General features: G+C 36.9%; 5 protein-coding genes across 7 annotated transcripts; 1 reads left to right on the top strand and 4 right to left on the bottom strand.

Annotated features, from left to right (window-relative positions):
• Positions 1–30,280: 30,280 nt before the first annotated feature.
• MCIDAS (multiciliate differentiation and DNA synthesis associated cell cycle protein) lies at positions 30,281–38,054 on the bottom strand. Its single transcript, XM_019742916.2, has 7 exons — positions 37,823–38,054; positions 37,642–37,732; positions 37,375–37,463; positions 34,140–34,212; positions 33,360–33,583; positions 32,657–32,767; positions 30,281–32,399 (listed from the first exon to the last, which is right to left on the bottom strand). Exons 1-7 carry the CDS (start codon positions 37,937–37,939, stop codon positions 31,959–31,961), a joined length of 1,146 nt encoding a protein of 381 aa, XP_019598475.1. The 5' UTR covers positions 37,940–38,054; the 3' UTR covers positions 30,281–31,958.
• Positions 38,055–40,192: 2,138 nt separating this feature from the next.
• On the bottom strand, positions 40,193–44,035 carry CCNO (cyclin O). Its single transcript, XM_019742923.2, has 3 exons — positions 43,461–44,035; positions 42,662–42,847; positions 40,193–42,206 (listed from the first exon to the last, which is right to left on the bottom strand). The coding sequence occupies exons 1-3, from the start codon at positions 43,845–43,847 to the stop codon at positions 41,721–41,723; spliced, it is 1,059 nt and encodes a 352-aa protein (XP_019598482.2). The 5' UTR covers positions 43,848–44,035; the 3' UTR covers positions 40,193–41,720.
• A 13,604-nt stretch (positions 44,036–57,639) lies between these two features.
• Positions 57,640–99,716, bottom strand: DHX29 (DExH-box helicase 29). The gene is made up of 27 exons (XM_019743126.2): positions 99,402–99,716; positions 92,957–93,030; positions 91,657–91,770; positions 90,625–90,754; positions 89,670–89,815; positions 87,818–87,946; positions 84,789–84,915; positions 83,706–83,864; positions 82,035–82,200; positions 81,650–81,773; positions 79,773–80,381; positions 78,741–78,884; positions 74,677–74,853; positions 73,907–74,047; positions 72,644–72,788; positions 72,402–72,519; positions 71,692–71,776; positions 70,600–70,688; positions 69,746–69,874; positions 69,578–69,653; positions 68,582–68,806; positions 66,254–66,390; positions 65,725–65,818; positions 62,487–62,789; positions 61,409–61,540; positions 60,282–60,378; positions 57,640–57,929 (listed from the first exon to the last, which is right to left on the bottom strand). Exons 1-27 carry the CDS (start codon positions 99,583–99,585, stop codon positions 57,883–57,885), a joined length of 4,101 nt encoding a protein of 1,366 aa, XP_019598685.2. The 5' UTR covers positions 99,586–99,716; the 3' UTR covers positions 57,640–57,882.
• A 66-nt stretch (positions 99,717–99,782) lies between these two features.
• MTREX (Mtr4 exosome RNA helicase) lies at positions 99,783–176,965 on the top strand. The gene is made up of 27 exons (XM_019743136.2): positions 99,783–100,173; positions 104,430–104,567; positions 105,970–106,036; positions 109,748–109,810; positions 110,711–110,823; positions 118,180–118,354; positions 119,445–119,535; positions 120,761–120,885; positions 121,927–122,025; positions 122,511–122,613; positions 123,998–124,129; positions 125,589–125,668; positions 126,949–127,059; positions 129,186–129,287; positions 131,556–131,681; positions 135,889–136,039; positions 140,714–140,886; positions 141,496–141,564; positions 145,094–145,222; positions 153,302–153,412; positions 154,662–154,850; positions 158,902–159,065; positions 162,593–162,698; positions 165,891–165,947; positions 168,797–168,959; positions 175,269–175,373; positions 176,693–176,965. The coding sequence occupies exons 1-27, from the start codon at positions 100,040–100,042 to the stop codon at positions 176,743–176,745; spliced, it is 3,129 nt and encodes a 1,042-aa protein (XP_019598695.1). The 5' UTR covers positions 99,783–100,039; the 3' UTR covers positions 176,746–176,965.
• On the bottom strand, positions 176,917–253,751 carry PLPP1 (phospholipid phosphatase 1). 3 transcript variants are annotated; one of them, XM_019743162.2, is made up of 7 exons: positions 253,265–253,634; positions 228,698–228,873; positions 222,312–222,466; positions 198,822–199,102; positions 187,383–187,440; positions 177,842–178,018; positions 176,917–177,340 (listed from the first exon to the last, which is right to left on the bottom strand). In XM_019743162.2, exons 2-7 carry the CDS (start codon positions 228,750–228,752, stop codon positions 177,191–177,193), a joined length of 876 nt encoding a protein of 291 aa, XP_019598721.1. In that variant the 5' UTR covers positions 228,753–228,873; positions 253,265–253,634; the 3' UTR covers positions 176,917–177,190. The 3 variants fall into 3 exon arrangements, with proteins under 3 accessions (XP_019598721.1, XP_019598714.1, XP_019598704.1); XM_019743155.2 differs by lacking the exons at positions 222,312–222,466; positions 228,698–228,873 and adding an exon at positions 203,590–203,741 and having other exon boundaries at positions 253,265–253,751; XM_019743145.2 differs by lacking the exon at positions 228,698–228,873 and having other exon boundaries at positions 253,265–253,633.
• Between the last annotated feature and the right edge of the window lie 13,504 nt (positions 253,752–267,255).

Below are 267,255 nucleotides of genomic sequence, written 5' to 3'. Positions count from 1 at the left end.
CTTCTAAAATGATTACAATAACCTAACTGATCATTAAATCCCTAGTCTATTCTCAAGCCCATTCTTTTAGCATGCTTATTTGCACACAGCAAGTGTCATGCACTATTAAAGCAGTGGAGGTCCAATGATAAAGCTATAAAAGGGAAGACACATCATCATTGTCATTATTATAATTACTGTTACTGAGGTGATCATATTTCTCCCCTGCCCAAAATCCCTGGAAGGATCTTCCTTATGAATAGAATTAAGTTCCAACTTCTCTACCTCACATACAACCCTCGACAATTGAACTCCTACCTTTCTTGCACCATCTCCCACAAAACCACCAATATCTCCTGTCCCCCATGATGTAGTTGATGTGCCCAGCACTCTCCTGCCTTCCGGCTTTTGCTGAGGCTACCTCATTTTTGAGTTATTTTTCCCTAACTTCTGCCAATTGTACCCTTGAAATTTCAGTTCTCTTTTCCAAAAAGCCTTCTCAAGTGTCTCTAATTGGATTTTTTTTCCTTCCTCCCTATGTTCCCACAAAATTTTGTTTGTAATTCTAGTCTGCTTAATTCCAGATTTTATATGTGTGTAAGTATATTGTAAGCTCCAAGATACAAGGATCTTGTCTTGTGTATCCTCTTCAGACAATGGCTCAGTGCTTTGCACATAGTAAGCTTTCTATATAGTCAACCTTCAATAAACATCAGCTGAATTGACTTGCAGGTGGGATTAAGACTGTTCCCAAATCATGGAACTAGGATTATGGAATTGCAAAAGAAAGACCTTAATATGACTACGCTCAGAATTTGATAAATCCGATTTTAAGAAAATTGTAAGTTAAAAGATGTAGTGGAAAGCATAGATACTTGGAGTAAGGTAGATCTGGGTCTTCCTAGGTCTGCATTTGTTAATTGTATGACTTGAAGCATGTCATTTCACACTTTTAAATATTAAGTTCCTCATCTGTAAAATATGATAATTATCTACTGTACAGATTTATGATGAGGATCAGGAGAGATACTATAACACCTCTAAAAGTACAAATCCTTTCTTTTAGGATGTAGTACCTACATGGCTAATTTTAGAAAGTGTTTTGATAATAAATATTTCTCTATAAAGCACTTGTTCAGAGGACAGTATCCTTAGGTCCAAAACCTACATACATAAGTAGGTGGTCAATAAATATTATATGCATGAATAAATTATTATTTCCAACCCAGTTCTCTAAATAGAAATTCACCAAATCAAGAGGGATTCATATAGCTGTACTCTAGTTTGATGGTTATTTCACTAGAGAATATACATTTAAATGTATTCCAATTCTGTGCTCACCAAGTAACCTTTTGATTTATGACTTAAGCTTAAGTGTGGGAAGTAAATGAATGGAATTCTGGTTTATCTACCAGGTTTGAGCTTGGTAAGTCAGTACCCCACAATTGCTATAATCTAAGAACTGTCTTGGAGAAGTAGAAAAGAATGGGAATGGTGGAAAAAATGGCGGAGTTCTACTCCAGGCCAGATATTCTTGTTCTGCCATGAACTTGCAGTGCAATTTTGGCCAACTTACTCCTCTTCCAAAAGTCTGATTATGTATAAAATGATTAGAGTAGATTGAGGGATCTCTAACATTCTTTGCACTACTGTACAATACAGTTCACAAATTACCAACCAAAGTGATCTCAGCATGGTACTACCAGACGGGAAACTGCCTGTTACAGCCAGTCATCCCTTCACTATGTCTGACCATGGCAACACAAATGCCCACTGGAACAGTTCCCACCAACACAGGAGACGTTAGTTTTCTAGAGTTTAACATGAAAAGAAGCAGAGTACCACCAAGGGGCAATTTGGAGTTTTAAGCCCTAAAACCAGGGCTTCTTTTTGTAAAGTCAGAGAGTGAAGAATTGAAGGGGCAGTTTACATAAACCCATGCAAAAAGTTGACAAATTTGAAAATCCATATTTATCCCTTCTTACTTATTTCATAATTGCTTGCTCTAATACCTTCTTCTTGCCAAGTTTTCCAGGGGCCACTGATAATTTAGGTACAAGCATTTGGGTCTGAGATTTGATTTTTATCCTACTTACAGTTTAATAAGTTAGCCTATTACTGTTTCATGAATGCTGACAGGAGACTCCTGGGTCAGAGATACAAGACTTTATTACTCAAAACACAGCAAGCAGCATGAACATCAGGTTTATATCCATTCACCTTGGTCCCAAATCCCACAGAGGTGATGTGGAGGGGCCAAATAGATGCCTGCTCCACAGTGAGTTGCATTAGAGGAGAGAAACAGTTAACTTGGGGAAGCCACTGCTTTTATAGTAAGCAGAAGCAAGCCTGATCTTTGTCTCACATGGAGAGGTTACTTCTTCCATAAAGACTGATTATTGCTAATCAATTCTTAGAAATGGCCTAGATAAAGAGTCATCTAGACCTTACATCTTGAGCATATTCAGCAAGACATGCAGGAACAGAAGAGACTGGCAAGGAGTATCTTCCAAGACAAATGCTAGGGTTTCTGCTCCTAATCAATTTTATTTTTATTGAATTTTATTATCTTCTTTAAAATCAAAATGATGCAATGTGGCTTCCTGCCCTTTTTCTCCTTTGTAGCGTAGAGTTGTAAAAACACACACACAAGATCGGGGTTTGGAATCTTAGCTTTTCCATGTACTTGCTCTGTGGACTTGGCCAAGCCATTGACCAAAATCTTCACAGGGCCTAAAATTCCCTGCATGATCTGTCCCCTGCCTTTCTCTCCAGCCTTACCTGGACCCACATGCCTTCTTGTATTCTATTTACAATGACCTTTCCTTTCCTTAAGGAAGCCACCCTCCTTTCGCCTTGGGATGTTTGTATATTTTGTTCCTCCTATTACCTCCCCTCTTTGACTTAATTTCTGCCTTTATTCCAGAACTCAATTCAAACATCACTTCTTTTCTTGACTTTTTCAGGCCATATCACACCCACCCCCAATTATTTGCTCTCAGAGTAGCCTCTTCTTTTCCTGCTTAGAATTTATGATAATTTACCCCACCCTAAATGAGGTGGTAAACTATACTATACGCAACTCCACTACAAGAGATGTTGGATTCACTTGTCTTTTCTTGACCTCATTTTTCCCAATGGTGGAACTGAAAGTCTGAATGAACGTCTCTATCTTCTCTAGTTTGCTTTGATGTTTATGATTCTAGGTAAAGGTTATTTGAGGAGGTAATAGAGTGTAGATATTAAGAAAGTGGGCTTTGGAGTCTGAGTTGGTTCAAATACCCCCTCTTATATTTACTAGCTGTGATATCTTAGGCAAGTATTTAATTTCTCAGGCTTCAATTTCCAGGTAAAAACACAAGTGATCATGGAAATTTACTTTAAGGTTTTCTTATCGGCACTTAGTACAGTGCCAAGCACATGGTATGTGCTCAGTAAATCATTATTATGGATGCTGCTACCACTAGAATTTGTATGCCCCAGAGCAGTGCTGCCCAAAGAAACATAATGCAAGCCACATATATCATTTTAAACTTTCCAGTAGCCACATTAGGAAAAGTAAAAATAAATAAGTGAAATTAATTTAAATAATATATTTTATTTAACCTAACATATACAAAACATCATTTCTACATATAATCCATATAAAATATATTACTGAGATAATTTACAATTTTTTTGTATTAAATCTTCAAAATCCTGTGTGTGTTCTACAGTATTGGCACATCTCAAATGATGCTATCTGCATTTCAATGCTCAGTAGTCACATGTGGTTAACAACTACCATATCGGACAATGCAGCCCTCGAGAGTTCTAGCAATTATAGTAGCTCTTCCCCTTTTCCTGCCTGGTTGTTTAATCTGACCTACTTTGGCTTCTTTAACCAATTATGTATCCATTGGGTACTGCGTTAAATGCTAGAAGTAAGTAATTGCTTAATTCCATTTTTTATTTGATATAATGAAAAATTCCCTTATGAGACTGGTTAAAGGAACAAATCATTAAGGCAGACTGTTAAATCTCTTGGAGATAACATAAAAATTGCATAATTTATGTATTATGATCTAAATATGATGTTTCAAAAGAAAATAAATTACAAACATATGCATTCATTTTCAATCAATTGTTTAATGCCCCACCAAAATTTAAAAGCTCACACATTGGTCTTCTGCACTGTACACAAGGCAGAAAGAATCAGAATAGACATTCTCGTGATAATCAATTAAACTCACTAAAACAGTGTCTTTATTATGCCTGATCTTTAGGTACTTGACCTAGCTCCATCTATATAAGGATGCATTTGCTCTAAACTAAAACGAAATTTCTCTTTCCTGAAGGTGGCACTGTGAACAAGGAAAAGTAACTGTTCACTAACTTATTCAGGAACTATAGACTAGCTTATTAGGTTAAAAAAAAATTGCAACATAATATGTATCTCACTTACCCTGATGACTTTGATTATCTTAATGGCTATTTTCCTTTCATTTTGATTCTTCTCCTTTTTTTTGATTGGGAAATATTGGGGAACATTGTGTTTTCTCCAGGGCCCACCAGCCCCAAGTAGTTGTCCTCCAATCTAGTTGTGGAAGGAGCAGCTCAGTTACAAATCCAGTTGCCATTTTCAATCTTGATCCTGTTTCCCTGAAAATAAGACCTAACTGGACCATTAGCTCTGTCTTTTGGAGAGAAATTAATGTAAGACCCAGTATCATATCATATCATATCATATCATATCATATCATATATCATATCATATCATATCATATCATATATTATTATATTATATTATATTATATTATATTATATTATATTATATTATATTATATTAACCGGTCTTATAGTAAAATAAGACCAGGTCTTATATTAATTTTTGCTCCAAAAGACACATTACAGTTGATGATCCAGCTAAGTCTTATTTTCGGGGAAACATAGTAGTTGCAGGGGGCAGAGCCCACCATCCCTTGTGGGAATTGAACTGGAAACTTTGTTGTTAAGAGCTCATGCTCTAACCAACTGAGCCATCAGGCCACCCCAATTCTTCTCCCTTTTTGAAATCAAATTCACTGCCTATTGTAGCCACACTCATTAACTTTTTGTGTGAGTTTTTATGTTAAGGAAATGTTTTCTTTAAAAAATAAAAATGAATAGCTAAAATTTATTGAAAGATAACTATGTTCAACCACTGTAGTTAAGCACTTTGAATACATTACAGCACTTTCACACAAACTTCAGCAGTGGAATAAAGAAAGGAGCTATTTTAGAAGAATAGTTAACTCCCATAACTCCAACTTATTTATTTTATTTTGCTTGGGAAATTGGGGGGGAATAACATATAAGGAGACAAGATATGGTGTCTTTATTTTGCCTTTATTAATTGGAGACTTAACTAAGTAAGAACCTTTATTTTGTTACCTGCTACCAAATAAAAATGAAGATTTCTATTTGGAAAGCACATTTTCTGTTTCCTGTTAACAAACACCAAACAACGCTCACCAGAATCAGACCTACTTTAGCCAGGCACAAACCACTTAAGTTATTTTGTCATCTGATTTAGAAAGCTGCGATTCAAACAACCTAAAAGTTTACAGTTACCTTACTGCTCATGAGGCAAGCAAAATTTTACATCTTTCAAAGATTGAGACAGCATAATTTGAATACATGGATTTGCTGTGTGCCCCAGGTGCTATCATTCTTAATTTTTCTTTAGCGATTTCACAGCTTTGTGTCCTAAATATTTAGTCCAGAAAATGCCCAGAAAATGTGCATTGTATTCCTATTATGAAAAACTTGCCCTTCAGCTGTGCCACAAGACTGTCAGATCATCACACTTAAATGAAACACTTCCAAGTATGCTTATCCAGTAAGCAAACATACCTGTGTCAATACAGAAGCATTTAGTTAACACTTCATACAGTTCAAATGAGCAAGTGGGTCATAATTTCAACACAACTTTGTTTACATTTCAGTAATATTATACACAAGGACCTGATTTACTAGAGTAAGGCACTGGGGAAAAGCTGTTAAATGCTTCTTCATGGGACAGAAAACAACAGCATACTAGCAATACTTACAGTCACATGGCTGACAATTCCTTTAGAAGTTTATGATAATTAGCATAGTGACTGCAGGCAGGACTCAATTCTCACTCAATTCTCTTCCTTTGAGATGTCATAATTATGTTCAACTCCTGTTCAATGGAGACATTTACTCTTCCAACAGCACACACCATGGGGTAAACGGAGAGAGCTTTGCAATTATTTCTGCCTTTTGGGAGCTCTCAGCAGTGAAGAGGAGACATCCACAATAATAATTCTAATGGCTGACGGACTGTGAGAGTGACATAATGAAAATATAAGATGTTATGAGACATTCTTTTTATATAAATAAATATAGTCATCCATAAGCTTTTGTTTCTTAAGGTTAAATAATTTCAGTTCTTATTTCTCAATACTTTGTTTACTGTCTTCCTATGAATCCTCAGGTTTCAATATTTATCTTAGATTATAGAACTCGACACTGCACCACCATTACAATGGCCCAAAAGGCTGAATTTCGGAAGAAATGCCTTACTTTCCTTAATTTCCTAGTATTTTGTTCACTTTTGAAATAATTGAGGAAATATTCGTGATCCTATCAAGATTTGTTAAATATTCAGCCACAGGGTGTCGGTTAAATAAATTATCCCACATCTATATAACGAAATGAGGTCAATAAAATGTTTAAGAAATAAAAATCATGAAAGAATCAAATACTGTTAGGTAGGAGAAAAATGGTTCACAATGGGGCATGATTTCTATTATTTTAAGTATATATTTGTATGTATATACACACAAAAATGGAAGTTCCCATCAAAGTGGGAGGAATATGGGTGTTTTCTGTTACCCTTTTTTTTTTGCAGTCGTTGCTTTTGTAACAAGGAAAAAAACAGCTTTATTTTGTAATAAAATTCTCACAATTAAAGCAAATTTTAGAATCTTGGTTTATTAGACTAAAATGCCTAACAAACCTAACAAAAAATATAAATTGTATATATGAGAGGATTCTTACATTTTTAAAACTCTTAAGCTAAGTTTAGAAAAAGCAAAATAAATATACATGCTATATAGTAATAAAAATCAGACCCCCCACTGCCTCTGTAACCACGGGTAATTATACACAGTGATATGATTGGAGAGTCCACTCCTTTGGATTCCACAAGCTATTTTGGTTTTTAAGATTTCTCTTTTAACATGGAAATTTCCTTGTCTGGGTCACATTATTAAGTGTTATTTATTGATATCTTAGCAGAAATTAGGTAAGAGCAAGAATCAAATAGAGGTAAACCCTGGGCAAATTGTGGAGTGAAAAAATAGAGAGAGTGACAGACATCAAGGGAGTTTCCAGTGCCAAAAACAAACTGCTCAAAATTCTACTGAGGCAGAAGGAATGTATGTTTTCCAAGTACTTGTGTTATCAAGTGAGAAAATGTACGTAAGAGAGCTTTTACAACGTTAGAGCTATCTACAAATAATAGCTAACGTTTATCTAGCTCTAATGTGAGTGCTGTTCTTGACCCAGTTAACACATTGTTTATGCATAAAACCTATGTACATCTGCTTATGAGTGAGGTAGGCCCTGCCCATGGTATCTCCATTTGCCAGGTAGGAAACTGAGGCATGGAGAGGTTAAAGAACGTGCCAGATATTACAGTTGTAAATGGTTGAGCTAGGATTAAAACCCAGGTGGTCTGCTCCAAAATAGTTCTTAATCACTCACTTTTCTTTTGCATTAGGTTTTCTTATGGCTTTCTTCAAAGATACTGCTTTTTGTTTTGTTTTAACAGCTGTATTGAGATATATATATAATTCACATAGGATACAATTTACCCTTTTAAAGTGTACAATTTAATGATATTTTTAGTATATTCACAAATTGTGCCACCATCACCACAATCAATTTTAGAACATTTTGATCACCCCCAAAAGAAATCCCTTACTCTCCCCTTTTTCTCCCTTTGCCCAGACCTAGACAACCACTAATCTATTTTCTGTCTCTGTGGATTTGCCAGTTCTCGATATTTCATGCAAATAGCATCATTCAATATGTGATCTTCTTTCATTTTGCATAATGTTTTCAAAGTTAATCCACACTGCAGCTCATATCAGTACTTTATTCTTTTGTTGTTGTTGTTGAATAATATAGTCTATTGCATGGACATACTACATTTTTTAATTCATGAGATGATAGATAGCTGGGATTGTTTCCACCTTTTGACTATTATAAATAATGCTGCTATAAACATTCATGCAAATATTTTTGTGTGGACCTGTTTTCATTTCTCATGGATAGAAATCTAAGAGTGGAATTTTGGAGTCATATAGTACCTCTATGTTTAACCTTTAAGGAACTGCCAAACTGTTTTCCAAAGTGGCTGCACCATTTTACATTCCCAGCAGCAGTGTATGAGGATTCCAATATTTCCATACCCTTGCCAACACTTTTTAATCTTTTTTTAATAGCCATCCTAGTGATATGAAATGGTATCCCTTTGTAATTTTGATTTACATTTCCCTGATGCTTAATGATGTTGAATATCTTTTCTTAAGACATCATATTTTTATTATTTCTGAAACTTCGAAACTCAAGGCTTGAATCAATAGTAACATGGGAAAGACCCCAACCTTGGAAAGGTCAAGCTCCTGATGACAGCATCCTGGTCTTATTCATCTTGGAGAATTGCTCAGCATGACGCACCGTTCTTTACACAGTAAAGGTGTTCCATAAATGTTTGCTGACTTGCACTTCTGGTGTTCTTTTGTAAGTCAATTGCACTTTCATACAGACTTAATTTTAAATGGTATTTAGCTTCCGAAATTAAGACTTTTTTTAACCTATGACAATTAAGTTGCAAACCCATCCTAGAAAAAGTGCTGCAAACCTCATTGCTGAATATCACTACGGTCTCCTTCGAAGTACTCCCCTTGGGAAGCTATGCACTGACGCCAGCACCTAGTTCACCCTTCAAAGCAGTTTTAGAATTATTTTTCTGGAATGGCCATCAGAGCTGTCATCTTATTACACTTGATGCCCTGAATGCCATCAAAATGTCTTCCTTTCAATATTTCCTTTATCTTCAGGTAAAGAAAGAAGTCATTGGGGGCCAGATCAGGTGAGTAGGGAGGGTGTTCCAATACACTTATTTGTTTACTGGCTAAAAACTCCCTCACAGACAGGATGTGTGAGCTGGCGCATTGTCTTAATGCAAGAGCCATGAATTGTTGGCGAAAAGTTCAGGTCATCTAACTTTTTCACTCAGCCTTTTCAGCAGTTCCAAATAGTAAACTTGGTTAACTGTCCACTTGGTACAAATTCACAATGAATAATCCCTCTGATATCAAAAAAGTTTAGCGACACTGTTGCAACAAGTTCGAGAACTTAATTGTTAGACTGCATATAATGTAGCAGAACCATGGTATTAATAATACAAGTCTGAGTCCTGTTAACAGAGCAATGCGGTACAGCACATAGAGGAACAAGCAGAGCTCTCCTAAACCTCCCCTACCTGGGGCAGAGGGCCAAGCCTCCAAGGGAAAAACTTTCACTTTTTTACTTATATATAACACACATAAAGTGCACTAATCTTATGTGTATAGCTTAACAGTTTTCAAAAATGTGAATACGCCTGTGTAACCACCCCAGAAGATTGCCTCATTCTCTTTCCCCAGTCAATTCCCTTCACCATAGGTAACCATTACTCTGACTTCAAAACCCTCACTTAGTTTTACTTAAGAAAATTTTATTTAGAATTTATCTCCACCACCTGCCCATCTCCAATTCTGGACCTTTTTCTCTGGTCACTCTGGGGAATGGAATCATCATGCTTTTCACAGCTTCGCCCTGACCTGTCCTGGATCCGAGTGACCTGTCTCCCTTCCCTTCAGTTAAAACTCTTGTTCTTTTGTTGATACAGCTTTTCCCAAGTAGACTGAGAGATCCTTGGGAATAGGGGCTCTATTTTCCTTGCCTAGGAGACTTTCAATGTGCATGTGAAATAAATAAATGCATATGACCTTGAGTAGGAAGGAGGGGGAAAAACAACCCAGCATATGAAAATCACATGAAATCATGGATGCCAAACAGTCCCACATTCTTCCCAGAAAAAGTTAAAGAAGCTGCTTATTCAATGGGGGTTGTGGGGGAGCTCATGATAAACACACGGAACAAAGGAATCAAAATATAATGGACTGGATGATCACAATTCTGAGGAAAATAAAACCAATGGAAAAATTATATATATATATATATATATATATATATATATATATATATATATATATACACACATATATATAGATATGAATGAAATTCACCAAAATGTGACAATGATTATATTTAGAAGGTGAAACTTAGAGATAATTTCTCATTACTTTATTTTCTAAAACTGCATCAATAAATACATACTAGTGTCATAATGGGAAAAATCATATTTTTAAATGAGACTACTTATTAACCCAAATTAATATTTAATCAAAGGAAAATAAGACTGTGTATCTAAGTGAATGAAAAGGTATGCGGGGAGATAGATCCTCACAGAGCAGGAAGCCTTCCTTAGCTTGGCATCAGCTCTCCTAAATGAACCCTGCTTTTTAAAGTTTTTTCCCCAACTCCGTTTCTGAATCTGAAAATGTTCCCTAAAATGCCCACCTATAACCACTCATAAACACATTTTATTAGAAGATTCCCTGGACTACGGCAATATCATAGAGATTTCCTACATTTTTATTTAAAAGCTAAAATTCGAATAAATAAAAATCTACTACAAAATACCTTATATGCTTTCTTTTGTATGGAGAGTAAGATGGATCACTGAAGCAATTTTTGAAATTCTGCAAGTCAAAAATTGCTTTTTCTGAAAACATCCAGAAAACCAATTACCTCCACTCTCAATTTCACTTTGTATGTTGTTGTCACACAGCTGCATGCCTGTCTGTCCCCTCATACCTACCCCTAAAAACAAAGAAGAGTCTGTGAGACTATTCCTTTCAGGGACATTGCTTCACCTTTATGCCATCTCCTTGTTTGGCCCCAAAGGATGGCTGGCTAGCCAAGGACGGGTAAGATTCCTCAAGAAAGGAACAACCTAAGACAGGCACAGTCGTGTGGGGACCACCAGGAGAATTCACAGGGTTGATAGAGGTGGGCACAGCCCCCACCTTCCCTCGTCTAAGGAAAGCTTCTGCCTCTGTGGCTGTATTCCTTCCCACATCCTGCTTGGGGTGTGATAACATCAGTTCACCATCTCAGTAAGTTTTCAACATAAAGGTTTTGTCCCCTGGGGAGGTACAAACAATAATTATTTATACATCATGGGACTTTCGAAAAGCAAGCGTGATTGGTTTGAACCAGTTTTCTGGTATGGTGTATGAGACTCACAGACCATAGAAAAAACAGTGTTACTTCCTTGTATGTGCATCAATAAAAGCCACAAGGTGGCCCGATTCGGGGCTCTCAGTCCTTTGAGACTGTGAGACCCTTTGCCCCTGTTTCATAACTTTCTTGATTTCTGTTTCTTTCTTAACTCTTCACTGCCCCTTTTCATTCTCTCACTGCCTGTGTTGCGCTGGATGTGACAGTATGTATAGGAATAACCTTACCCTGTCCAACTTTCTTCTGTATTGATGATATCTACATGAACCTATCAACAACACAGGCATCCAGTTTCCTCATTGGTTAACCATGTAAACTTCATTCAACACTATGTACAAAAGTAACCTCAAATCCAAAACATAAGAGCTTCTCAGGTTTTTCTTTGATTTACATTTTTATTTGTTTCTATCAGTTGTTCTAGCACACAAAAATAAAATATTCTCAGTATTTACATTGGCAAAAATAAACTGTTTTAATATAAAACCAAGATAATCAAGCATTTTAAAATGTCTTTCAACTTACTTACAGTGATCATTAGTTTGATTTGAAGGAGAAAGAAAACGTTTTCTACTTTCCAATAACCCTATCTTCTTTTAAATTCATAAGGCTTTTCTACAAATTTATCTATGATTACAAAAAATTTACTTCTACAAGAGGCCATCCTCTTTTCATCTTTTCAAAAGAGGAAACAAACCCAGAGAAGGAGTTTACCCAAGTACATGATACCCTAAATAATAAAAAAGAATAGTTCTGGTAATCTTTGAGCCTGGAAGATTTTTTCTTTCTCTTCTAAAGCCAAATCAATTTATTGAACCTCTTTTTACGCAGTAAGTGATAATATACTAGGAATTTCATAGAATGTATGCACAAGTATTAATAAGCTTTTCCAGCTAGAATATATTTAAATTAAAGGAGCGTCACACTACCTAAATTTCCTACATCACATCAGTTTGCATGATAGGAAATGAGAACAGAAACAGCCAGCACCACAGAGTATAAGTAATGGAGTCTCCCTGGCTGAGGTAGAAAGTCTGCATTTGAAACACTGAACTTTAGAGCAATTGTAAATAGACTGCAAATTCTGCCGTTAACATATCAATTCAGATAGAAAGAACTAATCAATTTCCCAGTGTACAGGATCAGGGAATACAGAAGTGGGCCAACGAATAACATCAAAAAGGGAAATTTTAAAAGGAAGAGTATGAATCAAAGCCAGATTATATAAAGCAGTCTGATACAGGGTGTCTTTACCCTACTGGGAAATGACTAGTCGTTAACTACAAACATACAGTGCAACAATGGTCCCTCTGTCATCTGTTGTAGACATGCGTATATTTGTTCGTAAATTATGTGTGATTTATTTGCTAGACTGTGGATTCTCTTCAGTTTTCTTTATAACTTCTCAAGGTAAGAATTTCTTCAGAGATTTTAAGGAGAAGCACGCTAAATGAGGAGAGCCAACAAATAATTCATAGATACTATCCTGAGCAAGATTATGTTCCACCAAATTCTTCTCATTGTAACTGTACCTCCAAAAACAAATAAAAGAAAACTGAGACGAAGAGACTGTAAGACTGCTTAATAAACCACTATGTATCTAATTAACCAAGCATCTGTCAATATTATAATATAAAATATAGATTTCACTAGCTGATCTGATAAAAATGTTACCAATAAATATAATACATTTAATAGAATAAGAATATTATTTATTTATATAACAAAAACTAGTTTATATTTTTACATTTTGACACTCTTAGTTTTAATTTGTCAATTGATAGGTTTTCAATCTAGCTATAAAATTTTTCCCTCCAGTATAAATTTATTAAATATTTTTGTGCCATCATGTGGCTAACTTTAGGGTGCTTTAAGTACTTGGTTCAGAATATAAAATACTTCTTGAGTAAATCCCTTTCAATACTAAACTCATATGAAATGCCATTCTCCTGTTACAGATGTGGCCTTTAGTTCAAATTTCTTTATACCACAACTGTATAAAGATTTTTCTATAATATAGCTGTTTTCATTATTCATTGAACAACTTTGAATTCATTTTTAAATTTCCATAACAGTAAGGTTAACACATAGCTCCATTTCCTCAACTTTACTCTTCATGCCAAGCTCTCTTCCATTTACTCTCTTCTTTCCTCCATGTAGTGGAGCTCTCGATTCCTGGTATACATGCAATATGTTTAAACCACTTACTGTGGAGTGTTTACTTTTAAAAATAGGTATCAGCCAAACTTTCCAAATTTAAATGCAAACATGTCTTGCTTTCAAATCAGAAACAAAAGAACCTTAAGCTAAAGTTTCTCTAAGTAGTAACACCTGTGAGTTCTTTACTTGTTGTTGGATTTGCAGTTTTACACTTTGTGCAATACTGGTGGTCATTTTGCTGTCAAAGTAACACTCTATTTTTTTAGTCTTCGCTAATTAGTGGTTTCCTAAGCATTGCAGAAAAACCTAGCTTTAATTTGTCCCCTCCAAATCTAAAGTATGTTTAAAGTTCATTATTGAAAAACAAAGGAAAGTTTAAACTAGAAAATTAAAAGCAAGAAACAATTAGGATGGATTTTTCCCCTTAAAAGTCTTAAAATTTACAAAGAGATAACCAATTAACCAACCAATGAAGTGGGAGCAAAACTAGGAATCAATTATAGAGGCAGCTCATTCACTGATTTGCCATAAGAACTTAATAATGGCATTTAACCATTTTATTCCTTCATCTGTAAAATGAGGATAATAGTGTTAATATATAGAATAAAGTGTTGCAAATAATAAAGAGGTATAAAGAATCTTATTGTAAAGTTTTAGGTAAAAGCCAAATATTAGTCAAAATAAAAGAAAACATAATAAACATCATTCTGCTTGTTAAGTTTTGGCAGAGATGAAGAAAAGATGTGTCAGTTTAGATTTAGAAGTAATACTGAGTCCATTAAAAGCAGCAAGAGAAAGACAACCAGTTACTTAAAAGGGAACACCGTAAGAATATCAGCTGACTTCTCAATAGAAACTTTGCAGGCCAGGAGGGTGTGGCAAGAAATATTCAAAGTGATGAAAAACAAGGGCCTACAACCAAGACTACTCAACCCAGCAAAGCTATCATTTAAAATTGAAGAAGAGATAGCTTCCCAGATAAGAAAAAGCTAAAAGAGTTCATCAAGACGAAACCAGTATTACAAGAAATGTTGAAGGGACTTCTTTAAAAAGAAAAAGGGGGAAACAAACAAACAAACAAAGATAAAAAACATGAATAATAATGTGGCAATAGCTGTATACCTATCAATAATCACTTTAAATGTAAATGGATTAAATTCTCCAATCAAAAGACATAAGGTAACTGAATGGATAAGAAAACAAGACCCATACATATGCTGTCTACAAGAGACCCACCTCAGATCAAAAGATGCACATAGACTGAAAGTAAACGGATGGAAAAAGATATTTTATGCAAATGGAAATGAAAAAAAAAAAAAAAGGCCGGGTAGCAATACTTATATCAGACAAAATAGACTTTAAAACAAAGTTTATAATAAGAGACACAGAAGGACATTACATAATGATAAAGGAATAATTCCAAAAGAGGACATAACTCTAGTAAACATCTATGCACCCAACATAGGAGCACCTAAATATATAAAACAAATATTGACCAACATAAAAGGAGAGATCAACAGTAACACAATCATAGTAGGGGACTTTAACACCCCATTGACACCAATGGACAGATCTTCCAGACAGAAAATCAACAAGGAAACAGTGGCCTTAAATGGCACAATAGAGCAGATGGATTTAATTGGTATTTTTAGAGCATTTCACTCCAAAGCAGCAGAATATACATTATTTTCAAGTGCATATGGAATATTTTCCAAGATAGATCACATGTTAAGCTACAAAACAAGTCTTAATAAATTTAAGAAGATTGAAATCATATCAAGCATCTTCTCTGACCACAATGGTATGAAACTAGAAATCAATTATAAGAAAAAAACCTGAAAAACACATGAACACATAAAGGCTCAATAACATGCTACTAAATAATGAATGGGTCAACAACGAGATCAAGGGAAAAATCAATAGATACCTTGAGACAAATGAGAGGAAAAACACAATGACCCAAAATCTATAGGACATACTAAGTGCAGTCCTAAGAGAGAAATTAATAGCAATACAGGCCTACCTCAAGAAACAAGAAAAATCTCAAATAAACAATCTAATCTCACACCTAAAGGAACTAGAAAAAGAACAGCAAACAAAATCCAAAGTGAATAGAAGGAAGGAAATAAGATCAGCGTGGAAAGAAATGAAATAGAGTTATTAAAAACAACAACAACAATAAAAAAGATCAATGAAACCAAGATCTTTGGAAAGAAACAAAATTGATAAACCTTTATATCATCAAGAAAAAGAGAGAGGACCCAAATGAAATGAAATGAAAGAGAAGTGACAACTGATACAATAGAAATACAAAAAAAATTAAGAAAATACTATGAGCAATTATACACAAACAAATTGGACAATCTGGAAGAAATGGATAAATTCCTAGAAGCATACAACCTACCAAGTCTGAATCAAGAATAAACAGAAAATCTGAACCAACCGATTACTACTAAGAAAATCGAATCAGTAATCAATAAACTCCCAACAAACAAAAGTCCTGAATGGCTTAACAAGTGAAGTCTAGATGGCTTAACAAGTGAACTTTACCAAACATTCAAAGAAGTATCAATACCTATTCTTCTCAAAGTATTCCAAAAAAAATTCAAGAGGAGAGAAGTCTCCCAAGTTCATTCTATGAGGCCACCATTACCCTGATTCCAAAACCAGACTTAGACATTACAAAAAAGTAAATTATAGGCATATATCCCTGATGAACATAGATGCAAACATCTTCAACAAACTATTAGCAAACCGAATTCAACAATGCATTAAAAACGTCATACACCACGATTAAGGGGGATTTATTCCTGGTACGCAAAGTTGGTTCAATATCCACCAATCAATTAATGTGATACACCACATAAACAAAATGAAAAATAAAAATCATACAATTATATCAATAGATGCAGAAAAAGCATTTGACAAAATCCAGCATCTATTTATGATAAAACCTCTCAGCAAAGTGGAAATAGAGGGAACATATCTCAACATAATAAAGGTCATATACGACAAACTCACAGCTAAATCATACTCAATGTGGAAAAGCTAAAAGCATTCTTCTTAAGATCAGGAAAAAGAAAAAGATATTCACTTTCACCACTTTTATTTAACATAGTACTGGAAGTCCTAGTCATGGAAATCAGACAAGGAAAAGAAATAAAAGGCATCCAAACTAGAAAAGAAGAAGTAAAACTCTCATTATTTGCACATGACATGATACTATATATAGAGAACCCCAAAGATTCCACTAAAAAAACTGTTTGAATTGCTAAATGATTTTAGTAAAGTAACAGGATATAAAATTAATATTCAGAGATCAGTTGCATTTTTATACACCAATAATGAACTATCAGATAGAGAAATTAAGAAAACAATCCTATTTACAATTGCATCAAAAAAAAAATACCTAGGAATAAATTTTAACCAAGGAAGTAAAAGACCTGTACTCAGGATATTATAAGACATTGAAGAGAGAAATTAAAGAAGATACAAATAAATGGAAGCATATATTATGCTCATGAATAGGAAGAATTAATATAGTTAAAATGTCCATACTACCCAAAGCAATCTATAGATTAAATGCAATCCCTATCAAAATACCAAGGGCATTTTTCACAGAACTAGAACAAATAATCCTAAACTTTATATGAAACCAGAAAAGATCTTGTATAGCCACAGCAATTTTGAGAAAGAAGAACAAAGCTGAAGTTATCATGGTACCTGATATCAAATTATACTACAAAACCATAGTAATCAAAACAGCATGGTATTGGCATAAAAACAGACAAATATATCCATGGAACAGAATAGAGAGCACAGAAATAAATCCATGCCTATATGATCGTTTAGTCTATGACAAAGGAAGCAAAAATATACATTGGGGTAAAGATAGTCTATTCAATAAATGGTGCTAGGAAAACTGGACAGATACATACAAAAAAATGAAAGTGAACCACCTTCTTACGCCATATACAAGAATAAACTCAAAATGGGTTAAAGATTTAAATGTAAGACCTGAAACCATAAAACTCCTAGAAGAAAATATAGGCAGTAAACTCTCAGACACTGCCCTTAGTAGTATTTTTACTGATATATCTCCTCAGGCAAGAGAAACAAAAGAAAAAATAAACAAATGGGACTATATTAAACTAAACAGTTTTGCACAGAAAAAGAAATCAGCAACAAAATGAAAAGACATCCTACTGAATGGGAGAAGATATTCATCAATGATACATCTGATGAGGGGTTAATATCCAAAATTTACAAAAAACCCATACAACTCAACACCGAAATAACAAACAATCCAATTAACAAATGGTCAGAAGACCTGAAAAGACATTTCTCCAAAGAGAACAGACAGATGGCCAATAGACATATGAAAAGATGCTCAATGTCACTAATCATCAGAGAAATGCAAATAAAAACCACAATGAGATATTATCTCACACCTGTCAGAATTGCCATCCATCAATAAATAAACAAACAGCAAGTGTTGGTGAGGATGTAGAGAAAAGGGAACCCTCGTGCACCGTTGGTGGGGTTGCAAATTGATGCAGCCACTATGGAAAACAGTGTGGAGGTTCATCAAAAACTTAAAAATAGAACTACCTTATGACCCAGCAATTCCATTTCTGAGTGTTTATGCACAAAAATCCAAAACACTAATTCGAAAAGATATACATATCCCTATGTTCACTGCAGCATTATTTACAATAGCCAAGATATGGAAACAACCAAAATGTTCATCAATAAGCTACTGGATAAAGAAATTGTGGTACAGGGATGGCCGGTTAGCTCAGTTGGTTAGAGCATAGTGTTGATAACACCAAGGTCGCTGGTTTGATCCCTACATTGGCCACTGTGAGCTGCACCCTTCTAATTAAATAAAGAAAAATTGTGGTACTTATATATATATATATATATAATGGAATATTACTATGCCATAAAAAAGAATGAAATATTACCATTTGTAATAATATGGATGGACCTAGAGGGAATTATGCTAAGTAAAATAAGTCAGACTGCAAAAGAAAAATACCATATGATCTCACTTGTGGAATCTAAAAAACAAAATAAACAAACAAAACAGAAACAGACTCGTAGATACAGAGAACAAACTGATGGTTACTAGATGGGAGGGGAGTTGGGGGCTGGGCGAGAAAGGTGAAAGGATTAAGAAGTACAAATTAGTAGTTACAAAATAGTCACAGGGATGTAAAGTACAGTATGGAGAATATAATCAATAATATTGTAAAAACAATGTATAGTGTCACATGGGTACTAGACTTATCGTGAGGATCATTTCATAAATTATATAAATGTCTAACCACTATGCAATACACTTGAAACTAATATAAAATAATATTGAATGTCAATTATAATTTAAAAAATAGTCACCAGGATGTAAAGTACAGCATGGAGAATATAGTCAATATATTGTAATAACTATGTACGGTGTCAGATGGGTAATAGACTTATTGGGGTTATGCCTTTGTGAGGTATATAAATGTCTAATCACATGTTGTTCTGTACACCTGAAACTACTAAAAAGAATTTTGAAAAAAAGTAAAGTTAGAATGCATGAGAAAAAAAGAAATAATTCTGAGTCTTACAGAGCAAGATAATTTTTACTATTTTCTTTGTTTAACTTGAAAAGGAAAGAACTGATAGACAAGATGAATGGAGAGATAAGTAGTAGCTAGAGAGATGATAGATGATAGATATTAATACGATAGAGAGAGAGAGAGAGAGAGAGAGAGAGAGAGAGAGAGGTCATGGGGTGGGGGAGACACATTTTTCCATGCAGAACTCCAAATAACTTATGTAGATACTTCATTCAAAAGGATGGGAAGCATGACGCTCCTTTTCTTATCTGTGGGCTCCATATAGTGGATTTTCATAGGGGAAGGGGGAAGAAGGAGCAACTTTATAGTATAAAACCGCTTCATTAACCAGGTGATCAAAGTCAACATCAACAGTCATAATGTTGATAGACTGTATCCCTGCATGATATGACGAAAATGGTGCTTTACCTATATGACTTTCCCCAAAAAAAAACACATAACCCCATTCTAATCATGAGAAACACATATTTCAATCTGAAAAAAAAAAAAGTTGGACGAACTCATACTTCCCAATCTCAAAACTTACTACAGAGCTACAGTAATCAATACAGCATGGTACTGCTTTCAGGGTAGACATACAGATCCATGGAATAGAATCAAGAGTTCAGAAACAAAACCTAACATTTATGTCCAGTTGCTTTCCAACAAGGATGTCAAAACAATCTAATGGGGGAAAGAATAGTCTTTTCAACAAACAGTGCTGGCATACCGGGATATCCACTGCAAAAAAAATGAAGTTTGACCCCTCACCATACACAAAAATTAATTCAAAGTGTACCATAGACCTAAATTAACAGATAAAACTATAAACCCAGAAGAAAACACAGGAGTAAATCTTTGTGATTTTGGTTGGTTTCTTAGTTGCCACCAAAAGCACATGTGACAAAACAAAAAATAATTTGAACTATATTAAAAAAAGAACGTTTTTGCTGCAAGTAGTATCTTCAAGAATGTAAAAACAAACCACAGAAGACAGAAAGCATTTGCAAGTCTTATAACTAATAAGGGACTTGTATCCCGAATATATAAAGAACTCTTATAAACTCAGCAATTAAAAGACAACCAACCTAATTTTAAAGTGGGAAAGGATTTGAAAAAAGACATTTCTCCAAAGATATGCACATGGCCAAATGAGCACATGGAAAGATGTTCAACAGCATTAGTTACTAGGGAAATGGAAAGCAAAACCACATTGAGATACTACTTCACACCCACTAGCATGGCTATAATCAAAAAAGACAAACATAGCAAGTGTTGGCAAGGATGTGGAGAAATTGAAACCCTCACATATTGCTGGTGGGAATGTAAAATGGTGCAGCTGCTTTGGAAAACATTTTGACAATTCCTCAAAATGTTAAACATAGAGTTATCTTATGACCCAGCAATTCCACTCCTAGGTGTATATACCTAAGAGAAATGAAAACATGTATCTACAAAAAATGTTTATACACAGATGTTCATAACATTTTTCATAGTAGCCAAAAAAGTGGAAACAACTCAAATGTCAATACAGAGGAATGTTGTTTGGCAATAAAAAGGAATGAAGTACTGGTGGATGAACGTTGAAACCATTATGATAAGTGAAAAAAACCTAGTCACAAAGAAAAGAAACCTCACCTGTTATATGATCTCATTTCTGTGAAATGTCCAAATAAGCAAATCGATAGAGACAGAAAATAAATTAGTGGTTGCCTCGACTAGGGAATAGGAAAATGAGAAGTAACAGCTAACAGGTACAGGATTTCTTATAAAGGGGACAAAAACTTTTCAAAATTAGGTTGTGGAGATGATTGCAAAAACTCAGTGAATAGACTAAAAAACACTGAGTTGTACATTTTAAATGAGTGAATTATACAGTATGTGAATTACATCTCAATAAATCTGCTTTTAAAAAGGAATCTCCTGGCTCAATCAGCTATTGGTAGTGATATAGAGGATGAGGGCAAGAGGATGGTGACACCCAAACTACACAGACCCAACCCTGTGTGTGCAGGTCTCTTCCCAGAAAAGAAGCAATCATGATGAATTTGGAAGCAACCCCGAGAAGTATCTTCTACATTAGGAATTTCCATTTTAATGATGCTAAGCGAAGTAAGTCAGACAGAAAAAGTCGAGAACCATATGATTTCACTGATATGTGGTGTATAAAACTGAAAACAACAACGGAACAAGATAAACAAGTGAAGAAACAAAAACTGATAGACACAGACAGTAATTTAGTGGTTAGCAGAGGGTAAGGCGATAGGGGGGTGGTAGATGAGGGTAAATGGGATCAAATACATAGTGATGGAAGGAGAACTGACTCTGGGTGGTGAACACACAATGTGATATATAGATGATGTATTACAGAATTGTACACCTGAAACCTAATTTTACTAACAATTGTCACCCCTCTAAACTAAAAAAAAAGGAAACAAATGAAAGAAAAGTCCGGAAACCTTGGGAGTTAGGCGTGATCTTATGCAAGTACTCAAAGCTATTATTATCACTCACAAAACATACTATTTGTCTGTTATTTGCTTTAAACCATGACATAGCTTAGAAATAATTGGATTTTCCACATCCTATACCTAAATGCAGCTTCTAATTATTGCTTGGCTGCCCATATAAATCCTAAGTAAATCTGTGGAGTTTCCTTTCCCTTACATCAATACAACATGAATAAATATAAATAATTGTCATGTCTGATTTACCTAGTATTTTTTTAAGCAGCTAAAAGTAAATATTGAAAATAGTTTTTAGTGATGCAAGTTTAAACAGGTGTTTGCCTAAAGGAAGGCTATAGGTCTTTAATTGTAGAAATGATTGAATCAAAGCAAATTACTACGCTAATCATGCTGATTTCCTTACATTTAATGGTGTCAATTTTAACTATCCTGTTTCACGTTAGTTTTCATTACAAATGGTCTCAAATTAATTTCAGATATAAGTGGCAATAAAATATAAACAACTAGATGAAAATAAATATGGAGCCTCAATAAATAAATGAGTGAATCAAAGTTCACTGTATGCAGAGGTACTGGATGAAGATGACATTCCTTAATATAAGAACAGAATTTTTCAGAGCAAGATCTGTTAGGTACCTCAGGATGGCAATAAAACCTCTGTTGACCCAATGAAGTACAAAAAAATGTAGAAATTTTAAATAACATTTTTTATTAAGCCAGTGGTGACATTATAATAATGCATATTTATACTTGGTCAGAGTTCCAAAACATTGAGATATGCATGAAATGCTCTCTTCTCCACTCAATGCATCTTTTCCCAAGAGGAATTTTTGTATATCAGGACCAATATGACTCCAGGACCTTGGCAACTTTCCTTCTATAATTCAATCTGAGGTACTTTGAGGCAAGGAATTTCACTGGGAAGCAAGAACTGGGTTTACTTCCTGTTTCTGGATTTCTTTCCCACAATTGGCTAGGAGTGTTAAGAAACTGTTGTGAACGTCTTCCAGCACTTATAAATAAAGCTGCTCTCTGGATTTCCTCCATTTGACAGGTAGTCTCCAGAATACAGCTGTGAGCAAGGACGCCATTTTTGCTCTCCAGATAGACCCTGCCCACACTTTTAACATCTAACTCATGCCTATATTTTTATTTCTTGGGCAATTTTCCCCAGCTGGAGACTAGAGAGAGATGGCAGAAGGGGAAGTCAGTGAGGTTCCAGTGTGAGAAGGATTTGACAGAACTTGCTGGCTTTGAAATGTAGGTGCCCAAGTACAAGGACCAGAACAATGTCTCTGAGCAATATGTCCTCAGCTTACAGCAAGCCAGGAAACAGGGACCCTGGTCCCACAACTGCAAGGAACTAGATTCTACCAAAAACCTTACTGAGCTTGAAAATGGAGTCTTAGCAGAGCCTTTCCATCAGAGTCCAGGCAATACTTTGATTTCCAAGAAATCCAAAGCAGAGAAGCCAACTGAGCCCAGCCAGACTTCTGACCTACAGAACTGTGAGGTAATAAATTTGTGTTGTTTTAAGCCACTAAGTTTATGGTAATTTTTATAGGAGCAATAGAAAATTAATACAAACAGATAACATATATTGAGTGTTTCTCAGGTAACAGGCACTCTGCCAACTATTAAAGATGCATTACCTCATTCAGTCCTCACAACTTCTATCATCCCAGTTTCAAAGTTGAGGAATGTGGCCCACTCACAGATCCAAGTCACCTGGCTGTTCCATCACAGCAGGTCCAGGAAAGGAATCCATCCATCTCATGTGACTCCTGAACCCTTGACCATTGCTATCAATGGTCAATTGTTGCTATTCAATAATAATATGTATAAAGGATCCAAGTTTTAAACACACCCAGACCCACAAACATACTTGTGTACTCCATATATATATGTGTATAAGTACATAAAAATTTTCTGAAAGAAAATACACCAAATGTGAGAAGGAGGCCCCACAGGGAAAATGGCGGCTGTCTTCCAGCCCTCACCTAGAAACCACACACTTCAGTCTGCCTTCCATGTGTCTCCGACGCCCCCTATGTCTCTTCGCTGGAGCCTAAGAAATGAAGCTTGCAGTTTTCCCAGGTGCTTAGCAAATTACTCCTGCAAGCTAATTCTCATCCCCCAAGTTAAGAGTTTCAACAGTGTACACATTAACAGCCTGCTTATGTTCTTCCTGTACAACAGAAGGTATATATCCTGTCACTCTCCGACACAAACCCCACAGGCTAGCCACATTGAATGGCATCCCACCTACACCCTAGTACTTCAGTCGTCCACGTCTTCATGAAAACACTGTATCTCACCCTCAAAAGCTCCCTGCCTCATCTAAGCCACTGCTGCTGGCTTATCCATCTAGAAAATTCTCAGATCTAATATGGACCTACATATTGATTTGGCTTTACTATGTCATTTCAACGCTGTGCATATTATCAGAATTATCAGAATAAACAGGTAGAAATCTAAATCCTCATCTCCACTCCGAATGACTCAATGGGACGACATGCTACCAGAAATATTTCTCAATATTATAAACCTGGCCAAGGAGACATGAGATTTGTCAGCCGAACTGCAGCTATGACTCTATCAATATAATCTGGCACTTCTGTATTCCCCACCTGAGGCTATTATACAGCGCTGAATGACAGCCCACTTCAACGTCATCACGAGATCCACTGGGACAGAAACTCATAACTGGCTCTCAACACAGAACCTTCGTACAAAAGGTAATAAACACAGCCAGTCAGTACAGGGGGATTATAAGTGCGGCACAGAAAGTTTGGAGGAAAGCAGTTCGACATAAACCGACAAAAACAAGCCCAGAAGGACAATTTCTTAAACGTTAAAGGCAAGAAAGAAATGGACATCTTTGAAAGGCATGCTTTGGATAACTTGAAAACTGTCATCTTTTAGGAGCTGTGGCTGTTTGTTTTAAACTGCTCTATACAATTTCCACACACCTCTCCCCACACATCTGCAATCACCAGGGATGAGGTACAAACTCCTCGCAATATGCCCCCCATCTGGTCAGTGGGCCTATTCGTAATAAACACTTTAGTCAAGTTAGCTTTCCTAATTATACCTCATTGTTTTCAAGATCTCTCAAGAACAGTTCCATGGGGCAGTTAAGATGCTGGATAGCGTATACCAGTATGGTATAAGCTGATTGTTAAAATGTTGGGAATTTGTGTGCCACTTATTAAACACAAATGTTACTAAAAATTAGGTAAATTTACAATTAAATTATACTAAAACAAAGGCATTGTGCAAAAAATCATCACTTTTTAATATTTGTTATCACATTTTACTACTAACTATACTCACATCTATTATCTGGAAGTTAGAAATACTGAATAACGGTGTGCTACCATACATCTTTGCACAACTCTGCCCAGTGAATGCTCACTGGCATGTTGGTATCTTCAACTCAGCCATCGCATAGTCACACCACGGAAATCAGCAAACACTACCAACCAGGGCTCCATTTCCCTTCCAAGACTGGTGTCCAATGCTGACCAGCACGTCACTGCATTAAGATGTTTCATGTTGCCAATACCAGGCTTCACATTTGCAAAGAGAAACACTTGTTCCTGCCACTATAAACCTTGAATGAAATACAAGCTAATAATTTAACCACTTTTTTTTAGATGCCACTAGAGATGAGAAATGGTTTCCATAGGACTCTCAAGATGTTCATTAGACTTAGCATCAACTTGCCCAGTTCATCACAGGAACTCAAAACTCCTTTAACTCGCATGTCATTCCTTTTAAATTTTTACAGCAATTTCAAGGTAAAAATATCTAGTGAACAGTTGAAAACATTGTCCTCTTATGTTTGAAATAGTAGGCATATACCCACTTCCATTCATAGTCACTCACAGGTGATGAGACTAGCGCATGGCTGAGTCACCTCTAGTGATAGCGGACGAAGTCACAGGGATTCCATCTGAAACAGAAACAGAGGCCGACTTCAATATCAAGTAGACATTCAAGTTTTAAACTTGCAGAATTTAATAAACTGGCTTTAAAGCTAAAGGGCACCTTTCTCAAGTTAAAAAATAATTTTAACTAGTATTAACAGATTGATAAAAATGGCTGTAAGAAATTTCCTGGTCCAACGTCAGTTTCTTAGAAAGATAAATGTATATCCATCCAAGTACTGTAGCATCTATTCTATTTTGAAATATCACAAGAGGAAAATGTCCGTTAGTCACTCACTTGTTGCTAATCTAGTCCATGATTTAATAATTATAGTAAACTAATTTCTTATTTTAATAACTTATCCTTCACTACAATTATGTCCGCATGTTATGTGACGTCATTCTTAAAATATGTATTAGCTTTTCACCATTTATGTGTACATAAATCAAATTACCATCAGTCATCATTGAAGAATTATAAAGTAGAACCCAAACTATTATACTTAGATTTGTAATATTTTTTGCAGAATTAAAGAAATCACAATTTTTTACTTGATTAGAGTACAAAAATAAGATGATACTAGGATTAGAAACATTTTTTTCTGTTTATATTATTCATATACTGGTTATATTTTAAATGTACATACTATAGATATATTCGTATGACAGTTAAATAAAGCATTGCATCTAAAAAAAAAAGAAAAGAAAATACACCAAATGTTCATAGTAGTATATTAAATAGTAGGATTACCACTATTGTTACTTTGTAGTGCTTTTCTGTTAGTCTGAATTATTTTACAACTAGCATGTATTACTCCATAACTTTTATTTCCTTTTTTTTTTTTTAGTTAAAAGATGAAGATGAAAACTTATTAAGGAGACTCTAGGATACCAACCTTATTCCCAGAGGCTCCCACACTCAAAGACTCATCGCACACCCAGGCTTCTGGCTCCAACTGCAACACTGTGATGAGTACTTCCTTCTCTGTCAGTCTCCCAGGTCCCCAGGGGAGGCCCAGAACTCCGGACCCACTCACTCCCTGCTGGGGAGGCCAAGCTTTGATGCTGGGTCTGAGGTACACATTGCCTTGTTTTTTCCTTTCAGGTTTCTCTACTTTACTGAGGCCAACTAAACCTCTGTAATAGACACTGCTAACTGAAGAGTACAAGAGCTTTTCCCAGCTTCCTTCTCTCTTTCCCACCTCCCACTATAATGGCTAGAAGAGTGAGAAGCTGGATTCCCAGACTACCTTGCAAGTAGGGGAAACTATGTGACTCAGGTCTGGCTATGAGACTTGAGTGGAAGCCCAGCTGGGGGCTTCTGGAAGAGCTTTTCTGCTTCCCTAATCAAAGCAATAGAAGTAGTCTGTGAAGCCCCATCCCCTTCTTTCTTCCTATTTTGAATGCAGACATGATGTTTGGAACTACAGCAGCAATCTTGTGATCATGAAACACTGAGCATGAGGACAAAGGGCTGACAAGTTGGGGAAGGGGGGATAAAGCAGAGAGATCAAGTCTGGTTCATTGATGACATCATTAGCAGCTGAAGCAAATATTAGCAACTCCTATCTCAACTTACTATTAGGTGTTGAAAATGAAACCTTATTTTAAAACTCAAAGGTGAACTAAGGCAGTATAATGATATTTAAAGAATTAAAAATTATTTGGAGCAAGATGTAGTAAGAATCATCGGCTGCATGATCCTGTAGATCACATGATTGAACCCAACCAGTTAATCTTACTGTGTCCGCCTTGAACAAGATGCTATGGGCTGAAATCTGTGTCACAAGTAATAAGCATGATGTCTCAGCTTCAACATAGGGCTTTATGCAACATGCCAAATTAGGGATGTGAAGGCACCTATACGTAGAAAACACCCACAAACAGGTTTCCCCAAATTAGTCCCTGCTCTGACTATCCTCCCATCCCTGTCCCAAGGTAGGATCCTTTCATATTCTAGGTATTGGCCCTCAGGATACATGTGATGGAAGATGGATATTACATTAGTGTCTCCTCTTGAACCAGGCTCAACTGCTGAGCCTCCACTACAGATGCTCGTTCGATGGGGGAAGTCAAGGGCTTCCATCAGCATGGCTCCATACTTGGGTATCCTGCTCTGTTCTACCAAAGCCAGACCTGCCCACTACTCCGCTTTCCCTATACATCACAAGCTGGGGCTGTATGTCATTGGCATATGTTCTCCTGAGACTCTTAGAAAATCAGGGGTCTAATTATTATATTAGGTCTTGCTTACTTCTAGTTTATTTACTCAAAACAGCATAAGAAAAAGCAAAACATATTCAGTATGACTGTCACATTCCCTTTTCCCAGATGAGATCATCACAACAATTTGGGGAAATTGCCCAAATGCACACTGTCATCAACTCTCCATTCTTCATCTCCCTAAAAGCGATAACAAACAAAATAAATATCCTGTAAAATTATCATTAATTATAGTAGTTATTATACTTTTGATATGTTATCTTTATTATGAGTAATAATTATTTCTCAATTTGTTTCCTTTACATTAATTGTGTTCTCACAGAGAAATCTACATTTATGTACTTGGATTTTCTAGGGTTAGCCTATATGCTATCTTCATTTATGAAGTTGTTTTGAAACTGATTTCCAAGACTCATTTTTGAAAGTTTTTCCTTGACTTTTTTATTTTTGTCCTAGATCCCATAAAATGATCCAAAGAGTCTAAAAATAGAAAGAATACCTATATAAAAGGCCACCAATTGAATCCAGTAAATTCTTAGACATCTTAAGAGTAGAAAGCATCTCATTTTTATTTTTTAACAAGAGGACTGCAAGCAAAACCCAAAACCCCACTTGTGTAGGGTTCTTTAGCTTTCATATTAAATGGTTGAACTAAATGATCTGTAATGTTTCTGTCACTTTTCAAATTCCATTCCATGCCTCCCTTCACATAGCAATTATTTATTTTATCGGATTAATTTGACTTGAAGGACCATTTCTATAGCCTGTACCTGCTTTAGATGAAGATGATACTTGCTAATCAGCATTTCGTATATCCAATTTTTTGAACAGAAAGTTCTTCATCACCACTGGCGTGCCCAGAGCTCATCCCCAGACTTCTCCATCTACAATCACTCCCTAGGTGATCTTATTCTCTTGGGTAGCCTTACATGCCATACATGATATCTCCCATCCCAACTTCCCCCTCAACTCTAGACTCAAATATCCAGGAATTAGAACATGGACATCCTTGGGGGCCATTATTCTGCCTACCACAGCCACCTGGGAACAAATTATAATTATCCCTTGCCTAGTTTATTCCAATAGTCTTCAAATGGGTTTCTCTGCTTGCACCCTCACTTCTTTATGCCTACCTCATTACGATGCTCCCAAAGAAACCGTAATATTCCACTTCAAATTTAAGTATAATCATGTGAACTCCCCACCCCACCTGAAAACCTCTAATGGCTTCCCATTTCACTCAGAATAAAGCCAAAGTCCGCAGTAAGGCCTAGAGGGGCTATCTCTTCTATTCAATGTTCTCATTTTCCCCCTCATTCACTCAACTCTAGCCACCTTAGCCTCCTTGCTCTTCTCAAACAGTTGGGTACACCCTACATACACACACACACACACACACACACACACACACACACACACAGAAACTGCATTTCTTATTCCCTCTGCCTGGAATGTTCTTCCCTCAGACATCCATAAGGCTTATTCCCTCACTTACTCAGGTCACTTCTCAAATGTCACTTTATCAGAGGTGGCTTCCCTGACCAGACCACCCTATCTAAATATATGACATGCTCCTAATATTTTCTATCTGCTAAGGATTGAACGTTTGTGTCCCCCCCCCCCCAATTCATATGTGTAAGCCCTAGACCCCAGTGTGATGGCATTTGGAGGTGGAGCCTTTGAGAGGTTTAGATGAAGTAATGAGAGTGGAGCCTTCATGATGGGATTAGTGCCCTTATAAGAAGAGGACCAGATCCCACTCTCTCCCTGCCAGGTGTGGATACAGCAAGAAGGGTCTATCTGCAAATCAGGAGGAGGGCCCTCATCACAACCCAACCATGGTGGCACTCTGAACTTGGACTTCCCAGCAGCCAGAACTGTGAGAAATAAGTGTCTTTTGTTTAAACCACCAGTCTATGGTATTTTGTTATAGCAGCCCAAGCTGACACTATCCTTACTGTTCTTCATAGCACTTATATACTTGTTTAGTGTTTATCTCTTCCCAGGAGAAAGACCCACAAGGCCAGGATCTTTGTGATTTGTTTTTTCACTGTTTTTCAAATCTGCATTACTTAGATTCTCAGTAACATCCAATAAATATCTGTTGAATGGATGAATCTAATTTTTTAACTCAACTACTGCTAAGTAATACAAAGTTGGTAATTTGTGCAATTAGTTCACAGGAGAGCTTCTCCCCACAACACTCCTTGCTCCCCAGAAATGGAAAATACTTAAGCAGTTAGAGTTGCCAATGGCTGACATAACAATTATAGGTCTATAATCTGAATGGCAGTAAGAATTGTGATTTTTTTAAAATCCAGGCATAAGACAAATAGAAAAAAATACATATAAAATTTTTTTTTAACTTTGGTCATGGAAGCTGATGCATATGAAAATACTAATTCAGGAGTGGAGAGGAAAATAACTTTTATTTTTTTAACAGGACTTTATTGGGGAACAGTGTGTACTTCCAGGACTTTTTTTTTTTTCCAAGTCAAGTTGTTGCCCTTTCAGTCTTAGTTGTGGAGGGCGCAGCTCAGCTCCAGGTCCAGTTGCCATTGCTAGTTGCAGGGGGCACAGCCCACCATCCCTTGGAGGACTTGAGGAGTTGAACTGGCAACCTTGTTGTTGAGAGCCCACTGGCCCATGTGGGAATCAAACCGGCAGCCTTCGAAGTTAGGAACACCGGGCTCCAACCGCCTGAGCCACTAGGCCGGCCCGGAAAAGAACTTTTGACAGGCTGATCATTTCTTGGACCAAGTTAAGGATTTTCTTTTTGTTTTGTTTTTTCCAGTCCTGAATGTGTTAACTTTATATTTGAGCTGATAAGAAGAATTCTGAGCTGTCCAGTGTATTTTTAAAGTTCATTTGTTAGACAAAATATGAGGAAATGTGGTCTATTTTATCACTTTTTTTTCTTGCTTTATAATTGGCTATTTAAATACAGATAACAGTACACAGGACAAACTGGTGAAGCTGGTTCTGCCACCCTGTCCAGCTCACCTGTTACCTGATATCTCCACTCAGATGGCAGCACCAGCAATGTGGTGTAACAGGGTTGGAAACTTGCCCACACTGAGCCCCCAAATGCAAGAAGTAGCCCTCAAGTTAAGAACTGTGGAGGCTGAAATAAATCACTACTTGACATATGCTACTCACAGAGTCAAAAAAGGAACCCCACATAAAAGGGTATAGAAGAAAAGTCAAAGTGAAGGCATTATATAACATACAAGTTTTCCTTAGATTAAGACAAAAAAATATATAACATGAATGTGCACCCCAATTTTAACCATGAAATTCAAATAGATACTTTTACTTTTACCAAGACTTCCACATCTGGTTTCTGTCCAAAAATACAAACACTTTTTTTTATGTGGGATATGCCATTTTCTTGAAACAAATTATGTTTCTCATTAACAGAGTTTGTTTTTGTGTGGTTATTCTGTCTAGACAAAACTGTACGTATAATTAATATAAACATTTACCATAAATCTTATAAAATTATATGAATGTTCATTACAAACAAACGTGTTCAGCACCTATTTTGTTGATAGCCCACTGCATCTGAGAATCCACATTTTTCTCTACCTTACTGCCCTAAGGCAAGTATTTAAGCTACCTCTCCTAATTTTTTATTCTGGTAACTAGAATAAAAGTTTTCAATAGTAACAAAATTAAGTGTCCTTCCATTCCGGGGGGAATGTGTGGCGGGGTTACCCAGGGACCTGACTTCTGGACCTACACTCCCTAAATGACTAGTGAGAGGGCTTAGTGGTTCCCAATAGTACTTCTTATTGTAGAAAATGACAACTTCTTAAATCCTCCTTTTCATTCTTATAGAGCTAGGGCATTGTGCAATTATAAAACAGCTAAGTGATTTCTAAGTCCCTTCCAGCTTTAAAGCTGCTAAAAATACTTTTTAAATTGACTGAAATATGTATGTCACACACACACACACACACACACACACACTTCCGCTGTGAAAAGGGGGGGGGGTATTTTGTACCAGAACTTCACAGTGCTTCAGTACCGAGATTTGTTACTGAAAAAAATAAGTTTCAAGGTGGCATTCGCTCTGCAGGGGAGTTCTGAGAAGCCATGTTCAGGAAGCCGTTCAGCTACTCCCGCTTAGTCTCCAGGCGCTTCAGTCGGGATACAGAGCAATGTTTTGGGGGACCACAACCTAATCAACTGGGGACCCAGCGGAATTTGTAACCCCCGTTGGCTGTCCGAATGGTGAAGGCATTGCCCTGAGGGAAAGCAAGGGTGCGGATGGTGCTGTGGCTGCGGATGGGGGTGCTGAAGGAGCCGCCCTCCTCCAGGTCACTGTGGCTCAGGTTCACCGCGCTCCCGCTGCAGTCTGTGCGCAACCCCCGGAAGGCGCCGTGCAGGTTCCCAGGCCTGCGGTCCAGGCTCGCGGACTCCGGCTGTAGCCGGAGCCGCTTGGGATCGCGGCTCTGCAGAGCTTCATCACAGCGCTCGGAAATCTCCGTCAGGATGGCGTCCACTTCCGCGCAATCCTGCCCCGCAACGCTGAACAACTCCTCCAGGCTCCTTTTGGCAGTCGCCTTGAGCAGGAAGGGTTCGGCTGCTGTCCCGCAATCCCGAGACTGCGTGATCATCAGCTTCTACAAAAGATGGGGATGGAGCGCCGCCCTAGGGCCTGCAGGACTCGCCACGTGCGGGGCGCGCAAAGGAGACCTGGGTGCACCTTAAACAGCGCGACTCCGCGGACTTAGGCGCTCCCAGCTAGTGACTTAGCGAGCTCCCAACGGTCCTCTCCTTTCCCCACCCCAGCCAGGTCCCAACACTACGAGCAGGGTCGGGGATGCACAGGAACATTTCCGACTTCCCGCAGTGTCCCATCCTCCCGCGCCCAACCTACATCCAGCACCGAGGCCAGGTGCCGGGTCCGACTGGCCAGTTCCTTCAGTTGCACGTTCCGCTCCTTAAGCGAGGCTATCTCCTCTTGTTTCTGTGTCAGTGTCACCTGTAGCTGCAGGAGATCCAAACGTTCAGAGGTAGGCCATCGGTCTCCTCAGTATACTCTGCATGAATTAAACCTAACATCTATTCAGGAACTGAGGATCCAAGGGCACTTACACTTGTAAGTAAAATAAGCAATGTTCTGTATTTGACCTTTTTTTCACAAAGCACTTAGACAAAACGTATATCAATTAATCCTCAGACTAGCCTGGCGGTGAAGAGTACTAACTTTGGCTACAGACAGATCTAGGTTCTGCCTCTGAAGTTCAACCTTCCTATACTTCAGTTTCCTTATCTGTAAAATGGGGCTAGTAAGTATCTACTAGCTCAGTGGTTGTGAGTAAGCAAATTACCAGGCATATGGAAAGCCTTCAATAAACATTGGTGGCCCTATTAAAAATCGAGTGGGGTAGAATTATTCCCCACTTAGTGAAGTTGGAAACTGAAGTAGAGCCACTGGAGCACTATGTAAACTACTCTGGAGTCCACTGGTTCTGGCGTCTACACGGGCACATTCCTGCTCATGCACCCCCCACTTCCGCCAGGAGCTCCATACCCTGTCCTCGCCCCCGGACCCCTGGCCTCCGGCCCAGTGTCCCTACTTGGTTATTCTCAACGAGAGCGTCCCCTAACGCCCTTTGGTTCTGGTCGGCCACTTCTTTCCAGTACTGCTCCAACGGAGGCACGTCCGGAGGGCGCAGCTGCGGTGACTGCAGGGCCCGTGGATCCAGCGGCGGGGAGAGACAGGGCTCGAAGGGCAATACGTCGCCAGGAGAGAAAGGGAGGTCTCTGCCGGCCAGGGGAGGCGACATCAAAGAGGATGAGTCTGGGGAAGAGCGGGAGCTGGGTTTGCAACCTCAAACTCATGCCCAGCTAGCTACAGGGACAAAATGCCACGCCGGATGTAGGGTTTACACGGAGATTTTTCTTTATTAAGTGAAACACCCTCACTCTGCAATCCCTATGATCCCAGGCCCTTCCTGATATACTCTACATAAACAGCAGGTGCTCAATATAGGCCTCTTGAATTGATCTGTACTGAATTTCCACCGTGGCCAGGCAAACCTGCCTGAACTCACACAAGTCCGCTGCTCTGCGTACACCTATCTCTCAACATCACAGAGTAGGGCTCCCTCTCCCAGAACTCACATAGGCAAACTGAGAAAGGGCTAAAATAGATCCAGAGATTCATCTTCTCTGTTAGGACTGCTGGGGGGAGGGGGGCATCCCCTAAATATCGAAGATCCTGACCCTTTGATGAATTGCTAGCGAGCCGTTGACAGGTGCTGAGTTTACCACCTTCACAACCACGAAATCTGAACTAGTCTGATTGGGGGGGGTCGCACCCCGCCGTTATTTAACTGCAAGGATGCTGCACTTGCCTGCAATGAGATCATCTACCGTGTCTCTGAAATCCTGCAAATCGAAGTCCGCTGCCGTTTGCAGGGAATGGTTCTGAAATAAACCAGAGGTGTAAACTAGTTAATGTCGAGTCTGGCAGGTCTGGAACACTTCCTAGACCTACAGTTGTCCTCCCGGGCTCGGCCTTGGATCTGTACTCTCTTGCGTTCGCAGCCGAGCCTCATACCTGAAAATCAAAGCCCCATCCGAGACACGAAACCCAGCAGGCTTGCACCGCCATGGTGGGGAGCAGGACGCACGAAGAGGGGACACGGTCTGCGAGGGTCCTGCAGGACGCTGAAACTGTGCGTGGCTGTGTGTCGGGTGTCTGTCCTTCAGCGCTCAGCGCCCTGGCACGGAGCCCATCCTCTGGCAGCCGGCACAGGCCCCGCGCCTCCTCACTGGCCGGCTACCAGCCAACCAGCAGCCTCCAGCACGTTCCTTGCGCGCCCGCTGAACCTCAGCTGGGGGCTTACCTCCGACCAGCCAAGGAGCCACCGCTCTAAGATCTGGGAGGTGGTGTAAGAACACTCGGGTCTTTCCCCCAAGACTCGACAGCGTGCAGGGTCATCCAAAGCAGTAACTTGAGGCCATATATCCTGCCAAGGCTCAGTCATAGCTAAACCATCCCATCCCCATAAAGGAAGGGGGAGGGTAGGCTATGAGAAGGGGCCAGAAATACTATGGAAAGTGTTTCTGTTCAGCACGCAGCAGCTGTGGTGTCTATTGCTCTTCTGTTTCTCAAAAAGTTGGTGTCCAACATCTTGAACTGGACACTCTCCTCGATTCCTACAATGTGCCTGGGTGTGTAGGCAGGAGACTGTAAAATGCTGGTGCAAGAACCTTCTTTTTCCCTAATTGTGGACATTTAGAGTTGACAAAACTCTTTCACATTAGAGTCTCTGTTAGTTCTCATATGATGTGGGAAGCAGGCGGGGCCCAGGAAGTGACTCCTCCTCTGATAGAGAATCTGATGCTCAGAGAAATTGAATTGCCCAAAGTGACCTCTGAAATAGTGAAATTGGGGCTCCTTCCCCAGAATGCTGGTGCCTATTTCAATCCACTTTCCTCTCTACATTGTCTCTAGTTTAATCTCTCTTTTAGGAAAGCCTGGCTTCCAACGAAGACAGACTGAGAAGGGGAAAGAAGTCTCTCAAGGGGCATAATATGAGGGATGCCCCAATATGCCCACCAGAAATATCTATTCTACTGATTTGACTATTATTGATTGCTTGATTCCTTCGTGTAATCATATTCATTCCCAAAAACCCCTTTTACTATTCAAATATTTCTGAGAAGAGGAACTTATTCTGACCCTAACGTCAAGGAATGTACAAGCATCAGTTTTCCTCAGAAGGGACAGTTTCAATCAGGGAGGCCTCTAGCACCAGTTGGGAACTGAGGCTACAAGGGAAAAGTTGCTGAGATACAAAGTCTGAGGGCCCCAGACAAATCCTGAAGCACAGGTCTGCTCTGGTAGAAGGAATCAGAAATGAGATTCATTTCCAAGGGCTGAAAGGTCGCCCTCTCAACAGAGACTGTAGAAAAGTCCTTACCATGAGGAGCCTGGAGGCTAACTCAGGAACTGGGTGGGACCCAGGAAATGCTTTCTTCTGTGCTCTCCAGGTCTTGGCCCATTCTGGACCTCCAACACTTCTAGAGCACTTCCTCTCTCTGTCCACCTTCCCCAGCAGGAGAAAAGCTGGGACATATGACCAGAGGGTGGACTGGCCAGGTGTCTCCCCAGGGAATCTTCCCCTAGGGGTCTCTCTCCCTCTGCACCAACTCTGTTTTCCCTAGGGAAAGTCCTAGACCTCTAGGGCCATCTGGCTTGAGCTCTGTCCTTGAAACTTTGAATCCTACCTTCCCAATTAGATTAAGATCTGGCATTTTTTCAACTACAACAGCAGCCCCCCCACCACACACACACACACACACACACACACACACACACAAATACTAGCAGAACATGATGTCAAGTTTAAGCTAGATTTTTGTTACTTGCAAAATAAACATGTTAAAGTAAGGGAGTAATGTAGGCCTCTGCGTCGGCTGAAAGGTGCTCAGGCATTGTCTTTTCCTTATTTAGGCATCCAGATCTAAAAAGAACAATAGAATGGCCTCTGTAGAGCAATGCCCATTCTCACCTCTTGCCTTAACAATCTCTGCTATTAGTGGCCTGACTTGCCTGGGCTCTATCCCAATTCTAAGAGGCACTTAAAGGAGGTGGGAAGCTTTGCCCCACCGCCAACCCCAGTTGTGGGAGGTGGTCATATCTTCTAGAGAGTTCTGTGCTGGGCCTTCCCCATGGACCGCATGTCCCCAGCACCTGATGCCTGGAAGCAGGAACAGACTGGTACTCTTCCTGTAAGTTGTGTCTAGCTAAGACCTCCTGTCCTGGCCACTTCACATGGCATCGATGAGCCAGGCTTCTGACCAGTGCTAGGAGGTTCCATCATCTGCCTGGCTGGAATGTCAGTCCTGACAAGTGGTAGAAATGGGAAGAAATATAGGGGTTTTTTTTTGGGGGGGGGGAGTCAAATGCCTCTTTGCCCCATGAGGGTATGTAACGGGAGTCATTGGAAGGGGAGAAAAAACTTTTTAAAAATGTCCAACTGCTGAAGGGCCATCTCTGCAGAGAGGAACGTTTTCTATTAGATTTTTTCCAGAGTCCTTTGTCCCTCTTCCCCGTTTCCTCCAAATGTGAACTCTGTCTTTTCCGGTCTTGATCCAGAAGTTATCTTCAGATCTCCACACTCCTTAGATACCCAGGGAGTGAAAATGGTTAATGAATGAACGGCCGGGAAGGAGACGTTAGGGGAACAGACAGGACGTGTCAGATGTCCAGCGCGCAACTCTGCTCCCACCTACCCGCCTAATCCCTCAGTGAGCACTCTCCACATTGCTTTGTCGCAGCTCCAGGGAATAGATGGGGAGAAGAACGGAAGACCGGCCTGGCCCGGGAGCCCTCCGGAGGAGTGCCCCTGTCCGGAGTCGGTCAGAACAGCTCTGAGAATGCGGCCGCCGTAACATACTAGGAGGGAGGAGGAAGTTCTGATCCTCTAGGCTCAGATTCCGCAGGACGTGTCCCCTCACTAGCCAGATGTGTGTGCGCTCCTCGCCGGAGACGAGCCCTTGAAGAAACGAACCCAAGACTCCGGAATGTCGAGTTTGAGCTACCAGAGCCAGAGAGGCTCCAAGAGGAAGGGGAGGTACCTGCGAGGCTTCTGAGTCACCACTAGGCGGCGCGTCGGACCCGAGTAACGAGCAGTCCGCGAGGTCCTGCAGGTCTATGGTGGTGAGGGCTGTGCGGGTAGAACCGGAGATACGAGCGGGACGGACCCTGAGCTTCTCAGCAAGGGCTCGCCGCTGGCATCACCGCCAGGACTTAGGAACCCGGGGGAGAGCAGCTCTTCCGAGCCGCGCGTGCTCCACCCACCCGGCGCGCGGAACCCGGGGAGTCGTGCGGGGCCACCGGCTCACCAGGCAGCACAGCGCGCTCCGGGTCCTGGGGATCCTCGTACACCGACACCGGGCTGCCGCAACCGGAAAAGAACTTCCGCGGAGGCGTGAACTAGCCGAGCACAGAAACCGTGAGTGCGGATCAGCCCTCGGGGCGCAGAGCGTGAGGAACCCGCCCGGCCCCCGCCCGCCGCGGTCCCACCTTCCTGTCCAGTTTCCTGGGCTTGCCGAAGCGCCGGCCCTGCAGCTCCAGCATCCTGTTGGGGCAGATGCTGTCGAAGGCTCGGCGTCCTGCTGCGGCGTCCCCGCACGCCTGCATTCTGCCTCCCCGCAGGCTTTAGCTGGGGAGCCCCGCACCGACTGCTCGGAGGCAGTGGCCGGGGCTAGGGTGGCGACCACACCCTGCGCTCCGCCGGGTGCCTGTAGGCTCAGAAGCGGTCGGGAGGTACGGGAAGGCGCGTGGCCTGGGTGGAGCCAAGGGGCGATTGTGGAGGTGCAGAGGGAGGGCGGAGTGGAGAGGGAGGACGGCCGTGCGGGAGGGGCGGCTCGCGCCGGAGCGCCAGAGGTGGCGCCTTCAGCCCGGGACAATCTGCGCTCAGGCGGAGGCGTTAAACCCAACCTGGCAACCAGCTTCCCCCGGGAGCCGCGAGCGCGGTGCCGGGGCCCGCGAGCGCCCTTTTGGCGAGCGTTGGCGCCGCAGCCTCCCCGCCGCGCCAAAGCAGGGAGGGAAAGGAGGGGTGGACGAGCCCTACCGGTCCCTAACACTAGGTACCGCCTTCCCGCTTATGGACAACGGGGAAGGAAAAGTTAAGGAATCTTGTTTCATTTTCTTCCCACACCAGCCACAAAACACGAAGAAAATATGGAGTGACACTCGCCAAAGCCAGACTCCAGCATTTATCCCGCCGTCTAGGATTTGGTGGAAATGTAGAATTCCAGCAGGTATTCGCCAGAACAGCCCCCCATCACAGAAGCCCCTTTCGCCAAGGCTCCAAGGGGAGCATTCCTGGTTTTGACTCACCTACTTCCACTTGGTCTCTCTTGGTCTGATGCTTAGAGCCCGGCCGGATACCCCTAGCCCCGCACTCTCCCAGGCAACAACACCAGAGCACAGCTTTAAGAAGAGGATCAATTAAGCAAACGTGACATCTACACTGTCCTCCAGTTTCTGTAAACGCCACAGTAGACAGTCCCAAATCCTCTATAGCCCCCGTCTCTGTCCCCCTTCTCGCTCCCCAGCCTTTAGCTACCTGCCTTGCTTTCTCAGAAAATCTTGGCTGCTCTCCCAAGCCCAAAGCCTCTCCCAGGAAGAGGCGTCTCCAGATCCTTGGGTGAGGGGGCCTATCTCAGTATCACTCATGTCCATCCAATTTGAACAATCATCTGAAATTGGAATCTTTGTGACCTCCTACTGGGCTCCTTGTTTGTGCCTTATCCCCAACGGTAGTAATAGTAGTGAAAGATCCTCTTTTAAAGTGTCACGATCCTCTTTTATTTGCACCTGTTGTCTAGATTAAAAAACAAGATACCCCTAAGAGTGATGGAGAGTAACCCAGTGGCAGAGCTAGAGTAGACTTAGAGACTCTGATCTGCCTGTGGATGCCGGAACCCAGAGGAGGTGAAGCTGGCCAGCTAGAGTTGGTGTAATATGCTGACGGTGAGGAGCTCTGGCTTTCTGGGCAGGAGTGCTGAGTATCAGAACCAGGCTCCACCAGATCCGTGAACCCCAGTTCTTTAGGAAAAACAATGCTCACTCCAATCCCTTTGCTGTGAAGATGAGATTATTGATGTAACGTGACTGGTGCTTGGTGTGGATGAATTAGTGTTGTCTTAAGGAGCCTTTTCAGCTGCACCTCCTATAGCCTGTTCCTGGCTCTGTTTTTTGCTTCTTCTGGTTCCTGAGTAGCCTAGCCACTAGCCAGTCCATCTTCCGCCCCGGTCCTTACTGATTTCCCAGTCTGTAAAAGGAGTAGGAGCGCTCTTACCTAAGTTTTGGGGAGATCTCTACACATGGAGACCATCACCGATTTTCCAGAACAGGCCTATTTTTCATCAATAAGTTCCAAATTCTGGTACAAAAGTATAGGTATTGTACATAAAAATGTATAAGAGATTATCTGTGGCAAGAGGAGCTGGAATAGCATGATTATATGACTCCTAATCTGAATGATGCTGGAACCAAATCACCCATATCAATCTTGGCTGAGTGATAAAGTAAATGCTGGTGAGGAGAACTCCTTCCACTCTTTTGCAGAAGGATCTGCACCCCACCTACCTACCCCCCATCACAAACACACACCACATCGCACAACCAGGCTGAGGGCTCCAGATATTTTGGAATTTGGGACAGATAATATTTTTCCTCCCCTTCCTTTTCATCATCGCATACCTGCGATGGGACCACCACTTACCCCTCCCTGAGCCAAGGAGGAGGAAAGTTCCTGGAGATTTTGGCACATCAACAAATCAGGAGAGAAGGGGCCTGAGGGGCTCAGAGTAAGGTGTTCCTGGCTTTGGAGGATGTATATGGAGAGAAGTGCAAGGAAGAGTCTCTAAATTTGCTTTCAGTTTGCTTTTTATTTGTGCATATTTGTCACAAATTTAGATTTATTCTAAATGCAATCATACATGACTTTTCCCCAAAACTTTTTGTTTTCAACCATACAGAAAATTTGAAAAACCAGTATAATGAACAGCATGTTCACCGCCAATTGTTAACATTTCCCTATATTTGCTTTATCTCTATTTCTTTCTCCAAGTTTTTTTCTGTGCAGGCTGCCACCAGCCTTCTTGAAGACTTGCTATGTGCCAGCGCCTTTACTGGGGGGGGGGGGGTATATGGAGTATCTTATTAAATCCATACTTCAACCCTACCAGATAAGTGCTATTATTCCTATTTTTAGAGAAGAGACTTAGACATAAAGATGAGACTTGCTTAAGGTCACCCAGCAAATTGACTCCAAACCCACTCGTTTAATCACAACCTTATACTACCTCACAACAATCTCACTTAGGCTTCACAACAGCCCCGTGCTAGGGACTGGTACAGCCACATCTATCTCAGAAACAGGGTTTTTGGAGCATTTCTAGACACCTATAAATTAGGGAAGTTGAGCAGTGTGGCTAAGGGAGGGACTGAACTTAGGTCACCTGCCTTCAAACCCTGGATGCTGCACTGTTGTTTAATCTCTCTGAGGCCCAGTGTTCATCTCTGAAAAATGGGATAGACACTGCCTCATAAAATTGTTGGATTGAAATGAGGAATTCTGAGCACAATGCCTGGTACATTAAGCAGTCAATGATAGCCATGATTACCGGTATGCCATTGTTACCCTGGGCTCAGGTGTAACAGGTGCTGAGAAGCATGAACCATTGAACGACGTGATTGCAGGGTAAATGGGCTCGATTCGTAATGGCCACAACTGCCTGCAAAGCCTTGATTTCCAACACCTGTTAGTTGTTGGAGTAGCTATTGCTTCACCCTCTGCTAGTGGAGCTGCAGTGTCCAAAGCTTCCAGGCCAGGCATCTTTGGCACCAGCGTGTGCACCCTCGCTTCTCTAGACAGCATAGATTGCTGTGGCTTCTATTCAACTTCACACCCCACCATATCTTTTGGACCTCTGGGGGTGTGCAGTCCTCAGCCTTCTGACAGGAGGGTCATGGGATACAGGTCTACAAGTTGACCCTGAGTTGCCTTGTAACTGGATCCGCAGTCACCTGGACATTGCCTGACCTGGCTTTATTATATAACGATGCCAACTACAGAGTGGATCCAGAGGGAGGGAGGACCCCTCAACTGTTGCTGACCACCTCTATTCTGGGGCTGCCTTCACTATAGCTCCCTGCAGACAAAGGCAATAGAAGCATTCAGACAAACCACGACAGCCTGTTTAATGGGGAAAGACTCTTCTCATGTGCTCTCAGAAAAATAAATAAACGACTAGACGCTGCAATGTACGTGATTTACAATGCACAGGATGACCTGGTGACCAAGCTGGAGCCCTGAACCCCTCTTTGTGGCTCAATACTACATTCTCTCAAAGCAATGGGAAAGGTCCAGCTCCTTGGCCAAGGGATAAAAGGAGACCAAGGGGCTATTTTATTTCAAGCTCCGAGGCAGGCTGCACTTCTCGTAAATCTGGTGGGGCAGCATGTGAGTCAGGGAGGTTCCATTTATGGCTACCAGTAGCTGCAGCTTGCCCAGGCAGTCCTGCAGCGCTGCCTCGGGGTGCTCGCCCAGGCGCAAGTCCACGGGGCACGGGAGCTGAAGCATACGGTCAGCCAGAGCCAGGCAACAGACGGCCAGCAAGGAGGGGGTGTAACTGGTGAAGGCGTAGTCTGCCAGGCTCAGCTCTGCCACCCCTCTAGCCAGCGCTTGCGCCTCCAGGGCTTGGGAGACTTCGGCCTGCCGGACCTCCACGCGCGCGTGCGTGAAATGCTCCAAGAAGAAGCTGATGGTTGGCGCGCCCAGGCTGAAGTGCAGTTTGTGTAGCACGATGCACTCGAGGTTGCAGAGCTGCTGCCGGGAGAAGGCGCCGCAGCACAGGGCCAGGAGCTGCTTCACGCGCGGTGGATGCACCTCCACCTGTAACACAGGTGCATCCAGGGCCCAAGGCCCACCCCAGTCTCAAACCTGGGAGAAAACCAGAACTCCCCCCCCCATCCCTTCCAGCAATATAGCTGGGGCTTCACCGCTCCAATACTTTCACTTAAGTCACCTGGGGTGTACTTCTAACGCAGCTTCTCTAACTACTGTCCGACTAAAAAAATGTTTCAGAAATTTTGAAGGTCTCTCCTAGCCCTTCCCCCATCCCTACCCCGCTACCAGACTAGAATAGGGGCTCTACGAAGAGCTGTTGGGACTAACTTCAACCTGTTTCTTTGAGCACTGGGTGAAAGTTGGGGGTGGGGGATGTATAAGCTTGCAAACGTCTACCAAAATGAGTTTAGGGAACTCAGCAGGAAATCGTGTGCTCTGGAGAGCCAGGAGGGCAGAGTGGCCGGGCGTTTGGCTGCCCCCCGGGCCCCGCGGGGAGGTACCTGTTTGCAAGCGATGAGCAGGGACGTGACCCCGAGCAGCTGGAAACAGTCTGCAGCCACAGGCGTGGTGGTAAGAAAGCGGTCCAGAATGTTCACCGTCAGGCACAGAGACTCGAAGGAGAGGCCGAACTGGCGGTGCACCGGTATCAACCAGCTGAGCAGCTTACAGCGGGATTCCGCCGTCACCTGCCAGGACGGAGGAAAGAGGCGATCGGCTGAGCCTAGGGAGAAAAGAGGCTCCGGAAGGGACGGACCAAGAAATCGCAGGGAGCTTCCCTGGAGGGAGACAGGAAGAAGAGGAAAAAAGCTAAATGCTCTCTAAGCTGGGAAACAGGCGGGCAGCGTTGCTGTGGAAAGAGCGCTGGTCCAGCTAAGCGCCGAACACCTGGATTCGTGCCTGGCTCTGTGCAGAGCGCGTACACAAATTACCTCGTGTAATCCTCTCAGCAATTCAATGGGGGCGGCGGGGGAGGGGGTGTCCGGACTTTGCAGATGAAGAAACAAGCCCAGGATTGTTAAATACCGTGGCCGGGGTCGACAGGAGTCCGACTCGAACCAGAAACTGTCTTAACTCCTCTGCAGTCTACCATATCCCCCATTAACCAGTTTGGAGACTTTGGGTAGGTCGTTTAAGCGGTCTAGGCCCCACTTTCCTCCATCTGTAAAATGAAGCTGATAGCCCGGGCCTCCAAACCCCTACCCACTTGGACCCGGGGCCGGAACTAGGCAGAGCAGAAAAGGAGAGAGCCCGGGACAGGCAGGAGAGCGGCGCTGGGAGCTGGCTCTACCAGCGCCTCACTTGTGGCTGCCGCGCCAGCGACTCCCGCGGGTGGAAGTGGTTCTCCCGCGCCTTGAGGAAGGCGTAGCAGCTCTGACCGTAATCGCGGAAGGTCTGTAGATCTAGCTGTACCAACTGCTGGGCAGGGCCAGGTAAGGGGCGGCAGCCTCGTGCCGCGGACGCTGCGGGGCTGTCTGCGCCATCCGAGCCGGAGCTGGGGGTCTCGAACAGGTCGCAAACTCCAGAATCTCCCGGGAGCGGACTCGGGTCCAGAAGCTGCAGTGGCTGCTTCCTCCGGAGGCGTGGACGCCTGCTCTTCTTTACCGGGGCACGGAGGTTCTGGTCATTGTCCCGCCTCCGAGACCGGGCGGCAGGGCTCACAGGGCTGGTCGGGCAGGGGGTCACCATGATGCGGCCCAGTGGCCGGACTGAACATCCAGCGCGTGCGAGAGGGCAAAGAAGGCCGGGCCAGCGGGCGGCGAGGCCCTAAGTACTGGCCTGCGACTTCCCTCTACCACACCCCCAGCCTCTCACTGGCTGAGTCCCGAGCCGCACGAGAGCCGCGTTTTCCCGGCTAAACAACCGCTCCGGAGCGAGGGGCTGGCAGCCTCCGCTGTCTGCAAGCGGGAGGAGGGGGAGGAGCTGCCGCCCGCGCCGCTCACCCTCCTGGCGCCGCCCGCCACGCGCGCGTCCCGCGTTACCGAGACAACCGAGCCCCGGTCGCCGCCGGAGCTGAGTTCCTAGTGGGGTGGAGTGGGGCGATGGCGACGAGGTCAGGTGAGCCCAGGATCTAGCTGAGGGGCTCCCGAGAAAAAGATTTTCCCTGGGCGACGGGACGGGGCGGGGGGGGGGGGAGAGGGCGGGGCACGGACCAGATGGTCTCCACTCGTGCGAGCACCTTCCATGCCGGCCTTCATCCAGGTCGGTAATTTTGTAAAGGTCCGCTTCCGAGTTCCAAAAGGAGACTCCAGGAGCTAGAATTCTGACAGAACAGTTTTCTTCATTGACTCATACAAGCAGTAATCCTAATTCAATCGAGTTTGTGATTTTATTTTTTTTATTTTTTTTTTAGGCAGGACCCCAGTAGCCAGTGTCCCTCCTTCCGCGGGTCTCGGGGAGAAGAGCCCCCGCATGTTCATCTGCGTTGCTGTGTACCTAGAAGCTAGTCCAGCCAGCATAGAGCAGGCATTCCTGCTCCAAACATCAAAACAAAACAGAAGGCTGCCCAAGGAGCCGCAAACAGCGGACCTACAGTCCTGTAAAACTAACTCCGCACTTTCCTCCCCAAACCGAGTGAGCCGGAGCGGTTTAAGAACATAACATTGTTGGAGCGTTGCATTTCTCCCTCTGTGAAATTGCTCACAGCCTGTTCTGTTTTAAGTCATTAGCTTCTGACCCTTTGTCCCCGGCCCAACATTTGTTGGTTATTCCCTGTTTCCAGTTTCCGCTCCTCAGAGTGGAAGTTTCCTCAGAGGAAGTTTAGCTTCCTGCAGAAGCTCACTGAAGTAGAGCTGCAGGGGTGGGAGGTGTGTGTGGGGGGATGGCGAGGAGGGGTCCAGACAGGGGAGACGGTACTGAACATGGCAGTTTCCTCAGGGCACTACTGGTTAGTCCATAGACTCCTGTTCTGGTAGAAGCTGGAGTCCTTCTCCTGAGTAAATCTGTCTGAGTCTCAGAAAGAGACTCTCTTCAGGAGAAGGGGCGGGGATGAGGGCACAAGTAGCATCTAGTGAGTCTTACATGCATTAACCAGTGGCAGAAAGCCCACATACCCTCGAGTTGAGGAACATTCCAGAGGCATTCCAAGAGTTGAGATTACTAGGTGCTATACTGTGGGGACAGAGCCCCAGAAAGCAGTTTCCAGGCTCTCGGCCTCACATAGAAAGGTGTTGGCTCAGGTAGTAAATGGCCATCAACTGTGATTGGATGGCCATCAGCTGTGGCTACTTGGCCGTCAGCTGTAACCAGTGAACCATTGGCCACTAATATGACTGCTGTGGCTACGCTAGCAGGAAAATGGGGGGCTAGCAAGAAGATGGTGGCTGAGCTAACAAGAGCAGATTGCAGAGAGGTGGATGCCGCCAGAGAGAATATAGTGGTATGACTCCCCTACCTATGGCTCTGTGGGTGTTCCTTTTTGGCCTCACCATATCCTGCGTTCTCTTATATGGGGAGCCAGAGCAGAGACCCCGCCGGACGCCCTGCACGACATATACCAAGAGTAGTTTCAGCCATTCTCACCTCATTCCAGAAGATGCCAAATGTATGTAATCAACGTGTAAATCTTTGTTCCCCAGAAATGTAGTGTAGTGGGATTTAGGGTGGTGTGTTCTCTAGATGCGAATAAAAGAAAAAGGATCACTATCCGGTTCTGGTCAGTGTTACCCCTATTTCCCTGTAACTCTGAGCAAAGTCTTTAGTCTCCAAGCCTAAATAGTGTCATTTGTAACATGAGAGATTAGCTAAGAATCACCTATATTTCAAAATACAGAAACCAAGCCTCTGTGTCTCCTCCCAGGCTCTTGTTGGGGAACCATTATGGGAGGAGCAATTAAATTTATGCAGAGGGGTCAGATATCAGACTTCTTCCTTGAGAAGCTGTCTAGGTGAGGAGAAGAACCCAGGAATCCTGAGTTTCAAATTGGCCCAGATGGCCCCATAGTACAGTGGAAAGAGCACAAATTCAACTCCTAGGGTAAAAATTGTTGCTCCCATTTATTGGTCATCTTCGGTAAGCTGCTAACCTTCTCTGGGCCTCTGTTTCCTCCTCTGTTAAATATAGATATTAATACTTGCCCAAAGAGTCAAGTGAAATAGGTGTGAAAACTCAAACTGTTTTTTAAATATAAATAGTGGGGTCACCTTAAAGCAATCAGGAAGTCAACAGTATTATCCCACGGAGCTATCCAGAAAAGCAGTACCATCATTTTATCCACCTGTGAACGTGAAGCTAGTGTGCTATGTTGAAAATATTTTGCTCTCTCAGAGCGTGTGGCTGTAGTTACACTCCCAACGGGGGTGCCTACACTTTGGCCTGATGGATCCATTCCTCAGCACAGGCGTATCTAGTTTTATTGCACTTCGCTTTATTGTGCTTCACAGATGTTTCATTTTCACAAATTGAAGGCAAGACCTTTCACCAGCAAAAAGATTTTAACTGGCTTTATTGCAATACTGGATTTATTGCAGTGGTCTGGAACGAACCTGCAGTATCTCTGAGGTGTGCCTGCTATGCCAGGTCTACAACAGTGAGCAAGGCTGCATGAGCGCTGCGGAGATGACACTGTCGAAGGGGAAACAGAACCACTAGTCACATTTTTAACATTATTAAAGTGTAAGAATTATGATAGAGGATCTCCTGGGTGTAGGGTTGATAGATAAAATACGGGACACCCAGTTAAATTCATATGTCAGATTGTCATTAAATAAATTTTTACTATAAGTATGTCTCAAGTAGTGCATGGGACATCTTTATACTAAGAATTATTTATTGTTTATCTGAAATCCAAGTATTACTTGGGGCATACTTATACTAAAACATTATTTGTTTATCTGACATTCAGATTGAACTGGGCCTCCTAACAACTGGCAGCCCTACTTGGGTGCCATAGGAGCCCACAGTAGGAGTAACTGGCCTGGACTGGAAAGGCTTCCCAGAGCAAGTGGTGGTTAAGCTAAGACAGAAGGATGGGGGTGGAAAGAAAATAAGAGAGGGATTTGGGCAAGAGTGTTCCAAGTAGAGGAACAAGATGTGGGAGGGTCTGGAAGCATGATTCCTGGGATAGTCTAGGGGCTACATGATACAGAATGTCTGGAACACAGAATTGAGGGGAAGGGAAGGGCGGTAGGGGACACAATAGCTAATACTGATATAAAACTTATTATGTGCCAGGTAGTGCTTTATGCTCTTTATGGATAGTATACTCATTTAATCTTCAACTCTATGGGATAGGTTCTTTTATTGTCTCCATTTACAGGTAAGAAAACTGAGGTACAGAGAGGAAAAGTAGTTTGCCCAAGGTCACGCAGATAGTAAGTGGCAGAACTAGGATTCAAAATTAGCGTAGTGCCTTGTTCCATAATTACCGGCTCTATTCCTTCCACAGCAAGGTCACGCATTGTGCTGTAGGCTACATCAAATGTTTAGCTTTCCTTGAAGCCACTGAAGAGGCCTGACCCAGGGGGAGAGGAGATCTGTCTTTTGTTTCAAAGATTACTATGGCTGATATGTGGGAAATGAACTGGAGGGGGCAAGACTGGAGGCCATTTAGGTGCTGTATTTGTGATGTGGACAATATGGTCAAAGTTAAAGGCTTTTCATTTTCCCTATGAAAGATCTTGAAAATTAATTTCTGTGATTTGAGTCTGGATAGGCATCCCTATTGTGTTCTGTATTTATTAAATGCTAAGGGAGAACTAAGGGAAGGCTTTCAGTCCACCCTCAGGCTACTGTTTTGAAAGGAGAGCAAAGCTGAGGGGATAGAGCTCCCAGAAGAAGGGGCCCATAGGGTCAGAGCTGGTTGCACTTCCTTGTGGTAAACCTTGGAGGCTCACTCTGCGCTCTGCGGTGTGGTTTCGCAAGGCAGGCAGAGTTGCCTTGCCCCTGTATGTGCCAGGAGGTACAAGTTGAACTACAATTGGGAGTGGGGAAAAGGAAGCAAGACCTCAAGCCCAAAATTAGTATGAAGCCACTTGGAGTGTGATGAGCACAGATGGTGTCTAATTTGTAGGAATCAAACACCTCTTAGGTGATTATATTAAGTAAATGTTGGTTTACTTAGCTTCTCAGAGAGAGCGCTGTTGCTGAATAGGCAAGTTTAAAATGTCTGGTGAATGCAAGTTCTGGTGTCTAGCAACCTTGCTGGGAGTAAGAGGTCTCAGAAAGCAGGCCAGCCTGAGGACAGAGAGAAACTGGTGCCGTTGTTTTGGAGCAATGATTAATAGCCTGTTAAAAAGTGTAGCTTTCTGTCCACCATCCATTGCTGATGCAAACGTATATTTCACATGTCGTAGCAGATCAAAGACAAACTACTAAAGGAAGATTTTATGGAGTTCTGTTACTAGACTATCACTATGTCTGAATACTGTAGTTGTCTGTCTCTGCTCTTCTGCAACCATTATTTAACGAGCACCTACTAAGTGCTGGGCATTGCTTTAGATTTGCAGCAGTGGATAGGATGCTCAAGGTCCCTGCTCACATAGTGCAGGGAGCAGGGAGGCTGAAAGCAAAGCAATAAATGATGTCAGACAATAGTAAGGTTTATGCAGAGATTGAAGTGTGCTGGCTTAGAGTGAATCCATGGCTACTGTAAATTGTATGGTCAGGAATGCCTCTTTGAAGAGAATTCTCTCATGTGTTGCTAGTGTTCACAAGTCAAAATGTCAGTCTTTTTCTTTAAATGTTGTCAAATTCATTCCCTAAGTGAGATTTTTCATAACGTTGCTTAAATTGATATGTCATTGGTTGGGGACCAGTGTTTTCTGGTGGGGAGGGGGGGTCTTACAAATGTTTAGTTAAATTTCCCTAAAATTGTTTTCTGGAGTTGATCTGCAAAGGAGTGAGTGTGAAGTAGGCTCACTGTGTACAAAGGATTTTCCCCAACCAAATGCAAGAGAAAGCTAATACATCTCTGTGTTTATTATTGTTGTTATTTTAAATGATGAAGGTTCAGCTTGCAGAAAGTTCTTCTTATGCCCATTGGGGCATCCTGTTAATATAACCTCACGCTTCTCTGTTAGAAGGGGCAGATCTATCATGTCTTTTCTTTTTCTACCACACAGAAAACAAAGAGGGCAGCAATTAGTATCTTCAGACCATGACAAAATAACCCCCTGTCCCAAATGGAAAGCAAAGCTGGTCCTATTGAAAAGCAACAAAGGGAAAGGCTGAAGGGTACAATATGTAAGGCGCCTACTTGGATGTCAAATCACAGGGTGCAGATCAAAACAGAGCAGCTGTTGAGGGCCGCCTCGTCATATGTTTCTTAGAATTTATGAGAAAAGGCACCGAGGGCCTGCAGTTAACAAAAGCACTCAGCATGTAGCAGGGTAGGCTGCCCTGTTGAGAGGCAGGATCCAGTTTCTAAGTGTGTTCAACTATGCGAATTTGAAATGAATGGATGAAGTGGCTGGATTTTCTCCCCAAGTGGCAAGTTGGATGTTAAAGTTGTATTCTTCAGGAACAATGTTTCCTAGTACCTTTGGAGAGAATGACCAATTTTCAGTTTCCCTCAGCATTATAACCGGCATTCCTGTATTTTTATTATGTCTGCTGTTCTGTATGGGCTCAGAGGAATATATGTGTCAGCCATTTAGGGAGCATCTGTTTTGTTCCAGACGCTGTGCTCGGCTGTATTCTATATTGTAACATCAATTTCCAACTCAAAGACCAATTATAGATTGTCTTTTTGTTGATGTGCGCAATACGAGTTTAACATAGAACCTTGACAATTATATTCACCGAAGTAACATATTTTGAGAATGTGCCTGACTTATTTTGGGGATGTACAATCACCCTAAAATATCTAGGCATTCCAGGACGGCCAGTGACAGTAGCACGTACCCCTTGCTCCATTTCAGTTCATCCACCAGTTTTCATTCAGTGTCCACTCTGCACTTTTTCATTAATAACATTTACTGCCTATTCCTGATTAGAAAAGTAATGCCTGTTTATTGTAAGAAAATCAAAAAATTCATAACAAATACAGAATTTTAATATTATAGTTTTATAATGGAAAACACTGACATGTTGGTATGTATTCTATCAGTTACCTGTGTGTATATCTAAACACATAAATACAGTGCATACATACGAGGTTGGACAATTAAGTTCGTGAACTCATCCTAGAAAAAGTGCTACATACCTCATTGCTGAATATCACTGAGGTCACCTTCGAAGTACTCCCCTTGGGAAGCTATGCACTGATGCCAGCGCCTAGTCCACCCTTCAAAGCAATTTTGGAACTCTTTTTCTGGAATGGCCGTCAGAGCTGTCATCGTATTACCCTTGATGTCCTGAATGTCATCAATATGTCTTCCTTTAGTATTTCCTTTATCTTCAGGTAAAGAAAGAAGTAATTGGGGGCCAGATCAGGTGAGTAGGAAGGGTGTTCCAATACAGTTATTTGTTTACTGGCTAAAAACTCCCTCACAGACAGTGTCGTGTCAGCTGGTGCATTGTGATGCGAGAGCCATGAATTGCTGGTGAAAAACTCAGGTCATCTAACTTTTTCATGCAGCTTTTACAGCACTTCCAAATAGTAAACTCGGTTAACTGTCCAGTTGGTACAAATTCATAATGAATAATCCTTCTGATAAATGTTTGTCCAATTGGTACAAATTCATAATGAATAAACCCTCTGATATCAAAAAAGTTTAGTGACATTGTTGTAACAAGTTCGTGAACTTAATTGTCAGACCACTATATATGTTTTTACGTATATTTAGACTCTTCATATATGTAGTTTGGTATCCTAGTGTATTCATTGTCCTAACAACTAAATCTAATCTTAATAGCTTAACACAACAAAGGTTAGTTCTTGCTTTTAGCAAAGTTCTTGCAGATCAGGTAGTTAGCTCTCTTGGTTAGCTTTCCTCCAACAGAGTTAGAGATCAGAGCTGCTTCTAGTTTGCAAATCACCTCGTTTCAAGTTCTTTGCTTCCAGCCATGTGTTTAGGAGAGTCAGCTTGGCAAACTCACAATAGTTCTTTACTGACTAACACTAGAATGTGACACATCAGTTTTGCTCACATTCCCATTGATGAGAAATCCAATCACATGATGCTAACCTATCCTAGGGAATATGGTCTCGTTTGCCCTGAAAAAGGAAAGAGGGGGGCCAGTGCATCACATAGCCTCTGTTCCATCTGCCTTATCTCACTTAACATTGTATTACGGCATTTTCCCCAAATCATTAAATATCCTTCAAAATTATGATTTTTAATAGCTACAGTGCCCCATCAAATCTATATACCATTCTTTACTTACTTAAGCATTCCAGGAAGTTTTGTGTACAATGACATACATTGTCCCAAAGTGATTTCCTGAAACCAACTAATCTTAGGTATTGGGCATTTACTTTGGTGGCATTTATTTAAAAAGGTTAGGATGCTAATGTTAAAGATGCAAAGGAAAAATTTCTCTCTACCTTAAACTTTTACAGTCCCAAACCACAAACGGGGCAAAGCTACTATCCATGTCCCCAGACGCCCATATTTTTCATAAGTAGTGTTTCCCTGAATCCTATTTGTGCCTACTATTTTTTCTTTTCATTCACACCTTGTATTTCATTCTTTCCTGGGCTGATTTCCCTCCCCCAACCCCCTTGAGATCAACTTATCTTAGGGGTGCACTGCTGTTTCTCCCCTTTTGCTCTACATTTCAGCCCACACCTTGGCCCTTCCTCAACCCTTTCCCCTCCAGAGGTGCTGAGTTTGCCTGCCGGTGTTACCACTCCCCTTAGTTCTTTGCCCATAGGGACTGTGGGTGATGAGTAAAATAAAGGGCATGTACAACCAAGCTGAACAGGACTTATTAATAATATCTTTCAGTGGACTGTGATTTGAGGCAAATAAATAAATTTTACAATTAAATGTAAGTGTGTGTGTGTATCTCCATCAGTCTCCTGTCTTCTATATAGAGATTATGTAGGTGACACAAATAGCTCCCCTGTGGCCCTTTGGAAGGCTCTAGGTAATTTATCTTAGAATACTTTATCTCAAAATGATTGGTTTTAAGCCAAAATCACCCCTTTTGGATTTATCAAAATGGGTCGGTAAAGGGAAAACCTGTGCAGAGACGTGCACAGCCAACCCTGATTCAGTTTGGCCGTCATGAAAAGTCCAGCTGTTCCCACTGAGGCCACAGCTGCCTCACTCACCTGACCTTTTTTTTTTTCCTTTCTTTCTTTTACTAGATGGTAAGGTGGAATCTTTTACAAGCACCTTGACTAGGAAACTTAGGGAAAAGCATATCCAAAGAATTGATATTTGAAACCTGGGAACAGATGCATTTAGAGAGCACTGGTTCCTTATTCTACAAATTCTAGTCTAAAGCTCTGGTACTAACTAGTTATGTGACTTTGTCCTGATCTACTTGTTGGGACTCCTGGCTTTAGAGAATTTTAGTTTGGTTGTTCAGTGGAATTCCTAATTGCTCCCAGATCATACATCCTAGTCAGTGTTTTCAAAGTATGTGAGGTCTCTATGTTTGAATTTTACTTGTTAGCTGCCTATGACCACAATTCTATAGCAATTCACTTTCTATATGGCCTCAGAGATTCTTACTCTGAGCTTCAGCCTACCCAAACCTAACTTTAAAATCTCTTTGTTTATCCCTTTCAGAAGTTCTTTAAGGCTGTCCTTCCACAAGCCCTGCCCTTATCCTTGACCTATTTTTCTTGGTTGTTTGGTTTGTCTAAACTAAAACATACTTACCAGCTAGATCTTCAGGCTGGTACTTTGGTGAAGTTGTCTTCTTTACCTATGACTGTAACCTGACACTTAGAATGGCCATCCTAGTGGACAAGTGGCATGTTTGACGGGGCTCTCTTCACTGGAATCTGCCTCTCATGTGAGTCAACAGAAAATATTTCCTCTGTTTATTTTTCAAATTATATCCTCCCTAGTGGGCCTTTCATCAGGGTCTGGTTTCTTGTTCAAGGAACACCTCCCGGAGAGGCTGGATGGCTCAGTTGGTTAGAGCGTGAGCTCTCAACAACGAGTTTGCCAGTTCAATTCCCGCATGGGATGGTGGGCTGTGCCCCCTGCAACTAAAGATTGAAAACAGCGACTGGACTTGGAGCTGAACTGTACAACTAGATTGAAGGACAACGACTTGGAGCTGATGGGCCCTGGAGAAACACACTGTTACCCAATTAAAAAAAACAAAAACAAAAAACCCTCCAATTTTCTTGCCCCAGAGCCCAGTGAATAATCACCTTTCCTGGCATATTTATCATCTTTTTCATTTGGGTAATTCATTCTGATTCTCCCAGAGAAGTGACCCCTTTCCAATGTCATCATATAGTTTTACTAATAAAACTCTTCAGACAGTAAGGAGCAGATTCATCCACAGATGAGTCAGTTATTGGAGTTAGTAGACAAGGACTTTAAGGAAAACACGGCAAGATGGATAAAATGGACAAAAAGAGATGAATTTCACAGAGAATAGATACCTGCCAAACATGATTAAATGAGCATATTATAATTGAAAAATGTATCTGAAATTGGCAATCATTAGATGGCTTTAACAGCATCTGCATATAGCAGAAGACAGGATTAATGAACCCCGACAGATCAGTAGAAACTAAACTGAATCACAGGGAAAGAATAGTGATGGGACGGGGGAAGCAAAGGACATAAAACAAAACGTAGGGTACAAACAGTCTAACATACATGAATTTGGGATTAGATTCTGACCTCTAATTCCTGAGCCTCTCCCAGTTTTCCTCTGTTCTGGCTCCATTTGCCTCGATGTAATCATTTTTGGTCAACCATTTCAATAAGACAATCTCTTTCATTCTCAGAGCCCATGGTCATTTGAATGCAAAAAAAAAAAAACACCCACTATCAACTTTATCTGCTCACCTCCCCAAGCCACTAAGCATTGTTGGGGAAACCAAAAAGCCTTTCCAAACTGTTCCCTATATTTAGTCTTGTTGGGTTTCCTCTGATTAATACCCTCTCTGCTGGTTTCTGTGGTATTGTCTACAAATCAATGAGGGTTTTCCATCCTAGAATATCTCATTCTTCCTCATTTTGTTTCTTCATCACACCTGTAAATAGTACTCTTTACTTGGTGCCCCACCCTTTAGTTTTTATTCCCTAAAAATTATGCTTTGTGACTGCACAGGAAAGCGTTAACATAGGTCTCAAGTTGCCATCTTTAGAAGGGCCTGATTGCAGGGCTGGCTCTTGGCTGGAGCCTGGGAACTTGGCTTTTGAAAAGTTCCTTACTTTTCAATAACATTTTTGCCTGCTTGGGGCACTGAATGCCTGCTTTCCTTCTGGGAGTCTAGAATTTTGATAGTTAAGGTTTTGGTCTTTGTGCCTACATGATGAACCACCAAGAAAATTCTTCAACTCTGAGTTTCGAGTGGGTTTCCCTACGCAGAAACACTGCACATGTAGGAAGTCTCTGCGTAGATTCCACGTGATGCATCTTTTCCCTTGCTGATCCTGGTGTATATCTTTTATAATGAACTATGGCCTGAGTCCTGTAAGTTCTTCTAGCAAATCACCGACTGTGTGGGTGGTTGTGGTCTGACAGTGTCCTTCATTGCCACCCTTCATTCAAACTGCTCTCGCAAGGTTGATCTGTTTATTAAATCTAGTAGTCTTTTCTCAGTTGACAACACTCTTGCTTTCAGAACCTTTTCTCCTTGTCTAAGAATACCCTACCTTGTTCCTCCTCACACCTTGCTTATTCATTCAGCAGACCTCTATTGGATGCCTGTACGTGCCAGACATTGTGCTCAGTATACATTAGTGCGTCACAGTGCAGCATATGGTCTAGTGAAAGAAGACAAAAAGCAGATGGCACATGTTGAGAAAAAGTACTGTGTTGAGTGATGAAAAGGGGAGCTGCACTTCAGAACGGTGGTCAGTGAGCAGGTCAGTAGGGTGGTCCGTGGAGATAGCATCAAAGCGGCATAAAGTCTGTTTGCTAAAGAACCAGACGCAGTGCACTACAGCAGAGAACAGCATGTGCAAATCTTTTAAAAGCCACCTGGCATCTTCTAGGTTTCAAAAGGAGCCTGATGTGGCTGGAGCACTGTGAGAAGCGGCAGACAAAGTTAGAGGGTAGCAAGCAAGGTCTAGGTCACTTAGAGCTTTGTAGGTCATGTTTAGAACTTTAGATTTTAAGGGCATTGGGAAGCCAGTAAAGGGTTTAATCAGCCAGCAACACTTATCTTTGAAAAAGATCATTCTTAGAGTTACAGAAAGAATGGACTAGAGAGACGTAAGAAGGGGAGAGCCTACTTTGGAGAGTACTACAGTGATGTAGGTGAGAGATGATGGTGACCTTGGTCCGAGTGATGGCTGAGGAGATGGAAAGAAGTGAATGGACTTTGAAATATGTTCTGCAAGATTTTAACCACACTTGTGTTCTGTCTTCTCTCTCCTTTGGTGATCTCCACTTCCTTATCTTTAACTATCACTTCTAGGGTAACCATCACCTATCACTTCATAGGGTTAGAGTGTGAAAGACGCTAACCTAGGACCCTAATCCTGATGAGAGCCACTGTTTCACATTTTCAAAGGCATAATGGTTAAATTTTAAATGGTTCTGAAGCCATAATGCTTCTGGCCACTAACAGTGTGATCTTGGACATACTGTTTCACTTCTCCGTGCCTCAGTTTCCTCATCTGAAAAACAGGAATAATGTACTACCTACCTCATAGGGTTATTGTGAAGATTAAATAAGGTAACACACAAAGAACATCTGGCACTAGCTTGCACACACACAGTCATCGATCAACAGTTCTACCTTCAGGCCTCTACAACTTCTCTGTCTCTGCATGGCACAAATTGAACTGCCTCCAGCACCCAGTCTATCTCTTCCACATGACATCTCCATTTTTATTAATGGCACTAGCTAGAGATTCCAAACCACAGTCACATTTGACTCCTTGTTCTTCATTCCCTTATCACACTGCAAGTAGAAACCTAAAATTAGATTGCTGTAGGTAATATTTTTACTTCTATCTTCACATAAAGTGGAAGTTACAGCTTCTTTTATTCATTCAACAATCAATATTGAATACCTAGTATGAGAGTGAAGCAATTGGAGTAGGTTCCTAATTCTAATAATTTGCCTTTCATATATAATTTCTGCCATTTGGTCTTCACAGGATTATATTTGAAGTTCCTCAACAGTGTTGGTAGGAAATGAAAGGAAATCAACATAGAGGAGCCGGCCTCGTGGCTCAGGCAGTTGGAGCTCCGTGCTCCTAACGCCGAAGGCTTCCAGTTCGATTCCCACATGGGCCAGTGGGCTTTCAACCACAAGGTTGCTGGTTCGACTCCTCGACTCCTGCAAGGGACGGTGGGCTGTGCCCCCTGTAACTAACAACGGCATCTGGACCTAGAGCTGAACGGCGCCCTCCACAACTAAGATTGAAAGGACAACAACTTAACTTGGAAAAAGTACTGGAAGTACACATGGTTCCCCAATAAAGTCCTTTTCCCCTTCCTCCATAAAAATCTTAAAAAAAAAAAAAAAAAAATCAACATAGAGTTTCGAAAGATCCTCAGTAACCGAAACAAATGAAACCACTGAAAAATATCTAAGCATCCTTTACTATTTCAAGGTTACCGATCTTAACAATTCAATTATGGGTACAAAAAGGGTTCAAGGGCAGTCATATAAAAACTTAGGAATAGGGAAAATGGTGGAAGCTCTCCATCCCACAGTAGCATTAGCCATTCCTGCCGGTCCCCTGGCACTACATCTTTATGCTTAGTGAATATTACTGAAATAGGTGGCATCTAGTAATAGTGTGTACTTATTTAGGTTTTGATTTTGAGTATCAAATATTAAATAACTGACTTCTGAAGTTGTTCCTTTCCATGGAAAGTTAATTACAACTGGTTTTGGAACTCATTTTCTCTTCTAGGTCAAGAAGGTCTAAACGACTAATAGAGAATGAGATGGGTATACAGGGAATCACAACACTAAGTCACAGATACTACAGACACAGGCCTTGCCCATAAAGCACATAATGATGTATAAAACATGGATGAGGGGGCTGGCCCGGTGGCTCAGGCAGTTAGAGCTCCATGCTCCTAACTCTGAAGGCTGCCGGTTCGATTCCCACATGGGTCAGTGGGCTCTCAACCACAAGGTTGCCAGTTCAATTTCTCGAGTCCTGCAAGGGATGGTGGGCAGCGCCCCCTGCAACTAAGACTGAACACAGCACCTCGAGCTGAGCTGCTGCTGAGCTCCCGGATGGCTCAGTTGGTTGGAGCGTGTCCTCTCAACCACAAGGTTGCTGGTTTGACTCCCGCAAGGGATGGTGGGCTGTGCCCCCTGCAGCTAGAAAACGGCAACTGGACCTGGAGCTGAGCTGCGCCCTCCACAACTAAGATTGAAAGGACAACTTGACTTGGAAAAAAAGGCCTGGAAGTACACACTGTTCCCCAATAAAGTCCTGTTCCCCTTCCCCAATAAAAAAAATCTTAAAAAACAAACAAACATGGGATGATACCAAAGAATTTATTGTAAACGTAGTGGCAAATACATTGAATCATCATTAGAAAGGAACTAGAAAATTACACATGTTTAAAGTATGTGCTTTTTTCTGCCACCTTTAAGTTATGGCTAGTACAAACATTTTAAGTACTGAAATACTTAACGGGATGGTCTATTTTCACATAATTCATGACTGTATTTTCATCTTAATTTTTAAAGCAGCTGACCATGAATTTCAGTTTCAATTATCACTCTGTTTTTATTAGTTCCGTAATGATCTGTAGAATCTTGTCATCTGAGTGGGAAAAAACAAAACCATGAACAAATTCATCACTAGTTAATTTTCTAATGTATACACATATAAACAACAGGTATACTTTATTAAAAGATTCTTTAAATTAAAATATAAAACACTAGCAATATTCACTATAAAACTATAGATGCCTACATAATTTATTGCCCTACAAATATTATTTTAATTATTGCTATAGTTATACACCTACTTTGCCAAAAAGTAGGCTAAGGCCTGAAGAAATATGATGTAAATGTTAGTCCTTTATAAAGAATTATTTCTTCAGTGTGTCAGGATTTCCACAATATGGACAAGGAAGAATTATCAGTTTCTCCATGTTTGGTCCAAAGGAAACAAACATTTTAACAGGAAAGTGCTCTTGGAGAGGTGTCAATAGGGAAGTGACAGACCTCTCTACACAACAAAGTAGTCAAATACCAATTAATTAGACAAATAGATAACAGAGGCAACACTATTTGCTAAGGAGGTTTTGTTAACACCTGCTGCTACTTCTAAACAGTTGCTCTGATATTGTGACTTCCACTCTTCAGATAGTTATAATTATGAGGGCTGCAAGACTGAAATTCTATATTTATATTAGACACACCAGTAAGAGAATGTTCTGGGTTTCAATGGTTGCAATGGGAAACTCTGATAATAGGGCCCATCGCCTGACAGGTTCCTGGGGGCTACAGTGGCATTAAAAAAAAGAAAAAAAAGGAAAACAAAGGTCACTTGCTACAAGGGGAATATATTGCAGGTCTAAAAAGAATCATGATTTTTATCTGAGGAAGAGTAGAGTAACAGAAAACACAAAAGCAACTTGAGTTACTTCTTTTTCAAAAGCTTGGCATTACAGCCCAACTTTTCTTATTATGAAGTCCAGGAAGACAGGATACAAATGTACTTCATCCTTCCTCCCAAGTCAAGAATATATGCTTCATCTGAGGGTAAGTTCTGCTTTCTCTTTTACGGGAAAGAGAAACACTGAAATCGTTTTAAAATTCATTTTTCTTGAGTTCAGCCTGTCCTTTATATAATGTATATCTAAGGCTGAGTTGTCATGCACAGAGCTCCCGAAGAGCCCACATCTCTTACTATTTCAAGACCCGATCTAAGTTTCCATCAGTATAGGAAAATTAATACAGCTTAATGCTTATGCACTCACATTAAGTTGTATGAATAAACAATGAGCGCGAGGCTTCAGGGTAGTAGCACTAACCAGTAGCTCTCCAACTTGTCTGACAATGAGAATTAACTGGGATACTTTGTGAAATACAATCACACTGAACCAACTAATCAATTCTTAACATCATTAAAAGCAGAAAAACTACATTTAAATGCTTCCTGATATAATGCAAGGGGAAGAATACAGCAACAACTAGAAAATATTGTTTTTCTAAAAACCTTATTCAAATCAAGCTTTTAGATATAACTATCAGTTTGCAGGAAATATAGGAAATGGAGAAACATGTTAAATCAAAGCACGATTATGCAACCAACCACATCCTGAATGTGGGAAATTCTACCAGAAAAATAACCCAGTTTTTAAAAAATAATTGCATTTAAAAAGGACGGTTGTAGAGGGAAGTGCTCTAGATTAAAAGTGATTAAAAAATAACAGCCACAGGCCTCTCCCATAGAGATTCAGTATGTCTGGGGTAGGTCTCTGGACTTTGTATTTTCAACAACTGTTGAGATGACTCTAATGATTTGGCAAGTTTGGGAAACACTGCATCAGACTAACTGGAAACTCAGATGTCCATTGCAGATTTCTGTTGAAGGATAATGTAGTTTTTATACAGACTAATAGCTCTACATTTGTGACAATGGTAAAGATGCTGGGAACTTCACAGAAAGTCCCTCACTCTTATTTTTTACTATAATTGTATTATCAGTTTACTAGTATGCCAAGAAGTAGCATCCTTTTTTTTCCCTGTGAAATGGCCAGAAGTTTAGAAGTGAAGATTAGAAACGGAAGAAGTAAACTAAAAGAATCCTAAGACAATAATTAGGTTGTGAATAATGAAAATAATTAGGTCTATGAGTCTGATGGAATTCAGCATTAAATACATTTTATTAGAACATTTTTAATCACTTGAAATTTAAGACTTCAGTATAGTGTGCTCCAATGTTTAAAGGTATACTGTTTTTTTTTTCCTTTTATTTTTTTTAAATTAAAGTTTATTGGGGTGACAACTGTTAGTAAAGTTACATAGATTTCAGGTGTACAATTCTGTAATAGATCATCTATATCTCACATTATGTGTTCACCATCCAGAGTCAGTTCGCCTTCCATCACCATATATTTGAAAAGTATACTGTTTTCTATCTATGTTATAATCAAACACTTACCTTCAAGGGACATCTTAGGATTTTCAAGCTTTTTTCTTAAAACACAATCAATGAGAACTCTTAGCTGCTTGAAAATGACAGCGATCTTGACAGGGGCCTGTTGAGAAGGACAAAATTGGACAAAGTTAATCCCCGGGAGTGTGAATGTGTTTAAATAAATCAAGGTAAGCATGTATACCTTGTGATCTGCCTTAGCACATCTTGACCTTAATATAAAACATGATGGGAAAAATATAGGCAAATTACTTCCTGTGGCTAAGCTCAATAAAGAAACTTCAATTTTTAATTAAGTATCCAGAAATTTGATGAAATTTTACTGAACTATAACTTACAAACCATAAAAAATTCACTCATTGTTAAGTGTACAATTCAATGATTTTTAGTAAATTTATAGAGTTACGCAACCATCACCGCAATCCAGTTATAGAACATTTCTACCACCTCAGCCTCTTTGTGAAAACTGCATATATTTTTTTAAGTTGCATTTAAAATTTAGCTCTCCAGTTTTAGACAGTGATCATGGTATACCATAGGAGAATGTATTAGGTTTGCTTAATTTAAATTGGTGAATGTTGAAGGGGTTATAGAGAAATAATCTTACTGATGGTAGCATTGGTTAGTCTAATTTTTCTGAAGAAGAATTCGACAATATGCATTAAAGCTACAAATCTATGCTTTTTTTATAGGTGGCACAATGTAGTGGAAGGAGCATGGGTTTGAGGATCAAATAGTTCTAGGTTTAAATCTTGCTCTACCAATAACAATCCATATAATCTAGGAAAGTTATTTAACTTCTCACTGAGCTTAAGTGCCTTATCTACAGAAAGGAAATTAAAAAAGATTTGTTAGGGTATTATATTTGGGATAATCCATGTAAAGTTAACTATTAAAGTACACAACACATGGCAAGCTATAATTGTTACTGATGATAAATGCTATAATAGCAATATAATTTGATTTTGAATTTAATAGATTTAAAACCATATAGGCAAGATAAAATAGTCTTCTACTTTAAGTCAAATTACAGGAAAAAATTATGCAAACTCCAATAAAATCTAAACAAATCCACCTCAATGGTACTAGAAGTAGAAATCAATGTAATCAACAAGATCAGTTATAGTATGTACCTGAAAATAGATCCAGCCATCAACAGAAAGAAGACGTTCCCGGTGTTGAACTTCTATATCACCACCAAAAAGTAAAACCGGAAAAGGAGTAATTAGGGTAGTTTCCCTCAAATATACTCGGGCATACCTTATCTGCATAGGAATAAAGAGAAAAAAATAATTTGAGAGCCTTAAAATATAAGAAATTCATTTATTTGTTTCATGTGGACATTCTCCTGTAATTTGCTCCATGTATTTTAAGTCATAAGCTTTGTAAAGCTACATGTTCACATTCTCTTATGTGCATAATTTGTCAATTATACAGTAATCACAATCACCACCTGTGCATTTCATTTATACTATTAAAAGGCATTTTTAACATTAATTATAAGGCTGAATTATATACTTTGAACATAAAAGAAATGATCTACAAGCAATTTTATAATGCTAATGCTGTTAAATAATTAATGCAAAAATAAAATTATGCTTAAGTTTTAAAGTGTCTGGTTTCTAGACCAATGTTCAGCTATGGCCAGTCAGTAATTTCTCATGTTTTACATTTAAGTTTGATGACATGCTGGGAGTTATTCATGCCAGTGCTTGAAATTATGGATCCTTGTTGCTTTAACAAGCTATGACTCAAAATGTTGACTTTTTTTGTAATTTATAAATATTTGCTATTAAATTATCTTAGGTCACATTGTGATTCAAATCACTGTCAAATCATATCTAGTACTCCCATACCCCCTCCCCCCCATTCTTTGGAACTGCAGATGTGTTTTTTTCCCTTTTGAGACAGTACCTATTAGTGAAATCTCAGAGAATTGATACATTATTAAACACCATCTCTGCTATAATTTCCTTTATTACAAGTAGAAAAGGTGATGGTCACTGTAGAACTCTTAATATATTTTTTTCATTAAATGAAAGAAATGAGGGTTTATTTTTTTTCTCATTGAGAAGCTATGTACATCTTGATTTCAAATATGAACAGCTCAATTTGAGAACCAAATATAGTACTTGTTGGGGCATCCTAACTTGTTATGACTGACTTCTAGAATAATGCCCTTAATACTGGAATTCAGAATGAACACTTTACCTTCTCTTGGTATAAGAGCCATCCATAAGTTTGCAAATCTCGATTTACTGAGGATGGATGTACTTGTGCTTTGCCTTGGGCTGTCTCTACAATGCAAGCCAATTTTTCCGTAACATCAACTGATTTTGTACAGATTATCTTCCCCACGTTGTCATACAGTCCAGCAGCCAGTACAGCTTTAAGAAGGGCAATTTCTTGGAAGGAAAGAGTCTGTGAAGCTTTGTTTCCTTCCCAGCCATTAGAAGTTGTGGATGATGAAAATCCTGCTGCCTTAACCAACTTTATTAACTCTTGCTTTACATCCTAGATTGGTTTATGTTAAAAAGAGATAAGATCGTAATTGATTAAAATAGAGAAATTACCAAATAACACTGTTTCCAATCAAAATTAGAAATATGCCAATTGTTATTTAGTTAACTACAGCCTAAATTAGGGAGAGAAAAAAGACACTGGGAAGTCAAAGATTAAATACAGTCATCTGTTTCTACCACCCCAAGACTTTAGATGTCATAAAAAAAAGGAATGTTTAAAATGTGAAAGCACTAAAAATGTGCCCGAATACATTTTCATTTAGTGTATTTGCTTCAATATTAGCTTTCCTTTTGCCATTTTTATCAATAGGACAGTCACGTAGAGAACAATACTGAGGAAGAATTATAGAGGAATTCTGATCCTAGACTGCAAATACCTTCTTCATTTGTCTCTGGGAATCTCACCTTAATTTCCTACAGAACTCTGACAAAGTTTATTAATGGCAACTTCATTTAATCTAAAGTCGTTGCCTAAAATCTTTTTCTACCCTTCGTAGTGCCAATCAGCTAAAACACTACAGGAAGGATGAGCATTTTTCAAAGCAAACAGGATGCAAGTGATGAAAAGGTGACGTTTACATTTAGGATTTCCTTTAGTTTTCGGGCTTAAGGGACTTGATTCCAGGGAAAGAAGACCAAACAAACACAGACAGCTGCTGTAACATCACAAGGTTGGTGTAGAGATGGAAAACCTTGCAGCCCAGGAGAGGTAAAGAAAATGCTCATAGAAGGAAGGGGGTGAGAGGCAACTTGGCGGTTGGGAGGAAGTGGAATGGAGACAAAGGAGTGTTGATTAGCTCTCTACATCTTGAATCCCAGTCAGTTGGCCCACAGGTGGCTATTTCTTCAATTTATTCCTTTATTTGTTTTGAGAAGGACAAAGTTCATTCCACTTAGAGAAGTCCCTGCTGTCATCCCAGCAGTTATTTAAAATCACAAAAAGTAATGGGTCAAATTATATGGGAATAAAATAGTTTTTAACCTTTTAAAATATGAGCTTAGAATAGGGGAATTATGTGAGACATGCACAAAGTTTTCTGAATGATTTTATAGCATGCCTGTACTAAACACCATTTCTCAAACACCAACAACAAAAAGGTAAATGTTCATGAAGGAGCCCTGCATTTTAGGACCACTTGTCTTTTTATTTTAACTATGCTTCTACTCTCTCTCCGCACACAAATAATTCTTGTCCTGAACAGCAGTCAAAACCTGCGTGACAGACAAAGACATCAGGTTTCCCTTTCGAGGAGCAGATTTATAAAGCTGGTCAGTCAGCCCTAAAGTACAATGTCTTGCATACAGCAGGCTAGTATTTAGGAAAATCTAAAAGAATTTCACTAAAAGGAATCAGGGCTCTTAGGAAAAATGACTGATTCCAAGCCTGGAGCATAAAATGCACAAGATAAGTCTGAACATACTGTCATACCGCAAACAAAGAAGCCATCCAAGATTACTTAGGTTATACGAAAAGGACTCAGGAAAAACCTGAAGGGGTTCTCACTCCAAAGGGGACAATTGGAGTGTCAAAAAATTAGTATTTACAGAGGACTGAAACACATCAAATACACTGAACTCACTAAGTTCGTAAAAATTTTTTATAAAAAAACAATATTCATTGAATACCTGTGGAAATGCTTGGGAATCAAGTCATGAAAACTGCTAGGTGAAAGGAAAGACTCAAGCATTTATCCTAATTTCTTTGTACAAACTGTAACTCAGGGTATCCAAATACTGAAGAGGGAGAAGTTCTTCTTTATGAAACAATTCTAGCTAACAAATAGAATTAGAATATTACTATTTTGCAACTTTAATGAAACAATGGGTCTGAGTGTTATTAACGGCTGCTAAAATCATTACATGAAAAACAAACAGGGAATTTTACAATGGATGAATGAATCTGGCTGACACCACTGATAAATCTTAACATTACAAAAAGGGAGACAACTCCAAAAAAGAAAGAAGAAAAAAATGAATACCTGCGTTGGATTAAACCTCCCTGGGAAATACAGGGCACAGAAGAACATGCTAAACATTACCACAGGGATATGATCAGACAGATCTAGAATGCAGGAAACTCTACAGGACATGTTACCTGGTTTCTTCAAAAAATAAAGGGCGAATAGGAAAAAAGTAAAAGAAGCGTAACTCTAGATTAAGAGACTTAAGAGACATATCAAGCAAATTCAATGTGTGGATCTTGTTTGGATCATGATTTGACCAAGCTATAAAAAACCTTCACGAGAAAATTGGTGAAATTTAAACACTGACTATACTTGATGACATTAGGGAATTATTTTTTAAGGTGTGATAATATTTAAGAAAAAAAGAGTCCTATCCTTCAAATACATGTAACAATTCTGATGCCTGGGATTTGCTTCAAAATAACCTAAAAGGCAGATCGTGGAATAACAGGAGTGAAAGTAAAACAAGATTGACCAGTTACGAAAGTAAAAAATGGGTACATGGAAGTTCATTATACTATTCTGCCTACTTTTATATATGTTTGATATTTTCCATAATAATGGAAAAAAACCTGATTTTCAGAGTTGAGAAGAACTGTAAATTATCCCCATTCGATTCCTTTTTTGAAATAAAGAACTCAGACTTAAGCTTCCTAAGACGAGCAACTGATTAGATAACTATCCTCATTCCCAAGCTAGTGTTATTTCCATGAAATCATATTGCCTCTTTAAAAAAAAATATCATTTCCCAAATAAATTACGATTATTCAATACTATTTTAAATCACTGTGTAATACATATAGGTTACCTGTTGGGAGAAACAACAAAACAAAAAATTATAAATATTCAACAAATGTTTATCAAACACTTACCATGTGTCAAGCACTATCCCAGGCATTTCTTTTTCCAAAATAAACCTATTACTGAACCATGTGGCCCTGAATTAGTTGTAGTAAGACTTACCTCTAGGGTTAACAGTGATGTTCTATTAAGAAAGTTCCTCCGGCAATAAGCTATTTCAGAGCGATAGCCTCCCTCTTGCCGTGCTTTCTTCCATCTACATAAATAAAATGACAAAAGTTCAACATGTTTTCTTTTCAAACTCTCTTTTTCAGAGGTACTAACCAAAGTTAGCTTTAAAATATAATCACTTAAAAACAGGGGGCTCTTGCCTGTTATAAGAGCTATTAATTGTATATAAAATTTCAACCACAGTACAGATATTTTTTTCTGTTACAGGTATAACAGTAAATTATTAACTTCAAATATGAGGTAATATACATATAATAATACAAAGTACATTGTTCTTAAAATTTTAGAAAGGATTATAAAAAACTATGAATCTCTAAAATAATTAATTATACGTTGACAGATGAAGTAACTAAAAATAAATTTAAACCTTAGATGTATCTTTTAAATGAAAGTCAAAAATAAATCTTTTAAAAAGAAAATAACCTCAGGTTTATTAACCACACCCAGATCATTTCTTTACCCTAGGTATGCATTGTAGATCGTCAGGTGGTCTGAATCTGCCATAGCCAAAGCTGATTTTGCAAGATCTGCTTCATCTTTTCGACCAATTGGTGTGGTAAAAGGAGACTTCTCTGTCATAACTGCAGCCAGTGTTGCCTAGCCATAAAAATCCAAACAATTTATCATTAAAGAGGAACACATTAACAACTCATTTGTAAAAGCAAATCATAAAACAATCACACTTTTAAGTTGCATGTTTCTTTTCAATACATTTATTATGTTCCACAATAGCTAACATACTTTCATTTTAGCTACTTTTAGTTTCATTTTATGGAATTTTTAAATATGTAACTTGACTTTTATGCCATGTTTGTGAGATAGGAGGTAGTATCACTAGAATCAGAGAGAAAAATACCTACATGTTTTGTGTATTTGTAGTCTGTCACACAGTTAGAAGCAATCCCAGAATCATAGTTCTAATACCTTTACTCCTAGCCTGCTGAATTTCCATTGCCTGCAGTGCTCTTTAAATCTTTTTAAGTAATTTGGATAACATAATGACCCATTTGTTGTTGTTGCAGCTTTTCTGATAAACTATCATGGCAGAGGTTATTTTTTTGAACTCAACACAATTCTGGTGAGTATCTCTAATACTAGAGAAAAAGAGACTAGAGTAAGTCATGCTTGCTCTGTTCTGTTTTTAAACACCTTTGATTTGTAGTTCCAGAAAAGGCTACAGCTTGATAAAGTTGGAATGGAATAGCAGATAGATGAGCCCAGAGATTCAGACAGAGGCATAAAATGTTCATTCTGAGATCATCTGAGAAAACAGAACTGCTGGTAGTGGCTGGCTCAGAGAAATAACCCAGAAAAAAGGAAGTCTTTCATTCTACTTATTAAAGTCTGTGGGGTTCAAAGCCTCCTAAGAATTATCTATTATGTATTCAATTAAATAAATATTCCAAGTGGGATATTTGATTGTAAAAGTCTAGATGAACCAAACTCACTTACAAAACAGTAACTATAGTATACTTAAGTTAAATATTCAAAAAGTCTCATCAAGCATTCAAACCTCCTACATTTTAATGTTAGTACATTCTATTTAGGTAAAAATTAAATTACAAGTTATTGTTCTTGACTTTTCCTGACTTATTTTGCTTAGCATGATAATCTCAAGATCCATCCATGTTGCTCAAATGGCAGTATTCCACCTTTTCTTATGGCCAAGTAATATTCCTTTGCATATATGTACCGCATCTTTATCTATTTATTTATCGAAGCACACTTTGGTTGTTTCCATGTCTTGGCCACCATGAATAATGCGGCAATGAACATAGGGGTACATATATCTTTACGGATAAATGTTTTCGGGTATTTTTGGTAGACACCCAGAAGAGGGACTGCTAGGTCGTATGGTAATTCTACTCTTAATTTTTTGAGGAACCTCCATACTGTCTTCCAGAGTAGCTGTACCAATTTACTATCCCACCAGCAGTGTATGAGTGTTCCTTTTTCCCCACAACCTCTCCAACACTTGTTATTATGTACTTGTCTTGTTGATAATAGACATTCTAACAGGTGTGAGGTGGTATCTCACAGGGGTTTTGATTTACATTTCCCTAATAGCTAGTTGTGCATCTTTTCAGATTGTCTGTTGGTTGTTTGTATGTCTTCTTGGGAGAGTGTCTCTTCAGATCCTCTGTCCATTTTTTAATTGGATTTTTGTTTTTTTGTTGTTGAGCTGTATGAGTTCCTTATATATTTTGGATCTTAGCCCCTTATCGGAAGGGGTGTTTCCAAATATCTTCTCCCATTTGGTTGGTTGCCTCTTTGTTTTGTTGGTTTCTGTTGCTGTGCAGAAGCTTTTTAGTTTGACATAGTCCCTTCATTTACTTTTGCTTTTACTTCCCTTGCCTTTGAGGTCAAATTCATAAAATCCTCTCTGAACCCAAGGTCCATATGTAGCAACATACAAATAAGACAAACAATCAAAAAATTATAGACACAGACAACAGTTTGGTGGTTACCAGAGCCTTAGGAGGGGAAAGGGTGGTAAAAGAGGATAAAGGGGATCAAATATATGGTGATGGAAGAACTCACTGGGTGGTGAACACACAATACGATATATAGATGATGTACTATAGAAACGTACACTTGAAACCAATATAATTTTACTAACGAATGTCACCCCAATAAATTTAATAAAAATTAAAAATAAAATAAAACATTTATTAGTACACACAGCATGGTTAGATAATAAAAATTTTGTACGTTAAAAATTATTTCCAAACTTAATAATGTCTCAGCCAAAATAATATTTAACGTGAAGCAGCGTCGTTTATCTTACCACTGGGTCAAGGCAGCCAAATATGGCACCAAAAATAAGCATCTTGCCAATCTTGACATTCACAGGCAGAGCTGCAAGGTGTTGGCCCAATGGAGTCAGTTTAGGTTCATTTAGTTCACAAGCTCCAATTTTTCGGAGTAAATTCATTGCATTGCTGATTACTTGAAGCTGAGGAGGATCTAAGGCTTTGGAGAGGAAATCTTCAGGAGAACCAAGATTGCATTTCTGCAGATTGAAAAAAGTGATAAATTTGTATCAGGTTGGTGCAAAAGTAATTGCCGATTAAAAGGTTAAAAAGAATTGCAAAAACCACAATTACTTTTGCACCAACCTAATGTGATAAAAAATATTTAACACTACCCAAAGAGATAGTCAAATTGGAACTAAACTTGAGTTAAATAAAATTTTGGACAAAGCGGATAAATGTCTGAATAAGGCTATCTTATTCATTTTTTACAACCGGGAATGTGTATGTGTTAAGGGGGTGGGCATGAGGATGAGACCTGCCTGTCCTTATTTTCAGTTTCTATATTCTTGATTTTTACAGTAAAAAAACTAAGAACGAAAGGATATAGATCTTTTAGACCAGGAAGCCCTTGGTTTAGGTCAGAGTTTCTCAATTTCAGCACTATTGCGATTTGGGGCCAGAAATTTGTTTGTTTTAAGGTACTGGGCTGTGCACTGTAGTATGTTTAGCAGCATCCCTGACCTCTACCACTAGATGCCTCCCTTCTTCTTCTCCAGTTTTGAAAACTAAAAATGTCTCTAGACATTGCCACTTGTCTCTGTTAAGTAATAATGCTCCCAACTGACAACTATTGGTTTAGGTTATGAGACTGCAGCACAGTGGGTTTACTTAAAAAAAGATGGAGGAGGGCTGTTGTTTTAAGAAAATACTTCAACATCTAGAGCAACATAAGGTAAGTTTAGGCCTTCTTTTTTTTTTTTCTAGAAAGGGGTAGAATAAAAAATTCTTCTGAGTTCCTTAGGGATTACCATAATATGAAGACATAATTCCTCCAAAGGCACACGCAAGATTTCAGGGACAGAATAGTCCATAAAGCCTTCAAATCTGAAAAATAAAATAACACTAAATACTGTACATTTTATCAGAATGCCACACTACTGATTCACGTGTTTTTAATTTCCAGCACCATGCCATACCTTTCTCTTGTGTACATTCGGAAGCAGAAGCCATCTCTGACCCGCCCAGCTCGCCCCTGGCGCTGCAGAGCACTCGCTTTACTGACAAACATCTCAACCAAAGAACTCATTTGACTGCTTTCATGGTACCTAAAGAAATGTTTGAGGAAAGTATACATAGGTAAGTGACTTCAATCAAAATGTGAAAAAGCTCAAAATATCTGACTCCTAAAATTAAGTTGCAGCTAGGCAATTGTCACTGTGGACCAATATTTTCCAAATCATGTTTCATATTTAAATAATTTATTAAACACTGCATATTAAATCTCATACTACCAAATTAAAGGTTCTGGCACAAGAAAAAAACCTGTTTAACTTACCCTTTCCCAAATTAATCTTACCATGGAAACTTTTTGATTTTAGTGGAATGCCTATTAATTATGCAAAAATAATTCTTTCAAAGAGTTTGTGAAATGCCACTGTGAACACTGTAATTCAACATATTTTTCACAAGATACAGTAAAAACCCTGAAAATGTTTCCTCTAAAGGGTTTACTTTGTACTGGATAGTCATACTCATTTCCAAAAATTACTAAAGTTTCCTAATACTAGGGATAGTGTAAATAGATTATACCAGACTACTAAGGTGGTCTAGTACACTGGCACTGCTTATGGGAAAGCCTGTGACATGAAATTTGACATTTACTCTCAGATATTTTAAAGTTTCCTGTAGTTTCTCTGAGACTTTTTGCTTTGGGCAGAATTAGGACATTTGGAATTTTTCTCTATACGATTCTGTGATTTCTCCAAAGAATTCGAGAGTACCCAACTCTTTTCAGGTTAAAAATGTTTTGATTTGGGAAACTGAAACTTACTTATTTTCTTTTGTTCTTCCACTATCAATTACAAATACAACATCTGGAATAGTGATACCAGTCTCTGCAATATTTGTTGCTAAAACAATCTGAAAATAAAAAACCAAAACATTTAGATAACAACTTTCAGCAATGTGCTATCATTTAAACTAGTTTGAGCCAATGAATTTAAAAAGTAAATTTCAATTTTATTTACAAAAATTCACATCTATTTGTTATTACTGTGTAATTTTAATTTGCTCTAATTAGTTTCACCACCTCAGCTTGCTAATTCAAGTTACAAATTTTTATTCCAACAAAAAGACCATTCCCCTAATTCCAGTCAGTCATCTTTGAAAAAAGGACATAAGGAGAATGGGAAATTGGGTCAAAGAAGTTGGATTAAACTGATGGTTTTCTAACTGTGCTCTGAGAACTCCAGGGCTTCTAAGGCTGGAGTTGAGAAAGTGAGGGTGAGTTCTTGCCAAGGGCACAAACATGGTAGCAGTCTAGGGATGAGAACCCACGCCCCCTGAATTATAGTCCAAGCTTCTGGCAGCTCTGGGTTCCCCACAGTCCCCATATTGTGCTTTCCCCGCCCCTTCTGAGAGACGGTTCAAAATCTGAGAAACTCTCTTGCCAAATATCTCTTCATTCAGAATCCTGAATACAGAACACAATGAAAATACTGAGATTTTTTTCCCCAACCTAATTGTCTATGTATTATAAAAATAATCAGGGATGAAGACCCTAGAAAACAACAAAGAATCCTCCTCCCTGGATTCAAATAGCTCCTGACATCTAACATCCTTCATAATGCCTTCTTCGAGTTAAAAGTAGTGATTTTCTTTTTATAAACAACATTCATGCCGCATTTTTCAACTACCACTCTAAAAAGTCTTTCCCCATTAGTAAAACAATATAAATATTCATATACTTTAATTTTAAATTGGGTTCACTTTTGAGTCTGTTAAGCTGCAGAGTACCTGAAGTCTGTCATAAAGTATAAGGTATTTAATATTAGTTTAACTGTCTTTGATGATAAGAAGTCATAACACTTTCATGAAATCTTCTCATATGAATCATGCATAAATTTATTGAACTAAATTTTACCTTTCTGACTCCTGGAGGAGGAAGTGTGAATGCTGCAGCTTGATCTTGAGTTGAAAGAATAGAATGCAGAGCTATCACTTTATATCTGAAAGTTAAAATCATAGTTCTTAGCAAGAGTTTCTCTTTAGAAGGCACTGCAAAGAATAACAAAATTTATTTGCAAATAGGAAGCAACTTAAAAATTGTTTATTATGAAAAATATTAAACACATGAAAGTTTTAATAATGGTACAGTAAAACCCCATATATACTTATAAAGAGAAAAAATTTAATATGAATGCATTATATGGAATATTGGGTTTTAAAGAATTTTAAAAATGTTCTGATGAACGAAAAACCATGACAGCAATAATAAACTATAACAAAACAGGTAAACAGCCGATTCAATATGTATGGATGATAAACTACAACCTTGTTGGGGTTTTGAACCATCCAGTGGGTTGGGGAAGGGAATCACCATCTTATTCTTAACCACAGGATTCCCTCTGCTTAAACATCTTAAGAAAATAGAACAAATACAGAAATCGTACCTAATATTTTTAGTAGATAAAATGCTATAAAGAAATGTTAAAACAAAAACAAGCTTGTTTGACCATGGACAATTTTAACTGAGGGTAAAAAGACTTTGAAAGCTTGGATCAAGAACTTTAATGAATGAAACAATTTTTCTATTTTAAAGCTAGCAGGAATATAATAAAGATTAGTAGTTACCGTTCAGAAAAAAATCTTCTGTCAGTTGATAGGAGATCATACAACTGTTGAATATGAGCAAGGCCTGGTAAGAAGATCAATACTGCTCCTTCAGTATTTCTGAATTGGGGACTTCTGTCTGAAATTTTTAAAAAGATCCAATATTCAAAATAAGAAGATAAGGAACAACCTATATTAATAAACACCTCTAGTTAATAGAAAAGTTTTATCAAAACAAATGGAGACACATTAGAAATATATACCTAAATATGTAAGAAGTTCCAAAATGAGATCCAGGTTTATTTTGTGATGATTCATATAGAGAATAGCATGCTGAGTGCGGTTGCTGTACTTTTGGTAAAATGGATTTAAATCAGCACCTGCTCCAGTCTGAACTGGGATGTATTCCTAAAAGAAACACAATCAGAAAAAGATGAACAAAAAAGTTAAGTATTTTTATAAGACAAAGAAGGAAAAAGGAGGTATCTCATTCATTCAAATCTATATTTTTTCTCATTGTCACCATTATTATTTTGTTAAAATACAGCAAGAGTACAATTTTTGATAGCAAGATTTCATCTCTCCTTTAATTTAATTTCCAGTCCCCTTAACTATAACAAAACTTTTTATCTTGGCATGTACATACTAAATTAAAGAACTAAAGAAAAACAGAATACTGTATGCATTGTTTGGTGGCAACTGAAAAGCAACTAGGCCGAGAGGTCATAATCACTTTAATAAGTAGTTTATACCTACCTCATTCATTCTAGATTTTACTTTGGTTGCTGAGTTCCAGTAATCTCTTTTGAAATACCTTTAGTTTTCTGAAGTCTTTCTTTAGTTTCTAATTTCTATCTCTGGAGTTTTATGGAAAGATATTTATTTTTTGTTTTCTTGGTTTATCTGATTAATTAGTATCTGCTGAATGTACCAGTCTGTCTTTCAACTTTGTGCTTACATCAGATTGGATACATGCATGATATATCGTGAATATAATGAAAATACTGAGTATAGTACCACTGTCTAAAATGCAGGATAACATAGCTTCTGTGATATTTTTAAAAACATATCACTGAAACTAACTCTCTAGAAGAACTGTACTTGCCCTGGACAGATTCACTACAGAGCTAAGCATGGCTCACACCAGGACAGGCTGCTAAGAAAACCGCTGGCAAGAATGTAGATTTGGGGCCTGCCCAACCTGATCACCTAGGATGTTCCAATAAAGTAGAGAAAATCATTACAAATTTATTCCTCAGTAATTGATCATTGCTATGAAACAATAAAAGTTATCTCTTATATGGTCTTTGATTTGTTATGTGCCCCTATGTGGCCCAGAAGACAAACTATCATAAACCAAAGACTGGACTCTATGAAACAAAGATTGAAGAAATGGCCTTTAAAATTTGCTCTTAATCATATTTTCTCCTACCAAATTATACTAGAATTCACTGTGCCAGCACTCTCATGGCAGGTTACACCCTGCATATCATTATCAGATGTCTTTTAAAATGTTTTCTTTTTACCTGATACTTTTTTATTCCCCCTGCTTTGCTTGTAACATTAATGGTTATTTCTTCTTCCTCCTCCAGAAATTTCTGACAATATTCTGAGTCTTTCTCCAGTACAAAGCCTGTTTCTTCTATTATATCTTCAAGATGAAAAACCTGCATAGATTAAGGGATATAAATGGTGAACTCAAATTCATTTCAGAAAACATCATTTTAGAGAGAACAAGGGGATTGCTACCTTTTGAATGCCATCAAATGCTAATTTAGAATATTTAGAATATTATGAAAAAAGCTTTTTTTCTCCATTATTTGGGAGTAAAGAACTTCATTCATATAAATGAGGTTGTCCTTAGACGTCTCAGGACAAATTACATTATGGTGTACATTTTTTATATGTGAAAATCAGTTAAAAGAGCAATCTTTATCAGCTGAACCAAAAGGGCAAACATTAAGAAAAGAAGCTTCAAAGCCAACCCTAAATCTGAGAGGTGGGTATAAAAGGAGTTGCTTATTGCCAAGCAGCAGCCTCCCTCTGGATAGAATGGTTTTGATGTGGAAATGTGTTTTATGTTTTATTCGCAGGTATGCCTCTCAGCAGAATCCTCCCTTCCAGCCCAACTACCTTCAGTCCAGGCAGCACCAGCCACTTGATTCCCAAGGCCACCACCAGGTCCTCTCTTGACTTACAACGCCCTAGGAATAGTTCTGGGCTCAGACCATCTTCTGGGAATACTCCCTGGTGGGAATGTAGTTTTGTTCATATATGTATTATAGAGAAAACTTACCTCAACAGGGTAACTTCGTCCTGAAATTCTGAGAATAGGGCAGTGTGTGAAATATGTGGAAAACTTTTCACTGTCTACAGTGGCACTCATTAGAATCAAGTATAGGTCAGAGCGTTTCTGTAAAATTTCCTTCAAGATGATTAGTAAGAAGTCTGACTGGACACTTCTTTCATGAACCTAGTATAAAGGGAATAAAAAAATTAATCATATATAAGGTCCAGTAAGAGGCTAAAATAATCAGCCACTCAAATTTACTAAAAGTTAATCAATATTTAAATATTGTCAGTACATGTGGAGAGAGAGAGAAACTGTATGTTTCAAGTAAGGCAGATCTTCACAATTGAAAATAAAGTCACCCTCTAAAAATGAAACCAGTAAAAATTACATATAATCAACAAAATTAGCTATGATAGCAGATGGCTTGCAAGTGTCTGACTGATAAGATCAAAGTATCTCCCAAATTTCACTTAGAAGCCAGGATAGGATGATTCCTAAAGTTCTGCCACTAATATAAAACTGTACTGTTGCCATCACCACAAGACAGATGGTTTATCTACTATGTAGGAAAAGGGGAGTTGATTAGTAGGAATCTGACAGCGTCTCTATCAAGTCTCCAAGAAAAAGTGTTTGTTTTATGCCCTACCAACACATGCATTTTAGTGAAGAGCGCTATAAACCTGGAATAGAGCATAACAGCCATGGTACACTGTCAGAACTTAATATCTACTGAATGTACCAATCTGTCCTCCAACTTTCTGTAATCTGACTTACTTCTACCCCATTGTATTATATAAGATTTAAGGCAGCATACAAAGATAGAGTACATCAAGATAATGTACATTAAAACAGGTTTGATTATTCATTTGTCTGGAAGGAAGGCAACAGCGGTTAAGTGTTTAGGCTTTGGAATCGATTGCTTGGGTTTAATTCTTAGTTTGGCCACTTACAGTGTGACTTTAAGAAACTTATTTAAATATCCCTGTATCTATTTCTGCTTTTATAAAATGAGAATACAAATAATACAGACTTTATAGAGTGGTTGTGTCAATCACATGAGATTATGCAAAGCCTTTAAAACAGAGCTCAACAAATTTTAAGTATTCAGCTTTATGCTAGATGGTGGGGATTAAAAACTGACCAAGAAAGTTCTCCCCATTTTCAGAGTTCACAGTCTAGTAAGAGGACACTGTACAGAATGATTTGAAATTACATATGAAAGGTAGCTAATTCAGGGTGTCAGGAAAGGTACATTAATGCTGAGAACTGAAGGATGATTTTGATAAAAAGGGGGAAGGAACAGGATGAGAAAGGAACACAAATTGTGCAAAATCTTGGTGGAGGAGGGACCATAATACATTTCAGGAACTGGATAAACAAAAATGATGCCTTGAGCATGAGGTAGGGAATGGGCAGGAGATAAAGCTGGAGAGGTACTCAGTTGTCTGCTGTAAGGCCTTATAAACTACGTTAAGGAGTTGACACTATTCTAATGAGTCAGGGCAGTGGTTAAAACATTTTAAAGCAGGGGAATCATGTGGTCTGAGTTTGTGTTTTTAAAAGAGATAACTCTGGCTACAATGTGGAGAATGTAGTGGAGGAAAGCAAAACAGAAATCAGGATGTTTAATTAGAGGCTTTTGTAGTAATTAAAGAGAATGGTGGCCTATATTAGGGCAATACCGATGAATATGGAGAAAAGTGAATGAGTTTGAGAAAAGTAGAAATCAACAGGTCTAGGTGATTGGATTTAGGGGATGTGGAAGTAAAGGAAATATCTCGGATGTTTTTACTTTGGTGGTTAAACCAGGATATTTATTTCCAAAGATAAAGAGATTTCCTGATGGATGAAACAAGTCTGGGGAACTTCAACAAACAGATGGTAATTTATACAGATACTGATTTTAAGAGAAAAGGATAGAACATAAAACAGAGCTAATAAAAGTGTATGTTTTATTAAGTACACTTGGGAGAGATGGGCAAAATATTTGGCTGTAAATGTATAAGCAGCCAGCAGGAAAAGTTACTTAACTCACACACTGACCATAAACTAAAACAAATCCCACAACTATTACTATCAGGCCGAAAGTATTATCCTGAGCATTTTCATAAAGAAGTCTCCAAATAATATAATGAACTCTGTCACAACATCTCCTACATCCTTATAGTTAACATAATGATGAATTTCAGCAGGCTGTTTTCTTTCTCTTACTGTATTGTTTAATGGATTGGCAATATCACACCGAAGCACAATTCAGTAAATCATATCTACAGACTGCTAATATTGCACCATCAAAGAACAGCTTCCTGAAGTTGGTCTGGCTTGTAAATTAGGGTTTACCCTGATATATACCGGGGGTACCAGAAAAATGTATACAAGCGGGCACTTTGGTCAATGTTGCTCAAGCAGTTGTTCGCTGTAATCAGAAGTTTATGGACGCTGATGGCAACCACTATGAGCACCTCTTGTAATTGCAGAAGTCAAACGTGACTTGTATTCATCTTTTGTTATCGGTATATATTATTACAATTTTAATACAGTTTTCCTTTCTTAAAATGTGTATACATTTTTTTGGCACCCTCTGCATATTTACTAAGCAATTTTCTGATAAATTGGGGTTCCAAGAAAACTTACTGACTAGCTAATACAAATATTTCAACTTACCTAGCAGTAAAAATTTCTCGTTACAAATAAATTAGCATTTTGACTTATGTTGATTCTTGAGGATACTGATAAAATCTAGGTCTTGACCACACAAAAGTACGATTGTGACAAACCAACCCACCCCTTGTCCACCAGTACCAAGAGCAGTTATCTACGGGCCTGCTCAAACAGCCATTAAGTCTTCTTTCTTTTTGATATCTTAATGATATCACAATTTCTTCCTCCATTAAAGAATAAAGACTCTTTAAATAAAAATGAATTGCTATCACTTATTTATTACTAAAATATTAGATTTAAAAACATCTTAACCTAAAATTGTCCAACAACAGGAAACGGTTAAATACATTATGGGACATCAAATTATATACTATAAAGCTACTAAAAAAATCTTTTTGTAGACCATCTAATAATGTGAAAATTGTATAATACACATACATACTAAATGTACACATATATAAATATACAAATGAAATGTCAACATTGATTTTTTTCTGGGTCGTGATATAATTTCTATTTTTATTTTTGTACTCTTCTACACTTCTAATATTTTCTAACCCAAAGGAGGAAAATAACCCAATAGTCTATATATGTAGTCTATTAAAAAATCAATGAATGACCAAACTTTTGACTACTGCCTTCTGAACTTAGTGAATTAACAGATATTCATAAAAATTTTATATCAGGGAAAACTTTACATTTTTGAATAATAGAAATGTTATATATCTATTTCTTCTTGGGAAAAAAATACATACAAAGCAAATCAATTTACATATACCAGGCTAATATGCCATTTAAAATAACTCTAATGTGAAACTTTTGGCATAATTTAAGTGTACATTCAAATTTGATTCAAGTAGGGGGATAGCAATAGAGAAAATGACATATTGATGAAGATTCCTTGTTTTCTGTTAAGCATCAGGGAAAACCCTTTAGCAACTAAATACAGGTGAGAGGCAGTATACTGGCAAGAACACAGACTGCAGCCAGATTGCCTGAATTTGAACCCCCAGTGGCTGTGTGACAAGCCATTTAAACTCTCAGAGCCTCAATTTCTTCAATGGTAAAACAGAGATAATAATATAATAATATCTACTTCACTGGATTGCTGGAGGATTAAATGAATTTATATATATAAATTACACACACACACACACACACACACACACACAAACACACACACGTAAAGTCCTTAGAACAGCATCTAGCATATAGCAAATGTTATATAGTATTTACTAAATAAATCAATTGATACAAGACATTTGTTACAAAGAATTAAATAATTATATATAAAGTGTATGGCATTTAGTAAGCACAAAGAAAATGTTGGCTAGTATTAGAAGTACCATCTTTTTAGTACAAAAATGTTTAGAATTTATCTGAACATGACTATAGAATCTACTCACCTCATCTACAATAACATGAGACACATTAGTTAGGAGACCATCTTCTTGAAGTTTCCTTAGCAAAACCCCTGTTGTACAATAGAGTAACCTGGTAGATTCACTAGCTCGAGATTCCATTCGGATCTGATATCCACACAAAGAATTCTGACGGGAGAACAGAGGCGGAGATTAGGTTCTCACAAGTGATCTGGGAAATAAGCTTTAAAAAGTGAAGCACAGGTGCTGATCCTGCTGTTAGGTGGAGCAGTCTAAGTAAATCTAGTTAGTGCGATTTATTATCAAAATTATTTCCCTATGGTCTTCAATCATATAAAACTATATAAAATTTGTTGTGGTAATTTCAAACAAGAAAAACCTCTGTTCTTTTCAAAGCATGGAGACAGAAAGTTGTTCACCTGCTTAGAGTAGCATTAATATGACTATGAAACATTAATAGATGTTTAATATAATTAAGCTGAGTTATATGAACATGGAATTCATCATATTTGATTCACCAATTTTATTTATTTCTATACTTAGCAGTCATTCTAGTTCAGGTTTGTATATACTGGCATGGAAAATGCATGACAATAGATGTTTAAGTACTTTCTGTATTTTTTTGTTAAATACAGGGTTTGAAAATAGTCTAGAATTCTCTTCTACATTGTTTTTCCTTTCTGCTCATTGAAAACTAATGAAAACCATTAAGGAATATATTCCACAGAAAAAATTTGCAAAAACTTGAGATACATGACATTAGAGTCAAATTTGTATCTATCTATAATCTTTGAATGTTTAATTTAGTATGTAACATATTTGAATATTCAATTTTAAACTGAATATATTTTTCCTTTTATATGAGAATTTAAATCACTTTCATATGAAGGAGAATGGCATAATATCACATCTATCAAAGAAAACATGAAAAGTGCCTGAGATGTGCTACTAAACAACCAGTAATAGTTAACTCATAGTTGGTACAGGTTCCACTTGGATCCCAGGAACAAAGGTGAGTAACGTCACCACTCACTGAGGTGGAGTTGAACATCTTACCCTTCCTCCAGGTCCATTTTCACAGCCTAATTCGTCACACACTCTTGTGGCTAAACTCACTGCTGAGATTCTTCGGGGCTGGGTACAGACAATGTTACATTTACTTGTCCCCTTCTCATTTAGAAGCAAATCTTCCAATAGAAAATGTGGTACTTGAGTACTTTTACCGCTCCCTGTTTCACCTGCCACAACCACTACCCGGTGCCTCTTAAGAGTTTCGACAATTGAATTCCTGTGTTTGAATACAGGTAACTGTTGTCTTTCCTTTAGAAGTCTCTGGTACTTAGGTGTGCTTTGCAACTTTCTAAAGAGGCTTCTAACAGGTTCCAAATCTTCTGCCTTTTCTGATTGCAAGGACAGTGCAGAAAAATCCTCATCAGAAACTAAATTCTCCCAAGATTCCTCAGGATCTTCAGAGTTTCCTCTCTTATTTTCAGAAAGCTGTTGTTGCTGTTGCTGCTGCTGTTTCAATTTATTCAGAAGTTTGGCAATAAAAAGGTCACGTGGTTTATTGGTTTCCATTTTATTTAATTCTTCCTTTTTTTTATCTGCATCACTCCACTCCAGCCAAACATTCCGGTAAGTTGGAGGAAGTAACTGATGAACTGACTATGAAGGCAAAAACAGCAGTATGTTATTTTCACTAACTGCAGATATCAAAATTCAATAGGTTAGAACTCGTAAGGACAGTTATCTTCTTCTTAAAATGTAATTTCTCTCATTATTTAATATAAGATACACGTGCATATGATGAAAATTATTATAAACAGCATATCATATTCAGGCTTCTAAACTTACAAGCTGTGTGCCATTGGGCAAATAACCTCCTTGTGTCTCAGTTTCTACATTTGTAAAATGGGGCTAATAACTACCTCCCTTATTGGCATACTGTGAGGTAAAAACTAAGTTAATACATGTATAGTACTTATTCGTGGAACATAATAAACTACTGAATGAAATGTTTGTTTATTTATTCCTGCAGTGGTGCTATATATAAATATGTGGATGATCCGCAAAGCATTTCTAAAACAAAGCTGCCTCTGAGATTATGGTAGTTATATAATATTACGGGTCAAAGTATTTTAAATGAACTACAATGGATGGAATCTAACTTATCTTAATTCTGCGCTATAAGAGAGCCCACGATATCTATACAACACTGATAGTCACTTCTATCAACTAAGCTTATGAGATCTTATTTTGCAAAATAAGGAAGATAAAGACATTAAGAACTTTTACCGACAGACACTGGAAAAGAACTATTGTTTGGAGTTCCACTTAATCAGTGTCTGAAATTTTCAGTGGTTCTAATTTCCCATGAAAAAAGATACACATACACATTTATTGTAAAAATGAAATGTTGACACCTCCCCACCAAAAAACATTGTGTTTTCTTAAAACTGCTTCCTTCAGTAGTACTTTATTTTAATCTTTCCTTAAATTGGAAGCTTATAGTTAATATAACTTAACTATAAATTGAAAACTGGAACCAATGTCTGTAACTTTTTAAAGTTGAGAGAAAATACAACATTGAAGGAAAACAAACTATTGAAAAATTCTCCCTAATTCAACCACCCTAGCACAATTATTTTTATTCTGTAAATTAGTATGGCTTGAAAATTTGAACCAATCAAATTATCACAGAGCCTCTGGTCTAAGGAGAGCTATGTTTAGGGGTGAGAGAAAGTCAAAATTATAAGTAAGCAAAAGTGAGGATTACTCAGAAAAAGCACTCAATAAAGAGAAAATTGGTACAGGATGCCATAATTAAATATGTACTACCTTCCACATGTATAGTTTTATGTATACAAAATACAGTATACACATTACTACACAAATGATTTTTGAAACATACTCATAGATCTAAAAAGTCTCACCTGCCCTTTCACTAAACGATAAAGAGCCAACGTAGCTCCCAGGTGTTGAGCTTGCATGCCATCCTCTGTTAAGATTGTAGGGCATACTACCAGTACGTCATCTTCAGACTTTATTACCCGTACCCTACAAAGAAGCCAAAAGAAATTTTAAATAAAATTGATGAAGTAAAAAGTCAGAATTCCATTAACATTGAACTTAAGTTTACATTAATTATTTAAAATAAAGATTTCCATGAAGACTGTACTTGATAGTGATTTATAAGCACTATCAACCTGAGATGTGGAATAAGAGAGCTTCCCAAATGTCTATTTAACTCATAAGAAACAAAAAGATTTTCATCTTAGATTTTTCTAAAAGGTCATTCAGTTAACCAGAAAAACATACCTACATTTCCAGTATCTACCTACTGGAACTTTTTCGAAGGAAGGATTTGGACTCTTGGGAAGATTCTTTCTGACCCAATCAATCAGAAATTGTTTGGGAGATTTTCCAGTCCAGCTTCGAGCAGTATAGTCAAAATTTCTTACATCATGAGGTTCTTTCTTTTTCTCTAAAATGACAAAGATTGGTTTTTTAAAGAAAGGTCATGTACTAATATACAATTTTTTGAGTGATCAAAGTTGTCTCACTTTTGCGAACAGACTTTTAGAAGAAAATAGATGGAGAAAGGCTTGCACTTCTATAAGTGATGTAAGGAAATCTTCTTGATGGATAGAACCATTGAAAATCTGAATCTTTAAAGAAACTATCTTGAGTTAGCTTTAACTTATGTATTCTTGTAAAGTATTAGTGATACTATCTATCAGTGATGAATTATTTAGGTTACTCTGAATTACAATGTTTGGCATGCTTACCACACATGAAAGGTAATCTTTTGAAAAAATATAAATCAGATGAGATTTCTTTGCTTAACAGCTGCCACCACCACCACCACCACCACCTTAAATGGCTTCAAGTTATGTATAAAATAAAGTCCAAATTCTTCACTACGTCCCCAAAGCCCTCCCTGGTCTGCCTATTTGTTGTCACTCTTCCATCATTTCACTATGCTGTAGCCACAATGGCTGTCAGCCAATTCCTCAAATGCTCTAAGCCTGCCTGGCCCAAAATAGCCACTAGCCACATGTGGCTAAATTTAAATTGATTAAATTAAAATTTCAGTTTCTCAGTTGTATTAGTCACAACTCAAGTGCTCAATCTCATAGTATGTGGCTAGTAGCTACCAGACTGGATAGAGCAGATAGAGAGCGTTCCTATCATAGAGCGTTCTGTTGAATAGTGCTGCTCTAAGTTCTTTTCCGCACCTTAGACTTCCAACGCATTGTCTGCCTCCTTAGAAGGTGCTTTCACCAACTCATCATCAGACTAACACCTAATCATCTAACAGATCTCAGAGCAAGTCATCAGCAAGGTTTCCTAAATCCAAATTAGGCCCCCTTGTTATTTCTTATTAGAAGCCAGTTTCCTTTCTTTGATAGTACACATCACTATTTATAATTATATATTTGTGTATATTTAATGCTTACCGTTCCTATTAGACTGTATAGTTGAAGAGGGCAGAAACTAGGCTATTTTATCAACAACTGTACAGATAGCACCTGATGTTATGAGCAACAAAGATTGAATAAACATTTGTGGAAAGAATATATAATTAAAAGAAGTGAGAATTTAGTATGGGATTTGACTGAGTGGAAATGTAGATTGTGGCAGAATGCAAAGGATCTTCAATGCCATGCTAACGGGTTTGGACTTGTTACTTATTAAAAGGTTTTTAACAGGAAACTCACATTTAGATCTGTATTATAGAAAGATAATTCTGGCAGAAATTTGGAAGATGGACTGAAAAGGGATGAGGCTGAAGCAAGATATTTGTAATTACAAAATGCTATAAAAGTAAGTTATCATAATTATTACTTTTCCTAGACAGTTTGTGGAAGTAAAGTTTACTGCCATGCAGTTTTCTAGAATGCAAAGTAACATAATTTCTCAATCATGTATTTCTTGACATTTTACTATTTACAAATTATACCCTGGAATACCTTCCCTTCATTTTACCTTTCTCTTCTTCAGTAGCAGCTGTAGATTTTTCAAATAAATTAAAGTTCAAAGTACTTTCCGCTTCTGTGGCTTTAGGAGGCTTTTTCTTTTCATTTTGTTGATGTGAAATCTTTACGGCTGGATTGAATACTGGATGGTCTTCTAAAGTTTCCATTTCTAAAAAGAAAAAACATGATGCTTAGTTTTATGCATTTGTTTTTTATGCCTTTCTACTTTGCAAAGATCGTTTAAAATAACCAGCATTTCTTCTGCTTCCTTGTAGACAATTGTTCAACACCTCCTACTAAGAATTTGTGCTACCATAGAAGTCAGAGGCAATTTATTTTCACATCATATACCGTGTTTCCCCGAAAATAAGACCTAGCCGGACCATCAGCTCTAATGCGTCTTTTGGAGCAAAAATTAATATAAGACCCGTGTCTTATAATACAATGTAATGTAATACCCGGTCTTATATTAATTTTTGCTCCAAAAAATACATTAGAGCTGATTGTTTGGCTAGGTCTTATTTTCGGGGAAACATGGTACTATAATAAAACTTTAAAAATAAATTGTTTAACAAATGCAGAAGGCCTGGAAAAAATTTTTCATGAGAAATACTCATGGAATTGTATTCACCTTTCCTTGAATGGAGGTGATATTTTTTGGTATATATCAGAGGTTGACAAACTGTGTCCTTCAGGGCAAATCCAGCCCTGCTGCCTATTTCCTCTAAGCTAAGAATACTTTTAAAATTTTTAACTGGTTGAAAAGATAAAAAAATATTTAGTGACATATGAAAATTATATTAAATTCATGTTTCAGTGTCTATATATAAAATTTTATGAAAACACAGCCATTTGCTTATGTATTGTCTATGTCTGTTTTTATGCTGTGACAGCGGAGTTGAGTAGTTGTGACAGAGTCTGTATGGCCTGCAAAACTTAAAATATTTACTATCTGGCTTGTTACAGAAAACATTTACCAATCTCAAGTAGAAACTGTTAGGAAACAGCAGACATATTAAAAAGAGGCAACCTCCATCATAGGAAGCCCAATAAAGAACAGACATTATTCATCCAAGAATTTAAAAATGTTTACCTCTTTGAAATTTCTTTATTTTTTCTTGAGCCTCTTTTTGCCCTTGCTTGTTTTTTTCTAGTTTAAAGGTAGCTGCTTGCTCCTTTGCATCCAGAAGTTTTGCTGCAAGGTGCAAGTACCTTTCATTCTGTTCCAAATAAGATAATGATAAGAAAGTAAAAAGAAAAGCAAGATTAATTTATCTACCATCAATGTATTATATCAAAATCTGTGATCTTTTGATCTTGTTCTTTGATCCAGCAAATCTACTTTTAGGAATTTTTCATAGAGAAATAATACAAATGTGCAAATTTGCAGGTACATAGACTTTTACTGTGGTACTGACTAAAAAGGAAAAATTGGAAATCAAGTGTGGTACATCTACAGAGAAAGCTAGCCAGCCATTAGAAAAAAAAATGAGGTAGTAAAAGAATGAGAGTGATCTGCAGAGACACTTCCTTTACATGTTGAATAAAGCAAACTACAGAATAAAAAGTATCTATGAGCTCATTTCTGTATAAAAAATAAATATTTATGTATTTTTAAATATACATATTTAGAGAATATATACAATAATATAATAATACTCATCTGAAAGTTACCTTCCCATAATCCCTTATATAAGATAGGAACATTAAAAAAAAATGGCCTCTGGGGAAAATAGGTGTTATAAAATTTAAGGACTTAACTCTGCTGAGCAAAAACTAGATAGAGTTTAAATTTAAACTCAAATCACTGGCACTTTTCCTTAGGTTAGGTTAATAACACACAGCAGGTGAGAAACATCAAAGCATGGGGTGGAGAAAATGAGGGCATGTGTAGTGTTGCTATGAAACATACTGCTAAGATGCATGGGAGAGATAACTATGGAAACACACCCAGCTGAATTCTGGGACAATTTTGTGCAGAAGCAAACATCGGCACAGTAACAGACAGGAGGGTTAGCTAGCTCCACAAATTCACACAAATCACTCATGCTTTCCATCTTTCCTAACTATGGCACTGTTAACACCCATCCCTCCTCCACCTATGAATTTCTTGCTGTCTTTTGTCTCCTTAACCTTTATATTCAGTAAATCACCAATTTCTATTGAGTCTTGCTTTAAATGTTTCTATTTCTTTCCAATTTCCAATTTGGGACATTATTATTTCACACCTGAGCAAGTGTACTAGCTACCAAAATGGCCTCCCTACCTTTTCCAAATCACCTTGAACGCTAACAAATTTGACTTAAAAATGTCAAATTCTTCCTGTCACCTGCCCCCAAACCTCTAGTGGCTCTTCACAATCAATGGGAAGAGTTGTCAAATCCATTTTCTGGGCATCAAAATCTTAGTCTCAGATGAACTCATCTGTTTAATATCTGCCAGTATGCAACTACACATTTTATACTCTATTTTTCAAATACCCAAAGGCCCCTTGCACAATTCTACTTCTGTACCCTGTTCACACTATTTCAACAATCTCTTCCAATCCTTTATTGCCTATGCACCCTTCAAGTCCCGCCTCACTTCTGTGCAGTGACCCTAATGCTCCAAACAGGAGACCTTTCTCTGAATCTCAAAGTAGACTTGTACTAAATTATTTTTGTTTAGTTTAATACAGGCATATGGTTAAAAAACAGAAGAGTATAAAAAAGAAGTCTCTGTCTACCCTACCACCGAAATCCTAATCACTAGTAATAGCCTCTTGTATCAAAATGTTTTATTTGCATACATAAGAATGCAAATATATGTATATGGGGGTGCCAAAAACTGTATACATATGACTTGTATTCGTTTTTGTTATTGGTATATATTGAGTGTTACAATTTTAATAGTTTTTTCCTTTCTTAAAGTGTGTATACATTTTTTTTGGCACCCTTTGTATATTTTTTGTTTCACATATGTGGGTTCATCATAACGTGCTATTCCGCAACTTCTTTTTATTTCTAAACCAATTTTATTAAGGTATGATTTACTTACAATAAAATGCACCCATTTTAAAGTATACAGATGAAAGTTTGATAAATGTGCACAGCCGTGTAACTACCACCACAATCAAGCTGTAAAATATTTCCATTATCCTCAAAAGTTTACTCATGATGTTTTAGTCATCCTTACCCCACCTCCAGATTCAGGCAACCACTGATCTGCTTTCTGTACTATAGATTTTGCATAGATTACTTTTCTGGAATTTAATAATGAAATTATGTAGCGTGTACTCATTTCTGCCTGGCTTCTCTCATTCTTGTATGTTTGAGTTGTTTGCAGTGTTTGTGAATAAAGTTGCTATAAACATTTATTTGTGTACAAGTCTTTACTCATGGATGTGTTTTAATTTTTCTTGAGTAAATAAATATCTATGAATGAAACTGTTGTGTCATATGGTAAGTGTACGTTTAACTTCAAAAGAAAGTGCCAGTTTTCCAAAGTGGTTGTACCATTTTATACCCCCAATCAATGTATGAGTGTTCCAGTTGCTCCCCATCCTCTCAACACTTGGTATTACTTTTTAGTTTTAGCCATTTTGATAGATATATAAGTATCTCACTGCAGTTTTCATTTTCATTTCTCTGATGACTAGCGATGACGGACATATTTATTGGCCATCTATATAACTACTTTTGTAGCATGTCTGTTGTCTCGTTAAAACTTCTTTATAAATTCTAGATATGTCTTGTCAAATATAAATTACAATGTTTTCTTCCTATAAATTGCTTTTTTCACTTAACCTTATATTTAGTTTAATCTTGTATCTAGGTTTCCTCTCTCCAGACTATAGGTTTTCTCTGTAAAAGAATGTGCCTTCTTTTTTTATTACCCAAAGAATTTAGCATACTCCTTACACATAACAATCATCTAAAAATATTTGATTATCCCTTTAAACATAGGAAAATATAATTAACAACCAATGAGCAGTTATTTTGTGTCATGCTTTTTCCCAAGTGTTATTTTGTGTAACCTTTATATCAATCCCTAAAGGTAAGTATTTATCAGATTTACAAATGAGGATATTGAGGCTCAGAAAAATTAAATATTTTCCCAAGGAATGTACAAATTTCAACTCACAGGGTCAAATTTTTCCTCCTCTTCTAAACTTTTAGAATTCTCACTCTTTTCTTCTTCATTTTGTTGATCAGCATACCGCAAAATCCATTCTTTCATATTTACTTCCATATTTTTTTCTTCCTTTTTTGGCTAGAAAGAAAAAACAAATATCTGAAAAACCAAAATTAGAAAAAGGTGTCAAAACTATCACTAAGTGTCACTGTTTTTACAATTTCTTTAAACTCAAAAACAGTAGACACATAGCCTCAAAAACCATATACTTCAATGTTCAGTGAAGGACAAATGAATTGAACTCAATACTACTTTAAGAAAAGTCTAAACTTGCATAATCCAAAGAATATGTTTACATAATGGGCAAAGAAAATGGAAGAACTGTAAAAACTAAAAAACTACTCTTATTCCTTAAAAACGGCTTTAATATGAGGATGATGCTTCCACAGATTTTTGTTTGTTTGTTTTCAAGCTTTATTGAGGTATAACTGATGTATAAAAAACTGTACATGGGGCAGCTAGTTAGCTCAGTTGGTTAGAGCTAAGTGCTCTTAACAACAAGGTTGCCGGTTCGATCCCTATATGGGCCACTGTGAGCTGCATCCTCCGCAACTACACTGAAACAACTGCTTGACTTGGAGCTGATGGGTCCTGGAAAAACACTTAAAACAACAACAACAACAAAAACCTTTACATATTTCCTGTATATTAACGTAATACATACATTACATACTAATTATTTATTATAATGTATACATAACATGCATATAAATTCATCATTTTGATGAGTTTGGACATATGCACACACCCACGATACCACCACTACAATCAAGGTACTAAACACATCCTTCACCTCCAAAAATTTCCTTCTGTTTACATGTGTATGTGGTGGGGGCAGGGGCAGTGGTGATGTGTGGTGAAAACACTTAACGTGAGCTCTATCATATTTTAAAGTGCACAACACTGATTGTCATTATAGCTAGTGTTGCACAGCAGATCTCTAGCACTTTTTCATCTTGCATAACTGAAACTTTATAACCATGAAATAACAACTCCCCATTCCCTCTCCTCCCATCCCCTGGTAACCACCATTCTATTCTCTGCTTCTACGAGTTTGACTATTATAGATACCTCATGTAAGTGAAATCATGCAGTATTTGTCTTTCTGTGACTGGCTTATCTCACTTAGCATTATGTTCTCTAGGTTCATCCATGTTCACGGACATTTTATAATATGCAGAGTATTTCAGTTTAGTGCCCTAATGAACTACACCTTCCAGTATTCATGCTTCCTGTAATCCTCTTCCACATGATTTTGGAATTAGCCACGTTACTTGCTTTAATGAATGGGATGTTAGTAAGAGTGATACAAGCAGGGACTTGATAAAATTTCTACATTAGGGCTTATTATCTTGCAATACTTGCTCTTAGAAGCCAAATGTCATGTAAGAACCACCACATATGGGGAAACCCAATCTAATCATATGGAGAGAGGGATGCCTGGATAGCCCCCAGCTGAAGCACTAGTCATTTGAATAAGAAACAATTTTGTCGTTCCAGCCTCAGGAGATACCCCGTGGAACAGAAGAATTGCCCAACGGAGCCTAGCCCAGACTGCAAAATCTTAAGAATAAATTGTTGGTTTAAGCCACTTGAGATTAGTGCCCTAAACTACTTTGAGGTGGTTTGTTATGTAGGAATAGATAACTGAAACAGACAATGATAGAAAAGTTTGGAAAACAAGTAGGTTATGTTCAATAAGCAGAAATGTTATAACAATCTAATATTTATACTCTTATGAACTGGTATATATGCTTCATTTCAATTTTATACAACTTTTAATGTTTAATTCTTAAATTACCTTAATCTTAGGGTCTGCTTCCTGTTTTGGGGTTTTAGGCTGCAATGGAGGTAAAACAGTGGCTTGTATTTGAGTAGACTGGAATTTTGGCCTACTTTTAGGTTGTTGCTCTTCAAATTCCTGACTGAATCCTTCAGGAAGTGCATCTTAAAAGAAATTGGGATGGAAATAAACATGCATATGATAGTAAAATACACAAATATTGATTAAACACACACACAAACCCTGCCTAGACAAAGAGCACCTAGTTTTCTTGCACCCCTCATCTCCTAAGAATAGAAATCCTATAATAAACCAGGTTTTATTTTCAAACCAGAAGTGGGAACACTCATCAGATGATGATACCTAGCCTGTTTCTATTTGGCCATTCATTTCACCCTCGATGTGGTATACTCCTAAATTTTCACAAAAAGATCTTAATCATTTCCACCCTTAGTTGCTTGTTATAGCATATGGTAGTATTCTTAATCATCATACAAGCAATTTGCACTCCAGGTTCTTGCCAAAGAGTACAATCTTGGCTCTCTGCTTAATCAAATACTATTTATCCAAGGCCAAATGACCCTAATTTCTAAACCAAAACAAGGAGACATAGCCTAATAAGTTATAGATACGCAAACTGAAAATTTGTTGTAGTAAGAGCATTGTAAAATGACTATTAACACGCTGCGTACGGCGGGGTTTAAATCCCTCGTGAAGATTCTCGTGATCCGTACGCAACGTGTTAACAACTGAAAGCAACACACACAAATAATTTCTTCTTACATGGACTACAACTTCTTATTGTAGGAGAATATACTAAAAAGAATAAAAAAGGGTAAGACCTTTCTAAAAATAAATAATTATAACTGAAAAAACTGTAAGTACAAGTCCAAAAATCGATACAAATATCACTATACTGAAACTATTTCAGAAGGTTTTACAAACTGAAAGAATTTTATTACAATCTGCTTACCATCTGAAAGGTTTAAACAGAGCCAGTCCAAGGCAGAATGAAGATCACCTCCATGTAAGAGTGTGTTAGTCATGGCATCTTCAATGTCCTTAGTCTTAAATGAAAATGCTTGTAAAGCCATGTATAAATCCTATAAAAGGGAAATGTAAAATAGTCATTTTGTCAATTTTCTTTTTTTCATTATTAATTTTATTCTCCCATTCATTTTAAACCAAAATCTGACACAAATTAAAATTTCAAAAGTATATTTTTCTTATTTTTTTTTCAGCTAGAAGAGTTAAATGTGCTCACTGTATTGAGAATTTGAGAACTACAGATAAATTTTTAAAAAGGCCAGGAGAAACTGCTCATAGTCTCACTATCCAAAGATACTTTTTACATTATAGTATGTTTCCATGATTTTGTAAAAATAAATTTCACTTAACACTGTAACATGAGCATCTTTCCAATTCATTAGAAAATTTTCACCACTTTTAATAGAATAACATTCCACTGGGTAGACATATTATAATCTAATTATTCATGTTCCTATTGGTGACCACTTAGGATGTTTTTGTTTTTTATTATAAGCAGTGCTTCAGTGAATGTGTTAATACATAAAAGAAAGTATTTTAACATATTTTCTAAAGTATTATCTTTAGAATTGGGCAGAACTGGATTCAAATCCAGACTCTGCTTACTCTACTTACTAATTGATAACCTCAGAGTATAACTTGCATAATCTTTCCAAGCCTCAATTCCTTCACTTGCAAAATGGGGCAAAATATCTTTTGGGATTGTTGTGTCAGAGAAAATGTAAGCAAAGTGCCCACAGAGTATAATAACATCATTTGGGGGATGTAATTTAGTTTTCATGTTACCATTTTAATGTGTGCATTTGTATCTAGCACAATTCCTTCCTTACTCTTGTAGATGGAAATGAACTATATAAAATCTCAATGGAAGTTCAAAAAGTCATTTCGTCTCATATGTGATAGTGTCTTAAAAATGCTCCACTAAATATAAGGAATTTTTTAAAAGTTTGCAAAATACCTGTAATTTTTTGGCAGTAAGTCTTCCAGAAATCACACCCTTGTCATTATTTTGCTTTTTATGCTCATTGATCACTCCAATAATTCTTTGCTCTAGTTTGTTATTAATTACCACCTGTTGAGGCCAAAAGGATATTAGAAGCTAAATTATTAAATCATATTTAGTAATAATTAGAAGCAAATCAGTTTTCTATGTCACTGAAAACCAAGCCCAGAATTTCAGCTAAAATCAAATACAACAATTATCATATTTTGGACTACCACTCATTAGATCACATTCCTATTACATATTTAAGAAAAAATGGGATATGGAAAAAGCAACAACATATGGCAAGAAAAAAAAATGCTCTTATAAAGCCTCTTAAAGCCATGTTTCCAGATATTGTCCTTGGACCTCCCTTGGATTGCTATCCCAAAGACAGATTCCTACCGTAAGCCCTATCTTAAGCGTACTAAATCAGAGTCCTTGGGCATGGAGCCCAGAAATCTTCCTTAATGTAAACCAGTCCAAGCACACAGCCTGAAAGAATGAAAGCTACACTAAAAAGGGGGCATATCAAGTAAAAGTAAAATCTGTATAAATAGTAATTAGGTTACACAAATTCTTTTGGCTTCTGCAGTTTGATTCCTACTTTTCCCTAGTAGCCATTTAATCTTTTGTTGTTTCCGTATTTATAACCTAAGAGTACACAAGCATTTACCTACAAAAATACCTTCCCTTTATTACCTCTTTACTGAACGTCTACTATGAACTAATAAGCACAAAAATATTACTTCAAAAATTCAGTCTAGTATAGTAAACATACATAAAAAGATAAACTATAACCCAGCATGGCAATTATTTAAAAAGATATATGAAGTGCTGGTGAAACCACCAAGAAAATCAACCTGGTGAGTTATAAAGGACTTCATTAAGGTCACAGAGGTGACAAATGGAGAAAGGGAAGTAGGGCAGAGAGCCCATGGACAAAAACTTGGAGTCATAAAATCATGTGGGATTTGGGGGAATAATGAGATACGAACTAAAATTTTAAGTGGAAAGGAGGCTGAAAAGGTATATTAAATCAGATCTGAAAGAATCTTCCTTAATTTCTTACTGGCTCTCAACATACGTGTATGATTTACTTTGTTTAGTATAGATTAGCAATTACTGCACTATTTATAAAAATTTTAAATACCCCATCATTTTCTCATGTTTAAGAATATATATATGTATATATGTATACACACACACACACACACACACACATTTTTTTAAAAAAGGAACATTTCTTAAACTGATTCAAAACCTTGGTACTTACTTTCAAAATAGATTTATCCAGATTTGCAGAACCACCAGAATCATTTGCAGAATTAAAACTATAAATTTTTGGACCTGTATATAACAGAGAACAAATAGTCAAGTCAATTAAATGATTGAAATCCATTACACTACTTTAATTTTCCTTTAAAGGTTGCCAAATATCAAATATTTGATTTAAGCATTTCCCCCATTTCACCAAATAACACAACCTAAAAGTCAACAACCTCCCTCTAAGTTTTCACAATCTTTTTACCAATGAGCATTGTCTAGGTTATCCAGTATCCCATAAAGTACAAATGCCTGTATATCTTTGATTAACTCTATCTTCATCTTCTTATTTTTAAAATTAGATGATTTTATGCCTGGTACTTATCTGAAGTAAAACCTCTCAGAGAATACTAAATTCTTGGCAAAGAAGATTGGTGATTTTAAAGACAAAGCACCTCTCTTAAGGTGAAGAGGAAATGAGAGGTTCTATTATCTTCTATTACGTCTAAACTTGTTGTACTAGTTTCCTAGAGCTGCTGTAACAACCACGAACTTGGTGGTTGATATAACAGATATACTTTCTCACAATTCTGGAGGCTAAAAGTCCAAAATCAAGGTATCAGTAGGCCCCTGCTCCCTCTGAAGCCTTGAGACAAGAATCCTTCCTTGCCTCATTTGGTTTTACGGTGACTGCAGATGTTACTTGGCTTGCCTGACTCTTTCTTCACATGGGTCTTCACATGGCATTTCTTTGTGTCTCTCTGTGTCCAAATCTCTCTCTCCTTTCTCTGGACACTAATCATTAGATTTAGGGCCCACCCTAAATTCAGGATGATTTCATCTCAAGATCCTTAACCAAACACCTGCAAAGACTTTATTTCCAACTAAGGGCACATTGTGAGGTCCAGGTGGACATGAAGTTTTGGGGGTACACTACTCAACTCACTATAGTTGCCAATTCAACAGAAATACTATATATTATTAATCTTTTAACAATGAGTAACTTGGAAGAAATAAATATTATTTTGATCTCCCTACTCTCTTAAAAATTACTGAAGATCTCAGATAGTTTTTGTTTATATGGGCTATAATATTAATATTCACTATAATAAAGTAAAAGGGAAAAATTTTAATATTCATTAATTCATTAAAAATAATAAATTCACTCATGTTAATATAAATAATACTTTTATGAAAAATAACATTTTACAAAACAAAAAAAAAATTTGTTTTCCATTTTTGCACATCTCTTAGTATCTGGCTACTGCATTCAATCTGCTATAATATTATACATCATATAGCCACTGAAAATTGCCACTATACACTCTTGAGAAAATAAGCATGAAAACGGCAAATAACATTTTATAATTATTATGAAAATAGTTTTGATCTCATGGAGATCCTGCCAAAAAGGTCTCAATCAAGAATTCCTCTTGAGCACACTTTGAGAACCAGTCCTGTATAAAAATAATCCTAGAATCTTACAAAACCTAGCTACTCTGCTTTTATAAACCTAAAAATAGGGACTTTTTTTCAGTTTGAGAAAACAAAACATTAAATTTAAGTGTTGCTTATATGATTTTAAAAGTCAAGGATTTTAGTCTGTTGGCTTACATTAGGTTCTTCATTTTAGGATACTAGTTAATATAACTACGTATTTTAAAAGAAAAACCAAAGTTTTTGAAGATAACTATTGACACTTGGGCAATCTGAACTGGTGACATTACTTGTGTGCTGTAGTTATCTCGGAGGTACCCAAAGCTACCTGAGTATGTTAAAAGGTAATAACAATTATTGTATATAGTACGGTTAGTTTTCTTATCTTCTAGTCTAAGACTCTACCTTAATTCTAGTAACCTTGCTTATAAACTCATGTTACTGGCCATAAAGGAGTGTATAAGTAGTCCTGAACCATTTCTGGGGTCTTATCAGTAGTAGTAAACTCATTCACAAACTTAGCATACTAATGAGAGTCAGGGGTCCCTACACTCATCATATTTAGGAGTCCTCTTTTAAAAAAGGTACAGATGGATGAGCGGTTCATTAGCAAGACTACACATCAAGGATGATGTGTTACTGATAGAGGTGAGATTATAAATTTTTTTAATAACATGTTTTTGTCTTTTAAATTAGTGAATTGAGGATAACCCCAGTGCCTGAAATCTTGCCTGGCACACAGCAAACCAGCTCTTCAAAAATTATTTTGATGAACAAATGAAATGAGAAAACGAGAGTGACAGAATATCCAGAATTGTGCCAAGAGACATTTTATGTCACAGTGATTTTCTACCTTTAGATGACAGTACAATTTTGAGTATGCTACATACAATCCTTCCAACTGTTTGAAGACAGAGATGGAAGTGGAGTAGAACAATTATATTTATATTAGGAACTACAAAGATTTCAGAGATAATGGCTTTTTGGTGTACTTTTCCACTTTTTTCTGAAAAGTAGTTCTATTATATGTTACAAAACAAATACCCAAACAGGGGCGGTCGGATGGTCCAGTTAGTAAGAACGTGAGCTCTGAGCAATAGAGTTGCTGGTTCGATTCCCACATGGGCCAGTGAGCTGAGCCCTCCACAATTAGACTGAAGACAACGAGCTGCCACTGAGCTTCCAGAGGGGCAGCCGGTGGCTCAGTCAGTTAGAGCACGAGCTCTCAACAAGAAGGTTGCTGGTTCAATTCCCTCCATGGGATGATGGGCTGTGCCCCCTGCAACTAAAGATTAAGAACAGAGACTGGACTTGGAGCTGAGCTGCGCCCTCCGCGACTAGATTGAAAGACAACGACATGGAGCTGATGGGCCCTGGAGAAACACACTGTTCCCCAATAAAAATGAAAAAAAAAAAGATCACATGGCAATCTGTGTAGCAACATTTTATTTACACTATACATATATATTAATTTATTTTTTAAAAAATTCCTACAAATTTAGTAGATAACCTCTCCTTTTCTCTCGATTTCTTGGCCTGTTAATAATTCCTCTGAATCTTTCCTTGTCACTTATCCAATAAATTTTTTTTAATGACTATATGCACAGCATTGGAGTAGACACTGAGGGATATTAATGTATATCCATGAAACAGTTCCTACCTCCTAAAATTTTGTAAGACAGATAAAAGTGTGTAATTCCTCACATACCATGGGCAAGATCTAAATATATATATATATAAAAAAAAGATTCAAACAATACATGAGCTGTGAATGCTGGCAGAACAAAAAAAAGGAATTGACATATGGGGTGGCATTATAGGATTTTGGTTGACAGTGTTAGGGATAGATGGCATTCCATTAAGAGAAAATGGCAAGAATAAACACGAGGAGGCAGAAAGCCAACAGCTTCATTTAGAGCAGTGAAAAAATTCCTGATTTGCTGTAGCTCAATATAGGAATTAGTAAAAACACTATAAAGGGGCGCTCAGAAGCTACATGAATGGTTTCGACTTTATCACCAAGTCAGTGAGAATGCGGTGAAAGAAACTGGGAAGTGCTATGTTCAAGGTGGTGCTTTCCAACGATCAAGCTGATGCTTGTATGCAGGGCAGAACTGGAGGAGGAAAAAAACGCCAGAGTTAGGAAGACCCACTGGAAGGCTTTGCTGATACTCCAGGAATTCATGGGTACCTAACCTGAGGTGTGAACATTACAAATGAAAAGTAAAAGGGTGTATACATGGAAGATAATAGGTGAAGACTGCACAGAGCTTGGCAAAAGATTGGATGAGAAGGAGAAAGGAAGGCATCAAAAATAACTACTGACCACATCTTCTTTATCTAATCGTGTACTGGTGGGCACTTCGGTGCTTCCATAGTTTGGCTACTGTAATTAAATGCTGCAATGAACATAGGGTGCATGTAGCTTTTTGAATTAGTGTTTTGGCTTTCTTCACATAAATACCCAGAAGGAGAATTGCTGGATCATAAGGTAGTCCTATTTTTAATGTTTTGATGTACCTCCACACTGTTTTCCATAGTGGCTGCACCACTTTTCAATCCCACCAACAGTGCACAAGAATTCCCTTTTCTCCAGATCCTTGCCAACACTTGTTTGATTTATTGATGGCCATTTTGACAGGTGTAGGTGATACAATGGAATATTTACTCAGCTATATAAAAGAATAAAATCTCACCATTTGCAACAACCTGGATGAATGGACCTGGAAAGTACTAAGCTGAGTGAAATAAGTCAGACAGAGAGACAAATACCATATGATCTCATTTATATGTGGAATCTAAAGAACAAAATAAATGAACAAACAAAACAGAAAAACTGATAGATGCAGGGAACAAGCTGATGGTTGCAGATGAGAGGAGGATTGGGGGGAGCAGGGTGAAAAAGGTGAAGGGATTAACAAGTACAAATTGGTAGTTACAAAATAGTCACGGGAATGTAAAGTAAAGCATAGGGAATATAGTCAATAATATGGTAATAACTAAATATAGTGCCAGGTGGGTACTAGGCCAGTCAGGGGGATCACTTCGTAAATTATATAAATGTCTAACTACTATGCAGTACACCTGAACATACTATAAAGTAATATTGAATGTCAACTGTAATTGAAAAATTTAAAAAAAAGGGGGGGTGAAGGGGAATAAGAGGTTCAAATATCCAGGTATAAAACAAGTAAGTCACGGGGATGTAATGTACAGGGAATATAGTTAATAATATTGTGATAGTGTTGTACGGTGTCAGATGGTTGCTGGACTTATGATGATCACTTTTTTAGGTATATAAATGTTGAATAACTGTGGTGTACTCCTGAAACTAATATAATATTGCATGTTAGCTACATTTTAATAAAAGTCTTTTAAAAATAACTATTGACATTGATAAAGAAGAATATGGAAGAACAGAAACACGGAAGTCAGAGTTGAGAAGCTAGTTTGGGGGAGAGAAATGTAGCTTAGCATTAGCCAGGTTAAATTTGAAATACTTGGGAAATAGGGCTGTAAAGGCACAAGTAATATAGAAATGGCTGACTTGAGTTTGGAATAGTGACCAGAATTGGACATGTTGATTGAGGAGTCATCCACAGAGGAAAAGACAGAAATAACGAAAGTAGATGAGCTCTCCTAGAAGGGCTGTAGAGAGGGAACTGTACTATCATAGACTGACACTTTCAGTAAGGGTCACATTTTGGGGCTGGGGGAATGGGGACCCAAAGAATACAACAAATGACTATTAGGGTTCAAAGCATTCAGTAGTATCAGCAAAAGACAGAGCCACAGAAAAAAAATCACGGGAAAGAGGTTGATTTACAGACTAAAAGAGCCACAGAATAGTCAAGGAGAAATCCTATGTATCCGTAATTAGAGGCATAACAGTTTTGTAGTTAAAATGTTAAAATAAACTGCAAGGCCAAGAATTATTATCCACTTTCTGGGTGAAGATTTGGTACCTGCCTACTTCTTCAGTCTTCTTAGGCAATGCTTACATGCTATGAGTACCTCAAAGGCCTAAGCACTTTCTCGGACACATGGTGATCCTTACCTCTGCCAGGAGTATTATTTCTGCCATTCTCTGCAGAATGAACACTTATCCATCCTCCTGATCTCGGCTTAACTGTCACTTTCAACAAGATTATCCATGACCCATGCCTTTCCCCAGTAAAAATTAAATTACCATGTTAAATTCTTTTCCTTTGCCTTTTATGGCACTGATCAATTATAAAGCAGTGTCTGTATGATCATTTAATGCCTGTCTCCTCCGTTAGACTGGCAAACTCCGGGAAAGGTGATATATCTATTTTGCGCATCCCATTCCTAACATCACGTCAGACACACAGGTGTTTAACGAATGTCTGTTGTATGAATATATCACAAAGTACTACAAGCAAACCAACTAAGCAGGGGAAAACTGCGCATAACTGTTCATCGTTTAAAACCAGCTGTAATAGTCGCCTGATCTCGGGAATCGGTAATCTCCAAGTTTTAATCAAACCAAATCGCAAAGCAAGCAAAAATGAATGGCTGCAGTAAAGATCGCAGGTAACTTTACAGTATGTTATATCCATATTCGGTGTGTAAGTACTGAAATTCTTATTGATTTTTCCATTAACACATGGAAACACTACATCGTAGCTGAAAATGATACAAAGACCAGGTAGAAAATGGGTCTGGCTCCAAGAGGTTAGGAACTGCACACTGCTCTCCGCATTACTCTAGTTAGTTTGGATAATCGTGGCTCAGGACTGATCCCTGCTGAAACGTGAGCCAACGCAATTTTTATTTTGTTCTCAGAATAAAAAGTGGGGGTTATGTAGGAGACGCCAGGCTACAACAGGGCTACCGTCTGAACTTTGGAGGCTCTAATAGCTTAGACTGAGCTAAAACAAGGCTATCCGACAGGGAGACAGCAGCTTCGGTTGTGGAAGATACTGAGGGTCCCCCCAAGTGCGAAGGCTTCTCCATCCGGACAAGCAGCGGAAAGCCCGGGGCTAGACGATACGTACCTTGCTTGACTCGGGATTCCCTGGTACTGGCGGCTGCTGCAGCGGAGGGCGGCCTAGCCACGGGATTCTTGTTTTGGGCCTCGCCCGCAGCTCCGGCCTCGGCAGATTTAGTTCTAGAAACAGACACGGCGGCCCGGAACGCCGCGGCTCCCGGCGCCTTGTGTTTCTTGTTCTTGCCGCCCATGGTTGCAATTTTAGTCGAAGATTCCTCTCAGTCCGGGCCCGGGAACCACCTCAGCACAGCCTCCAAAAGCTCTTTACATTCCCCGGGTCCCGCGACTCCACCTGGCGTCCTCCATCCGGGTTTCTCGGGCCTGGGAGATCGTTGCCTCGCAATTGGCCCGATTTATTAAGGTCCAGCCTCCTCGCCGCCCCCCAGGTGCCTACTGGGTGCCGCACTCCCTCGTGGAACTTCCTGTTTAGCCACCGAGCTGCCCACCCATTTAGCGGTCGGAAAGGAAGGAAAGATCTCAGAAAGGAAAAAGGTCGTAAGAGAAAAGAAGGTCGGGGAAGAATCGTCGGTAGCTGTGTGACTCGACTACTTTTTGTCTCCCATGGGCCTCCGTTGAAGCTTCACTATCGGTGCAGGCGCGGAGCATTGTGGGTAGGAGGGAGATTCGGTCTCCTAGCTGTGAAAGATGGCGGACGCTTTCGGGGATGAGCTCTTCAGCGTGTTCGAGGACGACTCGTCCACTGCGCCCGGAGCCAAAAAAGACAAGGAAAAGGAGAAGGGGAAGTGGAAGGGGCCGCCAGGGTCTGCGGAAAAGGCTGGGTAAGGAAGATATGCAACGTGTATGTTTTTTGTTTTTTTTTTGCTTAGTGCTGAGGGAAGAAAATACGACTCTTGAAAGGCCCGAGAAAGTGGGGTGTACATTGAGTGGCGTCCGGAAGTGAAAGGGTTTGAGAAAAATGTTGAAGAGGGAGGAATAATGCTGTTTTGGGGAAGCAGGGTCTTGGCGTTCCCCGGTGTTCGCAGGCAGCGTGGACTCGGCCGTTGCACTTCCCTTAGGCCTTCCCTGACTCTACCTCAGTCTGCGCGGTGGGGTCGTGAGCGCTTATGAGGTCTCTGTCAGGTTGTGCAGCACCAGAACGGCATCTGGTAGGTGGTCTTTAACAAACGAAACAAACGGTCAGTTGAGTAAAGGGTTAACAAGCTTAGAAACAGTGATTTGGGTTGACTTGGAGAACAACAGAAGAGAGACATTTCATCTCCAAGCTGTAGTTTTCTTGCCTATAAAAAGGAGATGATAGTGCCTACACTAGGGTTATTGTGAGGATTAAATGAGATAATGCGTGTAAAGCGCCTAACAGCGCTTACCGTAGTACGTAATAAGTTTTCAAAAGCTAGCTAACATTGACAATTCTAATAATCAAGTTTTTTAAAAAGCACCCACTTTGTTAGAGTATATTAAGTAACGTTGAGTTTATTAAGAAAAAAATTTTAAATTACTGGCCCGTAAACATATATATAGACCGATGCTTATAACTACTGGAAAGTGTACAGAATTGTTTATAGTAGAACAGTGAAAAGCTAATGCATTTATTAGATAAAAGTAAGATGGTCCGTTGGGCAATTTTAATCAGGGCTTGGAGAAACACCAGAACTGGAGGAAGCTGTTTTGAGGTTATTTGAATTGGTCCTGCTTGAGGTGGAGAGCTCTGTGGAAAAGGATAGTAACGCAGAGATTAGAGGACTAGCAGAACAATCAGGAGGGTGAAGTGTCACATAAGTAAGAGTGACACAAAGTAGAAAAATAGTTTTCCTCTCTCATTGAGTTGAAGGGAGTGAGAAAGTCTTGGGGAACTTTTCAGGGAAAATGAAAAAGGTTCTTTTTTCATTTTTTTTTCCAAACAAGAATAATTAATAATTGCTGTAGTTTGAATGGGCAACTATGATGTTATTAAGACAATACATATATAATTTTCCACTTTAGTAAAAACTTTGCTTCAAAATTACTACGGTAGAATTAATTCAGTTTGCAGCTGTTTCTGCAACCTTCCAAAGCGAAAACTTGTAGGATATAAAAATAACCTAATTTACATTTTAATTTTATTAGAATATATGTGAACATTAGAGAAGGGAAATACATAAGAAAATATAGAACATTAGTAACTTGTGGAGCTTTGTTTAGGTGTTTTAGGAAAAAAAATTTGTCAGATTCCAACTATCATCCTATCATAATTTACTCATAATCAATGTGTATAGCATGATTTCCAATTGATTTGCGTAACACATGGCAGATCATGGAACTTTAAAGGAACTTACGTATTTAATACTCTAACAAAGTGGGTGCTTTTAAAAAAACTTGATTATTAGAATTGTCTTTACGTATATATAGAGACACAGAGAGAAACAATAGTATGAAAAACTCCATTACTCATAAATCAGCTTCAGCAATATCAAGTCATTGGCAATCTGTTTCCACCGCCCCCCCACCTTTTTTGTTTTGGTAAATCAAAAGCTACTCATGTTATTTCTCCCAAAATATTTCAGTATGCGTCTTATTGATAATGGACTTTCTTTTCCATCACAACCCAACAAATTTTACAGTAATTCCTTAATATCATTGAATCCAGAGTGAAATTTCCCCAGTTGTCTCAAAGGTGTATTTTTTGTAGTTGGTTTCTTTGAATTAGGATCCAAACAAAGTCCATGTGCTGTTTTGGTTGTTATATACCTTAAGTCTTTTATTCTATAACAGTCTCCCTCTTTTTTCCTTATGCCATTAATATCCTTTGGAGGGGTGGTTGAGAGGAGTAACCAGGTCATTTGTCTTGTATAGTTTCCCAAATCCTGAATTTTCTTTCTTATACTGTCATTTAACTAGCTACTATATCCAGTATTTACTGTAAATTTTCCCTATATCTAGAGGTGCATTATCTGATATAATAGTTACTACCCACCTGTAGTAATTGAGCACTTAAAATGTAGGTAATCATAGTTGAGCTGTGCTGTGAGTATAAAATACACACTGAATTTTGAAGACTTAAAAAAAATGTATCAACTCAACTCCAAAAAAACAAACAACCCAATTGAAAAATGGGCAGAGGACTTGAAGAGACATTTTTCTAAAAAGGACATACAGATGGCAAACAGACATATGAAGAAATGCTCAACCTCACTAACCATCAGAGAAATGCAAATAAAAACCACAGTGAGATACCACCTCACCCCAGTCAAGATGGCTATCATCAATAAATCAACAAACAACAAGTGCTGGCGCAGATGTGGAGAAAAGGGAACGCTCGTGCACTGTTGGTGGGAATGCAGATTGGTGCAGCCACTATGGAAAACAGTATGGAGGTATCTCAAAAATCTGAAAATGGAACTACCTTATGATCCAGCAATCCCACTCCTAGGTATCTATCCGGAGAAATCCAAAACTCCAATTCAGAAATCTTTATGCACTCCTATGTTTATTGAAGCACTATACACAATAGCCAAGACATGGAAACAACCGAAATGCCCATCGGTAGATGACTGGATTAAGAAACTGTAGTACATTTATACAATGGAGTGTTACGCAGCCACAAAGAAGAAAGAAATCTTACCATTTGCAACAACATGGATGGACCCAGAGAACATTATGTTAAGTGAAATAAGTCAGACAGAGAAAGACAAATACCATATGATCTCACTTATATGCGGAATCTAAAGAAAAGAATAAGTGAATGAACTAATCAGAAACAGCTTTGAAGACATAGAGGAAAAACTGAGGGTTGCTAGAGGGGCCGGGGGGTGGGGATAAGGGGGAAGGTGAGAGGTTTAGAAAATAGTCGGTAACCACAAGATGGCCATGGGGTTTTGAAAATTAATTTGGGGAACGTAATCAATAATGTAAAGATTTTGTAGGGTATCCGATGGACATGTGTCCCATTTGGGAGACCACCTCAGGGATGATGTAGATGCCTGATCTCTGCACGGTACACCTGAAGCTGAACAATAATGAATGCCAACTATAATTTTATATAAATATATATATGTATGTATATGTATATATTTGTATGTATATGGTTACAGGAAGCGGAGTACAGCATTAGGAATAGAGACAGTGGAAATGTAATGTCTCTGCGATGTCAGAGGGATAGTGGATGGGGGGAAGGGGGTTCACACAGTGTGATGGATATAAATGATAAACGTCTAAGTTTTGCTTTGTCTTGTGCACCTGAAACTAATAAAATTATATTTAAAAAGATGTAAAATATGTCATTAATTTTTATCTTAATTATATACTGAAATAATATTTTGTATATATTGGGTTAAATGAAATGTATTAAAATTGGTTTCTTTTTAACTCTTAATATAGTTACTAGAAATTTAAAATTACGTGGGTAGCTTACATTATGTAGATATATATATGTTAGACAGCATTGATATAAACTTAGTTATAATCAGGTTCAATTGTTTTAGATAAGAATGCTTCAGGGTGGTGCTTTGTACTTCCTATAGCATTACATCATAAAATACACCTGATGCTGTTCCATTTTTCTAAGATTGATAAGAGTTAAGAGTGTCAGCCTAATCCATCATCAACCTTTCACACAATGGCTTTAGCACCTGTGATAATTGTCTAACTACATTATTTCAGTAGTAGATTCAAAATGGTGACTTTCTATTTTTATCATTTTTTCCTGCATTTATTACCTGGAATCCATCTATAAAAAAAGAACATTTCCTCATCAGCTGTTTGCCTTGAAATACAGTTCATAGAGGAAAGACAGGATATATGCTTAATTCTTTCTCTGTATCAGTTTTAAGAGAAATGAGTTGTATTCTAAGGAACTTCCAATGTTGACCAACATGGGTGTCTGATTATGTGTTTAGTTTCTTGATGAATTGATCCATTTTTATATATTTGATGTGTTTTACTCCTTTGCACTCATTTTTAAGAAATTTGGTTTGTAACATCTATTTACATGAGTTTTTCTGTTAATGGTGTTAATTGTATATGGAATAATATTTTATGGAGTCACTCTTAAAGTAAGAACTGATACTGCAGAATTCATTTTAAACTATTTACTTCTCAGGAAACGTTTTGATGGTAAATTACAATCAGAGTCAACTAATACTGGGAAAACCAAGAGAGATGCAGATTTCGAGGGTACAGATGAACCCATTTTTGGAAAGAAGCCCAAGGTAGAAGAGTCAGTAACTGAAGACTTAAGGTACGATTTTCATTGTCATAAATTTCAGTAACTCTTAAGTACATAGTTTTATGAAGTTTTGAAAATTGCTTATGTGTGGTTACTTTATGAAAGTACCTCCTGAGTTAGAGCAATGGAGATATTCTTTATATAGTCATATAAGCATATAAATATAGGACATTTATCTAAGTTTGGAGAAATGGAAGACAATATAGAAAAGATATTTTAGTACTTTAGAATCTAACTTTGAGAGTGTTGAAGCGTGTGCTGTTTTTTTTTTTTTTTAAAGAAATGACATATTTCCTTTATTCATTAATGTTCCAAGAAGAGGATCCCTGGAAGAGTGGACTAAAAAGAAAGAATAAAACTGACCCAATGGAAGGAATAAATGAGAAGGAAGATTAGCAGGAATTAGATTTTCACTGTTGCATGTAGCCGGAGAGTGGCTATGAATCTCAAGAATACTATCAATGAGGGATACCCATGGATATTTGTGGCTAAAATAGTTGGTATTTCTGTGATTTTTGAAAGCTGGAACTTTCTAGAAGTTGATGCCAGTTTCTTAAGTAGCACTTTTACTTGTTTTCTTGTGATCATGATCTTCACGGCTTTGCTTCTTGTATTCCATATTCTAGCTTGGCAATGCCATGAGGAATTCACTCTTTTTTATGTGTTGTTTTTTTTTTTTTTTAAAAACCAATTGGCTGTTATTGTAGTTAGCAAAAGTAGCTACTGTATGTGGTGGTAGATGTGTCACTGAAATATTTAAGATACACCATTTGCTTGAGCTAGTAGAATAGATTACAATTTAAAATCATTGTTTCTTGTTGTAGTAACTATCCCTTGGGTTTTATCCAAAGCATGATTATCGGTTTAAAGTAAAATAGAAAAATCAATAAGCAAATAATGAATCTAGCCAGAAACGCATTTATTTGATATATTTTTAATTTATCCACACCATGTCCTTTCAGAGTCTAAATAGAACCTAGATTAGTATAATTTAGGATTTTGATGAGAATAGGGAAGACTTCTATAAATTATGGCAACGTCTGTATTAGACTAGTTTATTTTGTACTTTGTATCATGTTTTTATAACCAGCTTCCTGTTTTGAAGTAGGACCATGTTTTGGAGAGGTACTTTTTATTCAAAATAGTTACTGGAACTAAGACATAATTCTTTGAATAATTCATTTAGCGTCTGTTCTGTATTTGTAATAAAAAATGTTAACTGATTATGTTAAATTCTAAGCATATATTTGAGCAATGTGAAACTTTTTGAATATTCTTAATAGTCAAACTTTTTCCAATTTGGAATACTGATAATTGGGCAGTGTCATTTTTCTTAACATTACAGATTAGAGGTTTATTATCTAGTTATAGAAAAATAATTTATTTAAATGTAACTTTAACAATTTTTTTCAAGTTTGGCAGACTTGATGCCCAGAGTCAAGGTACAATCGGTTGAAACTGTTGAAGGCTGTACACATGAGGTAAGTACAAACAGTATACAGTAGGTTGGTTTTATAAATGGAATTTTGCTTTGGACTATCTGGTATGATGATCAGCAAGCAGTTTGGTCTTAAGGGCTTTGGAAACAAGACTGCGTGGTGTACATAGTCTAATGGAAGGAGCTGGGGCTTTGTATCCAAACCTGAGCTCAGATCCTGGCAGAGCACTTCTAACTAGTCTTAGATAAATTTCTTAACCTCTTTGACATTGGTTTTTTAATTTATAAATTTGGAATAATGGAATTTATCTCGTGGGGTGGTTGTGAAGATTATATAAGAAAATTAGGTGAGGTACACGGCACAGAGTAGGTGTTCAGTACATGATCATTCCCATACTTGCAAAGTCAAATAACTGTGCCACTTGGCAGGTCACATGCTTTTTCAATGTCTTGCTGTGATGACTGCAGTTTCATTGTTGGGCCACAAGATGGTGGTCACTGATAATTTATAGTAACCCTTTAGAAGTGAGAGTTTATAAACATGGGATATAAGGGAACTGTAACACTTTTTATTAAGCCCCCTGTACAGTATAACCACACACGTCGTTATTATAGATGTTACATAAAATTTTGCAGGACTGAGAGAACAAAAAAGGGGCTGACAATTCCAGGATTACTTGATGAGTTTATTAAGGGAACTTAAATATGAGGTGCATTTTGGGAGCAATGAGAGGACATGGATATCCTCCATGTGGCAGGTACTAAGGAGTTGTATAAGACAGGACGGGATGGGTGGGGGTACTGGGGCATGAACCGCCCCAGATAAGGGGAGAAACACCTCACATGCCTGCTCCGGGGGCAGGCAATGTCCTCTTCTGGGCACCAGCACAAACCAGCATGCTGTGGGGTTGATCAGACCGTCTCTGAAGGAATTTTGGAGAATCAGTCTGTTTTGGCCAGGATTTAGCTAGCAAGTCCAGCAGCAGTTAGGCGGTGGTCACTTCATTGGAATAGTCTCTCCTCCACAACAGGTAGTTTGGAAATCTTATTAAAAGTCTTTATTGAATAAACAGTAATTCCAAATTAACAAAAATGATGTAATGATAGATTTAGAACCTTATTTAAAATACTTGTTTTTCTATTGAAAGTTCCTTATGTTCTTTTAGAATAGCACTTAGTTTGGCAGGAATTACACCCATTTGATCATTCAGTCAATACTAATGTTAGACCCTTCTATGGTCTTAAAAAGATGGGAAAAAACATACAACTTTTGCTTTTAAGAGGTCAAAGTTCTAGCTATCCTCCTCCACAAGATTATCCTCAAGCCTTCTATTCTGCCCCCTCTTCTCACTTTTTTAGCAGGTAACTTCACCTGTTACTTCATCTAGAGGCTTGAGGATCTCAAGTTGGAGGGTCCTCTGATTACAGTCTCCTTCACCAAGCATATCTGCACCTGTCACGTCCACTCATAGGAAAAGAACACTGCCTCTTTTAGGCTAAGGAGGCTTGCTCTCTCTCAGTGTGCTTGGTTGTATCTTACCCTTTCTTCACAAAGACTTAGATCATTTCATTTTCCCTTGACTTATTTGCCCTTTTTTATCTATAAATATTGTAAAGCTTCTTTTGTTCTAGGTTGCTTTTTAGCCACTATGTTGTTTTTTCTTTTTTAATATTTTTATTGGGGAATATTGGGGAACACTGTGTTTTTCTAGGACCCATCAGCTCCAAGTCAAGTCGTTGTCCTTCAGTCTAGTTGTGGAGGGCACAGCTCAGCTCCATGTCCAGTTTTCAATCTAGTTGCGGGGAGCACAGCCCACCATTCCATGTGGGAATTGAACTGGCAACCTTGTTATTAAGAGCTAGCACACTCTAACCAACTGAGCCATCTGGCTGCCCCTATGTTGTTTCTCTTTTCCCCCATTATGGTTATTCATTTAGTACATATCTTTTGAGTGTCAGGTACATTTATTCACTGAGTATAAAGAGATAAACAAAAGAAATATGGTCCCTTCCTTTCCATAGTTGCTATCAAGTGCTCTGCTTGGAAAATCCCTGCTAGACTTCCTGACTTTCCATTCATCTTTTAAGTCATTTTGATCATTCTGCTGGTTTTCTATCTTTATTTATTTTTTACTCTAGTCAGTACAGGCTTCTTCTGTCTGTTATGTGTTAGTGTTACCCAGGCTATTCTCAGAGAATAAAAACAAAAATCTTTGATTCTCATACATATCAAAACACAGTTTGTTGTTGTTGCTTCTGTTAAATCTCGGAGATGCTAAAATCTGAATTGCTTCATGCTGATGTTCTTTGTTCACATCATAGAAAGTATCAGGAGAAATGCAAGGGCGGTCAACCAACTAAGTAGTATGGCCCCACAAGTGGATCATACCCTGATGGGGATCACACCTATTTTAGGGTCCAGTCTTTAGATTTTCTGATCCAGAAATTTGGTTTTTTCAGAGCTCCAAGGGTTGTGTTCTCTAGGCTAGACTCGCTTTTATCATATTCATAAGAGATGGAGGTATACAAAAGAATGTCATTTGCTTAATTAAATGAATAAGTAGTCCTCTCACTATCAAACTATCTGAAAATCAGAAACTACCTAGAAGTTTCTTGAAATCATAAATGGGGAATATATAGTCTTAAGGGAAAGACTGATGAATGTCCCCTAGAAGTGTTCATTCTCTAAGAAAAACAACTCATAACTATAAACCCTTTCCTAATTTGCTGAATAAACTACCAAATTCTAACTGTTGTCTCCCCATTATAGATTCCATTTAGAAAATCATATTTCTTTTAATACATACATTCAGTATTAGTTTTTATAATTTATTTTCACTTTTCTTAATTTTAGTCAAGACCTAGTTATTTCTTTCTGAAATGCTACCCACCTTACCTTAATTGTAATTGAGTTGTAAATTTACAGACAATCTCTCAATATTTCTAAGACACTCTTATCTACCATGTTGCCCCGAAAATGAGACGTAGCCACACAGTTAGCTCTAATGCATCTTTTGCAGCAAAAATTAATATAAGACCTGGTCTTATTTTACTATAATAAAAGACCGGGTATAATATAAGACCGGGTCTTAATTTTTGCTCCAAAAGACGTATTAGAGCTTATTGTCTGGCTGGGTCTTATTTTCGGGGAAACACGGTAATACTTGTTTAGTTTTAAGTTTTGCTCTCAGAAATTACTGGTAATTTCTGTGTGTACCTTACTTTGTCCCCCCCACCACCCATAGATTATATATACACTAAAAGGTTTAAGTCTTGGGAATTTAGCTATATTATGAATTGCTCTCCAAGATCTTAATCTTTATTGGAGGAAAATTACTTTCCTGTTTCAGGAAATAGGGAGTATTATTTTATTTTGCATAGTTTTCTTTCATATAGTGACATCCCATTTTATGTCCATTAAGCTTTTTTTGAGCACTCATAAATGTCAGGTAATACATTAGATGTGGAAAATAGGAAGTTAAGAAAGACCCTAGACCTGAGTAAACACAATTTCTTCTGGGAGATAGTCTTACAAGCTTTTAATTATATTATGATTAGATCAAACACTAGAAGAGGTTTTTTTTCGAGCTTTAGTGTTTTGACTTGTTCTTAAGGCCAGTTTTAGTTTTACAGTGTGTAGGACTATCAAACACTTATTTTTCAAACCATCATTGATTGTGGAGTGCTGAATATATAAATTCTTGAATCGTAAGTTAGTTGGTGGTTTTTTTTAATTTTTTTTTTTTTACATCAGGTTGCACTTCCTGCAGATGAAGATTATTTACCACTTAAACCTCGAGTTGGAAAAGCTGCAAAGGTCTGTATTTTGGACAATACCGTTTTTATAGTTTTGTGAGTTTCTCTTTTTCCTAAAAATCTTGATAAGTTCTTATAAATGAGATTTTTATACTTCCCAGTGTATATAAACTAAGAAAAAGCTACCTGAAATCAAATATAATGAGAACCGAATAAGTAAACAACTATGCTGAAAACCAAGCATTATGTGTTGAGATTTTTAAAAATTAATGATTCTCAACCTTTTTATAGAATCTAAGGAAAATTATCACCCTTTCTCTAGAAAAATGCATGTGTACAATAAGTTTTGCATATAGTTTTAGGTGTTTAATAAGCTTCCAATGAAACCTAAACTATAATGCTTATATTGGATGGATTTTGAAGTCCTGATAGACCTTAAATGATGGATAAAAATTTTCCAAGTCATTTTCTCTCCGTAACAAAGGCAGTGTGGTAGAGAGTAAGCATGAACTCTTAAAATATCATACAGTAGATATATTCTTCTGCCTCTGCTGAATGAACTTAAGTGAAGGACTTCACATTTCAGAGCCTCAAAGTTCCCATCTGTGAAAGAAAATAACACCTATTTTAGGGGTTGTGAAGATGAATATATAGAAACCGTGTTGCAAAGTACCTACCACAAAGAATGTTTTTGACAAATAGTAATGATTATTGTGTTATAATTGATATATGTATAAGCATAATATAATAATGGAAAGATTAGACAACAGAATTCTATACTGTCTAGTTAAAGATTTTTTTTACTTTTTCTAATTTTTCTCTAGTGGGTAGCATATTTCCTAACTAGAATTATAAAGAAATACTCCCAGAATGCCCCTGGGGTTAGCATCTCTTGGTTTTAAGTGTGCTCTGATGTGGCTAGAATTTTCCAGTGGATATTAATACTTTTTTATTTTTATAGGAGTACCCATTTATTCTTGATGCTTTTCAAAGAGAAGCCATTCAATGTGTTGATAATAATCAGTCTGTGTTAGTATCTGCACATACATCAGCGGGAAAAACTGTATGTGCTGAGTAAGTAACTTTCTTTTTAAATGAAATTTTAGGTCTGTTAATATTTGCTTTATATAATTAGGTGTTCCTATGTTTTTACAAATCTTTTATAAATATTTTATAAATGTATCCTCTTGTTGGAGTGACCCCTTTATCATTTTGTAATCCCTTTTCAGCTTTGTTTAAAGTCTATTCAGTCTGACGTAAGAATCAGTTTTTGTTTGTTTCCATTTGCATGGAATATCTTTTCCATCTCTTCACTTTCAGTCTGTGTGTGTCCCTGTATGTGAAGTGAGTCTATATTTATATTTCCTTCTAAGAGTCTTACAGTTTAAATTTTATATGAGGTTTTTGATCCATTTTGAGTTAATTTTTCTGTAATTTGTAAGGTGAAAACTTCATTCTTTTGCATGTGGATATCCAGTTGTCTCAGCATCGTTCGTTGAAAGACTGTTTTTTCCCCATAGTCTTGGCATGTTTTTCAAAAATCGATTTGGGTTTGTGGGACTTTTAATGATTTATAATGTTATTTCTCCATTATGGAGAAATTACAGCTTCCCTATTGGGCAGCTGAATTAAGTACTCTGTTTAACAGTGAAACAGTGAGTCCCTAAAGAGTAAAGAAGATCGTAGAGAAAGAAACTGGTAAAAATCGCATCAATCACCCTGTCTGTTATTCCCTATAACCTTGGTATGATGGTGGAAATATTTCATGAGTTCTGGAATATTTTTTCCTTTGTGAAAGTCTCGGCTTATGTGGTGACTGTTTATTAGTTCCTTCCATGCTGTGACTTAGGTATAATTCACACTTTTTCTCTTTGCAGAGAGTTAGAGGAGTGAAGCTTGGATCTTAGCGTGTCATCCTAATGGTATCAGCCAATTGCAGAATAGTCTTAATCTATTTTCCAGTCTCAAATACATTATGGTCTCTTACTACCCCAGTTCTGTCCAGTGGAGTAGGGCTTTTTTCTTTCTGGTCCACCCTTTTTTGGAAGATGTGGAAGTCAAGCTAGTTTCCTTCTAAGGGACAGATATAAAAGAAGAGGTTTGACTATCAGTTTAATTATTTTAGCTCACTTAGAGAAGCATACAGTATGTTTGGTGCATTACCCATTTAAAGCCAACATACATAATCATTAGAATTTTAAGCATTAGTGTAACCTTGCTTTCATTTTTCCTACAAGAGGGGAGAAATTTTAGGTGGAGGAACTTGTCACATACATGCTAAAACCTCCTGTCAAATTCTGGAATAGGAAACCATAAAGAGAAATTTAAGAAATTTACTAGAGTTATAGATACTTTTGAAAATCTGATGAAGGCTGCTGTGGAAAACAGTCTTGTAGTTATTTAAAAAGTTAGAATTACCATAGGACTCAACAATTCTGCTTCTATGTACATACCCCAAAGAATTGAAAACAATACTCAAATACTTGTACATGAATGTTCGTAGCAGCTATGAACATTTCACAAGAGTGAAAAGGTAGAAACAATCCAAAGTCTTTCAGTGAATGAATGGATAAATAAAATGTGGCATAGCCATACAACGAAATATTACTTAGCCATAAAAGCAGTGAAGTTCTGATACATACTACAATGTGGATGAACCTCAAAAACATTATGCTGAGTAAAAGAAGCCAGATTCAATAGGTCACATACTGTATGATTATATTTATGTGTAATATCCCAAATAGGTAAATCCAGAGAGACAGAAAGCAGGATGGTGGATTCCAGGGGGTATTGAGAGAAGAGGAACAGCAGTAACTGCTTAATGGATACAGGTTTTTTGGGAGGTGATAAAAATTTTCAGAATCAGGTAGAGGTGGTGATTGCACAACATAGTGAATGTACTAAATGTCACTGAATTGTACACTTTAAAATGGCTAATTTTATGTTATATAAATTTACCTCAATAAAAAAAATCTAATGAGGTGCATATTTGTATATACATACCAGATTTTATAATTTCAAGGAGTAGTTCATGGATCTCAGATAAAAGTTTCCCATAGGAATTCAAGGACTTCAGATAAAACTCCGTGTTTAGCTGATAACTCTATCAAGTATAACATTTTATTTATAAATCTGGTACTAGAATTAACATGTTGGTACCAGATTATCTATGTAACTGAGTAGTTTTCCTGGCACTGCTGTTTTTTATTCCATGTAAAGCTTTTTTTTTTTCCTTAAATTTTATTGGGGAATGTTGGGGAACAGTGTGTTTCTCCAGGGCCCATCAGCTCCAAGTCGTTGTCCTTCAATCTAGTTGCACAGTTCAGCTCCAAGTCCAGTCACAGTTTTCAATCTTTAGTTGCAGGGGGCACAGCCCACCATCCCAAGCGGGAATTGAACTGGCAACCTTGTTGTTGAGAGCTTGGGCTCTAACCAACTGAGCCATCCGGCTGCCCCTCTGGAAGCTCAGCGGCAGCTCGTTGTCTTCAATCTAGTTGTTGGGGGGCGGGGTGCAGCTCACTGGCCCATGTGGGAATCGAACCAGCAACCCTGTCATTCAGAGCTCACGCTCTAGCCAACTGAACCACCCGGCCATCCCCCATGTAAAGCTTTTTTAAACAGCTTTGTTATTGTACCAGTAAATTCACCCATTGTAAGTGTATATATAGTTTAGTGAGTTTTAATAAATTTGTACAGTTGTGCAACTCTCATCAGTTTTAGACTTCCATCCATCCAGTTCTTGTGTGTGCTGCTAGATTTGTTTTTGGACTTAATGTTCTGTTGATCTCTATGTCTATCTGTTCTTACACCAGTACTGTACTATCTTGATTGCTGTAGCGTAAAATAAATATTGAAATTTAGGTAATAAGAGTCTTCTAACTTCATTCTTTCTTAAAATTGGGATTTTCTAGGTCCTTTGTGTTTCCCAATAAAGTTTTAAGATTAACTTGTTAATTTCTACCAAAGAAGACTAGTTGAATTTTTAAAGGGATTGCGTTAAATTTGTAGATTAATTTGGGGGAATTGTCATCTTAACAATATTGATTTTTCCAATCCATGAGCATTAATATAGTTCTCCATTATTTAGATCTTCTTCAATTTAGATCTTCTTCTCCCAGCAATATTTTGTAGTTTTCATTGTACAGATCTTAATACATTTTCTTTAATCTGTTTCTAAGTATTTTATTGTTTCATGCCATTGTAAATAGTATTCTTTCCTAAATTCACATTTACATAGCTAATAGTTTGTATATTAAAGTACGGTTGAATTTTTTTTTTTTATGTACACTGATATTTTATCCTGTGACTTTAATAAATTTGCTTATTAATAAATTTTAGTAACAGTTGTACAGCCCATAAGAATTTCAGCGTAGATGATCATATTGTTTTTGAATAAATGCAATTTTACTTCTTTCTGATATATATGTCTCCAGTTTCTTTTTATTGTATTTGGCAGTACCTAGTAGAGTGTCAAAAGTAGTAATGAGAGAGTACATTCTTGCCTATTTCCAATCTCAGAGGAAAAGCATTCTGTGTTTCACCATTCAGGATGGTATTAGCTGTTGTTTTTTCCTAGGTGCCCTTTATCAGTTTGTGGAAGTTCCCTTCTGTTCTTAGTTGGGAATAAGTAAAGTAAAAAACAAACAAACAAAACACCTGTTTGAATGGCTATTAAAAAGATGAGACAGCAAGGATGTGGAGAAAAGGGAACCTTTGTTCAGTGTTAGTGGGAATGTAAGTTGGTGCAGCCACTATGGAAAAGAGTGTGGAGATTCCTAAAAAAATGAAAAATAGAGAACTACTCTATAATCCAGCAATCCCATTTCTGGGTATATATCCAAAGGAAATGAAATTATTATCTTGAGGAGATATCTGCATTTCCTTTATTCACAATACTCAAGACATGGAAACAACCTAAATGTCTATCGGCAAATGAATGGATAAAGAAAATGTGTGTGTGCGCGCGCACGCGCACACACACACACACACACACACACACAGTGGAATATTATTCAGCCAAAAAAAGGAAATCCTGCCATTTGTGAGCATTATGTTAAGTGAAATAAGTCAGAGAAAGACAAATACTGTATCATCTTTCTTACACGTGGAACCTAAAAAAGCAGAATTCATTGAAACAGACTTGAATGGTGGTTGCCAGGACCTGCGGGTTGGAGGAAATAGGGAGATGTGCAGAAGTTACAAACTTCCAGTTATAAAATGAGTAAGTTCTGGGGAATCTAATGTATAGCATGGTGACTATAGTTAACAATCATATACTTGAAAGTTGCTTACGAGAGTAGATCTTAAATGTTCTTACCACAAAAAAATAAAATGGTGATTATGTGAGGTGATGGAGGTGTTGATGATTATTGGTAATCATTTTGCAATATATACCTGTATCAAATCATCACATTGTAACTTTTAAACTTACACAATGTTATATCAATAAATCTGGAAAGAAATATATTGAGGATAAAAAAGAAGCATTATATTTTAAGAAGCATTGTATTTTGTCAAATGCTTTTTCCATCTATTGAGACGATGGGGTATTTGCATTTTATCCTGTTAATGAGGTATATTATTATTATATATTAATTTTCTGATATTAAACCAACCTTATATTTTTGGAATATAAACAACCTGGTTTATAAACAACATGGTAGATGGTCGTTTGTATATGTTGCAGGTTTACTCATAGTTTATTCTGGATCCTTTTTGGATCTTCATAAGGGATATTAGTACGTAGTTTTCTTGCAAGGTCTTTGTCTGGCTTTGGTATCAAGTTAATATTGACCTCAATAAGTTTGCGAAGTGTTCCCTCCTGGTCTATTTTTTGAAAGAGTTTGTGTTGGTTTGGTATTATTTCCTCTTCAAACGTTTGAGAGAATTCACTAATGAAGCCATCTGAACCATCTAGGCTTTTCTTTATGGGAAAAATTTTCATTCCTAATTCAGTTTCCGTTCTTAAATTTTGGTAATTTGTGTCTGTCTTGAAATTCTTGAGATGGAATTAGATTATTGGTGTTAAGTCATTCTTTCTAATGTGTTCAAAAGTATAAATTTTCCTCTTAGTACAGCTTTATATGCATTCCATAAATTTTGATAGTTATGTTTCATTTTCAGTTCACTCTTTTAGTTTCTCTATTGGTTTTCTCTTGTGTTGTTTACTTTTCAAGCATTTGGTGATTTTCCATGTGTTTTCTGTTTTTGATCTCTAATGTAATTTCTTTGTGGTTGGAGGATGTACTTTGTGATTTTAATAATTTAATTTAGTGATTGATACGGTTGGGTTTGCATTTGCCTTTTGTTTTTTAGCATATGTCTCATCTTTACAGCCTTCTGTTATGTTTAACCAATATTTTTTAGTGTACCATTTTAATTCTTCTGTTGATTACTTTTGCTTTGAGTTATATTTTTAGTGGTTACTCCAGGGCTTATAGAATGCACTTTTAACTATATCACAGCTACAGTTTCTGTTAAATACTGACACCTTGGTCTAATATTTTTTTGGTGCTGTTTTTGTCATACATATTTCAACGATGCTATAAATCTAGTGTATTATATAGAGTTAAAATTTTTGTCTTATAAACAGTCTTATGGTTTTAAAAATATTGATTGAATGAAAGAAATAAAAACACACATATAGTCTTACATTTACCCACATTTTTATGATTTCTGAAACTCTATTTTGTCCTCTGAATTTGAATTAAAGGATTTTAAAATATTTTTTGCAGGGTAGAGGTGTTAGCAATGAATTCCCTCTTTTTATTTACAAATTTCTTTATTTTGCTTTTTTTTATATAAGGATAGTGTCACTGAATATAAAATTCTTGGTTGACATTTTTGTTGTTTCAGCGTTGGATAGTCATGCTACTGATTGTTTCATTCTACTCCGTTGTTTCAATCAGAAGTCAGCCTTTATTACGTTATTCTCTTGTGTGTGTTTTTTTCTCTTGCTACTTTGAAGACTTTGTCATTCAGCAGTTAGACTGTTTCTAGGTGATTCTTTTTCAGTTTTTCCTACTTGGGTTCATTGTATTGTTGGAGTTGTGCATTAATGTTCTTTTAAACAAATTTAGGAAGTTTTTCATTGTTATTTTTTCAAATATTTTTTCTGCCTCATTCTCATTTTGGACCTTCCATTGGGACACTGGAGGTTGTCCCATAGATCTCTGAGTGTCTTTATTTTTTTCTGTTTCTTTCTCTCTTGGGAGTTGATCATTTCTGTTGTTCTGTGTTCGTATTTACTGATACTTTCTTCTGCAATCTCCAATATGCTCTTGAGCCCATCTAGTGATTTTTCATTTCAATTATTGTACTTTCATCTGTAGCGTTTTCATTTGGTTATGTTGTTACAGCTTCATTTTCTCTGACAGGATTTCTCTATTTGTTGAATCATTGTCATATTTCCTTTAATTCTTAGACTATGGTTTCATTACATTTTTGGGGCACGTTTTAGTTACTTTGAGATGTTTGCTAAGTCCAACATCTGGGCCCACTCAGAATCAGTTTCTCATGACTGCTTTTTTGCCTAAGTATGGATCACACTTTCCTGTTTCTTTTTGTATCTTTTTTGCTGAACAGTGGACATTTTAGATAGTATATTGTAGCATCTCTGTTTTCTTTTTTTTTTACAAATCATATTTGATTGGACAATTTTTTAATATTTTAATTGTTTATTTCACTATTGTGGGGGATAGTTAAGATGAAATGAATATTATTTTTATTTCTCCAAATAGGTCATAAGTCTGTTATGAGCAGGAACTTTAACAAGGAGGATCTAGCACAGTGCTAAGCTTAGTTCTGATTTCATGGTCTATATTTAAATACTTAAATTCAATTGAATTTTCCTTAAAACAAAACAAAACTATGTTGCATTCTATAAATAGCTATGGGAATAGCTTTTCCATAATTAGAATCCACCATAATCTCCAATCAAGGGTTGATATGGTAACTGTTACATGTGAGGAAAAAAATACATATGGATTAATTTATTTGTGAACCTCAAAAGAGAAAACTTAATTTTCCAGTGTTATCTTAATTTTTTATACTCTGTATATGTATAAACTGACAGGCAGTGGCTCTGAAGTTTTGGAGGCTCCTTTATAGGAGTGAAGGTATTTTGCTTACAAGAAATAGGGTAGCCATTAGTAATCCATTGGTATTAGTAATTAGTTACATTAACTCCAAGACACCAGAGTTAAAATTAAAGTTTTCTCGTTCATTTAGACCACTGTACTTCAGATTTATCATAATTATTACCATAATGATTTACTGATAGTAAATAGAATAAGACATTAAAGTTCTGCAGGGTCCATTTTACATAAGTAATTAGGGAAAATTCAGACATAATTCATATATTAATAGAATTTTTTGAGTCATATACTTAAAAGGTTTTGTAAATATTTTTGTTTGTTTTCACATTTTTAGGTATGCCATTGCATTGGCCTTAAGGGAAAAACAACGTGTAATATTTACCAGCCCAATTAAGGCTCTGAGTAACCAGAAATACCGTGAAATGTATGAAGAATTTCAAGATGTTGGTCTGATGACGGGAGATGTTACTATTAATCCTACAGCATCTTGTCTTGTTATGACCACAGAGGTAATTTATATGGTGCCATCCAATTTTCCCTTTTTAATTTAATTGAAGTATCCAATTAGAACATCTGTTGTTTTATCACTTGCTCTATATAGATAAAATATGTACTTTCTGAGTAGATTTACATGAAAAGGACAAAGTTCATCTCAAAAGGTTCTAATAATTACATAAATTTAGTTGTAAATTACCAATATTTCTGTTATTTGTCACATAACATAGATACAATTTTTTTCTTGACCAAGTAGTATTTTTAAAGGCTTCTTGTCAGTGACAGGAAAGACTTTGATGGTTTTGTATACATAGTTTCAAGGACTTGGATACATAGTTTCATACAAATAGTGCCTCTTGCTTCCTTGTGATTTTGTTTCTTCCGAGTCTGAGTGTTGATACAAATAGAAAAATAATTGACTTTTAAAAAGATGCCCAATTATGTTTAGCTTCTCCCATAATCGCAGTTAAGCTTTGCATATACTTGTTAACATCTTACAATACTTTATACATAAATTATATCCTTGCATTTTGTAAGGACACAGTGCAATAGAAAGCATAAATTAGCTTCTGGTATGCAGAGTCAGCCAGAAGCATTGCTCACTTTTCATTTTGGTGCCCAAAGTAAATATTTTCTATTCTCAAAACTTTCTGCCATCTATAGAAGTTTTTTTTTTTTTTTAACTCAAAAAACAGGATAATAGTTGCCAAAAAGTACCCATATTGTGATAGGAGGCAGAAAAAAAGTGGGTAAACAGTATGAGAGCTAGCATGTTGGGTAGAAGATAAATTTAAGTTGCTCTTACATCTTAGGAAGTGTAGAACTTGGGATAAATGCTGTACATATAAGAAAGTGGCTTCCTATTTGAGACATATGGAAATAGAAATGATAATTCTCCATGGATTGTATCTGATTACTAACTGTTGAGAAGTCATTTTGGTTTTAAGAGAAAAGGAATATTACACAATTTGTGAAATTTAGTTAAAATATGTGTAACCCCCATAAATTATTTTTCCATTAAAAAATAAATTCCAGAATTTCTTGTTAGAAAGAACAGCTTTTGTTATGTCAAAATTGTGCTTAATCTTCTATTTTTTTCTTTAGATTTTGAGAAGTATGCTGTACAGAGGTTCTGAAGTTATGCGAGAAGTTGCTTGGGTTGTATTTGATGAAATTCATTACATGAGAGATTCAGGTATATTCTGCTGTGTTGAGATGTGTGTGCCATGTAGTTTCCTTAAGGATGGCATTGGGAATTTTGAACAACATTTGTTAAAATTTGCTTTGATATTTAATGTGGCTAGAGTTCTAGTAAGCTAAATTGTGGACAACATAATGTAATATTTCCAGTAGGATCTCATTCAAGTACAGCTTCTTAAATACTATTTCTAGGTGAGAAGACGCAAATTCAGATAAAACAAATGGAATTAAAACTAGTTTGCTTTCAATAGAGAGCTCTGTAATATACCATGTTAAAGAATTTCCAAAACTTCTGGCCTACAAAATTAACTTCCTTGATTTTTATTATCTTAATCTTTAAGAAACCTAAGAAATGCATGTTTATGGTAAGAAAAATGAGGATTATGAAATAAAAATGATCAAAAAGAAAAATTATAAATATCCCTTTACTTGAACTGTTACACTACTATAATGGAAAAGTAAATATACTTGGAATTTTGGGTGGAAGTGGGAGGGTTGATTTTAACAAACATACTTAAATGTTTAATATGTACACACCTAAAATAAAACTTAGTTGTTATGTAAACTAAAGCACTGAGTTAACTTATATTTATAGTGAAAGTAATATAATTTAAGAAATCATGTACGCTTTAAACATTTCACCCTTTGCAAATTCATAAAATTAAGTTCTGATGAATTCTGTGTTGATTGATTTATTTTAGGGGGAAATTCTCAAACTGATTTTTTTGTGTTTTTTTCTGTTTATATAAAAACTGACTTAGGATTTTGTTGTTCATCACATCTTTCTTTCATCTCTAGAGTTTATGAGGGTAATTTGGGTGAAAGATGCCATATAGTATTGTAATGGTGTTTCTTTGAAATTTGTTGCTGTAATTTTCTACAAGCCCGTTAACTTATGTTTTTTAAAGATGGAGATACTATTTCCATTGCCATGGGACTCTTGTTCGGCTGTTTGAAAAGGATTCAGTCTGAAGCTGCTCTTTGCAGCTCATTATTGAGGCTATTATTTCAGAATACATTGTGTTTATAGTGGTTTAGTCTACTGACTTTCTACTGCATAAATTCATGCTACAAACTACAGTATTCAGTAAGGGTCTGTGGCTAAAATATCCTTATGTTAAGTGGTCTGCTTTTCTCATTAGTGAGCTTGAGAAAGGGTAATTTTAGACTACTTGTCAATAAAGTAACACTGAATTCCATGGTATATTTGTGTTTTTCAGAGCGTGGTGTGGTATGGGAAGAAACTATTATTTTGCTTCCTGATAATGTTCATTATGTCTTTCTTTCGGCTACTATTCCAAATGCCCGACAGTTTGCTGAATGGATTTGCCATTTACATAAACAGGTATTTTGTTTCTCTTTTTTGATATTTGAAATGTTATACGCTGGCTTTAGTACGTCCAATGCTTTATTCGTAATGCTGCCTAGAATGAAGAAGACATTTTTATGTGAAACTACTCAAATTAAGTAAGCTTATCAAAATGAACTGACTTAGCTTTTTACAAAGTGTGAATTTCTGAGTCCCATCTTAAATCCAGTATATCAAAATCTCTGGGAGTAAGGTCTTGGAAGCCCCAACTTTTAAAAGCTCGCAAGTTGACCCTGATGATCTGCCAGGTTTGGGAATTACTGCATTTAGTCATATGAACATGAATACAGAGAATTGCCTCTAAGACCTCAGTACCACGATAAAGCTGGGTGTCTCCTGAGCATGTGATGGATTTTTCTCGTGTGAACACCAATGTTTTAGTATTCCCCTTTTGCTTTTATAGTCCAACTTTAACTGCAGTATAGGACGTTATAATAAGCATTCATTCATGTGTATTCAGTTTATTCTTGGTTTTTCCTGCCCTTAGTTTTCTTCTGTAGCCGTATCCTCACAAACTTATTTTCATAAGCTCACTAATGGTGTTTTTGTGACACCCATGTTATTTCTGTAGAATAGAAACAGTGGATCTTCTGGAGGAGCTAGATCAGGCTGCTGCTTTATTAAGGTTTTGAAACGCCTCTGTGTGGCAGAAAAGTCCCATTTTACTTCAGGGAGCATTGTGTGTCACCATACTACTGCTCTGTATAAACAAGCATCTTCTTTAATTATGGCATCACAGGTCTAGGATATGGATCTAAGATCATTATTGAAGCTTAAACCATGTATTTGGCCCTGATTAGGAAATTGGTAAAACTGAACAGATAGTATAATTTGATAGACCTAGTATTTCAGCATTTTTCTCTTGCCTGGTTTTAAAGTGGTTTTTGTGAAAAAATTTTTTTTTGAAATGCCAAATTCAAAAGTTTATTTCCCCAAGGTCTTTAGGTAGGTTAAATGCACAGTATTATTGAAGAAATAAAATATTACATGTTTAATTATATTTCTTTCTTTTTACAGCCTTGTCATGTAATTTACACAGATTATCGGCCTACTCCATTGCAACACTACATTTTTCCAGCTGGGGGAGATGGTCTGCACCTTGTAGTTGATGAAAATGTAAGGGAGTAAATGTCATTTTTATATCTATAATGCCATACTTTTTTTGTTTATACCAGTTGTTTCTTAAACTAGAAAAGAATAGTACAGATCCACTTTTTTTCTTACATAGTTTATGGTCCAAAGTTGTTGATTTTGTGTGTTGTGTGTGTGTGTACGTTTTTATTTCAAAATTTTTTTTTAAGGCTTGCGTGTCTCTTGTGCCTGAATTAGATTTCTCTCCTTTCCTAATATTTTTAAATGCTTGGAGAATAGGGACTCTGGACATGTTTCAGATATCTTATGTTTTGCTTTTCCCAGTTTTAATACCTCTTTATCACCTTTTATTACCTGCTACCACACATCATTTTTGAACTACTTTAGTGACTTTTGTTATAATTATTAAATTACTTTTATTTGAGGAAGTTATGTTTTGAGGTATGAAACAATTTTGGATTATGATTAAATATTAGTGAAGTTACATAGCAAAATACCTGTGATTCCAGGGTGACTTCAGAGAAGATAATTTTAATACAGCAATGCAAGTTCTTCGAGATGCTGGTGATTTGGCAAAAGGAGATCAGAAAGGGCGGAAAGGAGGAACAAAAGGTAATTTGGAATTTCTTTTGAGAGAATTTCACATGTAAATTGTATTTTCAAATTATATTTTTTGTTTCTTTTTGTTTAACTTTTTCCCTCAGGAAGCCATATAAAGATCTAGATAATAATATGATAAAATTTAATGAATAAAGGCCGATTTTTTTTCCTATATGACATTTATTGAGATATAATTCACATACTATGCAATTCACCCATTAAAGTGTACAACTCAGTGGTTATTAGTATATTCACATAATTATGCAACCGTCATTCAGCCACAATCATTCACAATTCAGTGGGTTTCAATATATTCACAAAGTTATGCAACTACTGTCTAATTCTGGAACACTTTCATCAAATCAAAAAGAAACCCTGTACCCGTTAGCAGTCATTTGTCATTTTTCCCCAAATTCTTTTCCCTACCCCTCAGCTTTTTCTGGACATTCCATGTAAATGGAATCGTAATATGTGTGGTCTTTCGTAACTGGCTTCTTTCACATAGCATGTTTTCAAGGTTCATCCATGTTATAGCATGTGTCAATACTTCATTCCTTTTCATGTTCAAATAACATTTCATTGTATGCATATGCCATATTTTATTTATCCATTCATCAGTTGACAGGTATTTTAATTGTTTCTACTTTTTGATTGTTGTGATTAATGCTGCTATAAACATTTGTGTTTGTCACGTTTTTGTGTTTTCTTTTCTCATGATTATATACTTAGGAGTGGAATTGCTGAGTCATGGTAATTTTATGTTTAACCTTTTGATTAACAGCCAGATCATTTTTCAAAATGGCTGCATCATTTACATTCCCATCAGAAGGGTATGAGGTTTCTATTTTCTCTACGTCCTTGCCAATACTCTAGTCTATTTGATTATAGTCATCTTAGTGGTATGAAGTGATATCTCAACGTGTTTTTGATTCATATTTCTAATGTAGTTAATAATGTTGAGTATGTTTTCATGTGCTTATTGGCCATTTGTGTATCTTCTCTGGAGAAATATCTATTCAAATTCTTTACCCATTTAAAAATTACATTGTCTTTTTGTCGTTGAGTTGTAAGAATTCTTTATATATTTTGGATACTAGACCCTTACCAGATATGTGATTTGCAAATATTTTCTCCCATCCTGTGGATAAGGATTGTCTTTTCACGTTATTGTTGGTGTCTATTGAAGTACAAAAGTTTTTAATTTTGGTGAAATCTCATCTGTTGGTTTGTTGCTTGTGCTTTTGGTATTATATCCATGAATGATTTGCATAACCCAAAATCATGAAGATTTACTCCTATATGTTTTTAAATATTTTATAGTTTTAGAGTTTATGTTTATATCTGTGGTCCATCTTGAGTTAATTTTGGGATATGGTTTTATATACTCTTTTTGCAGGACCATCAAATGTGTTCAAAATTGTGAAGATGATTATGGAAAGAAATTTTCAACCTGTAATTATTTTCAGTTTTAGTAAAAAAGACTGTGAAGCCTATGCACTTCAAATGACCAAATTGGATTTCAACACAGGTACTATAAAATTTTGTATAGTTTTAATGTTATGGGAAAATGAATGTAAATGTATATCTGGTATGACATTATGTGTTATATATTGCTAGGATATGCAGTTCACCTTACAGTTGCAGTAGTAGGTACTCATTACATTTGTAAAAGCTTTAAGAGATCCTTGATTTATATTTCCTTTCTTCTGTCTTCTTTTACTGGAACGTATAAGTACATTGCTCTGTGTAAAATCCAAAGAACCCTACTGAGAAACATTAAGTCATACCTTTTTATACTTCATTGCCATAAGCTCCTTAGTTATTGGGGTTCTCTATCAGACTGCTTAAGGGTAGTTCTCTTTGTTAGACTTCCTCCTGTATAGAAAGTACTGTGCTTCATTCTTCTAGAAATCCAAACCAAGAAGATCTGCCCTTTACCTAACCTAAATTTTAAATAAAGTAAAAACTTTTAGCAAATTAATAAATTACTCTCATATATTAACTATAAATGGAAGTCACACAGCTAGATAGTAGCACAGTCTAGACAAGAATTGTGGCATGCTGAATACCAACGCAACTGTTATTTAGTTTAGCCTTTTATATATATATAATCCTGTACAGTGAGAAGTAAATATCTTCAGCTATCCAAAATCAAATTTCAGTGGCATTGTTTTCTTTATCAAGATACAGAACTAAACCCATCTATTTTAAAGCTAATTTTTACTAATCCATGAGTAGAAGTAACCAATGACAGATAACCTTTTAAAGCCAATAATGAAGCAGATCCTCAAATAACATTTTGTTCAACTTCATTTTGTTATAACATGGATAAAATGCCATAGGGACTTAACTCTTGTTTGCATCATAGCCTGTGGTAATATTGGTTTCATTATATATTGTTTCAGTTAAAGTTGCAGAACCTATCGACTGTCTTAAGTGAGAACTTACTGTATTTTGTGTTTTGATTGAGTGACTTGCTCTGCTTAGACTTGTTTTCTTATAGCTACCAGAGTTGTATCTTAATGTTGCAGGGTTATGTATTGATTACTTCAACAAATATTTATTGACTACCTATTATTTAATAGACACTGTACAAGAAGGCAGTGTAATGGGTAAAGCATAGGCTTTGGAATTGGTTGCTCTGACAGTAGCAGTGCCCATTATTTGCTCTAAGCCTTACTTTCCTTAATAGTAGATAGTAATAATCTCTCTGGCCTGTAATTGTTGGACTTAAATATTGCGTATAGAGCCCTTAGTGTATTGTCAATATTTTTATAAGATAGTACTTTTCATGGAATAAGTCTACTAGGTAAATTTTGAGAGGTAATGAGTTTTATTAAATAATTACAGTCATTTTAATCTACTTTCCCTTCTGACTATTGTAAATACTCTTTTTATATTATAGGCTCTTATTTTTTGCAGTGTTTGTAGTTTGGTATCATTGACTCATTTAGGTATTTATGTACCTTTTGGATTTTCTCTTTTAGATGAAGAAAAGAAGATGGTTGAAGAAGTATTCAGTAATGCAATCGACTGCTTGTCGGATGAAGATAAAAAGCTCCCTCAGGTTTGTGTTTATTGTCACTGAGTAAGGTATTGATATTAATAGATAGCATTTATTCACTTTATATTTCTTGGTTTTGTTACTATATTGCATTGTTTGCACACTGCTATAAATATATTGCTTTGGGCACTGAAATGATATCTTGATTTATATTTTAAACTTCTGAAAAGGTCACAAGAGGAAAGATTTGCTACCTGAGGGAACTCTTCTCTGAAAGTTATCATGGTCTGGAAATTACTGCTTCTGTTCCTAATATTATAAATCATTAATGCTAGTTATAAGTCATTAAATCCTTAAGGTTTCCAAACAAAACAGTAGCACACACCTAATAAAAGTCATGTGTTTAGTGAGGAATTTAATGTCAACTTTGCTTTAAGCTAGTGGTCTTTTCCTTTGTGTATTAGATTGCCTGTGGAGTTCTGAGGTATGTTGATGCCTGGGTCACTCCCAGAGATTTCTGACTTATTTGGTCTGGTGTTGTGTCCTGGTGGTTAGAGTCCTTCAGAAGCTCCACAGGGAATTCTAATGTGCGTCCAAATCTGAGAACTGTTGCTTTAGTCTAACCTAATATATGAAAGTTTTGTTTTGTGAAAAGTTCGGAGGTCATAGTCTGCTTACAGATGATTGATTTATAAGGAGTTTGTGCTAAGACTGCAATAATATGTTTCTTGGTATTTAAAATAGTATTTAATTCACAAAATTTTTTTGTGATTTTTCTTCCCAGCTGAATTGTTAGTATCTAAGGGGTGAGCCATGTCTTTATATGTCTTTGTTATCCTGGCACACTCCTAATAGTAGATATTTAATGGCATTTGTTATAGTGTTAATGAGAATGAACTCTTCAGCAATTCATTGTTTTTTAGATGAAGTACATATTTATGTTAAATATGCTTTATAGTTATTTCTTTCTTTTTGGTTTGAGTTGGCCAATGTAAGTTTATTTTCTGCAGATACAAACTTTGCCCTCATAACTTGTCATTTTTTGGAGGAGATGAAATGATACTGGAAAATTTGAATGAGGCAGTAAAACATTTATAAAGCTTATTTAAAACAAACCTTTCGTACTTTTTCATAAAAGAAGCTAGGACAGAAATACATTGTGTTTTGAGTTTAATCTGTGGGAACATGGGTTTGGTTTTTGCTTTTATGCTGAAAAGATTATATAACATTTCTTTAAACAGCTTTCTTTCTTGATTACCCATTTTTCTTAATTTGGTTAGTTTAACATTTTTCATTTCCCTTTTCCACACATCATTGTAAAATAAACGGTATTCCAATGGCAGGTTGAACATGTACTTCCTCTTTTGAAGCGGGGGATTGGTATTCACCATGGTGGTTTACTTCCTATTTTGAAAGAAACTATAGAAATTCTCTTTTCTGAAGGATTGATAAAGGTATGATTTTCTTTTATTTATTATGCCCTAGCATTGCGTTGTGTGAGCAGTTTGAAAATTATTGATAAAACTATTTATTATCAGCTTTATATTGTTTTTGTTTTATTTTTTTAAAACTAGGTAGTATGGAATAGCTGAGGTAATGAACTTGATTTTTATATGTAGTGTTACACAGGTTTCCCCCATCATCCGAAAGTAGAGGGTTCCTATGAAGCCACTCGTAAGTGAAATGGCATAAATCAAAGAAACAATTACCATTAATCTGTATGGAAAAAATTTTGAGTGTTCCCAAGCCCAATATTCAACACACGCACAATGTCTTCATTTTGTTCACTGCCATCAAAACACTTAACTACATCTAATTTTATGCTAAGCATGACACCCTTAATGACTCTCAGGCTTTTCTGATTCATTAGGATATATCTTGCTAACGGATGCATGAAATGCACCAAGATAAAACACAGGTGCTCACAGACATAGTTCAAAGCTCTGGTGCTTGATGCTGAGTATAGTTCCTAAGGATGGAGCTTGGCTGCCACAATATCTGCACAGGGTGCATGCAGCCTTGAAAATGGCTTGCTGCAAAACAAACGCTGAGTGCTCTATTTGCTTTAGCTTTTTTTCATGAAAGCCCAAATCCTCTTTGGATTTCTTTCATTTAGCGAAAACAGGTGCTAGTGTGGGTCTTTTGTAAAAGCAAGTGGTGTAATACAAACTTTTGAAAACTGGGGTGGGAGGGTAGTAGAAGTGGGGGGGTGATGGGAGGAGGAACGTGTACTTCTTAAATTTTGGGCTACAGGTAAAAAAAATTGTTTCCTTTATTATCCTTAAAGTAAAGAATGGTAACAATGTTGGATATAGTGTGGAATTTTGTAAAAGGTGCTATTTTTTAATGAGACCTGGAGTTGATTCTGTAAGTGGACTCATTTCTATGTACAAATTAAAGGGATTAGTTTAGTGAGCCAAGGAGAATTGCTGGTAGACTTACAAGAGAGCTTCTGAGGATGTTCTAATTTAAAGCAGAGACAGTCTAATTTGAAAAATTATGTTGATGTCTGTACCCAGAAATGGGATATTGAAAATGGGTTTTAGTTTTAAAACGTCATAAGCCTATATATGACTCATAAGTTGTTTTATGCTTAAAAATCAGATTAGCGTGTTAAAAAACAGATTAGAGATTTTTCATGAGAAGCTCAGTACTAAGTAGAATATTTAAAATAAATTCATTCGCTCTAAAGCATATAAGTAACGTATTTTAGATAAAGAATTGGTCACTATTTATACTTGGGTCCTGGTAAGGCCCTGTTGATGTTCTCTTCTGGATTGTGTATTTTCTTAAAGCCCATTTCAAAGAATCTTTTCTTAAAAATATAAGTGATACTCGTTGGTTGTAAAATCAAATAGACCAATTCTACATAAAGTAAAAAAAAGAAAGGCCATCATTCCCCTCATGTCCCAGAAATTTCCATTAGCATACATACAAATAATACATGCTTTATTTTTTTTAAATGTGATTATACTACCTATTACCCATTTTTATCACATGCATAGCTCTTCATTCTTTCTAGCAGATGAATAGCATTCTGTTGAGTTGACGATATATTTTTACCTTTCCTCCTGATGAAAATTTAGATTATTTAATAGAACGTCAGTGACTTTGCTTGTACAAGAGCTTTGTGTGCTTAAACCACACATAGTTTTTGGGGGATGGTGAAGTTTTTGTTGGTGAAGTCTTAGAAGTGAATTTAAAGAGCCCCTCAGAGATCTTAAAGGTGTTTCCAGTGCTGCGTCATAAGTGAAGAAGCCAGGAAATGTGACTGTTTAGAAAAATATCCTAGAGCCTAATGATTTATCCATTAGACAGTAGTATTCTCTCCAAATTACCACCACTGGAATTTAAGAAAGACTATTTTACCTGAACTAAAGTTTTCCGGCATGCAAGGGACATTAAGTATTATTTAATAACTTTATATATAAAATACTGAAACATATTGGGGAATAGCATATTGTCTTATTTTTGTACAGTCTTGTTAACTAATTTTGCAAATTAATGATTTGTTTGTTTATACAAAACTAGTTTTTAGCTTAGAATACATGTTTAATTGTATAATTATTTATTTATTTAGGCCTTATTTGCCACAGAGACTTTTGCTATGGGAATTAACATGCCAGCTAGAACAGTGTTATTTACAAATGCCCGAAAATTTGATGGGAAAGATTTCCGATGGGTAAGTAAAATAATTCAGATATTGAAATAACTTTTATCTTTAATTGTTTTTCCTAAGGTGATTTTCGCTCATGTAATTGAGATTTTCAATTCTAAATACTCAAGAACTTGTGCCTGACCTAATAATACAAGTTCATCAAGGTTAAAATTTCAGATCCTTTAAAAAACAAAACAAAAAAGAAACTTCCTTTAGGTGAAGAGTTTGGTGATAAGGGAAGGATAAGTGTGCAAATGATTCATGAATGCTTTAAAGCATTTTAAATATCTATAGAAGTTTCATTTCTTAAAGTTGACGGCATTTAAAGCATCTCTACAAGTATACTGGCTACAGTTGCAGCTCACTGTTTTACCCTTCAGGTTTAAAATAGAGGTTTTAACGGGTTTGCACATACGTCTTTTGTAAGGCAGAAGGAAAGAGAGAAAGTTGGGATTATGGGTGAAACAGTGAATTGAGGTAAAAAGTAAATTCTTAATTCAGAGGCAAGTAGCCCATTACCAAATTTAAACTATGGACATAGAACTACTGTAGGTACTGATAATGCTAAAGTTAAAATAAAACCAATTCCCACTCTAAAGAAACTTAGCAGATGAAAGTTGATAGACATACAGTAAAAGGTTATATTATGGATTTTAAGAAGGATAAAGTACAGGAAGGTTAAGCATAAGAAGTTCCTTATATAGGCGTATAAAGGGCTAGGAAAGGCTTCTTAGAGAAGGCAATCCTTAAACTGAGCAATAGTAGCAGATTTACTAGGCAGGCATTGGAGCATCACAGGAGTGAAAAGCAGGTGGAGGAAAAGAGATTACTAGGTTGAGTATCCAGTGCAAGCCAAAGACACATCATCTGGCATTTGAAAAAAATTCTAAATAGCCAACTATTCTTCTACTTAACTTTTTATCCTTGAAAATGGTGATTCTTTTCTGCTTAAAGAAGTTTCTGGCAGTAGTTATCAATCATCAAAAGACTGAAAAGTGCTTGTGGTAGAATTGTAAAGGCAAAGGTTTTTTTTTTATTTTAAAATGTGTTGGATGTTACACAAAAGAGAAATGGAAGTATAGTGAGGTCATACCATTTCTCTAAAAATTTTTACATAGCCTTCAAAATTTTTCTATAACGTATAACTTTTAAATTGAACTTTTAAACATTTAATTCACGTAGAAAACGATTTTTAATTGTGAAGCAGATAAAAGTCTTTCATGTTTTTTAAATCAGTATAAATTTTTAAATTCTTCATTATCAGTTTAAAATTATTTAATTCTCTGAATAAAATTGATATCATAAGTAAATAAGTTTTTCATGATTTTACACACTCTTGGCATCCCATGGGCCCTAAGGTAAGGATAGAGTATAGTGGATAATTGAATTTAAGAAAGCAACCTGTTTCTTGATGATTTAAGATCATAATTATGAAATCTAAAAATTGTAATGTTTCATAATGACATTGAGCCCTGTTGAGAGTTTATCAGATTGCCTTTTTGAAGTTTTCTGATTTTTTTTTAGGTTTTTCTCTGTGTGTGTGTGTGTGTGTGTGTGTGTGTGTGCGCGCGCGCGCGCATGCCTTCCATGCTCCCAGGATGTTGGATCTGTTTTTGGTACTATTAGTAATAATACCTTTTTGTAGCATACTGGTTCCTAATGCTTCTTGAGTCAAATATTTTTTGAGAATCTGGAAACAGAATCCTTTCCACAGGAGAACAATATACATGCACTTACAAATAAAACTTTGCCCAGTGTTCAGGTGGTTTATTTGTCACCTTGAAAACCTATATATGGGAGTCTTACCAACCTTTCTTCACTAGGTTGTTCTTAGTGATGAATGGAGTCTACCAAACTCCAAGGAAATAGGAGAGAATTGCACTTAAAAAGAAAAAAATGTTCATTTTATATAAATTTCATTTTGTAAAATAAGAAAATTTATTATGATCAGATCAGAATTAGGATATACTAGATTTCAGTCTTTGTTCTCTTAGACTTTGCCATTTTCCAGAATATCTAGCTTAAAGATATTTTGTATGCTAGCGAATTAGCTAATATTTCCCTGGAGCTATGATGCATTTGATTATTTTGGAGCTAAAATTTAAACATTACTCTTAAGTGTTTAGCATTTTTGTGTTTTTGCTTACACTCCCTAAAAGTATTTTTAATCATGTTTCCTTTTTTTGGAATATGTAACTGCTGCTTGTGTATTTTATGATAAGAAAATTTTTAAGAATATGTTTTTTACCAAGTTTTCTCCTAAATGCTGTATTTTTAATTATGTTCATTCAGATTTCTTCTGGTGAATATATTCAGATGTCTGGTCGTGCTGGAAGGAGGGGAATGGATGATAGAGGAATTGTAATTCTTATGGTAGATGAGAAAATGAGCCCAACAATTGGAAAACAACTACTTAAGGTAATCAAGTTAAGATTCTGTGCCTTCACCAGGAAGTATTTCAGGAGCCACTTTCAAATTACTTGTGTCAGTGCAGATGCCTTTCTTGGTAAATTAGTTAATTTACTAAACTATCTGGGCTTGTGAAGCAGTAGAAGAGGGTAACTGCTCAAAGTACAGATATTTTTGTACTTTACTTTCTATTCAGATAGGTGAAGAGCATCATGTAATGGAGGGGATGTGAAAATCCCCTGAGGGGGTGGAAATATTTACTTTGCCCTTCAAATTTTAGATAACCTTTGTATCTACTCCTTCCACTGCAGGAATTACTGTTCACCTATCGGAACAGCAAGTAAGGCACATGATATCAGTGTTCTGGACAGTTAGCTTCCTCCACCTTTGCAAGCCCCAGGTAGCTTAATAAGTTAATTTGACAGTCTGTCATTCTGTTTCAGCTTATTGATGGATTATAAATATCCCAATATTAAATTCATATTTTTAAGCTTTATTTCAAATTAGCCTGTTCATTTTGCTTGCTTAGTATTTGTATTTTGGGTTGTCTTAAGATTTTTATTTGGATTAACTGGATTTTGTTTCCCTATAAATGTAAAGGTCTATCGTCTTCTATTTTATTAAAAAAACATTTTTAAAAAATTTTGTGGAACGAACACAACATGAGATTTATCCTCTTAACAAAGTTTTTTACGTTGTAAAATATGTCATTGTTGATGATAGATACAATGTGCAGCGGCTCTTTAGAGCTTATTTATCTTGCTTGACTGAAACTATGCCTTTTGATTAATAATTCCCTGTTTACCTTTCCCTCAGTCTCTGGCAGCCACCATTCCATTCTTTGCTTTCATGACTTTGACTATTTTAGATGCCTCACATAAGTGGAATCACTCAGTATTTGTCTCTGTGGCTGGCTTATTTCATGTAGCATAATATCCTCAGAGTTCATCCATGTTGCATATTGCAATTTCTTTGTTTTTAAAGATCAGTAGTACTCCATTGTAGGTATGTACCACGTTTCTTTCTTCATCTATCCATGGACATTTAGGTTGTTTCCACATCTTGGATATTGTGAATAGTACTACACTGAACACAGGACTGCTAATATGTGTTCAATATCTTGATTTCATTTATTTCAGGTAAATACCTAGAAGTGGGATAACTGGATCAAATGGTAGTTCTTTTTTAAATATTTTGAGAACCTCCATACTGTTTTCCATAGGGGCTGTGCCATTTTGCATTCCCATAAACACTGTACAAGGATTCTAATTTCTCATTTTAAAAATTAACTTTTAAAGACAGATTTATTGACATATAACTCACATGTTATACAGTTTATCCATTTTCATGGTTTTTAATATATTCACAGTTTTGCCACCATTACCCTAGTTTTAGAACGTTTTCATCAACTCAAAAAGAATACTTGTATCCATTAACAATCACGCCCCATTTTCTTCAGGCTCTTCTCTACTTCAGGTTTGCCAGGCTCTTCTCCCTTCCCCTAGGCTCTTCTCCCTTCCCCCAGACACTAATCTACTTTCTGTCTGTAGATTTGCCTATTCTGGACAATTCATGTAAATAGAATCATACAATATGGGACCTTTTATATCTGGCTTCTTTCATTTAGCTCAGTGTTTTCAAGGTTCACCTGTATTGTAACATGTATCAATACTTCATTCCTTTTTATTGATGAATAAAAATCCATTGTGTGAATATATTACATTTTACTTATCCATTCATGAGTGGATGGACATTTGAGTTGTTTTCACTCTTTGGGTATTGTGAACAATGCTGCTGTGCACATTTGTTTATGAGTTTTTGTGTATATTTTTATTTATTTTGGGTATATACCGATGAGTGAAGCGGCTGGGTCAATTCCATACTTAACCTTTTGAGGACCTGCCAAACTGTTTTTCCTTAGCAGTTGTACCATTTTGCATTCCCACCAGCAGTACATGAGGTTTCCAGTTTCTCTACATTCTAATCGCACTTGTTATTGTTTTTTTAATTTATAACCATTCTAGTGAGTGTGAAGTGGTACCTTCCATTACCACTACCATCACCCCACATATTTACCTTTTTTGTGTGTGTGAAAACTAATTATATTATTTTCCATTCTATTCTGTTTCATGGGAAGAAAATAAGATTTGGTACGACCTACTAAATTTCCGTACCTAAGTAGTTATTTATTATTGCTGAATAGGGTGGTATATCACAGTGAAATTGTATTTTGGTATGTCTGGCAGCAGCATTCCAAATAAATCAGAAAGGAAATTGAATCTAGAATATTAATAGTTAGGGTGATAGTTATAGTAATCTAAGTAAGATTTGATGAAACTGAAATGATGACAGTTTCAAAGAAAGAGGCAAAAGAAATAATCTAAGATATATTGAGGAAATAATCTCCAACAGATGATTGATTAAAATAAAAGAGGGATAAAGCAGAAGAAACATAACTCCTAAATTGGAACTTAAATGAGTAATCTCATTAACTGGTAATCAAATAAGTAATCTCACTAACCATTTATCTGTGCAGGAGGGAAACTCAAGTCAGAAATGGGAAAGAGCAAGAGAGATAAATTTCATTTTAGATAGATAACCATATTGTTTAGCACCCTATTAGGACACTGTTGAAAGAATGAAAGAAGGTGCTTTTAATAATCACACCAATACCACAGATGTATATTGGGACTATCTTGGGCTCACTTGGGTACAATGTCAAAATGCCATGTTGAGTTTCAGGTGACTAAGAAGTCAAACAGGTATATTCTGTAGAAGTTAGTTGAGAATATAGAAGTGGCTTGAGGTTGGAAATTAACGTTTGCAATGTTGAAGCCCCAAATTTCTTACAGGAGGTAATGATAGAAATGAAAAATAACAGAAAAGTTGGGGCTGGGTCTGTTTGCAGAGTTATGAAGTGGCTGAAGTTGTCTTTAATTCCTCTCTTCCCCAAGAATGTGTTTTTCATACTAATGCCACATCTCTCTTTCACCCTATTTTCAAGGAGAGTAGATAAAAGTCAAGGTTTTAAGGACTTAACTAGTTATTTCCTTAGACTGGTGAGTGCCACGTGATTTTTCCAGAGTTAAGGAAAACCATCATTTGAAACTCGGGCAAAAGCTCTGCTCCTTCTCCTCTTAAAATCCTGTATGCATGCGTTTAAAATTTCTGAATGCAGTAAGGTTGGCCTGTGGACCTCAATTTAAGAGCCCCTTACTACCCTAAGAGAATTTGTGTATTTTGCTATGCCATTTAGGGATACTTAGCATACTTCATGACACTGCACTTCTAAATACTTTGGCATGCATCTCAAGAATTTGGTCGTTCTATATAACTGCATAATCAATTCATTCTTAGGAAGTATTTGCATTAAAAAGTATTTCGGAAGAAACATTGCTGAAAGAAAATTTTAGATCTCAAGAAAGTATTTTGGCTAGAAACCTTGTTGCAAGTTAAGGTCACACTATGGTAGATAAATGTTTTATTCTGCCTAGTCATAACCTCACCCTTCTTTGGTAACATAGGAGGACAACAAGGAATTATCAAAATGTAGATAAAGAATGGTCTATAAATTGGGGAAACATATTAGTAGTTTTATGTCACTCTAGGAAGCTGAGAGTTTCAAGATACTAATTTTTGTCTGAGTATCCATGCTGAATAAATTTAGTGTACTCAGCACAGGGTACGTTATGCTGCAGCAGCAAACCTAAATCTCAGTAACTTAAAGGTTTATTTTTCTTACCTATTCATTGTTTGTTTATGGAGGAGGTTCTGCTTATCATTATTGTTTCAGCTCACGCTGAAAACCACCATCTTAAACATTACCAGTCACTGTGCCAGAAAGGAAAAGACAGCTTTTCATGGCAGCAATTAAATTTTTGGCCAGGTGGTAGTGTATCTTATTTGCACCATCCACTGTGGTGTGGAAAATGTAATCCTGTCAAATGCATAGAAGGCAGAGCTCACACATACTGGCAACCAGTATTTTAACTACTACTGTCCTATTTAGTGATTTCCTTTTTTTCTCTTCACTTTCCCAAAGATGAACTAATTTGTCACTTCATATTGGTCATTTTAAAGGAAAGAACTCAATACAGTTGTATACTATTCCTTACCTTGGAGTTAAATTATTGAACAATTTAACAGGTTAAAAACATTTGTGTAAATTTATTTGAATAATCTAAAACATTGACATGCTTTTTTTTCCCTCTGTTAGGGCTCAGCTGATCCTTTAAATAGTGCTTTCCATTTGACCTACAACATGGTTTTGAACTTACTACGTGTAGAAGAAATCAATCCTGAGTACATGTTGGAAAAATCCTTCTACCAGTTTCAGCATTATAGAGCAATTCCAGCAGTAGTAGAGAGTAAGTATAAAATTACCTTAACAGAGCCTTATTTAGCTAAGAGACTAAAAAGCAAAATTACTGCATTATTGGCTGCTTTGGCTGTTTTTGTTTTTTTTCTGGTAAGCCATAAAGGTCCTTACATAAAGTAAAGTGACAACTGGGGCCCGGTCATTGTAACCAATTAGAACATTTTAAAGTTAAAGTAAGAAAACCCTGTCAGAACACCTTTCTGTAGTTGATTCAAATTTAGTATAATTTATTGTTGTAGACATAACATGGTAAGTTACATTCATGAATAATGATACAATAAAAAGACTGGTGTATTAAAATTTGACCTGTAAGAAGCATGTATATATTAGTCTTGCCCTTTTACTCTTTCTCATTATAAAAGAGTGCCATAGCATAAATTTATGAATGATTAAGGAAATATAATACTTTAACTTGGATTTGAGGTCTTTTAGAATTTCTCACTCCTAATATTAAGATAATGCTTCCTAAAGTCCAGAAAGCAGGTGTTCTGTGGTAACTACATTCAAGTAGACTTGATTCTTAATCATTTTAGAGGATATTTTGGCTCATCATCATAGAGAGCTGATTAAAATCTAAAATAGAGGCAGAGATTGAAGATACTTGGGTACATCTTATAAAAATAATGTTTAGTCATTGTAAAAGAAAAAATACACCAAAAAATTCAGCAAAAAATATAGAAGAAAGTTAAAATTATTTGTACTCTCACATAGAGACAGCCACACAACCACTGTTAACATTTTGTAGTACCTCCATCATTTTTTTCTTTTTTGTCTGCCTAATTTTAAAGGCAAAATCAAATATGCAGATTCTGTAATAGTATAATGATGGTACTTATAATTGGTGTTATTTGTTAACTATTTCCCCTATGCCTAGCCTTGTGTTAGATACATTCACTAGGCCACTGATTCTGACTTTTTAAAATTTCAGTGTCCTTCAAAAGTATGACTTTTAATGACTGTAATGTTTTCATTTTAGAAATGTTCTATGATTTATTTAACAGTAAATGCAATTTGAGATATCTATCATGAGAGGATGGGGCACTTTCACTCATTTTTATGTAGCCAAAAGTATATGAAATATAACAATACATCTTTAAAAAAGGGAAAAAGGCTTAACGTCCTGGTGAGTTAATTTTTTTTTAACACGGATGATAGATCATAATTACTTCCTCTTTCCTTAATTTCTCAGGTCTTAATTAAGGGAGGCTTCTTCATTACAAGCTATAGAGGTGGAAGGAGCTTTGGCATCATTTTACCGATTTTTTTAAAAAGGCCTAGAGAAGTCAGTATCTAAGGTTATACGTTGGATTAATGGCAGAATTGCGATTGGAATCTTGTCTACGGCTCCTATGCTAGTAGACAAAGTTTATGGGCATATCTTGCATGGTGTTTCCTGAGGTAACTGAGGCTTTTCTGTGGTGCTACACTACAGTGAAACCAGCTTATATTGAGGTTTCTCTACTCTTTGATTGGGGAACAATACATACTACCCTTAATTTGGAGAAAAGCAGGCAGCACCTAAACTTGCTGCACCTAAACATCTGGAGTGCTATATAGCTGTAGTTAGAGTCCTGGATACAAAACACATGTGACTTCTTAGAAAATGGCTCTTAGACTTTTGGTTTATTAGGTAAGTGGTCCTGGCACAGAAGTGATTGGAGTGGAGGATCGGGGCAATATTTAAGCATCCAAGCAGGTGTCTGTATCATTTCTCCATAAACTCCTGACAGTGCTTAGTGTTCCACTGATTCCTGCAAACAGACTTCCTTTGTAACTTTAGGTGGGGCAGCAGGATTTGCATTTCTGTGTATCGTTGTCCTTCTCATACAACTTAATGGGCTTTATCAAATATTTTATTCTTTTTAATTGTTTCTTTCTCTGATAATGTTTATTGGCATAATATATGCTATTAAGAATAGGCTTCTGGTGTTTAATGAATGGAATACAGTTCCTGTAAGAAGTCATGCAGTTCATTTAAAAATAACCAGGACAATGCAGTACACCTAACACAGGGCGAAAGACCAGAAGTTTGAGGGAGCAGTCTGTGAAAAGGTTAAAGATGATAATAAAAATAATAATAATGCTGGGGTGGCTGGATGGCTCAGTTGGTTAGAGCGCGAGCTCTTAACAACAGGGTTGCCGGTTTGGTTACCACATGGGCCAGTGAGCTGCGCCCTCCACATCTAGATTGAAGACAACGAGCTGCTGCTGAGCTGCTGGAGGAGCAACCAGATGGCTCAGTTGGTTAGGGAGCGAGCTCTCAACAACAAGGTTGCTGATTCAATTCCTGCATGGGATGGTGGGCTGCGCCCCCTGCAACTAAAGATTGAAAACGGCAACTGGACTTGGAGCTGAGCTGTGCCCTCCACAACTAGATTGAAGGACAGCGACTTGACTTAGAGCTGATGGGTCCTGGAGAAACAGTTCCCCAATTAAAAAATAATAATAATAATGCAGTAGTAATATCCTTGTTGAGTGCTTATTATGTACTGTGGTGTTAACTCTGTACTTTCCATAGCTTTATCAATTAATCTCTATAGCCTTGTGGGATATGGGTACTATTGTTATTCTTATTTTGTGGGTAAAGAAACTGAAGCACACTGGTTAAATAGAGCAGTTTGATGAGTAGAATAGAATTGGTCCAGAAATAAACCCATGGATCTGTGGTCAGTTGATTTTCAACAAATGCTGCTGGGACAACAGGATATCCAATTGCAAAAGAATTAAGTTGGACCCTTATATTACACTATATACAATAGGTGAAATTGGATGAAAGTCCTAAATGTAAGAGTTGAAACCACAAGACTCTTAGAAGAAAACATAGGTGTAAATGTTCATAACCTTGGATTTAGCAGTTGTTTCCTAGATTAGACACCAAAAGCACAAGCAGCAAAAGAAAATTAATAAGTTGGATTTCATCAAAATTAAAAACTTTTGTACTTCAGTAGACACCAACAAAGTGGAAAGAAAACTCATAGAAGCGAAGAAAGTATAAATCACATTTGATGAGGATCTAGTATCCAGAATATAACTCACCAACAAAAAGATAATCTAATTTTAAATGGGCAAATGATTTGAATAGCCATTTCCCCAAAGAAGATAAGCAGCTTGCCAATAAGCACATGAGAACATGATCATCATCATTAGTTATTAGGGAAATGCAAATCATAACCACACTGAGATACTACTTCATACTTACTAGGATGGGTATTTTTTGAAAAGATAATTAACAAAATGGTGTGGTCATGTGGAAAATAGTTTAGCACTTCCTCAGCAAATGAAATAGAATTACCATAAGACCCAACAATTTTACTTCAGTATATATAATCAAAAGAATTGGGAATATGTTCAAACATAATTTGTGTATGAATGTTCACAGCAGCACTATTTACAGTAGCCAAAAGGTAGAAATAATCTAAATGTGCATCAACTGGTAAACGGATAAACAAAATGGTATATACCCGATGGTGGAATATTATTCAGCCATAGAAAGGAATGAAGTAGTAGTACATGCCACAACATGGATGAACCTGGAAAACATGCTAAACAAAATAAACCAAGCACAAGTCTACATATTGTATGATTTCATACATATGAAATATCTAGAATTGGTAAATCCATGCAGACAGAAAGGTTGCCAGGGGCTGGGGGAAGAAGGGAATGAGAAGTGTTTGCTTAATGAGTATGGAGTTTCCTTTTGGAGTAGTGAAAGTAGTAGATGGTGGTAATGGTTGCATACATTGTGAATGTTACTAAATGTCATTATTGGTGAATTTTATGTGCATTTTACCCAGTAAAAATAGTGTTTGTTTACAATGGGATGGATACATAATGGAATGAGTGAGGAGGGGAGGTCAGCACTGGATTCAAGAATTTGAGCAGGGAATGGCATCGTAGATGGTTAGATTAACTAATAGAATAATTGCTAAAAGAGGCTACTAGTTTGGCCACTGAGGAGAGAGAGGAATGTGATTGACTTGCCACTCCTCAGTTTTAGAGAGCTAGCCTCGGTGCTGGTTGAAGCCTGATGACATTAGCGAACTGAATTTTTTGTTGAGTTGGTGGCACTTAGGTCAAAAATAGTGCTGACTAGTAGAAGTTTCTGCAATAGTAGAAATGTCCTGTGTGCTACTCAAGTACAGAAGTCAGTAGCCATATGTGGCTATTGAACACTTGAAATGGTGCTAGTGCAATTGAGGAACTAAATGTTAATTAAATTTATCCACACATGGCTAGAGTCTACTGACTATAATACTAGAAAGAGCTGACATAGGACACTTCTCACATCACAAAGTTTTATAGGACAGTGCTGTGTTGAATGGTGTAAGCTTAGAATTCCCAGAGATAACCCCATCCCCCTATCCATAGGGGAGAATTCATTTACTGGGTATAATCACTGCCAATTAAGACTCACTTTGAGGATTCACAGTCATGTACTGAGTAGGGGAACTGTAGGAAGAAATAGAGAAGGTGAACTTAATGGAGAAAGGAAAAACTAAACATGCTTTATGGTCATTTCTGAAGCTTTTCCTCAAAACTTCTACTAATCAATGCAAACTGTCTTTGCTCCCTACAATTATAATTGGGGAAAATATGTATTTTCAGTATTATTTGCATGAAGTGAATAATTTTTTTGATATTGTACATGTGTTTTTTTTAACAGAGGTAAAGAACTCAGAACAACAGTATAATAAGATAGTAATACCAAATGAAGAAAGTGTAGTCATCTATTATAAGATTAGACAGCAGCTTGCCAAACTGGGTAAAGAAATTGAAGAATATATTCACAAACCAAAATATTGCTTACCATTTCTACAACCAGGTCGTTTGGTAAAGGTATGTTATTTTTTTATAAAGTATTTTGATATTTTCATATTTAATATTTTTTAGATAAAGATTCTGCTTTTTGCCTTATCTTGGTAAAATGCTTCCTGCTATTGTAGTTGATCTATATTAATTGTTTTACTGGTTTCACGTGGCACTGATTAAGTGGGGATCATGTGACGTCGTTTTAATCTCTGATTTTCATTTGGGGGGATATAAATTGAAGTAGAACGTTTTGGAATTAACATATAAAATATTTCCAGTTATAAAATTAAAAAATGAAGGCAGTTTTATTTTAAAATAAGGCAGTTTTAAGTCTAGGATGAATTCATTAGCTGTAATACATGAAAGACTTCAGCTAGTCTCAGAACAAATAACACCATAACATTTTTAACATTTGTTTGCCAGTTGAGAGACTCCTGTTATTGCTGTTCTAGATATCCATGAAATTTGGCAGTGATTTTTTTTCTGTAGGGTTAATATCTTTTTCTTTAAGTTTAACAGTGATCTTTCAAAAAAATGCTTTACCAGGAAAACTCAGTTTTATTAGCCTATAAAATGGGAATGAAAGTCTAAAATTGCAACAAATGTTCTCATTTACATACTTTACTTTCTTTTCAGGTAAAGAATGAAGGAGATGATTTTGGCTGGGGAGTAGTGGTGAATTTCTCAAAAAAGTCAAATGTTAAGGTAAACCATTGTCCTTAAAGTAGAATTTTATTTAAATTGATAGTGAAATGTTTTTTCATACTCATGAAATTGATCAAAGTAGAAATAGTATTACCTTAAGAAAAGATGTAATAAATTCTGCCATAAGGAATTAATTTTTTAAATATTCTTAAATTTTATTCTTAAAGTGCTATGGTTATTTTCCTAACAACAACACCAGATTTTAATTTCATGACAGTTAACATTTCTTCTCTGAGTTCATCAGTGTTTTATATAACTTTACTCCTTAAATTGAATATTAGAACAAATCAACTTCTGACACTGAAAATTAGAATTTTGATTTAGATATAAGAAACTTGAAGAAAAGAAATTAGGAGAACTGGTCAATTTTACTTATTTTCTCTAAATGAAGGCAATAATGAAGTTGCTTTTGGTCATTATATAAATATTTTGAAAAGATTACTTACGTGTAAAATTAAGGATGATTTTGTTAATTTGTTAGGAGAGTGATTATCTTGAAACAATCACCCATCCTGTCTTATATTTTCTTTAGCTTCAATAGGCACCAGCCTGTTATCTGCAAATATTTTGTATTTCCATGCATATTTTTTCTTATGTTTAAAATGAAAGGTTTGCACAAGGTGATATCTGTGCTCTTTTAAGGTTGACCATTTTATGATTAACTTCTTTGAAGTCCCATTTATGTATAGAAGCAATTAAGAATTAAGCTTTGGGATTGAAAGTTGGTCTTGAAATTTGTAAATGAACTTTGAGATACCAAAGCCATTTGTTGTGGAGAAACAATTAAATTCATAGGTTAGTGATAAGTATTTTGATTAACGATCAATGATTAATCCCACTAAAGAGCTTCTTAAGAATATTCAGTTTATTATTACCATTTTGCTAAATTATATTGATTAATAATTATTAATTTGGAGGATTTTTTTTTTTTTGAAGTATTGTCACAACTTTAATAAACATTCATTGACCACAGATACAAAATCCCTGTGGTCACATATTTGGTGATTAGTATCAAGCAAAATGCATTTGGAGCACAGAGGAGAGAGAAATTATGTCTGAGCTATTAGAAATGACATCTGAGGGGGATCAAATACATGGTGATGGAAGGAGAACTGACTCTGGGTGATGAACACACAATGGGATTTATAGATGATGTAATACAGAATTGTACACCTGAAATCTATGTACTTTTACTAACAATGGTTACCCCAATAAATTTAAAAAAAAAAAAAGAAATGACATCTGAGAAAGAAAATTTTAAATTTTAAACGTAACCTTGAAGAATGAGCAGAATTTCATTTGATGGATATTCACTGATAGTGGAGCAGTGGCATGCATCAGGCTCAGAACATTTCAAGTGATAGGAAGGAGTAGAATTAAAATAAAAAGATTGAAGTTAATCATGGAAAGTGGTTCAAGTACAGATTTGAGTATATTGGTCTAGATCTAAACATCTGAAAGCAGTAGCAGCCCATTAAAGGTTAGTTGGTTGGGTGGTTTGCTTGGGTTTTTGTTTGGGTAGGTTTTTTTAATCTGTTCATATTTTTGAGTGAGAGATTGATACGATCAGAAGTTACCTTATTGGCAGTGTTTGAAGAATATTGGAAGAAATAGCATAGTAGAGGGAATTTGGTCAGTTAAGGAGACATTTCTTTTGGGGTGACAATCACAAGGAGGAGGATGATGTAAGAGGAAGAGTTCAGATGGAGGCGACTGAGAAACTAGAATGGATAGCACTTAAGTGGGAAGTTGAAGGGAGTATTAGTGATGATGAGGCTTCAAACTTGGGTATATGTTAAAGGATGGCTGTGTTGAGTCTAACAATACAAGATTAAGTTTCCCATTCCATCCCCTCTTCTTCATCTTTTTAAAAAAATATACAGTGAAATGAAGCTTGAAATATTTAACCTTGACAAAGAGTGCATGTGTATATAATAATTCATTTGAGCCATGACTAGAACTATTCAGATCTGACTAACAGCCTTTTGTATTTTCTGTTGTGCCACCTTCAACCATGAGAAAACTATCAAATGCTTACCTGCCTCCTCCCAGCCCACCCCCACGTATGCATTATTTTCTTTAGGAGGAATTATTACCATGTTTCCCAGAAAATAAGACCTAGCCAGACAATCATCTCTAATGCATCTTTTGGAACAAAAATTAATATAAGACCCTGTCTTATTACTTCTGTGATTGTTGTCTCTTACTGAAGAAGAATATTAAATTTACAAGTAAAATCTACAAAATTTAAACTAAACCCAGCAACAGTCGCATATTATCTAAAGACATCAAAGGTCATTTTTGCCCAAATACTCACTTGTTCCCTAACACTTTGGAGTTAATTCAGTCGACAAATTATGGAATGCGTCTTACTCAAAAGGATTTTTCCTCTGGAAAGCTAAATATGGTGATCACTGATTCTCCTTACAGTCATTGGCCCCTTGGAAGAGTCGACAACTGGTAGTAACTATTTACTTTGCGTGTGGTTTATAAAATTCATTTTATTTAACTGAGCTTTACATATATATAGTCTTCACTACAGACCTAATTGAAAATGCTATCCAGCTTTGCTTTGTGTCTATACTAAGCATAGGAATGTTTTGAAACGTCTTTCAAACTATCCATATTTTGAAAAAAAAAAGTATGCTGAGAAACAACTAGTTTTCCTTCTGAATTGAAAAATGGAGGTCAATGCTTTTTTTAAGGAAATTATGATAGTATTTTGGTTGTATTTGGAAATACATTTTACTGTTAAGCAATTGGTAGTTTATTGCAGAAATAAATTTTAGATAAGGATGTGTTGTCATTTCTTTGACAGTTTTTCATTTTTGAATAGAAACTGCGAAGGGTGGGGACCAGTCACTTCTTTACCATGTGTCCCCCTCAATCAAAATAACTTATCTATTTTATGCAAAAGAGATAATTCAAATACTGAATTAAAAAGTAAACAGGAAATCTTTACTAAAGAAAAAATGTGTTTTATTACTGTTTGAAAGACACCATTCTCAAGTAAATTATATTGTAGATATGGTTAGTCAGACCTTGAGAATCGTGTTTTTATTAGAGAATATTTAATAAAATGATATGAACCACATTATAAAGGTGTCTGTATTAAGCAGTAATATACTTTCAATATTTTCTTATGTTGTTTAGTTAGGGTGATTTGGAGATACAGATTTAATTTTGATACTGATTATTTAGTTTCTTTTTCTAATTCTGGTATAATATCAAGTAAAATTATAAACTAATCATTAGAAATTTAAAGTGGCATTTTATGTCACAGTTGACAGTGATCATACTATTTGAATTCATAAGTACCAAGTGATTGCTCTCTTTTCTCATCCAGTGGAGCATTTTGAAGGATGAAGAGGGAGAGCCTTCATTTCATGAAATGAACATTTACTGTATATATGTGCTAGTCATAATGCTAAATGCTGAGGGCATCATCGCTTTACACATGGAACTTAAAATTTGAGGGCCTGTTTTTAAGAATTAATAAACTTCTTTTATCTTTCCTTTTTTTTCCTAGCCTAATTCTGGTGAACTGGATCCGTTATATGTAGTAGAAGTACTTCTGCGTTGTAGCAAAGAAAGCTTAAAAAATTCAGCTACTGAGGCTGCAAAGCCAGCCAAACCTGATGAGAAAGGAGAGATGCAGGTTTGCACTTTATTTTTCATATTTATATTTCAGATATTTTGTGAGTTATTTATAATCACTAAATTTCCTGAATGTGATTATAATGAACATATTGTCTTAATTTCTAAATTGAGAGTTTTCAAGGTATTTTAAGGTATGTTAAAGCTAATAAAATATCAGTAGGATGGTTAGTGAGATTTAAGCTCTTTTTCTTTTATCAAATTGTGGTTAATAATGACAAAGTGAAAGATAAAAGAAATTTAATAACTTAAATTTTAACATGTAGCTGGATTTTACCTGTATTATAAAGATGTTTTGTTTTTTTATGATCAAATAATTTTACAGTTGTATTCCATCCATGCTGTTTATTGCATTCCTATGAAAATTTCCATGTCCTTTTACTTAAATGAAAAATAATTCAGTTTGCCACATGAGATCCCATATTTCTCTGGTATAAAAAGTCTCTTATTTTAAAATAATTAAAGTAATTATAGGTAAAACTTTATTGTAGAGATTCCAAGTATCTATTTGAAAGTTATTATCACTGGAATTTTGTTGTTTTAAACATTGCTTGAAATATGTGGAGTATTGGTTTGGTCTTTTAGGAGATATTGTAACGATATTTGTTACAATAAGCTTTGGTTTATAGAAAGTAAAATCTGGCATTGCAGCATCATAGGCTGCTCCTTTGAATCAGTGAAATGACTATGAGATTTAGAGTGGGCAGTATTTAAGAAGACTGTTCATTATTAAACATTTTAAAATAATGATTTAGAATTATTATTGTTTTGAAGACCAGCCTCTGTTCCTCAGTCTTCTAATTTTCTCTCCTCCAGATTCCACCATCGATGAAACTTATATGATTTTTTTCCCCTAATATTTATTTTACCGATTGACTGCTTAACTATAAATGAGGCTAAAACTCCCGCAATTTGTCATATATATATTGTACCCAAAGGGACCTTTGAAGTTATTGCAACTTGGGATGGCAAATATTTGGTACACATCCCAACATTCTCCTTGCATGTTAGACGTTGATGATAAGTCATGGTGATAAATCTTTCACACTCAGAGCTTTAACTCTTTTTCCAAGAAAATGATCTGACTAATTCATTGGAGTTACCACTTTAGGTGAAACCTGTGTGTGGTCTGTGTTTGAGGCCCAAATTTTCATAAGTCTAGCAGGTATGTCTGTTTAATTTAAAGATACTGAGAAGCTTTGCAGTATATATAGTAAGTCCTCACTTAATGTTGTTGATAGGTTCTGTGACTTTAAGTGAAATGAAGTATAACAAAACCAATTTTACCATAGGCTAATTGATGTAAATAAGAGTTAAATTCCCACAGCACCTAATCAATGTTATAATGAAACGATGTTGAATGAAACGACATTTTTGAGGACCTGCTGTACTTAATAATCATGACTTGGTCCAGTTTAATAGATGGCCACTATAAGGAAGCTTTTACTGGACTGTGCGAAAACTGTCCTTTTTCCTGTTCCTATGATGTGTTTTTCTTAAGTATAATTGACATATAGCAGTTCTGTAACACTTTTTTTATTGAGTTTAGTGTACGCTGCTAAGGAAATTAAGGGGGAAATGTGTTAGCGTGAATTTTATGTATAGACTCTGACTTCAAAAGGGGCTTACAGCTTATGGGGGTAGCATTTTGTGCTCAAGGAGCTAGGTGAACATCAAAGATGAATCCTCTAACTGAGGGTAGAGTGTGTGGGGAGGGAGGGAATTAGTAAAGAAGGCTTTATAAAAGAAATTGTGAGAAATTTGACAAACTTACAGGAATATTAGAAGTTTTTTCAGACAAGAATTGCATTCCCAGCTGTGGAAGCAACGTGTAGAACATGAAACATCCCTCTTTAAAAAGAACTCTTAAGTTGTTTTGTTCTGTATGGTTGAGTGACAAAGGCATAAAAAAGAAAACCAGAGGACTATACCTTAAGAAATGGAATATGTATATAATATTATTTACTTTTGTAAATTACTGTCTTCTGTGGACTCCTGGACATAGGGAAATAGTTTCGTGGGTAGTTTATAAGGAAATTTCATCTCTCAACTTCAGTGATTGTGTAGCACTCTTAAGGGTAGGTTTCAAACAGACTTTCTTTGCATGAGATATCAGGAGAAAGTGGGATTTCCATAGTCATCTTTCCTTTCTCTAACTTTGTGTATGTGTGAGACACCAAATTTAGCTTTTTGTCAGCTTTTGTACAAGACTACTTTCTAAAGTGACTTTACCTTTTACCTATGAGATGAATACTCTTAAACTTAATTTTCCAGAAAAATAAAATGGCTTAGAATATAGCTGGTTTGGGATTACAGATGGTTAGTAGAGGTTAACATTTTTCTACTATGTTCTAAAGATTGCTTGCAGTTTTGTCACTGTTGCATTGCCAGCCTCAAGTGTGTCTGACCCCTTCCCCCCTTTTTTTTTAAGTGTGTTTTTCCAGGACCCATCAGCTCCAAGTCAAGTAGCTGTTTTCAATCTCTTTGTGGAGGGCGCAACTCACAGTGCCCCATGTGGGGATCAAACTAGCAACCTTGGTATTACGAGCACTGTGCTCTAACCAGCTGAGCTAACCAGCAGGCCTGATCCCTGCCCTTTATCACAGCCACTTCTTAACAGTTAAATGAGACTCAGTGTCAGGAAGTGAAGACCATAATTTCAGGGTCTAGATAAGTGATTTATGTTTTGTTTTTATAGGCAAAAAACTCACTAGAATCAATCTGTATTAGATAAAAATATCCATAAAGGGACATGGAATAGAAGACTACAGATCACAATTACACATTTATGATATATAACTACTTGAGAATCAAGATAAACCCTTTAATAATAGTTGTGATGGAATGAAACTTAACAGTTTTGTCACTTTTGAAGTTTGTGTCATAAGTGTACTATTATAAATTGAAATCAGATGCTTTTTGGATAAGCTTTGAACCAATTGCTGATTTAAACTCTATTAAGTCTCACCTTCCTCAGAGACAGTTTCTGTTAACTGCTATTTTTCCCTGTGTATGGACCATGCTTTGTTTTATTATGTGTCCTGTAATTTTTTTTTGAAACTGCACATTTTAAATAATACAATGGGCAGCTCTGGAGATCAAATTTCCCTCTTTTCCCCCAGAGTTTATTATAGTAGGTATTTGTTACAATTGTTTGTTTGGTTGTCTGTTTAGTAGACTTTTCTCAATTATTAAGTCTGTATGTTTTGTTTTGCATGGCCACTGAAGTCTGCTTGGTTAGCTTAGTGGTCATAATAATTAGACTTCCTTAAATGCCTAGAACCCATTAAGTCTACCAGTCTCTTCATGCATATTGCAACATACCTTTAACATTGAGCCAGACAGTTGACAACACTGCCTTAGCCTTCATTTCCTGTGTGCACAGTTTCAAGGTCAGCCAGAGGTAAGAGCTTAGAGCCTTCTCAGTTCTTTCTTGAGGATGAACACATGCATGTAGGTTCCTAGGAATGTGTCTGAATCTTTCAAATCTCCCTCTGGACATTTTACTCCCCATCTTTTCCTTGTAAGCTTTTTGTTTAACCTGTTGTTTGACCTCACTGTTATTCATTGTCTTGGGAAGCCATGATGTTTAAATAGTTGCCTCTTATTTTTAACAAAGGGAAAAGGTCATTTGCCCTGGCAAGCACTGAGCTAGGGCAAATAAAGACAGCCATGTTGATGGAATCTTCTAGGGAACCACCAGACAGGTGAAATAATGACAGTTCTCTGGGAATGGGGCTTTGAAGTAGTTCCAACTCTGTTTTGTCCTTTCCAGTGAGTGCCAATCAGATTTTCACTGTGATTTCAGGCTGTAGGTTTTCAAGGCTACTAGGGAAGAGGGGAGTGAAGCAGGGAGTAGGGTAAATTAAAATACCACAAAACTTTCTATTCTTACTGAAAGTCAGCCCTTTTTTCTTGGTTAAATCCTCCTTGGATTGCTGTAAACCTTTGGTTGATTTCCAGTTTTGGAGAGAAAATTAGATCAAGGTGCTAATCAATTTTTAAAAATCTGAAATTTAATTAAAAAACACATTGGTTTAAATAACTTTCCTTGACTTGGTTAAAATTCAGTAGGTTCAGAAACATCTTTTGTTTGGATAAAAAATTTAAAAATCATTCTGTTTTAGCTAATAGTGTTGTGAAATTGCATGTATTGACTTAAAACTTACTGACTTCTCATATTATCTACCTTATTTGCTTACTTAAAAGGGGAAATTGATTTATGGCAAACTTGCAAAGATTCAAAAGGTCTAAGAGTAAAAATACTTCCTAGTATTGCTATTCTAACAAGTTTCCAAAAACTAATCACATGATTATTTGGCTTTATATAGACCAATGTTGCATCATGATAAACCTGCATTCTAAATTACTTTATAAATGTTATTAGGTTTAAAAAGTTGAATAAACTGTGCTATGCAAATATCACATGTTTTCAAATCCCTTGGAATGTAGAGATTTATAATTTCATAGCACCTATTCAGTTGATTTTTAAGCATTGAGCTTATTTACAAAACTTAAGTCTTAGGATCTCTGTTCTATACTTGAGACATTTGTAGAAGGGTCTGTGTAATCTCTTTCCTGTCATAATTTCTTGGGTGGAGTTTATGGGAAGCAGCATTAGAAATTGGGCAGTTTCTGTCTTCCTTCTGATTCGAGTCTTCACAGAATAGTCTTTATTTCAAGGAAATTATCAAATACTTGTGCATAATGAATTCAACTGTAATTACACAAAGCATATACTTGCTCTCTAAAGCCAATTTTTTTTTTTTTGGCCATTTTTGATTATGTACATGTACCTCAGTGCAGAAAAATTGTGCGTCTCTCCCTCTGGGTGTTAGTTACCTAGTACATTAGTGATTTTTTTTTTTTTTTTTTTTTTTTTTTTTTTTTTTAAAGATTTTATTGGGGAAGGGGAACAGGACTTTATTGGGGAACAATGGTCAAATTGTTGTCCTTTCAATCTTAGTTGTGGGGGGTTCTGTTCAGCTTCAAGTTGTTGTTCTTTCAGTCTTAGTTGTGGAGGGTGCAGCTCAGCTCCAGGTCCAGTTGCCGTTGCTAGTTGCAGGGGGCACAGCCCACCATCCCTTGCGGGAGTCAAGGAATTGAACTGGCAACCTTGTGGTTGAGAGCCCGCGCTCCAACCAACAACTGAGCCATCCGGGAGGCAGCTCAGCTCAAGGTGCCGTGTTCAATCTTAGTTGCAGGGGGCAGAGCCCACCATCCCTTGCGGGACTCGAGGAATTGAACTGGCAACCTTGTGTTTGAGAGCCCACTGGCCCATGTGGGAATCGAACCGGCAGCCTTCGGAGTTAGGAGCACGGAGCTCTAACCGCCTGAGCCACCGGGCCGGCCCCTAGTGATTATTTTTTATGTCCTCTTTTAGTCTTCTCTCTCCAGCCAGACAGTGCGTCTAGGATTTGTATAGGTCACAAACTGGTGGTTCAAAAGCAAATTCAGCCACATAATGTCTTCTTTAAAAATGAATTTTACAGTTTGAGAATAAAAATAGTAACAGTAAAGGATTATAACTAAATAAAAACAAAATAAGAATCCACAAGTCCAAACTGAGATAGATAGATAGATAGATAGAGAGAGAGAGAGAGAGAGAGAGAGAGAGATGATGTTTACTTCTCTCTGATGTTTAAAAAGTCACCATTGGGCAACTACCATAAATAATTCACTCAGGCAAGAATAATTCGTGGATGCTAAAAATAAAATAAGTGAGTTGAAAGTTTAACAAGGAATGGGAAATTTACGAAGTAAATAATGTACCCCACAAATTTCTTACTAATTGTAAAGGGCAAAATAATAACTTTACTATCGAGAATGCTAACAGGTACCATTTTGATCAAGGGATCAAAGTTACTGTCACCAGTAATGCTGTTCAATGGATGAAGACGACTAAAATAAAATCACTTCTGCCAAAAATGCATAACCTGAAGCTGATGATTCCTCACCATTAGACAAACCAAAATTGTGGGTCATTCTACAAAATAACTAGCCTATAGTATTAAAAACTGCCACTGTCTTGAGAGTCACAGAAAAACTGAGGAACATTAAAGGAGAATAAAGAAATACTACAACTACAATCATTGTGTGATCCTAGTTTGGATCCTTGGAGTGGTGGGGGGAAAAGAGGATGGTATAAAAGACATTGGGAAAATAGATGAAATTTTAATATGGACTGTAAAATAGAGAATATCATTGTATCAACATTAAATGTCCCTCTTAATACGTTGTGTGTGTGTGTGTGTGTGTGTGTGTGTGTGTGTTTAGAGAGAATGATAAAAGCAAATGGGTCAAAATGTAAATAATTGGTGAATCTGAATAAAGGTATATGGGAGCTTGTTATCAAATTCTTGCAACTTTTCTGTAAATTTGAATTACATGAAAATGTCAGTACCATAAAAGAACAAAAATGGTGGGGTATATTCTAGATTAAAGAACAGTAAAGAAACCTGACAACTAAATGCAATAAATGATCATTGGCTGGATCCTGGATCTAAAAGATGACGAAGAAGAAGAGAAAAAGAAGAAGATGAAGAAGACAAGGGGGTTGGTTGGAGGAAGTAGTAGTAGTAGTAGCAGTAGCAGTAGTAGTCGTCGTCGTCTATAAAGGGTATTGTTGGGTCAGTTGGGGAAATTTGACTGTGGACTCTATTAGATATTGTATTTAAATTTTTATGCTCATAATGTGGCTATGCATGAGAATGTGCTTATACTTAAAATATACATGCAGAAGTATTTGCTGGTGAGGTGAAGTGGCATGTCTGCAAATTAATTTCAAATGCTTAAAAAAGGAGGAGGAAAAAGGAAAGCAAGAAGAAAGAAAAAAAACCCTAAATTCTTATTTAGAGAGAAAAAAGGTACATATTGCAAACTGTTAACAGTTGGAAAAATCTAGTTGAGAAAATAACAATGGACAGTTTATTGTATTGTTTTTATTCAGTTGTTTTCCAATGGAAGGTTGTAGTTGTCCCCTTTAAACACTGCCAAAGCCAGTTTTGCAGTCTCCATCTATCTCACTTATTAACACTCAAAACAAATATACCTTTCACATTTGAATATCATCCCTGCTGTTTTATCATTGGTATATGCAGATTTGTTGACACTTACATTTATTACATTAAATTACATTTTTAAAGGTGTTTAGAGACTGTTTGAAAATATTTTGTACATGCATTGTTTCATTGAATTCTCACAGTCGTTTAATGAAATAGATCTAATTTTATCCCCATTTCTAAAATGGGGAAACTAAAGCTTAAAAAGGTTAGGTGACTTGCTGAAGTTCACACAGCTAACTGAAAACTGAATTCAAACCCAGTCACTCTTGACTGTAAAACCCACACTCAGTAATTCTACGATTTTCTTCACTAAAAAACTATGAATATATTTGTTACCAGCAAGCCAATGACAATTGCTTTTTCAGTGGAGATCAGTCCAAAGGTAGCTGTAGAAGACCAATATACTGACGAGCTTTGACCTGTGAAAATGTTAACCTATCCTCAGTTTATAGAGGCCTTCTGAATTTAAAGGAAGTATATTTAAAGGAAGCAAAATGGCATATTTGATGGTGAGGGAAGGGTATTGTCAGGAGAAAGTTTGAAGATAGGTGATCCTGAAGACCATGTCTAGTGGAATAGACTGTTTTCTCAACTTGAAACACTTTTTTCCCATCTCCCTTCCAGCCCATCCAGAGCTTACATGAACCTTGGTTGGTTGTTTGAACCTAAGGAGGAGTCTTTCCTTCCTCTGTAGTGCTAGTAGTACTTTCAGGTATTCAAAAAGTGGCAACTACTGAGGAAGCAAAAATGAATAAAGTATGGATTCTGTATTGAGATAAGTGTATTTTTATGTACCATTGATTTGCCTATTATTTAGAGGTTTGGATTAGTTTTTATTTTTAAGGTATAGTCTCTACTAAGATAAAAATTTCCGCAATGATTATTTTCTACTTATTATACCTGTCACATATTGTAAATGCAGCTTCCTTCTAAGTATTCAAGCTAAACTTAGGAAATGGTAGAATTTGAAAACGTGCAATTTTAATTGTAATGTTGTTATAACTTTTTGTTGGTAGGTTGTTCCAGTTTTGGTGCATCTCCTGTCTGCCATCAGCAGTGTTAGGCTTTATATTCCAAAAGACCTTCGACCAGTGGACAATAGACAGAGTGTTTTAAAATCAATACAGGTATATGTGCTAATTTTATCAAATATGAATTTTATGTACATATAAATAGGGTTTCTAATGAGACAACTGAAATGCTTTTAAATATATTACTTTCTTTCAGAAAATCTATAAACACAACCAATAGTGGCAATTTTTTAAAATAAAAATAGTGGCAGCAGATCTTCGTATAGATTGTTCTCTCTTTGAATCTACTAACAAAGTGAGTTGCTAAAAGAGGGGTCCCAAAGCTGTCCACTATTAAATGCTAAATATGTTTTGCTTTATTTGTTATGAGTGAAAACAACTACAGACTGTATTAAAGGTTTTATGTATAAAATCATGTGCCAGGACTTTTAACCATTTTTAGTATAGTTAATAAATGGATGAAATAGTTCTATATTCGATTTAAAAAAATTACTTTCTAGAAAATTTTATTTTCAAGTAGGAAAACAAAAAGGAACTTTAGTCAGTAAACATTTGAATTAGCATTTACTCTGCATTGGAAGCTCTATACTAGAATCTGAGAAAACAAAGATAAATGAACAGGATGTTTTCAGTGTAAAGTAGGAATTTTTAAGCTGTGGTCTATAGGTAACAGTTTTACAAAATTTTTATGTGGATAACCTTTTTAAAAAAATTACATTTATCTATCTGTCATCAGCTATCTATTTTAGTTATGAACTGGCCAAATCCTATGTTTAAAGCCTATCCAAAACCCTGGAAGTCTTCCAGGGGGATGCCAGTCTAATGTGAACTATCGCTTCTCTGAATGCATGTGCTCATTGTATTTAACAGTTAAATCATGTTTTTTTAAAAATTAGCAATAGGGATCTGGACGCTTTAAAAAATTTTCATCTTTCAACTCAGTTGTGCCCTCCTTAGGAATCAGCTCCAAGGAAATAATCAGAAGGTTGATGTTTACTACAGAATGATGTATAGTGACAAGTTTTAACAACCCAAATATATGATAATGGATTTATCAATGAGCTGTTGCACATCCAGAACTATTAAACTCTAAATACTAGAATTTTTAGTAAATTATAATCCATCCATACATCAGTAAATCGTAATACAATGATTTAAAAGTTTTCAAAAACATGCAATGGGAAAAAAGCACTCAAATTTAAGTGGAAAGACAAAAACATATACATGTAGCAGTCTTTTTATTTTTGTCTGCATAGAAAAAACACAAGAAAATACTGATTTAGTTTATAGTTTTAACTAATTTTGTCTATAAGATGAAAAATTAATTTTAAATATTTTGTTTCAGGAAGTTCAGAAACGTTTTCCTGATGGTGTTCCCTTATTAGATCCTATTGATGATATGGGTATTCAAGATCAGGGGCTGAAAAAAGTCATCCAGAAAGTAGAGGCCTTTGAGCATCGAATGTATTCTCATCCACTTCACAATGATCCAAATTTGGAAACTGTGTATACGCTTTGTGAAAAAAAAGCACAGGTATGACAAACTTACTTCTATTGTAGAATTCTATGTATTTCACTAAAGAAATGAATGTACTTTTCATTTTCTTTTCCTATTGGTTTCATCAGCTAAAAAAGGAAACTAGCTATCTTTCAAGTAAACTATCGATTCTTAGCAAGACAAGATGACAGTCATTTTACTGTAGTTTGGCATTTGATGAGGTTTTTTTTAACAGTATTTTTTTATGAGATATAATTCACATATCATAATATTCACCCTTTTAAAGCATACAATTCAGTGGTTTTTTTGTATATTCACAGCTACCTGCAACCATAACCATGACCTAATAACTCCAGAACATTTTCACCACCCCCCTGAAAAACTCATACCAATTAGCAGTCACGTCCCATTTCCCTACCCTGGCAATTACAAATCTACTTTCTGCCTGTATGGATTTGCCTGTTCTGGGGATTTCATAGAAAGTCATACAATACGTGGCCTTTTGTGTCAGCCTTCTTCCACTTAGCATAATGTCTTCAAGGTTCACTCATGCTGTATTATGAATTAGTACTTTACTCCTTTTTATGGCTGAAAAATACTCCATTGTATGCTGTACCACATTTTAACTATTCATCTGTTGATGGACATTTGGGGTTTTTCCACTTTTTGGCTATTATGAATGATGCTGCTATGAACAGTTGTGTCTAAGTTTTTGTGTGGATATATGTTTTCATTTCTCTTAGGTGGAATTGGGTAGAATTTCTGGGTTATGTAGTAACTCTGTTTAACTTTTTGAGAAACTGCCAAACTGTTTTCCAAAGTGGGTGAACCACTTTACAACTTTACATTCTCACCCGCAATTTATGACAGTTCTAATTTCTCCATGTTCTCACCAGTACTTGTTATTGTCTGTGTTTTTTGTTGTAGTAGTTCAGCTCTTTACGGTAGTTAGCTGTAATCTCTAACCAGAAAAAGCATTCTTACAGCCATTCTGAATAATGAATTTAGAAAAAGCTTTTTGAAGTGAACACATTCCTTTCCACTATCTGTTTCAACTAGGATGTCTTGTACTATACAGTGTCACTTGTTCCTTGAAGTTTATAACTCCTTGCTATTATGCTTTTTCAACTTTTATTACATGTCACTTTTATCTCATTTGTCTTCCTTTCTCACAAACTAGATTTTAAGCTCCTTAGGGTCAAGTGTTTCATTTTAGCTTATTTGTACTCTCCCGTATCTCCCATAATGATCTGTCTTTATAAAGTAGATGCCTAGTATTTATTGAATAAATATATGAGTAGAAACTTCTTGACGTTATAGAGTAATGTGTTTAGTTCTAGTTTTACTCTCCCTTTCTAGATTTTTGTGAACTAACATAATGTGGCCCTGTGCCACGTGGGACACAGCAGCTGTGTTCCTGGTGAACACATTCACCGTGCTCTGGCCCACCATGAAGGTACTTCTCAAGATGAGGAAACCGGGACACAAAAAGCGTTAGTAACTTCCATAGGTATACTCAGTTATGACCGTGGACCATTGCAGCATCTCCCTCCTTGCTTCTTGTTGTTACTTCCTACATTATATAGCCACCAGAGAATCACCATGAACCATCCCACAACATGAGAACAGAGAGACTTGAGCTTGGTTCAGTGGTGATTGGAAAGCTTTCATGGCTGAGGTAGTTGGAAGCTACACAGGGGCATTATCTGAGCTACTCAAATATAACTGAAGAAGGCCCTAATGTCTGGCTGAGGGACTGGCTAAATAAACTTGTTATGCAGACTCTGCAGTACTTGGAAAAATGTTTATGCAGGTGCATTAAATGAAAAAAAGTGGAGTCTAAAATTGATGTGGACTATGATTACAATTTAGCAAAAATAAAAACATGCACCAAAAAGACTAAGGAAACCCTTAAGTGGTTGTTTCTGGGCAGTGGAAGGGTAGGGCCCCTTCTCCCCAATTGTCTATAAGGTCCTTATATTGAATTTTTAATGAAAGAAACCTATGAAGAGTTAACAATTTAGGGGAAAAAAAACACAAGTCTCTTGATTGCCTAGTGAGTGCAGGATAAATTTCACATCCCTTAGCCCTGCCTAAGAAGCCTTCAAAATCTGACCACTCAACTGTCAACATTTTAAGTGCTCACACCCTCTGACCCAGCTTTCCCACCTCTAGAAATTGAGACTGTAAAGTGAGGCAGTACAAACATGTTCTTGTAACATTGTTTGAAAAAACAATCTTAGTGTTTCATCAGTAGAGAATTAGATGTATGAATGGTGCATATCACACAATGGAAATCAACATGGCCATTAAAAAGAATGAGGTAGACTTATACGTAGTCTTTAGAAAAGAAGTCCTAATATATTCAGTGGAAAAGGAAGCTGGTCTCAGTTTTGTGGGGGGAAGCCCCGATGCCTGTGTATCCATGCATTTACAGACGTGGATGTCTGTGTACTTTTAAAATGTGTAGAAAAACATCTAGAACAGCATCCAGTAGAAATACAATGTAAGCCACATATGTAATTTAAAATTCTTTAGTAGCTACATTAACACGTTGCGTACGGATCACGAGAATCTTCACGAGGGATTTAAACCCCGCCATACGCAACGTGTTGAAAAGTGGAAAGAAACAGGTGAAATTAATTTTAATAATAGTTTGGTTTAACTCAGTAGACCCAAAATATATTTCGATAAAAATTATTGAGGAAAAAAATCTTAGTGAACTCTCTTCTCCTAACTAGCAAGCTTTATATGCCTCCATAATTAATACGGTCTTCTGCTGTCTTCATCTGAGCATTCTTAAAGAAACTTTAGAAAAACAGTTTTTTTTGGATAGGCCTGATAAATCATGCTAGGTAGCATAGGTTTGTTTAGCATAGAAAACATTGCTTCTTATCCTGAGAGCATTATGACAGCACACCTGTTCATAGAACTATAAATAATTGCTACGTGCTTGGATTCTAAAGTCTGATAGCCTGGATTTGAAACCAATCTTCATCACTCACTAACTCCGTGATCTTGACCAGTTTACTTAGCAGTCTCTCTCTGCTTCCGTTTTCTCATCTTTGTAAAATCCAGATTTAATATTAGTTACCTACCATATATGATTGCTATAAGAATTAAATGAAATAATGTAACACTGTAAATAGGGTACACAGTTGGCTATCAATGAATATGTTTCTGACTACCATAATTGGCTTTCTAATTTTTACACCTCAACTGAAGCTTAGCATATTGTCTGCAAAATTCCAGAGTCTTTGAATTTCAATTTCTCAATCCCTAAATTTTACTTCCTGTCAGTGTTTTTCTGAACTTCAGGTCTCCACTTCAGGATCCCAGTGTTTTCTTGCTATTGTGCTATCCTATTCTCATCACAGTTGAACAAATGTAATATTTACTTGATTAACTGAATTTTAAAACTCATTTATTCTAAAGGATGGCCTCAATATATATTTTTCTTTTCAGCTTTTATCTCTGTCTATAGAATAAATACCTATTCCTTCGCTAAAACCATTTCCAGCTTAAGTAGATTTGTGATGCCATTTGAGGACAGAGAAGGAACACTTCAGGGCATCATAGGTAGTCAAGAGATAAGATTCATATACCCTCATCTTTCTTTCCCTGTTCCCTAAGCTACCCCTCATGATTGTCAAATGAATCCTGTATTGGAAGAGCCTATCTTAATTTACCACTGACTTTTTCTACCTCCTGATGGTTACCTCATCTAGTTGATGGCTATCCAACTCATTCCCCTCCTTGTTTTAAGCAAGAGCCATGCTCTATTGCCCAACTTCTTTAGCTTTTCACAACTCCTAAACCTTACTCTGCCTCAAATTTTTCAGATGGACATTTTATATTTTCCATATATTTAACACTTTCGCTAGTATTTAATAACCAGATACATGTTCTTCTTGTGTAATATCCTGGGAAAGTATGAAATTCCTATATTCTGCCTCACACCATTAAAGCTTTGACAGAGAAGTATGTTGTAAAGTGTCATAAAATATTTTTTCAGGTCATAAGTAAATCCCATTTTACTTTCTTCACTTTATTATTGAACTTCCCTTTATACTTTTATCTGCCTTAGATTGCAATAGATATTAAATCTGCAAAGCGAGAACTAAAGAAAGCAAGAACAGTCCTACAAATGGACGAGCTCAGATGTCGCAAACGTGTTTTAAGGAGATTGGGATTTGCTACCTCTTCTGATGTCATAGAGATGAAAGGACGAGTGGCTTGTGAGATAAGCAGGTAAAACCTGGTTGTTCCAGTAAACTGATTATAAAATGGGATACTGTTTTTTAAATGAAGGCTATTAATCTTTTAGAAAAAAATAGCTGTCTTAAAAATTACAAAGTTTGTATAATACCTTCTATATTAAAGGCAGGTTTCGACCATGAAATTGAGAAATTAGAAAAGGAAAATTAAAAAAAAAAAAAATCTCTTGGATCCCATTAATTAACATAACATTAGCTTTTTATGTATGTGCTTTTTCTATATTTTAATGCATGTGAGATTTTTGCATAATGGTAATCTCAGTCTATACACAGTTTTGTATCTTTTTTAAAATATGAACATTTTTCCACATTGAAACTTACTCTAATAACCATTATTATCCTGTTATATGTATAGGAGATTTTATTAAAGTCTTGGGCTGCAATAGGGTATTACAGCATAGCGTCCGATAGGCCATAGCTTTAGATTGGATATAAGCTACTGTCTGTTTCAGTAATCTTTTGCCATATCAAAAATGATCTTAAAATTGAATGACATGAAACAACAACGTTCTCCCTGGTGATTTATGTGGGTCAGAAACTCAGGAAGGGCCCACTGGATGGTTCTGGCTTGTGGTCCCACATGACTGCCATCAGCCTGAAGGTATATCTTGTTTTGTCCGTAGTCATGACCATTATGTTCAGTGAGTCCATAAAAGACATTGAAAGTTTTTTTATGTACATATCGTGGCCCTAATGGACGAGGTCAGAGAAGTACAGACCTTGTATATGGTTCCAGACATTGCTGATAAAGACTTTTTCATATTCTTATTAATCATCTAGTTCAGATGTTATGAACTCAAGTGTCTGCAGGGGCCCGGCAGAGACTGGCGAACAGGACAGTTCTTGGCCACCAAAAGGGGGCAGTGAATACCCACCTCCAGTTAGTTGTTACAAAATAATGTGATAACAGAGTTTCCAATTTAGAAAAGCCAACAATCCAGAATTTTAGGTAAAATCTCTTGATTTTTAAATGTTCACAGACTAATTCAGAATCATTTTTTTAGTCACTGTGTGAGCCAAATATTTCTTCAAATTAGATTTGCCCCACAGTCTTCTAGTTTGCCTTTAGCCTCTGATAAAGTTCAGCTTTCCTACTCTATAATTAAGAAACGTAAGCACCATAAGGTTAATAATTTACCTCGTATTAAATCTAGACCACAACACTGGTTTACTGATTCATCGGCCAAAATTAATGTTATTGAAACTATTTCTTTGTGCTATTACATAGTATTTAATAATTAATATAGAAATTAATTTCTCTTAGGTATCTGCAGCTAGATTTAATCTTAGAAAAATGGTATTGATTTTATTCTAAAAAGAGAATATTTAGAGAAGTGGAGATAACATATGTCAAAGCATGTTACCTTTCCCGCAGATTTGCTTCTCACTCTGTTCTCTTATTTTGCTGAATAAAATCCAGATACTAAAGGCAAAAACTTGGGAGTCATCCTAGACTCCTTCTCTTTTCTCTCTCTTTTCATATTTTCCTGAGTAGTTTCCTCTACCTCCATGCACTTTTGACTACTCCCAGAGTATTCTTTCCAAAGCACAAATCCTTTCATGTCATTCTTTTGGTAAAAGTTTCTTGATGATTCTGTGTTGCTTTTAGAATAAATTCCATAATTTAATGTGTTCTTGCCCTTCCCTCTTTAGCCAGTCTGTTGCCACATCCCACACATTGATATTTTTCGCTTAGCATGACCTTTCTCTCACTCCCACCCCACATCCTGCTAATTCCTGCATATTTTTTCCCAAGATCTTCTGAAACTTGGTCTGAATTTCTATAATCCGATTTTAGATTCTCAACATTTTTAATATAATTGCCTGTATCAACCTCTGTTAGATCACTATCATGTGATTATTATCTTTGTTGTCTGCCTGACACATTAGACTGTAGTTCCTTGAAATAATCTTGCCTTATTTGTATTGTCTTCTTTGCTTGACTCAACTCGCAGTTTACCATCAGGAACCCAAATTTAGTTTTTAACTTTGTTTTTGAATAAACTATTTGTAAAGATTACTAGTTCATGACTTTTTTTTTTTTTAAGTCTTCCAGAAAACAAAATTTTGCTGTTTTAAAAATTTTAAAAAGAGTAACATTGTTATAATTACTGAATGGATCACTAAACCCTTTAATAAATGTAAGATACCTTATGCATCCTTGATTATGGAATTGTAGAAACACCATCTCTGTGTAGACTGTTTTAGCTTTTGTTGACACAGCTGAGAATTCAGAATTTTTCATTTTCCACCAATGATGACGAGGAGAAAAATAACCAAGAAAGATATTTTGCAATTACTGTATTACATAAATCAGAAGATAAACACAGAGACAAAAAACACCCTAGACAAAGTGATAATGGTGAACTTAATCATACAAGCAAAATCTCAGACCCTCAAACTCAAGAATCAGTGAGTTAATAAGTATATTTCTAAGGACAAAAAACAATTCTAAGATTCTTATATAACTTACTCTCTTCTGTTGAACAGTAAGGACTTATGTAATGTTGTGTGATAAGTTGGACCATCCCATTTTGTTACAAGGATTTGTAATAAGAATATTTCATATTTTATGATTTGTGCACTAAATTTTTCTTGGTAGGGTTTTTAAGTGGTCAAATACTGAAGATGGTTGTAAATATCAGGAAGGTCATAAGACACATGAAAAAATTTGTTAGACTGATTATTTTAATCTTTATAATTTGAATCTGAATGTGAAAATGTATAATTATGGAGCAAAAAAGACTTTCCTCTTCAATGAAATTATAACCTCAAAGTTTTTAAAAATATATTTTAACAATAAAGAGGAAACAAAACTAACGATTAGCTCGAAACTAAAAGAGATGTATTTAACATTTGGAGTCAGTATGTTTTGATGATGCATGTGCAAAAAGGAACAAAAGTAATGATGTTGTGCCTATTAGACATGTATTTGAAATCGGGAATCATATTCACTGCATGGATGTTGTCCAGATTCGTGGATTGATGAACAGCACTTGTTGCATTCAAAGGCCATTGCACACCTCGGTTATATACATTCTCAGCAGTACGAAACTGTGCAGTAAAATTTGTGTCTGCTATGGGTACATTCTAATTAAGATTTCTAATAAAGTTGTTTTTTTATTATCCTTTTATTTTATAAATTATTTGTAAAATAAAGTTAAAAACAAAATGGTCCTTGGATCCAGATAATAAATGGATAGTGATGACTTTTTTCTGGTATAATAATGGTTGTTTATTTCAATAAATATGTGCATTTTGGTACTTACTAGAATGGGAAATACCCATTTTAAATTTATTATTTGTATAGTACTGGTAAATATAAAGATCTGCCATTTCCTTAGTTAAATAAATCTTTTTCGCTCCTCATTGATTACTCCTTATGGTCAAATGATGCATTTTGTTAAAAACTACATCTTAAGGATGTGTGTGTACATATGTATGTTTTTATATTCTGACATTTGAAATTTATTCTCTTTGTGTTTGTGTGTGGTGGTGTAGCGCTGATGAGCTTCTTCTAACTGAGATGATGTTCAATGGCCTTTTCAATGATCTGTCTGCAGAACAGGCAACGGCACTACTGAGCTGCTTTGTGTTTCAAGAGAATGTGAGTTAATATATTTAGCACATCTTATTTATTAATTCACATATACTATAATTTTAATATGGATATTTTTAATTATAAAATATTACTTCATAGTTACATAATATGGGTAATGTTAATTAGAAATCAGTATAACTTTAACACAAATATAGTAAGATAAATACATATACGTAATTAAATGCATATTATCAGAAAGAAGAGTGAAATCAGATTTTATTTTTGAACGATCACCATTAATCAAAGTCCAGGTTTTAAATTTGTTCTGTAACTCAATGCATTGTTTGAAAGTCTGGTCTAGTAAGACAGTCCTAAAAGAAAAAGGTAAGTGAATGTGAAATTAGGCAAAATTAGTGAAAATAAAAGGGGATGGTGAGGTTGAACCTTCTTCCCAATACTGGAGAATAACTAGGAAGCCACTGATCCTACTAGAGGACATAGTCTAAATTTTCATAGGCAGGTTTTATGGTAGTGGCCAGAGATTTTCATTGCTAGTGTAGCAATATTTTTTCCATGTGAGTAATTACTTCACTTTCTCCATCTCTTGAGAAAAACAAAAAAGTGCTAGATGGAATACCACAAGAACATTAATCACCTTTCTACTTTATTCCAAAACCTCATATGATTTATTTTAAAAATGTAACGTGCATGTTTAACATTTTAAATCTTACAATTTGTCCATTGTGGATGAACTGGACAGAATAAGACAGATATTTGCCTTCTAAAAATAATTTCAATATTGCTGTCTAAATTTTTAGAGGATTTTTTTGTACCATGTGCTTTTTTTTTTTTTTTTAATTGGGAGTACCATATACTCTTAACTTTTAAGTAAATTGTGTAAAACAAATTGCTTTTTTTAGTTCTGCCATTGATCTGTTTAACTTTTAACTATACCTCTATTCATTAATCAGATAAAATACATAACTACTTTTTTAAGTAGACAGGTGCTTTTCTCTCAGCTCCCTGATTACCAATTAGAATTACAGCTATAGGGGCAATGAAAACAAATAGGACAGTAATCCAAAAACAATTTATGTTCCCCTGAGAACGCCTGCTATGCATCTATGAAGTAATTTGCACGTGAAGAATGCATTACTTTGCAAAATCTAGTCTGGTTGTTATGTAACTTAGGTTCAAAATTTTATTTCATTAATTTCCAAGGTAATTGTTAAGAATGTCAAATTTTCTTTGACCAGATCTAAGGTTTAGAGGGTGTCTGAGGATTGGTGGTCTTCTACCTGCTATGTCAAACTTTGTCTTGTGGCTAATTTCAAGCATTGTGCTTTTTTTTAAATTAATGTGGCACTGCAAAAATCCTGTCCTCCAAGAGACCAAGTTTGTTACCTCTTCAAAGGAGTTGGACTTAGCCAAAACACGACTCTTAATTAAATATTGGGGCAAGACATTACTATATGTGTTTAAGATTTGTTCAGTGAAATCACACTGTGTTATTTGTAGTGTCATCAATTCTTATGGTGGTGCCTTTCAACATCAAGGTGAAAAATTACATTAAAAGTGACATGGAATTTTTTTTGATACTTTTAAAAGAATGTTTTCTAGCCAGAAAGAAAGATAAATATAGTAAGATACTTGTTATAAATACATCGTATAGTCTGCTTGATATTCTAACTTCTATTAGAAAATGTGTTCTTTCTAAAACTATGCCCCCACTTTTTTATATCATTGAAACTAAAGACAGCATACAGTCTTTATAGGTATCAAGTAACTACACATTTATTGAGCGCCCACTGTATGCAATGCACAGATCTAGGCTCTAGAGCTAGAGCAGAAATTTTTCCCTTCATGATACTTATATGCTAGTGGATGAAGATAACAATAAAGAAATAAAATGCACACAAATTATGTCAAATCGTGGTAAGGATTGTGGAGAAAAGTGAAGCAGAGAAGGCAGATGGAAATTTCTGAGGGGATGGTGGTGTTATTTTAAATAAGGTGATTAGAAGAGGCCTCACTGATAATTTGAATTGAGGCTTTAAAGGAGAGATGAAGAAACAAACTGCACATACCTAGTGGGAGAGCATTGGCAAAAATCATACTTAGTTTACTTATATCAGGACCAGTACCTTCTACTTACAGTGACCAGGAGAGAGGAAGTGATCAGTAACTGCTGACCATAAATAGACACTGTGTCAAAGACATTTAGCACTTTTGCATTCTTTTCACTATTAACCTGAGAGGTTGAGTTCATTCTGGCATTTTGCTTTTCATCATGATTTTAACAGGAATAATATGGAACCTGGGTCATGATTTATTACATAATATATATACATGATACAAATCAAAACCAAGTCCTATGTAAATACTGATGCATAAAATAAAGGCATATCTATTGCAACTAACCAGTAATTGCTTTTTTAAAAAATTTATAATTATTTTAAATCCTGTCCCACACATGCATGCATACAATTCTAGTAATATTTTTTGTATAGTAAGACTACTTTTGTCAAAATTTGTACAAAAATAATTTCTTTTTTCTAATCACAAGCCTGTAGATTTTTAGGATCTGACTTTATTTCTTTTTGACAGGGTAAGAAACCAACACAGAATTCAAGCAGTTTGTCTAAGTTCATTTGGCTAGTTAGTAATAGACTTGAACTCCTATTGTTCTAGTTGAGAAATTGACAAACTTTTCACTAGTGGGAAAGCAATATTAAGAATACAAACTCAGATTAAAATTTTAACTGTCTTATACATTGTTAGAGAGCTAGAAATACCTGGGTAAAAAAATTGAGGACATGTTTTTAATGTTCTTTATCACAAATTTTCAGTTTCCACAGATTGAGAGTTACCTAGAAGCCAAAACTGTTTGATAGTCAAACTATGATAAAAGAGTTTATAATAATTTTGATGTAACTAAACTACTATGCATGTTCACAGTATTTGCTCTCCCTCAGTTCCATTTATGGTTACAGAAAATAGCTAGTTGAGCACACTTTGCCAATTTAGCAGAGAACTATTTTCCTCTGAAATATAATAGAATATTATAATTTAGGTTGAGAGGAGTGGTATTTTTATGTACGTAAACTGAGAGTTGATTAGAAACTAAATACTTATGTCTAAAGTTTTATAATTTGATATTAATGGATATCATAAAAACTTTGTTTTGTTAAAGCAGGTAGTATGTATGTATGGCATTTTAATTTAGGTTTTTTACATCTAATCTTCATTTTCTTTTAGTCTAGTGAGATGCCCAAATTAACAGAGCAATTAGCAGGACCGCTTCGTCAAATGCAGGTAATATTTTTTCTGAACTACATATTTGATGAATAGTATATTGTAAGATAAACATTTTTAAGTCTAATCATAGTATTTATCAACAGAGACAGCTTCTTTCAGGATTAAAGATGTCATTTGATGTTAGTCATGTCATTTAATGCTATTTATAGCATATACATTTGTGATTTTATGTTAATAATTAAACATTCTCCCCCACCAATGTAATAAATTGTATACAGTTGCTTTGAGTGCACATAATGTGGATAGGCTATACTAACAAGTCAATGCCTGCATTGTTTTCCTTGGGATTAAGAATGGCATCTTGATGGACTAGGATTTTATTCATTTTTCCATTCTAGTTTAGAACAAAGTTTTAAAATATTCTTTATTCTAAGAACATATTTATCACTGGGTCCTCAAAGCCATAGACGCTATAGTAATTAATTTGTCTTACTATTTTCTTAGGATGAACTCATTTTGTCTGCCTTTTCAACATTATGCAGAAAGATAGGGGAAGATGAACTTTTAAGACATTGAAAGAGGAATGAAAAATGAATCATAACATAAGTCCCCTTGAATGGAACATTTAGCGTCCCTTAGTATTACTAAGAAATTTAAAATTCCAGAACCACAGAAATCCTTATAGGCAAAGGTGCTTTTTTGTTTTTTGGTTTTTTTGTTTTTTGTTTTTTTTTAATTAAAATTTATTGCAGTTACAATTGTTAGTAAAGTTACATAGGTTTCAGGTGTACAGTTCTGTACGACATCATCTATATATCACATTGTGTGTTCACCACCCAGAGTCAGTTCTCCTTCCATCACCATCTATTTGATCTCTTACCCTCATCTACCACCCCCCTACCCCCCTTACCTCTGGTAACCACTAAACTATTGTCTGTGTCTGAGTTTTTGTTTCTTCATTAGTTTGTCTTGTTCCTTGGTTGTTTTCAGTTTTATATCCCACATATCAGTGAAATCATATGGTTCTCAACTTTTTCTGTCTGACTTATTTCGCTTAGCATAATAATCTCAGGATCCATCCATGTAGTCGCAAATGGCACTATTTCATCTTTTCTTCTGGCAGAATAATATTCCATTGTGTATATATACCACATCTTCTTTATCCAATCTATCGAAGGACACTTCAGTTGTTTCCACATCTTGGCCATCATAAATAAAGCTGCAATGAACATCGGAGCACATATATCTTTACAGATAAATGTTTTCAGATTTTTTCGGTAGATTTTTTGCTGGGTCATATGGTCATGCTATTTTTAATTTTTTGAGGAATCTCCACACTGCCTTCCATAGCGGTTGCACCAATCTGCATTCCCACCAACAGTGTATGAGGGTTCCTTTTTCTCCAACACTTGTTACTATTTGTCTTGACGATAGCCATTCTAGCTGGTGTGAGGTCATATCTCATTGTGGTTTTTATTTGCATTTCTCTAATAATTAGTGATGTTGAGCATTTTTTTGTATGTCTATTGGCCATTTGTATGTCCTCTTTGGAGAAATGTCTATTCAGGTCCTCTGCCCATTTTTTAATTTTGGATTGTTTTTTTGTTGTTGAGTTGTATGAGTTCCTTATATTATTTTGGATATTAACCCCTTATTTGAGACATTGTTTGCAAACATCTTCTCCCATTCGGTTAGTTGCCTCTTTGTTTTGTTGATGGTTTATTTTGCTGTGCAGACGCTTTTTAGTTCGATGCAGTCCCATTCGTTTATTTTAGCTTTTACTTCCCTTGCCTTTGAGGTCAAATTCATAAAATCCTCTTTGAACCCAAGGTCCATAAGTTTAGTACCTATGTTTTCTTTTATGCAGTTTATTGTTTCAGGTCTTCTGTTTAGGTCTTTAATCCATTTTGAGTTAATTTTGGTACATGCTGACAGCAGTCTTGTTTCATTCTTTTGCACGTGGCTTTCCAATTCTCCCAGTTCCAGCACCATTTATTAAAGAGGCTGTCTTTTCTCCATTGTATGTTTTTGGCTTCTTTGTCAAAAATTATCTGTCCATATTTATGTGGATTTATTTCTGGGTTTTCAGTTCTATTCCATTGGTCTGTGTGTGTGTTTTTCTGCCAATACAATACTGTTTTGATTGTTGTTGCCCTGTAGTATACACTGAAGTCAGGGAGTGTGATATTTCCAGCATTGTACTTTTTTCTTAGGATTTCTTTGGCTATTTGGGGTCTTTTGTGGTTCCATACAAAAAAATCTGATGATGTTTTTGTTTCATTTATCTAAAAAATGCCATTAGGATTTTGATGGGGATTGCATTAAATCTGTATATTGCTTTGGGTAATATGGCCATTTTAACTGTGTTGATTCTTTCAGCCCATGAACAAACGGAATGTCTTTCCATTTTTTTATGTCTTCTGGTGAAGCTGTTTTTGATCGTTTAGATTACCAAGGAGAAAAGAAAGGATCTGATTTCTCATTGTGGGAAAAGAAAATACTCAGATTTACATTTTTTAAGCATTGGTGGGGGGAAAGCATCATTTTGCCATAATATTTGTGTTTCTCTAAATCTGTTTTGTTACTGTTTTTATTAATGAAACAATTAGAGATTAGTTAAATGCTACTCTTGGATAATTTTAATGAAGAGTTTCTGTTTTTTGAAGTAAAGGTATAACTGGGTGAAAATCATGATCCTGACATATTTTTCTTAATTACTTCAACATAAGGGGGGAACTTTGCTGTTCACTTACAATGGAAAAGGCATTGTGACTCCTTAGAAGCAGAATATCCAAATTGTACGAGTATTAATAGGAAAGAAAAAGGGACCTTGTGGAATACTAAAGAAAAAAGTGATATGGGAGATCATAAGTAAGAAATTTTAAGTATATCTTTTATCTTCAAAGGAATGTGCTAAACGAATTGCAAAAGTTTCAGCAGAAGCCAAATTGGAAATTGATGAGGAATCTTACCTAAGCTCATTCAAACCTCACTTAATGGATGTGGTATATACCTGGGCAACTGGAGCTACCTTTGCCCATATCTGCAAAATGACAGATGTCTTTGAAGGTATGGTTACATTTTGTATACATGCATTTCCTTTTGATATTTCCTAGGTACATACATATACGTACTTAAGATGACATTGTTTTAACTAAAAATGAATAATATATTATTTTTAATTTTGGTAACAAAATGGAATCTTCTGCCTATGTAGATCAAAAATATTCTCCACAAATCCTTTGTGTTATTTATTTAATAAGCATAGTCTGCTTGTTAGAAATTCCTTAGGAAACTATTTTAACAGTTTGTAATTCTATGCCAGGTAAACAGATGATGTTGGTAAGTCATATTTGGGTATTTTTACTTTTTGGTTTTGTTCTCTTGGTAATAGCTTAATGGCTTCCTATATAATTCCACTGAAAAATAACAGAGTTGAAAATGTTGTTCATCATTGCATTTCAAATAACAAATGTTGCTTCAGTCAAACTTTTACTGACTGACATGAAACAGATTAGTGAGTAGAATTTTAAAAGACTGGAAAATAACTAAAGAGAAATTTTAAATGAAAAAATAAAGTCAAAGGGAATCTATAAGAAGTAATTATAAGTGAATTGTAGGAAGCAAAAAATAAGCATAGTAAAGAAAACCATATTTAGAAATTGTATTCATTCCAAAAAGGTTGGCTTAAGTACATATTTATAGTGCTGAGTTATATTTATAAAATAAGATATTTACATTGAACTTTCTTAGAAATGAAAATAAATGAACTTGGACTTCATAGAGATTATTATAAGAATATTTTTTAAATTACTATTGTTTATAGATCTATTTTGAGAAAAATTGTATTTTTAACACACCCAATATTATATGCTTTTTAATTGGTATTAAAGACTGACAGATTACTGAGTTTATTAATCATTGATTTTTATGATGCATAGGTTAAACATCTCTGCAACAGAGTACTAAAATGTTCAACTATTGGCCTTTACTCCATTATATTAACGTTGAAATTAACACACGCAAGATTTTAAGTGTTATAGTTTATTGCATGTTATTTTTTTTATTATGGTATGCTGTTTTAGTCCTTTCCCTAAAGTTTATTTCTAAGCTGCCGTTAAATGATCTTTTAGCAATATGGTCCCAAAATCTGCATCTGAACATTGTGTTCTGTTACTGGTAAGATCATAAGTAGCTACTTTGTACCAGGCATTATGCTAATAATAAGCACTTTATTTAATTTAGATCTAATCACCAACATAGAAACTCAGGGTAGATATTTCCACTTTGCGCAAGGAGATAGTTTTTAAAAAGTAAATTATTTGGCCAAGGTCATGGAAGTATAGTACGTGATAGCACTGTGATTTGATCCCTGGCCTCTGTGACTACAAGTCACATGGTAGTTGATAACTTCATCTAAGCACCATAGTACCTTATTCTTGAATTTTGGATAACCTAGAGACTTCTTAAATCCCAACCTAGATTATACCATCTCCATCCACTGGAAATTCATGCCTGTAGGAATGGTACGGTCTGTAATATAGTTCATGGTAGGTAGTAACATTTGAGGATATGAGAAGAGGGAAGCATGACATACTCAACTCACATGAGAGCATTGCATAACACCGGAATCCAGGTAAATTTGTGACAGCTTGTGTGTTTCAGAGGCGCATAGGCAATCAAATACAGCGCCACCACTCTTCAGTTCAACATCTTTTTGAAACATAAGGGAAACTTATGACTGTTTTATGCCTAAATAATTCCAAAACTTGTTAATACATAATAGCTCATGTTTATATAATATCTACTTCTCTGAAAAGTCAAACACAATGACATAAAACAATGGTGGTTCATAGGGGAGAACAGTTTTTGTTTTGTTTTTAAGAAAAAATCAAGGGCAAACAGACCTGGAAATCTAGGGAACCCCATAAAATTGTTTTTGTGTATTATTTTCCTGTTTTTTGCACTTAAGTGGAAAATTTATCACAGTATGGAAGATCAATCTTAAACTGCTAAAACTGAAGACAGTTTGTAGTTCCACCCTTAGGAGTTGACCTTTTCCATAGCATATTAGCATTCCTGAAATCTATTTTGCTCTCTTTCAATTCCTTGGGACCATTTTTACATCACAGTTTGCTTGAGAAATCTAAGTTTGAAAATTTGAGGAATTCACTTTATAACTATAACTTGAAATTTGGTCTAACATCAGTTTTCATGTATTTGGGTTCTGGGTGCCATTATATCAATCAAACTTTTCCTAAAATTGGGATAGACCTGTATATTAACTCTTAAAAATGAAACATGTAATTAAACAGGAAAAAAACAAACAACTGAGAACCTTGCTTTACTAGGATAGTATTTCCTTTTTCCAATGTACTGTGTCTCCCCCACCCATCCCACCCCCCTTTTTTTTTTTACCATGTTATTATTTAGTTCTTCCATTTCAGAATATCCATTCTCTCCTCATCTTGTAATTGTACATTCTTTATATAATTGGAAAAATACTGTAATCAAAGCACGAGCCCACAGTAGTGTATTTTTACAGGCAGAAAATGACTACATTGCAACTTTTTAATGTGCTGTGCTCAAACCGTATTTGTTTCTAATTAGATTCTTAATTTTCTTTTGTGTGAAAATAAAAAGGTCTGATCATATCATCATGTGATGAGCCTCAGAAATAGTTTTAAGTATTTTTCAGACATTAACTGGGGTTACTTAACATAATGACGAACACCATGTGTCTGGGGGATGTCTGATGCAAGAGAAGAGTTTATACTGGGATTCAGTTGAGGAATTCTGAAGATTTCATATAAATATTTCCTCTGTTATCACCCTGGGGAAAAAAAATGATAGCATGTAGTTGTTTATTTCCATCAAACTAAATTTGAATAACAATTTAAAAAGTATTTGTAGGGGTTAATGCCTGTGGTTTCAGTCTACTCATCCATGTAGTAGATGCATTGTAACCCAGACAGCGACCATTACTATTTATAAGTCTATATAAAAACAACACTGTACTCTTCACAACACATAAAGAACTTGCTTTCCACTTAGCACATATCATCAGGAAAGCTCCTGTGGCAAATTATTACTTGAAACTGTTTACTGCACTTCAGCCTGCCATAGATTTTTTGAGCAGTTCTGTGTAGTGCATTCCCACACTCTGCGTGTACTACATACTCTTCTTAAATGCCTTTCATCCGACATACAAGTAGTTTTACCCTTCCTTAGGACAGGGTACACCAATGTCATTAGGGATTTTCCAGTGGATTTGTTTTTCAGAAATACTTTGGCTAAAAATGATGGGTAATATTTTATTAATATGTATCATTTCTGTGTTTAAATTTTACTACTAAATGACCTTGGAATAAGTACCTAACACTTAGTCATTTGATGAGTAATGACTGAGACCCTAGTGGGGTCGGACACTGTGCTGGGTGCAGTGGGAGCAGAGAGCCGCTGCCCTCCAGAAAGGGTTCAGCCTAAGCTGGGATTTAGTGGTGAATAGTTGCAGGAAAATGTATTTGTGATCCTAACAACCTCAGGCCAAAACCATTTAAATCACCTAGATAAGAGTATTAAATCAGATTTGGGACATGAACTATGGTGAACCACTTTGGGGGACGCTGGAAAGCTGGAGGTGGAAATACTGTTCGGAGAAATGTGTTGCTTTCTATCCTCAATGAGAACAATGCTGTTTTGTTCAATAACCAGATGAGCCTAATGTTTACAAAATTGCCCTTAAAGCATGTGTGCCCAAATGTCCATCAGTGGGTGAATAAATTGTGTCATATCCATTCAAAGGAACAGCATTCAGCTAGAAAAAGGAATGAAGTGCTGATAGTGCTAAAACATGGATATGAACTTGAGAACATATTAAGGTTCTAAGGGAAAGAAGGCAGACACAAAGGCCACCTATTGTACAGTGATTATGGTCGTATAACTCCGAATATAGTAAAAACCACTGAATTGTACACTTAATTAAAAGGGTGAATTTTGTTATGTGAATTATATCTCACTGTGGGTTCTTCAGAATGATAATGTAATCCTGAGTATAAAAAAAGGTCTGTGACACTGAATTGTATACTTTAAAGTGGTGAGTTTCATGTGTATTTTACCACATTTTTTTTTAAAGGCAGTGATTAGTAAGAATTCAAGTTTATTTTCTAAAACTCTGGCAAGCCCAGAAAAAAATATTGGTAACAAATTATTACCTTAGTGTGTTTGTTTCTTGTGAGGGTGATACCCTGGGGTCATGGCTTTGTAGCTTTTGTGTGGCACTTCATCTAGCTGGTCCTGATGGATGTGGCAGAATGATTTCCAAAGCTGGGAATAAGGAGAACCCTTGGACTAGAGAGAACTGTAGTAGGTAGGAAATATGCTGGATAATTCACTCGTTCGCAGCTGTTTTCATTCATCCTTGTGGGGAGTAGCCTTGATGCTGAGGCTCCTGGGGCGGTGTGCACACATGAGGACACACACGGTGATTTGATGAGACACTGTAGCCAGTAGCCACAGCCATTGTATGTGCAACCCTGTACCTCCTGGCCTCATTTTATTAATTGTTCTCATGTCATCTGAAAGTGGAACTAAATTTTCCAGAACTTGGCGTGTTAACATAGTGTGACATGGCAATGCTCCCTGGCTCAGATGTGCATTTACTTGCTTTCGTTTATAGCTTATCGTAGCAGTTTATTTCATACGGTTTGGCCTCTGATAACTTTTGCAGACTCTGATTATTAACAGGAGTTACTCAGTTTGTAAAAATACCAAAACAGTATCACGTTATCTATAGTATTTCCTGGTAGACATTTGAAGTCAGCAAAACTGTGAGAGGGGGCACCTCAGTCTTCGATGCCTTATATAGCAGAAGACATTGGGTAGAATTTCATTTCAATTTTGAATGACCTGTGAGAATCTACTATGTTCCTTGTTTACAGTGCTATATACAGAGGGTGCCAAAAAAATATACACATTTTAAGAAATGAAAAAAACTATTAAAATTATAATATATACCAATAACAAAAGGTGACTACAAGTCATGTATATATGTATTTTTGGCACTCACGGTATTTACATTTTTAGCTACTACCTAATTTGTCTTTGAACAGAAGTATTTGGAAAATAAATATTTAATATCTGGTTGCATAGGTAATATATATAATTAACTCCTCCATTCCTAACTCCCACCCTCTCTCTTCTATCTCAAAAGTTACTGTAACTGGATTTCCTTTCAGTGCAAAGCAGTATTGGAGCCCAGCATTCCTAACAGCTAAGAACAGAAGTAACATATACAGCCAACATTTATTGAGCTTCTATTGAGTTGTTGACACTTGTTAAGCATTTTTTACATATATTCATTTATTTCTCACAATAATCCATGAAGTGCTGATTCCCCTTGAGCACATGGGAACATAATGTGGAGGGCATTAAAAGGTGAAAAGGAACCCTTGACACTGTGTAATGTGTGTTAGAAGAACTTGGTAAATGTTAATGAATTATTCCAGTGTTGCAGGGACTTAATGAGGACCTGAAGTGTGAGTTCACAGCTCGCCTTATCAGAGAGACTGACACTCCTAATGTATGTCACATATTCAAGTCCTGAGAGTTTTCAGCTTGGGCAGGTAGCACCTAAGAGAAAGGATCCCAGGCCCCTCCTTGCTCAAGTCTGATAGAAGAGAAACTGTTTACAGCTTCACATTTGATACAAACATTTGTCTCAGAAGGCGTCAAGTCCAATGGGAAGAGGCTTATCTCTTTTTCGCTTCCTTGAGGACACACTGTGTGAAGAAAGCGCTGATGAAAGAGTCTATTTAAAGTCAAGAAGAATGAATAATTGCACCTTTCAAATGACAAATCTGATCCTGTTACTCCCCTGCTTAAAAATCTCCTGTTGCATTTTCTTCACAGGGTGGTATCCAAGTGCCTCAGTAGGCCAGGCTCCTCGGGGTCCTGGGATAAGTGCAGTTTGCAGGCTTTTCTGTACTGCCTCAGTGATCTTCCCTTGTCCGCCTGACAGACGCCTCTTCGTCCTTACAGATGGGTTATATTGCTGGCCTTTACCCAAAGTTGCTCTCCTCTGCTCCCAGGGCATTTTGTTTACTTAACCTCTATAAGAGCAAGTGTGAACACATTATAATAAAGCCATGACTCTTTCTACCATTAGTCCTGTCAAGGATGGGAATTAAATTTTTCATCTTTGTGCCCTTCCTAGTGCCTAGGAGGCAGCCAGTCAAGTTTGCTAGCAGATTTGCTCTGTGGGAAGTCCCTGAAAGTACTATCAGTTAATTCGTGTTTTCCTGCCTTGCCTCTTAACAGAAGTTCTGCTATTCCTGATTATTTCCATTTTACAAGTGATTTGTTTCCTTTTCTGTCCAGGCAGCATAATACGTTGTATGAGGCGCCTGGAAGAACTGCTTAGACAAATGTGTCAAGCAGCAAAAGCCATTGGAAACACTGAGCTGGAAAATAAATTTGCAGAAGGTCAGTATCCATTCCATAAGTGTTTCTCTAATAACTGGCGAATCTTGTGAGACCGGAGCTCTTGACCACAATGTCGGAGGACATTTTCAATTGTTTGGATTGCAATGGAGGGCCATCTAGTAGTGTTTAAATAACATTTTAGAGTGTCTGGGGAGAAGTTTTGAGATTTTATATATATGTATTTACAAATATTTATTGGGCACTATATGCCAGGCATTGTTCTAAGCACTAGGGGATACAGCAGTGAACAAAAAGACACAAATCCCTGCCTTCATGGAACTTACATTCTAGCACAGGAGATAGATAATAAGTCAACAATTAAAATATATCAGATAGTGATAAATCTACAGAAAAAAACAGATAATAGGGAACTGGGGGGCTAGATGAGATGGTCTAAGAGCCCCCTCGGCGAGTGGATTTGGGCCCTTCATTCAGGCTTGATAGACTTGAATAACGAGGCCAGTGAGCAAGGAGGCAGAGGAAGCAAGGAGCATAGTAGTAGGGGTTGGAGAACCATGAAATAATTGCGTAGCCCCCAACCCTCTGCTTTTTCCTTTGAAATGACTGGAGGTTTAGATCACAAGAGTGGTGTGCTCTGACTGGGTTTTACAAGGCAGTTCTTGCTGTTGCATTATAGGCAAGTCTATAGAGTAGCAAGGTGGAAGCAGGGAAGACCAGATCAAGAAAGGAGAGCTGGACCAAGGTGGTAGTCGTGGGAGGCGGTGTTAAAACATGTTTGGGAATAGTTTCACACCATCTGAATACTGGCCAGGTGAAGGACTGAGTTAGAGCATCAGACATTAGCAGCAGCCATAGTGTTGCTCCCAGACAGCCCTAGTGATTTCTGCTGACAACTTAGTGTCCTTAGAAATTTGCAAAATCTCGCTTATGTTTCCATTGATAGAGGCAGGCTGATTTAATCATTGACTTAATCATTTAGTCTAGTTATGTAAAAACTCTTTAAATAAAAATTTATGGTTGTCCTTACTCCAGAAAAAATTTCACATGGGAACTGAAAATGTGTCTTCAGGTTGAAAGTTCTTTTTTTTTTTTTTTTTAAATAGTTTTACCAACACACACATACGTATGTATGTACTTTATAGTCGACGTCCCTAAACGGGTCTGGTTTCTAAGTTTCCTGCCTCTCAGAGATGGCTGTGAACTCTTCTAGGTATCTTTCAGAGCAACAAGATGTTGTATTTTCCAGGTTGATCTCACCAATTTAATCGGGACTGTTGTACTGTCTTGACAACCCCAGTAGAGGGGAATTATGTTCTTTGTAGTCTTGAAAGTCTAAATCATATTTTCTCCTCTCTTAGGAATCACCAAAATCAAGAGAGATATTGTGTTTGCTGCCAGCCTTTACTTGTAGTCATCTAAAGGAATGTAGGATTTTAAATTGTTCACCACCTGTCTGCAGTTGACTACAAATGCTTACAAGTATTGACTTGGTTCTCCCATCTTACAACAGTTGTCCTCCTAAATATCATTCGTATTAAAATGTTTATGAAGCATCATTCTAAGAAAGCATATTACATACACATTTGTATATAAGCATTACATTTTTTTAATAAAAATGTACAGGTGGGGTATTGTTTTAGTGAAAGGCTTGAATTTTTTTCATGAACTTAGAGCTATTAGATAACTGTTGTGTTAAATGTATCTATATACACACAGGTAAAGTGGGCATCCAAGGTTTAGCAGCAGCAGTCCTTAAAGGCTTGTACACCAGCAAGAAAGACACATCTTCTTGCCTTCAGGTTGCAATCATTTTCCTTTAGAAAGCAGGCCAGGTTCATCTGGGTATTCTGTCACCTTCATGGTTGGTGATTGTTCCGATAGTGATTCCCCGTTGTCGTTGTCGTCGTCGTTGTCGGTGTTTCGTGCAGAGTTGTATGAGAATCCTCCTCTTTTCTTTCTTTAAAAGGAGAGTTTCTCTCCTTGAAGAAATCTGATACATACACAGCCTGTATAGAACAGATTATAGTTAGAATGGGACAAGGTATTTAACAATATAATATAAAGTTGCAATAAGCAGTTTGCAAAAATAAACAAAAGGATATATATTATCTGGTACGGGGTACAGTTAAGGATACAAAAAATTAGTGGCTAACAGGAATTTTTGTTAAAAGGGATTCTTCCAAATTGAGAGCTGCTTTGTTATGTCTTGGGCAAGTAGCTTCACCCTGCCAGCACTTAAGAGTTCTCCTTCATGTCAATTAATTTTTTTGTTTCATTACCAAAAAAGAAAACTGTTTATAGTCAGAGCCTTTGTAACTTTTGTGAAGGGTAATCTAGTTTTTATCTGCTGTCTATCCTAAGATGACTTAACAACATTTGAGTTCTTATCTAGTACCAATTATAGGGCCACATGCTTTGCTTTTGCAGTTTTCTAACTGGGACATTTTTTTCTACTTATCCAAGTGTTTATCAGTATCAAGATGTAGGCTGCTGCCTTGTATACTTACAACTAATATTGCAACCAGAGCTCCTTGAATGAGTCCAGTCAACACATCACTCCAGTGGTGTTTGTAATCAGACACTCGAGAAAGGCCCACGTAAATGGATACAGCAACAAGACCAAATTGCAGGGTGGGGCGTAAGAGTCTTGCCCAGTCTGCCTTCATTCTGGCTTGAAGATAAAGCTAATAGTAAAGATAAGAAATAATCAGAGTATTATTTATTATATATGGAATAGAGCTTTAGGCAAGCATTTCTTGTACTCAAGCACCTGAAAAGTTAATTCTTTTAAGCAAAATAAAACAAAAAAACTATTGCCTCAGTAACTTCTGTTTAGGAGAATTTACCTATCCAACTAGACCACGTTTCAAATTTTAAACAAGGGAAGGGTTTCCTTGTTTGTGACATTTTAGGATTTCAGGGACAGTTCCTCCCCTTCTAACCTGTGTTATAATTCTCATTCAAAGTCATTAGTCTTGGGACAAGACTAGCATTCTCAGCACAGGCTGCCCTCACCCTGGCCCAGGCTGTGTGTTTTCTGCCCAGCCTATCTAGTGACTTAAGTTTGCTTAATGCGCTCAGTTTACACACGCGCCCCAGCCTATCTAGTGACTTAAGTTTGCTTAATGCGCTCAGTTTACACACGCGCGCTCCGCTAGCCTCAAATTACTTAACAGGGCAACTGAGACCAAATAATCTGTATTTATAAGTAAATACAATAATCTGCCTGAAAAATATAGGTTGTAGGTTAGTCCTTGCCCTGCAAAGCAGTCTCTTCTTTCAGTAGCACTTGTACCTTTCTAAATTCTGTGACTTTTATTTACACTAATAAGACCTGAGAATTTCCCGTTTTTTCCATGTCAGCCTGCCTTTGACTTTGGGTGCATCCTTAAAGACTGATGTAGAAGGAATTTGGATAGTTTTCCTGTGAATTCCTTTTAGCAAATCTAGTGTCATTTAAAAAAAAAATTTTTTTTAACCTAATAATTTCCAGCCAGTAAGAATGTAGTTTTTAACATTCGTTTTTAAAATTCTGTTCAATAATTTACGACTTATACTTAATGCATTCCTCACAAAACAATTTATGTGGCTGTGCCCATTGGCACTGCCTTTTTAAAATAGATACACAAGTCCATTCCCAGTTCTTTGGGCACTGCTATGGGTGTACAGTTCTCAGCAGCTGGCAGAAATTCAGGGTGTCTAATTTTATCAGGAACTTTATAGTATAAACATCTAGTTCTGAAGGAGCACACCATTTCAACGGAGTTGGACTCATTAGCTGGTTTAAGTCCTTTCTCACTTTTTTGTTTGTTGAAGCTATGAAAAAGTAAATACTAAAGGGCTTGTCCCAAGATTCTGGATTTAGGAAAATAAGTTGATTCTTTGAAGCAAAGTTGGCATCTGGCAACTGAAGTGAATTAGGTAACGTAACCATGCCAGTAAGATTCACCTCATTAGATCTACCTCAGTTGGAAACAATTTTAAGAACAGTTCCTTGACTGGAGCTAAAGCCAAGTTTTGAATATTACTGTCAAAAAGTTCAGCTGTCCTTATTGGTTATTTAGCTTCCTTTTCATACAACAAAGGCATGGGTTTTCCAAGCTATAAAAATATGTATCTAGTAATTACAAATACTTACATAAATGCAGACATCTTAGGGAGAACTGCATCTATCTCTGCTAGAGATACAGTAACTCTAAAATGGACTTAAGCTAGTCAGTCCTATTTTGTACTTCCAACCCAAAGGAAACACAGATAGGACTTGAAAGATTCCCTCCTCACAGGATTCTAAGATCCCTCTGACCATATTTCCCTTGCAAAGACTCTGACTTTGACTCTTGGTAGCCTCGAGGTGCATGTTGCGTACCGTGTTTTGCTGTGTGTAATGCGCGTATTTTTGGTCCAAATTTGTGAGGGAAAAATAAGGATGTGTACTATACATGGGTAGGTAGTACTAATTCCGTATCTATATAAATATTTTTAATTTATTTATGCTTTTATGAGTTAAAAGTGTAATTATAGAAATCAATAATGATTTCTGTATGCAAAATAATACCCTGGGATATAATAATTGGTTTTGTTGAATTTATGACGGACTTGCAACTACGAGTTCTTGGCTTTCTACGATGCATAAATATCGTAAATTTGATACCAGTACATAAAATTTCTTGTACCTTGTATCTCTTCTTGTGTTTTGTAATTATTTGTTAAACATAAAATTTCTTGTACCATAATATGTTAGAAAGTAAATGCTAAAATTCCTTTACAATCCAAAAAACACCTAAATGTAAACAAATAAAAATTGTAATTAAAAAATTAAAAATTAAAAAACGAAAGATGTTTTTCCCTGAAAGTTTGGGCCAAAAACATGGATGCATGATACACGGCAAAATACGATATTATTTTGCCCAAATTTCTTCACCATCCCTGTGAAAAGCATTAGTATTCACTTACGGAACAGTAATCAAATGAGCTGCAGTATACTTTAGGTGAAACCTGTACCCCTCAAAGTAGCTAGTTTCTCCTTACATATCTACCCAAGTATAGATGTTGCCCCCATCTGTGTGGACCCAGAGATTATTGCATCCTGAGAGGGTTCTGGGTTTCCTCGATTGTGGTTATGCACCTGACCTTACCCTCTGCTCCGGGCTCTGGCTCCCCTGGTGACTAATGGTCATGGCTTGTGTGCCGGCTATCGTCACAGAACAATTCTCAGCTCTGGGTGAGGTTGGCTAATTGAGGGTGCTTCCTATTTGCTCTGTGGTTCCGGGGTACTCACCTATAGCCCTGCTCTTTGCTGTGAACAATCTCCAGTAGCACCCAAGAAGGTAAACACTGAGTTTCCTGGAGCTTGGTCACCTGAGTTCCACAGTGGACATGCCCAAAACTCTAGACTTGGACAACTCCCTTCCATGTTGCCAGCCAGAAGTCTCATACATAAGCAGCTTCAGCGAAGCACCCACACTGTTTCTGGTGGCTCCACTTCCTAAGCCCTTCGCAGGTTCTGCAGTGCAAATCTGTCTCTCAAGCTCCCGCACTCTGGAGACTAGAGATTTGGCTTCCTCTACCACCCATTTAACTGCTTTCCAGAATCGCCACCTCTCACCTATTGTCTGCTTTTCCATTTTTTGACTTTGTCTTATTCTATTCCTTGTCCTTTGAGAGGACTTTTCTTAGAGAGGGGAGAGGAAAGTGTATTTCCTAACTGCCTCAAAAGTGTCTAAAGCTTCTCAGCACTGTTCTGTTAGAACTAGATACAGGGACAGAGCTCATACTTTAATGCCAGAGCTGATAATAAAAAGGCTTTATAGGTCCCTGCCTTTGCAAATACCACTCTGCCCTCCTCTCCACACATGCAAGTGCTAATCATACGTGCACTAACCCATTCGAAGGCAGGCATATGGCTGCTTATGTCTTACGAGTTAGATGAACTTGACTCCACATCCAGTATTGTGTACAGTGCCAGAAAGGCCCAGTGGCAGTGCCAGTGACTTTCAAAGTCCCCTTTTGGAGGAAACGCCCACCCACAGACACAATTGAAGGCACAGCCCTATCTGGCCCACATAACCCTGTCTCCTCTTCTGGGAGGGCACTGACTAGGTGACTTAAGACAGGCCTGACCCAGAGATTTGCTGGGCTGAATTCTAGAATTTATGCAGGAAGTATGAAGGAGTTCTCTATTTTCAGAAGTTGTAGAAAGGGCACCTAATGGATTCATGATAGGCTACTTGCAAACTAATATTATGAGGAAGCAAAAACTATGGCTAGGCAAGGAGAGCAAGCCATTTAGTAGAGAAAGAATGGAGCAGAGTGGCAGCCACACCAAAGACCAGGTGGCCGATGAAACACCTGGAGAAAGTTCAGTTCAGCTCCTGGTGTGTGCTGGTTCTAATCCATGTGGATCTTCACTATAAACCTTCTCTAAGTGAGTCAGCTGCTTACAACCAAAAGATTAAAAAGCCAATTAATAGCCTCCTCTCTGGGTTTAACCAAAATCCCATTTTGTTTTGTTTGAATTTGGATTTCTGTGACTCAAATGGTGCAGACTTTTAAAAATGCTGTTTTGACTGAGAAGGAAAACAGTCTGTTATACTTGTATACCTGGGTTCAAATTGAGAAAAATAGAAAAATAAAGTCCCATCACAGTAAACATACTGAACTTCCACTGAGGCCACACTGAGAGCGGTGGCATGGGGCACGGGATTGACTCTATGACGTTTTCCTACACGTTAGGACAACGGTGTGAGCCCCTGAGCCCAGACCTCGTCCCTCCAGCTCTCAAGCTCCTGCTGATGCCTCTGAGCTTACGCACTGGCTTGTCCAGTGGGTATTCGGTCACCTTGGGGGAGACGCTGTCCTGCGTGAGGAGAGGCTAGCTTCTGGGTCTCGCCCAGTCCTAACGTCCAACTTTCTGGTGAAGGAAGCTCCAAAGTAGGAAGTTCACAACTAGAAAGAAGAGAAAGGATAAAAAAGGGAGAACAAAAGCAATGACGTGCAGCTCTCCACTGAGGTGACCCCAGCGGCAGAGGCTTCACACTGGTGCTACAGTCTTCCAGGGCAGCAGAGGGGATGAGGGTGAAGACACATGCAGCTGCCAGGACTCCCACCACGGCAAAGGGGGTGTGTAACTAGGGCAGTCCACATAACTCCCATCAGCCACGGAAGACGACTGAAGAGGCAGGCAGAGAAAAGCGCTAATTCAGGGGCTTAGGCTGAGGGGGTTTGCAGTGGTAAATACGGTTTTCAGAGGGGAAGCAAAGGGAATTAACACGAGGGTTAGCCCAGCATAGAGAGAACGAGTGGGCAAAAATCCCGGTAGCTGCCCAGACCAGAAGGGCTTTGCTTGCTTAGAAAGGACCAGCCCCTCTGCCCTCACATCTGAATGCTGTCCTGAAATATTTAAGAGAAAAATCATGTTTATAAAAGGAACACCTGAGCATGCTACTAGTGTGATCCCTGCTGAAACAGGAAAAGGCAAGAGGCGTGTGGGTTTCCAGGAGAAACAAATGGAGGTTGGAGAGCTAACAGGAACAACAAAGATGCATCATACACTTCACTAACCTTCACACAACTCCCTCACCCATTTTCATCTATTAAAAGGCGCAGGACAGACAAACCCCACAGGAAGGCATGATAAGGAAAGGGAGTCAACCTCAAAGCCTCAATGAAAACCACAGTGACCTATCTCTTTCCTCTCTACCTCTCTGGTAGGAGACACTTATCTTTGAACCTGAGCAGATAGTTTGTCAAAGCAAGAACTCAGAACAAATCAAATATAACCACTGATTGGGCACAGCCCAGTTTTAGAAAGCAGAAATTAGTTTGAGACGAATTAGCCTTAGGAATCCACCAATATCCTCCAGGAATGCCCCCACTGAAAACCTGGCATCACTACTGGCCCTTAGGAAAAGAAAGATTCCAGGTGCAGTTTTTGCTCCAAGAAGAGCAAAGTGAGCAAGGGTGAGCCCACTGAGCTCCTCTCCCAGGCAGGACGTCTGGTCAGGAAAGTCTTACTGCTCGGTGCAGGAGTAAGTGCCTAGTCTCTCTCAGCAAAGTAAAACCTACTGAAAAGGGGATGAAAATAAGCTAGTATGTCCGATATTTTTCAAGAAATAAGAGCTTCTCAACTGGATTATTACCAGAGATTCATAAAGGCAATTTCTTATTCCTTACGGACAGAAGGTGTCAGTTTTCTCAAACAGATACCAAAGGCTGTAGGAAGAGCTCCTTGCAGGCCGCAAATGCTCCTTTGACAAGTGCAGAGAGGCCTTTCTCCTGAGCCAAAGAGAATCCGACACTAGGGGGTCTCTTTATGAAGAGCCCCACGATTGTTTTATGGGGTGCACAAAGAACACCCGGATAAAATAAACAGTGAGGACTTTTCATTGCACAGGGGCCACAGTAGAAAAAAATTAGAAGGTGTACACATTTTTCCTTTTGTGTAAAAAATAATTATATATACATTTTTTTAAAATAAGGAAATTCAATGTCTATGACACTAAGCATTCTTTCTTTATTTTACTGTCACCAAACGGAGGATATAGCTTTTTTGCCTAATGTTTGTGAAAAAACATTTAGCTTCCATTAAAGGATCTAATTGTACTGTCTCAACCTTAAAATCTGATTGTTGAACAAGGTATTTTTTGAAGCTGGTTTATTTTGCCATTCTTTGACTAACCTTGTAACACAACTGCAAAATGCTATCGTCTCAGTCTCTTAATACTCTATTAAAAAATAATAAGTTGTGTTTTTTTCCCCCATTTAAACTAGAGTCATGGAGTCAGCTTGCAAGCTAAGAATGGTTTTCACATTTTTAAGGGTTATTTTTTTAAAGACCAGAATAATGCAACCAAGACTGCATGTGGCCTAACACAGCCTAAATATTATCTGACTTTTTACTGAAAAAATTTGCCAACCCCTGAACTAGATTAACAGCAGAATGCTCAACACAGAGAAATACACCTTGGTCTATTTATTTTGAAGCACTGCTTCTAAGACCAAGCCAGGGAAACCGGTGTACTGTTCACCCTGCATTTAATCACAGATCTGGCCGGGAGAATACTTCTCGGCTGGTCTCAGCTTAGTCTTTTCTAGGCTTGTCCATCTTTAGGATTCACAGTTCCTAAATTTAGATCTCGAAGACCACCCCAAAATTAGGCCAGATTCATGTAGTTTATGGGCCATACGTAGTTCATTTGCCCAATGCTCAGCATTAATCCACTTAGAGAAACATCTTCGTGAAATAATCGACAATGCTAGGTAGTATATGGCCAATTCCAGCTGAGGGATTGCTTGAGGGACCCAAGTGGTGTCCAAGAGCCCACGAGTGAGACAGATGGCAGTACAGTCCCAGCACAGGAAGGCGTGAGGCATTTTGTGGCAGGGAAGGGAGTCCAGCTGAAGCAGAGACACCGAGAGGTACTTGGGCCCCCACTCTGGTCATGCACATAGGAATTCCATAACGGGCAGTGACACGAGCAATCAGGTTTCAGTCTCAATAGGACGGTGCTGGGAAAAGTATCTGAGTATATTCCTCACTGTGTTGGAAAAAAGGACAGTCTCGTACCATGGCTTTTTTCCTAAACAATCAAGTAAATCTGGCATCTTTGGCATTTAACCAAGTTCAAGGAGAGTCACTAAGCAATGAGTTGGCTCTGTGCAAAGAAGTCCTGCCCTGCGCTGCCACCAGCCCAGGTGGTTTTCCCGGTGCTGCGTCTCCTGGCTGCCAGCGTGCGGGCCAGGCTGCCTGCCAGGGGAGAGCAGTGATCAGGGCATCTCTTTTAAGAGATGTTTTGAACTAGAAATTAATTTCTGGATGTCAGGAATTCTTGACAGGGAAGTTTTGGCTATCAAACACTGTCCTCAAAATTCAAATGACTTTACGTCTCCACCCGAATCTGGGACTGACCCATGATGCCAAGATGCTGAGGGAAACAAGATGAGTCATGGCCTAAGGAATTTTGGCGGTGGTGGTGGTGAAGTGCTGTACAGAAATGTGAAAGCTGGAAAGCAAGGAGACGTGTATGTTCAAGGGCTGAAATAAAAGCCGGGGCCGACATCCACATCCAGTAAATATTTCCACTGCTTAAAAGTCAGTGAAATGCAGTGCAGTTGCTCTGACCTGCTTTCTCCACAAAGGCGTTGGTCTATGACAAACCTGTTTATCTGAACTTTTATTTTCATTATAACTTTAAGTCTAAATGGCTCATACTGACCCAATTTCCAAACTACAGTTGAGGTCATTTCCCCGCTCACCTCCCTAACTCACCTCCTGTGCCCCTTGGTGCCCACAGAGCAGGCCTGGGCTGAGGCCCTCTCAACATTAATTTTGTCCCTAGACATTAATTTCGTATTTCACAAAACAGCCCCCAGTAAAAGCTTCTATTTGACCAAACATACACAGCTGTTTGGAGAAGGGTCAGGGAGCAAAGAAGAAGAGCAAACATTATATGGACTATGACACCGCTGAAAATACTCTTTAAAATTAAAACCAGTGGGTCACAGTTACATGTCAGCCACCACCTTCCTTCCAGAGAGGTGCATCTCCTGACCTTCAAATAACTGTTCCGACCAAGTGATCAAACTAGCGGCCTGATTAACATGCGGCTACGAGCGAGTTTACAGACCTTGGCAGCTCCTCCCAAGGCTGTTTCCCCATCGGTAAGAGGGTGGCAACGGTCCTCCTCTCCTTCACCGGGGTTATTAGCGTCCACACTGCAAGCCCTGCACGAGGAAACCATCAGCACCACCCTCGTGCTGAGGTCTCATAAGGGAGGACGTACGGGCAGGGACACTCAGGTGAGTGAGGAACAACCCATGTGAGGTCTGGCTCGGTGGCACACAAAACATGTCCAAACATTCAGAAGCACGGTTGTCACAACTCGAGCCTTGGGACAAGTTCTCAGGATATGAATGGCCCTAGCCATTGCCGGCCTTCTCCTTTCTTCCCCAGTCCCCAGGCCCAATTTAGAAAGAAAAGTGTATGGTGGCTCGCTTTAGAAAGAATGCTAACTTTTCCTAGCAAGATAAATGAACAGAGAATGTTAGAATATTCTTACTTCAAATAAGTCACATTTCCCATGACACATCTGCAGTTTTAATATTTGGGTGTGTGTTTTACAAAGGAAGCCTCAAATTCTGCTCAATTGGTACCCTGTTGCTTCCTCACAAAATTTAGGTAACATAAGATGAAAACCTTGCAATTTCCAGAAATGCTGAAGAAGCCAAGAATTAGCTCTATTGTAATAGTTCTGAAGTTGTGGGTTTGGATTTTATATAACACATCTGCAATGTTCATGCTCTTTTAACTTCTGGAATTTGGGTTTCAAATAAAAGCAAGATTCTGGTAAAACTGATTTTAAATTCTTTCTGAATGAGACCAAACTAACTACTAGCAGTCTACTCTTAATATTACATATCACGGATTTTTTATCTAAGCATTAAACACTCATATAGAAGTTAATGTAATCGGGGGGGGCAGGAAGCAGCAAATTTAGAGCAAAGCTATATAAAAATCCACTTAGGAAAAAATTAAGACAAAAATTACAGCTGCTCTGTATAGACATCTCTCCCCTTTTTTCCCACCAAATTTTGATAATTTTATACAGAGAGGGAGACACACACAGAGAAAGGAGATTATAATATGTTCCAAAGTAAAGGGCACACATGAACTCATTCTTAGCACTAGGCATGCAGACTTGCTGATTATCTCTTTAGGTTTCTACCACTGTTACAAAAAGAAACCTACTTCAAAAGTAGAGACTCCCTGTTATCCTGAAGGTCCCCAATTTGCAGCTTGCTATAAAATGTGCCTGTCTGCTACCTCTAAATGATGGACAAAAATACCTTCAAACAATTATAACTGGCTTTGGCAGAAGCATAGGCGTCCGTTCTCTTCTGAACTTAACTGTAGCCAGCAATGGAGTCCAGCTGAGTGAGAACATAAGCTGACAAGAATGTCAGAGGCAACCACACAGGAGAGGCCACGGAGGCTGAACACATGAACGCACGTGGCACATAACCCACCACGAACAGACACACAGTACTTACTGCTACGAACAGCATGCAGTACATGGAGAATGAAGAGTGGCCCGAGTAAAAGGACAATCTGAAAGAGAAAGAAGAGAAACATTAATTTTCTCTCCTAGAGGCCGAGACTTCTTGATTTCATAACTGTCCTTACCTACACAGTGCATACAGCTCCCTCCCCTCACTTAACGATCAGAAGCGTGGGATGGGGGACAGTGAGGACAAGGCTGGCGGGGTCTGAGGTCCAATTTCTATAGTGTCATTTTGTTGAAATTTTCAGGATGGATAATGAGTCATTGAGAACAAACTTGCCAAGCATTTCCAAAGTAATACTTGACAAGCCCTAACTGACATACATGGCCTGACTTTATTACATATAAACTTTGTGACCATGATTTAAGGTTTATTTTCCACTTGCACAGTTTGCCCCTTAGTAATAGTAACACCTCTTTTGGAACACTCAGAAGCTGACTACTTTTTTAAAAAAAACCAATAAATTTAAAAAATTTAACAGAGCAAAATTTTTGCATTTTAAATCGACACACATCTTGCCTTAGATTTCCCACCAGATTAAATGCTTTCATTTAACATTTATTTTTAAATTGTGCATTGACATTCCTGTACCAAATGAATCATCTCAAATATTATAGTCTATAAACATCTGAGTATCATCTTCCCACCTAAAAATGACGGAATGCTTGCAAAACTTAATTTTATGGCACTTTGGATGGAAAAAGAAAAAGAAAGCTCACTAACATTCACGATCTAAGTTCTGCTTACATGGTATCAGCCGTTGATGCAGAAAAGGCAAGCACATTTGATACAGAGGTTACTCTATGCAAAAGATTCATCATGCAAATAATTAGAATGCTGCTGACTGCTTTCCCTACATACAAATAAGAACAAAACCAAGAGGGACAGGCTCTTATTTTACCTATTACGCCCTGCTTGCTTCAAAAGGAATTTGGTCCCCTGGATTCAGAGAGGAGAAAAGACTCCTAGAACACACATATAAAAAGTTATGTGTGGGGCCGGCTGGTGGCTCAGGCGGTTAGAGCTCCGTGCTCCTAACTCCGAAGGCTGCCGGTTCGATTCCCACATGGGCCAGTGGGCTCTCAACCACAAGGTTGCCAGTTCAATTCCTCAAGTCCCACAAGGGATGGTGGGCTCCGCCCCCTGCAACTAAGATTGAACACGGCACCTTGAGCTGAGCTGCCTCCCGGATGGCTCAGTTGGTTGGAGCGTGTCCTCTCAACCACAAGGTTTCCGGTTCCACTCCCGCAAGGGATGGTGGGCTGCACCCCCTGCAACTAGCAATGGCAACTGGACCTGGAGCTGAGTTGTGCCCTCCATAACTAAGATTGAAAGGACAACAACTTGACTTGGAAAAAAAGGCCTGGAAGTACACACTGTTCCCCAATAAAGTCCTGTTCCCCTTCCCCAATAAAAAAAAAATCTTTAAAAAAAAAAAAAAAAAAAGTTATGTGTGTAAATTTGGCAAGTGAGAGTAGGTGGGAGATTTCCTAAGCATATAGGGATGATGATTCTACCAAGAATTATGATAGTCTATTTGTATCTAACAGATACATTCCTAAGAAAGAGAATACTCTAACTTCTGTGCCAACTAGGAATTAGGTAATTAAACCAGATAATTATACTGGGTTTAATCTATGTAAAACAAGAAAAATAAATCACTTTTACCCTTGCCAACTATTTGGCCATAGAGAATAGATCAATACAAATCCTTATTTTAAATCAGACAATTAGAGTTCCCTACTTTTTATGGTTAGTTTCAGTGAGTTATATTGAAGAGCTGACAAGTTAAATAAACACCAATTTCAAGGACTGTCAAATCCCATTAAGCCAACATGACCATGATCACAGAAATGTTCTCAAAGCCAAGCAAGCTGAAAGTTTCCCTCCGACTTCATGTTCAGAGTATTCACTGTACGCTGTGCCACAAAATCATGAATTCCAAACTTATGATATTTTGAACAGCTCTGATTCAGTCACAGGGTGATTTCATTAGTTAAAAACACAATGGTTTCAGTTTTTTATTCTGAATACATAAGCATATTTTATTCAGTACAGAATCAGCCAAAGAAGTCTGGCTCTGACTTTGACAAGAATATGAAACAGAAAGGGAGAGCTCCACCCAACCCCAGTCTCTAAGCCTTCCCCCACAGTACGTTATTAAGCCAACCAGGGTAATATGGACTTTTATTTCTATTAAAAAGAAAATAAGCAGAATAAGACACCAAAATATAAATTCAAATTCTTTTCATATTTCCTACAAATCTCTTTACTGGCATCTCTAGGAGATAGAGCTCGTAGGAGCATCTTATTGTGTCCATAATTCACAAAGGAACATATAATTGTATATGGTTAGTTTAATAAAAACCCGAAGAGCAGTCGAAATGCAGATTGTTTTCATCACAGTGACCGCAACTGAAATGTTTAAGATTTTGGCCCTGGCCTAAGCACACTGCCGTTATTAGATTTTTAACCAATCCTAGACTACCATCTCATTTCATTATAGCCCCTCTAGTGAAGGCAGATAGATACAGTAACAATTTAAGCCAGCTTTCTATCAAAGCTTAGAAAAGTCTTTTCAGAAAGAAAATTTACAGAGATAAAAATATATTCTGAAATACAGCTGTTTTCACTAACTCTGGAGTATGGTGTATTACACAGTGAACAGGCAGACTGGTCATGACTATGTAACTTGCTGTGACTGGAACTCTATTCTAAATGGCAAATTGAAGGTTTTTTCCCTTACATTTGTCAGCCAGGGCAGCCCTTCTCCTGGGAGAGCTCATTCACCTTGGCCTGAACTCGGATACCGTAGCCTGAAGCCTGTTCACAGCCCTCCACCCCCTGCCGCAATGTCTGTTCCCACTTCTGTTTCAACACCCACATCAATGTTCAGCCTTATAAAGTTTGAAAATGCCATTATTTTGCATCCATTCTTGAATGATGGTTTTCCTGAGTATGGAATTCTAGATTGATGGATTTTTTTCTCATGACTTGGAAGATATCATTATACTATTTTCTGGCTTCTTTTTTTGTAATTAAAATATAAGCCTTCTGTTTCCCATTCCTTTCTGCGTTACCTGTCTTTTCTCTACAATTTCTCCCCTTCTCCACCAAAGTTTTCCATATTCTGCAGTTTCACTATCATGGATCTAGTAGGAATTTCTTTTTATTTATTTGGTTTAGTACTCATGGTTTCCTATGTCTGAGGATTTGCATACTTCACAAATTCTGGAGCGGTATCTCAGCCATGATAGCTTTGATTTTGTATCCTCCACATTCTTTTTTTCTGAGATTCTGATTCAGCATGTTAGACATCTTCATTGTATCCCTCCATGTCGCTTAATCTCTCTTTTGTATTTTTAATCTTTTCTCTTCAGGTCTATCTTCCATTTCAGTCCTCCCTTTCACTGTGTCTAACGTGCTTAATTTATCTGTTAATTTTTTTAAAATTTAAATTACTATATATGTATCATTTATAGAAGATCTCCTTTGATTCTTTTTCAAATCTGTCCGTTCAACTTTGATGCTCTTCATACTACATCCTATTCTCAATCTCTTGTCCTACACAGTAGACATTAATTTTATAGTCTATATGGTAATTCTAATATCTGCAATCTTTGATAGTTTATGTAGTTTGTTGTATCTGCTGACTTTCATTTAGGATAGCTTGTTTCTATGTATGTTCATTCATATTAGAATATGAGCCCATGTCCTTGGGACTGTATCTGTGTTGAATCTTAGAGGCCTTCATTTAGAAAGAGTTCATTCAGAGAAGATAGGTTCTCTCTTGATGGGTTCACTACCAATCCACTTTAAACTTCTAGCTCTTTTTTTAAAGCTATACAGATAGTATGAATTCTGTCCCCAGAACGGTGTGAGTATGGTCTTGTGGTTAAGAAATCTTTTTGATAGTTGTCCTGGGAGGATGTGGCCCTTTGGGAGTCCTTGATTTATTCATGGGCATCTATCTGTCTGCCTACTCTGCTCTGGCCTCAGCCTTTATCTCCTGTGCCTCCTGCTAAGAGCCTATCAAAATTCAAGCTCTAGGCTACAAAGAATTGGCACATACTTTTAGGACACGCATCATATCTATAGCATTAACTGACCCCAGCCACAGAGAAATGCAATTTCTTAGTCCCCAGCCCCGACCCATTGAATCAGAAGCTCTGAGAGTGAGGCCCAGCAATCTGTATTTTAACAACCCCTCCACATGATTGCAATGAAGCTAAAATGTGAGAAACACTGGGGCAAAGAGAGTCAGGGTAATGGAGGGCTGAGGAAGCAGTCACAGCTTCAATGGAAAGTGTCAGGTACTGACATTCAACATAGAGGGGGTGGAAAGGTACTGGCCTTGGAAGTCACATTCCTTTTAAATACACTAATAACTAATGTCCTTTCATAGAGTGAAAGAGCTTTTAAAATCATTGCATCTTTCATTCTATACATTATAAGACTAAAAAGAAGGTTGTCTGGTTTGCTGATATACACATGTATGAGAAATACAGATAAGCCTGAACAAATAAATCTTTTCAGAGGCATAAAGGTTTCTCCAGTAATGTCTACTATCAGACCATAGAGAAGAAGCCATTCTCTCAAAGTATAAAGCAGGTTTTACCGGGAATTTAGTACCACAGCCAGTCGCTCCAGTTATAATGGGTTTTCACTGTTATAGAGGCATTCCCTTAAACTTCAGGTTTAGTTACCCACATGTGGGTTGCATTAAAAAAGAAAAGGACAACTACACTTTAATTAAAATTAAAAAAAAAAAAATCCACTGAAAGAACACACCAGAAATTAATTTTAAAAAAGGAAAATTATTTCTTACATTCAAGCAAACATATTGCAATTAAACATCTAAACAATACGAAGCTGCCATAATCTAAACAGAAATAACTTTGTATTGACTATCAGACTCATATAGTCAGAGATGAGCCACTCATAGTTGATCAGGAACACAGAGTTTATGCTTAAACAAATGTAATTTAAAGTAAAAGCCAGGAAAAAGGAAAAACGTGAATCTCTTAAAGGCACCAAAGTTTCTGTACTGTATGATCACAAACAGACCAGCTTGCTGTGCCCAATCTTATTAATAAATGCACCCTACCTAACAGGGTAAATATCACTCCCACGTCCCGAGACAGCAGATGTCATGCAAGGTCATGTTCCCATAATCAAGGTGATATAAAGCAGTGGTTCTCAAAATGCAGTACCAAGATCAATAGCAACAGCAGCATCTGGAAACTTGTTAGAAACATCCATTGTCGGGCCCCACCCCAAATCTTCTGAATCAAGCACTTTGGGGATGAAGCCCAGCCCAGATATTTGTGTTTTAACAAGCCCTCCAGGTAACTCTAGTGAATCACTGACGTTTGACAGCCACTGGTCTATAGATTCTCTAAAGAGAAATTTGACCTAGGAAGGGAGCTAAAGGTCTGAACGACCTGGACTCATTAGTAATATTTTTGAAAAACTGAATGTAATGCTATTCTTACTGACATAAGAAATGGCAGTTGGATGTCTTACTATTGAAAGCACAGCCCCTTTTAATTTATAGTAAACTCCCAAGTATTGATTTTAAACAATGAATAGGAGCTCTCTGGAACTACAAATAGTAAGTGTTTCCTTATAGTCCATTATGTTCTTACTTCTATGTTTAGGACTCAATGGCTACCACAAATGAAGCCCAGTAAAAGTCCTGTGAAAACAGTGATATTAGACAGAGCACAAGAGCACGCACAGGGAGGGAAGAGGAGAAAAAGGAAGTAAGAGAATAAGTGGGAAAAAAGTCAAGACCAAAAACCAAAATTGTAGGAGGGTACTCTCACCCTAAGATGTAACTCTGACTCATAGTGAACAAAAATGACTCATTTTGAGTGTTTATGTTCCCTTCTCTCCAATGTCAAGCATTCTGATAATTAAAAACGTACAGAGGCAGGCTGTGGAGACAAATTTTAAAAGCTGGTTACACTATAATCCTAATAAACTATAGACAATGTCTAGACTGAAATGTTTCTGCATTTTTGGCATCCTGACTTTTAAAATTCAAGAGAAAAGGAAAAGTCTGTATCCAACCAAACTATGCTCCACAATAGAATAGCAATGCAAAGTTATGTACCAATGTTATACAGCTCTGAAACTGGCAACTAACTCATTCTGGAAACACTGATGGAAATCACATTTTTTTCTTGGAAGATACAAAGTCTTAAAATTTCATTTCTATGTTTGACTTTCTCTTTGCTTCAGAACCCCAAACCTTATTAACAGATCTTCTTATTGAAAACCATAATTATTTTTAATGTATATAGCTCTGCAATTTTAGTTATCCAGTCAGTCATACTGCTTTTGAAGTGGTTGTTTTCCTGACTCTTACATAGGACTTTAAGTGGACAATTGCATGGGGGTTGGTGTAGAAACTTTAAAGGATGATGGGTAAAAAAACCTAGGCATACTTAAGTCAAGAGTGCAATCAGAGTAATACTATATGTTGATTAAGTTAGATATACTAGAAAGAGATAGAGTATGACACATATGGACGGAGAATGGTAATTCCTTTTATACCATTTTAAATAAATTACATTATTTCATATTTTACCTAAATGTTTTGTTTGTAAGAAATAAAAATCTCTAAAAAGATACACTGTCAAAAGAAAATTTTGAGCTAAGATTTATGTAACGGAACCTTAAGTAAACCTTTATCACCATAGTAACTTTCTTAAATTCCTTGGTTGAGAGAAAACATTAGAGTTTGTCTGTTATTTTCTGTTGGGTAATGGAAGAGAGATATTATTAGAGATATAAGCACGGTACTTGGTAGAAAAGTACTAAACTAAGACTCGAATTGTGAAAAACATTAAGAAGCTCAACAAACTCCACGTAGTACAAATGTAAATACAGAACCATACCTAGACATATCACGGTAAAATTGATGAAAGCAGTATAAGAAAAAATTATACATCCCACAAAGGGGAACAAGAATATAATTAAGAGATGATCTCTCATCAGATTTCTCAGCCATCTCTTTAGCAGAAACCAGAAGACTGTGCAATGACATAGTCAACATGTGGAATCACAAAAATACTAAAGAAATTTCTTCAGGGTGAAAGAAATAACACCAGATGTTAAGTTGAATCCCAACTTACCCCTCCACTGTGTACTCTGGAACTCCAGTTCTATAAAGAAACCTGCATTTCCCATGTCCTTAAACTAACTCTTCACTGAAGATTCAATATGTCTTTTAATCATTAAAGAAATCTTCACTTAATTTCTATAAAAATGATTCTTTAAAGCAAAAACTACAACACTATTTTGCTGGGTTCCTAATGTATATGGATGTAAATACATGACAATAATAACCCCAAGTGTGTGGAGGTGGGGGGCACAGAGCTACACTGCGTATAAAGGGCTAATTTTGCCATAAGAAAATCAGCATTAACTTGATATAAATTACGATTAAAAGATGTATACTTTACTCCCTAAATACCAAAAATTAACCAAACAATTTAGGAAAAATTTCAGTACAATACTTAAAATGATACACTAAAAAAGATTTGTGTAGTAAGAAAAAGTATAGGAGTAAGAGAAATTAAAAGGAAAAAGAAATTATACCTAAAACTAATGAAATGTTATATGCCAATTACACCTCAATTAAAAAGAGATGAGACAAAGAGAAAACATGCAGCAAAATGGCAGACCTAAATCCATACGGATAGTTACATTAAGTGTGAATTAATTAAGCACTCTAATCAAACAGCAGGGATTTTTCAGACTGGATTAAAAAGAGTAAACAAGATCCAACTATATACTTTAAATATCCAACAAACACATTTGAAATGCAAAGCTCATATAAACTAAAGCTTTACTTATGGAAAGTATATACCATCCAAACAATAAACATAAGAGAACTAGAATGGCTATATATTAACATCAGACAAAATAAACTTAAGGCAAAGAATATTTCTAGAAGCAAAGACATTTCATACAGAAAAGGGCACATACAGCAGGGAAAAAAATACTTGTAAATGTTATATATTAAAGAGCAGAATCACAAAATAAATGAAACAAAAGATGGCAGAAATGAGAAAACAAAGATAATTCAACAATTATAGAGATTTCAAACTCCTAAAGAATTAACAAAACATCTTTATATTATAGAAAATTCATAAAGATATAGAAGATTTGAATAACACTATCAATACACTATCCATGTTGACTGAATTGACATCTACAAAAACACTCGACCTCAAAAACAGCAGAATACACAATCTCTTCAAATGCATGGTACATTATTGAGGACAGACCATATGCTGGGCAATGAAACAAACCACGATAAATTTAAAAGAATTCTAATCACATAAAGTATGTTCTCTGACCATAATGCAATTAAACTAGAAATGAATGAGAGAAAGATAACCCATAAATCAAAGAGGAAAACACAAAAGAAATTATAAGATATTTTCGGTTAAATGAAAATGAGGATGCAACATATCAAAATGTGCAACACAGCTAAAGATCTCAGTTTCATCTTATGAAACCACAAAAAAGAACAAATAAAACTGAAAGCAGAAGAAAGTAAATAAAAATAAGAGCAGAAACAAATGAAATTGAATACAGAAAACAACAGAAGAAATCAATGAACCTAAAGAAATTAATAAATAGATTAGTAAAATCGATAAAGTTCTAGCCAGACCACTCAAGAAAAAGAGAGAAGGCACAGATTACCAATGGCAGAAATGTAAGAGGGGAGAACTCTACAGTTCCTACAGACAATGAAAGAATGATGAGACACCATGAACAACTTGATGCCAATAAATCTGATAACTTAGATGAAATGGGCAAATCCCTTGAAAGACAAATGACCAAATCTTATACAAGAAATAGATAACCTGAATAGTCCTACATCTATTTTAAAAAATAAAATAATAGTTTAAAATATTCCCACTAAGAAAACTACAAGTCTAAATGGATTCACTGGTGAATTCTACCAAACACTTGATACTAAAGCTAGACCAAAAAAACACGGAAGAAAACTGTAGACAAATAACACTCATGAACATAGAAGTAAAAATCCTTAACAAAATATTAGCAAATCAAATCCAGTTAAAATAAAAAGTATAATACAGCATGACCACATGTTTATCCCAGGAATGAAAAGATGCTTTAATATTCCAAAATTAATGGGATACACTGTATTAAAATAAAAAAACACACAATATGACTATCTCAATAGCACAGAAAAAGCAACTGACAAAATCCAACACACATTCATGATAAGAATGTAACAAAAGGCATCTACAAAAAGCACACAGGTAACATACTTAGTGGTGAATGACTGAGTGCTTCCTAATTCAGGAAGAACACGAGCATGTCTGCTCTCACCACTTAGCCAGTATAACAAGACAAGGAAAAGAATTAAAAGGCCAAAGAGAAGGGAATATAAGAAATATAACCCTCTTCATTCACAGACAGTATGAATGGGAACAGAGAAAATCTTGAGGAATCTATAAAAGAAGTTACTCCAACTAATAAATTAGCAAGACTGCAGTATACCAGGCCGATATAAAAACCAATTGTGAAAAAAAATGTATTTCTAAGCACAATAGAAAATTGATTTAAATTTTTTAGAAAACCTTTTCACAACAGCATCAAGAAACACTAAAAACGTAAAACGTGTGCAAGATGTGGATACTGAAAACTAAAAATATAACTACGAGAAACTAAAGAAAACTTAAATTAATGGAGAGAGACCTCATATTCATGGATTGAAGGACTCAGTATCAAGAGAATAATTCTTCACAAATTGACACATAGATTAGAAGTAATCTCTATCAAATAAGCTTCCTCTTCTCCAACCAAGCCATGTGCTCATCCCCTCCATCCCAACGCTACTGTGAACTCTGGAACTCCAGCTCTGTTGTTCAAGGCCTCTGTATTTTCATGTGTCTTCAAACTCTTCACTGAAGGTTAACTACATCTCCTAGTCATTAAGTTAAAAAGCCTTTCCCTCGTACACTGCTTGGCTCTGTAGTGCTATCGAAGTGGAGAATGAGGTCTCCACATCCCATGCCTTGTTGGTGTTGGTATCTTATCCCTCCTCAAAGCCATTTCTGAACCATTCTTCCCCTACCTCTCACAAAAATGCTTGCTCACCCAAGCTCAAATCAACACCACCACCTTCTACTATCTACTTCTCAGCCACCTACGTTTCAGTCACTTTTCCCTCCTTCATTCTTTAAGACATGATACCCATACCAGTCCTCACATCACCACCTCAGAGCTCACCATTCAACAACCTCTCTAATCTTTGGCTTCATTACAATGGGGAGCTTCTCTTCCATTGTCATCATTTGTTTAACGTAAGTCTTCCCTGCTAGACTAAGCTCCATGAAGACGGGAACTGCTGAATCCTAAGCACACAGCATAGTGTATACTCTTAGTTACACAAGGGGTTTTTTCATCCCCACTAAATGCAAAAATTAGGGGCTACTAGCAGGCCTGTGTAGCTTACAACAGAACAAACAAGGACAATAACGTATCTGGGAATCACATACAAAAAACAATCAAAGGCTGTTGTACCCAGGGAAAGTATTTATTAGATGATGAATAAGGGAAATGGATAGCTATCATAAAATACAAGGTCAATCATATAAAAAAGGTACTGGCTGACAATTCTGAAACCTGAGATGAGGAACTGGCTCTTCTACTAATTAGTGGCTTTATTTAATGTTATCGGGCTTGTTTGCTCATCTGTAAATTAAAGAAGTTGGACCCTTTGTATTCCAAACATTCTATTTCATTCATGCCTAATGGTGCTCCAGATGCAGAATGCAGCCCAACAAGGGTGTTATAAGAAGGCAACCTGAAGACCTAACGCTGTCAAGATATGAAGTTACCTTATAAAAAATATATACTCTAAGGATACTAAGAAATCTAGCAGAGCTTCACACATGGTTGGACTAGGTCATAAATCAGCAAACTATAACCCCTGGAGTAGCCACTGTTTATGTAAATAAAGTTTCACTGAAACACAGCCACACCCATTCATTCAGAGATTGTCTATGGCTGCTTTTTCCTGCTACAACAGTAGAGTTGGATAGTTGTCAAATGGATCATATAGCCCACAAAGCCTAAAATATTTACTCTCTGGCACCTAAGAAAAAGTTTACTGACCCTGGACTGTTATGATCTATGAGGTTCATTTTATATCATTATACACTGGAGATGAAAGAGTTGCATTAAAATACTCTTAAATAGAGGACAGGGATAAAAGAATGAGTAGAGAGAATAGATTGAACATATGAACTCAATTCATCTCCCTGTGATTACATCAGCTTTTCTAAGCTAGTGAATGGCTCATCTTCCAGTCACTGAAAACTTCTATTCTAAGAATACACAAGATAAAACAAACATCAAAGATTTAACACGCACCTGCCCTCCTTCACTTTTTGTGCATTCCCTCGACATATGTAGTTTTCAATGTAACCATCACTGCAGTTGATTTTTGACCAATCTGGGTCACAAACATCCAAGAAGTGAGGCCGCAATCTGCCTATTGAATACTTGGCAATGTCAGTCAGGGACTGGCTAGCAGCTGCACCAAATAAAAATGTTCCAATGGCTTTGTAAATAGTGGCTATGTAGTTATTCCTGATAAAGGAATTAGAGTGCAAGACGTTACAGTAAACAGACAGGGTTTCTCCAATAATCATCTGAAAAAGAAACAGAAATAAAACATGTTAAAGCAGCAACCAGGCACTTTCAACAAAATTAAAAATAGAAAAGAAAATGGTAAATCACAATAAAATCTTTATTGTAAAAAGACCCTTCCTGTTTTTTCCTTTACAAATGGAATCAACTTAGGATATCTAATTCTAAACCATAAAAAAAAGGTGTCAGATCAATTGTGGATGCTGCTTACAAAGCAATGGCTAAGCTAAAATAATTTCAAAGTCTACTTAAAACAATACAACCTTATTTCTTTTCTTGTATTCTAATAAACTGAGTTTTAATAAGTAGACAGTGATGTATTGTGGACAAAAACCATGGTGTTTGTTCAAAGAACACAAATTTTCCCAATTAAAATATCCTTTATATAAGTACTTTTAACAGTCTTCATTTTTATCAAAAATTCCTCTGAATTAAAAACATCTATCATATTGAAAAGCGGAAGACCATTTCAAGGAGTAAACAATCTAATATAAAAGCAGGGATCTAACCCTGAGGCCAGTGGGTGCAGAGGGCGGGGAGGGTAGCTGACAGGGCCTCCTCTTCCTGCCTCTCCCCAGACCTTTCTGCCCGGCTTCCTCAACAAGTCTCATTAAAGAGCAAACACACACTCATGCTCTCCTTCTCCAAGAAAACATTTCAAGCGACTCTTTCCTCTTTATTTTTCCCTGACTTTTGTAAAATTGGAGTTAAAGCCTTCCCAGATTCTAGAACAGCGTGTGCATGAATATGCAACAGTGTAACGAGTTTAAAGGCATAAAAGGCTTTCCAAATACTTTACAAGTTCACAGACCAATATCCTGAGAAGTTAAAACAATACTGAGTGGCAACATTATAAAAAATTACATTTGCTGATTAAAAAATAAGCCACACTGTAGCTACCTGAGACCAAAATAAACATTTAAATAACAGTCTGCTATTATTTATGTTGGAGGGGAGTATAAGTCACAAAGTTTTGCTTAGGATGCGTGCTAGTTTTGCTGCTTCATTTTACACAACAAATGTTCAATTTATATAAACAATTATATAATGCATTCAAATATTTCCATTTATAGAGGACTAATTGTCTTCAGGGTGAGCCTTACCATAGGTGAAATAAATGGCTGCCTCCTGAAAAGAATTTCAAGAACTTGATACCAAGAATTCTTTCATCTGGTTCAATGGCTCCTAAAATTCCATAATTAGAGTCTTATAACTTTGTCAACTAGACTACGAATTCTACAAAAGCAGAGTGAATTTTTAGTTGTTGATTAGAAAGCTAATACTACCACAGTGACCTAAAACAGAGTAGGTGATCAATAAATTTTAATTGAAGATACTGCCTCTTGAGTAAAAAGGTAACTTAATATGTTTAAACATATTAAGCCCCAGATAAATTTATTCATTATGGTCCTTAATGTGAATAACTTAACCAGATCCTTTCCTGAGAACAGGTCTCACAGGAGAGGAAAACCATATGCACTTCTAGGGTTATGGTACCTCCGCAATTTTGCTTAGGGTTCTCCCAGACTGCCTCCAGCCAGTGGCCTTGCATTAAAGCATATACTATTCTCCTCAGGCTGCTAGGTTTTTCCAGCAACTGCCTTGATAGATTCACAGCAAGAAGTAATTTTTCTAATGTTTTATTATGGAGTAGATCTTTGATCATTTAAAATATATACCAAGCACACTAATTAACCGCAATTCGAGGAGTTGAAACTTCCACATCTCAGCTGTCAGTTGTTCTTGCAAAAGCAATCAACTGTTTTCCATAAATAGGTATTGATCTTTTTGAGTCTTCCTAGGCATAATGATTATGTAGGACAAGCCAAACCGTAGTTCTTGCCACTGGTGACAGAAAATCAGCTCACTAGGAGCATTCAGAGCACTGGGCACAGATTAAAAGCTGATGTGCAGAATCAGTGTAAGCTATCGTGCTCCATCTTTACTGAGAGAAATAAATATGAGAAGTTCTAAATCAATTCTTCTAAATTAAATGTACAGATGTGTCTGTGCATTTCACCTACATAGAGTAGCCATATTTTTGTTTAATTTAAATATCTTATCCTGCTCTTTGAGCCATTTATGCCAATTCTCTGCCTTTGGTGAAGTCCAGACTTAAGCTAACTAACGATGGCAGAATCTTAGAGCTGGGATGACTCAGCAGGTGTTATGTACTCAGATTCTAAAGGTCAGATAAATTACTAAGAACTGAAGATAAGGTTTGGGGGAGTAAAACAGGATACTTTTGAAGATCAAAGCTAATAATTATCTAAATCAGTATGATTCCAGCATGTAAAACCTATGCACTACAGTATTTTCTCGCCATCTCCTTTATATCTCCACCAATCGAGATGATTTTATCCATCTCTACACTGTCCCTATAGTTACGTGTCTTCCATTCAGAGCCCACCTTCCCAAAAGAATAATCTAAAATCACGGACATACTTCCTCTTCTTCCTAAATATCTCTAATTACCTCCATTCCTTTTATTCTACTGAATCTCTCTCAAAAGTCAAAACAGTCTCATCAGATCAAACGGATTTTTATCAACCCTCATTTACCTTAACTTTGGTAGTATGTGACATTGTTGACCATTTCCTCCTTACTGAAATTCTCTCTGGGCTTCCGAGAAACTACCCCAATTCTGGTTCTCTACAAGGCTCCCTCAATCACTCATGTATTTGTGGATCATTTGCAACTCATGTCAAAGACGTGGTATGAAGTCTGAATCATAGTCCTAAACGACTTTTTAAAGAAATCCTTTACCTTCTAGTAAATAAAATTAAACACATATAAGTCTAACCAAGTGCTGCCTGTAAGAAGCTGAGTTAATGAATAAACTAAAATTATTTTAAATTAGTACATAAAACCACTGTCCTACACAGTGTTTGTCTTTGTTGATACAATTAATATGAAAATAGCACTTGATAGCACCTTTAAACAGTCTGTTCTGTTTTAAGAAACCTACACTCAATTTACTTGCTGTTTTATTAAATATAAAGATGACTTTCGCACAGGTGATGCTGAAATAGTCAAAAGCTCCAAGTTAACGAAATAACAATAACGCATTTTTGTTAACTGAGCGCTGCCAGACACCCACAGGCGCCCGGAAGTCGGCGCCTGGTCCTGAGGCCTCTGGTCTGCAGCGGATTTCGGACTTTTGCTTGTACAGCATCCTTTTCACTGAGACACATAAAAATTAGAATTGAAAGACAAGTACACTTGTAGTAGTGTCTGAGTAGTTGACTCTTGTCTGAAATCAGGTACTGTTTGCAAATAAGAGTCCTACTAAAATTTTTATATTTAAATAGTAAGCTCTCAGGAACACATATATTCAAAAAAAAGACAAAGACCCTACTCTTACTCCAGAAGCATAGGCTTGGCTTTCTTTCTTTCAATAATCAAAACTCAGTGTAAAGATTTGTCGAGATTGAAGGGATCCACCGATTTCTTAAAACTTGACCATATTGCAGGTGAGTCGCCCACACTGTTGCTGCGTCACGACTCCCGTTTTTTCCCAGCACCTAGGACAGGCCGGCTCCACGGAAGGCAGCACGGCTACCAAGACGAACAAGGCTCCGTCTCTGCCTTCAAGGAGCTCACAACCTCAGGAAACAAACAGCTGTACAGCAGAGGTTTTCTTTTATTAATTGTGTACCACAAATTATGAGTTGATCAACTTTAGTGCTAATAAGGAAAACTGACGACATATATGACATTATTTTGTTGGCCTATCTCCTGGGTGGGACCACATTTTCTGCTTTTAACTAATAAGAAGAAAAACCTTGTTTCTAAAGTTACAAGTTATGGAGCATAAAACTAATCTAAATCATAGACTCTCTGGGTCAAGACATAAAAATCATCTAGTCTGATCACTTGACGTCTTCTCCCTAGAACACATTCTCGAAGCATTCCCACCTGAAATCCTAGAAAATAAGTTATTATTGTGTTTCAATACCAGTAAAAATTCTTTCATGTTCACTGCTAATTATCTATAGAACTTTGGCTGTTCTCTCCTGTTTCTAGCATTATCTAAACATTCTTTAAAGTAAATATGGGTTAAATGAAGCCTTTGTTAGCAATTTTTCTTTTCCAGAATTCAGTAACTAGAAAGTAGACACATATACACAGATTCAATAAATTATAAAATAATATCCTAGGTATAAGGTATACTAGAAACATACTGATATTCATCTATTACATGATTACTGAAACAATAACCAATTACAGTTCTAAAAAACACAGTGACTTGAAAAAGATTAGCATAAAACCAACACATATTCAGCAAGGTTCTTCTAATTATACATTGTTATTCTTTTGTCCCCACCTAAAATAGCTGAAATTATCTTGATCAAATATACTTTCAATTAAAAGTTAAAAAAAAATACATTGTTTTACAGGGTTATGCATTCAATCATTAACAGATTAACACAAAAATTAAGCCAACTGCCCAAAAGTGATAAATTTGGAAAAAGCGGATTTAACTTACAACGATAATACTGAATGGAATGATTATTCCACCTAATAACGCATAAGGGATGGTGTCTTCTTTGTAAGGGTACTTGATGGACTCATCATTACAGAATAATCCTCGTTGGAAGGGGGTATGCCTTGAAGAAAGAATTGCAAAAGGCAATCCAGCTAGCAAAAGGAATAAATGAAAATATCATTAAAAAGGAAATATCAAAACTAATTAATGGCAACAATTATTCCAGAGGCTGTTTAAAAATACATTTGCCATGAAAATAAATAAGAGCACATGTAAAAAGGAAATGCAGCAATGCATGCAACAGAAGCTAGAAAGGTTACGGTTTAGGGTAAAGATCTTTTTTCTGCAGGAAACAATGCTCTACTAATCAATTTAACCAAGAGTATCATCTTCCTTTTGTTTCTGCCCAAATACACTGAATGGATTTTAGGGAAGAAAAAAAAAAAAAAAAAATACCCTCATGCTCGTTTGTCATTTCATCACAGGGTTTTCAACACTATTTCTAAACCAATTTGTCACAGACTTTGCTTCCAAAAAGAAAAGAGCATTTTGTCATCCCCCATTTTGTCTCTATATTACTAGCCACTTTAGAGAGGTCATGGTCGTTGGCTAAGCTATCAGAGTATCAAATTAAGCTTTATCCATTCATTTCTGTACTGTCACAGCCAGTTTAGAGGTGCTGTGAAAAGGAGTCTGAACTTAAATCAAGTGTCTAAAGATGGACAATGGAATCAAGCACAAAAGCACCTGAAAAACAGCTCTCTCCGTTTCCATCAGCAATGATTTCCCTAAAGATCATGTCTCACACTCACCTCCTAAAATGTCCTACTTTTGCCTAAGTGTGAACTTGAAGAATTCAGTTCTCCTTTACGTCACTGAATTTGGCATACTTAATACTGCAGCATACTGACGAGCACTGCTTTGTAAGAGATATGGTTTAGCAGAAACCCTCCACGTGAGGTCTGCTTCAAGACTTATCAAGTACCGAAGGCTGTCTCCCTAAACGACCCATTCTCTCAGCAGTGATACCACAACCACTAAGCTAACATATTCTATGTTCAAGTATTCTTTCCGTGAAGCACCAAGTCTTGATGGCCACGTACAGGTCTCATGAACTCCATAAAGCCCTAAAGGCTGAATGACAACCAAGCCTCTGACACTCTGCCTGATTGTCCTTCACTACAAATATCAAGTCTGTTCAATCTACAAGGGCCAACAGAAAAGGAGAAGCACATTCCTAGTTCTTTCATTTATATTCCTGGTTTTCATGGAGAACCTGAATATACAAAGAAAAGTTTATTTCTTTGTGTGAGCCAATTTGCCAACAATGGTAAACTCATTAGGCCTTTAAGATGCTCACAAAGTTTCCAAAGCCATACTTCCAGTAAATTCGTCATTAAAAAAACAAAAACAATGAACTAGAACTGACTTTGCTGATGGACCCTTACATTCCACTACCTGTCAGACTATCCTCCAATCCACTACGTGGTCTGCATTCAGAGGAATGAGGTGACATACCCCAGCCTCCAGCACCAACACTACGGTTGCAGCACAAACCTTTGCACTTCGCACACACTGTGGGGTGAATCCTCAAAGCTGAAGTTTGAGCTGTTGCCCGATACAGTCACTGAACACTTAGCCTTCAACCAATAAACTATACTCTAACCCAATGGGCACATTTATTTTGTATTACAAAGAGCTAGAACTTCTATAATTCATTTTACTTGCAAGAACTCTACGCACAATATTGGAAACTTTCAGTGTCTACACTGCATATTTCTGAATTGCTTTAATTTTTCAAAGAGCATTTCTTTCTTTCGGAGTAGTACAGAACTTAAGTCCACATATGATTAGTATCTAAAACTCGGTAGGTTTTATGTCCTTATTCTCAGGAAAAAATTCTTACTTAATAGGCCCAAATATATTGGAAATGTTTTTAACTGGCATATTAATTAAGTTGATTTTTTTCCTTTGACCACAAAAACTATGTTAGAAATTATTCTTAGATTTAGAAAAAATGCTTGTGGGTATTTTTTAGGCTAGGAGGGAAACAAAATAAAATCACATACAAATATAATCAGTCTATTTTTTTTAATAGAAATATTCAAGTGGGCAAATATTGAGTGAATCCATTGTGCAAGGAATTCTGCTAGGTACTACTAGGAATACAAAATAGAATAACGTACATAATTATAGCAGAGAATAAGCAGAGGGACAAAGAGCTATGAGGGTTCAAAACAGGAGAGCTGGTGAGGCTCTCAGCTGGTGGTTATCAGTCAGAATCTCAGCAGCAGGGGTCTGGTACACAGATAGAGATTTGAGGATATAAAAAATGTCTGAAGCCACAGAGGTAAAAGAAATTGTGCAGGATGGCTCTGAAGTAAAAGAAGTGGAGGGTGTAGGGCAGGGCAACAGCAACACTAACGGGACGAGCAGAAAAAGAAGATCCACTGAGGCAGACATGGTGGGCTAAAGGAAGGTCAAGAGAAAGTAATGACCCTGAGGCCAAGTCCAGAGAGAGAATTTCAGGAAGTGGCGATTGGTCCACAATGGCCAATGGGTTTTCAATTGCCAGACTTAATAAAAGTGGTTTTATTAAGAAGGGATGGACTCCTAGGTATCTATCCAGAGAAATCCAAAACTCCAATTCAAAAATCTTTATGCACTCCTATGTTTACTGCAGCACTATACACAATAGCCAAGACATGGAAACAACCGAAATGTCCATCGGTAGATGACTGGATTAAGAAACTGTGGTACATTTATACAATGGAGTATTACGCAGCCATAAAGAAGAAAGAAATCTTACCATTTGCAACAACATGGATAGACCTAGAGAACATTACGTTAAGTGAAATAAGTCAGACAGAGAAAGACAAATACCATATGATCTCACTTATATGCAGAATCTAAAGAAAAGAATAAGTGAATGAACTAATCAGAAACAGTTTTGGAGACATAGAGGAAAAACTGAGGGTTGCTAGAGGGGCAGGGGGGTAGGGATAAGGGGGAAGTTGAGGGGATTAGAAAACAGTCGGTAACCACAAGATGGCCACGGGGTTTTCAAAACTAATTTGGGGAACATAATCAATAATGTTGCAAAGATTTTGTAGGGTATCTGATGGACACTTGTCCCATTTGGGAGACAGTGGAAATGTAATGGCTCTGTGCGATGTCAGAGGGATAGTGGATGGGGGGAGGGGAGTTCACACAGTGTGAGGGATATAAATGATAAACGTCTAAGTATTACTTTGTCTTGTGCACCTGAAACTAAAATAAATAAATAAATAAATAAATAAATAAATAAATAAATAAATAAAATAAAAAATAAGAAGGGGTGGAAACCAGACCATAGAGGTATCAGTAAGAAATGATTTGAAAAAAAAGAAAAAGAAGAAGAATGAATGAATCTACCACAAATGCACACTATTCTTTTGAGAGTTTGAGTGAAGAGATCGTATCACAGAAGGCCTTAGAAATATTTTTAAGTTAATAACTAATATTTGTAATCTCTCATATAAGCCCACGAGATGTATTACATCAAAGTCATTACCCAATGCCATTTCATTTTCAGGAATTAATTAAACCTGAACGTAGATCCGTTATTCATGGACACACATAAGGCTCAAAAAGATGAACTAGTGGTACAGATTCCTGCTCTGGAAATTTTGGAATTGGAACAAAGACTGACTCAGAGCTGGCCAACAGCATGGGCCATTCATAAGAAACACTGGTTAAAGACTGGCTGAGGATAACGCAGGTTTGCAGAGAAAACAGCAGGGACACCTGAGACGGAGACACGGAGACAGCAGCTCTGGGTCTCACTGCCAAAGGGCCTCTCTGATCTTGTTGTTTGGAGTTGTCTGAGTGCCCTGCAACCTTTCAACAAAACCCATTTTTACTTAAGCTAGTTAAGGATTCTACTGCGTGCAACCAAGAGAGCATACCTTAAACAATTATAACCATTCCCCTTAACATGTAGGTTATTATTGTTTTATTACCCTACTACAGTGAACATTTCCAAATATCAATCATTATTTGCATATCTAATTATTTCCTTAGAATATATTTTTATGTGGAATTATATAGGCCAAAGGATATAAACGTTAAGGTCTTTGACAAACCGCCCCAGAAAGGTTACTTTATACCACCAATTTTCTCCACTAGCCACAGTATACAACAGCACGGAGAAATGCAAAAATTTAAGTAAAGATATCTGATGGTACCTTAAACATTTACTTAAACATAGATTTACTTAAACATTGCCTTAAACATAGATTTCAAGGCAAAGTGAAGGGTTCCATTTGCTCTTTTATAAATTCAAGTCAAACCCCCTTTTCCGTTTCCCTGGAGTACATCTCTAAAACAATCCCTTTTCATCATTTGTCAAATGACTACATTTGTCAAACAATGTTTCTCTTAATACTTCAGTTGACAAAATTCATTTTCAGTCCCTTTATTGAGGTGATTTATAGAACATAAAATTCATCCACTTTAAGTATATAATTCAATTATTTTGGTAAATGTATAGAGTTGTGCAACCATCACCACAATCCAGTTTCAGAATATTTTCAAACCCCCCGAATTCTCATGAGCCCATCTGCATTCGATCATTTCTTCCACCACTAACCCCAGGCAACCACTCATCTGTTTTGTCTCTACATAGATTTGCCTTTTGTGAACATTTCATATAAATGAAATCATACAACATGTGGTATTCTGTAAGTGGCTTTTATCACTTAACATAATGTTTCTGACGTTCATCCATGTTGTAGCATGCATTTTATTCCTTTTTATTGCTGAATAGTACCCTATTGTACGCATATACGTACTACATTTGGTTTGTCCATTCACTAGTTAATGGACATTTGGGTTGTTTCCAGTTTTTGTCTATTATGACTAATGTCACTACAAACATTCACATACAAGTCTTTGTGTGAATATGTTTTCATTTCTATTAAGTAGATATATAGGGGTAGAATAGCTGGGTCATATGTTTACCTTTTTAAGAAACTGACAAACTGTTTTCCAAATGCCTACACCCCTTTACATTCCCACACCCTGTTTTTTAATATGCCCAGGTGGCTTGTCATATTAGCCCATTTAAGAATCAGATTCTCTGCATAGTTAACTCATACTCACCCACAAATAAATACAGCCTTTCTACCTCCTACCAGTGAATATTAATAACAAAAGAGTATATGTGATATGGTAACTCATCACTTCCACGAACTAAAAACCACAAGAATACTTCTCCAGAGATAGGAAAAGATAACGTAAGAGCATGGTCACACATCTTTTTAACTTCCTCTTGCACAAATACTCAGCATCTCGATACCATAATCTAAATACTAATAAATATCTTAGTTAGAAAGATTGGTGGTGGAGTGTCCAGCAAAACTGAGAAATTGTGGTTAAATACCTTTTACATGTGAAGGAAACTCTTCTAATAGTGAAAACTACATAAATGCCTCCACAAAAACAATGTTACAAGGCTCATACATGGTGTAGCACAGATTGATATTTTGCTCCTTTTTATTGCAGAATAGTATTCTATTATATAAATATAAAACCCACTAGATAGATGCCCAGGAGAGAGTCAGCACGCAACTCCAGAGTCTACCAATCATTAAGAGACACACTAATTCAGGGATAACAGCAGGAGCAAGACTGAGAAATTCCGACACAAAGCTGTCAGGCGCCTTGAGACTTGTTGAGAGGTCAGCAATGGCCTGGGAGACAAAAAGACCCCACTGGCAGACCAAAGGACCCCAATGAACAGAGAGAATGATGTCCATTTGTGAAGTATCCATCTCAGGGATCGCATTCCTCTAATGCCTGAACAAGAAAGGGAGGGCGGAGAGGGAGACTAGAAACCTAAAGAGTCAAAAGGTACAGGATAACCTGTAGAATAATGGGTCTATTATTATTTTTGCCACCTGACTGTATCCCTAGGCTAAATAGTAAGTGAGGTGTGTGTGTATTTAATCTACCTTCTCTATCAGGTCATTTGAAAAATCTTCCTTTGTTTATTTACCAATGGGGAAAATTCCAAGTAGGAAGAGTCAATTTAAAAAATACAAGTTGTCAAAAGATGCCAGTGATACAGTACCTAAAATATAATCATACTTAATACTACAGTAAAAAGACTGTGCCAACACCTCATTGCTTTTCCCTCTGCTTATATTTAAAAGAATGAAATTCTGGTGACTATTCAAGAGAATGTGTGAAATCACTCTGCCCTGTTCATGCATGAAGTGCACATGGGGATACAAGATAAAATGTAGTTCAGGAAACAGAAGGAATGAAGCAGAAAAAAACAAAAAATTACTGAACTCCTCCCAAAAACAAAAGCCAACAAGAGAACTGACAACCAGGGGTATTGTATAACTGAACGAATACCTGGACGACTGCACTCCTTTATTACTTAAAGCATGAATCTACCTCTTTTGCTGTAAACAAGTAAGAGTACACAATGTACTCTTGTGTTACATGGAATACTTATCTGAGCCTATTTCTTTAACATTAATCTTTCCTAGAGACAGAATTTTTAAAAACTGAACAATAATCATTTCAATCTACACAACAAAGTATAACTAAAATAAACTGAAGCTAGGACATTCTCCTATTTATAAACTCTATCACTGTATCTTAAAGGAAAACTTAGAAAAAAGTTTAATATTATCTGCATTTGAACTTGCACAAATATATAAACCAAAAGGTTAAGGAACTCCATCTATAATAGATGTCTTAAGAATTCTGGAATGTTAAGATATAAAAATGTTATTTTTGTCAACATTAAGGGACATTGTAATTTGACGAACTGAGATCTCAAAGTCCTGAGTACCATTTCTTTAATAAAGAAGCAATCATTCAATTCAGTTCAACAGTTAATGCCTTCTTACTGCTCTAAGGCACTAGTTTGAAGTGGGGAGGGCCGTAGGCACAGCACAGGCCTTCCGGTCGGCATATTCTGAATTTATTTTGCAAGTAAAGGCAATAGTATTTGCTGATGGATGTACTGGATATGAGTGTGAGAAAGGAGTCAACAATGACCCTAAGGTTTTCCATTTGAGAGTCCAGAAGTTTAAAAGTGCATTAACTGAGATGGAGAAAACTGGAAACTGAATAGGGCAAAAGACAGACCCAAGAGTTCATACTTGGATAATTCAAGTTTGAGACGGGTATTAGTAGAGATGTCAGGTAGGCAGTCAAGTCCGTTGGGAAAGAGGGCCAGGCGGAAGATATAAATGTGGCATCGAGGTGGTATTAGAGCCATGCAACTGGACTGTGATCACCACGGAGTGAGTATACATAGAGGAGAAAAGAGGCCCCACAGACGCATCCCTGGAGCACTCCAAAATTAAAAGATCATGAAGAAGAGAAGGAACTTCAAAGAAGGAGAAAAGCAGCCAGTAAGGTAAAATTAAAATCAGCAGAGTATAGAAAATCCCCAGGAATCTATCTCAAAACTCTTAGAACAAGTAAGTGTGTGTAGCAAGGTCACAGGATGTAAGGTCAACATGCAAATTTCAATATAGCAGCAACGAACAATTGGAAACCAAACTTAAAAGCACAATACCATTTGCAATAGTTCAAGACATTGAAGTATTTAGGTATAATCCTAACAAAATGTGTACAGGATCTAGATGCTGAAAACTACAAAACACTGATGAAAGAAATCAAATACCTAAATAAAAACATGGATTGGAAAATTAAGATGTGAATTCTCTCCAAACTAATCTACAACTTCACTGCAATTCTTATCAAAATTCCAGCCAGATTGTTTGTAGACACACTGATTCTAAAATTCATGTGGAAAAGCAAGAGAATGAGACAGCTAAAATAATTCTGAAAAAAGAATAATAAAGTTGGAGGAGTCTTGCTCCCTGAATTTTTTGAGAAAAATGTACCTATACTTTATTCCCCCCCACCACTTGATTTTAATATGTTTTTATATATTTTTACCACCCAACATATAGCTACAATAATCAGGACAGTGTGGTATACAAGTAAGAATGCAGCAAGGACAGAGTACAGAAAAAGACAGACAATGAGAAGATCAGGGAAAGAAATACAGACAAAGCATTTCACTCTTACTGAGGTGAATAATTGGCAGTAGCTTTCTCCAAAGTATAATACCAAAGTGGTTTGCTGTACTTGGAGTTAAATCAGTGAACTCTGCTCTTAAGAACAAAGGACAGACTTTGAGATAGGTGCCTGCATCGATGAAACAAACCCTCTTTTCATGGCTTTCTGATAAACCGAAAAGCATCTTTTATATAGAGAAATATATTAGAACAAATTAAGTGACGCACACAAGGTCACGCTGAATTTCAGCAGTGGAGCTAAACAACAGATTCACATTCAAATTTTCAATCTTAAATTGTCTATATCAGTACTCAAAAATACTTCCGGCAGATGAAGTCAACCTGGACAAACCCCACTGTATGCTTTGGTGGCTGCTATCACACTAACCTGTTTCCAACCACTCCCTCCTAATCTAATCTTCACCACCTAGACTCATATTCACAGCTTCCATCTGATAAAAGAAAACCAAAACAAAAGAGCTTACAGACCTACCCACTTCCATCAAATGAGACCCAGTCCACCCTGAAGACAATGACTGTCAAAGAGAGCGTAAACCACAGAGTAAGGCTGACTTGATGGGGTTAAAATCCCAACTTGGCCTCCTGATAGCTATAAAAGAGAAATACCTACCAACCTCAGATAGTTGTCTTGAGAGAAAGAATCTATAATACAGTCATACTTCACATAAAACAGACAATAAATGACAGAACAAACACAGCCTTCCATTTACCACATATGCAAAAATTCTAAACCAATGAACACTCAGTTTATAACATTTTCAAAGAGAATAAGCAAAATTCTATAGTAAACAAAATAAGTGTCTTTCCCAGTTGCTCTTTCCATCTCGTTGCCCAGTGATTTTACTACTGGGTGCCACAGAACAGTGACTCTTCACACTGGAAACAGGTAATTCTGCTGCTAAAAGTAAAGAAGGGCATATTCCCCCAAGCTACAGAGAAATTAATTTGACAGAAATCTTATTTTCCCTCAAATTTTGGTATCTTCTAAAATAATGCTTTTAGGTATATCAGAAGATTAACACCGAAGTAGAAATCTAACACATATGCACATTTAACTAAACACATAATTGGTGCACTGTGCTTCAAAACTCCCAAATATTCTACTGGAAAAAATCAGTGAATCCCTAGACCATTCTCCCCACCCACTCTTACTGCCCTGTCAGTAACCTCTGCTTATACATATACTCCCTAGATTATAACAAGATCCCAAACTGGATTCTCCCAACCCCCTCCCAGCCCTCTAGGCCAAGATAGCCAGTAGAAAGTCACCTTAGATTAAAAAGACTCCTCACCACCTACCCTGGTGTCAGAGAGGAAGCAACTGGGAACAGCCTTCTGAAAGTAGGTTGTTCTACTACCATGCTCTGAACCGGTGTTGGCTATTCATAATTCAAAAATGGGTGTGAAAACACAGAAAGTTTTCTTTCTATAAGTAATACAGAATTCCATTTCTTGTCATGCAGGAAACACAAGTTCATGATCAAGCAGTAAACTGCCATTTTTAAGATCCTATCTCATTCTGTTTGAAGATAATTGACAGAAATGGTAGAGAACTTTTAAAAATTCTTATTTAAAGATGGAGTTCACAGAAATCTGGCTACAATAGAGTATTAAGTGATTTTCCAGAAAGCCATGTAGGCAACATAAGCTACTTGTAGCTACAAGGAATCACTCAAGTGTTTCATGAGTGGCTTCTTTCCAGGACACTAGTTTTGCTCACACTTCACAATTACTGAATAAGGTAGTATTCAAAATCACTGTACTGCAATGGACATGTTTATTTTTTTATAGCTTACATCACCAATCCTGTACTCCACTCACAAATGGATGTTTCACATAAACAGTTCTAAGCTTACAACAAAAACTAAATTTGAGATTTTCAATTATTTGTCTGAAGTAACCACGTAACTTGACTAAGAAATTAGATAATTTTAAATCAGTTTTCTTTCACTCAAAGGCCTATAATCGCTTATTCTAAGACCCAAAGACCTCAAATTCCTATTTCTTTCTTAACATTGGATGCCGATATCCAACCTGAACTTATCTAAATGGCAAAACTTAACCTGAAAAAATGAACAACCCTAGCCTTTATTCACCCCACTTACTTTGACTAGTCATATTTCGCTATGTAAATATTAATGTCTTGATCATGAGATACTATTCTAGACTCTGCCGAGGGCATTACCTAAGGTATTAACCATATAACCTTTCAGAAATTCAAAAATTTCTGGCTCCAAGGGTTTTGGTAACGGACTATGAAACTGTATTTAGATAAAATCCTCATTATTAAAAGATGCTTCTAAGTTCAATGTATTATTTTTCAGAGAGCCAAAAAATTTTCAATGTATTAAGGTCTACTGCATAATAAAACTTTAAACAGTAATGGTCCCTTACATAAAATGCACTAAATATATTCCACTCATACGAGCATATTTTCTAAGAGGACTGTAAGTGCCACAAGATTTCAGTTCCTTATTTGTTGTTTTTCACTATAAAAAACTGAAAACTGGCACTGATTTGTATTATTTTTTTCCCCAAATTTAAGTCTTCGCTAGATTAAGTCTTATAAATCAAAAGTTTATTCTATTTATTAAACTGTCAATCAATTTTGCACTTCTTTCCTTTGGTAAGAATAATCTCAAGTGAAAACAAATACTCATAAAATATGAGTTCACAAATAGATAAATTATATGAATCATAGCCCAGAAACTTTACTTTCTATGCCTTATCAGGTAATCCAATTCATAGCAATGAATATATAAATACTCACTATGAGGATAATCATTTGTAGCAATCTTAACTAATGTTATTTAACCAAAGAGCATTGACATTTCACCAAACTTTGAGCAAATTTTAATTTTTAAAAATTAATACACTTTACTTTTTTAGAGTGGTTTTAGGTTTATAAAAAAAACAAACTGAGAAGGTAAAAGATATACTCCCTCGCTTACAACCACCACTTTGAAGTTCCCGTGTTTTAAACATCTTTCATTAGTGTGGTACATTTGATATAACTGATGAACCAACAATGAGATGTTAACTAAACTCCATAGTTCACATTAGTGTTCATTCTTTGCATTGCCTTTACGTTGCACAGTTCTATGAATTTTGTTTTTTTTAAGTTTGTCTGCCTTTGTCTTTTATGATATTTATTTATTTATTTAAATTTTTATTGGGGAACAGTATGTTTCTCCAGGGCCCATCAGCTCCAAGTCGTTGTCCTTCAATCTAGTTGTGGAGGGCGCAGCTCAGCTCCTAGTCCAGTCGCCGTTATCAATCTTTAGTTGCAGGGGGCACAGCCCACCATCCTTTGCGGGAATTGAACCAGCAACCTTGTTGTTGAGAGCTTGCACTCTAACCAACTGAGCCATCCGGCCGCAAGCTCAGCGGCAGCTCGTTGTCTTCAACCTAGTTGTGGAGGGCGCAGCTCACTGGCCCATGTGGGAATTGAACCGGCAACCCCGTGTTCATTGTTCAGAGCTCGCACTCTAACCAACTGAGCAATCCAGCCGCCCCAGTCCTATGAGTTTTGACAAATACATAACATCATGCATCCACCATTACATTATCATACAGAATAGTTTTACTATCTTTAAAATCATCTGTAATCAAACTTCTCATCCCTCTTCTCTCCTCCTCCCAACTCCTGGCAAACACTGATGTTTTTATTCTTTCCATTGTTTTCCCTTTTCCAGAATGTATATGGTTGGAATTACAGTATGAATCCTTTTCAGATTGGCTTCTTTCATTTAAGGATATGCATTTAAAGTTCTTTCATGTCTTTTTGTGGCTGGATAGCGCAACTGTTTTTAGCGCTGACTAGTCCATTGTATGGATGTACCACAGTTTATCCATTCACCTACTGAAAGACATCTCAGTTGCTTCCAAGTTTGGGCAATTATGAATAAAGCTGTCAGAAACGTCCATGTGCTGGTTTTTGTGTGGATATAAATTTTCAAATCATTTGGATAAATACCTAGGAGCATGATTGTTAGATCCTATGGTAAGACTGTTTAGTTTTGAAAGAAACTGCCAGACTGTCTTCTAAAATGGCTGTACCATTTTACATTCCCAGCAGCAATAAATGAGAACTTCTGTTGGTCTACATCTGTACTAGCATTTGGTGTTGTGTTTTGGATTTCAGCCATTCTAACAGCTATGTAGTAATATCTCATCATTGTTTTAATTTACAATTCCTTAATGAAATATGATACTGGGCATCTTTTCATATGCTTATTTGCCATCTATGTATCTTCTTTGGTGAGGTGTCTGCTCAGATCTTTTCCTCAATTTTTGATTGAGTTGTTTGTTTCCTTACTGTTGAGTTTCAAGAGTTCTTGGTATATTTTGGATAAAAATCCTTTAACAGGTATGTTTTATAAATATTTTCCCCCAGTCTGTGGCTTTACACAGAGCAGAAGTTTTTAATTTTAATGAAGTCCAACTTATCAATTATTTCTTTCATTGACCATGGTTTTGGTGTTATTATCTAAAAACTCATTGCCAAATCCAAGGTGGATATTTAATTTTAATTACAAAAAAATTTTTCAAAAGAAACAATGTCATGAATTCAACCAAGTTCTTAGGACCTAAAAGGTAAAGTATAAAAAATCCGCAGCTAGAGTTTTTTTAAAATAGTATTTATGAAAGAGGAAAATAAAGTCATGAAATGTTAACACAAATGCCTTCACTTCACTTTTACCTAGTATGACAAAATAAGTCATACTAAGATACTCTGCCTTCAAACTCTTTTGTCTATAACAGAAAAACACAGACATCATCATGCTAATATTTTCATATATTCAGAGATGAAAGGTTTGTAAACAGAAAAAAAGATTTGTTCTGTTCTATAAAAAGGTTAAGAATTAATGGAAAGAAGATAAATTTGACATTTTTTATACATTTTAAAATAACTGCATATTAATCTCATATCTACCACAAATATATTTATGTTTGGCCATATTACCAATTCAATGTTTAACAAATGAAAAATTGTGTCACTTCTGTTTTAAAAAGTGAAAGTAGAAAGTTGAGGGAGGGGTATATAACTCCGATTGCAAGTTTAAATGGTAATAAGACTTAATTCCTGGTAGTAGACAAAATGAGTATTTTAATTTTAATTGTCTTCTTATCACATATAATTCATTGATAAAGCTCATTTAGTAGAAAGAGCTTTTAGGGCTTTTCGAAAATCAGAGTTCTCATCTAGGAATAAAATTTAACCCATTCAAACCCTGCTGATTTGTCAAGATACATGCAGCAGAAAAGTTAGATGTCTACTCATTTTGTATAGCTGTACTCAGTATGTGAAGCAATAGCTCTTTACCACTTAACCTTAGCAAAGGCATTCCATAATATGTCCTAAAACTCAAGAATATTTTATGAGCAGATATTTTTCCCAATGAATCCCTTAAAAACCTATAGCAATTAGGAAAACAACAGTGGAATTCACTAAGCTTGGCTAATGTGCAACTAACAGAACTTCAGTTTTCATTATTGGCAGTAAATACTCAATATTTATATAACTTTTCTTTAAGTTCACCCAATATAAAACAAAATTTATCAAGATATTTTCAAGTGTTCTATAAAATGAATACATAAAAAATACTTAATGTATCAAATCTATACATTACCTCTTCCAATGGTAACATGAAAAGACATTTTAAACAAAGAAAACATCTGTTGTTACAGCAAATTACTTTGGAATGCATCTGGTATTACTTCATTTTGTGACAATTATATAAAGAAAGGGTGCTGGAACAACTGCTCATAAGAACTGATTGAATCAGTACTTTCCATAATGATGGAGACAAGAAATGCAGTTCCACATGGGAATAAGTAAATAAGAAAATAATTTTTTTTTCCAACCTAAGAAACCAAGCTCCATAATACTAAATTTCATTAATTCCAATGTCCCCCATATTTTGAGATATCTATAATCAGGATATATATTCAATATACTAGTGTTCCATTATTTTCCTGAAAATCTGTTTTAATGAGGTATTTTATCCTAAGAGATGACTTGGAAAAATGGTACTGCCAGAAAGTTAAGCTGAATTTTCATGGTAGAATTATGATTAAACATAAGCGACAGTCTTATTCCATTTTCACATTTAGTTTTTCATTAAAATTTCTACCTGCTTTTGTTAAACACCAATTACACACTAAGCACTGTGGTTTGCATTAAGGATACAATGTTGAACAAAACAGGCTGTCTGTCCCTAGCCTAGTAAAGCTTATTACCTTGTGCCTACTGGGGTGAAACTCTGAAAAGGTAGCACAGCAACCCTGTCAACATGGAAACAAAAACTGGAACAATACACATTCTAGAGTAAGGAATTTTTAATAGACAAACACTTCAAACAATGGAGACACAATAGGATTTCAAATAATGCATATTTTTTAATGAACTTAGGGTAAGGGTATTTTGCACATTAAGGTATGTTTACACAGATGTTCCTCTATCATGAGCTAATAACTTAATCTACAATATACACTAAGGATGAAGCTCACCATTAATGATAACAAATAGTGACAAAGACTCTCTTTGACCAAACTTTAGTTAAGCTCCTCTGAGCCCTCTTCTCAACCAGGCTTCTACCTTGACCTTCTGTGTCCATCCTGCCTGTCCTCGCTGGGCCTGCATAGCCCAGTCTCAGGAAGAATCCCCCAAACTTGTGGCTGGCATCTGAAGTGAGGGCAGCTTTATGGCGGAAGTGGGTCATGGGAATCCCTTGGATTTGTAACCAGAGGGTCAGAAGTATGGATGGCCTGGGGACCCTCACTTGCAGCTGACAACTAAAGTGAGGGCAGTCTTGTTGCAGACTGTGACCTTAAACCTGTGGAGTCTGACCCAACTCCAGGGGTTAGCATCAGAACTGGATTATACTATATAGAAACACTAAGAAGTTCTGTATTTGTAAGTCCACTCAAGGCCACAGATGGCCCATTACTCCTAAAAGAGCCTAGTCAGCCACATAGGTTGCTGAGCCCCAGAGAAAGGAGTGAAGTTTTTATTTTAATTTATTGTGCATTTTAAAAATATCACTAGTTCAATCTTTTATTTTCCCACATTCTTGGCGATAGACAAAACTAAACTCACACTAGAACAGTTAAGCTTCTGGAACAACTATATGAAATGGGTATGTAGTTAAGACAGTTAAACTTCACATTTGTCAAAATGAAAAGGGGATATTTTTCTAATGGGTTTTTAAAATGTAAAACATTTCCTTATTTGAAAAATAGTATGTGTACAAGGGAGGGAAAAAAAAGAAAATGCAAGAGATAAAATGAAAATAATCTCGTATACTAATAATCCCACCATTCAGAGAGAACCATCACTATCCTTCTCCCACCCCCACTTAATATATTACAAAGATCTTTCCAGGTCAGTATATATTATCAAAAATATAAAATGGATATCATAACATTTCATCACTGGGGTAAATCATGAACAGTCAGTCCCCTACAGATGAACTTATTTCCAATTTTCTGCTATAAAAAATAATGCTGTAATGAACAATCTTGTAACTAATTCTCTGCATGAAACTATTATTATTTCTATAGTATAAATTGTTAAAGTATAATATCTATGTCCAACGATATATTCTTTTTAATATCAATTTATACCCCTGCCAGCTTTGTATATGAGAGATAACTTGTTTTTTTTTACACTTGACAAGCTGGGAAAGCTCTTTCTTTTGCCAATGTAACAGGCCAAACCATGTTCTCAGTGCTGTTTTAAAATAAACTTTGATTTCTTAGGAAAGTTAATTTTTATTTTTTTTTTTACATTTTTTTGGCAATTTTTTTATTCCACTGACACCTTTCTCTTCATGCCTTTTGCCCATTTTGCTTTGGGGCATTCATCTGTTTCTCACTTATTTACAAGAATATTTATATATAAAAGAATTAATAAGCCTTTTTCACATACATCCACATGCATTCCTATTTTGTCATGGTGCAGTTTAAGTTACTGTAAATAATACAATGTCTCTTTAGGAGTTTTATTAGTTGGTCACACACAAAAAATTGGCTATACTACATTGTTTTAGGCTAAACATTTTTACTAAAATGTTAAACTATAGCATAATCAAGACCTAAGAAAAGTTAACTACTCACAGTCAGTACTCAAGCCAATGTAAAATAACCTATTATTAAACACAGAAAGAAAGTTTTCTATTCCCAACCTATATATATACATGTTAAAGCTAGAAGAAGTATACTTATTCACAACATAAGGATCTGGGATTTAACTTTATTGTTGCTATCATTACTCTGAAAGTCTGCATATAAATTCAAGCTTTTATCTTTTTCTATAAATGTAAAAATTTATAAAAGTAAATGTACAAGGAATTGAGAAGGGAGACAATAAACCTACATAAAGCAAAAAGGAGAGAAGGAAAACAGTGTTAAATAAAAAGTGGATCCTTAAAACCCAAAAAGAAACTTTAAGTCAAAACATATAAAGATCTATAGTTTTCTGAATGTTGCATCTTTTTTGATTAGCTGATGAGGAAACAGTACAGAATGAATTTTAAAAAAAAAAAGGTTATGGACCTCAGATTGTGAAAATTAAGTCACTGCTTTAAAATGTTCTATCATCCAAAATCTTTTTATTCATCATCAAATTATAAAGTAGGTGTGTATGCAGTTACATCAAACATAAATCACTTTACAGAAAACAGTCTCCTACATCTGATATTATACATAAACTTATTAAAACAAGCAAATAAATCTACCCCAGGAATTTCCTAGAATCCCTTCACATTAATCCACAAGCCATCAGCATATTTAAGGTCCAGAAACTGTCCAAATACTACTACTTTTAATATAAATACATTTGCATTAAAATATCTTTCCAGATCACATCTCTCCAATAGCAATCTCATGGGAATTTATAGCCAAGAATTCAAGGATGCATATACCAAGTCTTTTTCTACTACTTTTTAAACATTTAAGCTGTTTGATATTTATAATAACTCAAAAATATGTTATAAAAAAAGTAAAAAACAGGCACAAGACTGAATTTGCACTGTTCATAATGATCTAAAAAATTGTCCAACTAAAGGAAATAATAGCAAAACGTTAACAGTAGTTGTCTTAGGTAGTAAAACTAAGGGTGATTTTTTTATAACAGATTTTCTTAAATTCATTAACGAATGTGTATTATCTTTATCATTAAAATTTCTTTAGAAAAAGATGAAAAGTATCAAGTCAAATATAAAAGTAACTTTCTGATCTTCAAGCGATTATCTCCTGAAATACAGGGACAGTTTTTTAAAAATTTTATCTGGCAATAGCTGCTCAAAATACCTTGAGCAGCTTGGCTACAACAAATACCTTGTACTTTATACAAGTACAGTAACACTGTCTATTATCATTTAAGTGTGGCAGTATTATATGCTTTCCTGCACATTGTTTCATAAGCCCGAAGACTAAAATGGAAGTTACGGTGGAATTTACTTCTTAGGAAAAAAGTAAATATCTCCTTAAACTAAGTCCCAGATTTTTCTCCCCTTTATTCCTATATAAAAGTGGTTTTAATCAAATTAGAGTGTGTATACTAAATATGAAAATATTTAATATATCTTGGAACATAAAATCCAAGTTCCCTTCACCTTCTAGAATACTGTGCTGAAGACCATCGAAAAAATAAAACAAAACTTCTAGACAAAATGAACTCAGATATGAACTAGAAAAACCAAAGAACTAGGTTATTATTCTCAGCCAATTTGGGGCAAAATAGGGAAAGAAAAGCCAGGCTGTCCTATTGTGAAAATAAGGTTGCTAAGTTTGTTAAGACAAAAATTTGTAAGTCAACTATCTGAGGAAGACAATTGATAAGAGATAGGTGGTCAAAGAAGAAACATGGTATGACCTGATATACTCCCAAAACTCTCAGCTCCTTCTATTCTATTTCCAAATCACATAAAAAAGAGACATGGGCAAGGCTCAGGAGTCAGTGTTAAGGAACATGGAAGTAAGCACATCTTAAGTGCCAATCTTAACCTATTATTGCCAAACTTAACCTAGAAGGAAACTTCCTAGTTATCTAAAATAATAAAACCCAGTATCTTACAAACTGATGAACTATCTAAAACACAGTAAAACTTAAAAAAGACTGATATAGTTCTGATGTATTCTGAGGATTTTATTTTGTGCATGTATTTACAGCCTTTCTGAGTTGTTGTCTCAAATTTATTAAATAGATCTATTTCCTTTATATGGCCTTAATTTCCATTTAATAACATGATAAAACAAGCATAATCTTAATTTCAGCTCTGTCATAAAATAACTTTCTGGGCGTGAGCAAGTGTCTTCACTTGTATACTAAAAGGAGTTGGTCCAAATGACTTAAATGAACCCTTCCATTCTAAAATAATCATTCTATAATTCTTCATGATCACATCAAGTTGTTTTGGTTAACATCCCACTTTTAACTGGAGAAACTGACCCTGATTAAAACAGTGGGTATGTTCCTCAAGCAATCACTCACCACGTCAACACTAGTGAAGACAGTGCTGTGGATTCACTCCCACCCCAACTCCATCACTTCATCCAACCTCAGGCACAACAAACCCATCGCTACCTACTTATTCATTTACTTACAGAGGAAATGGGTAAACCAAGCCCCACTATGGTGAGAACAGTGGATGTGACGGTACTGTCATGGTACGGATACTGGATGCTGTTGTCTTTACAGAAAAAGCCTCTCTGATATGGATATATTTGGCCCAAATTTAGAACAGCCAAAGGCATGGAAGCTGTTGGGGAAGGGAAAAAGATACACATGGTTAAATTCAATTCACTTCGTTAGGAAGTAAAGTCTACTGAATGGGATGCAAATCTTAAACATATTTTGCCATTTCTAATAAAGAATCAATATTCTACAATATCCAAGAGTGAAGACTGAGGAAACCATGCAGCATTAGCTTGTCCATATCAGCCCCTCTTTTATCAAGTATAAATTCTCTTACTTCCGTTGACCTCTGATTTTAGAGACAATAAAAGAAACCCCCAAGAAAAAGAACAAAATTGGCCCATAGAAAAATAAAGTGGAGAAAACAGCAAGATTTTACACTTTACATTTTGTAACTAATTCAATTTTAATTGAATTGCTTTATATATTAACTATGTTTAAGAAAAAAAGGAAAAACTCAGTAAATACATTTAATAATCATAATATCATAACAGCCAAATGTAGTTAAGGAGGGGGAAAGATATAAAATTTTGTTTCACATTAAAATTTACATTAATAGCGTTAGAATACAATAGAAACCATAAGCATATTTGATAATAAAAGCAGAACGAAACAAAGACAAATTGAAAATGGTTTTTATTAGCCCTGGCAAGGCTCTAAAATCACTTTAAGAAGTTATAAAGAAATAATTTTCATGTGAAATCTTTCACCCAAATAAAATGAAAGACCAAAAAATAAATAGTAGCTTCTTAACATGTTCAAATTTACCATGCTTTTAGGCTTTGCTTTATACAATTTAAACGTTCAAGCATCTACTTACTATATGCTCAATACTAAACTAGGGCATTCATAAGTGAAACAACTTAGTGTAAAAGAGATATTAAGTTTAAGAGCCTAAACTGTATATGTAGAAATAGAATGTATACTCATAAATTGTTTAAAAAGTAATACAAAGATAGGTTTTTAAAGGGGGGGTGATGAAATTGTTCTGTATCTTGAGTATGATAGTAATTCCACAACTCTATGCATCTGTCAAAACTCACAGAACTGTACAACAAATAAGTGAATTTCATTGTATGTAAATTTAAAAAGAAATACCATAAAAGACAGAAAAGGTCCTATAGGAATTCAGAGGTCAACTTGAACTAGAGTAGTTAGAAAAGACAAAGAAAAGGCAGCTGAGTTGAACTTGAAACAGCAGGTAAATCAAGGAGACTATTTAGTGGTCGAGGGATGCAAGGTCAGCAAGAGCACATCAAGAGCACAGAGGGAATGAGCAAGGAGTGTTTAAGGTACGTAACATTTTATAGCCAACATGCTCACACATGCCAGGCATAGGCTACAAAGATAACTCAATTCTTACTGCAACCCTGTGAAGTACGTACTATCACTTCCCCTATTTTTCACATAAAGTTGTTATGAGGCTTTAAGAATTCCAGAACTTTGCTGAAACTAGTAAGTGGAACCAGGATTCTAAGACAGACTACCGTGTTTCCCCGAAAATAAGAGCTAGCCGGACAATCAGCTCTAATATGTCTTTTAGAACAAAAATTAATATAAGACCCGGTCTTATTTTACTGTAATGTACGACCGGGTCTTTAATATAAAATAAAATATAAAATATAATATAATATAATACTGGGTCTTATATTAATTTTTGCTTCAAAAGACGCATTAGAGCTGACTGTCTGGTAAGTCTTATTTTCGGGGAAACACGGTATCTGTTTCTAGAGTCAGTATATACAGGGCCTCCCATGAAGGCAAATGATCTGGCTAAATTAACAGGTTAGAATTGTGACAAGGAACATATGGCTGTGGGGGAAGGGGACATGTCTTTTTGAAAACTTGTTCAGTATAAACTATATGTTATGTTCATAATGAAAACTCAAAGTTAATGGAACAAAATCTTTGGTCAAGATTACTCTTAAGTCTGCAATTTTGTGTTTTTTAATGGGAGGAAGTGGGCTTGAGATTTTTGTGTTTACTAAAAAGAATTATGTATTTAAAATCCGGGCCTAAGAAAGAACTTATCCTGTAGGAAATAAAATATCACTGTCTTCTTTGGTTAGGGTCAGCAACAAGGTAAAATAAGGGGTTGTAGAAATTAATTTTGAAAAAAGCATAGAAAGGGGAACATTTAATACAGCTTTGAAATAATCCAGTAATTAAGTGATAAGTAGTGTGTTGATAGTGGAAATAGAAAAGGATGCATAAGAGTATTCTGAATATAGAAAATACCCAACCTGATGACTGCTCACAACTGCTGAGGCACACCTGGAGAGTCTGACACTTCAGGGCTGGAAGCAGGGAGACGGATGGTCCCATTGACAGATATGTGAGGTGGGGAGGGGGTTTATAGTGGAAGAAAATGCTTCACTATTGAGAATATTGCCTTTGGGGTGATCTAGCACCTTCTTAATTGCTCAGCTTCATCTTTCACACTTCCCCATGCAGCCCTTAAGGCTCCAATCACACTGAACCATTTGCTGTTGCCTGAACATTCCCATTCGTATGTTTTCAAAACCCTAGGTGCTTTCATACACAGTCAGCCTTCTCCTGGGGCTACTTGCCCTCTTACTTCCCCATCAAGTCCCAGCCAGGCACTCCCTGCTTATCTGTCCCATGGTATCTATCACAATGTATTTTAAATTGCCTGTTGCATTCTGTCAGCAACTTGAGAGCAAAGACTATATCATTCTGTATCCTTTGCACCAGGCATACAGTTGACTCTGAATAAAAATTTACTGAAAGGGTAAACGAATAAAATTCAGGATAAAAATCAAGTAGAGAGAGATATGCAAATTATTGGCAATAGAATTGGTAAGTTAAGCCAGGAGAATGAAACAGTTCTCAGAGAAAGCCTAAATCAAGACTAAGAAAGATAAAACAATCAGCTAAGAACTAATCTCCATAGTGAAATCAAGAAAAGAGACTGTAGGAGAGAGAGGAAGAAAGGATGATTACATGCTCCAGAGGAGGGGCTAACTGCATCTCACTCGGCAGCACATATTGGCCATTCTTTGAACAAAGGAATGAACAACAGGGAAGTAGGACAATGTGATACAAAAGCCAGCGGAAGTAGCTGAGTATCGAGTCTGTATCAGGTAAATGTAGAGTATCAAATGCTAAGACAAGAAGGAGAGTGAAAACTGAGAACAGACTATGAGGTCTGAGGAAAAAGGGTGCAGCTGGAGAAAGGATATTACACCACCTCTACTAACACCACAGTATCTTTACGAAGAAATTTCACTATTGGGTTATTATAGTCTAAGCATACATCTCTTTCTTCAAGTTAAATATATTATGAAGTCCTCTACTGCTCATATGTTTTATATATACACACATGCACACCCCTATGGGCTGAACTGTTTTCCCCCCAAGTTCTTATGTTGGGAGTTCTAACACCCAATTTTACTATATTTGAAGATAAGGCTTTTAGGAGGTAATTAAGGCTAAATACGGTCATAAACGTAGGTTCCTAACCCAATCGGACTGGTAGCCTTATAAGAAGAGGAAGAGACAGACATCTCTCTCTCCACACGCATGCACCCAGTTAAGGCAATGTGAGGACAGAGTAAGGTGGCGTCTGCAAGCCAGGAAGAGAGCCCTCACCACAACCCACCATGCTGACACTTTGATCTCGGGATTCCAGCCTCTACAACTGTGAGAAACTAAATGTGTTATTTAAGCCACCCAGTCTTGGTATTTTGTTATGGCAGCCTGAGCAGACTGAGACACATATACACAGGCATATCCATCCTCCTAGAGAAAACAGACACCTCTACTCAAAAAAGCAATGGAATATTCTCTGCTATAGAGATTATTTTCAACGGTATTTTTTAGGGTAGCAATGGAGAGTTCTATGTCAAAGTTACTGTTATAGGAAATTCTTCTTTCACAGGACAGGTATATTCTTGCCTTATATACAGGGCATAGAAACTTTTTTACCATAATAATATTTCTAAAATATTTTTCTCTTAATTAAAATTATTTAAGAGAAGTCACTTAAAAAGTTGAATCTTGCTTAAATACACTTCAATCATGCTAAACACATTTGCTACCTACTATATATCTGCTCTTAGTGCATCCCTCCTAATTGAGGAATACAGCTAATGTCTGTCTGTCTGTCTGTCTGTCTGTCTGTCTATCTATCTATCTATCTCCAGATATTTATCTAGCTATATTCACATACACACACACACCAGGGGAGCCAAAAAAATGTACACAAATGGACACTTTGGTCAATGTTGCTCAAGCAGTAGTTCACCATAATCAGAAGTGTCTGGACGCTGATGGTAACCACTTTGAACACCTCTTGTAACTGCAGAAGCCAAATGAGACTTGTATTCATCTTTTGTTATCGGTATATATTAATACAGCTTTTTCCTTTCTTCAAATGTGTACACATTTTTTGGCACCCCCCGGTATATCATTTCCTATATTCTCCTCCAATTAAGTGATAACTGAAATCCCTCCCATTTTATATATAATACATACTTTACTAAAGACATGCTGTTACAAAATATCCCAATGGAATAAATCTAAAATGCATTTTAAAGAGACAGAAAAAGACTGAAGTAAACCAATGTTAACTTCTAATATGTAGAAGCAAAGCTAAAGAAAAACATGAGCTAAGTTTACTTCTTGAAAAGAATGAAATAAAAATCTAGATACTACTAAAGTGACTATACTGACTTCAGGACTCACTACCTTCCCCGATTTTCTCAAAAGCTCTCATCTCAGACATCTCAATAAGTATTACGCTATACCACAGAGAAATTCAAATGTGCATCCTCTCGAAAATCTCCTCTCCTTATTCATTCAGACATTTCAATTCATATTACATGGCAGCCACAGTGCCAGGTAAGGAAAAAGGAAAAAAGACTACAAGAGGGAAGAAATGAAAAAGACCTCACCAAAAAAAAAAAAAAATTATTGAAAGGACGATGAGTGCTACAGGAAAATAACACAGCTGTAACTGCAAGTAGGGCTGGAACTTAAAAGGATTTGGACAATAGAGCAGTCAAGGTCCTAGCAGAAAACAGCACCCTCAAACTGTGTAGTTTAAGAACTTAATAAAGGACTATTACAAGGCATGGAAGGTGTGGGCAGTCAAGAGACGATGCCGCCTGAAGGTGCTACCACCCCTAAAAGAGAGTCCCTGATAGGATTAGACCTGTGAGAGGGCCAACAAGACCTGACTTGGCAAGAAGAAGCTGCGAGAATAAACACAGGAATCCCGCTCTCTTTCTGCCAGTGCTTCCCATTGTCCAAACTGATCTAGAAGCTAAAGGGCAAGGTCTGCCTCCTGACACGAAGGCAGATGGATAATGATGACAGCAGGTCTGTATAGGGAAACAGGACATGTACAGAACCTGGAGGCAGAAGGTAAGAACAATCAGGGTCTCAGCATGGAACAGATAGTAACCAAACAGCCAGTAGTAACTCAGGAGAGTATAATAAAGGGACAATTTGCAGAATCTATATTAAGACTACCTACAAGTACTAAGAAGTTTGGACATTATTCTGTGGGTAATAGGAGACACATAATCTAATCTGTGCTTTAGTGAGGGAAAAATTCTAAGAAGAGCTGTATAAAAGAAAATGCAGTGTGAAGTTAGAATAGAGGGCAAGTCCAGACAAGAAATACTAGTGTATATAAGAGATGTTGAAAGCCTGAAATAAAGAAATAACAGCAGGAATAGGAAGAAGAGGCAGATTCTAAAAATATTTAGAAGATTGTTCCTATATAACTATGGCCCATGTTTGTGTATGTGCATAGATAGATGTGTGTGTGTGTCTCTCTCTTAAAGATACATATACACCCCTCAGCCTTTGCTATCTCTGCAAAATACATTTTCCACTTTTCCTTCATCCTGAGTACATTACTATCTGATAGCATCCCCTCCACAATCCTGCTTACAATAAATACTTTAAAGAATATTTGTTGAATAAGTAAATGAAGAAATGAATAAACAAGTGAGCAAAAGTCTCTGAGGCACATAAACAATAATTTTGTATAACCATAAACTTAGGTCGTGAAAAGTTTTAAATGATATTTTCTCTCCAAAAGACTCAAAACAAATAAACCCAAAAAAAGACCAAAAAAAAACATAAGCTGCTTAACAATCAAAAGTCCAAGAACATGCCAGGGAAGCACTTCTAATTCTATAGTCTAACGATTATTTCTCAAGCTTGTTTTCCACTAGGAACACAAAATGCTAACAAGTAAAGATAAACTGATATACCCATGTTAATTGCTAAAACAAATTTATGATTCATAAACTTCTATTACCTTGAAGGCAATCTTTGTATAGTCCAGCATTACCTCCAAGCAAAGATTCAGACATGGCTATGGTGGAAGCACTTCTCTCAGCAGCACCCCTTACTCTTTTCTCAATGACAAAAGAAGTTGGGGCCCCAATTCAATCCTCTTTACTGATCCACCCACAACACTGGTCCACATCTTCCCTGCAGGAAAGCAGATTTCCAAATGAGATGATGAAGAGTATAAAGCAATAATACTTCAAAATAGGACTTTATAAATAACTGTCAGCTCCAGATCCATCTTTTCCTAGTCTCTTCTCTAGAACCACTAGAAACAATCAGATCTGAAATTGTATCGCAAAGTACACATTTACATACCCTACTTCAGACAGAAGTGTAGGATTTCCAATCTCAGCATCCATTCTACACACTGGAAAGTTAACAAAGGACCATATTCCAAGACTGCCATGTATCTCACATACTGTACAATTTTATAGTACGTATTATACTGTGCACTCTCAGTAAAAAGCATAAATCATAATGTGGTCTCTCATTCGCCAGTAAAATATATTTGCTCTTACCGGAAGCACCTAAAATAATCGGGGCGGCCTAGCTTGCAAGACTCTTAAATAGCAATCCTGCTAGACTTGTAGCAATTTATAAACCTGAATCACAAAACATAAACATGCTAAGAGAAAGGTCTGCTTCATAGTGAAAAGATTAATACCACGGTTGTTTGTGGATATTTACTGTGAGTCTCCAGAGTTTCACTATTCAAAAGAAACAATTAATCATCTTTCATGGCCCTTCTCAAATATGTCCAAGGATGGAAACTGACATGTATTGACCACCTAATATGGGTCACCATCATGCTAAGGCGGTTGCATTACAATTGTATATCATCATCTGCATATAAAAACATATTTATACTTTCAAATAAAAACATACTTACTTCAGATTTCCTACCATAAAATCTGGAAAAGGTTTTTTAAATCTAATCAATAGTATTAGAATGAGAACCAACACATACAAAGAAATATGTTCAATATGTTAAGTAGGCAAAATGATCTGTAAAAACATTATATTTAGTATAATTTCACTTATATAAAACACATTATTTGTGTCTATGTCTAAATATACATTGGAAAGCCTAGAAAAATATATAACCAACTTTTAAGTAGTCATCTCCAGAGATGGTAGAAAACTAATTTCCTATTGTATGTATTTCCATGTTTGAATATTTTATAAAACAAATGAGCAAGATCATTAATTTTGAATTTTAAAAAATGCTTTATCACAATGAAAAAGTTTTTTGTTGTGTTTCCTGAAATTATGCTATACACGCGACTTACCTGAAAAAAATCCTACCTATGTTAAAGAGATTGTTTGAAACCAGGGCAAAGGAAAAAAAACTATTTTGTTTAAAACAAAAAACAAAACAACAGTTTTTATACCTGATTGATAGGATCTCAAAGTAGGCGTACAGTAATATAACTACTTCTTGGGATTGTCCTCTCTTGTAACTTTTGAGAGCTTTGATGATCTACCACATATGAAATAGATAAATCATAACTGTGTCTAGTATCTCCAAAAGTATATGAAAAAAACAGTGTTTAACCTTAGAAATGTTGTTATAACATTTTAGGCCCTTCCAAAACACGCTTATTATATAGAGAGTAGAAATAATCTTGAGGGTCACCAGTTTAGCAGAGGCAGTCAAATACAAACTATAACGAATACATTTATTTTAGTCACCACTTCTTGAAAAATCTTATAAAATCATGGCACTCAGGCAGATCATTCTAAAAGGGTAGCACTGTCTTTTTAATTATGTAATAAGCAAAGGAACATTATTCCAGCGAGCCTTTTAAGTTTATTTTTTAAAAACCTCAAAAACTGATGATACATTAATATAAATCAGCATTAGTCTGATGGGGGAGGGAGGAAAGCAAATAATTTCATTTAGGGCTGTGTTGTCCAATAAAATTTTCTGTGAGACAAGAATGGCGAACATACCGTGCTGCCCAACACAGTAGCCACTGGCCACACGTGCTAATCAGCACTTGATACGTGGGTAGTGAGAAGGAAGGACTGATTTTTAAATTTTATTTAATTTTAATTAATCTCATCTTAAATAGCTACATATAGCTAGAGGCTCGCATACTTGATCGTGCAGATTTGGGTGGTTAAAAATAAACTAACAAGTTGAGAGCCATCAAATTTCTAAACTGTATTAATACTTAATACACAGCAAAACTAATTTTGATTCTAGAAACTTGAGGAAATAATTATGAAATACTTGAGTAAACATAGGTTTTATTGTGAGCCAGTGCTTACGATGAAAATACAAATCAAAACATAAAGTATATAGGGTCTCAATTTCGTCATCTACAAACGAGAAAGAAGAATGACATTATCTCTTAGGTCCCTTCCGGTCCATGATTCCATGAGCCTAAGCTGGTCTGTATATAGAAAACAACTGACTTCCTTCTTTTGGTGAAGGTGGAGTTGCTCTGTGTGACCTAGGATACATCATACCTACCGCAATGGGGCTGACTGAGCCAGCCTAATGTCTAACTGTACTTTGCTGCAAACTAGGGCAGAGAAATGTGAAACCTCAGCAAACTTACAAGAAAAATACACAGTGAGGGAACTGCTTCTAGCAGCTGATGTCTTACAAAAAGGTAATGGGCAAAACCCATATGTAAGAAATATTCTCCCTTAAGAATAAAAAAATCTAGCATATGTAAATTTAACCATGTTTGTGCATTTTTCTACATGTATATTTGGGTCTACCAAGTAAGTCTATAGTTACTTTTGTGAAATTTGCTTCTATAAACCCTTTCATTTTCCCCTTTTAGCAGTCTAAAGTTAAAAGTAAATAAAATTTTTTTGGCTCTTTACTACTTTGTGTTACCTGAGCAGTTTTTAGAAAGTTCTATTCATTCCAAATTTAAGGAATGGTCTTTATTTGGTGTCGAATTCAGTTTGAACAAAATACATTTTTGGAGAAAAAAATGTAATATTTTTCGTGCTTTCTTTGGAAACAGGTGTTGCAAATTCTTTCCAGAATCATATGAAAAATCCTCCTGCTAAGTGACAGGAGTTATGTGTTATTTCTGAACAGAAAGGGTTTTCTTTCTCCTCCTTTACAAAGGATCATTAGATGTCCAAAAGTTATTCAAATTTTATCAACTTAAGTGAAACTAATAAATTTGGCAAGTAAGATATAATAGTTTCCTTACAGATCAAAGGCAAATACTACTTCCTGTTTATGATTCCTGATCATTTGACAAATGTTTCATGTCTAAGCCAACTAATAAGGAATGAACTATCAGGAAAGTCGGATAGAGAACATGAAAGAATAGTGTCAGGGAAAATGAAGGTCCACTTTTTTAAAATGTCAGTAACAGGAGGTACTTTTTATTTAACTCCCACAATATGTCCTGACAGCGTGTTAGGTGTTGGCAGCTTTCTAATCCTTCAACAACTTTAAATGGTAACTATTATTTCATCATTTTGAAGATGAAGATGAAGAAACCTGCCCCAAACCACTTAGGTTGCAGAATTAGGATTTGAACCCATGTCAACGAGGCTATGAGCCCACTGACTTCGTATGGTCTTAACAATAACAGATGCCTCTTACAGAGAAAGATGCCCTTCCAAAACACTCTTATAAAGAAGCTGAGTAGAAAAAGAACAGAAAAGAGGCCACTAATGAACCCTGATAACACTGTAGCACTTGGAGTGAGAAGAAAGACTGAAAAGAATTAAGGAGTGAATGAGTGAGTGGGGAGAGACAAGTTTAAAATATCTTCTGGTAAAAAGGAAGGAAGGGGAGAACTTCGTGCATACCTTGAAGGACAAACAGAGCAAAAGAAGGGTAACAATTTTTGTCTTTTTGTCTATAGTGCAAACAATATGATAGGAAGCTGAGGTGACAGAATGGGGGTGTGGAGGAGGACTTGAGAATAAGGACAAATGACAGAGCTAGATCCAAGGGAGATGAACGGAAACGTAGGCATTGGTAGATAAGCAATATCATCAAGAGAAGGGTCAGCTAGTGTTTCTTACAAACAAATAAAAGAAAAAAAGCTTCCTATTTCATTTGATTGCTATGCAATATAGTCAGGCCCTGGGCCCTATAGGGAGGTCAAGTCCAGTTGTTAATATTGGCTCTGTGCTTTCCTTTGGCCCTGATGGGAACAGGATGGCAAAGGGGAAGAAAAAGCCAAAACACTGGGAGCACCTGTGTATGTCTGGCACCACACTGAACACGGAGCAATAATTTTCATTTAGTCTTCACAATACTAGAACACAAGCTTCACGGAGGCACAGATACTTTGGTTTTGTTCACTGATATGTCCCAAGCACCTAAATCAGTGCTTAGAAAAAGACAGGTCATCAACAAATATGTGATGGAAGAACAAAGAGTCACCTTGTAAAACAGGTATTATTATCCTCACTCTAGAGATGAGAGGATGACTCAGAGGGGACAAGTAACTTAATTGAAGCCATACATACAATAAGGGTGAAATGAAAAATAGTTAACAACTAGTGCTGCACCAGCACTGCCACTCAGAACCAACGCCAGCTGGTCTCCTTCAGCCGTTGTGAGATCTTGGGGAGATCCACAGACGGTTGTGGGTGGGGGAAGGGAAGATTCAGCTGTATACTGGCTACCAGCCTGCATAGGCAGTGGGGCATCCAGGATTCAAACACAGTTACCTGACTCTAAATCCTTCTAAATGAAGTTGGAAACAGTACCATTTGCTAAATAAAAAAAGAGAGCAGGGGATAATTGGAGTTTCAATAGAGTAGGAAAAAATATTCAAAACAACTGCAGTGGCAAATGAAATTAGAAATGAATTAAAGAATGATAACTGAGATCAATCTGTTACCAGACAATTAAATTGAAAACAGCAACAGAAAAAAAAACCCCAGGATGATCCAAGTACAGTAGGGTAGAAGGAAATGAGGAATAAGAGAAATATGAATGGACAGCAAAACTAGAGTATGAGAATTTTTGATTCCCGGTAAGTAATCTGGATATGTTTCAATAAGAAATGAAAAACCCAACACTGTCTCTTGAGCAAGGACGGACTTGGTGAGTCTGTGCAAGGCAGAGGTGGAGATGGGGAAGAGCCTAGCCCGGAGCCTGGAGAAGGTCAGTGGTGGGCGGAGAGCAAAGTATACAGTAGTCCCTCCCCACACATGAGGTCTCAATGCCTAAGGGTTCAGTTACCCATGCTCAACCTTGGTCCAAAAATATTAAATGGAAAACTCCACCTCACTTCATTTCATCACACAGGCATTGTATCATCTCACACCATCACACGAAGAAGAAGGGTGAGTACATTATGATATTTTGAGAGACACAGAGAGAGACCACATTCACATAACATTTATTTCAGTATACTGTTATAATTACTCTGTTTATTATTGTTGTTAATCTCTTACTGTACCTAATTTATAAATTAAGTGAAAGGTACATATGTGTAGGAAACAATACAGTATACGTAGGGTTCAGTCTTAGAATGTCTGCCCCGTGAATAAGGGGGGGCTATTGTATTTGAGTGTGATTCACAGCAATGGTACGCCAAGTATCCGGGGGCAGGAATTCAAACAACAGTGCCCCCTCTGCTCCTAGAGACACCTACATTCTGGTCACCGGCTTGTAGTCACCACCTCTCTGTGGCTGACATGGTTTTACTATAAAAAGTACTTAGTTATCTTGTTGGTTTTTGTTTTGTGTTTAAGTTGGGATAAAAGGGGGAAAAAGGCAGTTTGAATATAAAAAAGTGACATTTTCCAAAGACGGTTTTTACTTCGTGTGGTTTTCTGTCAATAATTACCTATAATATCCTCAACCTTGGAGTCTCTTAGTTCATTAAGAAACTTAAAATAAATGTGTATATATTTAAAGAGCTTTAAAAAAAATCCAGAATGACTATAAGGGCAGATTCTTTTACTATGGACTCTTGAGATTTCTGCACACAAAACAAGTTAGCCTATTTATATACTAACAAAAATAAAAAGCAAGAAGTTGGTCACCTGTTGTTTCCGCCCCAGAAAGGCACACACTGCCAACTGGCCAGGAACAACATTAATTCCTTCCACTCCCTCAGGGTAACAGCTGTTCCCTTTCTTTTTCAAGCTAGCAAAGGTCACAATCAGTAGCAAACTTTCCATGCAGATGGATTTCTATAAGCAAAAGGCAAGGCAATGGCTGACCGAATAGGGTGTGGGTAGAGAGAGCTGATTTGTTTTTTCTATTTTACTTTCTCCTGGGCATTTACTAGGAATCTGTTTTGCTCTTCTTTGGTATTTGAAGCTATAACTATAATCATTTCTTAGCCAAAAAACATTCTGTGTATCTGAAACTAGAGTTGGGGATGATATAAGTACATTTTGAAAGAGGCAAAAAAACTAGAGCAAAATTGTATAGTAACATTTCGTACATCATTAATGACTGCTTAATTAGAAATGCATTATGCTAAGTGAAGAGGCCCGACTCACAAGGCTACATACTGTATAATTCCATTCATATTACATTCTATGACATTCCATTTATATGACATCATAGGATGAAGAGTAGACCAGTGGTTGTCACAGGTGGAGGACGGTGGGAGGAGTTGACTACAAGAGAGCAGAATGAGGGACTTTTGGGGGGTAACAGACCAGTTCTGTGTCTTGGCTGTGTGGTAGTTACATGTCTAAATTCATAGAATTGCATCCCAAAAGAGTGAACTTTACCATAGTAAAAAAAGAACTAAATGTTGGCTTGAGCCTCATACCGCCTCTCTACTCCCCTCAATTGTTTCGAACTTCTTGCCACACTCTACACAATGGCCCTACCGCCCCACCCCACCCCCACCTAGCTAATGCCTACTTGCCATGCTAGACTACTCAGCTACTCCTGGAATCTTTCCTCTGGTGTGGCAGGGTGGGGTCCTGGATAGAGGTGGGGCTTTAGAGTCAGATACACCTAACTGGCTTTACTTCTGGCATTCTCCCAGTTACTACTTGAGTGTAAATGGGCAAATTACTTACCTATCTGAGCTCAGTTTCCTCTTATGGTGAATGCAAATAAATACTATGTAGGCAGCTCCGAGAACTGCTGTTAGTAATGTGCCTAACACAGCACCTGGCACATGGAAAGAGCTTAATAAATGCTTGTTCCCTGATCTTTCTCCTGTCTACTGCCTTCACAACCACTGCCCTCTGAGTCCCCATGGACCTGATATATACATAAATCTGGCACAACATTTAATTCATATATTATAATACTTTATCTCCAGTACATAAAATATGTTTGTGTCTCTTTGTTCCCTGAATTCACAGAGACAAGTATGTTCATTGCCTAATAGTCAATAAATTGTTTGAAGAACAGTTTGTCCACCTGATCTGGTGTTATTGTTAAAGAAGGACGTATTGAGAGAGAGACCGAAGAAAGCAGAAAAGGCCAGAACACACTGAGATAGTCTGAAATGGATGACCCAAGAAGGTTTTCCAAAGTTTCTACAAGGATGTTGTGTACAGAATAACAGCACAAAAAACTGGAAATAACCTAAATATTAAAAAATGAAAGTAAAGTGGATTATGCCAAATACAAATATTGATAGAATACCACATAACCATTAAAATTAACTTTGTATAAGTCTATGTTAAAAATTAAAGAGCATATGCAGCAATATTCCAATTTGTTTTTTCTAAAAGCATGATTTGCTTGTTGTTTTAAGTATTAGTTCATAGACATTAAAAAAAGATATATAACCAAAATGTTAAAAGGGGACATCTCTGGGTGATGGTGAGATTTTTATTTTCTTTTCTGGGCTTTTTAGATTTTACCAATTTATTACATGTTAGTTTTAGAAAATTTAGAAATCACAAAATAATTATTTTTAAAGAGAAAAGCTAATATAGATCTTACTAATAATAGTATTCCATATCCAAGACTCAAATGTCTTAAGTGGGGATTAAGTATATTATGCTAAATTCATACTATGAAATACCATGTATTTCCAAAGTCAAAATAGTAAAATATATTATAAACCATATTATGAAACAAAAAATGAGAAGCTCCTCTAATGAAAAAAAGTAACTTTTAACTTGGAAAATCCATAAACAAATGCAGAGGAACATTTCATCAAATATTAACTACATTTTAGTTATCTTTCTTTAAAGGCTTGTCAATAGCCAATAAACTTCAGAAGATGATATAGGATGGTCAATTAAGGTGAAGGTTCCTCTTTGAAGTATAGTTTCTACAGAGTTTATTTAGTCTTTAGTTTGAAGAAATTATGACCTGTAGGGTTTTATCTCAGTATTACTTAAGCTTATAAAACAAAGCATCCTGTATTCAGGGGAGAACACCTGGTTAAGTTACTTTTCTCAATGAGACTTCCCACAATGAGACTTCCAGTCTCAGCAATCCCATCCACAAAGCTCCCTTAACCAACAAAGTCTCCCTATTAGTAGCTGGGCAAGAGATAGCTTCTCCCACTCAGCAGTGAGGCCTATATTCCAAAGAGTAACAAGTGTGTGTTTACCATTATATCAATTCTTGAATAAAACTGGCAAACTTTAATGCCCTTATAAAATTTCTAGGGCAGTCACCTTCTAGAAAAGTAAATACATAAATGCCTCTTAAGAAGTTGTGTATGGTGGTTGGGGGCAGATTTTAAAACCTTTAAGGAGACTGCTTTAGCAACTGAACTTGTAAAAAGGAAATCACACTGCCTTGATTTTACCATTCTGGTATAAAATTAGTTATCTCAGTGCTCAAAATATACATAGAAAATAATTCAAGAATCAAAACTACAAATAAAAATTTTTAAATAAACAACTAAATAAAATCCAGACCTGACCTCAACTGCTTTTAACAGTTTACATTCCCCCCAATAAAAAATGTATTGTGTATTTTAAATCTTAACAGTTCTTATGTAAATCCATCATGTCAGTCTGAAATTATGCCAAATGGCAAGGGTCCAGAAACTAAAATAAAGTTATACTAAGGTGTGTCTCAGAAGAAAAACATAAAAACTCTTACTCTGGCAGGAAGTCACCAAAGTGGCATATCTAAATTAGTAAGCTTTGTTTAAAATACATACACACTTTTTTTTGAAGGCACACAAGCCAAAGAAGTTTGGTAAATTTCTTTTTTTAATGGCTATGATTATTGCAGTAGCAAATCATATATCTATTTTCCCAAAAATGTATGTTTGTATCACTCAAGTTATTTTATACAGAAGATAAGTTGAAGAAGGAAGGACTCCCACAAATTATTCCTTTACGGCTAAGGGCAAACATACGATGAATGCTAAAACTACACAATAAACAGCAGCCACCATGGAAAAACAAGAAAAAAAGGCAGACGTTATGTCCGCTGAGTGCCTACCAAGTGCTTTATTTACATAGATTCTCATTTATTCCTAACAAATCCATGAAGTAGGCAGTATTCTCTCCATTACACAGTGAAGAAACTGAAGTTTAGCATGTGTGACTTGAAGCAAGAACATGGAGAAAAGGAGGATTTTGAAACCAAGTCTACAGCTTCAAATCCTAGACTACATCACACTTGGAACAGTTACTTGGGAAAACACCAGAATCAAGTAATCCATTGTTCTCAGCAAAGAGGGCTCTTTCTGTAACGGAGTTCAACTATTCTTATACCACTGATCTAAAAATGGTATTCTACTTATCTGGCTAGATCATTCTTCCCCATCCGGCACACCACAGGAAACCATGACAGCCTATTATCCCAGCCCATCAGAGGTTCAGTTGATACCCCTAACAGATCTTCCTCCCATTCCCAGAAATGATCCAACTGGCCTGTGCTTGGAATCTTCTCAAGAAATTCCATCAGGCCCCCTTAAGCTACTACTCTCCCTCCCAGTTCAACTTTTTAAAGTAATTACCAATACCCATACTTTCCATTTTTGCCCCAAATACCCACTTCTCAGCCCATTCCAATTTGGAAATGGCTTTACATAAGGTTATCATGAATGACTTTTGTGTAATTAAATTCAATGAACACTTTCCAGACATTATCTTTACCTGACTTTTCAGGAGAATGTAGACATTGCTACCATTCTCTCTTTGAGTCACTGTTTCCACTTGGCTTTCCAGAAATATTCTCCTGGGTTTTAAAATGTTCCCTCCTAGCCTCGGTGTTCTTCATCTCCTCCAACCAATCTGAGATGTTGGTGTTTTTCAAAGCTCAGTCCTAAACCTTTTTTCCTTCTCACTTTATAACTTCTTCCTGAGATTTTATCAATTCTCACGACTTCAATTACCATGAATACGCCAATGACTCCCAAAAGTCAGACCACTCCTCTGAGATCTAGACCCATTTATCCAAATGAAAATGGATACTTCCATTTTCTTGATACTTCCTCTTGGAAAATTCAAAGGTGCCTTAAATACAACATGTTCGAAACCAAACTCACTATCTCTTCTCTATCCCCCTTTCTATTTCAAATTGGGTTCTCTCCTAGTGCTCCCCAGCTCAGTAACTGACAGTAACCAACATCTATCCAAATTATACAAGACAGAACTTTCAGAACTATCCTTAACATTCTCTCTCTTTGACTCCCCACATTCAATATGTCACCAAAACCTGACCATTTCACCTCCGAGATACCTCTCAAATCCATCCACTCTTCTCCATCTCTACCACCTCTTTGGTCTCACTACCATTCATTGTCTCATTTGGATCATTTCAACAGCCTTCTAACTGATCTCCCTAAATTCATTCTTTTCCAGCTCCAATGTATTACTCTACCCTGATGCCAAAGTTGTCACTTCAAAAAGCTACCCATTCTCCTTATTCAGAACCCTTTTTATATTATAAAATCTCATAATACCCATATGTCTCTTTCATAGCACTTGTTGTTCCATTTTTGTATTTATTTGCATCTTCACTAACTAAACAAAGCCTGGCACACAATATGTAAGGAACTAGTATTTGTGGAATAAACAAATGCCTATTATATAGTGGACACTGGGCCATATGCTAAAGAGAATATATAGATGGAGACCGAGCCCTTTTCAGATTAAAAAAACTGAAGTTGTAAACTTAGCTGATCTACCCTAATGGTAGGTTAAAGAACTAGAATTCAAATTCAAACCTGTACGAGTATGTTTCCAGTGTCCATACTCTTAACTTAATGCATCTCATGAATACGACAGAATTCTGTAAAACTTTTATACATTAGTAAAAATAAATTTATTTCATATCTTGAGAAAATACAAAATATTTTAATAAAGTTCTGTTGACATTGCAAAGTAAGACTCACCCGCCATTCTGTTTCCCTCTTACTTGGGTAATTATGATTTGCATAGATATGATGTTAACCCACTCAAAAAGTACTCATTCACACCCTTTTAATAGAAAATATTAAGGTCTTTATCTCCTATTACATAAACACCTTCTCCTGAATATATTCAGACAACTCACTAAAATATGTCTAACGGCTAGCCCCTATAAACTATATTTGTGCCACATTCTATTTGATATATCTGACAGTTCAAATTTTCAAACACCTCTGCTTTTACAATTGTAACTTACAAAATATTCGACTAAGTCAAGCTGTCTCCCAATCTCAACATTTCATTCTTATTCATGAAGAGTCTGAGGACGTGAAATAAGGATAAGTATCACAAAGTTTTTCCAGCGATCTGCCCTTTTTCCCTAGTAAATCGTAAATAGAGGAGGTTGAATTCATTAATTGTCCAACCTGAAGGACAAATGCCTTACTTCAGGAAACGTAAGTCATTAGAAGTGTGCCCTGTAGATGTGGCCCACTGGAAATCAGAATCTCCACCACAATCTGTTTACGGGGCAGCGACCTCAGGCCTCGTGAAGCACATCCTCATGACTAATCCTGCCATCCTTCTTCCTCTCAAAGGAACGTCCTCCTCTCCTGAGCTCCTCTTGGAAGGCAAAACCAGACCAAAAACAGACGCAATATTTACTTCTTTCTGTTTTGTAGCTTCCTTTTCCTCACTCTCCTCTTCGCCTCCCTTTTTTATCAGAAGAAATTCATCAGGGTCTTTGGGTATAGAGGCTCACCTGAGTTAACATTTCAGTCTACTGAATAGCTCAATGCTTTTAAACGTAAGTTTCAAATTATTAGCAAACAAAAAATATGGCTCTTAAATAAGACCCAATTTTGTCAAGACTTTTCCACAACTTTGCCCATGGTATTTTAATTCTGGTACATATACTTCTAATTGTGTTTCCATGGTGATAGGGTAGATAAAATTCCTTAACTGTTCAATGATACCTATATTCCAATGCCCTACATAGTAATAAATCATTCTGCCAGCTACAGCTACACAGTAAGATGAAGTCTCACCATTCCAATCATTACTTGGCTAATGAACTGCAAGACTAGTACTGAAGTAGATAATGTAATTACTCTACTTCAAACAACATCTCTCTCCTATGTATTATTCTGCAGGTCACTGGAACAGAATATAGCACAAGCAGACTGCAATCTTAGAAGAGATTCCCCTGGTGTGTCAGATACTTGCCAAAAGAATCTGACAGACTTTGACAGTCTCCTGATATTCAACATACAAAGTTAGAATTGTGGTTTCTTTCTTTATTTTTTACTTTTCTTTCTTTTTTTCTTTACTTTTTTTTTTTTTTAGTTAAATGATAGATGAACATCAACCTTTGTTTTTTTTAAAAAATGAAAATCTCCCTTTGCTGGAATTTCACTGAGTTTGACCAAATTATATTTTGCTTTGGAACTAGTTGCAAGATTTCATGAGCCACTCGGTCACTGATAAAGCTGTGTACCGATATATGGCAAAAAAAAAGAAACTCAAGCAGGGGCCTACATTACTTTGTATCAGGGCCCATTTTTCCTGTATCATTACTTCCTAAATACTTCAATTAGTCTTCAGCTTTTTCCTATTTTCTACTGACAACACTCACCCCATTCTCAGCCAGGATAGATTTACAATTAAGGTCCTGTAAGTCTCCTGCAGTTAATCAAAATACCCCTTGCATAACACATGCGCTTTGTCTTCCTACCCTGAGTCCACTGATGTCAACTGCTGCAATATTCTGCAGCCACTGACTCTCCTTAACAAGCGAGGTTTGCTCAACACTACGATCCTAAGAGATATGCAAGGCGGATGCCATTCTCATTATAATTTCCATGTGACTAAATGAAGCACCCAATGTGATCTTGCCCATGTGATTAGAGAGAGTAGAAGCAAGACCAGAATTTGCCTTCCAAGCCAACTGCTTTCACTACTTGACCACATTTTGAACCCTTTAAATAAAGTTACACAAGCACATTGACGTTCACCGAAAAATCATTCACAGCATCAAATCCTAAGCAAGGGGGAAGGTCTATGCAAAAACTTATCTTCATAAAAGATAACTTACTTGTTATTATATTTGGTTAGTAATTAGACTACAATTGATGGCAGCACTCGGATTCTCACTCATATTGTGGAAGTCAGTATTAATGTAGACATCCAGCACTGGCTATAAAGCTGAGTATTACCCATAACCTGCCTAACAAGTTTTGATAACATCACAATTTAAGAAACTTTTTCTCTAATTGAGCCATTGGGTTACACAGAGACAATATTTAGAAAGGAGCACATTTAAAATTCCTTTCTTTCACCCATGCTGTTTGAAAAAAAGTAAAAGACAACAAACGTCACTTGTTTCTGCTACACTGCATAACTTGATTTTCCAAATCAAATGGGATGTCATTTGAAAAAGTGTTTTTCAAAAATAGTTTTAAAAATATACATGTTTCTTATGATTCTGCCTTCCACGGCAAGCAAGAAGCTATTTGATATGCATGAGTTTTATTTTTCCACCAATTTTTGCATACCCAGTGCTAGAGCATAAAACGAGGCTACTACCTCACAGAGTTTTGTGATGATTGCATGAGTTTATGGAAGACATTTACCAAACGCTCATTTAGGTATTCAATAAATAATGGTTTTCTTCTCTTCTCATTTACCTCTCAAACACCTCTCAAGACACTGTCTCATACATTAGCTCATCCAATTTCACGTTACTATGAGGAAGACACTATTAGCATGATATATATATATATTATAAAAGTATACACTTTAATTAAATTTAGTCATATATTTAACAAACTGTCTCTATGAAGCAGACGGTTACCATGTTTCCCCGAAAATAAGACCTAACCTGAAAATGAGCCCTAGGCATGATTTTTCAGGATGACATCCCCTGAACATAAGCCCTAATGCGTCTTTTGGAGCAAACATTCATATAAGACTGGGTCTTATTTTCGGGGAAACAGTACCTAAAATAGAACTATCACAAAACGTTGCAGATAGGAGTCATCCCTCTATACACTATTTCTTAAATTCTATGGAAAGAAGAAATGACAAACTCTTATTGATCAAAAGAAGTTATGATGAGAACTGGTTAGGTTTAGCTCCTTCAACCTGTGCTGCAAGTTAGCTCTTGACCAGTTTATTATATTTAAGAAATAAAATCATCATGTTTTAAGAGCTGAGTACTAAGAGAAGTTATGACTATGCAAGCCATGCCAACCCCACCCCACACCTCTTTGTCTATTCCTATTTTTAGTTTGTTGTTCTCGCTCTAATCATGAATGTTCATTTGGGCACCCTGCCTGAGAGCTGTGGGAATATTGCTCACCTACAAGTCAAATCAGAAGATCTGACAATTGTATCTGATTCCAGAAAGAAATAGGTTAGAAGTAATCAAAACATTTCTTACAGTGATCTGGGCACTAAAAACTGAAATACGAACCAGGTTCCAATTTCAATGCTGCTTAAATGGAAGACAGAATTGCATAAAATAATGTTCCAAAAGCAAAGCAACCAGCATATGATATCAAATTTAAATAACAGACTGGGTGAGTGGTGCCAAATTGGTTTATTAGCTTAATAATGATAATAACAGCACCAGCTAGGACTATGCTAGTAGGACACTTCACATACACTGTCTCATACATTAGCTCATCTAATTTCACGTTACTATGAGGAAGACACTATTAGCATGATCTTTTTCCTCATTAGATGAGGAAACTCAGACAGCGTTAAAGCAACCTACCCCATCAATGTCATACAGTGAGAAGCAATAGATGGAGCTAGAACTCAAACCCCAGAAGAGTGGCTCACTCAAGTATACTGCCTAATCATTCATTTATGTGACAAAAATACGAATGCCCACAGTTCGCTACCCACTTTCTAAGCACCCTCATTACAGTGTTTCAACCCAGTAATACAAATGTATTCTGAACTAGCTAAGGATTTATTTCCAGAATTTCACACTAGACAAAAGTAATGTTCCCAAATGTTTACATTATCTCTGCTGGAAAGTAAAAGCAATGGTCTCAGGAGAAATTCTTTTGAAATATATATAGATTTCATTAAAATACCTGCCTATCTCCCCTTGCAAGACTGTATACCTCTTGAGGATGGAGACCCTATCTCACCCACTCTTAGCAAGCTCAGTGCTACAACGTATCAGGCACTCAAGTTGCCATACAGTGTTCTCATTGTTTCTTATGATTCTGTCTTGCACGGCAAGCAAGAAGCTATTTGATATGCATGGGTTTTATTTTTCCACCAATTTTTGCATACCCAATGCTACAGCATAAAATGAGGCTACTACCTCACAGAGTTTTGTGATGATTGCATGAGTTAATGGAAGACATTTACCAAACGCTCATTTAGGCATTCAATAAATAATGGTTTTCTTCTCTTCTCATTTACCTCTCAAACACCTAGGAAGCCAATCCACCTCTCTTACTGCTGACGTAAATGAACCAAAAGGCAAGGCAGAACCTGGCTCAACAAGCTGCCAATTAACTCAAGAGCTCATCCGCTACACATTTCCTATATGTCATTTCCCTGGGAACCCCACCCTGAAAAAGACTCAGGAAACATTTCCAAACAGTGACAACCGAGAACTAAACCACGAGGTTTAGTTAACTATATCTGCTGGAATAAGTTACTAAAGATGACTCTGAACTCTATATACATGATTCACGTGAAATACAGTGAAGAACAAAGGTCTTCCTTTCCAGTGTAGGAATGCCTACAACAATGCTATTTGAAGAAAAAGTCTGAAAAGAACAAATTAGTTACATCTTCCAGTATGGTATACCCTTCTGGCCAACTCTGAGCAGTTATTAGGAGTTTGAATTTTAAGAAATTAAAGTGTCTCCTTTAGAGAGCAGACACATGCTCACAATACAGCAAGCAGAAACTGACTGAAGCCACATCACGTAGAACAAAAGTCATAAAACATTTAGAACACCTAAAGTAATCATTGCTTTTATAGCCAATTAATTCCCCCAACCCCTCCTTCCTCACCCTCTCCATTTACTACCATCTTTCCCAAATCTAGACCAATCTGCATTCAGAAGTTATAATCCTCAAAAATGCATTTCCCACTTCCTGACCATACCACTCTTACCTGGGTTCCATTGGGAGAGCTTCCCAACTATCCTAGACTTCAGTTCCATCATCTACAGAATGGGTATGACCAAGCTACCCCCCTGAGCAAGCTGATTAGAGACCTCACAGTCTGCACAGGGCCTAGTGAGCACTAAATCAATGTCAGTTACTATTATTACTCACCGACATTTAGAAATGAGTTACAAAATTCATTGTTAAGAACAGCACTGATGCACACCAGATTCCAGCAACAAAATGCCCTTTGCCCCGTGGGCCCTCAACACCTGCTCTTCCCTGTACCTTGAATCATCTTCTTTCAGCTCCTTCTGGCCAACTTGTTTTCATCCTCAAATCTCAATTCAATATCCCCTCCTCAGAGAAGCCTTTCATGAGGTTTCTGCCCGATAAGGTCTCACTCTCTTCTAACTTCGCTTTCATTCTTTCATGACATTTACAAACATCTGTAATTGTCTTATATATTAGTATAGAGACCTTATCTTTTTCACAGTGGTATCTATAGCTCCAAGCATTGTACTAAGGACATAATAGGTACTCAATAAATAAACGAATGAAAGATGAAGCAGAGTCAAATATTTTAAAAACTTAACATTGTGCTCACACAACATTAAAAAACAACAACACAATTTTAGGTAAGCATACATCAAAATAAATACCTGACTGAAAAAAATAAGGGTAAGAGGGAGAGGGTTTGGAGAAGTCTTACACAATAGTTTTTTCCTTTGCTGCTTGCTTAATTGCAGAGAGGAATTAAAATAACAGAATTTGTACAAATGAGGGTGTACGATTAAGGTCATTTAAAATTTTTAGGAATGCTAAGCCTACTTTTTACATGGCAATGACAATTTCCAAGGCCTGGGCAATAAAAATAGTGACAGTGACTAGAGTGCAGTTAACTCCATTTTCTTGAGTAAGTTGAAATTCAGGAATTACCACTCTCTCAACAGCTCTTCCATTTGTTTAATTACGCTCTACCACAGGTCAATTTACACCATAACTGGGATTACCACTACTAGGTATCATATATGTGGTCTTTATACATGATAAAACATTACTATTTCAAGAGCCTCTGTAAACTTCAAAGACAGTCCATGAGTATTCATGGATACTGTTCTAAAGTTTGTGTTTTTGTCCTCTAGTACAACAATAGTTGATGTTATTTTGACTAAAATAATTATTGTTATAGTTGGTAGGATTATAGAGGATTAATTTTGACAAACATGTATCATGAATATTAAGTGCAAGGCACTGCTCTAAGCCCTTCACATATTGATTCATTTATGCCTCACAGCAACTCTATGAGGTAGGTACTTACGTCATTATACCGTTGAGGAAACTGAAGTACAAAGAAGAAACTTGCCCAAGGTCATACAAGGGGTTGGAATGTGATCTAGGCAGTTTAGATCCAGGGTCCATCACTAAACTACACTGTCTCTCTAATGTTTTAAAGAAAAATTTATAGTTTACAAACAATAAGTCATCCCTAATGTTAGACTAGTTTCAGTTAAATTAAAAAACAATTCTGAGCCATCTGAGCTAAAAAAAAACCTAGATAGCAAGAAGGTTGAAGGGAAGAAGGAAAGCAGGAGGAAGACAGGAGGTGAGGGAGGAGGGGGAGGAGTGAAAATGAAAAATAAGATAACTAGAGAAGAGAGAAGAAATAACTACTGTTCATAATATCTGAATGATGAATGCTTTTCTGAAAGTAAAATAAGAGAGACAAGACAACGTCTATATAATCCCTAACTAGCTTATTATCAGGACTGTATATTTCTAACCCAAATGCTGATTAAATCATCTAAATTTGGAAAAAGGAGACAATTAACATTCCAAATTCCTTTCCATAAACCTGAAACTACATGCTAACCGGTTCAGTTAAAATCTTGGAGTTTAGTGATTTTCTACAGCTCTGTCTTTTCCAATATGATAAACAGTAATGATTTTTTTTAAAATAAATTTTATTGGGGAATATTGGGGAACAGTGTGTTTTTCCAGAGCCCATCAGCTCCAAGTCGTTGTCCTTCAATCTAGTTGTGGAGGGCACAGCTCAGCTCCCAGTCAGTCACCATTTTTCAATCTTTAGTTGCAGGGGGCGCAGCCCACCATCCCATGCGGGAATTGAACCAGCAAACTTGTTATTGGGAGCTCACACTCTAATCAACTGAGCCATCCGGCCGCCCTTCCTAAGCTCAGCGGCAGCTCATTGTCTTCAATCTAGTTGTGGAGGGCGTGGCTCACTGGCCCATGTGGGAATTGAACCGGTAACACCACTGTTCAGAGCTCGCGCTCTAACCAACTGAGCCATCCAGCCACCCCAACAGTTACAATTTAAACTTGAATTTTTTATCCAAAAGACTCAGAATAATTCCCTAGGCTGAGTAACACATAGGAAATTTTGGTAGAGCTCAGCCAAAAATGACTAAATAAAGAAGTTAATTAAGATTCATACCACATCCATGAGTTTCCAAAAGGATGTAATTCAAAGAGAACATATAGGAAGAATTTACATTTCATAAAATCTATAGAGGGGAATGTTCTCTGAACATTTCCATCTCTATTACAAGCAAAGTAAATTTAAGTTAAAACTCAACTGTATAAAATCAACTACAGACAGCAAAACAGTACCAATTTCCTCCACGTCTCTGTTTTTGTTCCAAATTGACCATTTAAAGGTAGAAAAAAAGCCCTGCCATAGGACTCCAGTCTGACCCAACAATATGCCAGATGGACAAATTTTTGTTCATTTTTTAAGACTCCTTCCCTTTTTCTGTGGCTAGAAGGAAAGAGAAAAGTTATATAAAACAGAGAAACAAACCCAGTCAACCTTCATCAGAAGCAAAAGAAGTTTGCTTATTAGAATTTAATAGCAGTTGAAACGGCAAGTCATCAGGATGAGCATTATGTGCTGTTTGTTTATCTAGTTACAGATACTCCTCCGCTTACGATGGGGGTTAAGTCCCCAAAAACCCATCGCAAGTTGAAAATGTCTTAAGTCAAAAATGTTTTTAATACACATAACTTACCGAAAATCATAGCTTCGCCTAGCCTACCTTCAATGTGCCCAGAACACTTAGATTAGCCTAGAGCTGACCAATTATCTTGAATTTTGCCTTCTTCTCCTTCTTCTCACCAGAGCAGGAGACACAGACGGGTGTTTTGTAGATGTGATGGGACGCAAAAACATGAAACACAACATCCAAACACCGCTGGCAACACAGCACACTGTGGAGTAGCCATTGTTTACCCTCATGACCACTAGGCTGCCACTGTCCAGCATCATGAGAGAGTATCATGCCACACATCACTAGCCTGATAAAGGATCAAAATTCAAAATTCAAAGTATGGTTTCTACTGAAATTGTATAGCTTTCACACCAGTGAAAAGACAAAAAAAAATCATTAAGTTGAACCGTCCTTCTAAGTAGGAGACCATCTGTACTTATTTGCTGATTTTTATCTTCAGTACTTAACACAATGCCCAGCACTTACCAGATATTAAACAAATATGTACTCAATAATGAGTGAATGAACAAATAAATGTTAGGAGAAAAGGGAAGGTACAAAATGTTGGAGACTATTTAGCAAGCGAGAATACCTGGGTTTTTTTTCACTAAATACTTGGGTTTTTTTCCCAGGAGAAAGGATCGCAGATTGAGGGTTAGGAAAGGGACCACTCCTTAGGGACAATACTTATGGGCAGAATGATGTCAGCATTACGGTGATAATCACTGCAGAAGAATAAGTAACAGATAGTCCACAACCACCTCGTATTGGCTGTCCAAGCTTTTGCTGTCCGATTTTACTCTAAATCTATTGTCTTTGATTTAGCATAATGGTGATACCACATTTGGAGCATGCTGAGGAAACCATGACCCCTTTCATTCCAAGAAAGCCAATGTTGGGGCCATGAGCTCCTGTTTGCACCTGCTATTATGGGCAGTTGTAATTGCCGTCAGGTGCAGAAACAGAAGCTACCTCAGATCAGATATTATCAGGCCAGACAAAAAAACAGGACACTCAAATAAGGTATTCAAGAAAATTTAGTGAAGGCACCATCTTCAAAAGTATAGGCAGAGTTTACGGAAAGCAGCAAGGGAGGTAAAACACTCCCAGGCTAGTAATATCAGGGAGCCATTAGCACCTCTACGCCTAAAGGGGACAAGTAAAGAGTTACCAAGAACCCAGAAAGATCTGTAACTGTAGCTGGCTGGCAGAGAGGGCCACTGAATAGAAGCTGTGACCTACTCACAAAACACAGAACAGCTCTAGCAACACAAATTCTACAGGAGGGATCTGGCTCTTCCAGGCCTCCTGCTGATGTCCCACTGGCCAAAGCCAACCAGAAACGAAGAAAGCAAGAGCTCAGTTGATACAGTCCCAGAGCACAGAGGAGGATGGAGAAAAGACCTGGTGGGCAAAAGAGGAACACGAAACACAGAAAGGTATTCTTAATGCCACCCAGCAAAACACAGACACATAAAAAGGTTTGCCAGTTCCATCTCAATCTTCTGGATGTCGTGGGACTGCCTGCAGAAGTCATAAACATAGGGCTTACTGGAATTTCTAGTACCCCGTATCAATTTGGGAAAGGGAAAAAGAGATTCTAAAAGTAATTCAGGTAACTTTTGTCATTTCCGCATCTCTAAGAGTGAACAGACAACCCATTTATCTATAATGATTCATATCTAAGACAACTCCCTTCTCTATACTCAAAGGGCACCTATTCCAAACCTCCATTATTATACTTATCATGATGCACTGGAACCTCTTGTTTATTGGTTTCTCCCTCATTAGACCCTGAACTCCCTTAGGGCAGGCACTGTCTTATTCATCTTGGTATCCCTAGCACCTAACATGGTCCTGGCACAGAGTTAGCCTTCACTCAATGTGCACTGAATCAATCAGTGGACTCAGTGTCTATTAACTGGCAGCCTAAAGCCATGGGGGAAACAATCCGGAATGACCCTCAACCATTAAACCCTAATTAAGTTTTAAGTTTTATTGAGGACATGGTTTCACACATTGGACAAAACACACAGTTCCTTTCATACCAGCCCACTATCATTCTCTGTAGAGCAGCTTTTCTTGTGTGCTCAGATGATGTTTATGGCCTTTCCTACAATCATAGAGCTCATCATCAAAACAGTCAGAGAAAAATAGCAAAACTATGCTCCATTTCAGAAAGGAATCAAATACACATCATCTCTCAAAATTCTCACTCTTTTTCCAAGAATTTCCCAAATCTACTGGAAGAACTAATATTTTGGGTATATCAGATAGAGGAATTCATGTTTCACAATAAGATAATGTTGACTTAGGGATAGAAGTGCTTGCATGGACGCACGTACGTGTACACACACGTACATGCACGCACGCACACACACACACACACACACACACACAGAGGGCATGTTTAATGATCACTTCAACAGGCATCACCCTTTGTAAAATTATAAAGTAGCCACGTAACACAATCACATAACATTGTCCTATTAAAATGGATACACTGTATGATGTGGGGTGGTCATTACCAGAACCTGGAACACATTCACATTATAATTATGAATCATTTTCACATAACCCTGTACTTATGAAGTGCTTAGTCATCGTTGTGTTAGTACAATCAACTGTTACCTGTAGGTTCTCCATAGAAAAAGAAAAAAGTTAATGCCAAGTTCATAACTCTCTTCAAGTTACATGACTTTAGGCTGCCAATCTCCTGCTGCCAGTAAGGTGAATAAAACACAAACTTAAAATGAACTTTAGGCTCCACTAGAAAGGTGACTTTGCTATAAAACTATATTGTCTTTCCAAAACTCAGCAAGAAAGTGTTTTATCTCTTGCACCACTGTTCTCCTTCATTGTTGCTTGTAATAAAGAGTTGATATTGTTAAAATTAGTGTCATCTTATATACCAAATTAAAATAAGTCAGTACTTCATTTTCTATTTAGGAAAAGGGAATTCTGGGCTTATCTTGACAATACACTGAATTATTTTAAAAGTAACTCTAGTAATACAAAAACAGATAAAATGTGTTTCAAATAGATTAGGAATCTTTTCCTAAAATATACCTAATGCATAAATCCCCAAAACAAGCTTTTTCCAAAACTATCAAAGACATTTAAAATCGTAAGCACAATTTTATCTTTTTGAGAGCCATCCTGCAACTGTCAGGTCAATGCAGCAATAGATTACTGTTACTTCTATAGGTCAATCACGTATGTGATGTTTGCATCATGTTGAAAATACAGACTACAAGAACCTATAATTTCTAATACTACTGCATATAGTGTTCCTCCATTTTACATAAATTTAAAAAAGAAACAAAATGTAGAGCTACCATATGTCCCTGTGTTTAATAACATTAGCTTCAGCTACCTCAGAGCATTATTTTCATTCATCAAGCAGTACAGTGCTTGGCTCAAAGAGAAAAACATGATGTTTGGTTTATAAATTAGTAACTCCCATAAGGTAGGAAAGAAGGAAATTGATACATAATTTTGACAGTATACATTATATGGCAATTACAGGATAATATTCGATATATCAGAATTATCCAAATTACTTCTGATTGACCATTTTCCTCTCCCTTCATGAAAATATAAATGAAGTTTAACAAAGTTCCACCAACACTGAGTACAAGTTAAAATATATTTTAAAACACAACATGTTTACCAATGGCAAACTTTTTGCTGCAAATAAATTCATCTGAATATATTTTAATGTAATTAACATGTCCTGAAATGTGAAACGATTGTGTTTCTATAAAAATAGTGTTCTAAAATTGCTTTTCCTTTTCTTAAATTTAATTCCTAAAATTCACTGTGGAGCAATACAGGAAGTGTCTTGGTAAACATAAAAATGTTTCATAAATAACAAAAAGGGATTTTTCCTCAAAAATAACAGGTAACAGAATGTATAAGTATTCAGCAAGACTACAAGCACCTAAGTAGTCAGGTGTGAGGCATAAGAGTGGAATACTGGATTAAAACCAGGGGAATTTCCTATCACTGAAAAGCCATTATGCAGACCTGCATCTAGGAGGCTGTGCAAGTCACAGATCTCCAACGCTGAGAACTTGCTAGTACCATTACTTCGATACTTAAACATGAGTAGGACTAACCAAACTTCGAGCAGGCCTTCTTGTGTGTGTGTGTGTGTGGTTTTTTTTCCATAACGTATAAATAGTTCACAACATACTGCCTTACACAATACACATTTAAAAAGGTGAACGCTACTCCTTCCAACGCCTATCCCTTATCCAGATGACTTCAATTCTTTCCCGTGAAAAGAAAAGGAGTAACTGGCAACGAGAAGCCCCAGAACTGAACTCTTCAATCAGGAAGAAGACAACGCCAAATTTGCTGCAGCCAAAGAATGTCTAGTGCTCCTGGTGCGTTGTCACAGGAGATGGAAAGCTACACCAGGGCAAGGTCTATGCAGAGAAGATAACAGCAGGTCTGGAGCAGGCACACACATACACATACACATACACACACACACACACACACACACACACAGAGCAAGCTTCTTCAGACCTATAGACAGAAACTTGGCATCCTCACACCCACTTGCAACCTGACAATTTACAACCTGGTAACACCTTCTAATTAGGAACGTTCTAGCCTTTTATAGACGAAAAATTAAACTGCTTCCCACAAGTAAGATAAACCAGGCACTGGCGCCTGTTACTGAGAACCCCCGCGTGAATCAAACCTCCGGTTTCGCTACTGAACCTGATGAGCCAGCGACCAGGCTTCCCTACAGAGAGGGGAGGAGCCCACCCCGCTTTGCTGGGAGTGGAACGGGAAACAGAGAGGACAGGAGCAAGGGACTGAGCGCAGAGGCGTGAACAGCGTCCAAGCAGAATGGGTTCAGCGCACCGGTGGGCAACGGACAGACAGCAGCAGCCGCGCGGGAGCCAGGGTGCAGGCTGCAAAGCGGGGTCCCCGGGCTGCCAAAGCCGCCCCCCGCGTCTCGCCCGGCAAAGGCGCGCGCGACAGGCATACACACCCCCCACGCCAGTCCGCGGCCGGGCGTGAGTACCCTCCCAGAGGACACACGCCCGCACCCACGGGTGCAGACCACCCCGGGCTCGCGCGCGCACGCCCCTCGGGCCGGCGACACAACGTACCCAGTAACAGGCAGAGCACATCGAGGGCCACGTACGGCAGCCGCGTCTTGTCAAACATGGTCTCGGCCCGGCGGCCCTGCGCGGGCGGCAGACCAGGCACCAGATTCACGGGTCCCGGCCAGGGGCTGGCTATGGCCCCGAGCTATTGCTCCTCCCAGCCAGGGGAGCACAGACGAGGGTGAACAGGGACCCGGCGGCGCCCTGACGGTCAGCAATGGCGCCCGGGACCCCTCCCCTCGCAGGTCCCGCAACCTCTCGGTCGAGGCCAAGACTGGCGTATCAGCCGCGGCTGCTCCGTGGCCTCAGGCCCTCCTCGGTCAGGCCCGGCCCGCCCTGGCTGTTCGCTGGCCGTATCCCGGCCCCCGCTCCAACAGGCGGGGCGTCCGGACTCGTGCTTTAAGGATGCGGACCGGTGAGGAGGAGGGACGCGGGCTCCGCCCCTCCCGCCGGGCAGCGCGGGACCCGCCAGCGCGCGGCCTCACAAGCTGAGGGAGAACGGCAGGGGCGGGGCGACCAGTCCTTGGCGACAGGGCGGCACCAGGGCCGGGGAATCCCACGCCGGGGCGTTCCAGCCAATCAGCGCCGCAGGCTCCTCCCCAACCGACCTGCGGAGCCTACCCCCTGAAGTAGGACGCCTAGCGGCCGGGTGGGACGTAGGGCTTCCGTGCGGTTCCGGGAGCGATGCTTGGACCCGCGTTCCTCTGATGGTAGCGGAATGCGGCCTGGTTGGCACCCGCCGCCGGTGTTTGCTACCTCGGAGGGAGAGCTAGGCCCCCGACCCAAGATCCCAGAGCTGCAGCTGCCTGCCAGCCTTTCTTATCCATAGGGATTGGGTAATAAAGAGTTGTGGGGTAGGCAGTGACAAAGACCCTCTCCTTATCCAAACTTTAGTAGGGCTCCTCTGAGCCCTCCACTTACCTGGGCCTTCAAGTTTAGCGTGGCTGAACCCAGTAATCGCGTGAAGTCTGCTAAATTATCCCCCATCCTTGGTGTCTGATTACCTTTGATATATGATCAGATTTCTTATCCCCCACCTTTAATATATAAGTCCATGGCCTGCCCTCTACCCTTAATGTTTCCTCTTAGTAAGTTTCTATCCACTGACCCCATCATTTTGCTTGTTTGATTGTATTTGCTGTCTTCAGAGTTAAGCAGTTTCTCCTATTGCACTAGTCTTGAATAAAGTCTTCACCATTTTAACAAGTGTCAATAATTTTTATTTAAGAGCGGTTGAGCAATCCTCTCACCCGATTCCAGGAGGACCCTAGCGAAGATTTAAGAATCTCACTTTCCTAATCTAAAATTGGTATGTTGATAATCCCTGCTCTATGTTATAGTCAGGAAGTGGTAAAGCCTGGAAAAAATAATATGAGTGTTTTACAAAAGGTTAAACCCGCCACAGATGTCAACAATTAGTATCTTTCCTCATATCTTATGCAAATATGTAAGATGCAAATCGAAAACTCTACCATTTCTAAGACTTTTCTTGTGAAATATCCCTAAAACCAATAGATAACATTACCCTTAGGAAGTCTGAAAATACAGGACCAAGAGATCCCACACACAAGTGGAAAAAAAAAAGTATTTAAAAAAGCATGTTTTTCTTTGAAAGAAACATGAATTTTGAATTTTACCTTTTGCTTAATTATCTTTTAAAAGCTTTAAATAATTTATACTGAGAGATATGTGCCATGGTTTATTCTATGGCTTCATTTATTTCCAGAGTTAAAAGGGCCCCAGATTGCAGGCCACAAGAAATTGAAATTACTTGTGATATCTAAATATTAGGCATTCATTCAAAAAAACAGTTATTGGGTCTGTGTACCAGGCATAGTCTAGGGACAGTGTTTTATTTAAACAGCTTTTGAAATAAACATGTGCTTTTAAAATGCTTTTTCAAAAGTAAGTCTTCAAAAAACTTAGATTAATGCTTTTGTTCATTGTGTATTCACTCATTCATTCATTCAACATTTACTAAGCCCCCGAAATATATGAGATCCAGTGCACAGCTATGGAGAAACTAAGATGAGTGAGAGAAGATCCCTGCTCTCCAGGAGTCTGCTGCCAAGTCAGGAAGACTGGCATGTAATTAAATGAATATTGTGATAAAAGTGTGTTGGTATACAGCAGGTACACAAAGGAGGAGTGGGGGTTTTACCTGGGAGCTCTGGAAACACTCCATAGGGAGGTGATACTTTGTTTTTTCCTGTCCCTCTCCCATATCATCAGACATTTTCTTAGGTGAGACGGAAGTAAAGAAAACAGTTGATATATTAACAGATGTGTTTTGCCCTTTGGAGGAGTTACAGATAATAGCTTTAAAAATAGATCAGCAAAGCAAAGTCCATTAAAATGTATTAAGACATTTTCTGTAGTTTCAAATGGGCTCTTTAATTTGTGCAGATTATAAACTAAGTCCTCAGTTGAGAGAATGACTAAGAAATGTCATTTTGTTTGGGCGTGGAAGTTTTTGTTTGTTTTTTGGAGGAGGTGTTGTTTGTGTTGGTCTATTGTCATGATTGGATTCTGGTATGATCAGTGCGATAGAGAATGAGTTAAATAACCCTGAAATCATGGTGAAAATAATCAAAAGGAAATATTGAATAGCAACACCATTAACACCCTGAAGGGGTAGGTACTAGTGTATTCTTAGACTGGATGTGAAACCTCAGCAGCTTTCTTAAATGCTTAACAAAGTTTGTCCTTGGGCCTATATTTTAGTCTCTAATACAGGCAGCAAACAAAAGCAGAGTAGATTTGGGAAGAATAGTCATGAAGGCTCCCTGTAGAAGAGAGAAACGAACTTTTTTTAGTTATTAAGCAGTTTGAAAAGGAGACATCCTCCATTTTCACTTTCTCTTCAAATACTTCTGTATCCTCATTTGTGTTCCCACTCTACTTGCACTGTTCTTTAACATAATATTATTGGTAAGTCTCCCTCTCCTTGTTCTAACAGTGCTTGTTTCAACTACTTATTTCAGAAAGTGTCTGCAAAGTAATAAGAATAAATTTCCTTAGAATAGTTGTATTTGTATGTGCTTATGTCCTTTCTCCCCACCTGGACTGAAGCAAACATAGTTTTCATTATACTCGAATAGCATTGTAAAACTAAAACAATAAAAAAATGTAAATATCTGGTCCCCCAGTATATTTGCCTCCTCCCTCAAAAAAATTTCACAATATGGTATATTGTAATCCTTTTAACACTCATTGCCAAAGCTATTTGTTTCTTATCTTATTAAAGTTTTAATGTAATATTTGATACATAAATGCAAAGGGTGCCAAAAAAATGTATACACATTTTAAGAAAGGAAAAAAACTGTATTAAAATTGTAATACTCAATATACTATGTTTCCCCAAAAATAAGACCTAGCCGGACCATCAGCTCTAATGCATCTTTTGGAGCAAAAGTTAATATAAGACCCGGTCTTATTTTAATATAATATAATATAATATAATGTAATGTAATGTAATATAATATAATACTGGGTATAATATAATATAATACAATACCATATAATATAATACCAAGTGTTGTATTAATTTTTGCTCCAAAAGACACATTAGAACTGATGGTCCAGCTAGGTCTTATTTTCAGGGAAACACGGTATACCAACAACAAAAGATGAATACAAGTCACATGTATATATTTTTTTGGCACCCCCGGTATATATAGTACATAACATAAGTAAGTTATGAAGCATAATAATAAAATTGGCAACAATTTTGAAATGAATCCACTACTCAATTTAATACATAAAGCATTTCAGTATTATTGAACCACCTCTGTGTTCTAGCCCTTTCTTGTTCCCTGCTTCAGGAGAAGTGACCACTATCCTGAATTTTGTGTTTATCTTTTCCTTCTTTTATTATTTCTTTTTGGAAAAGCATATAACCACATGTGTATGTATCTCTAAAAATATATATTGTCTAGCCTTCTTGTTTTTTAGCTTTTAAAACATTATGCCCAAATAGTCATAGGGATGTAAAGTAAACCTGACTATATAGGGAATATAGTCAATAATATAGTAATAACTATGTATAGAGCCAGGTAGGTACTAGGTGAGTTAGGGGATCACCTCTTAAATTATATGAATGTCTAACCACTATACAGTATACCTGAAAGTAATGTAAAATAATATTGAATGTCAACTCTAATTGAAAAATTTTAAAAGGAAGGGGAAAAAGTATAGGGGAATAAAAGGTTCAAATTTCCAGGTATAAAACAAATAAGTCATAGGGATGTAATGTACAGCATAGGGAATATAGTCAATAATAGCCATGTTTCCCCCAAAATAAGACCTAGCCAGACAATCAGCTCTAATGTGTCTTTTGGAACAAAAATTAATATAAGACCTGGTCTTATTTTACTATGGTATAAGACCGGGTCTTATATAATATATTATAATATAATATAATATAACATAATATAATACTAGGCCTTATATTAATTTTTGCTCCAAAAGACACATTAGAGCTGATTGCCTGGCTGGGTCTTACTTTCAGGGAAACAGGGTATTGTGATAGCATAGTATGGAGTGAGATGGTTGCTGGACTTATCATGGTGATCACTTCTTTAGATATAGAAATGTTGAATAACTATGGTGTACACACAAAACTAATATAATATTGTATGTTAACTGTATTTTTTAATAAAAATCTTTTAAAAAATAAATTTCACACACACATACACATACACACATGCCATATATGTAGTCATCTGCCCTTGATTTTTTTTTTCACTCAAAATTATATTTCTTACACTAATGTTGCTGCAATAGTTACAGGTCTATCATATGAATATATCATTTTATTCATTCTTCTGACAATGCATATCTGGGTTATTTCCATTTTTGCTGTTACAAAAAATGCTGCTGTGAATACTGGGAATTGCTCCTGTGGAATTGCTAGCTGTGGAACTGCTGCCTTGTGCAGTATGCCCACATCCAACTTCACTAGATAATCCCAGACTGTATTCCCAAGGGGATATACTATTTTACCGCAGCCACACCAGTGGTGATAAGGCTCCACATTTTCATCAACACTTATTTTCATCAACACTTAATATTTTTCTAATTTAGTGGGTATAATGTATATCTCAATATAGTCTTAATTTGCATTTCCCTGATCACTAATGTGGCTGGGCTTCTTTTCCTGAATTATTCACCAAAAATGTTTCTTCTTCTGTCATTTGCCTATTCACATCTTTTGCCTATTTTTCCATTGGGTTGTTTATCTTATTTTTATCAACATGTAGAAGTTCTTTACATATTCTCATTAGTAATTCTTTGTGTTATATATTTTTTCTCCCAATATGTGGCTTGTGATTACACTTCCTTTATGAGCAACTATGGGACAGAATTCTTTTAAATGTAATGTAAGCAGAAGTCTACTAACAAGTTTCTGTGAAAGTTTTTGCTTTCCTGACCAAAGGGAAAAGACTGGCTTCTTTTCCTGTCTACCTTCCTTGAAAATGGACATGATATTGCATTTATAGCTACAACAGCCATCTTGTGATCATGAGGAAAAGGACAAGAAGTCACTGGTCTTTATAATGTTGAGCTACTAAAACAACCAGCAACTGGCTACCTCCAGATTTCTTCGTATGTGAGGGGGAAAAAAATTGGTTAAGCCTCAAATATTCACGGCTGATACAAGGCTCAAGAGTATTTTGATTCTTATTACTGAGAAATTGCAAGTCATGTTATTCTAAGAAAATCTTTTACTTGAGCTAACTTAATTGAATTTCTTGGTCCTGGAAACCACAAAGCCCTAAATTAAGCAATTTGGGTAGATAAAAAATGGTTGTGAGGGAGAATAGACTTTGAAGATTAGAGAATGGTTTGAGCATAGAAGCAAAACAAATGACATATTCTGAAGTTCTTGAGCAGGAAAAGCTGTGAAACAAGGAACTCACGTTGAGGATTAGTGGAAGATAAGGTTCTAGGAGGTAGGTTTGTAGCTAAAAAGTGTGTCTGGAGGCAAAGGAAAATGGCTGAAAATACATAGTGACTTGCTGAAGACAGCCATTTTAAAACAAGTGAGAGGAAGTCATAATCTCTGCAGTGGGCTGTAAACTGAAGATGAGCAAACCTTGTTTTGCAAACCAGATTATTTAGTTTCAAGTCCTTTTCTATGTGTATTTCCATTTTGTTATCTTTTATCATCCTAAAATCTTGTTTATGGCTTCTAGCCCTTTTTCACCTTTGGTGCAGGGTGTTAAGGAAAAAGTATTCCATTAACACTTGATCCAGTCTATAAATGTGACCACCTTGGAAGAGTTAGTGAAAAACATAAAAAGGAAGTAAGTTTCTGTGATCAGAGTTGGCGTCCTCATGTGTGGGCACCTCAGCTCCACCAAGATATTCTCCTCCTTCCACCAAGACTTTCCTTCAGTGGTTTGGATGATGGTTTGGGTTTCGTGCTGTTGTTTTTTAGGAAGATATTTTCTTAATAGGATTATTGTGATGATTAAATACAAAGTGTAAGTGCAATTGCCTAGTAAATGTCTGATCTAACTACATATATATACATATATAATTTTTTTTTTTAAGATTTCTGTGAATCCACATCTACTTCCCTACCACCCACTCAACCCAATATCTACCATGGTTCCCTAATCTACCAAAGCAATAGGGCTGGTCTGATGTTGACTTGTTCTTAGTAAATCCACACCTGACCCTGGTGATCACCACTTCCTTTCTCTAGGATGCTCACAAATTATTTCTTTAACAATCTGTTAAAAATATATATCACAAAAGATACAGAAATTAATTACCTATAAAATGTCTATAGTCTTAAAGACATCACATATATTTTTATATAACAAATATTGGATAAGATTGCTATTCAGTTACAGGTCTTTAATTAGAATCAACCTTCTTCACCTGTTTTAGAAATCATAATAAAATCTGCCCTTTTCTCATCTTCAGATTCCTTTTTTGTTCACATTCCCAGTTTGTACTTTTCTCACATTGTACTTGTCCCTCTCCCAAACCTCATCCCTGTGTTGATATGAGTAGTTAACTGATCTTAAGCGAAAGGAGTAGGCCTTCTTCAGCATTGTGTATTCCCTGATCCTAGAGTTGTACTCAGCACAATGAAGTCACATGCAGTTAAAAAAAAAAAATTGCAAAATAAAATAAAATAATTTGCCTGAATAAACAAATGAGAAAAAGGAAAGTAAACAAGATTCAGGAGAGTGTCAAGCTGTGTCCCCACCCTTTTTTGTTATTCTAGCCCCCTCACCCCTCCCCCACAAATTTAGGCTTGTCCTGGGTGGAGGTGGAAAGTAGGGTTAATTTTCCTGCCACTATTCTTATAGTTTCATGACACTACTTTATAAGTACTTTTTTGTATCCTCAATAACGTGAACTCCTTTAAAAAGTGAATCTATACCCTTCTATGTGACTATATTATGGAATACTCCTGATTGGACTGCAAAGGTTGCAAATTTACAGGTCCTCTCTACTTTTCTTCCTCATTAAGATCAAAGCCACCTTCTCATTCAGATTCTCACATCACAAATTTCATTTAACTTTCCTTTGCACTTTTAAAACGCTGCCTTTGTAAACTCTATGGCAATGATATTCAAACTTGCACATTAGAATCATCTAGAACGTTGGTTGAACATACAAGTGCCAGGCTTCATCCCCAGAGATTTTAATTTTATGATGAAGGTCCAGGATGGAACCCAAGCAACCCAAGCATTGTTGTTGTTTTTTTTATCATGTTCAACAAATGGCCCCAGGAAATTTGATACCAATCAAAATGTGAAAACCTCAAGTCTAGTCAGCCCCCATTTTCACTCTCCAGACAAAATTTAATAAAATGTAATCATTTCCTTCAAAGTGATGGCTATACATTAGGACTGCAGTACAACATAGTAATTAAACACCTGGACTCAAGAATCAGGCTCACTGAGTACTCTTGAGCAAATTACTTAAAACTTTCTGTGCACCAGTTTCCTTATTTGTAAGATGAGAATGATAATAGTATCTACCTCACAGGTTTGTATAGTAGCTGCCTCATCATAAATTAAATGATATGTCTAGAATACTTAGCACAGTGCCAAGGCACATAGTAGGTGCTCAATAAATGTTGGACATTATTATTTGAAGATTCCTGTCACTTCCTCATCAGAACCAGTTTGATGGGTTGTCCTCTTAACCTTGGCCTAAGGATAGTGTTCAGGGGCCTTCCAAACCCTTTGCAATTGTATGTTAAATTCTACGTTTATGCATTTTGCTATGAAATGAATCTATAGATAGGTCTTCCCAGATTCTCAAAGGGGGTCTGTGACACTATTGAACTCTAGAAACCAGCTGCTCAAATAGTGCCGTCCACTGGCAATGTGTTCATCACCTGAGGCTTCTCAAAAAGGCTGATTCAGACTCCACCTCAGATTGAATCAAAATTTGCTTTTCAATAAGATCCCAAGTGTACCTGTGCACATTAACATTTGAGAAGCACTGCTCCAGAAATTTCCCAAGTTTCCCTGTTAATGACAATCACCCTGGTATGCTTATCAAATATGCAGGTTTTCTGGTGCCTATCTTGGAAATTCTGACTCATTAAATCTGATCATTTAAAAAAATTCCTCTAGGTTATTCTTATTTAGGGAGGAAACACTGCTCTCAGAGATGAAGCTATCAGCCAGTCAAGTGAAGAATTTGTCAGTTAATCTGTTTATAGCTGAATGAGCCTTTCTGCAGCAGCCTCTTTCTCCTTTGCTTACAGGAGGGAGGAGAGAGCAGTTGGTATTTAGGTTGCTTCAAATCCCAGATGCTTTCCAGTTACTATTCATCTGGATCCTAGTGATAAATCACTTTGTCTTTTCTAGCAAGCTTGAGTTTGTACACCTAGCCATGAAAAATGGCTAACACAATGCCAATGATTACCTTGTTATTTTTAAAAGTGCAATATTTGATACATATAAACAAATGTTTGTAACATGTAAATTGTAGAGCATAACAAAATAAACACCTGAGGACTCACTACCCAACATAAGAGCTAAAACATCTCTGATACTTTTGAAGTTACTTGGGTGTTCCTTCCCAAGCCTGCTCTATTTTTCACCCCCACTAACCCAGAATTAACTACATTCTAAATTTTGTCTTTATTGTTGCCTTTGTTTAAAATAAAATTGTGGCTTTACCCACCACATATTTGTCCCTAGTCAATATTTTACGTGTTTTGAGCTTTATCAAAACAGTATCAAACCATGCATACTGGTAAGTGAGGATTTGCTCTTTCGCTCACCATTGTTTCTAATGCTTATTTATGTTGTTTCCTGTTGCTACAGATCAGTCATTTTTAGTGATGGATATACCACTCTTTATTTATTCATTCACCTATCAATAGACATGTGCGGTTTCCTCTGGACTTTTAAAATGCATACAAAAACTGCACCTATGAAGAGTCTTATATTAGGTGGGTGCCAAATTAATTGCCGTTTAAAAGGTTAAAAATAATTGCAAAAACCGCAATTACTTTTGCACCAACCTAATATGTGTTTTCTGGTGCACTTAGGCAGGCTTATCTAGGAGCAGAATTGCTAGGGTATTGTGGTAGGCTGACAATGGCCCCCAAAGATATGTCCACATCGTAATCCCCAAACCTGCAACTGTTACCTTATATGGAAAAAGTGTTTGCATATGCAATTGCATTAAGGATCTTCAGATGGGAAGATTATCCTAGGTTACCCAAGTGAGTCCTAAATGCAATCATAAGCGTCCTTATAAGAAGGAGGCAGAAGGAATTTGACTGCAGACAGAAGAGAAGAAGGCATGGTTCCCTGCCAACCCCTTAATTTCAGTCCAGTGAAATTGATTTAGGAATTCTGTTAGTGAATAAATCTCTGTTGTTTTAAGCCATCGAGTTTGTGGTGATTTGCTGCAGCAGTCATAGGAAACTAACACAGGTATGTATATGCTCAACTTTAAACTTAGGGTCAAACTATTTTCAACCAAAATTGCCAAGAATCCAGAAATGATGACATGTCAAATATTAGCTCTAGTGATGGTTCTAGAACTCCTTTCTGGGAGGAGTTAAGAAGCTTGTTTTGAAGCTGTATTTACATAACACTTTAAAAACAATTGTGTGTGGGGGTGTGTGGAACAAAAACATCAAAGGACCCTATCAGAGATTGTGGGTGGAGAGAATGGGTCACCACTGATTGGCACACACTCATTTTATTACTTGGCACATTTGCTAATAACAACTAAGTTCTCTACTTGGTTATATTATTCTCTTGCTGTTGGAAACCTTGGAGAGTTCTTTTTGGGAGTTATACCTTCAGGTAGGGAGGTATAACCAGTTCTCAGATGCATGAGTGGGGCTTTAGGATTATTGGTATGCCATGTGTTTACTTGAATGACTTCCTTATTTATGAACCAATTTTATTGGTATACTAAGAGCAGCAGGTTTATGTACGAGCATTGTCCTGGGCTTTGCACCTTGCGGAAACAGCACTTATCTTTATGACAGAGCCTCCAAGGGCAGTATACAGGTCAACTGTGCCCTTTACTCCTTGCCTATCTGTTTTGATTCAGTACAGTTTATAACTCTCAGTCTTGCCAAACTTCTAACATTTTAGCACCATTGTTGCTGCTCCTGACTGTGGCAGCCCATAATGAACGATCGCATGCAATTACAAAAAGATTTGCTTTTCCAACAATTAGGAGAAGGAAGGTATATTAGGTTTTTCTTGCTGCTGTAACAAAATACTACAAACTTAGTGGCTTAAAACAACACAACTTTATTATCTTACAATTATGTAGGTCAGAAGTCCAACCTTTATCTCACTGGGCTAAAATCAAGGTGTTGCTAAGGTTGTGCTCCTTTCTGGAGAATCTAGGGGAGAATCCATTTCTCTGCCTTCTTCAGCTTCTAAAGGCTACGCACACCCCTTGGCTCACGATCTCCGTCTTCCATTTTCAAAGCCAGCCATTTTGCATCTCTGACCATTCTTCCATAACAATATCTACCTCTACACATACCTGAAAGAAGTTCTCCAATTTTAAGGACAGATGTGATTTTAGATTGGGCTTACCCATATCCCAAGACAATCTTCCCTCCTTAATTTAATCACATATGTAAAGTCCTTTTTGCCATATAAAGTAACATATCTACATGTGTAATTAGGATGTGAATATCTTTGGCAGGGTGGGGGGGTGGATTATTCTGCCTATCACAGAAGATTTGTTTAAAGAGGGAAATACAGTACAAATGCTATGCTTATTTAGCTGCATGTGCTTGAGACATATAAGCCATTATAAGCAAACTGTTGTTCAGAGGGCCCACTGGAGCATTTCATTTCATTTAAAACATTTTATTGAAATATAATCTATATACATAAAAATGCACATATCATCAAAGTACGGATGGATTAAATTTTAAATTTTATAAATTAACACATCATTGTAACCTATACCCAAATGAAAATAGAGAATATTGACAGCACCACAGAAATCCCCCCTATATCCTCTTCTTGTGATCACCCACAGCAAAAGTAATTGCTGTTGTAGCTTTCGGTGCCATAAATTAATTTTATATGTATACCAACAGAATTTTATACTATGTACTCTCAATATCAATGGACTATCTTACTATCAATGGGATAATATGTAGTTCTTTCATGCAACATTTTTGTGAGATCCATCCATTTGTTGCATTTAGTTGTAAATCATTTCTTTTCATTGCTGTAGGTTTTTTCATTTTGCGAATATACCATAATTTATTTATCCTTTCTGTTGTTGTAGGCACTTGGATAGTTTCCAAGTTTGAGGCTATTATGACTTGTACGGCTATAAACATGTTGTCCATGTCTTTTGGTGAACATATGAGCACATTTCTATTGGGTTACACTGGAAAGTAGGGTTATGGACATTGCATTCAGCTTTAGTAAATACTGCCAAACAATTTCCCAAAATGTTTTACCATTCCTACCAGCAATGTCTGAGAATTCCAGTTATTCCACATCCTCACCAATACTTTTTCTTTATAGACATTCTGGTGGATATGTAGAGGTATTTCATTATGGTTCTAATTTGCATTTCCCTAATGACTAAAGAAGTTGAAAACCTTTTTATCTACTTACTAAACACTTTTATATCCTCTTTTTTTGCAGTGTCTATTCAACTCTTGTGCATTTTTCTATTTGGTTGTTTGTCTTTTTCTTATAGTTTTTTTTATGAGGTCTTAGTATAGTCTGGAAACAATCTTTTTGTTGGTTATATCAGTTGATTGTCTTTTGATGAGCAGATCTAGAAACCGATTTGTCAATTTTCCCCTTTGTGGTTAACATTTCTCTTGTCTTTTCTAAAAAACCCTTGTCTTATATTTTAATATAAACTTTGCTTTCTTTTTCAATTAAAAAAGATGAATGCTCATTTTAAAATTAAATATATGGGTAATTAAATAGGAAAAACAGGAAAAGGATCAACTATAATTCAGCACCAAATACAAAGATGGTGTTTTGTAAACTTTCTAATTTTGACTTAAAAAAATTAAAAGTCCTAGTTATTGAGTGAGACTAATTCCACAGAAATTTTGACTTTGTGTAACTTTAATAAACAAAAATGTTAGATGTACCAACCTACATTGAAAAATTAACCCATTGATCTCAATGCATTTTACTTTCTCCTGAGTCTTAATTGTTCTCCCTATAATACTAGACTTTCACTTTCCTAGGAAAGTGAACACCTTACTACAAAACTGTGGTGGAAATTTAACGTACCAAGCATCTGATATTGCTTATGTCATTAATATGTATTTTTTGTAAAAGTAGGATACTGACTAATGTTCATTGCCAGGCAGATAAAAATAAATTCTTAGTTTATGGGCCTGGTTTTGTTTTAAAAACAACAAAACAAAACAAAAACCCTGACTTAATCCATAGAATATTATTAAGTTCAAAAAAGAATTCTGGATGTTTAAAAATAAATTGCTTTAGAAAAATAACATTTTGTCTCTTTTTCATGCTGGAAATATTCTTTGGATGAGGTGAAAAGAATCTTTTTCAAATTCTTCTTCCTAAATCTGATCAGATATTGTCCCTTGCAAATTATTCACATCCAATCAATAAAATTCATTCAGCAGCTACTATGTGCTAGACACTCCAGTGGTACGGCTTCCAGATGTTGTCCTCTTGTGACCTTTTTTGAAGGCTGTAATCTATAGCGAGGTACCCAGCTTTGTCACACTTCTGGAGAATCCTGAGACACTTACTCCAGGGCCCTACCCCATGACTCGATCCTCTCTGCCTTATTCTTGCCCACCTGCCCCAGGCCTTATTCAGTTCCACCTGGCTCCAGAGTAACTGGAGGCCTGGTTCTAAACTCTAGCTACTCCTGTGGTTGGGGCCCTGTATCAGCCAGGATCCAACAAGGAGAACAGACACTGTTGTGGTTGTGAGTATTTAAAATAGAGAGAATTTAATGAAGGGACTTGGTTATATGGGCGATGGAGCAGCTGAGAAGACAATAGGGGATTTGAAGCATCCCAAATATTAGCATTAGCAGGAAGGCACTTCCACTTCTAGGCTGGAGGGACAGAGTGAGATGATATGATTAGAGCCCAAGGGCTGGAGTCAGCTAGTGGAAGCAACAACAACAATGGGCCTGCCTGATAGAAGCCAAAACTATGAAGAAGACACAAATGCAGCCAGAAAAGGAGGCTAAGACTAAGAAGAAGGAAAAATGTCCTGGCTTCTCACTTCTGCCCTCCAAACTTAGGCCAGTACCTCTCATCGGCAGATCCCAGCTGGGAGTCAGTTTATAGAAGCATAGGAAACAGCCTGTAGGAATCAGGTACCTGCTATATTGAGCAGAGTAGAGAAAGAGTTGAAGAACAGATGTGAGCAGGAGTAGCCCCAGACTGGCACTCGACTGATATGGAGCTTCTTGGATGCCAGATGCTTACTTGTTTTATAGTTTACCTGCAGGTGAGCTCTGCGCACCAGCCTACCGGGACTCCCTATGCCCTCTTC

The sequence above is a fragment of the Rhinolophus sinicus genome, linkage group LG03, assembly GCF_036562045.2.
Source record: "Rhinolophus sinicus isolate RSC01 linkage group LG03, ASM3656204v1, whole genome shotgun sequence".
In the NCBI taxonomy this organism is placed as follows: Eukaryota; Metazoa; Chordata; class Mammalia; order Chiroptera; family Rhinolophidae; genus Rhinolophus; species Rhinolophus sinicus.
Note: the sequence above shows the minus strand (reverse complement) of the source record. Positions and strands in the feature narration are given on the sequence as shown.

Bases quoted from the DNA above. Each gene is read 5' to 3' on its own strand.
- CCNO (XM_019742923.2), bottom strand. From the start codon at position 43,847: ATGGTGACCCCCTGCCCGACCAGCCCTGTGAGCCCTGCCGCCCGGTCT. The intron at 42,848-43,460 runs GTGAGGCGCTGG...CCGTCCTGGCAG, and splicing joins CGCTGGCGCGGCAGCCACAA to GTGACGGCGGAATCCCGCTG. The intron at 42,207-42,661 runs GTACCTCCCCGC...CCTGTGTTACAG, and splicing joins TGCTCATCGCTTGCAAACAG to GTGGAGGTGCATCCACCGCG.
- MCIDAS (XM_019742916.2), bottom strand. From the start codon at position 37,939: ATGCAGGCGTGCGGGGACGCCGCAGCAGGACGCCGAGCCTTCGACAGC. The intron at 37,464-37,641 runs GTGAGCCGGTGG...CTACCCGCACAG, and splicing joins GGAGCGCGCTGTGCTGCCTG to CCCTCACCACCATAGACCTG. The intron at 32,400-32,656 runs GTAGGTTGGGCG...CATCTTTTGTAG, and splicing joins ACCTGGCCTCGGTGCTGGAT to AAGCTGATGATCACGCAGTC.
- MTREX (XM_019743136.2), top strand. From the start codon at position 100,040: ATGGCGGACGCTTTCGGGGATGAGCTCTTCAGCGTGTTCGAGGACGAC. The intron at 110,824-118,179 runs GTAAGTAACTTT...TCACATTTTTAG, and splicing joins GGAAAAACTGTATGTGCTGA to GTATGCCATTGCATTGGCCT. The intron at 175,374-176,692 runs GTCAGTATCCAT...CTCCTCTCTTAG, and splicing joins GGAAAATAAATTTGCAGAAG to GAATCACCAAAATCAAGAGA.
- PLPP1 (XM_019743145.2), bottom strand. From the start codon at position 253,322: ATGTTTGACAAGACGCGGCTGCCGTACGTGGCCCTCGATGTGCTCTGC. The intron at 222,467-253,264 runs GTACGTTGTGTC...CTTCCCCAACAG, and splicing joins TGTGCTCTGCCTGTTACTGG to CTTCCATGCCTTTGGCTGTT. The intron at 177,341-177,841 runs GTAAGTATACAA...TGTTCTATACAG, and splicing joins CTCTGGTTGCAATATTAGTT to GCTGTGTATGTATCAGATTT.
- DHX29 (XM_019743126.2), bottom strand. From the start codon at position 99,585: ATGGGCGGCAAGAACAAGAAACACAAGGCGCCGGGAGCCGCGGCGTTC. The intron at 66,391-68,581 runs GTAAGATAAACG...TTTTATGGCTAG, and splicing joins TTGGCTGCCTTGACCCAGTG to GCAACACTGGCTGCAGTTAT. The intron at 61,541-62,486 runs GTAAAGTGTTCA...ATTCCTATGCAG, and splicing joins GGCTCTTATACCAAGAGAAG to ATAAGGTATGCCCGAGTATA.